Source organism: Misgurnus anguillicaudatus, chromosome 20, assembly GCF_027580225.2.
Source record: "Misgurnus anguillicaudatus chromosome 20, ASM2758022v2, whole genome shotgun sequence".
Lineage (NCBI taxonomy): Eukaryota > Metazoa > Chordata > Actinopteri > Cypriniformes > Cobitidae > Misgurnus > Misgurnus anguillicaudatus.
In genome coordinates this window covers 27,128,411-27,344,235 of record NC_073356.2, presented here as the reverse complement: position 1 = coordinate 27,344,235, position 215,825 = coordinate 27,128,411, and the positions used below count along the sequence as shown (strand labels likewise).

Genomic DNA, 215,825 nt, shown 5'->3' with positions numbered 1-215,825 from the left:
ATAATCTCATTGAGCTGGACTTGTATTTACAATTGATCAGTAATACTGATAAAAATTAGCTGTAAATATAGCTTAAAAGATGTAAGCGTCTTTCAAACGTATGTGTCGTCTTGACAAAATGACAGGTAAAGAAATGTCCTCTCTTATTTTAAACGGTGGAACCTGCCAGCATATCTGTCGGTGCTGATTGCCTTTGGAAATTTGGGCCCAGTTGCTGTCACCCTAACCCACCACTTTGCTCCAGGACGGTTAAATGAACAAGTGCTCATCCACATCATACAAGTTCTGGCTGTGATTGCATCTGTATGTCTTGCTCTCTTCTGGTCCCAGGAGGTCACAGTCGCAGGAGAGCAGAGATCCGTCCCATACCTGCTGCTAACATTCATACTCTCATTTGTTTGCTGCACATCCACCGTGACCTTCCTACCGTTCATGTACCGTTACCCCCCGGAATACATCCGGACTTTCTTCATCGGCCAGGGTCTAAGTGCGCTTTTTCCCTGTGTGGTGGCTTTGGGGCAAGGCATAGGAAAACTGGAGTGTGTTGAGACGCCGAACGGCACGAAGCCCGTGCATTTTGAGGAGAACTTCCCTGCCCAAAACTTTTTCTGGTTTTTGTCTGTGATGCTAGCTGTTTCTGCCTTGTGTTTCCTAGCTCTGAGATACCGAGTGGTCACCCAAGCTGAGACAAAAGAAGTTCGTAAAAAAGAGCTGGAAACATTTAAAACAGAGGAAGAGACACACCCGTTACGAAATGGAGATACACCAGTTTCAGAGGAACAGGTGGAGGTTGAAAAAAACACCTCTTCTGTTTCTTTCTGGACGTCACACAATATCTTTCTCCTCTTGCTGCTGGGAATATCCAACGCCTTGACCAATGGCGTGTTGCCATCAGTGCAAAGTTTTACTTGTTTGCCTTATGGCACCATGACCTTTCACCTGTCCGTTGTCTTGGGAAACATTGCAAACCCTGTGGCCTGCTTTGTAGCCATGTTTGTCCTGCTTAGGTAAGTACTGTACATTACACTAAAGTAAAATATTTACAAAGGTTAGAGCCGTAGAATTCATTCAATGTGTTGTTTTAGGTCCAGCGTTGGTCTTGGCATGATGTCACTAGGAGGAGGGGTTTTTGCTGCCTATCTAATGGCCTTGGCAGCACTTAGCCCCTGCCCACCACTCTTAGAAAGTCAGTCTGGAATCATTTTGGTGGTAAGTAACTTGTTCAGATATGAATTTTTTTCTATAACATGATACATATTTTCTTTATTGTGTTTTACTTTTAATCAAGTAATCTGATAGAAAGAGGTTTTGCAAATACAAGTCCTTAAAGGGACACTCCACTTTTTCATAATATGCTTATTTTCCAGCTCCCCTAGAGTTAAACATTTGATTCTTACCGTTTTGGAATCCATTCAACTGATCTCTTGGTCTGGCGCTACCACTTTTAGCATAGCTTAGCATAATCCATTGAATCTGATTAGACCATTAGCATTGCGCGTAAACTGCAAAAAATGCAAGAAAAGTGGGCAGACCCCAACGGCGATAGTGGGGAAGAACTGAGCTTGTACCAAGTGTGTGGTGAGATCGTAACAAGGGCGTGGTAAGCTTGAACCTACTTACGTAGGGTCGTACCGCTTACGTCACACATTACCGCAACATCCAATAGGAAAATTCAACTGCAGTAACCACCTTTCAACCTGAAGAGGGCAGCACTCAGACTTTTTTACACCATATATTATAGCATTGAAACACTTTATACCCAAATATCAAAACATTTACTCAAATCAATGAACAGCACTAATAAACCATCATTCTTACAGATCATTAACTAAAAAAGTTGGTTTAGTTTCTCTTTAAGTTTGTTTGTTTCATTTTGTCTTTTATTTCATCAAAATGTAGAAACTTTCCACCTTTCCATCTACTTCTTATTTTTCAGCCCCACCTATAAAATCCATAAACATATGTTAAACACACGTCTTTCATAAACACAAATAATCTGTTCAACTGCATGCACAATATCAGAACCCAAGCTAACTTCCACTGATGTATTTACCCATTTCTTCAATCAGGTCATATCCTGGATCATCTTTACTGGCTTGTTCTCCTATCTGAAGGTGGTAGTTGGGACTTTGTTGCATGAAGCAGGACATGTAGCCTTGCTCTGGTGTGGTGTCTTCATCCAGGCTGGTTCACTTATAGGAGCGCTTACTATGTTTCCTCTAGTCAGCGTATACCAGGTTTTTCAGCAAGCGCAGGAATGCAAAAAAAACAAATGCCCTTTATATTGAAGAACTTCATTTAACATCCACCTAAAATGCCTTTAGAAAGCAAAATGCAAACTGTTTACTGCCTTTACAGGAAATTATTGCCTGATCACACACTGTAGATTAACTTTTTTATTATTTACCTGGGGCCACATTGAGAATGGGTGAAGTGTGTGTGGTTGTGATTTCTTTTTCATTTAAATGAGAATTTACATTAACACCTCGGTTTAATTCTGGATTATGTGTAGATAAGACTTCATTGATTGGAGGTCTGTTCTCATAATGAAAGTTCTCCATGGCAGCACACCAGCAACTGCTTAGCCCAAAAATAGAGTTTGCACACAATGTATATTTTATTTTATATAATGTTGCTGCAATATATTCTATGCTAATGGTTATTCCCCAAAACCTTTAACATCTTTATTACATATATATTACAAACACAAATATATCATAATCCCAAAATGTCACTTGGAATTTTTCCAATCCAGCACAAACAATCAAAGTTTCTGTTGCAAATCATGTACGTTTTTATTGTTTCACATTGCAAAAATCACAGCAAAATTCAGCCAGTGTTTATATGATGCTTGGACAGGACATTATTTTTGTTATATAGACAATAAGCAAAAAAGTAACATTCCAAAACTGAATTATTTAACATGTTTCTTTCTGGTTTTGTATCTAAATGCACAAAAGTTTCCTCTGCTACCTGATTGTGGAATTGCACTGAAAATGTATGTGATAGATGACTGCTGTACACCAGTTTTCTAGTATTAATGTGCATATCGAGTTTATTGTTTAATGGTTATTATGCATTGGTTAATGGTTGTTAATTGTACTTTCAGAAATGTCTTATCAGTCATTTGTGCTATGTGTTGTGCTGCAATTTAGGTTTTCAGTTATTCAAATTCATATTTAATCTCTGTAAAATGTAAAACTTGAAAAACACGATGGACTGTTATTTGCACATCATTTTTGTGACAAATGTCTTTGAAATAAGAGTGGAATACTATGGATCATTTTTTTACGTTTTATTATTAACTTATCTCACCATTAATTACCTTAATAGACTTTATAAACCGAGCTGATATGCTAATCTACTGAAGCACTATTGGCATTCCTGCTTCATTAAAATAAAAACAATTTATTAGCAAAATGTTTCATATTCAGTGCAGTGATACTCTGTGGATATTTTGCTTTTAAATATGAAGGATTTTTATTTTTAGGTCTTCATTATTAAATGGCTGAAATATAAGTTGTTGTAAATGTTTTACATTTTAAGTCAACATTGTGATGCAATTCTTCATGTGATGATTCAATGTGACGATGTAAGTAAATGGTTATTTGACAACACAAATATTGCATAAAGCTATTTACTTCTGATTAATTATGTTTCCTGTGTCCATGAATGTGTTTAGTTCATTAATCTTGATTATGCATTACAACAGATGTATTTGTCATAACTCGGTGGCTCATAGGATGAACCATAAGATGTAAGGATAAAAGCAAGACATTTTTTTGTTATTCTAAAAAATGTTCAATAAAAAACAACTATAAGTTATATAACCCTACACTAGACTCAGCTGTTTTTTAACAATCATCAGCATTAGTTTTAAAGTCATTCTTACATAACGGTGTTAACTGCGGTAGTCATAGTTAAAGTTTGACTGAAGCTGAAACTTGCCTGCTATGCACAGAAAAAAAACATGCAAAAAGTTAATGCTAAACTAAAAAGTTTGTAATTTTTTGTTAGAACTTGTGTAAGAAAACACAATCTTCATTGCTTATCCATCATGTCGGCATGCAAATACCTGAAATCCAGTGTAAGGGTGGATTCAACTACAGAAATGACTGAAAGATGTTAACAGCAAAATGGTGTATAACTGTATATCTTGTCAGTACCACCCTTTTGCAATTTATACCAATGACGGAAATAAGCAAAATTCCGTAGAAATTATAATGTTATTGCAGCTGGGTTGCCGGTAATTTACCGTAGATTTAAATTTATGTTATTTACTGGCAAGAGTTTGTTCAAAGTTAAATAAATGTTAAATATAAACAAGTCTTTATCTTTACAGAATAAAACTAAACTCTGCCCATTGATCACAGGAATGGTGAAGGCATTTTCTTAGCCTTAGGCTCTTGACATACCCACAAATATACCATTTCTAAAATGTTAGGTAAATACTGACTCTTTAACCTATCTTTTTTGCAAAATTATATACAAAGTGATATTTTGGTGTTAGAGGAAGATGAAAAATAAGGGAGGTGGATTTCTTTAATCTTCTATAAAACATCAACAGAAACAGTTGGTGATCTTGGTTGGTCAATATAAGCACACCCATTCACCCATGCAGGGTGATAAAAGACACATTCTTTCTATGGGAGTTTATATATAACAGTCTCATAAGATCTCAAAGCATGTGAGTATTATTACTTTTTAAATATGCAATATTAATTTATTTATCTTATACATTATTACATACTGTGTTTTATTAGGTTACTTATTTCCTTTTATATTTCTGAAAGTTAACATGATTGCATTTGTCAAATGTTGCACGCTAGAAGTAAAAAAAATCGCAATGAATGGGCTCCAAAAATTATGAACCAATTGTTGCATTCTGGATATTTTGATTGTTGCTTATGATAAAAACATCTGTGTAAAAAGCATGTATAATAATGTTTGTAATAGAACTATTTTTGCGTTTGATTTGTATTTTTATAGGCTTGTAGCAAATAGCTCAGTCTTCCTGACTTTGTTCTTAAAATACATTTGGCACAGCATCAAAGTATTAGTTAGACAATGCTCTGCTCGCTATACTGTAGATGTTATTCAATTACTTATGCAGATTGCCCTGAAACTAGCCTACAGTATGGGAAAATTGTGTTACTAAGATTTACCGCTGGAATACAAGGACTGATTTATATGTTTTCTTATGAATGATACCGTTAAAGATATTTAAAAAATAAAAGTATACTTGAATAAAGGCTACTAAAAATATACTTAAATATTGCATGTAAAATTTTGGTTGTGCTAAATAAAAGTGTTAAAGTTATTACTTTATAAGAAAGAGATGCATTGAAGGGATAGACACCTTAAAATGAGAATTCTGTTATCATTTACTTATCCTCATGTTGTTCTAAAGCTGTATGAATTTCTTTTTTTCTGATGAACACAAAAGAAGATATTTTGAGAAATGATGGTAAACACACAGCAGATAGTTACAATTGACTTCCATAGTAGGAATAAAAAAAATGATGGAATTTAATGTGTGCTTACCATCATTTATCAAAAGATTTTCTCTATCATTTATCACAATACTTCCAAAATATTTTTTCCTACTATGGAAGTCAATGGTCACTATAATGGTCACCTTTAAGAGATTATAATTTTAATTATACTACTTAAAAGTATAATTCAACTTCAGGAGTACCTTGGTGCACTTGAAAAGTACACTAAATACGGCAATACTTTAACTGATTCTTATGTATTTAAATAAATGTTTAAAAATAGCACAATTGAGTACACTTAGGTGTTTTTAAGTTTGTTTTACAGTTTTTCTGAATTGCTAAAACACTAAACCCCATTTTCTAAACAAAAATATCAGCTTTTTTCTTTGAATCACACAGTCTGCAAAACTTGAAACACTGCTAATGTGGTTAGACCAGGGTGTCCCGCAGAAAATTTGTTAGTTAAGGTGGTAGAGTTGTGCGGATGGGCGGGGCCGGAGGGGCGTGCGATCAAAGGGGCGGGGCGTATGCGTCATGATGAAAATTAAAATATTTTTATTAAAAACACTCAAATAAAACTTAATTTTGAAGAAACTATGACAAAAATGAACACATACTAGATTCTTAATGAATTAAATGTTTTAACAGATACCTCTAACGGGAATAGCTGCGTGATGAAATGAAACTAAAGGGTTAATAAACACAAACTGAAGCAGATTTGTAGAACGTCTGCCGAACGATGATAGGTAGCGCAAAAATTTAAAAAACTGATTATTTCCCACTATTAATTACATTTTCTTAAAGGAGTGTAACTACTGTAGCATGTAAATAATGCACATAAATAACATGAGTAAGAGCGCTCAACAATTATATCGAATCAACAGGAACGTGAAACCTAGCTAGCAGGTTGCTCAAACAACAAAATCACCAGCTAATTTGCAAGAACTATAGACTAATACAATAACAGTCTTAAATAACCCAAAACATAAATCCACTTACAGTTCTCACAGACACGCGTTTTATCAACTGTCTATCCTCCAGACATGACAGACCACGTATTTCTCTCCCTTTTTCGGCCATCGCAGTGTGAAGCGCATCTGCGCTATTCTCCAAGATGCACTTGACGGCCTTTTGTGCAGCGAAATTAAGGCAGTAGGGTTTCCCAGCTTAGGCGGGCCGCCCGAACTGGAAAGTGCTGCAGGAAACCCTGACATAATTTGCAAATTTAAATCGCCCATTTTGCAAAACTGTAAACACATTCTCATTCACAAAAAAACATTCAACTGCACTTCAACCCAGAATGGCACAACACCGGCCACAAAAGTTAAACAACTAACACACTGTTGTCATCGTTAACACACAACCACACAAAATTTAGCACAAATGTGTCCAATCAGTAATGTAATCAGGATATAAAGCTAGTTTAAATGGCATGTGTGATTTCCACAATGGAGGGTGGAGGAGAATGAAAAGGAGGATGAGGAAGAAGAGGAGGAGGAGGAGGAGAAGGACACAGAGGAAGACAAAGAGCAATAGCCATAACTTTAACTGAAATTCGAGCAATCATCACAGACCATTCTCTGGCTCATGATATGAATATGAGGGAAGCAGGACTACGTGTTACCAGGATAAAGTTCTTCCTTGCATTACCATACTTTGTCTGTATTGCACAGTAGATATTTGCGGAAACATACAGTCTTGTTCAAAATAATAGCAGTACAATGTGACTAACCAGAATAATCAAGGTTTTAGTATATTTTTTATTGCTACATGGCAAACAAGTTACCAGTAGGTTCAGTAGATTCTCAGAAAACAAACAAGACCCAGCATTCATGATATGCACACTCTTAAGGCTGTGCAATTGGGGTATTAGTTGAAAGGGGTGTGTTCAAAAAAATAGCAGTGTCTACCTTTGACTGTACAAATTCAAAACTATTTTGTACAAACATTTTTTTTTTCTGTGATTTAGCAATCCTGTGAATCACTAAACTAATATTTAGTTGTATGACCACAGTTTTTTAAAACTGCTTGACATCTTTGTGGCATGGAGTCAACCAACTTGTGGCACCTCTCAGCTGTTATTCCACTCCATGATTCTTTAACAACATTCCACAATTCATTCACATTTCTTGGTTTTGCTTCAGAAACAGCATTTTTGATATCACCCCACAAGTTCTCAATTGGATTAAGGTTAGGAGATTGGGCTGGCCACTCCATAACATTAATTTTGTTGGTTTGGAACCAAGACTTTGCCCGTTTACTAGTGTGTTTTGGGTCATTGTCTTGTTGAAACAACCATTTCAAGGGGATGTCCTCTTCAGCATAGGGCAACATGACCTCTTCAAGTATTTTAACATATGCAAACTGATCCATGATCCCTGGTATGCGATAAATAGGCCCAACACCATAGTAGGAGAAACATGCCCATATCATGATGCTTGCACCTCCATGCTTCACTGTCTTCACTGTGTACTGTGGCTTGAATTCAGAGTTTGGGGGTCGTCTCACAAACTGCCTGTGGCCCTTGGACCCAAAAAGAACAATTTTACTCTCATCAGTCCACAAAATGTTCCTCCATTTCTCTTTAGGCCAGTTGATGTGTTCTTTGGCAAATTGTAACCTCTTCTGCACATGCCTTTTTTTAACAGTGGGACTTTGCGGGGGATTCTTGAAAATAGATTAGCTTCACACAGACGTCTTCTAACTGTCACAGTACTTACAGGTAACTCCAGACTGTCTTTGATCATCCTGGAGGTGATCATTGGCTGAGCCTTTGCCATTCTGGTTATTCTTCTATCCATTTTGATGGTTGTCTTCCGTTTTCTTCCACGTCTCTCTGGTTTTGCTCTCCATTTTAAGGCATTGGAGATCATTTTAGCTGAACAACCTATCATTTTTTTGCACCTCTTTATAGGTTTTCCCCTCTCCAATCAACTTTTTAATCAAAGTACGCTGTTCTTCTGAACAGTGTCTTGAACAAACCATTTTCCTCAGCTTTCAAATGCATGTTCAACAAGTCTTGGCTTCATCCTTAAATAGGGGCCACCTGATTCACACCTGTTTTTTCACAAAATTGATGACCTCAGTGATTGAATGCCACACTGCTATTTTTTTGAACACACCCCTTTCGACTAATTCAACTACTTGCCCGGTTGCGCAGCCTTGGGAGCGTGCGTGTCATGGGTGCTGGGTCTCGTTTGTTTTCTGAGAGTCTGCTGAGCCTACGGGTGGCTTGTTTGCCACGTAGCAATAAAAAAATATACTAAAAACCTTGATTATTCTGGTTAGTCACATTGTACTGCTATTATTTTGAACAAGACTGTATGTGCACTTCTAACAAAGTGATCTTCTTGTAGAATTATTCTTCCGGTGGAAGATGATGTTATGTTCTCACAAAAACAGAAGACTCTTATTGTCAAAATTGTCTTTCAAAATAACACAATTTGATTGTGTGAAATACAACAGCAAGTTTAAGACATTGTACATTTCTGAGAAATCAACAGTGTGAGTCTATCCACAATAACCGTGCCAATTAGCCTCAAGGGTGCATCTTCTTGGATGAAGCTGGGTTCAATCTCATGAATAAGAGAAGACGTGGTCGCAACGTGACCATATACTGTATGCTGCCATGTTTTAATCTGGGACAATGTGAACTTTCACCAGCATATTCCAAGAATTTGTGAATGGTTCACCAATAACCCAGGTTTTATAAATTTGTGCCTCCCACCATACTCACCCTTTCTTTACAATAATCCTATAACACTGGAACACTTAGCCGCTATATTCTACTTCTTATATTATCTATTGATTTTCTGTGTTCTCCTCTACATCTACTCGTGTAAAGCTGCTTTGCAACAATTAACAATTGTGAAAAGCGCTATATAAATAAAATTGAATTGTAAAAAAAAATGCAGCATAAGGTTGAAACAACTTGGGTTTGCAAGTCAATTCAATCTATTATTTTAGGTTTTGACTTGTGATCCGTTGACATAACTTATAAAATTTTATAAAATTTTGTATTTGAACCTTCAAAATTTGTTAGCTCAATTTTTCTCAAAATTGACTTTGCTGACTCGATCAGTAAGTTTTTTAATAGAGAATTTCAAAATATAAATACTTTTTTTTTAATTGCTCATTCCGACTTATTTTGCCATCATGGGTCACTTTCAGTTACGTTGCGACTATGCTGCCAACATAGACTCGCACTTTAATTCCTTTGAAATTCACAATGTCTTGTATTTCATGCAGTCGAATTTTGTTATTTTGAAGGAACATTTTGACAATAGGAGTCTCCTGTTTTTGTGAGAACATCATCTTCCACCGGCATGTGGCAGTTTTTTAATTCTACAAAAGATCACTTTGTTAAAAGTGCACTTATATTTTTTCCCAAATATGTACTGTGCAATACAGACAAAGTATGGTAAAGATACTTCATCTTTGAGTATTCACTTTCTAGAGTTTTGGTGCAGTGATTTACTGAAACATTCTGCTAGTGTAAATACTGTGCTAGTTACGTGTACCCTTTTTCTTTACATTAACATTACACTTAACAGGAAACACATTCATAATACAATATTTGCATTGTACGCTCAGTAATCTGATCATATAGCCTAGTGGTTTACGTAACTGCAGTTTAATAAACAGTTTAATAAACAAAAGACAAGGGATCACACACACACACACACACGCACACGCACACGCACACGCACACGCACACACACACCTACACACACACACACACACACACACACACACACACACAATCTGAGGGATGTGAGACAAAACAGATTAATCCCTGTCCTCTATTAACACAATGACTGCAAACTCAAAATATGGGTCTCAGTTGGCTAAATATACACAATATACGATTGAAATAAAGATTACACAATTTTAATTAATAAATTAAATAGGTTAATAAATACATTTCTACAGACTCAATCGACCAAAATTTTATATAAAACTCATATTTAAAGGAAAAACTTGCACTCTAAATTAGCGCGTGGGCGGCAAAATTTAACAAACAATTAATGCCGCTCGTTTCTAAAACTTGACAAATGCGTTTGAAAACCAAATATATGCAAACAATTCATATTTTTAACACTTCTCACATTAATACTGACTTGTGTTTTTAACAATTTTTTACAGTCTATGATTTTTATTCATCGTAATACAAGAAACCAACCTGACTATTTCCAGTCACATGTAGAACAGAACGTCGGACGCAAAATAAATAAATAAAATAAAATAAAAAACTGAGCGTCACTGATGATGAAGTGGTCATTCAAACGTAAACTACTTATTTTTAACAAAGTAATTTTTTTTGGTGCCATATAAAAAATAAAGAATTACAATGAGATGGATGAATAAGAAAAATACATGAAATACGAAAATTTCACTAAAGTTTGCTAAAACAAGAACATAACCACAGTAGTGTTTCAAATTTTGCAAACTGTGTGATTCAATCAATAAAGTTGTTTTTACAGTTGACATTTTTTATTAGAAAATTAGGTTTAAAACAAAATTAGAACATGAAACCGCTACATTGACTAGGTGTCCTTAAATAACGTGTATTTAGTGCACTGTTTTCACCTTGGTCTAGAATAATGTTGATTGCTAACCTTCTTTTTCTTTTGCTAAAAATGTATAGCTTTTGAGGTCCAAAGGAGGAGGTCCAACCATGTCAATCCTCACTCATGTTTTGGCCTGCCTGTTTGGCATGGGATCCTGGGTCACCATCTGTGGGCTTTGGGTGGAGTTGCCTCTAATGGTTTCACATACTCCTGAGGGTTGGTATCTTCCATCCTACCTCTCCGTTATCATCCAAATTGCCAACATCGGTCCTCTGTTTGTCACATTAATGCATCGTTTTCGCCCAGGAACTCTTAAAGAGACAATAGTTATCTATTTCATTGTTAGTTTCGGGATACTGGCCAGCTTCTTCCTGGCTTTCTTCTGGAGCGAGAGGGTTCTGGTGCAAGGTGTGGAGCGTAGCGTTCCCCTCTTGCTTCTTACGTTCTTCATCTCCATCGTGGACTGCACTTCATCTGTGACTTTCCTGCCCTTCATGATGCAGCTCAAGGCACAGTATCTGACCACGTATTATATAGGAGAAGGTCTGAGCGGTCTCATCCCAGCTCTGGTAGCAATGGTTCAGGGTGTAGGCATCATGGAGTGTGTTAATGCATCACAGATCATCAGATCCAATGAAACGCAGCTTCGGTATCTTAATGCATCTGAAAGAGATACTGAAATAAACTACCTTGTGCCTCACTACCATCCAGCTAACTTTTCAGTAGAAGCATACTTTTTCTTCCTGACGGCCATGATGGTGGTTTGCTTGGTGGCTTTCTTACTTTTAAACTACCATCCAGCTGTAACTCAAGAACGCTCTGATACTAAACCAACAAATACGAAGAAAGACTCCAACTTAAAAAACAGAAGAAATGAACAGAAGCCGATGATTGGTTCTCAAACAGGTCTTGAGGAGCCCAAGAGCAAGTTTGGAACAGGGAGATACACCTGGTTACAGGTGGTGTACATCTATGTTACCCTTATCTGGGTGAACGCTCTAACCAATACTCTTTTGCCATCCGTTCAGTCTTACTCATGTTTGCCATACGGAAACCAGGCTTTTCATTGGTCGGCTACTATGGCCAATGTTGCCAATCCTTTGGCTTGCTTTATCACCATGTTTTATCTCCGAAGGTGAGAAATTGCTTTTACTGAAATGCTAGAATAATAGAAATTTAGGGTTTAATTTAACCCATTTAAAGCAGGAAGATGAATGTGTTATTACTTAAACATTTTCACTCATAGAAACTTGCACCAAACACTAAACTGAGTTTTTAACAGGTCTTTGGTGGTAATGGGACTTCTCACTTTTGCTGGCTCTCTTATTGGGGTTTATATTATGTGTATGGCTGTGTTGAGTCCATGTCCACTTTTAGTCAGTGAGACTTCTGGAGCTGTGCTTATGGTGAGTATTAACTTTACTACTAACGTAGTAATGTTGTGATTTATTTTTATTGCTTCTACAATAAGATAATTTTGTATGTTTTATAGGTGTTGGCGTGGTTCTTTTTGATTTTCATCCTCTCATTTGTGAAGGTGATGATTGCTGTTATTCTTCGTGATGAAGGTCACATGGCTCTTGTATGGTGCGGAGCAATGGTGCAGATTGGGTCAATGCTGGGGGCAGTAACTATGTTCCCCCTAGTCAACATTTATGAGTTTTTCACTTCAGGGGATCCATGTAACAAAAACTGCATTTAATATTTTGATCCTGGAAAAAGAGAAACAATATTAATATTACTCTTAAGGCTAATAATGTAATTATACTTATGAAATAATGAAAAAGTCACTCTCTACTTACAAGTCACTCTTGATTGTGAAGAATTTGGGACATTTTGAGATGTTTTTATATAATTATTAATATTGAATTTTAATCAGCCATGTTGGCAATTATACACTGCTTTGGAATACTCCATTCTGATTGTTCAGTCGTGTCACTCAGTGGTCTGACATTCCTTAATAATTCACATATATTGGGGGATTCAAAAACTGAATCCCTGCTCATCCAGGGCCATTACTGGTTCTACTAAAATGTCAGGTATACAGGTATGTTACCCTGTCTGTGAAATTTTTTGCTGAAGTCTCATAATCTAAAAATGAGATTGGAGCATCAAAGTTTGATTTCAATCATTGATTTCACTTTAATTTCAATCTTTCATATGACCTCAGTATTTAAGATACCAGGGTTATATTTTCACAGAGAGGGTCACGCATTTAATTTCAAACATTGTCAAATTACTTTTGTGGCAAGTAACTATCTAAGCAGGATAATGTACAGGCAATAAAGTAAAATAAACTTTTTAAGGTAACACAAAGCTCTATGTGTTTTTTTATAACAAATTTTACATTTAGAACCCAACGTCGGACTGACGTCAAAACCCAACATCAAACTGACGTCAAAACCCAACGTCGGACTACGTCAAAACCCAACGTTGGACTGACGTCAAAACCCAACGTCGATCTGACGTCAAAACCCAACGTCAATCTGATGTCAAAATCCAACGTCGGACTGACGTAACAGGGCTCAAAATTAACTTTTTTATTTGGTAGCACTGGTGCTCCCAACTTTAAAGAGTTAGGAGCACCAGCAAAAATTTAGGCGCATCCATCCACAAATTAAAAAGCACCACAACTACAATGTAAATGTTATGGCTTTACACATCCTATGGCCAGCATTTAAAATTTGGTTTTCTATTTTTTTTATATTTTTTTTTGCTGCATAGACTCCTAAATTAACACCCAAATGCTGTTGAAATAGTATAGCAGCAATAATAATTTAACAATTACAGGTAACATGATTAAGATTACAATGGAAAATCTAGCAAACACGTAAAACACTGATTAATTGGGACATTACAAAAGTGACCTTAATATAGAAGGCTAATATATATTGGTATTGATAACTGCATTACCAAGATGCTATTACTACTAAATAGGCAATGTTTTAAAAAATACAACAAAAACATACCATCACCATTGTCGTGTTCCACATCAACATGGACCACAAGGATGTTTGTCGGATGTCCATTCACCAGCGCATGCGCACATACATTATCAAACACACTTTGACAGACGTACAGGTCGGTGTCTCCATTAATAATGAACACATTTGTCACGACACGTCTTGTGTTTTTGGCACTTTCGCCATGTTTAAGCAAGGTACGTCTGGTGCTTAAAATGTTTTGATTCCGCCACCAACGCCGTTTTACAGGATTTACAGTAAGTATTTACATCGAGCCATTTTCATAGCGGAGACACTCGACATCTTTAAGCCACTCTCTCCGAAAGGTTTAACGTCAAGTCTTTTCTTCCGGTGTTGGAGTCGCATTTGAATCCGGATCGTCGTCATTAATTACAGTAGTAACATTGGCTGTAATCGTCTCGTTCTCGTCATGCTCGCGGTTCGTCTTTTCATATTTCCGCGCTTCACGTATGTAGCACGGCAACAAGGAATGACTGACGCTCATATTAGCCAATCTGCGGTCTTCATTAAACGCAAGAACTGGTTATGTAACGTTGGAGAGAACACTGAACCTGGGACAGCGCCAGCACGCAGCATCACAATCTAAAAGTCGCACCACAACAAAATGGGCAGTCGCACAAATGCTCCCAAATATATTTTAAGGTCGCACAGATTAAATTTCGGTCGCATATGCGACCAAAATGGTCGCAATTTCGAGCCCTGACGTAAAAACCCAACGTCGATCTAACGCCAAAACCCAACGTCGATCTGACGTCAAAACCCAACGTCAGAACGACGTCAAAACCCAACGTCGATCTGACGTCAAAACCCAACGTCGATCTGACGTCAAAATCCAACGTCGATCTGACGTCAAAACCCAACGTCGGAACGATGTCAAAACCCAATGTCGATCTGACATCAAAATCCAACATCAATCTGAAATCCAAACCCAATGTCAATCTGACGTCAAAACCCAACGTCGATCTGACTTCAAAACCCAACGTCGATCTGATGTCAAAATCCAACATCAATCTGAAATCCAAACCCAACGTCGATCTGACATCAAAACCCAACATGTTTGTTCACACTATACTTGAAAGTGCTTAATAATTACACCTTAAGTAACTTTTACACTTTTATTTATTTACCTGGGACCTAATATAATCAGGGCAAAAAAGACTGGATGTTTTCACAAAATATTTTATACCAAAGAAAACAAAGCGCGAGAGCATTGCGTGCCTCCATCTAACAGAGGTAAAAACCAGAAAGACATGAGGTCTCTTCATTAACACAAGCTTTACACTGTCATGTGACAGAAGAAATAAAGCCACAGTCATTAAGAAACAAATTATTATCAAAAAAATATAGATAGTTTCTATTTTTGGTTATAAAGCAGATATGTGCTATCAAAATGTGATAATAATAGTTCATAAAAATTTTATGCATTTACATAAAATAGTTTTAATCATGATCAGTAAAAATGTAAATGTAAAAATCACATAATAAACAAATATATGTGTATGTCTGTATGGTGAGGAAAATGGGTTTTGCTTATTTGTATAATTTGTGTATTAGGTGAGAACTACCATAAACAAAGAACATCTTCAATGCCAGCTACAGCAGAATCATTAAATGACCACAAGATGGCGTACTCGCTTTGTTAATGAATATTTATGCCTAATTGTTAGAAAAAACAACAAATTACAAAAATTTCGCAATTATTTCATAGATTGTATATATTTATTCCACGGGGTTAAAATATTGAAAGAGAACCTTTCATTTTCTAATAAACTAAGACCGATAATAACAATCTGTGCATAACACCACCATTGCTTTGATCCAATGAGCTCTTATTGTGATTCACAGTATGAATGCAGAGGAGATAATGGCATTTATAGATATGTGGGACTCCCATCTGTAAGTTTTAAGACTTTGTGGTGAGTTATTCTTGACAGCTGGTTTCCTTGATGCAGTGATAAGAGTAAGAATACACCAGGCCTGCGACGGTTACCGAAGGCCTCTTCTTTTTGGATCTCAAACGATCCTCACCCAGGCAGCCTACTAATAGAGTGGTTATTTCTGGGCACTGGCTTTGATGATCCACCCCACCCTGACTGTGCGTTGTCAACATGGCAGTGTGACTCGCGATTCAAACTCATGGAAAATATTCCTGTCCGCCTGGCAGGTGTCACAGGGAGCTTGGCTCAAAGCCTGGACCGAACAGCTGCTTCTACTTTGATCCATTAGTTACTACTCTGGAAGTTCAGCTCTCCAGGGCACATGAGGATGAAATCTTCTACATATTTCACAGCTCCTTTTCAGACAATAGTACCACAGTTTTAATGAGCCGTTGTGTCTGAGAGATAAAATTGAAACTATCTGTGAAAAAGAACATTGGGGCAGAGTTTCATATTTTTTAATGGTTTGGACAAAAGATTTGTCTCACTTTTCAATTCTCTGTGATCATTAGTGACCCCGTCTATGAAATCCAAGTCTCATAATGAGATTAGGACCATTAACGTACGATATTAAAGATATCAAGGTTATATTTTCACGGAATGTTTTTACATTATGTAGGATGATCTTATGCTGAAAACCAGGGACGTCGTGCACCAATTTTTTTTAAGGGGGCACAGTGTGCACAGTTCACAGAAATTGTGCATACACATTATAGAACTTTCAGTCTTTTCCATAGCACTTACATTTCTAACAATCTAAGCGCCCCTGCCTTCATGCAATACCTCCAAAATAAGTGTGTTGACTAACTTTTATATCAAATACTATTAAATCGGAATAATGACATATATCATAATTACATCTAAAACGGCATGTTTTGTTTAATGACTTGTTTAATTTATTAATGCATTTTGCATAACAACTGCATTATCCTATGAAATTAATGTAATTTAAAATCCATAAAGTATTTAAACAACGAAAAGGACATAAGCTATAGCCACGTGATTGATTTTAATGTTCAATAATGATTTTGAAAAATATGTTTAGATAAAATTATTAGAGGAACGGATTTTTCCATTAAATTTTACCTCATATAAGCATGTGTGATTCCGCGACCCCGAGAACTCTGGTGAACTTTGGCGTTGTACCAAGAAGATTAATCTAGAAATCTCTACTAATATAACGACGAGACGGTCACATTTTAAACCAAACATTTTCTACACAGAGGAGGTTAACTGCACATTACCGTTCTGGGGTTTGAACATGTTGTGAGCGTTTCTTACACGTTTTAATTCCTCAGGTAGCCAAATGCAGCAGCAACAGCAAAGCTCGTGAACGCGCTCAGACGCTGATGACGTCTGCGCCTGCGCTGACTGCAGCCCTTGCCGCCAGAATAAAGTAATGTAACATGATCAAAACACTATCAAAACGGCAAAAATCTCTGAAAAGTGACAAGGATGCAGCACATAATTTATAATAATTGTGCATATTAAACGAAGGTGACCAGATTAAAAAAATGAAAACCGGGGACATTTCCTAGTTAAATGGTCAAAATATCATTATAAAATCTCATTTGTTGTTATCTATGAATTAAAAAAGGGGGACAAAAGTTTTTTTGAAAGTTTTCTTCTTTTTATTGTTGTGGGTTCACTGGAAAAAATGACTTACTTCTTACTTAATAGTATTTTGTCTTGTTTTCAATATAAGATGCATTATCAAGAAATCAAGATGAGCAAAATCCCCTAAGAATTTGTTGGCAGATCTTTTTTTTGCTTGTTTTAAGCACAAATTTGATATTTTGGTCTAAAAACTATTTTGGTCTAGACTTTTTGCTCATCAAGAAAATGCATTTAAGAATTTTTTGATATTTGTACTGAAAACAAAAGAAAAATACTAATAAGAAAGTCATTTTCTACAGTGTTTCTAATTCAATTAATTTAACAATTCTTGTAGCCTAAATCTATTTTTTCCTTGTTTACACAAGAGACATACCTCATAAAAAATTACTTCTAAGGTACTATTTCAGCTGATTTCATAGCATTGTAAACATGAAGAACAAAAGGAATAATGCAAAATGTAAACATATTTAGCCTACACAAAACAAATGCTCAATACCACACTGTGCTCAGTTCACTTCATTGGTGTATTACTTTAATTTAACATTAGTAGTTTGTACCTTAACCTCCGATAACTGTAACTGTTTTCATATCATCTGGTCACCTTATATTAAACAGATTAAAAGAGTAACAGATTAATGGACGCTTCTTTGATTTTGAGGTTGCATGCAAAATCCATTTGGCTCAAAAAACCGAGGGGGCACAAGGTTCACATTTGATTTTAGAAACCTGTGGCTTGTATGGGTTACTGCAGTCACACTGTCAAACACATCAACTGTATTTTTTCAGTATCTGCATGCATATGAATACACTATACAACTTCACACATATAAAAGAGCCAACAAAGCATGATTTTATTGTGCATATTTTGGTACTGAAATGATAATGCTTGCTCCGTAGAAACATGACTAGCATCGGTAAATACATATACATACACATGAAAGAAAAACGATCAACAATTTGATTGTTGATACCCTGTGGAAGAATATATTCCCTTTGTGAATTAGGCCTGATTGTCAGTAACAACAAAAGGAAACAATGTGGTATTCTCGAAATGCTGTTAAAGAAAAATACAAATTAAAGTGCATATATTGCCTAATGATCTACAGACAAAGGATACAATGTACAGGACTTAAACGCCTGCCCAAAATCTCATTATATGCTGAGAAACATGCATTACGTTTATAATTCGAGAGGACAAAAAATACATATAAAAAGTATTCCTGCTTAATAAACACTTTAAGGCACAGTGCAGTAAACCATCAGGTCAGAGAGGCAGTTATAGTGAAACGTATGCTGTTCAGAGGCAGTTCAACAAAGCGGAAACAATCGTGCCTTGCTAGAATAATAATATTGAATGGTTGACGATGTCATTCTCTGGTCACAACTATTATTGAAATGTGACCGATGAGGGAATCGATTTGCTATACCTCCCTTATGGCCTGCGTTTGATTATTCCAGCTCACTCCAAATAAATAAATTCTAGTCTAGTCTAGTCTATTCATACAAATTCCAGTTAACAAGTAATCATACCCCATAATAAAAAAGCTATAAACATTGGAATGGCTTTTCAGACATAAGTAGACACAGACATCTGCTGTCAAATGAAGAACAAAACTACAATCCGGCATAAGGTTTTAAGGCAAGTCAATAAGGCCTCTCGGGCTTACCAACGCGGTAAAGGCTTCAAAATGAACAAATTTGCCCACAAAGGCAATCTGTTGTCAATAGTTGAGAAATAGATACTTCACTTAAGTGTGCCATTACATGATAAAATATAACAAAAACATATAAACAAAAGAGAAATTCACACATGCATCCAACACAAAAGGCCTGGGTTTTAATTTAGATCTGTGCACGTGTCCACCGCGTGTCTGGTTCTTGGCCTGCAAAGTTACTGATTTGTGACCAGACTCAAGTTTGTCTTCGATGCAAATATTCTTTTTAGAAATATACACGATTGTGTACAGAGAAGGCGTTCAAACTGCACTTATGGTAATAATTTAAAAAGCTACACGAGTACAAGAGAGTATATATATATAGGGAAAAAAACAAGAAATAATTTGGTCCATAAGAGCGCACTCTGTATTGGCAGGACGCGCTGATAAATTTTGGAGTGAAGTGCACTTTTCTTTTGTGCTTTCAGTCCCTCGTGGAAATAGAAGAAGCAGAGTTCAGTCAGTTCTGATGGTCAGGTCTTGTAAATCTGGATCTTCTGTTCTTCAGGAGTCTGTGATCGCTGTGGTCTTCTCAGAGGGACCTTCAGCTGCTACGCGTGGCTGTGCACGGAGATGCTGGAGAGATCGTTCCTGATGATTTCATTAACTGTGAAAACAAGAGAGAAATTATGTTACTTTACTTAAACCTATTCATTTGCATTACAAATTTTATCATCTAAAGGCTTTTGAAATTTATAAAAAATATTTTCTGATGCTTTTTATTTGGATCTTTGTTTATATGCAATATAACACTTAAAGTCCCCCTGTAGTCAAAACTTTTATTATTTAAAACCCACCATAGTAGCATATGTAAAAGTTTTCCTGTGACTTTGTTATGCTTTCTAACAGCTTAAATGTAACTGTGCACCCTTGCCTCATTTATTATATGTGAATCTATACATATGCAAATTAGTCCCCGCCTCTACTCAATCGCCCAGCTCAGACCATAGATGTAAATATGCAAACTAGACCCTGCCTCTTTTCTTTCGCATCACCTTTGACCATAGGTATATATGTTAATAGATGCTACATTCTGCAGTTTCAGACACATAACTGCTAAATTCAGTTTCATACAATGTTTACGTAAACTGCGCGTTTGCATCACTAATCTTTTAACGCTGATGTCAACAGGTGTGAGCATCACAGAAGCAAAGCTGAAGCAGCTGTGCTGAATTGTTTCTATGCAGCATCCATACGTAATATCTATGGCTCGAACTACTGATTTATTACTGTGTTGATGTGATTGGTTACATTTCTGATGTAGGAAACCATAATAATTTCAAAACGCAGAAATGGGACTGTCTTTGGAATAATCAAATTTAATGGAGAAAATGCACAGCAATGGTGATGAATGGTAAATTTGCACATGGTTTGTCTTAAAGGTGCCAAAGAATGCATTGAAATAGTATGTTAAAATTATTCTTTGATATTTACATAGAAGGTATGTAACTTTATTACGTTAAAAAATGATCCAGAAATGTTTTTACATGTCCATATACAACCCTAGGATTTGTCCTTTGAATAAAATTTTCTATTTTTGCCCTATTTGGAAGCGTCATGAATAATAGTGTTGAGCTCTGCTCAGATAGAGACAGAGCGCAGTTATGCTAATTTTAAAACCATGCTCACCGTGGGAAAAACAATTCAACCGTCTCCATTGACTTTGTATTGCGAGAAGCCGCCTCCTTGCCATTTCTGGCTACAAAAAACAGAATAATGCCTAAAAGCTGCTGTGTGACAAGGTGTACAGCCGAAAAGAAATAAAAAACCCCGAAATAAGTTTACATGAGCTGTTGAGCCGTAAAACCCAGCCTTTAAGGAGAAAAAAAGTGGATCGCCAACTACGTTTCCCTCTAGTGGGCGCAGTTCTACTAATAGTAGTACTATGAAAAGTTGCCTGTTTCCACTTTTGTGTCTTTAAACGCAAATTTTTTAAGGTCGACAGCTTATAAAAACTTATTTCTGGGTTTTTTGGCTTGTTAGCTGTACACCCTGCTTTTAGGCATTATTCTGTTTTTGTTACAAGCCAGAAATGACAAGGAGACGGCCTCTCAAAACACGAAGCCAATGAGACAGATGGATTGTTTTCCGGCCGGTGGGCGTGGTTTTCAGGTTATGACGCGTTGCACTCTTTCTCTATTGCTTTGCTCTGAGGCTCATGCCAGTAGCTCACACAAGTAAACATTTTATCATCTTTGTAATTAATTTAATGTGTAATTTAATGTTGGGGGTGTACATCTCGACTGTGACATCACAGTCGGTTTTAATGTTGAGATTAACCTGTTTTCCAGCAGTCTTTTGCTTGCACAAGGTTTATACATAAAAATGAGGAAACAAATGCGTTTGAGGCTCATTAAATATTATTACGGAGGGGCAACCTTCCGATCTCTCTGATGAAGCCAATATGGAAGTGACTTAAACTGCAATTCATTGACTGTCCACTAGAGGCTAACTCCAAAAGGGAGGCAATTCATATAGACCTCCTTGTTAAAATGCCCAACTTTACAGTAGAAAATAATATGTTTGCAGATTGCAGTAGTCTATATAACAAATTTTTCCTTTCATGACAACTTTGAGGGGGGTGAATTTTTTTTAAAACTTATCCGTTTAAATTATATTAAGCCTTAAGCCACGCCCTTAATTATGGCGGTTGAACTGCCACTACTGTCACTAAAATCGAGCTAGGCGGGCGTGGTTTCAGGCACCAGCCACCTCAGCTTCACCCACATCCTGCGTCTTTAACCATTTTCGATTATCCGTGAGTGATGCACGGCAAAGATGGCGACGGCAGGCACCGCCTACTTTAAGCTTCAAAAAAGGTCTTCACAAACCTATGGGTGATGTCTATGGTCATTACAATGTACAGATCTCTTATTATTCATAATTGTTTATTCTATGGCATCATATTTAAAGGCGGAGTCCACGATGTTTGAAAAACGCGTTGGAAAAGGAGACGGGCCGACTACCAAAACACACTTATAGCCAATCAAATCAAATCAAATGCCGGTTTGCGTATGTGTGGGGCGGGTCTATCAACAGAAGGTCCAGATTCTATTGGGGTAGGGGCGTGTTTGTTTAGGTGATTTCAAATATCAACATTGGCTTTCAAACATCATGGACTCCGCCTTTAAACACCACATAGACATAAAAACAACGATAAAAACTTTATTTTCACAACAGGGGGACTTAAAAGCTGCAATTAGTAACTAGTGTCTCTTTGTTGCCATCTCTGTTTGAAGCATAAAACTGCAGGTTACTTTACGTTCTTATATTTACGCATATCAAAAAACAACTGACTTTCCATTGTAAATCGTGGATTATTGTTTATTTGAATAAAAACAAGTTACAGATTGCAGCTTAAAATGTACCCTGTCAAATATAGACAACCCAAAGGCAGAGAATTTGGTGGCCACAGCTGTTTGGGACAAAAACTCCAACATAAAAGAGACTCGTTTGACCGCCGCTTTATCGCTTCGCGTCGCATCTGGTAAGGACATGGTGTGAGATTGTGAGAAGGAAAGATTAGATGTCATGCTCTTCTACGGTGGACGTTGCCTGCTGTCTTCCTGCCGTCTATCTGTTATTCTCTTTTCCCACACATCGGGACACTGGCTCTTTCTGTCAGCTGTGTTCTTTGGCCTGAGCATGGGAAGTGAGCGAGCATTGCTTCAGGCTACACAAACAGCCTGGCACCCACTTGCTGCGTGATAGCAGGGGAAACCGGATGAGGCTGCCTCTCAGAGTTAGCATGCTAGCATGTTAGCGCCAGACGTATTACATCTTACCAGCGGCCCATAGGGAGCATCGTATGACCAACAGAAGCTCCATTATCATTTCGCAAACGGCATTATTTCAGTTGTCGAATCAGTTATTGAAAAACACCAGGGACCGAGTTTGATTTATTCGGAGACAAACTATTTGTTTTCGCATTTCACGATCGACTCTAAATGCTTTTAAACCTCTGAGGGCTGTAGATAGGCAATAGTATCAACTGCTCTATCTGTTTCAAAACAGCACATTCCTCTTCCCTTACGACCACTTCAGTTGGCCCTTGAATTCTTTAGCATGGACGTAAGCACCTGCAGGAAGCATTTGATAAGTATTAGACAAGCTGTGTGTGTTTTTCTCATTTGCTGTCTTCAAAGCAGTCGCATTCGAATCTGAAGTCTTACCTAAATCAAAACTTTGAAAAGATGTAGTTTCTGTGAATGCAAAACACATGGCGACACGTACCAAAAGTTTGAGTAGATCTTGTATGTTTAGTGTCTTGGATCTTTATTATTAATAATACTACTAATGAAAAATCATGTAGAATGAAAATTCTGTCTTCCATGGACCATAAAAAGTGAAATTTTAAACAATCCTGTTCCCATCTGTTTCCAAGATCCATCTGTTTAGCCTTGCTTATAGTTCAATCGCAAATGGTCTGACATTTAATCCTGGCGCGCTAGCTCCTTATTCAGTAGCTAACATCTTTTATCTTCCTCTCCACCCAAACATCAGGACAAGCATCCCAAAGTTTAATCAGTGCACACCCATCTGTCTTCTGTTCCACACCTGTGTCCCATCCACCATCCTGGGCTGAGTTCCACTTTAAATTTGTATGCCTTCCCCTGCTAACTTTCCTCAGGCTCACAGACTTGGATGTCTTTGGACGTCATCGCGAGTGCCTACTCTTGGCAGAACCGGCGCAATGGGTTTAAATAACGTCAAATATTTACACAAATCAAAATAGCAACCATACAGTATAAATAACACAAAGGCTGTCATTGTGTAAACCTTAAAGTAGCTTCAACAATTATGGGGTTGAATCTCAAACTGTGTAACTGAGCAAACTTCACTTAAAGTGGGACATAGCTCTGCCTGAAGTGTACGAATGTGTTGGTTTGCTTACTTAGTCTAAACTTACTCGGGGGTAGTAACGTCCCTTGCTTTCTTATTTTTGGATGAACTATGCCTTTAAATTCCCCAAAATTGAAAAGAGTAAGAGAGAGATTGAGAAGACACATGTGAGCTGGAGGCGGTGGATTTCCTCCCCTAAAATGTCGCTTCTGGCCAAGACCAGGAAGCCTGCTGAGGAATTCCCTTCAAATGAACCATGGCCTTCACTGCACAACTGCCTAAGGGACTCGGAGCAGTCCGGAATGCTGACGTTCCCTCTAAACAATGAAGCCGAGTCTGTCTTTCATCTTCTCATGAGGCGCGCTGGACCAACCCTACCTGACCCTGGCCTGACATCGTCTCTTCCCAGGCTCCTGGTTTCTCTTTACCACGGTCTCTGTAATTTTCTCCGAACTTGCGTCGGATCGTTTTCCAAAAAATAAAGAGCTATGCTTCGGAATCACCTTACAACAGTGACTTGTTTAAGCAAACAAGAGAACAGTCAAAACAGCTAAATCTGCACTTGCGTTTAATATTAAACATATTAGTCCTCATATTATGACATCATTCGCACAAAATAGTGAGCTAATGCAACACACGTCTTTCTTAAATTAAATTCTCTGCATGGAAATGACGCATCGGGACTCAATTTATCTTGGCATTAACTAGATTGATAATTCAGATCCAGTCAGACATAAACACATTGGGAAGTAATTTCGTCGAAATGCTTTAAATCTAACATCATCCATCCATGTAGTTTATTTAATTTTGTACTCAATAAAAGGTATTTATTTAAAAATGTTCTCAATTAAAATTCATTGAAGGTTTTTAACATGCTAGAAATTGAATTGCTGATATTGGAAGCATTTAAGATGAAGGAATGTCCTTTAAAATCCTTTAAAAAGATTTCATATTCGTTTGGGCATTCGCCCATATGATACGCTACCGCCAGTAGCTTCCTTATTGAGTAGCACTAATATGTGAACAGGAAATGAATCGATGAGATTGGTTGAATTATGGGAAGAGAATCGCACATGAACGTGCCACACAAACACCAGTGCATACTGAAACAATTAGGACCCTTGACAGTTGGGAGTAAATTACACCGATACGTCTTCTGGCGAAAAAAATTCTGGCGAGCCCTGACAACTGCCATGGGAGTTTAGACATTAAAACGCAGGTCTCTTGAATCACTAGGTTCCCAACTGTCAAAACAGAGAAGTTTGGGAAGAAATACCTGCACGGCTGCCTCCATGCAATAAAGTTTTATTTGCATAATTTATGGTGAGCTGAAGATCTTTTCAGAACTACTGAATGGGTCGAAAAGGGCAGATACGGTGTAGTGGAGAAAGATTCAAAAATCCTCAAGGGAAAATGATGTGCATATGTTTTTAGTATAGCGATCGGCTACACGACCCAAGTCTGACTGGACCAGAGAAACTGTTTAGCAGTCGGGCCAGGTACTGGTTTGCTTTTGTATATAACACATACTCTTTCAAATCTGTCAAGCTTTTGGCAATGAATTTCAGGTCTGTTGGATTTAAAGGCTCCTGTTTACATGCCAAATTTGGGAGTCAAGTGTGTAAAAGTAAAGAAAATAAGGTACAAAAGCTGTCTTTTTAAAAAATATATACATTTTTACCTAAAGAGTGCATGCTAGTACCTCAAAGGTACATATTTGGTACCAAATGTATACATATATGTACCTAAATTATATATATTGGACATTTTTAAAGGGAAAGTTCACTAAAAAATAATAATTCTGTCATCAACATCCCTCATGTTGTTACAAACTTGTATTTATTTCTTTGTTCTGCTGAAAACAAAGGAATATATTTTATATATTTATATTTTAAAGGGGAAAAATCATGAAAATCTGTTTAAAGGAACAGGAGTAGGGCTGGGTATCGATTCAGATGTTCCAGATCGATTCGATTTCGATTCACAAGCTATCAAATCGATTCGGTTTTTATTCTCGATTCAATTTTCGATTCCGGTTCTCAGGTAGGTTTTTATACTCGGTTCTCCATTCAACCCAATGTATATAGATTTAATACAAATACTATATTAATAAAAAAGAACAGTGAACAGCAGTTTACAAGTGGGTAATTAATGAAAAAAAATTAAAAGCCACAACACTAACATTAAAGAAGACTAGTAATTAGATTAAAGTTAATTGTACGTTCAATGTTTGCGGAAATAAATATGAAAGAAAAAAAAATCGATTCTGCTCTTTGAGAATCGATTTTTATTAGACAACGTAAAAAAAAACAATTAATCGGAAAAATCACTTTTTTTTGCCCAGCCCTAGTATGTAGGTAATTTATATAAATTAATCATCAAATGTCCCTGATATGTCACTAGACATTAAGTAATCATTTTCATTTCAAATACTTATATCACTGACAACAGTGGTCTGGCCAGGACATTGTCATTTAAAAAGTGGAGTTGCAGCCCTCAACTGATGTTTATGTTGTCATTTTGTGTATTGGCCACCAGTTGGGTGACTGCAGTACCAGTTTTAGCCACAAGTTTTGTGATTGCAATACTAGTTTTGGCCACAATCCTACATACTGTTCCTTTAAGTGCTATAATTGGGTCCCCAGTGCTTCTATCATCCTAGAAAATGTGAAAAAGATCAACCCAGTAACTTTACACATCTACGAGCATGAAATTGAAAATTTTCATTGAAGTTTGGCTCCCCTTGTGATGTCAGAAGGGGATAATACCGCCCCTCATCGGCATTATCCAACCACAGCACTGACATTTAGTGCAGAGATCAGCTCATTTGCATTTAAAAAGACACAACCCCTACAAGGGCAATTTAAACATGCTATAACAAAATTATCTATATGGTATTTTGAGCTAAAACTTTACATACGTACTCTGGGGACACCAACGATTTAATTGACATCTTAAAAAAGTCTTGTGAAATGTCCCCTTTAAGCAATGTTTTTAAGAAAACTGTTTTGAGCACCATTGACTTCCATAGTAGGATTTTTTGTCAATGGTGCTTCTGTTTTCGGCTTGATTACAAATATCTACCCTTTGTGTTCAGCAGAACCAAGAAATGAATACAGGTTTGTAACAACCTGATGATAAAAAATGACAGAATTAAGATTTTTGGGCATCATTTTTAGGTGAACTACATCATACAGTACCACAGAGTGGGTTGCACAAAGTAAAACATGAAATATCCAAAGCAATGAAGATATTTATGTTGAGCTGGGGAGTGACTTCTAGAGATACTGTCATTTTGAGCCAAGATGACAGTGTACACTTGAAAAGGTTTAATTTTGAACTTTTAAATAAAGACTTGAGTCTTAGTAGGTGTTGACACATGCACTAACATTTCTAAAAGACCAAGGAAACTTTGATTGTTTTTAAGTCTCTATTGGTCAACAATTTTGGTTTGAGGTTTTGGCTAAGGATAGCAGCTCATGAGTCACGCGTCGACTGTGACGCGTTGGACCAACAGTACACAGTACACACTTGACTTACTAAGAAAACTGTTGGCTGTTGCCATAGGACACATCTCATTTTGCTGCCACATTTCATACGAGGAGTCTAATGAAAGAACTTCAGCAGGTGATAAGTGACTGGATCCAAATGAATATAAAGCCTAAATATGAGAAGCCAGTTAGAGACTGCTTAGAGCTCCATACCAAACTCGCAAATGCTATTTGACTTCAGCATTTGGTGATGTTTGAGTTGGCAAACAGCGGCCAATTGCTGAGACCAAATCTCTTCATAGCCCGATAAGCTTAACTTGACTCTGGAGATACTGCGGCACGTGATAAATGATTCAGAATGGGTGCAGATGATGCATGACTTTAATTTATAGCGCGATCGTGAAACAAGAGTTAGTCAGCCAGGTTTTTATTAGCGCTCTGCGTGGAGAAAGAAACCTATGGGCATGAGATCTAATGTTTAGTTAAACAACACATTAAAAAGTTTTTAACTTTAAAACAACACCATTCAAAGACTTAAAAGCAATTCAGATCAGCCCTGCTCAGGAAGAAACGTGAATCATGCCATCCGGCATCCGTATTTTATTCCAGCCGACATTTCAATAATATCTCCACAATACTTCCAGATTATATCTGTTGACAATGACATATCCCTGTATGCATGTGTTACTATGGTACCAAATGGGCAAAACAATTTAGCTTGCTAAAGTTGTATATCTATAACAAAGGCCTTAATATTTGCCAAACAACACATACGCTCTGCTAAAAAAAATCTTTTTAAGATAACTGAGATTTGGAAGATAATATCATGCAGACCATCTGAGATCTGCTAGCTCAGGTGGTCAACCTATCTGACCAGATAATGCTACTGAAAAGCAACAACCAACTAGAAGCCATGTTTTGTTGTAATTTATTTTGACAACTACACCTTTTAAACTTTGATATTAAGGTCTTGTATTTGACTGTTGTGACTGGGAAATGAATATGTGGATGTGAGGTAACCCAAGAACCTGCTTCCTGTTGGAGCAGGATAAGCAACAGCTGAAGTCGAGCGATAGAGCCCAGAGACACGGCTCGCTCTCTACCTTCAGGAAACAATGGGGGAACAAGGAACCACCAAACAATTATCCCACCAGCACTGTTATGCTCATTAAGGGCCCACAAGTGGCAACACTCCCAGTAGTCCTAATTGTTCTAATCAACAGAAGACAAGAAAAACAGACCTCGGGTCAGATTTGCATTCACACTGGGAGTTTTCATCTCTACAATGACCAACACCACAATTGACTCACAAGGGTCTATCTTTTCTCCGAAAACCATGTTTGCATGACTAAAATACAAACCACAAGTTGTTCTTGGTTTTTGCTATCACGGTGAGTTATGATACTGTTATTCACTGACTGATGTGTCAACCAGTAGCCAAAAATCTTCTACACAAACGTGTACTTAACCTCCCCATATGTGGACATCAAATTTTTTGTGTTTTTGCACCATAATTCTCGTTTGTACACAAACATGGACAATTACACTGCTTTATGTTCAATTAAAATATTTGGTTATTATATTTATTGGTTCTTCTTAACCCCAAAAGAGCTGGTAGAAATCTGAAACAAAAAAGACAAACCAAAACTCTGGTCTTCCCTACTGAAAAATCCAGCTAAAACCAGCATAAGATGGTAGTTGGTTTTGGCTGGTTTTAGCTGGTTTAAGGTGGTTTACGCTGGTCCTCCCAGCCTGACAAAGCTGGTCATGCTGGTGGGCCAGCTGGTATTCCAGCATGACCAGCTAAGTCCAGCTAGACCAGCTTAAAATGTGACCAAAACACAGCTAGACCAGCTTGCTACACCAACAAAACCAGCTTCCTACACCAGCAAAACCAGCTAAAACCAAGCTGGGGACCAGCTAAAACCAGCTCACCAGCTGGTCTTAGCTGGATTTTTCAGTAGGGTTAGGAGGATAAAGACCAAATTATGATTGTCAGTAAAATGGTTGAGTATAAACCATTACATGTGACAGTAGTGTACGTTAAAATCTTTAACTGTTTTCAACATAAAATCATAAAATCATAAAATCATCGTCGGTGTATGAATGTGTGAGTGAATGGGTGAATGTGAGGCAAAATTGTAAAGCGCTTTGGATGGCCATTGGTCTATGAAAGCGCTATATAAATGCAGTCCATTTACCATTTACCATATATAATGTAAAGATCATTATGTGAAAATATAACCTTGATATATTTAATATTGACTGAGTAAAGGCATGATTGAAAATCATTGAAACCTGATGCTCCTAATCTCATATTTAGACTGATTTCACAAATGACTTAAAGATTGCACAGTACTAACACCATTTTCGAAAACATGTTGGTCCATTTACATTTACAAATTTGGCACTTATACACAGTGTTGGGGGTAATGCATTACAAATAACGCGCATTACGTAATATTACTTTTCTGAAGTAACGAGTAAAGTAACGCATTAATGTACAAATTAATATTTGAGTTACTTTTTTTAAAAAGTAATGCAAGTTACTTTTAAGTTTAATTAATTCAATTTAAAAATAAAATAATGTACTAAATTAAACTCAACATATTAACGTAGAATTACGCATTCTGTGCGCCGGAGTGGGAACAGTTTGAGTTAGAAACGGAGATGGCAGGCCAAAGCTTGACATTTTCGCGATCATAAAAAACACCTGCAAGGCCTAAAAGAGATCAAGCCTCAGCCAAGTAAGAAAACGTTGCGCAAAAGTAACTTAAAAGTAACGTAAGCATTACTTTCCATGAAAAGTAACTAAGTAACGCAATTAGTTACTTTTTTTGGAGAAGTAACTTAATATTGTAATGCATTACTTTTAAAAGTAACTTTCCCCAACACTGATTATCCAACGTGAATTACATTGCATATAATCTATATATTTTTTATCCCTGCGATCGAAAACATAGCCTTTGCATTGCTTACACAATATGGCCGCATTGACAGTGCATGTTTGAAGTGACTCAATTCTGAGTTTTTTCATTCATGTGGCACAGATCGTATATGACACTTGAACGTGTAAGCAGGAAAAGCGCATAGATTCCGAAATTCTTTGATCGGTGTGATATGTGATATGAATCGAATACATGCATTCTTGTCCGCAATGTAAAGCAGGCAGATCGGATATTCCCATGTCAAGATGTTTTGTGCGTCATTGAAAACGCGCTGCGGGCAAATGACGGCAAGGTGGACACCACCCACGATCGCATGACTCTTCTTTGCAGTGCAATGGAGGACAGCTCTACTTAGTGGAGTAATGTTAAAGTTTTATGTCTTGTTACAGAAATAAAGCTCTATAATCTTGTATAATCATTATGTCTGTGTTCATTGCATATCGCGACATTTTACTTTCTTTATGGTTTAAAGGGGACATTTCACAAGACTTTTTTAAGATGTCAAGTAAATCGTTGGTGTCCCCAGAGTACCTATGTGAGGTTTTAGCTCAAAATATCAGTTAAAATTGTCACTTTGCAGGTGTGTGCAAAAATCTGCAGCCCTGGGCGTGTCATTTAACATGCAAATGAGTTGATCTCTGTACTAAACGTTGGGTTTGATAGTGCAGATTAAGGGGCGGTATTATCCCCTTCTGACATCACCAGGGGAGGCACATTTCAATGACTTATTTTTTCACATGCTTGTGGAGAATTGTTAACCAAAACCAAGTTACTGGGCTGATCCCACCCACATGTTCTAGGCCGATAAAAGCATGGGGGACCCAATCATAGCACTTAAACATGGAAAAAGTCAGATTTTCATGGTATGTCCCCTTTAAGCTGTTGCGGGTCAGTAGTACGTCTACCTTGAATTGTTTTGCCAAGTGTTTAGTGTAAATGCAGATATCAGATACGAGTCACTTTTAAAGATGAAATAAGAGGGTAGTCGGATAAAAAAATCAGGAATTTGGCATCAAGATTTGCAGTGTAAATCCACCCTACGTTACCAATTGAGCTACAGGAACACCATTTACAGTCATAAACATTTAAGTCACCATCTTTAAGTTGCAATTACATACAGATCCTTACTGTACTCTCCTCAAAGCCCTGAATAGCTCTTGACTCATAACAGCCCCTTAGGCTACACTGGATAGTTTGTTGTGGTTTCTTACGGGGAACCCAGCTCTTGGGTCACGTGCTATGGAACAGTTCCCATAGTGACCCCCTCCTTTTACTGCAGGATCTACTGCTTTGGCTCGACCGAGCTGGATTTCTCTTCCTGGCAGAGATCAAGCCACAGGCTCGTGTCTGCAGCGGCCAAGTCAGTGTTCTTTATTGCAGTGAGGCCACTGAAAGCTTACGGCTGGTGAAGGCCAGGAGCCAGGCTCGAAGCCAGTTTTTGTAAGAGTTTCCATGAGTAAAAGGGTTTGTAACCCCTCCTCGCACAACCCAAGGAAAACAAGAGAAAGACCCTATCGGAGGAAACAGTGAGAGGTAAATGAAGTTAAAGTATTGGATAAGCAGTTAGCTGAAGAACTTTTAGACCTTTATTAAAGCAGACAGCTTATTCAAATACGATGAGTTTATTATCGTCTTTAATGATGTCTAAAAGCACTAAAGCCTGATTAAAAACCTCAATACTAGATGATGGACTAGATGGTGCATGATACCCTACAAGGATTTCTGTACACAAGTGCCTCTGTTTGAAATCGAATTATCCAGTGTACATGCTCACGAAACGCCACACCTAAAAGACTCCATTAGGGCTATGAAACCTAAACTTCTAATGACATGGGGAGCCACATTAGCGCTCGGTAAAACGTGTTATATTTTGCCAGGGGAGAAATGACAGGTAATAATTTGGACAAGCCGAGCCATAAAAAATCCTGCTCACTTTGTGCATTAGAGTGCATTAGAACTTAACCACGTTTCCGCTTAGTTTGGACGCTATGGACTATATATCAACTGAGCTCAAATTTAAGATGTAAGCCTGCTCTGGATCATAAAGAAAACCAACGATGGCGCCTGGAATCCATAATCCACGAGTCTAAGGTGGACTTAGATAGCTGGGATGATGTTTGGCATCGACGGAACGAGTGAAAGTGGACTATTTACTTCAGCATGCATGGATTTTTATTATTCAAAAGTTCTTCACTAACCCAATCACCTAACAAACTCTTATGGCCTATCTGATGATCTATAATAAGGCCTAAAGCAGTGGTTCTCAAACTGGGGGGCAGGAGATGGTGCATAAATTCTGTGTAATTAAACGTCATAAACAACACTACATTGTATCATTTAATATGTTTTGTTTAATTCAAATTCTAAGTTTGAGATTGTTTTATGTTATGAATTTGGGGAGCTGCGAAGGGATGCACCCTACACAAGGAGGTGAGTGGCACGCCGAAAAGTTTGAGAACCACTGGTCTACAGTGTTGAAAAGCTGCATGGTAGATGGTATCCAGACTACTTGTAATTCAAGCGATGAAAGGTGACCTGCCAGGCATGAAGTACTACATAGCATTTCAGTAGATCCAAGTAGATGAAGTCTTTATTTAGGCAAATACACAAGAGAACCATTACCTATCAGCTTTTGTTATTTTATAGACAGATCTAATATTAAAATTCCTCCATCTGTGGAACGTTTCTTCCACAGATGCTTAAAATTTAACGCTAGAGCTAAAGGGGGGAAACTGATGAAGTCATTCATTAACTTTCCAGTTAATTTGCCTTTCTCGATATATTAAACATTACGGAACGGGCCTGTCGTAGCTGTGGCGCTACATTTAGCGCTGCGCTAGATCTTAAAAAGTCTTAATTTTGCGAGGGAGCACTCAGGCAAAAACACAGAGCAATTAGAAACATCTGTTGGGCATTACATCACCAGACTACGATGCACATGGTCACAAAATTGGGCTGGAATATTGCGCTGTCACTTACCATCATCTAGGTACATCTGATCCAGTTCCTGCGGTTCCTGCTTGATGCTGACAGCCAGCATGGTGGGGGTTTCTTCCTCTTCTTGCAGGAGGGGCGACGATCCACCCCTCGCTGGTCCTTTGGTTATCTGAGCCGCCAGCACTGGGGCCTCGCTGGTGGCCTGTGATTGGGTCAAACCATGGTTGGGAGTGAAGGGGAGTTCTGGTGCTGAGTTTGGGGTTGAAGGATGGGAGCCCGGAGAGGACGAGGCGCTTCCCGTCGGGTAAAGGATGGGCTGTGGGTAGCGTCCAGGCGTCGGCTGAATGGCGGATACGTGTGGGACTGTAGGAGACTGGGGACCCAGGTTTGATCCTGCAGGTAGGCACTTAGTAGAAAGGTGAGGTGGAGAAAGATCCTGTAGTGTGGGGCTGGTGCTTGGGGAGGACGAACAGGACAAGGAGGTGGGTTTCGCCACCAGTCTCTGGGGGCTGGTTACAAACGAGCTTGTGACGCAGGGCCGTAGTTCTGTGGGCATCATGGGAGTCAGCGCTGGGGGGCTGTAGTAGGGCTTTGGATGCAAAGCCAACCCGGCGGGATGCAGCGGCGTACATACCTGGGGGAGGTCGTAGTCGTCGTGCGGCTCTGTTTTTATGGTTGGTACTACAAAGGTGAAAGAGAAAGGAGTGCGCATGAGAGACGCATAGAAAGGGGGCAAAGAGAAAAGTAAAGAGTAAGATTAGACAAAAAAAGAGGGGGAAAAGAGAAAAACGAATAAACACACGTTCTGGGTTCATGTGACTTTTTGTGCAAGAACGAGTGAGTGGGTTTGTGGCTAGGATACCCACGGCGAAACAAACATTCTCATCAATGAGACTATGTGTCTGAGGCTATGCGCTCCCGCCCAACTGAAAATATTTAAAGAAAGAGGAAAAAAAAGGGATGAATCATCGCCGTAAGAGCCTTCCAGCTGCTTTCGAAAATAAAAGACCTATTTTTTTTGGACCTCCCCCCAGCGCTAATACCATATAAGCGTGCATTATGAAATATTTTACTGCTACGGTAGCCTCACATCCACAGCATTGAATAAGCCTCATCAAGAAAATCATTTGCATTTTTCTCTCAGTAGAAGATTCAGTGTCGTTTTAAGATGAGATCTCAGGTTTAAAAGAGCCAAATTGCATGTGGGATAAGAATCGGACTGGGACTGGTTGAACAGAAACAGATCTTACAAACCGAGTGCATGGAGTTCAAACTAACAGTGAGGTCGGCCGTTTCTTAACCTAAACAATCAGGGTCTAAAATGAACGCTTGCCAAGGGCCAAATGCGAGTAAGAATTGGCTTTGGTGAATACATAAAATGAATTCACTTGCCAGTTGGCCGGTAGCTTTAATAAGAACTGCAACATAATACATGGTTAGGGTTGAATTGTAAGAATGACAATCTGACCCATGCTGATTTAAATGACTTTTGAATGAATTCGAATCAAAAGATATACACTATATACATCTGTCATGACTGGAAACCTTTTAAAATGAGCTTTTGCCCCACCCACTACTGGTAGGCGTGGCAAAGAGTTCATTTTGAACCCTGTACACACTGCGCATAACTTCTATAATAGCAACAATTTTGACTTTGTATGTCTGACAAAAGCAATAATATACTTAATAATAACATGGCTGAATGAAATATGCCAACAAAATAATCTAGTATATATCGTCAAAAAATAAATAAAAATAATGGTCTCAAGCTGTCACCAGGCCAGTACCCTTTTAAAGGGTCCTAATATGTACCATTTAGGTACAGACATGTATACATTTGTTACCAATATGTACTCTTTAGGTGCAAATGTGTACTTTTTGTAAGCGTACAGCCCTAGTCACAACTAGGGACCATTTTTTTGACAGTGTAGCTGGCTACCACAGACAGTGTTGGGGAAAGTTACTTTCAAAAGTAATGCATTACAATATTAAGTTACTCCCAAAAAAGTAACTAATTGTGTACTTTTCATGGAAAGTAATGCTTATGTTACTTTTTAGTAGGGATGCACCGAATCCAGATTTTTTGGGTTCGGCCGAAAACCGAATCCACTGTTTAAAATTTGTCCGAATCCGAATACCGAATCCTACTGGCATCCTTATTCCATTAACACAGTAAAACACATTAATGAAGTAAACAATGTCCACAGCAGTGTATTTTTCATTTCATTTGATTTTAACTGTGAAAAATAAGGATAGCCAACATTATGCCAGGATGACAACAAGTGGGAAAACTATTTTGACAATTACCATAAGCCTATGCATAATGAAAGCGATTCAGTGGGACGTGCTCATTTTTTCCAGGTGCGTCTGCGAAATGTGATCCGCCCCTAAGGCTCACCAAGAAAAAAAGCTCCACGTCAGCACCCGATGGGTGTAATCAACGGCCGCGTGACGTCGACCAGCGAAGCGCAAGCCTAAGGTTTGTTTCGGTGGAAAAAAATCAAAGATTCGGCCGAACCCCGTCAAAAATCCCAGTATTCGGCCGAATCCAAATCCTGGATTCTGTGCATCCCTACTTTTTAGTTACTTTTGCGTTACTTTTTCTTGGCTAAGGCTTGATCTCTTTCAGGCCTTGCAGGTGTTTTTTATGACTGAAAAATTCTGCATTCAGAAATTGCATATTTCATCAAAAAAATGTCGAGCTCTGGCCTGCCATCTCAGTTTCTGACTCAAACTATTTCCACACAGGCGTATACGCATAGAGTGCATAATGTGACTACGTTTAGTTTAATTCAGTACATAATATTTTTTTAATTGAATAAAAAAGTAACTTGCATTACTTTTTTAAAAAAGTAACTCAAATATTATTGTATACATTTATAAAGTAATGCGTTACTTTACTCGTTACTTCAGAAAAGTAATATTATTACGTAATACACGTTATTACGTAATGCGTTACCCCCAACACTGACCACAGATGAGGTCATAATTTCAAGATTGTAAAAAATTTAATAGAATTAGGATTATGAATTTATAGCTGTCATTCAGTTACCTTAATAATGTCCAACTATTGCCAAATAAAAAGCGAATAAATTATCATTATAAACTTCATTATATAAACAAAATGACTATATTTATTTTTCATATATTGCCAGTAAAATCTTGTCAGGGCAAGTATAAATCTGAACATCTGTCTTTACTGGGCCATCAGAAAAAAATCCCCACTGTTGAGCTCTGGTTGGTGTTTCTTGACGCGTTTGATTCTGGTGAACAGATGTTAAGCTACTATGTAAAATTCATCTGTTGTTGACAAACTCTTCATTCACACAATGTTGCCTTGTTCACCTTTAAACTTTTGGCTGCGCTTCTCAACAATCTGTCAGCCTACAATCGTTTATTTTTCCTCGATATTGAGACATCACTCACGCAAACATGCATCCACAGAAGCCCTAAAGTGGTGTGATTTTGCATTCTGTCAACAATGCAGAGAAAATAGGGAACCTATTTAGGCCGGTCAGTCAAACCGCAAGATTAAAATAGAGACTAGACATCTATTTTAGGCCTGGCAGGGGGAAATGAGGTTTCCAGCACATGACACACTGATGTAGTGCCATACAGACAAGCAGATGTCTGTCGCTCAGCCTCATGTATAACCTCAAAATAATATCAGATGGTTTAGGTTTTAAACACCTCAATACAAACTCAAATAGTCATCAGACACTGGGACTCATTCTGATTTGTCATTCTGTTAATCTGAACCAAAATATCCAAAATCTAGGACAAAAGTCCATGTGAACCACCATCAAGGCCATCAAAAAAAAGTAAGCTTTAACAATCTATGTCTACACCATAAACCATAGCCACTAATGAAGGCTGTTTAGTATATAATACATGGCATTATGTATTTAGATACTAATACTTTGTCACTTTCAGGGCCCAAAAACATATTTCAATAGGGGTCACAGTAGGGGTCTGCAAATCATTTTGGAGAAAAATGCTATTAACACAAGCTTTTATCCAAAAAAGTGAGGAAAACAATGAAGCGATTCATCCTGAGAGGCAATAATATGAGAATATGTGTGAAGTTTAATGGTTCACCTAAATGTTTTATGGTCCCTCCTGCATTAAGTACAATTAAAATGTGAAGTACAAGTATGACTTTGTACATCAATAATAATTATTTAAATGGCTTTGCACTGTAACCATCAATTATGTATACATATAAATATGGTATTAGACGTCATTACAGACTTGGCTAACAATGCAATACTTAATTTTACTCTCTATTCATACACAAGAAAAAACGTGAATTTATTTAAAAAATAAAATGTATTGGACAGCCCCCTGTGTGCTAATCTTCACAGCGCCCTGCCTAAAAAAAGACAGTAGTGCAGTGTAAGTGCCCGCACTTCGGGAGACAGGGCCGGGACAGGACGGGTCTGACTCAAGCCTTTGAACCACCCACTGGTTACGCACGCCGGGCCCCAGGGAATTAGCAGTGGTTTGGACGTTTCAGATTTTTTTTTATTTCACCTGGCAACCAGTTTGGATTTGAATAATAGCATTCACATACTGGACCCCACCCTGTCACTGCCCTTCCACTGCTCCCGGAGCAGGTATGGAAAAGAACAAATTTTATGGAAATGCTTTTAACAAGAAAACAAACCTTCCCACAATTCCTGCTGCTAAAAAAAGACTTCGGGATTAATTCAGTCAGCAGACTGGAAAGAGGAACTCATGTAAATTAAAGGGGAAAGGAGGCAGTTTTTTTTACCGTTTGTGGGCAGGTACGTGAAACGTTGGTACTGGCTCCTCTTTCGTTTGCCGTTGCACACGTAAAAATTCACTTGAACCGGGCTGGATATTCTTTGGTTCCGGTATGGTGGAATTTCCACAAGCAAACTCACCTAAAAAAGACAAAATCAAGGTCAGTGATTTCAAGCCTGACTGTCACTATTCTGCATTAAAGGTGAGGTTTTACACAAGTAATACAAAAGCATTTATACTTTTCGGGGAAATCATCTAACAAATGGCATTCTCTGAATATTAAGATAAGAAAAATTACATAATGTTCATTCAACGCCGATTTTACATTCCTTCGCTTTGTTAGTTTAACCGGGTGTTTTATTTCAAAAGAAAATAAACAGTTTGCTAAGCGCCAGAAACCTTGACAGCACCATCTGCATTATTCAACTTCACACCATGTGCGATGTCCAACAGCCGCACGAGCGTCCAATCATTGTGGCTTCGTGAGCTCGGGGCAGATGAGGTTCAGACAGACCAAACTGCACGCAGCAGACGGTGTTATTTTTGCGCTTCTCACCCTGAATGAGAAAGCGGCCGGGGACTTCATCCAGACAGTTTATTTCCCTACACTTCTACCCTTGCTGTCTCCACACACCAATGAACTTTTGACCGTTGAACCGTCTGCGATTACGACTGCAGTATGCAAGAGGTGCTAGGGGTTTAAACTGTCTATCTACTGCCCATCGGTTTTCTTCCACCCTGAGATGAACCCTGTGTGGCTGAGATGAGATTGATGGAGGTGCTGTACAGTAGCCAGAGGAAGTCATCAGTCTTCTTGTAGGTTTTAAAGCCAAGTGCAGGTGAGCTCCCCGACTATTTATATTAGCACATCGCCTTAGCCGCAGAGCAAAGCCAGACGGTGCACAATGTGTAAGGGAGAATTATATCCATTAGACCAATTCACAGCTGTGCTAAGGTGCTTTGGCCAAAAACAAAATTGTGTAATCGGTAAATGTGCCTTTAAGAAGATGCTAACAATGCATACATTTAATTTGTATAGTTCCTATATGCTTACAAACCTATTTCAGGAAAAAAATGTTTTTATTTTTGCAGTGATGCTAGCAGCACAGAAATGACACTATATTTTTAATTTACTTATGACAATGGGATTTCTCCTGTTATATTTAAATACAATTTACTTTTAAATATCACATGATTTAGATCAGGCTTCATTTTCTGGTTTCTTAATTTTCAGGCTTTAATGAAGGCAGGCAAGAACTTCCTCCAGAAACGCCTAGAAGCCAGCTCACCAAACCGACAGAGCCATGTGGTTTTAAATGTGTGAGAAAATGGTTCGCATTAAATAAATATACATTTACATTCGCAGCAGGGCAGGGAGGGGCAAAATCAAAGGCGCCCTTGTAAAAAAAAATTGTCGAACACATTAATACTCCATTCAAACAGATGGTCCCCATTCAACTCCCTGAGCATTGAAACCAGGCGTGGAGGCTCCAATAAAGTTATGAACCAAGAGACACCAGACAAAGAGTCGCTTTCAGCGAGCGTTTGGCTCGTGCGAGCAAGAAACAAACATTAATTCATCCTATGAAAATACATGACAGCCATAGAGTTCTCTTCATTTTATCATGAACATATGAGCTTAGCTAAAACCTTATAAAACGTTTGAATAACTTTTATAGAGAAGCAAACAAATATTCACAATTACTCGTTCTCTTTACAGTTTTAATTTATGTCAAAACAGAAGCTGCTTTTAAATTGACTAAGTGGCTTGATTTCTATTCAGTGTCTTGATTAAATCATCTTATAGATTATTTAATCACATTCCTAATTATTAAAAAAATGTATTTACACTACGCACGACACGCTGAAGTCTATAGACAGACAGTCTACTTAACAAGTGTGCGTGTGTGTGGTGTAGTATGGGGAGCAGGTGCAGTGTTTTGCACACAAACATTGTTTAATCCCAAAGTCTAAACTGTGGTCCCCGAGCTCTCATAGAAAGAATCTTCCATGGAGAAAACAGGGAACAGGTTTGCGTATGCCAGTGTAAGGGTGTTTTCTCAAGAGACCAGAGAATAGGATGCCACATGTACATTATATCCGCTTTAAATGCAAAAACAACAGCCAGCTTTCAACACAATAAATATTTACCATTTCCTTTAATATATAATGTTATATAATAATATACTGTATTATTCAAGATTTCCACTTTAAGAGTTGATACCTTTTTAAAGGGACACTCCACTCCCCTAGAGTTAAACACTTGATCTTCACAGTTTTGGAATCCATCCACCCGATCTCCGGGTCTGGCGGCAGCATTTTTAGCATAGCTTAGCATAATTAATTGAATCTGATTAGACCATTAGCATCGCGCTAAAAATAAGAGTTTCGATATTTTTCGTATTTAAAACTTGACTTTTCTTTATTTACACCGTGTACTAAGGCCGACGAAAAGTTTAAAGATGCGATTTTAAAGTCGAAAATAATCCCCTTGGTAACTTTCAATAGCAGGGGACTATTTTTGGGCACTGCGTAATATCATTGCGCCTCCTGCAGCCATGTTATGGCAGCAAAGTCCTTGATTATTACGGCAGAATGAGAGTATAGTTCCTAGCCCTGTCTGCCTAGAAAATCGCAACTTTTAATTATCCGTCAGTCTTAGTGCACTATGTAACTACAGAAGAGTCACGTTTTAAATAGGAAAAATATTGAAACTCTTTGGTCATTTTTTAGCGCAATGCTAATGGTCTAATCATATTCAATGGATTATGCTAAGTTATGCTAAAAGTGGTACCGCCAAACCCAGAGATCAGCTGAATGGATTCCAAAACGGTCAAATGTTTAACTTTAGAGGAACTAGAAAATGAACACATTTAAAAAAAACCTGGAGTGTCCTTTTAAAGTGTATAAAATGGTTAAAAAAGGAATTATTTATAAGACTTACAGATTTAAAGGAATCTCTGTTCACTTTGGCTTCCATTTCCCATATGTGATGGCCATCTGCAGGGGAATAAACAGATTTATATAACAGATTTATATAAAATTCACCATCTTAGGTTAATTTTAAAATATCAACATATTTTTTTATATTAAAATAAATACAAAATGGCACAGAATCTATTTGTACATTTGAGCCACACAAACAGTGTGAATATGCTTTGTGCAAATAAAAAATATTTATAGAGAAAAAAGCAAAATGTCTGTGAAATCCAGGTTAAAGTCTCAACTGAGCATCAAAGTTTGATTTCAATCACTGATATCACATTAATTTGAATCTTTGAAATGGCCTTTCTCAGTCAATGTGAAAGATATCATGGTTATATTTTTTACAGAATGGTCTTTACATTATTGAGGAAGATTTTTATGTAGAAAACAGCAAATCACAAAAAAAATTGTTTAGTTGGGTTTTCACGTGGTCACATACAGCACAAATTCCCTTTCCAAACAAATAAAAGATTAATGAAAACCAGTTTGTAAGGTTACAAATGAAACATTGTTATTTGCCGGAGAATTACAGTTGTTGAATGAACTAATGAACTTTCAACCATAGAAATAGGTCTAAATTTACACATGGACAATTTATTATCAGTCTAGACAATCTTCTGTATAACATTAAAGACGCATGAACCCGAGCGAGCTATCGCTAAACTGCAACCAGGCCTTGAATTACATCATGTCCTGTCTGTCTCTGACCCGCTTGGGCAAATGGGGGGCTGATGCAATCCTAATCATCTTACCAGAGCCAAGAAGTGCGTGTGACGTGCCTTTGCTATGGGGGACCAGTCGCTTACATCAGCCCCTTGTGGAATCTCGCAACTCATGACAAATAGTGTCTGAAGGGTCCAATAAAAGCCGCGGTAAACTCTGCTTCAGATAATGAGCAGCGGCTGTTTGGCTAAAGAGCGTGCGGTGCGCTTATGCGTCACAGACCCTGATCTGTCCATTCTGTCGGCCTCAAATCTCTGCCTTCTTTTCTCCTTGTTATAAAAAGTTTTATTTAACTATTTTCTGCCTTCGACGTTCGAAGCAAACAGGCTTTCCCACACAAACGATGGGGAACAAAAGAGGCATTAAGATCTCGTTTGCTATTTTTAGTTAAGACATCACTGAAAAGACGTTTTTAGTTAGCCCGTAAAAACAGGAGAAAACCGCAGAGCATTTCGGTCGCAGGAGCGACCCGCTAGGGTAAACCACAGGCGCACACATGAAATCATAATGCATCATTGTGTCTAAGCAAGAAAACCAGGAAAATAAAGAAAGAATTGACATAAATTCTTTTAATTCTGTTCAAAACAATAGACAAGCGTCTTTTTAAAGTTTCCATTGGCTTGTCTCCGGTAATATTTTTTACACAATTGCACATTGCTAGCATACATTTCACAGTAATGATGCTCCTGGGTTTTAACAGAATGTGGTGGAAAAAACACTATTGGTTTTCCATGATCATTTTCTATGACAAATACGCTCCAGTAGACCCTGAAGACTAGACTTACTCTATATTCCTAATCCTTTATTTATACCACTAAGAAAGATCAAATGTATTGTTCTCTCACCTCTGCGAAATAGGTCCCGAGATCAAAGTCAGACACATTGCTGGTCAAATTTCAAGATAAACGGCTTGTCGAGTTGTCATAACGTTTATTAACACATACAACGGAGAGATAATTCACCGTTTTATTTCGTTTCAGAGGCTTGCTATCAATACTGCATGTACGATTATGAATGTGAATTTGGCATCTGGGATCATTTTCCATTAGAGGTTTTCAAACTTTCAGACTTATTATTCAAATGTTAGAGATGGAATGTTGAGACTATTTTGATTGAATTTTAAGAGAAAGGTTAGACAGTGGGGTCTAGTTTCATGGGCAGACAGTGAGGACATCCCTGGCTGGCTAAGTTGTGGTCTGTGATGTGGTGAAATGGTCTGTCATTACAGCTAGAGGGTAATGCAATGCTAGAGGGAACCTCCATTCCCTCTCTCACTCAACTGATCCTCTATGTAACTCTCTCTTTTTCTCCTGGACCAGGGCCAGGAAGGTAGCATGATGTCAGACCACTGTTATTAACTTCTATACGTTGTTATATATACATTAACTTTCAACTAAGGCATGATGATTTTTCCTGGCGCTTTAAAATAGCGTTATATTTGCCCTTAAATTTATGGCAGGGAAATCAATAAGCATAGTGATGCTTTCTAGCATTAACACAAAGATTAACAGCGTCTGTGTTCTAACCGCAGTACAATAATTTCAGTTTGTACGATGAATTCATCGACGCAAATCAAACTTTTATAAGGAATTTGCATTTGTTTGCATCACCATATAATAATGTTTTTGGGGGTTTCTGGGGGTCATTTTTTTAAAACACTGATATATATTTTTATATATGTATATGTACATATATATATATATATGTATATATATGAAAAGTTTCGTTGCAAATCGAGATAAATCCCTTTTTTTAATTGTTCAGAAATCTCGTTTTTTGGTTCCAATTAATATACATTAATTAATAATAAAATAGAAAATATAAAAAATATTTACTTGTGTATTTCTGAATTCATATTACGGTTACACTTACAGTAAGGTTAGAAAATGCATTAAATAACATGAACTCACAATGAACAATACTTCTACAGCATTTATTCATCTTAGTTATGATAAATAACTGTTAAAAAAATGTTATTTTTATTATTCCATAACGAAAATTAACCATGGTTTACTACAGTTAAAACAAAAAAAAACATGGTTACTATAGTAAAACCATGGAAACCACAAAAAACATAGTTCAGGGTTCCCACACCTTAGTTAACTTCAAATTCAAGGACCTTTCAAGGACTTTCCAGGTCCAATACCCTCAAATTCAAAGACTAAATGCAGGGACACATTTTAAGTGAGAACAAGGTTACATTGTGTTACCTTTTAAGATACATTGTTACAGTTCCCTTTCGAGGGAACTCGCGCTGCGTCACTGCGGTGACACTTTGGGACGCCTCCATGGGTAAGTGTGTCTGAATGTGTATATCAAATTCAACCAATGGTGAGGCTTAATGACAAAGACATGGTGATGCGGGAGTCAGGAAGTATATCGCTATCTGAAATTTTGCCAAAAACGGCGTTACAGGGATGCAGGAAGTATGGCAAGGGAGACGCAGCGTCTCATTCCCTTCACAGGGAAAAACAGTTACATACGTAACCCGATACGTTTTCATCTGTCAAATACAACTATGCAAAAAAGCATTTGGTATGAATCAACATTCACATACAGTAGATATAAGCATTTAAAGTGAACATTTTAGCATGTGTGCTTAAAAAGTCTAGAATTTATGATATTATCTTACACTACACAGTGAATAATATGGATTTTTTTTTCCAGAAAACTTGCACAAAATAGATTCAAACACTTTCAATGACCTGTATCTATGTATGTTTATTTTTAAAAACTTCCCAGGGCCTTGAATTTTTCCCAGATTCACAAACTTTCAAGGATTTCAAGGACGCAGAACTGCATTCAAACAACCCAGCATAGGTTTATTTATTAACCCAACATGTGTTCTGTCCAATATTTACCCAGCATTGGGTTAAAAACATCCCAGCAGATTTAAGAGTGAACTACCATTACAAGGATTAATAAATGCTAATACTGCTGTATAATACTTAGCATAATAAGCTAATGCACTCACTAATGTTAACAAATACAACCTTAATGTAAACTGTTACTTATATTTCTATAGTGTTTTTTGCAATTTTGCATTGCAATGCTATTTACTGTTACATTGGTGCACATAAATGAAAATGATTGAAATTCTACCGTGCATTCATTTAGAGAAAACACAGTGTGGAAAACATGCCTTGATTGTTTCAAATTAGATTTTTACTGTATTTTCGTTAGCCCGACTGAGAAAAATAATCCTTATGAGCCATTTCGGAGCAATTATATACATATCGAGACATTGAATATCCCTACTCAGCCCTATACTCTCAACCCCAGTTCTTCTGTAAATGAACACTATCGATCTATTTTTCACATTCTAGCCCAGTCACTCACTCTCCTCCCTAACCGCCCTTATTTTGAGCTCTCTCCCGTCTCTGGAACTGCAGAGGTGAAACCTTTCTTGGAGCCGTACTTCCAGTGGGACGTCCTTAAGTGCTAGCACAGGAGTCTGTGGTCAGAGAGCCTTCATCTCCGCTCCATCAGAGCCATGTGAGTGAAATACCTGCCCGCTCTCACTGCGCTGGAGAATTGATGAGCACACTGTGTACTTCTGCAACATCATTATAAGGTGCTCAAAAAATCCTCTTACCTAAGACTCAATCACTGAGTATGTCACGTCATACAGAGAGAGGCGAATGAGTCCATTGCCTGTACAAATCTGGGGTTATTTTACTTGAGATGAAGGGTCAATATGACATATTCCAAACATTAGGACCTAACTACATCTTTACCCACTCTGATTAGGATATGATTGGTGCATGCCAGTTAAAAAATGCTTCCCTCTTAACAACAAAGTGGGGTAATGCTATTGATGAATATCAGTTATGTGACCTTTTACGTCATTCCAGTTGCCTGCCGCCATCTTGAGTTCTACGATTTACAGATTTCTTATCTTTTACGGTCTATGATTCTTACGGATACAGTAAATTGCTACGAAAGACAACATTTCGCACCTCAACTGTCCTAAAGAGAAACGCTACTTTAAAAAAATATCTTGGTTAGGGTGTGATGCCTACTCGATCCCTGATGCGTTCTTCCAGTCGGTGTCCGTTGCTACCGAACTACCACTATTTCACAACATAAGAAGGCACAACATGAAACTTTCAGTTTCATCTGGATCTCTACACATGAACGCGAGCATTGAGAACATTGTTTATGTACACAAAGTTTACTAAAAAGAAAGGTTTTGAACAACTGACGTTGGCGGTTATGGTGTCCGCTCGTCATCTTTGCCAAACGTAAAGAATCAATTTCCGAATGCAAATGAATGAATCTCATATGAGGCTCTTTTTTCAACTAGAAGGTCAATATTGTTTTTCACTTGCGACAAAACAATAAATTATCCGTGCATTTATATGTAACTATGCTTTAGGAGCTATCCATCTTTACTCTCCTTCCTCCTTACGTGTGCATTTGGAGATCGATACATCTTGACTGGGAGATGGCGGTGAGCTGACGCCAAAACAACCAAAGTTAGTTGTTCAAAAGCTTCTTTTTAGTTAACTCTGTGTTCACAAACAATGTTCTCAACGCTCAAGTTCACGTGTAGAGACCCAGGTGATACTTCAAGCAAAGTATCATGTTGTGTCGAGCCTTCTTAGTGTTGTAAAAATAGCAATTTTGATGCTCACAACATATTGAAGGCAAAGCATCTTGTTCTTTTCCGACCACTTCAGGTACTCAAAATGGCAGAAGACAAGTTTGAGATGTGAGTGACGTCAGCTGATATTCATGAATAGAAGAATCATTTGTGGTTCTCCAAAGAACATTTAATTTAGGAGTGCACAGTGTAGTGGATGGATGCCATCCATGGCATCACGATACGGTTGCTAAGCAGTTACTTGGGTGGTCTGGTTTAATCATCTTTATCCCTAGGTCTTTATGATATTATTGTTCCTTACTCAAGCTCAACTGTTTTACCATTTTACATCTGCCAGGCAAACACTGAAAGTCTGATTGCTTATAAAAGTGATATCACACACTTTCTTCGGCAAGCTCGAAAGATTTGAGCTATCATAAATGTTCATCGCACAAACGATCAGGGACAATCACAAGTTTAATACTTAAGTTAGAGATTTGGAAAAAACCCTAACCTCTAAGTATGTGCAATAGTTATAGTGATGCTTAGCAAGAACCACTAATAACAATGTCTCGATTCTTAGAACCTATCCCAGATCTTATCCAACACAGCCAAAGACTACAATTCCATTCTCCACGATTCTAAAGTGACTCAAAAGTTCAAAAGCCAGAAGCTAAGGACCGTTCCTAGATCAGCTTGGACCTGCCAAACTCCCCCCACCTTAGCTCACAATGAAAAGGCCTGTTGTGTTGTTGACTAGGGCGGTCCGCAGAGAAAAAAAGCTTAGTGCTCCAGGCGGTTTGGGAAGCAGGCAGGCAGGGAGCTGGGTGGCAGTGTGCGCCCAAAGCCTTCCTCAGACTGTTGTACTGTAAACACCCAGATGCTGCAACGCAGACCTGCTCGCCTTGACGGTCTGAATAGACTCCCTTGTCTTTCCCTTAACTGCACTAGAGAGCAACCCCCCCCTCGCCCACACACACTCCCCCCCCTCCGGGCAAAAGGGATCAGCGTATGGCACGAGAGCTCAGGCTGGGATGACCCTAATTGCAGATGCTCAAGCGAGCCAGTTTTCCAGAACGTGCTAATGAACAGCAGCTGTGGAGTCTTCAGGCGAGGAGCACCGCTTCTCCATGCCACGTTAAAACGCTGTAATGTGCTCGAAAATATCCATTTTCATTGCACTCGAACGAAGGACAATAAAAGAGCCCACATTCTGCCAGGCCATTGTTGTGGATGGGCTGTTTATAAATGCCTGGTATAATTTTTTGTTGCTCCTTAATGAGACAATAATACAGGAATTCCCTGAGGCTTGCGGCCGTGATTGGTTTGTTTGTGCGAGTGCGCCATTGCTGCCGAGGGTTGAGAAAGAGCCAAACCTCAGGGCTCCTTCACACGGAGGTTATTGTTCTGAAGTGTGAAAGGAGGACTCCCACGTGAGATTTTCATTCACGGAGCACCTTCGAACAAACTCACCTCTCACTGAAGACTTACAGAAACAACTTACAAACTTATTAGTGGTGCTAATAAGCGATTTCAGAACTAATTATTATCCTTAAGCAATGGATTTTGCCACACAACTCATCACGCACCATAAATGCGACCTCAAATCGTATGGCCTGAGAAGTGTGCTGTTACTTTCATAAGCAACTGGGATGAAAATGGGCAGAAAAGGTGTTAACCAAAAGGATGATGGTTCGTGCCCACCCAGGGATAACGGAAGCTTCTGTAGTTCCTGTAGCTTAGTTGGTAGAAAATATATCGCTCATGGGTTCGATCACAGGGATACTGATAAAAATAAATAGATGCAAATGCATGAAGGTAAATGTAAAAACCCATTTGAGACCAAGGACTAGAAAGAATATTATTGGCATTGGCGGCTCATGACTTCTTTCCGCAAATGCAAAACTTGTCAAAACATCATCATGTGTGTGGATCGTCATGTCAAAATATATATTTTGACCCTTTCCACGTGTATGGAGCAGGTATTTTGACATTACGTGCAAGGCACATAGGTCTCCATGACACACATATTTTGACATGAGGAGCCACACACTACACCCCAAACAAACATTTTGCTATTAATTTTAACTTGGGTTTAGTAGGCAAACAGTTACTTTGAACACCATATTAACACCCTACAGTAGTAACCACTCAGAACATGGCAAAATCTGTCACAATACCTTGGCAACTGCATAGCAACACTCCGACAACCATCCAAAAACTATAGTGCTGTTACAAAAAACATTGAAAGCAGAATTTAAAATTACAAAGCCTTTACATCGTGGCTTATAGATATTAAAGGGCACATATAATGCGAAATGTTGGGAGTGTGTAAACACAACAACCTTACAACGAAAAAATCCAAGCTCTCCTTCTTTTTTAATCCCCATTAAACCAAAGTAGTATCATTAGACATGATATTTTGATTCTTATGTAAATGCAACGTTACCCAAACAAAGCCCCACCCACGCCACTGACTGACTGGTTAATTTTACCCCAAAGTTTTTTATATTGTAGTGCTAATGCGGCTAAAGATACTATTGTCTTCACATGAATCAAATCTATTTTTAACCAAAAGCAATCACTGTCTGTTGGTAAGGCAGTGATGGCAGTAGCTCATTTGCATTTAAAGGGGTCATAGCATGAAAATCAGACTTTTTCCATGTATAAGTCCTATGATTTGGTCCCCAGCGCTTCTATCAACCTGGAAAACGTGATAAAGAACAACTCAGTAACTTTGTTTTCGTAAGCCATTTTTTACAAGCATGTGAAAGATGAGGTCGTTCAGATTTCGCCTGTTTTGTGAGGTAGGTAGCAAGGCCAATTACAATAATACCGCCCCTTAATCTGTACTATCCAACCACGGCACTGCTATGTAGTGCAGAGAGAAAGAGAGAAAAAAAAATTTGTTTCAATTTCAACAAACAACCATCATTGCGATCAGTGTTTGCATTTCATCAGCTCATTTGCATTTTAAAGGACACACCCAAAAACGGCAAAATTTTTCTCTGACCTACAAAATGGCAATTTTAACATGCTATAATACATTATCGGTTGGGTATTTTAAGCTAAAACTTCACATAAGCGCTCTGGGGACACCAAAGACTTATTTTACATCTTTCAAAAAATCTCATAATATGACCCCTTTAAAGGTACAAACATGAAAGCAGTGCTTTTGCTCCCACCCAAATAGGGGCATTTTGGACATGCTATAACAAATTATCTGTGGGGTATTTTGAGTTGAAACTTCACAGACACGTTCTAGGCACACCTGAGACTAACATTACATCTTGTAAAAATTGGCATAATATGTGCCCTTTAAAATAACACGCCTGATCACATGAGAATTCGTACATATTTTACGACTTGGCTAATACATTAATCAGGCAAAAACGTACGATTCTTATGAAAAAAAAACAATTACAAAACCAAACCCCTAACCCCGCACTTAACCCAAATGTCAAAGGGTTCAAGGCAAAGTGTACAAAAACTTACGAATGTTGTCATATGAATTAATCCGAATTAGCCAACTTGCGAGATAGCGTTGAAATAACACATATCAGTGTGTTGCAACTAAAAAGCCTTCATCAAAGTATCATAATACATCACTACAGTGATTTTGCAAGCACTGTTACACGAAACCAACAATCAAATTTTTCTAAAAATAAAATAAAAATAATAATAGTTAAATCTGCACTTCAGATCACCATTAACAACAACTACCAGTGTGAGTCTTAACCCCAACACACTCCAACAATATAATTTAATTCAAATAAAACACCTGAGGCTGATGTATTTAAAGGTTGTAACCATCTGGTTGTTCGCTTTCTGATTAAGTGCAAAGAATTCAGTTCGGAAGGTTTTTATGGACTGAAGTCAAATCCAATATTCACCTGCAGAGTCTGGAGATGCCTCTAACTGCAGACAGATCTTAACCTAACTGCTTTAATGAAGACTGACTCATTCATACGCACACACAGGTCTGTACAGTACCCGGATAACTTAATCTAATCTGTAAGAAAAAGATGCCCCAGGTCACAGCACCGTGCCTTCTCTGACAGCTTTATCATATGCACGCACACACATCCATAAACGCACAAAGAAAGAGGGGGAAAAGAATTTTAAATGGTTTTGCAGCTGAGCAGGCAGTATAGTCCAGTGGGTCCAGATGTAAAAACGTTTTACTCTCATAAGGGAGTTTCTTTGTGTCTGTCTGTCTGTCTTTCTTATTCGATTCGCTGTTTTTTGCCCTCGATTTTTCCTTCTGTTAGGAATCCCCACTGTTCCGTAACACACCCACATACACATATTAACTGTAACGCATCTGGGCCAAGCACACGCAGGACTTTTCCAGTCAATGGAAAAACTGACTGGGATCACCAGCGATAACCATAGATCACAGACCCTGCCAAGGTAAAATGAAGTGAATAAAAAAAACATCATTATGTTCTGTTGTTACAAATTTGCATACAAAGTCAACACTTTACTCCACCACGCGTACTGCTAGCTGTCCAAAAATATCAACTTGATGGTCAGCAAAGGATGCCAATTTAAAGCCTTTGAGTTAGGCAATCTTCTCTCCTTCCACGTCTACAGGGGAAGAAAAGAGAGATGCTTTATCTTTAGTCATCAGCGTGGGCCAAACGAATACGGTCGCTCCGAAATATCTGATTTCGCTTATGTCTAAGAGATTGAAGCTAGACGTGACCTTAACTAGTAACACACACTTTAATCACAGATGACTCTGATATGGATGATGCTTTGATGATTTAAACAGGCACATCTATACAAAGCCGAAGTGTATGGTTATTCAATGTTAAAATACTTTTCTATCTTAAAGAGGACATACCATGAAAATCTAACTTTTTCCATGACTAAGTGCTATAATTGGGTCCCCTGTGCTTTATCGACCTAGAAAAAGTGAATAAGATGAAAAACTCATGTAGGTCAGTGAAATTTGGCTCCTCTTGTGATGTCAGAAGGGGATAATATCGCCCCTTAATCTGCACTATCCAACCACGCCACTGCCATTTAGTACAGAGATCACAAAATGACACAAAACTTACTATTATAAATTATCTATATGATATTTTGAGCTAAAACCTCACATATGTACACTGGGGACACCAAAGATTTATTTGACATCTTAAAAAAGTCTGGTGAAATGTCCCCTTTAACTATCCGAAAATGCAGACTATATATGTGACTCTTCAATGTCAGTTTGTCTATCCTATCCTATTGTACCTTTCCCTACCCTTCCCTACCCTATCCTATCCGAACATTAGGCTTTTCTTTGGTAAGTTTAAGCCGTTTTAGTTTTAAAAGTCAGGTTTTCAATGAACCTCTTTTGAACTTTTCTTGCAAATGAGATTCTTTTTATGATTTTCCATTTAAGACACGCTCCAGTTACAGATGGGAAAAGAGCGCACGCAGTCACGTTGCAGCTCGAAGGAAACAATGGCCAGAAAGAGACACAGAGAGCGAACGAGAGAGGGATTCCCTGTGTGTGAGTCACGTCGTGGAAGCCCCCACTTTACTCATAACAAAAACAAGCTTTCCCGCTGAGCTTTAATCCGCAGAGATCAAATCCACAGCACTCCAACATATCAACTCCTGTTTCCAACACCTTGTCAATAAAATTCCACATGCTGATGGAGTGCATGACTAATGTGAATTTAAGATGCATTAATGCATTATTTTGCCACGTGGATGTGAAGACATCCTAAATAACAATCCATATAAAGGCTGAACTGCATCTTTGCCTTTCTGAAAACAGACTGTTTTTCAATTTTGGAGAAGCCGAAGTTTTATAGATGATGTTAAATGCAAATATAAAGGCATAAGTTATAAGGCAATAAGACACATGCATGTGACTAAGCTCATGAAAAAGGATAGTGGAAAAGATTTGTCTTGGGCAAACTGGACAGAGAGACAGAAAGAGAAAGAGAGAGAGAAAGAGAGAGAGAAAAAGAGAGAGAGAGAATTGTTGATGCCAATAGTGGGCTGGCTGAGGGGTGTTTCCATGTGAGGATTGCCCAAGAATCCACAGCGGATGCCAGACATAGGGAAACCCTTCTCAAAAACAAGAGTACACACCCTTGAGTCTGCAAGCACACACATGCCCTCTTTATCTCTCTAACAAACACACACACATGTATGTGCAAACAAACCAAAAATGTCTGACCGCAGGTCGATGATGCTCTCATAAACCAAATATGAAAAGTCAAACCCAGAACTTTCATTGATTTCATCTAGCTAATCCTAAACACCCGCTTTGCTGAGCTAAATGGCACGTCCTAACTTGAATTTTATTCAGCTACATACTAAAACTATATTTATCTACAAAGAACACAAAACAGAAATGTAATCTGCTGTAGGGCATGTATAAATCTGTCTCTAAGTCTATCTTTCTTTCCATCCATCCATGCCCATTTGGTAACAGCTGTAGTTAACAAGCACATATTAATAAATAACAGAAATACTGCATAAAATCAAATCTAATCTTGCCTTTCAACATCCTTTCCTGACAGGTACAGCAGTGAGGCCATTTCCTCTGGCTTTCGGTCAATGCCAAACATCAAACGAGTTTACACCATTCAATCTTGGCTTTCAGGTTTTAATTTTAGACAAACTCATCAAGGAAATGGCTGTTTGTAAATCTCAGGTATCAACGGTCGAGGACTCCTGCTACTATTTTCCATATGGAAACGATGGAGAAAGCCCTGAATAAAGACAGACAAAAAATCAAAACAAACGCCCAGACACGAGGGACAACCCAGACTGCACTTTCTCTATTTGGGCTCCATTCCTGGGCAGCACAGGCAATGGAAAGTTCTGGAAATGTAAATCTGTTGGGTTAAAAATACAGCGCATTAATGTGCTCCACATGTGGCACTCTGGCATGGGTAGTGATATTTTGACGGCAGAGAAGAGTAGGAGGAGGGATGGATGAGCGGTAGGTGGGTTTTTCTATCTAGAGATGAGACTGAGCATATATACAAATTATACTGAAGAATGCAATGTGAGTTCAGGACATATAATGTGCAGTTTCTAGGGGCCTTTTATAAACCGCACAAGTTCATGACTAAAACACTGACCCACATGTTGAAACAGATAAAATGTGACCCTGAAAATCCAGGCAAAAGTCTCGATCGAATTTTGAGATTAGGAGCATCAAAGTTTGATTTCATTTGATGATTTCACATTGATTTCAATCTTTGACATGACCTTACTCAGTCAATATAAAATATATTAATGTTATATATTTTCAGCACTGAATGTTCTTTTTATGACTTTAGCTGGGTTTTCACAAACGGGTACTGTGATCCATGTCAAGCACTGGAAAATAATGAGGAATGAGGGATTAATTCTGGATGCCTTTGTTTCCATTTACAAAAAAATCTGAAGTTCAAGTTGAACTGTGTAAAGACTATATATAACTATAAGTGAACTATCTGTAGGTAAATGTTCAAATAATGTACTACAAAAGTACTAAAATTGCACATTTTTCCTTTAAAGGTGCATTACCTAATTTCAACTACCAGCACCAAACAGGACTGTAATGTTAGAGCAGCCTGACACGGCAATAGTGTCTCAATCATTGGCGTGACACAGTACCCTTTACAGTCACAATCTCTTGCAGTATACAATAGGACCCGGTATGTGATGGTGAACTTACTTTATACTCAAAGTGTACTGTATGTATTTTACCATCTTGCATCTAATATGCTTTCCAAGTAAGAGATGAGATCTGGGATTCAGTCTTTGTCCCAATAGCTTTACCTTCAGAAAATTCCCAAAAGAGAACCAAATCCTGTTGCTCATTCAAACACAACACACAACTCTAAGCGTGTCCTGTACCTTGTGCTCTCTCCACAAACACCACCTTGGAGTCGGGCTGGAAGTTGTGCCCACTAAGAAGCATCTGCTCGCCTCCTGAGGCTCCACAGCTTTCCATGTTCTGTTTATCCACGAGGGGCAGCTCCTGTGCCGAGCGCTGGGCTACAGGAGGACAGAGGTTGAGAGAGATAAAATGAGCAAGACTAATTTCAAGATTTACTGTTGGTAATAAATTTAACTGAGGGTAAATATGGTTATGCCTGAGTAAACAATTGGGTCCAAACGTCCACCACTAAACTTGGGATTCGCTTTATTAAAAGGCTTTAGAAAAGGTTTAAAAGGTTTGAAATAAAATGTAGCAATATTTATGATTCTGAAATTTTTTATGTCACAAATCAAATAAAAAAATGTACATTTTCCAACTAATGCTTTTGTAAGAAAGATACGATTCCACAGCTTACATTGAAATATTTGAAGTAAACGTTTTATTAGAGATGCACTGATATATCAGCCAATAATCGGTCAATAAAAGCTATTTTTCACACTTTTTTGTGATAGTTTAAAAACAGCTGATAGTCGTGGCCAATATATACTGTCAATCAAAAAAGAACAGGAAAATGCAATGAATTTAAGCTCTGTGTGTAGAAAATGTTAAGAAACATCACTGGTTTAATGTTCAATATTAATGGATATTATATGAATGAAAAACATCCAGAAAATGTAATCTTCAGACTTGAGTTTGTTAATGCAAGTTAATATAACCACCAAACTATTGGTATCGGCTGATATTAGTCTGAATAATCGGCTGAATAATCACTATCAGTGAAAAAAATGTATATTGGTGTATCTCTCCTTGTTATACTGACAATATGTGCAATAATTCAAAGCTTTTTTACAAGTGAACCCCTCTGTATGTATATTATACAATAACAAACTGAATACGCCTTTTCTACCAATACTATCTGGTCATTAAACATCCATTTAATGACCAGGTAGTATTGGCAGTGCTACCTGATTAAAATCTTTCATTTTTTAGCTCTAAAAAATAAAAAAATGACACATCATACAGATCCACATTTCTACTGTGTTTGGCTTTTAACTTGCTATAAGCCAAAAATAACACAATTAGCTAATTTTCTAGTGATGTTTCATTACCTCCAGGGCTCCAGACTGCGACCAAAATTTGAGAGTGTGCCACTGAATTTTACATCCAGTCGCACATGTGCGACCAGTAAATTTGACCTTTTTTTTTGATGTGACACTGAATTTGAAACGGCACATTGTACTTTTTGCATCTATCATCAAAGTATTTATTAGTAATACAGTGGAAATAAGTAGAAATGTGAATATGTGGTTAGCATGTTGATTTACGGTGTGTGCCCCGAAATTTTCTGGTTGCGCCCCTAAAATTTTCAGTTGGGAGCCACTGTGCTCCTAGTGAAAAAAGTTAGTCTGGAGCCCTGACCTTATAGTATCCGATTGGCCACAATAATTATTGAAGCCAAACAAATGATTTATATAAGCAGAGAAAATAATTCAATACATCAGGACAATCTAGGCAAATTATCAAGAACATGTTGATCTGAGATTTTGTGGTGTTAGACTTACAGCACTCGATGGGGTTGGATGCCGCCTGTAGGGACACAGTCCTGCCGTTCGGCTGGTTGATGTGAACGCGAAACACCATCCTCACACGTGTGTTCTTCCGACCGATATCCGTCTCTCCCTTCCGGAGTTCAATGTCGGAGTTCCGCAGCTTGAGAATTCCAGCGCAGTCGATTCTGTGCCAAAGAAAAAATAAACATATTTGAATAACAGACTTAATATATCATCTTAGAACTACACAATGTATGTGGTTGTTTAAAAAATATATCTCAAAACAGAGTAAGCTTTTAATTTATTGTCTATTTCAGATTTTCTGACAAAATTTGACTTATTTCACTCTTCTAATTCTACCCATATAAAAAAATGCCCATTTTTTATCGCTGCTTAAATTTATGGTCTTGAATTGGCAGTATCAATCCATAAATCCATTGGTAAATCCATAAAAAGTTGATATTGTTTTCCAAAAAAGCCAACTTAAAATAAATACACATTTAAAGCTTGTCAAAGTTTTTCACTTTACTGAAGAAGCATTTCGGGCCACAGCCTTTATTATCGCGTGTAATCCACCTGAGCCAAATGAACCTTGAAGCTTTACTTTTTGGTAAAAACAGGAAGCATGAAAAGCTGGGGAAATAATTACGAGTGTGATTCACTCGCCAACCCAGCATAGATCCTGGAATATCACATATTAACATTCCCATGTGCATGTGGTAAGGACAAGCACGTTGTGTTCTATGTGTTTACGAACACACAGCCACCGTGATATACAGTTTTCTGAACTGAAGCGAAGAGAACTTGGTGTTTTGGTTGTAATTCATCACGTCTTTCACAGTGTATTCCCTTTATAATGTGTGAAACTAAGCAGCCTGGGGGTAGAGCTGCCTGCTTTCCATTTTTAGGACTGCCAGTCCAAACAAACCTGTATATGAGGGGGGGAAATCAAAATGTACAAAAAAAGTAAAATGAAATTGGCTATACTGCATTGACATATGGGCTGAGACATTTTTTGGCTATGCTGCAAAAACGTGACAAAGCGGGAATGTTCTTCAGACGGTTCTTTAACGGGATCCAAAGGGGTTTGAGGTTTTTTGTTAAATGTTACAGAGCGAGGAGAAAAAGTGCTGAGCTAGTAAGACCGCTACCGCCCGGCTCACATATGAGAGCCCAGCTCCCCATTACGGGCTCCACGCGACCAGGGGCCTCCTGTAACACGAGCCCTGGAGCTCAGACAAGGGAAACCCGGCGTGGTAGGACTTCACAGAGAGCGTGTGCACACAAAAACAGACTTCTGCTTATGAGTTGCTTTCAACACGAGGTGGGGGGACGTGGTAAAACAAAATGGTGTCTAAACAACGTGTGTGCATGAATACTCACATGGCCCTCATGTTGCTCTCGGGCAGTAAAGGAATCTCCAGAACTTTGGTGTTGGACTGCAGCACTTCGTGGCTTGGCGTGGACACGGTCTTCCCGGTTATTCGATGGACCTGATAAAAGGCGTGAGGTCGCAGGAGACGGTCATCTGCAGTCCCGATAAACAGTTGCAGGGTCAAAGGCTCACTCTCCATGTAGCCGTGAAGCTGAAAGACAAACATGGCCATTTAGACCAAAACGGTAATTCACAGCATATAGCATAGTTTATATATCTGACCCTGGACACAAAACCAGTCATAAGGGTCAATTTTTTGAAATGGAGATTTATGCATCATCTGAAAGGTGACTTTCAATTTATGTTTGGTTTCTGAAGATAGGACAATATTTGGCCGAGATACAAATATTTGAAAATCTGAGGGTGCAAAAAAATCTAAATATTTAAAGTCCAAGTGAATTCCTTAGCAACACATATTAATAATGATAAATATATTTTTTTATATATTTAAGGTAGGAAACTTACAAAATATTTATGTAGAAACATGATCTTTACCTAATATCCTAATGATTTTTGGCATTAAGCCTATACAATGTAGTTTTGGCTATTGCAAAAATATACCCGTGCGACTTATGACATATACATTATACCATTATACATTTGACAGATGCTAATTCATAGGTATACATTTTTTAATCAGTGGGAATCAATGCCAGAAACTTTGCGATGCTAATGCTACGTACACACCAAACGCATAGCATCGCGTTGCTCGCTCTACATTACTCGCGGGATTTAACTTTGTGTCATGCACATTTTTAGCTTGAGTTAAATATTTTCACCTTGCACGAAGGTGCGTTTGAGGTGAATAGCGCGTGATTTTGCGGCAATCGCACCGCCCAATTCGCCTCATTCGCATCGCCCCGCGTGGGGACGCGTCTGATCACATCTTTGCATTGACTTTGTATGTAATCTACTCGTGCAAATCGTTGAACTCACGTTTGGTGTGTACGCCCCATAACACAACGCTCTACTAACTGAGCTAAAGGAACATATATGGTTATCTTCTTTAACAAAGATTGTTATATGTATAGCATGAATGCACTGTTAGTAACTTTGGATATAAGCTTTGCCAAATATGTACATAATGTAAATGTGATATTTGGATTTACAGCACAAACACATTCGGTCTAAACATGGCCAATGTGTATACCGGTAGTTATCCTCAAGGAGGGTGGTCAGCATCTGCAGTGAAAAAGTTGGACGAGTGTGTATGTTTATTTAAGTGGATATGTTTGAGCCTGGCATTCGTGTTTATTCAGGCAGTAGGGAGTGCACAGGCCGGAGAGCACAGATCAGCACAGAGAGGTCCGCACAACCTCCCCCCTCATCATTACATTATCACCCACTAGAGGAATGCCATGACTCTTTCCACCCATGGCACGAAGTTCAGAGCCATACGTCTGAACCTCTCAATGTTGCGGGTCACTTCTCACCCACTCAAGCCCTCAACCTCCGTAGCACATCTGTGGCAGATGAGAGAAACAGCTTGAGGGAAAAAAACGCAGATTTACTGTAGACAGACGTCTTTGAAGGAGGCCAGATACGGTGAGCAAATCTTACTGGAAGAGGTTGTGTCTAATATGATATTGAGCAAGAAGATCTGTTCTTCAATTTGTGTTAAAACAAGAGACTTAAATCGCTACCGAATGAAAAAGTAACACAGATCATCATAGCAGGCCGCGTTGCAATGATCTGAATATCGCAAATGCGAAAGCACTGCTCCTACAAACCAACCTATATTTAGGGATTTCGTCACTTCTTCCAGTTACAGCGGTGATTTTTGTTGACAGAGCTGTTCTGAGCAGTTTACTTCCCCGAGAGACTTAAACGCAGACGTGGAAGCGCATAGCTGTGGTGCGGCAGGCTTACTTCAGAGGCTACGCACTCACGTATGCTGGCGCATGTGGTCAAACTGCATCCAGGATACGAAAAATGACAGAAACCACCAGGAACCCGAACAGGGAGGGGGGCGGGAGAGAAAAAAGAGAGACGGGGGTTCTAACTGTCTCGGTAGAAAAATCCTGACCACCAGAAACCACCAAAGCCAAGCGAAGAAACAGAGAGAGAGAGAAGTGGGCCTCAAGACTATAAACTAGGACTATATATGGTGACTCAAAGTTATAGGAGAATTCTTAGCACCGTGCACTAAAGGACATGTACTATCTCTAATATGATGTTTTAAAGGATGGGACAAGCTTGTTTGAGGCTAACTCGAACACTCCCCTTAACTCGCCTGCCAGAAATGTGCGGAGCGGAGATTGGACGCCTCCGCATGATGCTGTCGCACATGATGTCAGTGCACTACTAGGACCTTTCGCTAAACAAAAGGCAGTCTGTGCGCTAGGCCGGAAACTGTTACGAATTCAGGGTGAGAGAGCCTTGTTTTCACAGACGAGAGTCGCGCTGAGCCCCATGTTCAGAATCATTAGCACCTCATTAGGTTGAATTAAAGATGTAGAGAAAGTGTGAAGGTTGAGCTCACTTGCTCAGTTCCTGGACAACCTCAACACATGCTGGATGTCTATTTAAATACACCTGATTCAACACATCAGCTTGGGTGTGTCAGAGCATGGATACATCCAAAATGTGTACTGTTTGCGGTTCTTTGGGGAAAAAAATGGAAACCATTGGTCTATAACAATTTAGCTATAAAAGATTTGTTCAGCCCAGAATGGAAAGTCTTGGTGTCATATGGCAGCAAATATGACAGCAAATATGTTTAGTTTTTCAGAGAGAACGATCAGACCACTTTTTTACTGACAGTTTGGGGTCACACTGCCCAAGAATCACATCCAACTGCAGAAACTCTTCAAATAAAATACAAAGAACGAACAGCAACTACTGTATCTTGTGCAGCGAATACCCATGATTCATCGTCACAAGAAAATAAGATGTGTGAGTCACCAATGTCTGCTGAGTATAACGGCCTGACATTCCCGAGTTTGCACGTGTCAGTATAACCAACAACCTGAAGGACAGTATATCAGCATGACTGGTGAGAAAACAAATATGAGAAAGTTTCCTTTGGCCTAAGGTTGGCTTTGAAAATAAACAAACTATTAAAGAGTGAAAATAAACCACGACACAGGAAGATGACGTTGCGGGATGTGGTTTATAACTGTGTAGTTAAAAATAAAACCATTCTTTCAGGACCTATTCTTTCACATGCCAGCTATAGTATTAAGGGATACATTTATATTCTGTACATTTTACCCCGGTGTTTCCTTTGGAGATCTCCAGTTCCTGGTTATAAATGTAACACACTAAATAGTTTGCTATACCTGGACCACTGGATGTCCTCCTGCCAGTGCTTTCACAGCCCCCCTGCTGCCCTCAGTCTCGTAGTGAGCACGGTGATGGGATTTGGGTTGAACATCAATCTGTAGGCTGTAGGGTCCTGAACTAGAAGGCAACTGCCAGTCAAGAGCAGGCAAAGATGGACTTGAGGTTTTAAAGTGAGAGTTCAATAGTGAGACAAAAAGAAAAAAACACTCTGGTTAGCATGGACAGATGAACGGATGATGCAAAACTGATCTAAATCAATAATATAAATGAAATATCTAATGCATGTACCTCATGTAAGTCTTTGGCTTGGACCAATATGGGTGTTGTGGAACGTCCAAAAAGCCACTGCAATAGGTTTCTTTTTTGAAGGGCAGACGTGCTGAGGAGAAGTCTTCCTGGCAAAGCTCCAGAGATCCGGTCTCCTCTCCACCTGGTTCTACTTTTAGGTTCATTGAGGCGTTGTGCTCCAGACTGGTCTTGCGGGCCTTCAAAGGGATCCCTTCCCCAAGATCTGTTAATCCGTCGGTGGTGAGGGCGTTAATGGCGGCAACGATAGCAGAGTTGGTGTACTGGTTGGTGTTGGGCATCCAGGTGTCCTCACTCACACTAAGACGAGGTGAAGTTTGTGGAGACAGCCCCGGTGATTGGTTTGGCGAGTACGGATTGTACTTGTGCGACTGGCTGCCGTTGAAGCTGTACTTCCTCTTGCCGCCACAAGGGGAATTTGGTCGCGATCCTCGAGGGATCATCCAGTTATCGTCAGTGATACTGGTACGAGGAGAACCAGATGGAGAATGTCTTGGAGAAGCACCAAGGGTGCACGACTGCAGTGATGAGGAACCTTTAGGGGAGACGCAGGGACTCTGCCATGGGGAGTTCTGAGGTGAATTGTCGTAGTTATACGAGAAGCCAGACTCGTACGACGACGCATCCGAGTGGCAACTACGGGAGGACACGCTGCTTGCAGGGCTGAGGCAAGTGGGGTCACGATAACCGTCAACGTTGGGCAACGTTAACGTCACAATGGAATTGACTCGCTTGGCAACAGGCATGCTGTTCTCCTCCACTGCATCCTCCGGGAACTGGCCGTAGGCTGTAATCTCGATGCGAGGACTCTCCAGCGTTGGAGCTCCATTAGACCGAGGACCGGACGTTTGGAAGTAGCCCACTGAGCTCATATCGTCATGGGGGGAGAAAGAGGAAGGCTGACTGATGGATATTGACAAGGAAGCAGTCTGCAGGTTGTGATATTGGGAGGATGGGCAAGGATTGCTCAGAGGAAGAGAGATGGTGGTGTTTGGGCTGTAACTGTACGCGTCTGTAAGGTAAAAAGGAGACATCATTGCATTTCATTGGATTACATGTGTCAATACATAGCCTGTATGTGCATGAGACATTGATGAAAACAAGTGCATTGAATTACTTTCTAAAGAAACTTGTGACTGCTGGTGTTACAACTATTTGTACCTGATAACCACAGTGTGTTTATGATCTGACATTTGATTGGTTTAAATAAAAGAGGGGATTATAAATAGATGTTTGTCTATTTCAAGTAATAACTGTGAGTCAAAAAACGTTAGTGGTTAAAAGCCACAACCTCTGCAGAGGAAGCAAGGTGAATGATACACAAATACCAGGCCAAAAATAACAAAGCGTTAAAAATATCTTCCTGACGACAAAACCAGACGGAAAACCAATACACATAAGCAATCTTCATCTAAACACAAGGGCAAACATTTGCTCATATGCAATACATACGGTAAAATTAGAGTACAGTACAATATTTCAGACATGCAACGTCAACACACTATTTCATCTAACACCCCCATTAAAAAGAAAAAAGGAGATTTTTAAAAGATAATAAATATAGCTTCCTGAGCCGAAGAAGTGGAACAACTACTATTTTAACTCTTTAAAAGCACTTGTAGCTTAACCAAAAACTTTTTAAAGAACTTTATCATTGCAAAAAGCAGCATTCATATGTCCTCTAAATGCAATGGTCTATTAAAGGTATGCCTTCATGTCCACTATGACATCAATTCATTTTTATTTGACAGTAAACAGAAATGCATTATTGAGGGATGCATCCATCAATAGTTCTGGAAGTAGTAAAATGTGTAAGTATTAAAAACATGGGCGGGTCTTTTGTGAGACCCCGCCCATAAAATACTTGAAACCGTGACCAGACCACAGGCAGCATCCTTCATGTTAATAACATACTACTAATGTGTCTTTCTCTTTTAAATATAGTTAACGACGGCGTAGGAAGATTTTTCTGTGCAAGACTTTCTTATGCAAGCCACACATAAAGTTTGATAGACCATCACAAAAAAAATAACGTTTAAAAATACTGATAAAAAATAAAGTATTGAGTACTGATTTATTTTAGGTTCTCGTCATGAAGTATGAACTTTAACAAGTTTGACTCAGTTGTTGCTAAAAGGCGATCTAAATAGCCTCCTACTTTTTCGGCTTCGTCACGCCCACCACTCCTTTCTGCAATCTCTGAGTCAAAATAGTACTCATTGAGTGCTTTGATTAAAAATAAAATACAGTATAATACAATATATAAATAATACTAATAACAAAACAATTGTATTAGATAAATGCATTTAAAGGAAATGAAAAAAATTTGCTATCTAAGATCACGTGCATCACAGCAGTTTTAATTCTTCTACCATAGCGACAGGTTAACGCACAAGTAAACACGTGCATACATAAAGGAGTTAAATAATATCACTGCTGATTATAATGACACGCAAGGCGCGTGGAATATGACAGCGTGCCGTGCACACATGCATTTCTTCTTCATAAACGAGAGAGAGAAAGAGAGAGAGTGCGTTACCTTCCTCAGCGGACTTCATGCTGTCGGGTGAACTCTGCCGCCAAGTTCAACGCACTTTCCCAAGACGCACGACTGTGTCCGACCAGCGCTTTATTTCCCAATATAGTGATGACTTTGGATATCTGTGACACAACTGTGTTCACTTCAACCGCAACAGATGTGTATTCCAGTCACGGGCAAAACTGTCTAACGGATTTCAAATCTTAAAGCGCTTGAAATACGCAAAAAATAAATATGAATGTTATTTTAATACAGTTTCTTTAACTCGTTTAATTCTGGACTTGCATGTTAGTTTCCAGGGGTTCTGGTGACGCACTGCTTTGCGATGGAAAGCTCTGTGTGTCTATATAAAGCCGGGAAACACCTCCGTGTAGCCCCGCCCCTCCGCGCAGTGACGCAGGCACCACGTCTCCAGCTCACAGCAGAAGAGGAGAGGGATTCTCCAGATGTGCAGCAGCTGAAACCACAGGACGAAAGATCCGGAGTCTGCGCATGCGCGCATGCAGGATAGCGGGAAGTTAAATGTGGCGGTTTTGCAAAACGGGGTCGATTAAATAAGCCATTATCATGTTAATAATTTCCATTGTCCGGTTATAAGACACAAATGGCGCCTGTGTGATATGTCTGTCATCGCGTAGCAACTGCAGCCCGTTGATACTGACTGAATAAACAGACAGATGGTTTGAGATGTTTTTTTTAGGACGTCGCAACGCAACTGGATCTGAAAATCACAAGCTGTTGGCAGCGTGGCAAGCTATGATTTCGATTTTGACAGATTTCCAGAAGGGCGCGATTCGCTGTAGACGTCGAAATTAGCCGGGACTTTTAAAGCCAAGATGTGTTGGCAAATGTCTGCATTGGTGAATAAGCTATTCATACTGGGCTTGACATAGAGCAAAAAGAATGAGCAAAAATTACTTTTACGAGCACCTTATTCATCATTGTTTCTCGTCATACTTTTTTCTTGCGCAATTAGCCTACCTATAAATCATATCCAGTAAAATACATAAAAAGAATGTCAGTTATTAATATGATTATATATTTTTCCCTAATTATTAGATATTTTATTATACTTTATATCATATATTAAATGTCAGCTTACTTGGTAACTTAAAGCATTGGCAACGCAAATAGGTCACAGGTTCAAACACACATAGTGATAAAAAATGTATACCCTGAAGTCATTTAGGATAAAAACATCTGCTAAATGATTTAATGTAAACATTAGAAAATCTCACGACCACCAGGTAAAAAGATTATACACTGTGGAAGTTGGCCATATATGCTAATTGTATTATAATCTAAACATTAAAGCGATAGTTCACTCAAAAATGAAAACTCTGTCATCATTTACTCACTCATGTTGTTACAAACCTGCATACATTTATTTGTTATGATGAACACAACGGAAGATATTTTGAGAAATGTTTATAACAAAACCGTTCGTGGACCCCATTAACTTCCAAAGTAGAAAAAAAAGAATACTGTGGAAGTCAATGGGGTCCTGGAACGGTTTGGTTACAAACATTTCTCAAAATATCTTCCTTTGTGTTTATCAGAACAAAGAAATTTATACAGGTTTGTAACAACATGAGAGTAAATGATGACAGAATTTTCATTTTTTGGTGAAATATCCCTTTAATAATGTTGTAGGTTTATGTTTAAAGGATCAGAAAAAAAATCTAGATAATTTACTCACCACCATGACATCCAAAATGTTGATGTCTTTCTTTGTTCAGTCGAGAAGAGGTTGTGTTTTTTGGGGAAAGCATTCCAGGATTTTTCTCATTTTAATGAGAACACTTAACACTTAACTCAACACTTAAACAGTTTTTTAAGAGTTTCAAAGGACTCTAAACGATCCCAAACAAGGCATAGGGGTCTTATCTAGCGAAACAGTTGCCATTTTTGACAAAGAAAAATAAAAAATATGCACTTTTTAACCACAACTTCTCGTCTTCCTCCGGTCCAGCGCGACCTCATGCAATACGTCAAGAGGTCACGGATGATGTATGCAAAACTCCGCCCCAGTGTTTACAAGTTTGGAGAAAGAGGACCGTTCCAACGTTGTTGTATGTCGAATAATACTAATTAATGTCTTTGTGTCAGTTTATTGTTTAAAATGGTCCGCAAATGTGTGTTTTATATATGTAACACGTGACCTTTCCACGGCATTACGCAATTACATGAGGTCACGCTAACGCATCACAGGACTGGGAGATAGACGAGAAGTTGTAGTTTAAAAGTGCATATTTTTTATTTTTCTTGTCAAAGATGACAGTCGTTTAGCTAGATAAGACCCATATGCCTCGTTTGGGATCGTTTAGAGTCCTTTGAAACTCCGTTGAAAAAAACTGTTAAGTGTTGAGTTAAGTGTTACGTGTTGGGGTCCATTAAAGTCCATGAAATGAGAAAAATCCTGTAATGTTTTCCTCAAAAAACATAATTTCTTCTGGACTGAACAAAGAAAGACATCAACATTTTGGATGACATGGTGGTGAGTAAATTATCTGGATTTTTTTAAGAAAATTGACTAATCCTTTAATATATAGGGCTAACATGCAAATGTAGCTCACACATTGACCTCAGTGCATATTTCTTAATGTAGGTTTATTTTGGAATGTAAATGACTTCGACACATACCATAAAATCTTGGCTGCAAACCGCTATTTAAAATTTCCACCGTTATTGCCCAGGAAATGGGATGGGAATGCCTAGGTTTATAAAAATAATTATGAGCAAAACCAACATGAACACTTGTGTTACCGAAAATATTTATATTTTAAGTCTTTAAACAGAAATATAATAGCATGTGGTCTCTTCTCTTTTTTTGATGTAGCTACAGTCCAATTTTAATTCTATATACTGTAGACAATATTTACAGTTAGTATGGCTGCTGTACATATTATATAAAAAATAATACAGTGTATTCAATAATATCACATATTCTATATATTTATAATTTTCCCGTTTTCTATGACTTTACAGTATACTGTTTTCTTATGTCTCTACTGTTTGTTCCAAAGTGAAGCTGTTTTGCAACAATGCAAAACTGTAAGAAGCGTTAAATGTGAATTGAAACGGGACGTGCAGCCTCTCTCTAATGACCCGGGCATGTTTTGAAGTACTTAACGGCGTTTGCCCCACCAAGAATATTTATCTCATCGAATAACAAAAGGGAGCCAAATAACCTTCCACCCGCATACTCAGGATGATACATAATTTCATCAGGAATGAGTGCACTTATGAAACACAAGCTGTTTCTTTCATCATGGGAACATGGTAATTGTGCCTTTAGTCTTACTATTCGCTCTCTCCTGTTGTTCTATGGGTCATATGTATTTGTTTGACCTCATGGAAAGCTCTCACCCTGTGGTTGGGGGCCCTAAGTGGGCTCTAGGGGGTGGGGGTGCTGGGCGGGGCCTCCATGTCCTCACCGGCTATGTGGAAGAGCTGTAAACACAGCTTCACGTCTGAAGGTAATAAATAGAGCTAACTGTGCTGATTGACGTGCACCTATTTCTACGTCAGTTGGCCTGTGATTTTTCCACTCTGCCTGCCCGTTGCTGGGGCAGAAGTTTTAAAGCGCCGGCCGGCCGGTTTCGGAAGCGTTTTGCGTTACATGCCAAAAGCTGGCAAGTTTTATTGTCCCTAGAGAGAGCGTGTTGTCTACATGACTGGAATTAGATTGACAGTATGATGAATTACAGTACAAGTGCTTAAGTGGGTATTTTATGCAGTCAATGCTTGAAAGATATATCATTTGTATGGAAGTTAATTTAATGGCCACGCTTACACACCGCAGCATTCTGCAAAAGTTTAAACATATCTTTATTCGTTTCATTTTCTTTCATAACACATTAACAACTGCTGTAACGAGCAAAAGTATGTGTCTGCAGTGTAAGTGGTTTTTTGAACGAATAAAGATTATATCAATAATGATAAACAATTATGCCTTATGCAAGGTACAGACAAATGGAGATACAGTTAGCCTGACTCTTAGGTCAAATGAATGATGCATTGCTGTGTTTACTGTATAAGGAAAAAACAAATGTCAAATTACTTTTCCAAACAGGATACACGGGCAGCTATGCTTAATGACGCAATGATAGATATATGAAAGCAAAGCATAGTGTGTACAGCAAAGACTTGACACCATGTAACTTAAGGAAGGCTTGCGTAACTAATGCAACAGATGTTAAATGTCTGTCTCGAAGACGATCTAAAAAAGCATGCACACTCATAACAATGGCATGAATCATAACATGCATGTGCATAACTAATGATGTGTCAGAGTTTAAAAATTGTTTAAATAAACCAAAACCACATTTACCCCCGTCTGCACCAAACTCTTCCTCAATCTGCGACGCAATTGGTCCAGAGAGGGGAGTCAGTGATGTCATAGGTCCACTCACCTCTTCTTACAAGTCACTGCTCTGTCTGGCTGGCAGGTTTGTGGGTGAGTATACCGGGAATGATGCTGATGCTATGGTGGTCTTCTGGAAAAAAACCTCAAGTTTCCAGCTACTCTTTGCTTAATAGATAAAACAGATCAAGTTTTAGGTTTGGATGCAGGATTTCAGAAGACTATGCCCAGGAAAGCTTCAAAATCAGCCCAAAATAAGCATCATGGGATGATGTGACCATGCCAAGCAGGTTATAAAGCTACACTTTAAAAAATGCAGGGTTGTTTCAACTCATGGTTGGGGGAAAAAATGTACAAACCCAGCTGTTGGTTTAAATCAACCGAGAAAATATATCATTGACATGGCCTTACTCAGTCAATATTAAAGATATCAAGACCATATTTTCACAAAATGTTCTTTAAATTATATAGGATGATTTTATGTAGAAAACAGTAAATCACAAAAAACAAATAATACATAATGGGATTGTAATCAAATATGTTATTTTAGCTACTTTATGATGTGCCTGATGACTGCAGGTCATAAAATCCAGACCACATTTAAAAGTCAACCAATGGACATAAAAAAGTCCTTAAAGTAGAAGCAGCAAAAGCAATTTGAGGTGGTATTTACATGACGATGGCCTTGGTTATGGACCTGCCCCCTGCTGTACCTTGGGGCTTCCTGTCTCCACTGAATGCTCTCTTTGACTCGGAGCAGTGACGGAATCCCCAAGTCTGTTTCCTGTTGTGTAAGGCTGTTGCCGAGCAACCGTGGCCAGGTTCCAGCGGGGAGGGATTTCGGCTCCCACGGGCCGAGTGAGCAAACACAGACCCTCCGCTCAGAGCTCCGCTGTGGGGTCCAGACACAACAGTGACTAACATATCCACAACACAGTGAGTTGGGCAACAAGCAGTAAGAAAGTGAATTGATTTTAAACAGCGTTATTAAGCGCGATGTCCCTTTAAGTGAATTATCCTGGAATAATTTAATATAGCTTAATGACATGACTTAAATGTTCATGTGATCAATTGGTAGAGCATTGTGTTAGTTCATGGATTCGAACCCAGGAACACATACTGATAAAAGAAATGGATATAGATTTAATGCACTGTTAGTCGCTTGGTATAAAAGTGACTAACCTGCCAAATGCATAAATATAAAGTGTAAACTAAGCAAAAATAACGACTCTTAAACAACTTTAAAGAATATAGGCCTAGAGAATAAGGTAATATTAAAGACATTTTCTATTCTAAGTCTGTAGCAATTCATTTATAGATGCATTGTTTGCTTACAGTAACTCTGTTACATAAAATGTTGCTCGATTTGCTATAAAACACTGACTGCTATATGGACAGACATATCTGCCTATACATTAAGTTGCACCCATATACCATTTTTAAAAATAAAGAAACCCAAACACTGGGTTCCAATTCATCTATATGCTGTTTGTTTTAACCAGGGGCATGATGCGCCAATTTTTTCAGGGGGCACAGTGTGCACAGCTCACAGAGATTTGTGCATAAACAGACAGAAAATATTAGTATTTTCCTTGACACTCCCACTTACATTTCTAACAATCTGAGTGCCTCTGCCTTCATGTGAAAACCACCAAAATAAATGACTAATTTTTGGTGTCAAATACTTATATCAATTTATTCAATCAGAATAATGACATATTGGCATCATATTTACATCTGAAATGGCATTTTTTGTTTATATACTTTCTGTTTAATGACTTGTTTAATTGTGACATTAATGTATTTGCAAAAAAACTACGTTATGTTATAAAATGAATGTATTTTAAATCCATAAAGTATATAAATAATAAAAAATGACATAAGCAACAGTCACGTGATTGATTTGCGAACATTCAACGCTGCAAAAGAAATAATGCTGTAACACTTTTTAATAGCCTATTTGTTTGTTTTTTGTTTCAAATATTATGATTAATTGCAAATATTAAAAACTTAAAAAATATGTTTATATAAAATTATTAGAGGAACGCATTTTTGCACTAAATTTTACCTCATCTGTGACTGTGAGCATGTGATTCCGCGCTCCCGTGAACTCTGGCAAACTCTGGCGTAATGGCGTTGTACCAAAAACTAGAAATCTACTAATATAACGTCGAGACTGTAACACTTTGAACCAAACATTTTCTACACCGAGAAGGTTAACTGCACATTACCGTACTGGGGTTTTTACATGCTTTGAGCGTTTCAGACAACGTTTTAATTCTTCAGATTGCCCAAGACCGCGCTCAGATGCTGATGACGTCTGCGACCGCGCTGTTGCGTCTACAGCGCCTCCTCATGAATAAAGTAACACGATCAAAACCGCTCCAAAACGGCGAAAATCTCTGAAAAGTGACACGGTTACCACACATAACTGATAAAATTGTGCAAATTAAACATATAAAAAGACAATTAACAGATTAATGGACGTTTCTTTGATTTGGAGGTTGTATGCAAAACCCATTTGGTTAAAAACTTTGAATGATGCCTCTGGTTTCCCATATGGCAAAAAAAAATTATCTGGCCAATATTGTGTTTTAAATAAATGCTAAATACATTTTGTAGAAAGTAAAACTTTATTAAATATATTTTTGAATTTTAAAATATATTTAGTTTTAACCTTCATATAGGCCTATATTTCAAAATGTATTTCATAGGTAACAAATATATTTTTGCAGTTGAAAATATATTTTTACCTTTTCAAACCTGTTATGTTTACAGGTTATAACAAACAAATTTTTCTTCCAATGCATGTAAATATATGCTTTAAAATATATTTATTTTTAAAATATAAAAAAATGGCCAAAAAATATATTGGTTAAAAATACAGTTTTGTAAACATATTTCAAAATATATTTCAACAAACATATTTTTTGGCCATTTTTTGTATATTTTGAAATATATTTAAAATTATATTTGAAAATATATATTTTTTGCCATACGAGTTCAGCGCATTGTTGGATCAAATATGGACATTTTCTAGGTTAATTTAAATCCAGATGTTGGGCTTATTTATATTTAACTGAACAAAGGGTTAAAAATGACACAGCGTGTTGTAGAGTTAAATTATACTGTAGTTTCTCCGAGTTTATAGAAGTTCGTGGACAGTATAGAAATGCTTTGTATTCAGATTGCTCCTAATCGTTTTCATCGGATGCATGCGCTATCACGGTTACGCACCTGACCCGAAGTGAACTTCCGGTCTGTATTTATTCATCGGTCTGGCTAGTGAGTAAACTGATCTTTGAAACAAATACCTTATCAAAAATAAAATATTTTGGTTTGCTAAAGACGAGAGGAGACGACAAGCATGGATCACAACTGTGCGCAGTGGTGTGGCAGCCAGCCAGGCAAGAAGTCAAGGACCTGTAGTTAACATTGAATAGACGGTTTTATCGGACGCACTTGCGGGGACACGATTATGGGTCTGGTCAGAACTTTACTTCCGGTTTCAGGTTTTTTTTAATGGTCTGACTAGTTGCTAGACTGAACTCTTGAACAAATACCATGTACTTTGTTGTTATTTATTCTTAGCGGAGTTTACAGGAAGTTACGTGTTGACCACGAAAACCGCTTGTTTATGTTGTTACTGCTGAAACTGTCTATAGCCTTCATTCATTTTACACAGTAACATAGTAGATGCGCATATACGAACGAAGGTAATTTACATAATTTGTTTTCGCTTGTTATCAGGACTCTTTGGAAGTCTACTGGAAGTTGCGTTTAGTCCACAAAAGCCATTTGTTTATGTGCAAAAATCTGGTGTTTTGTGTGTGTCCTTTTAAATGCAAATGAGCTGATCATCAATGTCATGGTTGGATGCAGATTAAGGGGCGGTTTTATCCTGTTCTGACATCACAGGGGGAGACAAATTTTATTTTTTTCACATGCTTACAGAGAATGGTTTACCAAAACTAAGTTACTGAGTTGATCTTTTCACATTTTCTAGGTTGATAAAAGCACTTGAAACCCAATTATAGCACTTAAACATGGAAAAGTCAGATATGTCCCCTTTAAGTCCATATTTAACCTAACTATACTTTCAATTCATACAAACTCGTTGTTTGCCTCTAAGCACACATGTGATGTAAAAATATCTGCTAAAGTGCAGTTTTAATCTACAGTAAGAAAGTGCTTACCTAAAGGCGTATCCCGATCTGTGTCCACCTACAGGAAACACAATGCATTGGAAAAACAGATACACTTGAGACAGTAGCAAAACAGTATGACGTGTGTTGTGCACAACATGTGGCTGATAAAAAAACACGACTGCCCTACAATCTCTGCAACATGTCCAGCGGACAAACACATCAAAGGGTGGAGGCCCTATAGGGCACGTGCCAAACGTTCAGTCATTTAAAGCAACCGCTGACAAAGCAGGATTTCGTTTTTTCGCTGTTTATAAGGCCAGGGAGCATTTTTGTTGACGTAAAAAGGAGTAAAGGTAGATAGAGCGATAGAGAAAAAGAAAGAGAATGGAGGTAGAGAGATAAAAGACACTTCCTGGCACATTAAGGCCAATGGACCATCACATCAAGCACCGGGTCTCTGTAAAACACACATTTCCTGATCTGTGGATTATGTGTGGGTGAGTGAGGTGCATGGAGGAAGGGAGGAGGGTTGATAACAAATCTCTGCAAATGTTTTTTTAAAAGTGTTATTTTCAGAACAGTACCAGCCAAAAGTTTGGACACACAGACTCATTGTAAAATAATGTCATAAAATGATAATCAAGAAATCACCAAAAAGTGAATTGCCCCAAAACATATTTAATTCTAGATAAGTGCTTCATATCTGCCTGGTCCGAATTACCCACTTAATAAAACAATAAAATATATAATAATAATAATATTATATTATATAATAATAGAAATGAGTGAAAACAATACGTTTTAAGATCATTCAGTCAGACGTTTCAGCGCCAACAACATAAACAAACAGCTTTTGTGGCCCAAACTTAAAGAGCACCTATTACATTGCTAAAAACTATGTATTTTGTGTTTGGGTGGTTTATGCTTCAAAAAACATATTATTTTCCACACACCGTACATTATTGTTGCTCCTCTATTCCCTGCCTCTCTAAAACGCATTGATTTTGTACAAAGGTCATCGTTCTGAAAAGCGCAGTGTCCTCCGATTGGCCAACTAACCAGTGCGTTGTGATTGGCCTGAATACCTCTGTTGTCAGCCGGAAATGTGACGCTCATTAGCGTATTTGGAGAATCTCCTATAATGCAATACTCACAGTAGTTAATATTGTCTATACTACCTTATCAATATGAGTCGAATCTGATTCAGAAAGTGCAGATGACCAAGTTGATCGATCAACTCTACCAGCGCGGCTTGTGCAAATGTAACAGATAAGGTAATAAGGTAAGGATACAAAAACATAAAACCATGTCTGCATTTGGGATCGTACAAACGATCATGGTTTAACCCTTTACCTGGCACAGCCCTTTTTGAGGGGGTGAAAATGTAATTTACCCCTAAATTAACAAGAATAAACATTTTTGAAACTAGAAGCCTAATTTTGGTCTTGTTTAAAACAAGAAATTTTCTTTTTTTACGGAAGTGTCTGGAGGTGATTTTAATAAACAAAAATAATGCAATATAGTATTATTTATATATAAAATTATCAAAAAAATTAGATTTGTGTTTGCTGTGAGGTTTGCTGCATACTCTTGTCACAAATTAATAAATTACAGTCACTGCATTATTACTGCTACAAGGTTTTGAAATATGAAAACCTATACCTTTACAACAATTTATAGTTTGTCATGATAGATTAACATTAACATGAAAAATATTGAAGTAAACTCTGGTGTCTCGCTTCACAGGGACAGTGCCAGCTAACAGGTTTTAAATAGTCAGTAGTAAAGATCTACTTTCCCTGTTTGACCGTTTGAAGCAAAGGAAGTGAACTGTTCCCTACAATCTGTGTATTTGTTGTAGTCCAAGAAAAGAGATTTTAGTTCGAGATGATAACTCGTGTTGTTTACTTTTGGGTTTGTACCTTTGCATATCGTTAACATGTACTAACACCAAAGTATGTGTAAAATTGTGAATCGGAAAATAGGTGCTCTTTAACTTAACCGGTAGATTTCTACACAGAATCAATAACAACAGAGGGTAGATGATTTCTGATAATAACAAGCAAAATAAATAACCAATAAATGACCTTATTTCACATCATAGCTCAAATGTATTAACAATTACACGGAGCCAATGTTACCATGTAAAATATTGTTATACAAAGTTAGATACAGATCCTTAAATTCTTGCCTGGCTGCCAAATCCACACAGCGGTGATCCATGCTCACTATCTCCCCTCGTCTTTTGGAAACCGAAAAATATTTATTTTTCAGCTCTACAAGGTATTTGTTCCAGAGGTCAGTTTAGTCACTATAGCCAGACTGATAAACAAGCAAAAACCGGAAGTTAACTTCGGGCCAAACGCGTAGCTGCGGCAACGGCGCGTGCACTCAAATGAAATTGTCTAACTACAGGAGCATCAAAGTTTGATTTCAATGATTGATTTCAATTTAATTTCAATCTTTGACATGACCTTACTCAGTCAATATTGAAGATATCAAGGTTATATTTACACAGAATTATTTAGGATGATATCAGTATATCACAAAAAATGACGTAAACTGGGATTTCACGGGCAAGGTCACATGATATGAGTTCGTGTAATTCGATTTCAATTTATCACGATTTATAAATAATATAGATAAAATCAATTTCCCAACATCCATTCGCATCAGGTCACTCTTGAAATAAAGCATCATATGTATCATGTATCGTAAAAAAAAAACAGAGCAAAAACTAGCAGACAAATCAGATTTGAAAAACTTTCCAAGCAATGTATTTCCAAGCAATGCATTTGAACATGCAGTCATTAATATTAAACAGATGTCACACTGTGATTAAATATCAAACTGTATTTTTTTTAAAATAATATGATTACATATGAATCTGAAAGTCTATTTTGAGCAGCAATCGTCTTGCAGATACAATCTGGCCAGTTTTAGCTTTAGGAATCATAAATACTGTGAAAAGTCGCCCTCTAGTGGTTAAAAACGATACTAACATTAAACGGCGTACTGCTGGGTCTCATAGTAGTTACTCGCATCAATTCCAAAGGGGTTAACAAATTTTAGTCTAACACCTTAATAATAAAATGACAGAATAGGTAATAAACTTATACCAGGTTTCTGTAGCTCAAATGGTATTGCTATAGGAGTGCAAACGATTGTGGGTTCGATTCCCGGGGAACACACATTTGATAACATGTATATCTTTAATAAGTCACTTTGGATTAAAGTGTCTGCCAGAAGCATACATTTAAATCATGAAAAGTGCCATTAATTAACATAAATACAACTACACAAATTACTCACCAGACCTTCTGGAAACATATTGCTCTTTATTTTGACAAACATTATTAAACATTATTAAAAGGTAAAATGATACTGCTGAAACTGTAATGTTGATGACATTTACTGTAGATTAAATGCACCAAAAGCAGTGGTCAGCCTCAGTAACAATCCAGAAATATCACATTTTTAGATATATTACTTACAGTAGTAAAAAAACGCTACAGAAACAAAAACACAAATAATAACCAAACACAAATATTAAATAAGCTATTGTTGTTGTTAGGCTATCACATGGTTATTTTAAAGATTGTATACAGTAGATGAAAAATCTGATGATTTGCCTGAGTACAGTACAACTTAACTTTATACAGAAACACATCAAGATAATAATAATATAATAATAATGGCATGCATGCATGTGCTTGACATCATTTCAAATTCAGTATTGCAAGCACGCACCCAAGTATAGAAAATAAAGTGAATGATAAAACTCATCCACATATCAGCTTACAACTTTCTAAACGTAAGTTGATTTTACACATTATTAAGCCAACTTGAAACGTCAGTACAGTTATTAGAGCTGAATAGTGCAATGCTGTTTCTGTACTTTAATTGTAAAAGCCAAAATACTGTCTACAAAAAAAGGAAATTGTCTAATTCGTTCATACTGGAATTTCAAGATTGCAGTTCTAAGCCCCTTTATACATTTTATATATTTAACAAACACCTGTTTCGATCTTATAAAAGTCATTAATATACAACAACAATCCACAGAAAATACTACATGATTCGTTCTTGTGACAATCAAAACATATTAACCAGCAATTAGTTTCAAACTTCAATCAATTTACACATCTAAAATTTCAATGGTCAAACATATGTCCGTTAAAACTACATGTTAATTGTCATATACATTTAGATGTCAAGATCATTTCCACTGTACAAACACTGACTGTTATACAAAGACCTGTAGCAGCCACAGCCACAAAAGAGCTGAACTCAACTTCACTACCTGACATTCATGCAAGCTAAGTGCTCCAATCATAACATGGATATTTTTAGCCCCGCCCACAGATTAAAAAATAACCCAGAATGTGCCCAAAATTAAAAAGTACTGAATAACACTAAGGATGTAGGGTTTACTCGAAATGAATCCTTAAATTATAAACCCATTACATTATGTCATTTAATTACCCATCAATAAAAACATTTAAATGCATACATTTAAAATATAATGCTGATTTAATCTTAAAGGATTAGTCAATTTTCTTAAAAAAAAAAAAAATCCAGATAATCCATTCACCACCATGTCATCCAAAATGCCGATGTCTCTCCCCGTTCAGGCGACAAGAAACTATGCTTCCTGAGGAAAAAAACATCCAGGATTTTTCTCATTTTAATGGACTGCAATAGACCCCAACACGCAACAGCCCCAATGCAATTTAAAATTGCAGATCAAAAGGACTCTAAACAATCTCAAACGATGCATAAGGGTCCTATCTAGCGAAACGATTGTCATTTTTGGCAGGAAAAATATGCACTTTTAAACCACAACTTCTCATCATCCTCTGGCTGTATGACACGTCAGCGCGACCTCACGTAATTTCGTAATGACGTCAAAAGGTCACGTGTTACATAAATGAAATGCACATTTGCGGACCATTTTAAACAATAAAGTGAAAAAAGTGCATATTTTTTATTGTTCTTGCCAAAAATGACAATCGTTTCGCTAGATAGGACCCTTGTGCCTCGTTTGGGATCGTTCAGAGTCCTTTGAAACTGCAATTTTAAACTGCATTAAAACTGTTAAGTGTTGGGGTCCATTAAAATGAGAAAAATCAGGGAATGTTTTCCTCAAAAAACATAATTTCCTCTCAACTGAACAAAGAAAGACATCAACACCCCGGATGACATGGTGGTAAGTAAATTATCTGAATTTTTTTTTATTTAATAAAATGGACTAATCCTTTAAACATTTAAAGGAAGAGTTCACCACAAAGTGAAAATTCTGCATTTACTCACCCTCTTCCAAAGCTGTCATTATAGAGATAGACAGCCCAGTTCTCATTCACTTTCATTGAAATACAAGAATGAAAGACATTTCTGTCAACTGCCATTTCAGTGTGTGTCCCCACAACCTTTTGGTTATTTTCCTTTTGTTTATCTTGGTCTCATTTTTGTGCCTTAGTCTCTTCAAGTATTCAGTACAACTTGCTGTCTTCCCCTACAACCGTCTCACTTATGCCAGTCATACGTACATATATGCATCACATCATGCCATTGCATAAGCATATATAAACAGCCTCATACAGCGAGTACGCTGATGTTAACTTAAGTTAACATCACGCTCAGCGTTAACAAGCTGTGAATCAGATCTGTGTGTCAAGGTGGCTTATGTAGCCATCAAGTGTGCTTAAAAGATTTGCATGCCTGTTGACACCGTGTAAACACTGGAAAGCTCAAGAGGACAGTTTGGAGTAACTGGGAGGCGAGAACTTCCGCTTCAGATATTTGATGATGTAGAGAGGCAGACAGCTGACCAACGTGATGGCGCACACCTTCCACAAGAACACCCGTGTCGTGATGAACGAAAGATCTGGAGATATAAAAAATATAAAACATTTAGATCAAAAATGCTGGTTTGTGTCTATTTTTCAACAACAAAGTCGTAGGACCATTCAGGTTGTGGATGAAGTGGAAGCACTGCACAGATGAAATGTTTCGACATTATGAGCGATCGCAGGGTCACGGCACATTGGAGCGGTCTCCGTCTCATCCAGGGGCTCACGGCATTAGCGTTAAGCCCAAGGGAGGAGAACGGACTCGTGTGTGTGGAAATGATAACTGGTTAGATGACGAAGGGAACACAGGAAGACGACAAACCTACCCAGGAAAGCTCCTAAGGTCACACGACCTATGCCTGAGGCACAGTCACAACACAGAGGTGCAGAAAGAAGACAGAACAAAGAGTATTAATGTTGTGATTACACAGCACACAGCTGTACTGATGTGTGTTTGGGTTGAACATTATAACCAGAGGCTATAGGGTCATCTGTCATGCTGCATATTTGCATTGGTTTGGCCTTATATTGTCCTTTTGATTAAAGCTAAGGGCCAACTGACAAAAAACAACGATCAAAATACGTCAATAGAGGTGACTAGATCTTTCTGCGCCACTTTTATTTTAACTAATATATATATATATATATATATATTTTTTTTTTTTTTAAAGTGGCACAATGTTGTATTGATTTTCAGAAGAGTTAACCTATGTGTGTATTTTATAATGTATATCCATATTAAACTGGAATTAAAATTAAATTAAACAAAAAGACACGCAACCTTCATCTTCAATATAATTAATACACACAAAACGTACAGATAGACAAACAGACAGACAGATGAATAGATCAACAGACAGACAGACAAATATATCAACAGACAAGACAGAGATATAGATAAACCGATGATAGTTATAAAGACAGACAAATAGAGATAAATAAACAGGCAGAAAGAAAGATAGATATACAGACAGACAAACAGACAGATATGTAGACAGACTGATAAGACACATTTAGATAAATAGACTGATAGTTAGACAGACAGAAAAATGGATAAGATCTAGATAGACGGAAAGACAAACAGACAGATAGAGATAAATAGACAGACAGGCAGAAAGCTATACAGATATATAAACAGACAGATTGAGAGACATACATACATATAGGTTGAAAATAGACAGAGATACAGATAAACAGATTGATAGACTGATAGTTATACAGACAGAAAGATAAATAGAAAGAAGAAAGAAAGATATACAGATGAATAAAAAGACAGACAAACAGAAAGATAAACAGATATACAGACAGACAGACAGACAGACAGATACATAGACAGATAGACAGACATACATACAAGGTTGAAAACAGGCAGAGATATAGATAGATAGATAGATAAAGAGACAAGACAGAGATACAGATAAACAGATTGATAGACTGATAGTTATACAGACAGACAGATAAATAAATAAATAGACAGAAAGAAAGAAAGATATACAAATATATAAAAAGACAGACAGACAGATAGACAAATAGACAGATTGATAAGCAGTTAAGACAAGAGATATAGATAAACAAATAGACTGAGAGTTAGACAGAAAGACAGACAGAAATATATATAGATAAATATACAGACAGACAGACAGATACATAGACAGATTGATAAGCAGATAGACAGATATATAGATAAATAGACAGATAGACTGATAGTTAGAAAGACAGACAGTCAGACAGACGGAAAGACTGAAAATTAGATAGGATATAGATAGACAGGTAGACAAACAGACAGATACAGATAAATAGACAGCCAGGCAGAAAGATTAACGATATAGAGAGAGATTAATAGACATGAATACAGGTTAAAAATAGACAGAGAGACAGACAGACAAAGAGACAAGACAGAGATAGATAAACAGATTGATAGACTGATAGTTATACAAAGAGATAAATAAATAGACAGAAAGAAAGATATACAAATATATAAAAAGACAGACAGATAGACAAATAGGCTGATTGATAAGCAGTTAAGACAGAGATATAGATAAACAAATAGACTGAGAGTTAGACAGACAGACAGAAAGATATACAGATAACTATACAGACAGACAGACAGATAAGCAGACAGACAGGCAGACAGACAGACAGACAGATAAGCAGACAGACAGGCAGACAGACAAGCAGACAGACAGGCAGACAGATAAGCAGACAGACAGACAGACAGATATGATAGAGATATTGATAAACAGTTAGACAGACAGACAGACAGACAAGACAGAGATATAGATAAACAGATAGATAGACTGATAGTTAGACAGACAAAACACATAGACAGACTGGGAGAGACCGACTGATACGCAGACAGACAGACAAGACACATAGACAGACTGGGAGAGACCGAATGATATGCAGGCAGACAGACAGATATGACAGAGACATTAATAAACAGATAGATAGACTGATAGTTAGACAGACAGATATGCAGACAGACAGACACATAGACAGACTGGGAGAGACCGACTGATACGTAGACAGACAGACAGATATGATAGAGATATTGATAAACAGGTAGATAGACTGATAGTTAGACAGACAGACAGACAGACAGAGATATAGATAAACAGATAGATAGACTGATAGTTAGACAGACAGATATGCAGACAGACAGACAGACACATAGACAGACTGGGAGAGACCGACTGATTGATAGACAAGACAGACAGACAAGACACATAGACAGACTGGGAGAGACCGACTGATACGTAGACAGACAGACAGACAGACAGATATGATAGAGATATTGATAAACAGTTAGACAGACAGATAGTTAGACAGACAGACAGAGATATAGATAGACTGATAGTTAGACAGACAGATATGCAGACAGACAGACTGGGAGAGACCGACTGATACGTAGACAGACAGACAGATATGATAGAGATATTGATAAACAGTTCGACAGACAGAAAGTTAGACAGACAGACAGAGATATAGATAAACAGATAGATAGACTGATAGTTAGACAGACAGATATGCAGACAGACTGATAGATAGATAGACAGATAAACAGATAGACAGACAAACAGATAGACAGATAGATAATAAAATAGATATAGATATATAGACAGACAGTTTAATAAATAGACAAAAAACAAACTGAAATAATCCAATTTATCGGTGATTATAATATTTTAATTTTTGATTATAACATTAGTAGGCTACTTATATTATTTTCAGGTATTTAACATTACAGAAATGCAAAACATCATTTTCACTGTTAGTTCTTACCAAAGTATTCATTGAGGAAGGCGAGTGAAGCGAGGTAACAGCCGAGACTGATGAGCTCAGCCACAACCATAAGCCAATGCCAGGTGCGAATGGTCAATGCCACCATCAACAGTTCAGTCAGGATCAGAGCAGTGAAGGAGATGGCAACCACATGAACAAACTCCTGATCAAACAGCACCAGTGCCCCATACATCAGGATGCCACCTGGTGGACAAACAGAGGAAGTGTTTGCAAAAACCAACAGGAATAAAAGACAAAAGTGACTGTGTAGTGTCATATTATTGAGAATAAAACACAATGCATAAACACTACATTAAACAGGGGAACAACTAAGGAAAAAATTATCATCATCTATGATATTATAAATGTAAATTTTCACTGTTTTAGCAAATGACACTAAGATTTATTGATTTCTATCTAGAACTTTACCTAACAAAGAAAGTCATGATTGACTCATTCACATTTTAAGAACCCTACACGGTCAGATCCCAATTCACACGAGCGCGTCGAGGCCTGACCCCTGCTCGCTCGGCTCCACGCTCGCTCGGCTCCTCAGCCTACTGTAACTGTCTCTGCTTTCGTTTTAATCATAAACGCCGGTGCCATCCAGCCTAATGGCCTTTAACTGATCACATAATTGCCTCTCTTCATACGGCGAAAATTCCTTGAGCTTACTCACTGGACTAAATGAAATCTTTGCTCATATTTCCCTGTTGTTCTTGACTCTCTGTATGAAGGTTTAATTAAAAAGCAAGCGCTGTCAGACGGGGACACTGATCTCTCTCGTTCACCACAAGGATCGATTTACAGTGCGGATAAGCCAGCCGCATGTGCGTGCGTGAGAGCCGTCGACGTCCGGCTCCGAAAAGAACACTACTTCGGATTTGTGGGAAAAGTTGTATTGCATTACAAGGTTTATATCTTTAATGATATTTCTGAAGCATGTTTGCTTCTGTTTTATTTTTAATTTGAGTGTTGTCTCACGGACAACATTTATACACTATACTAAACTTTAGTCTTTACATAATGACATTTATAAATTACAATGTATCAGGAAATGTAAAAAATTTGTAACACTTTTGTTGGATTTTATTTGGTATTGTTCGTAAAAATGTAACTCTTTCCCAACCAGCCTTTTTTTTTTAAAGTTGTCTTTGCATAATGAAATTTAAAAATTGCAATGGATCAAGAAATGTAAAAATGTTGTAACAATTTTGTTGGATTTTATCATTTTGGTATTGTTCGTTAAAATTTAACTCTTTCCATGCCAGCCTTTAAGTTGTCTTTACATAATGACATTTATACAATAAAATGTATCAGGAAATGTGAAATTTTGTAACAATTTTGTTGGATTTTATAATTTTGGAATTGTTAGTTAAAAATGAACTCTTTACCTGCCAGCCTTTTTTTAAAGTTGTCTTTGCATAATGAAATTTAAAAATTGCAATGGATCAAGAAATGTAAAAATGTTGTAACAATTTTGTTGGATTTTATCATTTTAGTATTGTTCGTTAAAATTTAACTCTTTCCATGCCAGCCTTTAAGTTGTCTTAACAAAATGACATTCATACAATAAAATGTATCAGAAAATGTGACATTTTGTAAAAATTTTGTTGGATTTTATCAGTTTGATATTGTTCCTTAATATTTAACTCTTTCCCAGCCAGCCTTTTTTTAAAGTTGTCTTGCATAACGAAATTTAACAGTGCAATGAATCAGGAAATGTGAAATTTTGTAACAATTTTGTTAAAATTTAACTCTTTTCCCCACCAGCCTTTATTTTAAGTTGTCTTTGTGTAATAAAATGTAAACATCGCAATGAATCAGGAAATGTAGAAATTTTGTAATAATTTTGTTGGATTTTATAATTTTGGTATTGTTTGTTAATATTTAACTCTTTTCCCGGCAGTGTTTAAAAAAAAAAAGAGTTGCCAGCCAGTGACAGCATTTTTATGATTTTCACAAAAGCTAAATACCCTCCTAGAAAATGTTAATCTATAAATATATAAACATACAATATATCAAATGCAAGATATAGAAGTGAAATGAGAAGTGAATGTATTGTAGCATCAAAAGAAAATCGACCGAATATCTGAAAATAGGTCAATAATTTTAATTTGGATTATAATTTGAAAGGTGTATTATAGATATTAGAATTATTATAGCAACTATAATTTATTATTACATTTATGTATATTTTCATGGTGACGCATTAAGACACGATCCAGTTTATGGAGTTCATTTGCTACAACACTGTACAAACATCATGCAAACAAAACCCATACCGTCAGATTACTTTATACGACCAAACATAAACACAAGACACCGTTCATCCATTTACCTTGATACACACTTATCAAAACCCAAATCAGGAAGGTCTTAAAGGACAGGGAGCGGCCCTATTGGAGGGAAAACCAAAGTCAACATCACTGTCATGCAGCAAACGCCAACTCATGCCTTAAAAATGTCATTCCTTTACATAACATATATCATTCAAAGCATGCGGATATTTGAGCTGGAGGTTAGTTCTTATTATTACCATCACTGCTGTTATGTTGTTACCTTAGTGAGGTCTTTATAAAGCTCAGGATAGAGCAAAGCCATATCAGGTTTCACATCCTGATCCAACACCAGGGAAAAGACAGGGAACATGGTGTAAACGGTGGCGTAACTGGGAATATAAAATGCAATGTGAGAAACAGTAACGGACCGACAGCTGCTTGTTGCGTACGTTGATGGAGAAGCTTCACATATATGTATTCTATCATGTATGTTGTTTATTTGACATTTTTTGGGAGGTGTGCAACAGGGTGTGATGCACCGTACGCTTGACACAGAAGTATAAATTGGTCTTAAGTGTCTGACAAATGTTTAAATAATATAAACAAAATTTACACTTACCCCACCATGAGAAAGCCTTGATACAGGGGAATAGATGCAAAGTAGAAAATGGAGGAAAACACAGCCTGAAAGAAGAGAGGCAACAAATCAGCATTCAAATCAAGACAACGACACTACAAATCAAGCGCCCGTGTAGCAGATACAAGTGCCGCTCTTATATTTAAGAGCAAACCAATTTGCTATGATGATCCAAGTCACCTTAAAAATCTCAGAGATGTCATGGTGGGGCGGTTCACTCTGAATATGTATTCACATTTGCATGCATTACCTGCATGGTGGAAATGATCATGCCACGGTGCATGACAAACTGGCCGAGAGCCGCCGAGCGTTTGTAGCTGTTGCGGCCGTGTACCATCAGCAGCCTGCCGATGTGCTTGAACTGGGTTATGGAGAAATCTGCGGCCAGAGATGCCTGTTTTCCCTCCTGTGAGAAATTGAAATGCATTAATGTTGAAATGTCCTAGAAGCCTCTTTTACCAGGCCACATTAATTATACTTGGTGATGAAAAATACCTCACCTTTCCTTCAATACCGATACCACAGTCTGCTGCCTGGATCATGCTGACATCATTTCCTCCATCACCTGAATAGAAAGATGATAGCAGGAAAGAAAACATGAGAAGAGAGAGACGCTGTAGAGCCAGTCATTTTACCGCTCTCAAAGATTCATGGGAGCCACGTTTGGTTAGGTGTCTTTAACTACCGTACTATCTACTTACATAAGACATGAAAGCATTTGATACAATGTAGCTAGTGTGTAGTTACATTGTACCTGTGCTAAAAATACGCTCATCTGTTTTAAAGCTTAAAGGCGGGGTGTATGATTTTTGAAAAACTTTTTGAAAAGGGAGTCGAGCCGAGTACCAAAACATACTTGTAGCCAATCAGCAGTAAGGGGCGTGTCTACTAAACGACATCGTTGGTTGTTTATGCGATTTCAAATGTCAACATTGGCTTTCAAAGATCATGCACCCCGCCTTTAACAAACAAGTTCAGAGGAGAACAGATAGAGCTTACCTATGGCACACGTTCTGTTGGCCGTGTGTTGTTGTAGCAATCGAACGATCTGAGCTTTCTGCGTGGGAGAGCAGCGACAGCAAACCACAGCGGGACACTGACACGCCAGCTCCACAAACTCATGCTCGTAGTAACGCAGACACACCTGACACAAACAGAAATGGCGCTTGAAAAAAATCCACCCTGGATGTCAATGTGTCGCCAAAAATTTGCGTTTTACCTCCAGAGAGTCTCCAGAGATGACCAGGGCACAGTCATGTTTCCTCCTGAAGGCGTTCAGCTCCAAATGAGCCTCACCACGATTGGACACCTGGAAAACACCAATACGCTTCGTAAACAGCGTTCACACTCAATCTACTTCAATTTAAAGGATTAGTCCATTTTCTTAAAAGAAAAATCCAGATAATTTACTCACCACCATGTCATCCAAAATGTTGATGTCTTTCTTTGTTCATTCGAGAAGAAATTATGTTTTTTGAGGAAAACATTGCAGGATTTTTTTCCAATTTCAATAGACCCTAACAGAGCCCAACATTTAATACTTAACTCAACACTTAACAGTTTTTTTCAACGGAGCTTCAAAGGACCATAAACAATCCCAAACGAGGCATAAGGGTCTTATCTAGCAAAACGATTGTCATTTTTGACAATAAAAATAACAAATATACACTTTTAAAGCACAACTTCTCGTCTAGATCCGGTCGTGATGCGCCAGCTGACCCCACGCAATACGTCATGACGTCAAGAGGTCACAGAGGACGAACGCGAAACTCCGCCCCAGTGTTTACAAGTGTTGAGAAAGAGGACCGTTCCTACGTTGCTGTATGTCAACTGATACTTATTAATGTCCTTGTGTTAGTTTATTGTTTACAATGGTCCGCAAATGTGCGTTTTATATATGTAACATGTGACCTCCCTATGTCACTACGCATTTACGTTAGGTCGCTCTGGACCGGATCTAGACGAAAATTTGTGGTTTAAAAGTACATATTTTCTATTTTTCTTGTCAAAAATATCAATCGTTTCGCTAGATAAGACCCTTATGCCTCGTTTGGGATCGTTTATAATCCTTTTAAACTCTGTTGAAAAAAACTGTTAAGTGTTGAGTTAAGTATTAAATGTTGGGCTCCATTAAAGTCCATTAAAATTAGAAAAATCCTGCAGTGTTTTCCTCAAAAAACATAGAAAGACATCAACAAAGAAAGACATCAACATTTTGGATGACATGGTGGTGAGTAAATTATCTGGATTTTTCTTTTAAGAAAATGGACTAATCCTTTAATCCAGATCATAAGTGACCCTGTGCCTACCGGTCTGAAAACGTGGATATCTTGATTTCTGGACACTAAATGAGAGCTTTTGGCGATGCAAGTTGCAGTTTCAAGCTTGTCTCCTGTTAACATCCAAATCTGAAATAAAGAAGTTCAGAGTAGAATGTAAAAAAAAACTTTTCAGAGTTATTCTACTCATGTTGGATATCATGTTTATTGTAAACAACTGACAGCAGTTGTGTTCGTGCACCTTGATCCCAGCGTTGCGAAGGAGCTCCAGCGTCGGTCTGACATCAGCCTGCAGTTGATCCTCAACCCCAGTGAGACACAGAAGCTCCATCTCTCTCTCCAGACTCTCCACCACTGCTGCCACCTTCAGAGCACGATCATGAATGCTCAACTTGGCCTGGTTATATCGATTCTGAACACAAAGAGAGAAATCATAATGACCCTGAGTTACACATGACATTTCAAGACGATTTTTTCATTAAGCCCAAGACTAATTAAAGGAGTAGTTCACCAAAATAGGAATATTTTCTCATAATTTAATCACCCTCATGCCATCCCAAATGTATATGACTTTCTTATACAAATTTGTTTTATGACTTTACCGCATCATAAACATCTGGGATGCCATGATAGTAAGTAAATTATGAAAGAATTTTCATATTTTATTGAAATATTACTTTTTATACAGTGAAACTACTGGCTTCAAATTGATAGTTATTTCAATCTTTAAAATAAGAATAAACATTTTGGCACAATAAGCAAAATAAAATGAATTGCAAAGAGAAAGATTACTGCAGAGCAATCTTTTGGGATGGTTTTCTTAACTGCTTCCCCGCCAGCATATAAAAAAGTTGCCAGCCCGCAGCATCATTTTTAATGATTTTCACAAAGTTTATTGTCTTTCAGAAAATTTTATTTTTTTAAACATATAAACATACAATATATCAAATGAAAAATAAAATAAATTGCAAAGTGAAAGATAACTGCAGAGCAATCTTTTGAGATGGTATACTTAACTCTTTCCTTGCCAGCATTTAAACAAGTTGCCAGTCAGCGGCAGCATTTTTATGATTTTCACAAAGTTTATTGTCTTTCAGAAAATATCTTTTTTAAATATATAATTAAATATACAATATATCAAATGAACAAAATGGCAAAGAGAAAAATAACTGCAGAGCAATCTTTTGGGATGGTATCCTTAACTCTTTCCCTGCCAGCATTTTTTTCTTTAAAAAGTTGCCATCCAGCGGCAGCATTTTTATGATTTTCACAAAGTTTATTGTCTTTCAGAAAATGTTCTTTTTTTAAATATATAATTATACAATAAATTAAATAAATAAATTGCAAAAAGAAAGATAACTGCAGAGCAATCTTTTGGGATGGTATCCTTAACTCTTTCCCTGCCAGCATTTTTTTCTTTAAAAAGTTGCCATCCAGCGGCAGCATTTTTATGATTTTCACAAAGTTTATTGTCTTTCAGAATTTTTTTTTTTAAATATAAACATACAATATATCAAATGAAAAAAGTTGCAAAGAAAAAGATAACGGCAGATCAATCTTTTGGGATGGTATCCTTAAAGGAATAGTCTACTCATTTTCAATATTAAAATATGTTATTACCTTAACTAAGAACTGTTGATACATCCCTCTATCATCTGTGTGAGTGCATGTAGCGCTGGAGCGCGCTGCGACGCTTCGATAGCATTTAGCTTAGCCCCATTCATTCAATGGTACCATTTAGAGATAAAGTTAGAAGTGACCAAACACATCAACGTTTTTCCTATTTAAGATGAGTAGTTATACGAGCAAGTTTGGTGGTACAAAATAAAACGTAGCGCTTTTCTAAGCGGATTTAAAAGAGGAACTATATTTTATGGCGTAATAGCACTTTTGGGAGTACTTTGACTCGCCTGAAAAGTCCGCTCCCCTTCTCACTCTCATAATGGAAGAGGGAGGGTGTTACTGCGCCGAGTCGAAGTACTCCCAAAAGTGCTATTACGCCATAAAATATAGTTCCTCTTTTAAATCCGCTTAGAAAAGCGCTACGTTTTATTTTGTACCACCAAACTTGCTCGTTTAACTACTCGTCTTAAATAGGAAAAACGTTGATGTGTTTGGTCACTTCTAACTTTATCTCTAAATGGTACCATTGAATGAATGGGGCTAAGCTAAATGCTATCGAAGCATCGCAGCGCGCTCCAGCGCTTACGTGCACGCACACAGATGATAGAGGGATGTATCAACAGTTCTTAGTTAAGGTAATAACTAGGGCTGTCAAAATTAACGCGTTAATAACGCGTTAACGCAAATTCATTTTAACGCCACTAATTTTATTAACGGAGATTAACGCAACGCGCAATTTCTGTGTGACCCTTGGTCCAGCCCACAGTTGAATGAACAGAGACGCAGACAAATGTGACTCTCTCTAAATGAGTAAAAGGTTTTCATAGAAATAAGAACATTACGCAAATTGTCTACCAAATCCAATGCTCTAAATGCTCGTTGGACATCTGATATGATCTTTATTTATACGTCTGAGAGGTGTAACGTTACCGTCCTCCTGCTTAATCTGATTCGTCTCAATTCATTTTGGTTTCGCTTTTATGCATGACTTATAAAATAGACTGCAGGACTTGCTTGATGTTAAAAGAGTCATTAAGAGAGATAAAGTTCGGTACCTGATTAATGTTAAAGAGTTATTAAGAGCGACAAGACTCAAAAGCGATCCCCTCACGCTGACTGACTGATATCTGAAGCGCGTGCACACAGACGCGCGAGTGCGCGACCCGGATATATAGACATCTACACAAAATTACAGTTTTACAAATATCTGTTTTGATAAGAATTCACGCAGGTAGGCTCTATAATCTGTTATGTTTTAAGTAAATGTTTGGTTAACTGTTGGGTAAAACTATCTGATGTGTAACATTATATTAGATCACTTAGATTTTAAGCAGTCTGTCTCAATGTCAATCAAACAAAAGGAAAAAAAGTTGAACATACATTGATGATGTTTTTGCTTTGTGTGTGCTAAATCTATTAGTTTTACCAGTGATTTTAAGGTATTGATGTGGTAATATAATGTATGGATGTGGAAATGTTTGTGGTAATTTGACTCTTTCAACTTTAAACTAGGGGTGTCCTCGACTAAGGATTTACATATTCGAATCAGAATTGTCGAATCTTTCCATAGTCGACCGATAGTCAAATCATCTATGTGTGTCTGCATGGGTTGGGAGGGGGCCAGACCAGGTACAAATTGGTAACTTTTATTTTCTTTCACAAGCAGCACACATAAACAACTTTCGGTTAAAGTGACCAAAACTGTCTTTCAAGTGATGAACGAAGACAAAACTGACGATGCATTTATATATTTATTTTTTTAAGGTAAAATATATAAGGCAACATTTGTTTATTTATTCCTCATAACATTTTAAAGCCACGATCTACAGAACATCACACAAAAATACATTTTGATAACTAAACCTAAAAAAAATAACAAAGGTGATTCTGCCTTGGAAACCCCAGTGTTTTTATTTAATTTGGAGATATAGCGCGTCAAAGCAGTCATGACCAAAAAAAAACCAACAAATGAGAAATGACAAATAATTTGTGATTGTGATTGTAAATGATAAAAACTAATCTTTATTTACAATTCATTAAACGTTAATTTATAACATGAAAAACACTGAAATTAATGATTTTATAGACACTATGCGTTATTATTTAGCACAGAAATACCTGCTTGCTTTGACTTTGATCATCTCTGTATTCACTTTAGATACAGAAAGACCGGATGATATTATTTATTTCAGGAATCTCTTTGCTATCATTTAAAAGTGAACACCAACCATAATATTAAATCACAAGAAAGACATTCGTGTCAGGCAGAAATAGGTTCGGTGCAGATAGTTTCCGTTTCATAACCGAAATTTTAAAAAACGGCTTACCTGTTTTGTAGTTTAACTTGTGACAAGATAACAAAAATGTATGATAAATACATTTTAAAAACTTATACCCGTCGAAAAACATCCGTTTTTTAATGTTTAGTTTGATAAACTCCTAAATATGAGACGCAGAGCGCTGTAACGAGCACCTAGCCCGTTCGGCTAAATTGCATGCGCAAGCATGGCCAGCACACAATAGCGCAACATTGATACAACGAAAAGCTATCCAAAATTTACAGACTTAAATTAGATCAGAATTTACGTTTATAATAGATACATTTTTTAAATAAAATAAGGTCAGAAGTAATAAAGTGCAGAACAAATATGCAAAATGCCTCAAGTGCACAGAAACAAAACACAAGCCAAATAGTTAAATCAGATAACCCAGAGTGATTTATAAATCACATAAAATAAATTATTAAAAGAATAGAAAAGTATAGCCATAATATAATTGCCAGCTTTGTCTTTTAAATGTAGAAACAAAGAGGCAATGGTTTATTAACGAAGAAACCTCCGTGTAGCCCGGTCACAGGGGATGTTGGATTTATTAACATATATTTATTGAAAGCTGTTACTTCACATATTATTTGCAGCATTATCATTATATGCTGTATATTAATATATTGGTAGAAAGCTGTTATATGTGAAATCAGATAATGTGTGCACCCATATACGGCCAAAATTAAATGATCCTCATTTCATAACACATCTGCGACGATTCGACTGTGAGATTGGTAGTCGAATCAGGCTTCTCCGATGCATCGAATCTTCGACTATTCGGGGTCACCCCTACTTTAAACAGGTGTAGTTCTGTCATATTTTGTTATATTTCAACAAATCATGCATTGTTCTATGTTTTAATAGAGAATGTCAAAATATGAACCACTATTTTTTTTAAATTTGCTAATTCCGACTCAACTTGCCAGCACAGGTCACAAATGATGCAGCAGCAAACAAAAATGGAGAAAGAAAAATCTTCTGAAAGGAAAATTCATATACAAAACAATGGCTGGTGATTCTGTTAAAATGTAAACAGGCTATTGTTAACATACATTTGCATAAAGCATCTATATATGTATATATGATTAGAATATTAAAAACCTAAAAAGTGTTAAATTAGGGTAAATTTAGAATGGATAAAAATGTGCGATTAATTTGCGATTAATCGCAGTTAACTCATGAAATCATGCGATTAATCTAGATTAATTTTTTTAATCTATTGACAGCCCTAGTAATAACATATTTTAATATTGAAAATGAGTATACTATTCCTTTAACTCTTTCCCAGCCAGCCTTTTTAAAAAAAAAACTTGCCAGCCAGCGGCAGGATTTTTTATGATTTTCACAGTTTAATCCCTTTCAGAAAATTATCTTATTTTAATATATAAACATACAATATATCAAATAAAAAAGAAAAGACCCTCCGCTTTTAAATATAAAAAGTTTCATCCTATCTTCATTTGTTCTCTTTTTTATCACCTCTCAAATATGCGGGCGGGGTTCCCACACCTTAGTTAACTTCAAATTCAAGGACTAAATGTGGGGACAAATTTCGAATGAGAGCAAGGTTACCTTGTGTTACCTTTAAAGATACATTGTTACAGTTCCCTTTCGAGGGAACTCGCGCTGCGTCACTGCGGTGACATTTTGGGGGCGCCTCCAAGGGTAAGTGCATCTGAATGTATATATCAAATTCAACCAATGGTGAGGCTTAACGGCAAAGACAGGGTGACGCGGGAGCCAGGAAGTATATCTCTATCTGAAATATTGCCAAAAACGACGTTACAGGGACGCAGAAAGTATGGCATGGGAGACGCAGCGTCTCATTCCCTTCTCCGGGGACAACAGTTACATACGTAACCAGAGACGTTTTCATGTGTCAAACACCACTATGCCAAAAAGTATTTTTCCCCTCTAGATTCACAAACTTTCAAGGATTTCAAAGACCTGTGGGAACCCTAAATATATGGGTAGGTTTCTTCATAAATACAACAAATAGCTGAGATAATTGTATTTTTAAACATGACTTTTGTTAGAGATCAGATTCAGAACTATGATCAAAACATACACAGATATTTTTCTGTTTTTAAATCCCTGGATGCTTAGTGTTTTATAAGTTGGGTAAGAGCACCACCTAGTTTATAATAGTAAAAATATGAATTGCCTTAAAAACTCTTCATTGCAGAGATAACTCAATGGCGGGGAAAGAGTTAATTTGTTTAACACACATTTATAAAAAAAAATTGTATGACAAAACAAGAGTTCAAAAATCAGGGTTCAAAATTTAGACTTTGTGTGAATATGTCAATTTGGATCCAAATATGCAAAAAGTTATATATAGTACTGACTTAATTCAGAAACAAATACAGTATATGTGTACCTCAAAGTCTTGGTACTGCTCTTCACTGAGTGATTTTTTGGCCACCACCAGTGTCCGCAGTCCCTCTCTGGCCATGTTTCCACACTAAACAAAACAATACACATACAGTTGAAAGAAAAAGTATGTGAACCCTTTGGGCTTACTCGGATTTCTTCATAAATTGGTGTAAAAATGTGTTCTGATCTTCATCTAAGTCACAACAATAGAGAAATACAGTCTGCTTAAACTAATACCGCACAAACATTATACGTTTTCATGTTTTTATTGAACACAACATGTAAACATTCATAGTGCAGGGTGGAAAAAGTATGTGAACCTTTGGGTTTAATAACTGGTTGACCCTACTTTGGCAGCAATAACCTCAACCAAACGTTTCCTATAGTTGCAGATCAGACCTGCACAACGGTCAGGAGAAATTTTGGACCATTCCTTTTTACAAAATTGTTTCAGTTCAGCAATATTCTTGGGATGTCTGGTGTGAATCGCTCTCTTAAGGTCATGCCACAGCATCTCAATCGGGTTGATGTCAGGACTCTGACTGGGCCACTCCAGAAGGCGTATTTTCTTCTGTTGAAGCCATTCTGTTGTTGATTTCCTTCTATGCTTTGGGTCGTTGTCCTGTTGCATCGTCCATCCTCTGTTAAGCTTCAGTTGGCGGACAGATGGTCTTAAGTTTTCCGGCAAAATGTCTTGATAAACTTTGGAATTCATTTTTCCATTGATGACAGTAATCCGTCCAGGGCTTGAGGCAGCAAAGCAGCCCCAAACCATGATGCCCTCTACACCATATTTCACAGTTGGGATGAGGTTTTAATGTTGGTGTGCTGTGCCTTTTGTTCTCCACACATAGCATTGTGTGTTCTTTCCAAACAACTCAATTTTGGTTTCATCTGTCCACAGAATGTTTTGCCAGTAGTGCTGTGGAACATCCAGGTGCTCTTTTGCAAACTTCAAACGTGCGGCAATGTTTTTTTTTAGACAGCAGTGGCTTCCTCCGTGGTGTCCTCCCATGAAGTCCATTCTTGTTCAATGTTTTCCTTATTGTAGATTTGTCAACAAAAATGTTAACATGTGCCAGAGATTTCTGTAAATCTTTAGCTGACACTCTAGGATTCTTCTTCACCTCATTGAGCATTCTGCGCTGTGCTCTTGCAGTCATCTTTACAGGGCTACCATGCCTAGGGAGTGTAGCAACAGTGCTGAACTTTCTCCATTTGTAGACAATCTGTCTTACCGCGGACACATGGACATCAAGGCTTTTATATATACTTTTGTAGCCCTTTCCATCTTTATGTAAGTCAACAATTCTTGATCGTAGGTCTTCTGAGAGCTCTTTCGTGCGAGGCATGGTTCACATAAGACAATGCTTCTTCAGAACAGCAAACTCAAAACTGATGTGTGTTTTTTATTGGACAGGGCAGCTTTAATCAACACATTCAATCTCATCACATTGATTGGACCCCAGGTTGGCTGACTCCTGGCTCCAATTAGCTCTTGGAGAAGTCATTAGCCTAAGGTTTCACATACTTTTTCCACCCTGCACTATGAATGTTTACATGTTGTGTTCAATAAAAACATGAAAATGTATAATGTTTGTGCGGTATTAGTTTAAGCAGACTGTGTTTCTCTATTGTTTTGACTTAGATGAAGATCAGAACACATTTTATGACCAATTTATGAAGAAATCCAAGTAAGCTCAAAGGGTTCACATACTTTTTCTTTCAACTGTATCTAGTTCAAGCAGTAAAACAGATACACGGTGTTTTAGTGTGCGTGGTTGTATATTAGACAAAGAACTTAATTAGTATACAGAAAGCATGGAAACAAAGATGTAAATAACATAATTATGTTCACAGGAAACATCAAAACACTTCCACACAAATTATGAAACGCCCATGCAATTACACACAAACACAGAGAAAGGATCAATGGTGCCTGTGGGACTCTTTAACAACGCTATGAAAAGATGTGGGACAGCAGTTTAATTTTAATATGAAAGTCCAACAGCGAAAACTTGACTCTGTGATTACTTATTGACCTTTTCTCATCACGACCAGCCCAATGAGGATTATGACATGATCTTGCTCCCAGTCATACAGTACGCCTTTATTTGGGTCATTCATTAATTAATAAGCCTCATCTCCGGCAACCATTGACTGCATATTGCCAATACAATTATAATCATCAAAGTGAGAAATGCATGTGTGATGATGAGCTGCGTGATTTGTCCTTGATCAGTTAGTACGGATGAAAGCAAAATAGAGAGAATTTGTTTCTACAATGAAATGTGACACGATGTGACACAATAAAAAGTTAAGAAGTTTGATGTTAAATTGGTCTAGATAAAACTGTATTACAAGACGCAAGATCCAACCATCAAGTAGATTGTGATGTGTGACTGTGCGTTGGTGGATAAGACTAGGACTTACTAAAATAACTCCAAAGGTGTTTGTCTGAAAGATGATGGACATATCATGTATCTCGGATTGCTTGAGGGTGAGTAAATCATGGGGTCATTTTGATATTTGGCTGAAGTATTGCTTTAATTATAGCGTGTGTGATTATTGCGTACATGTGGTATAAGTTGTTTTGTATTTTTTCATACATTTAGAAGAAATATTAGTTTAGATTTGTTTGTAAAAATGTCTGTAAACAAATTTCATTCACAAATCTGTGCGTATGTACCGGTATGCTTAGTGAATGACACCCAATGTTTTTAAAATTAAAATCTTACCTCGAGTACTTAATCTGAGATAAAACGGCTCTGCTAATGCAAGTAGAAACTGCAATTGATCATGCTTGCTTGTAGTCGTTCCAACATAATCATATTCACTAATGCATATCCGAAATGGGTCGCACAAATGTTGCCAAAATACAGAGACCAAAATACAAAAAAATGAACTGAATGCGAATACAAATGTAAAACAAACAAAGAGAAATACAAAACAGGAAGGGTCAAAGAAACAGACAATTAGGCTATTCACAAGCTCACCAGCCCACACAAATGATGCCAAATGATGATTATCCATCAACAATGATCTATGCATTCTTACCTCCTCCTCCAGCCAATCATTGTACTGTACAATGCTCGCCATGGCAACATCGGCTCCTTTCATGTAAAACGTGATGTCACCAGTAGCCTCCTCCTGAAAAGACAATCAATTCAATTGAACAAAAAAAGAAAAACAAATATCCAAAACAACATCTAAAATATTAGGGGGTCCAACAGAGGAACAGAAAACAACATCAGCGGTCCACAGACCCCAGCCGGTACAAGCACAAAAGGAGCCAAACAGAGATGATTTGCACTAATGCGTGAGCTCACACACAAACACACGAACAAATATCTGCCACAAATACTAATATGCATGCATTGCATGCACTGTAACAACCAAACAATAAAAACAAACACAACACCCTCGCAAAAACATGTATAGTAGTATACACAGGTCTGAAGCCTAGAATAGCATACTTAAAATATTATATGAGACACATTCAAAACCCAAGCTACAAAAGATATATGCTTGCTTACCACTCACATTTGAGCATTTCTATTCTAGGCAAATGTTTTTTTACCAAATTATTAAGTACAGTAGCAACTACCAAGACAGGTAGCTGAGTGGTAGCTACAAAAACACCTACATGATTTTGCTCTACTCAAAAACTAGTAAAGCACGCTCCTGAGGGGTAGGCTGTTAAAGCCAGGAAATTTTATCATGCTGCCTCCTAAAACATCTAATTTTTGGCAAAATAGCAGTGCAGCAACTTGTTTCTTTAGCAAAGTGGCCAATCCCAGAATGCATTGCAACAAACCCTTTGTAATTTTATTATATCTCATTGATGCTGAAATGAATAGGTAACAGTAGGTTAAAATAACTATTTTACCAAATTCGGTGGCATACAAATCTATCGCTCTAGGTTTTCAGCAACACACTACACTCTTAAAGGCGCAAAAGAGGATGTTTCCGCCGACTGAGAATAATCACTGTTACCTGTCGAGGAGAATTTTTGCGAACTGCGCGTCTGTCTTGACACCTCTCTGTTCCTTCATTGCTCTCCAACGTTGAAATGTTTCTCCAATAATGACTCTGGTTAGATTACGTTATTCTGACGATTTTATCCTCTTCTCAGCGACTAAAAAACTCTTTCTTTTGCATCCTCCTTCGGGTTTCTTCTCTTCCATGGTGCAAATTCGAGGAGGAAAGCGGGAGCGGCGATGAAAACAAACCGAAACTAAAGACGGAGTTTTATGCGCTATGCTATGCGCTCGTGTAAAGTTACTGGAGCGTGCACGTCTCTCACAAGAAACGTAATGGCAGTGATTGACAAGCCAGAGGGCCAATCGTTGACACGATGATTGCGTCAACGATTGGATGATGTTTTTAAGGCCCTATCTTGTGCACAGATGACGTATATTAATATTATGACTTTCAGTGCACCTAATAAATAGTCTTTTATCATTATGTAAAGACAGTTTTAAGTAATATTGCAAAAATGTATAAAACAAACATCCTCTTTTCCACCTTTAAATATTAAGGTGCTTCATGATGACATTGAAGAACCATTTTTGACTGAATAGTTGCATTGAGAACATTTAAAGCTCCACTAGAGCTCTTTTCACAAAGGCATTACGGAAAATACATGGAAAATGCATCTGGGATTTGTCCAGGATCGTTTGATTTTTGGTTCATTCACACTGCCTATGATTTTCCAATTTTTCACACACATACCGTAAAGATAACGTAAAGAAACGTGACGTGTTTAACCTTTTAAGCATCAACCCACCCTATTGAGTTAAATCTACACTCTTGGAGCTTTCAAACAATATAAAGTTTGTCATGATTAGATAAAAATTCATAAACATTGAAGTAAATGTAGGCGTCCTGCTGGTGGGACAGTGACATTTAGCAGAAAATAAATTTTTTGAGGCACACTCTCTTCATAAATGAATCAATTACTCTCCCAACATAATTTATATTATAAAACACTGTTGAAATGTCTGTTCTGGAGGCTTAGACCTTTCCAACGATATATAGTTTGTAGTGATGGATTAAAATTTACATCAACAATATTAATGCAAACTTAGGTGTCCCGTATTTGGGGACGGCGACGCTTAGTCCTGCACTTGGTTGTTTTTTCTTAGTTTTCTTATTACCCGTTATTTATCTCTCCAGAAACCACTTGCGTGCATTTTTGTTTATGATAAGAGTATAAAGGAGCACGTGACGCACCGTTGTCATGTTGGTGAATGATCTTAGCTTCAGAGTGGATTGTGATGAGCTACCTGATATCTGCTGCAGTCCAGTTTGCAGACATTTTTCATCGTAAATGTTAGCATGCATTAAAAAATCTTGTTGCGTTGATACACGTGCATTTTTGTTTATTATAAGCACATATAAGCGTGTGACGCGCTATGCTTTTATGCTGCAGAATAATCTCTGCTTTAACGCGGATAGTGACAAGCTACCTAATCTCGGTCTTAGTCCAGTTTGCCGACATTTCCTGTCATGAATGAAAAATAAATAAATAAATCCTCGTTTTAAAGAGCTGAACCATAACTTCATGTTGCGCACGTCCTCACTACGACATGCCCCTTGTTTCAGCATCTCATTCACGCTGAGGGCTTTCCGGGTATCTTACGGCAATGTTACTCTTTCTGGGAGCGATCCCAGAACATTTACGAGACGTGTTTGCGTTCACACAGCAGCTTTTCTGACAATTTTACGGGTGTTTTCTGGGACCAAAGTGCTGTGGGATAGGGGTGCACCGAAATTTCGATCGCCGAAAATTTTGGCCGAAAATGGCATTATCGGTTTCGGGCGGAAATAAAAAATCCAGCCGAAAATGTCAACCGAAAATGAATGTCAACCGCGCCCCTCCCATCTGTGCGCTAACGCTTGGGTTTCACTCACGGTGATAAGTCGTCACACACCCCTCCCCTTCGTGCTCAAGCAGGTTTCACTCACGGTCCAGCTGTTTGCACGCATCTGCAAAGATTAAGCATGTCTTGATGTGTAAACTTTAGAGAGAGTCGCGCTAATGTGTCTTATACTGTAATCCATTAACATAAATTTGGTGAATAAAGCAACGAAACACAACGTAATGTTTTTTTATGTGGAGCGACTGTTGCACTGTTTGGATTCACCCTCCGTCTCTGTGTGTGTGCGCGTTTAAGTGCCCTCAGTAGTGCACATAAGAGAGAGACGCGTTTAAAAAACAACAACAAGCAAACATAAAATCTTTCTGTTATTGACAGGGCACATATAAACAAAATTATCTCCAAAGTATTCTTTTTCTAATAAAAACATTTGTTTATGTCTTAAGTGTATGTATAGATTACAGTCAGATTAACCTACTTAAGTCTTTGTCATTAATTTTAATCAAACAACCCATGACAAAGAGACAAATAGCTCTAAAAATAATAATATATTTAATTTATTGTGTTATGATTAATTTAATTTGATTTCTGTACCTAATGCTAAATTCAGACCTTATTAAATGTACAACTTTGTTCTTTTTTATAAATGTTTGCAATTTCTTTATTGTTTATTCGATTTTTCCCACCCGCTTTTTGCTGATCCGAAAAATAATTTGATATGTGCCTCAAAAACTGTAATGTGATCCAAACTGTGAGTTTTTTGATCTGTCACACACCCCTATTAAAGTTAGTACACAATGATAGCCATAAATGCAATTGTACTAATAATTGGCATAATAATTTCTTTCGGTGTTTCGGTTTCGTTTTTTCAGCTTTGGTTTCCTTTTTTCGGTTTCGGCCAAGAAATTTCATTTCGGTGCATCCCTACTGTGGGAATGAGGTTTATGTAGGACTGGCTCACGGCTCCTCCGCGTGGTTGAAAAGCGCAATTGTCTGTTATCAGTGTTGTAAATACTGTTGTAGTATAGCCTTGCCGTGGGCAGGAAATTTGGAAACCATGTCAACCAAGCAGGTAAGGTAGCCCGTGGGACTGTAAGTAGCGGGTCTGTGTGCCCCTCCAACCTGCAAACGCAACTTACAGAGTGTGGTTATAGCCGTATGGGGGCTAGTCAGGTTACAGAAGAAGTAAAACTCATCCATTGAAATAATTTTGGACATTATTTTAAGGTCGAAAAACGACAAAGTGTTGCTTTAACATCCAACAAACCTTTCTGTTTTCACAAAGGTTCTTCATAGTAAAAAAAAGGTTCTTTAGATCATAAAAAGATATAAAAGAAATGGTTCTTCTATGGGATCGCTGTGATGAACCTTTTAAGCTTCTTTATTTTTTAAACAGATTTGTAATATTGAAACGTACCCTGACGATGATACCCATGCGCTTGCTCTCAGAGGTAAACGGGAAGATCTGGAGGATGAAGTACGTCAGGATTTGTCCAGCTGGGGTCTTCAGCTGGAGGGATGTCAGGTCTCTGTTGACTAGAGTCAAGCCAATGCTTTCTGTCCAGCGCACCAGCGCCACCTACACAACATATAAAAGAAGTAATGAACTACAACAATCTTATAAAAACTAATAAAGTCCTAATAAAGTGCATACCCGCATCCATAACTTTTTTTACTGTCATTGTACACTTAATCTTTGCCCCAAATTGTTACGCTGATAATACAATTCGTGAACTGTACGTATTTATCTCAAGACTTAAAATTCGTAACCGTCCCTACAAATTGTCTTTGATTTTTCCTTCGAGTCTTCTAATTACATCGGCTTTCTCTCTTACCGGCACGCAAAATCATATCTTGAACTTTTGTGTCCATGACATTTCCATGTGATGTGACTAGTTAGTCCCTTTCTTTATCAACCTGACAGTGCTAACTGATGCCCTTAAGGGCACACATACACAAACGTGTAACTCAGGCAGTGGGAAAGTGCCTTTAGGAGTGCATTTAATATACTTCATCAATCATTTCAATAGTACACGAAGAAAAGCTGTAATCATAAACCAAGCTGCCTGAACCACACCATGTGACATACGACCACATGAGGACGTGGCTGTTATTTAATAAAGAGACCAGATGTGACAGGAAATATGAAAATATAATACAAAGTTACACAGTAATGATGGTTTATCGGAGAGAGGAGATTTGTTTTGTAATGCTACAAAAGTTCAAAACGTAAAATTTGATATTAAAAGTTACAATTTCAATTTTGCGACTTAAATTTTTAAAACACTGCACCCACTCCTTAAAACTGAACGTGTCTTGTACGAGTTACCAGCCTCTTCAAAGACAACTTGAGTTTAATGACCTAGAGGTTAGAGGTCAGCGCTATATTTTCCTTAGGAGAAACCAGAGGTCAACAACCCTCCGAAAACTGTCATCTCATCTGAATAACCCAAAACCACTAATAAAACCATCAGTGAACTTCTATTACCCCCCATAAATAAAACTTCATTATCGAACATAAAAAACGCTCTTGCTCGCAAGCCTATCCGATCATTACAGGTCATGATAAACCTCTGACCCTTGACACCATTGGGTCAAAGGTCACAAATGAGTTAAAGCGAATGCGCGGAAAGGCATCTGGTTATTTAATCCTTGAACTCGGGAATATCGGCGGTGTACGTCCGTCATATTAACGGGAGAAAAGGCTGGAGGTCTTTGAGCGAGCAGACGCAGACACGGGCCCTGATGAGAGTGACACGCACAGAAGGACTAGTGTTAACCGCTAGTCTCTCCGAGAAAATTAAATATTGATCAATCCCAGAGTGAAGACGTTGGAGAGATAAGACCTGGGCATTAAGGAAAATAAATAAGTAGACACATCAACGGAGAAGAGAGGACAGGCAATTCCACTAAAGAGGGAGATGGACAGATTTCGTTTTCCTTTTATCACTCTCAAAAGATATCTACGTTTACAGAAGGTTCAGAAAAAAAAATGCTTTGTCTGTTCAGCTGGAAAAATAGTACCGGGATGTATATAACAGCAGCACATCTTCTTAAAAACAATCAATGCTTTGAAAACGGTTAGCCCTCATTAATTATGCAATGGCTTGACACTGCAGGCAAACAAAAAATATTGTACATAATAACTACCTAAGAGAGAGACCCAAAAATTATAATTCTAGGGATTTTAGCTTCATGTCGATCTGAACCTACTGTATATGATTTCTTTACGTATGTAGAAAACAAAAGAGATGTTACACAAGATGCGAGTAAATGGCACCCAATTCAAAATTAAGCACTATAATAAATACTTAAAGGTGCAGTGTGTAATTTTTATAAGGATCTCTTGACAGAAATGCAAAATAATATACAAAACGATATTATCAGGGGTGTATAAAGACCTTTCATAATGAACCGTTATGTGTTTATTACCTTAGAACGAGACGTTTTTATCTACCTACACAGAGGGTCCCCTTACATGGAAGTCGCCATTTTGTGCCACAATTTTTTTTACTAAGTTGTCTCCGACGATGACATGTTTGTCCTGTGGCAGCTACCGTAGCTTCTTTACGTGTTTCAAAAGCGAGGGGTGAGCAGTGGACTAAACCGTTGGTTGCAATTCGCAACCATACCACTAGATGCTGCTAAAATTTACACACTGCACCTTTAAAGGAAAACACCACCGTATTTCAATATTTTACTATGTTCTTACCTCAACTGAGATTAATTAATACATACTTATCTTTTTTCAATGCGTGCACTTTTAATCTTTGTACAGCATGAATGTGTTAGCATTTAGCCTAGCCCCATTCATTCCTTAGGATCCAAACAAAAGTTTTATTTTGTGCCACCATACTTACTCGTGTAACTACGCATGTAACAGTCTTTAAAAAGGGAAAACATGGAAGTGTTTGGTGGCTTATTAATTTATCCCTGTTTGGATCCCAAGGAATGAATGGGGCTAGCCTAAATGTTAACACATTCACAAAGCGCTGTACAAAGATTAAGTGCACGCATTAAAAAAAGATAGGTATTTATTGATTAATCTAAGTTGAGGTGAGAACGTAGTAAAATATTGTAAAACTGTGGTGTTTTCCTTTAAATTTCGCTCTGTTTCTCAGACCAAGCTATTGTACGATTGCAGGACAACAGGAATATAGCTATTTACGACAAGTATGGCCTGCTTTTATAGTACATTTTGGAGTCCCTGGTCACCATATACTTACAGTACAGAAAAGAGTCAAGCCACAAACAACTCTTCAGTCCTCTCTATACGATAACATATCACTCCATCTATCTGAAGAGCACTGCCACCGTGAGATACGTTTACCCTCAATGCCGTTTCTGGTATTTATTTAGCGCTTTCCTTACCAACAACTCATTCAAAATATTGTTTCTCTACAACGGATCTATAAATATCTACGATCTCTCAACACAAATGATGACCGAGTCCGTCCTGGAGTGTGACCTACCCCTGCACCCTTTGCCTCTGATATTTATTGAGCCCTCTCAGATTTCTCTACTAACACAGAGTCTATATTACCATCCAATAAGGCAGTAAATTCAAGGCTAAAGTGGGGGAGTCATAAATACTAAAGCAGCGATATATAGGATTACACCTTCAGAGGAACGAGGAGGATAGAGTCAATGCAATCAGATTTCGAAATAATAAAATAAATAGAAGCAAAAGCTCGCCCTTGCTTTTACTGAATTGCTCAAGTGGAAAATTGCATACAATTGTAAAATTCGATAAAGAGAGGCGATGTTACAAAATGCAAAAAATATTGCAGTTAATGCACATGGTTCTCATTATGGGCACGCAGGATTGGTTTTTGGCACCGTGTCAATCTTTTTCTCCCTTATTAATCTTCCATCAGCTCAGTCCATTCAAAGGGGGAAAAACCTGAAAACAATAAAGTCAAGCCCTGATTAGATCTGGGACATCCCATCTCTTACCTCATCAGGACTAGAGGCTTGATAGGTGCGGTTGTCGTCGCTGAAGTCCTGGTCGGCCTCCGTGCCCTCCGGCTCGGTGCTGGCACCGTTGCTTGCGCGGGACTCGTACACCGGCGTAACATTATGGCAGAGGGCGATGGCTTTCACGGCTTCGTGTATCCGACTGCTAACGCTCTTTCGGACCTTCGGAGCGGGAGGCTGAGGTTTACGGGAGGGTGTTGAGCTTGCGCTACTGTCGTTAGATTGTGCCGTGCTCACCTGGAGAAATGCATTACAAGGCAGAAACAGCATTTTAGCTTCTCAGATGTTACTACTAAACCTTAGCTAATAAATACTTAAAGGGGGCATTACACAAGACTTTTTTAAGAATCTTTGGTGTCCCCAAAGTGCGTATGTGAAGATCTGCCTCAAAATATCATATAGATAATTTATATTATAAGATGTTAAAATTGCTACTGTAGGTGTGAGCAAAAATGTGCCGTTTTTGGGTGTGTCCTTTTAAATGCAAATGAGCTGATCTATGCAATAAATGGCAGTATTATCCCCTTCTGACATCACAAGGGGAGCCAAATTTCAATGACCTATTTTTTCACATGCTTGCAGAGAATGATTTACCAAAACTAAGTTACTGGGTTCATCTTTTAAACATTTTCTAGGCTGAAGCACAGGGGACCCAATTAAAGCACTTAAACATGAAAAAAGTCAGATTTTCATAATATGTCCCTTTTAAGAAACTGCATTAAAACTAAAAATGTGACCCCACACCTAAATGTGTTGGATTCAGCTGGCCAATGTGTGATATGCTTCACATACCAACTGTACTCAAATTACGAATTGTACACAAATAGCTTAAAATGAGTCTTTTTTCCTTTACTACAGACTATGTTTCACACAAAGTTACAGTCTAATATATACATAAATCTGTCAAATTATGTCAAAACCAGATGATGGAGTGTGTAGTAAAAAGAACAGAGGAACAGGGTCACGAAGTGTATGCGGATGTTCACTTCAGACCTCCAGCTGTCGTCCTGTGAGCTCTCTCACCCGGGACATACAAAACATGAAGACTCGCACACAATGTGAAAAAAAGTGTCCAAATCCTAAACACTTATTAAGTGTTGCTGTGAATCTGTGTTTGTGTGTTATTTTCAATATCAGGAGATTGCTCATAATGAACTTTTCTGTCCTTAGAGGAAAAATGATGACCTGCAGACAGCCTTCAAATCACACACACTTTTGCTTTATCAATTGTTTTAATTAGGATACAAATATGAAGTGTTGAAAAATCCCAGCGGTATAAAAAAGGTAAATAAAGGGACGCTGCGCTCACCCTGGCTATATGGTTTTACCACTGCAAAACAACAGCTGCTTTTAATACCAACGTTTCATACGCATAATCCTCCAGAGAGAATCGGAGCCATAACCGCCTGGTGTACATGAAAGCGTGTTAGGCTGTAAATTACATTATGTTTATTGATTCCTGTCAAACTCGATTTCACACATCTTGTTGGACACGTCCTGCGGGGGGAGATTATGAGGCTATGATCGCTCATATCACGGGTACATTTCAAACCTGCCCGTCACCCCGTAATGAAGGAGCATGAAGCATAAAAATCAATTGTTACTGTTGCTTTATAATTGGTTTTCCTAGAGAATGTACATATGTCATCACTTTTAGCGGTTTTCAAAGTAGCATAACTGCATACAGACCACACAAGAAAGGATTTGGGAAAGGTGAGACTTTAAATAAAAATATGTGAGAAATGTTACAGAGGTATGAAGTCCATAAATCAGCGCTCTTTGGATGCAGGATTTCTTAAAAAAAAATCTAAAAACACCAAAGCACTCGAAAATATAATGGAAAATAAAAAGCTTTTATTCATTGCGGTTGACAAGCCTTCATCAGGGTGTCAGGGGCTTTTATCTTCCATTTTATTTTCGAGTGCCCTGGCGTTTTTTGACAAGGTGAGACTTTACATTTGATAGATGCATAATCAAAATGACTTTCAACTGTGATGTGTTATAAGTGATAAGATGACAGATGTCAATCAAACCTGAGCGTAGGACTGTATGATGTGACTTTGGATCTCATCCATGGTGTCGGTTCCGTACGAGACGGTACCAAGATGGAGGCGTCTGAAGAACATTTCATTCTGCGTTAAAGTGCCTAGAGAAACATAGATGTCACAATCAGGACAGAAATTAAATGATTTAAATATTTAATTTCGATTTCAAGGAAATATTCTTAAAAAGATGGTATAATTGCTTAACTCTTCCCCCGCCATTGACGAGATAACTCGTCAATCAAGAGAAAACGCTTCCTTGACAATGACGAGAATTTCCGGCTTTCCGCAATACCGCTATTATCCGCAACTTATACAAGCCGGAAGTAGCGCCTCACGGGAAAGAAAAAGAACTCTGTGTATGCTTTAAAGATCGCTCTGCATTTGATCTCTATCAAACGTCCTTCACAAAAATGGAATTATCTCAGCTTTTTGCTCAAAATTTGGTGTTTTTGAAGATACCTACCCATATTTGAGAGGTGATAAAAAGAGAACTAATGAAGGTAGAATGAAACTTTTTTTTTTTAATCAGAGGGTCTGTTCTTTCATTGATATATTGTTTGTTTATATATTGAAAGGAGAACATTTTCTGGAAGGTATTAAACTTTTGTGAAAATCATGAAAAATGCTGGCGCTGGCTGGCAACTTTTTTTTTAAACGCTGGCGGGGGGAAAATTAAATCCGGTCTTTTTAATTTTTGAGATGTACACATTATCTGAAAACCAAATAAATAAGCTTTCAATTGAAGTACTGTATGGTTTGTTAGGATAGGACAATATTTGGCTGTGATCAGTGTTGGGGGTAACGCATTACAAGTAATGTGCATTACGTTATAATATTACTTTTCTGAAGTAACGAGTAAAGTAACACATTACTTTTTAAATGTATGCATCAATATTTGAGTTACTTTTTAAAAAAATGAATGCAAGTTACTTTTTTAGTTTAATTAATTTGATAAAAAAATGTACTGAATTAAACTAATCGTAGTCACATTATGCACTCTATGCGTATGAGATGTATGAGATGACATTTTTGTGATGAAATATGCAATTTCTGAATGCAGAACTTTTCAGTCATAAAACACCCGCAAGGCCTGAAAGAGATCAAGCCTCATCCAAGAAAAAGTAATGCAAAAGTAACTGAAAAGTAACGTAAGCATTACTTTCCATGAAAAGTAACTTAGTAACGCAATGAGTTACTTTTTTCGGAGTAACTTAATATTGTAATGCATTACTTTTAAAAGTAACTTTCCCCAACACTGGCTGTGTTACAACTATTTGAAAATCTGGAATCTGAGGGTGCAAAAAAATATTGAGAAAATCGCTGTTAAAGTTCTCCAAATGAAGTCCTTAGCAACAAATATTACTAATGATATTTTTTCTATATTTATGGTAGGAAATACCAAAATAACTTACAAAATATCTTTATAAAACATGATCTTAACTTAATATCCTAATAACGTTAATGTCAAAAATCCTTAAAGTCCTAAACTAACTCTTTTTTTCCCCTCAAACAGGTATTGCTTAGAAATAGTGAAAATTTGTATCTTGTTATAAGGACTTTTTGTACTATTGCCTCCCTATGACACATCGCTTTTATTGTTTTAAATCTTTGCAAGTCGCTTTGGACAAAAGCGTCAGCTAAATGCCTAAACGTAAATGCCATATTTGGCATAAAAAACTATCATTTTGACTCATACGATGTATTGCTGGCTATTACTACAAATATATACTACTGCTACTTATTGACTGATTTTGTGGTCAACAGGTCACGAATGCTGTAAGATTAATGGTATTAAAATTAAATCTAAAATTATATAAACAACAGTTCCAGATTTCAAATTCGATTCGATGTGTGGTGCTCCCAAAGTACTGATAAGACCAAAACAAAAACACGGAACGGTATGCTTTACTGTTTTGTATTGATCGATAACTGCCACAACAACCACTAAAGCTGTATTTTACCGATGCTTCACAGCCACAACACACTTGCTCGAGTGATACCACTGTAATAAAAACATCAAAAACTACCTGTTTTATCTGTGAGCAGATACACCAGCCGCCCAAGCTCCTCTGGTATGGTGCTTGTTCGGACCACGGTACCTGGAATATTCTCATCCTTCATTATCATCCATCCATATGCTGACTTCCCCATGTCCAGGTTCACTCTCAGACTACACACACATCAATGAAAAAAGTTAATATATAATACCGTCATTATGCCAACATTTCATATTGATGATATGGACCATAACGCAGAAAATGCACCTGATGGGGATGATGTACGAGAACAGAACCACGAAACGAAACAGGTTACGAAACCAAGGCCCAAGAAAGCCTTGCAGAGCGACCATAACAATAGCCAGAACCACCTGGGCCAGGAAGAGAGCTTTTGTCAGTCTGTTTAACTCCAGGTCCAGCAGCCCCACCTGCAGAGGAAAAGAGAGATAAACAGATGGATCAGTGAAGGATGTGTCTGAGAAAATTTGACACTCCTTTCTTCAGTCCCGAATTGATTTGTTATACATGTTGTGATGCTTTGTCCTAAACTTAAAAGTTATTTGTGGCTACACTTTAAGTCCTGGATTCATCCAAACCCAAGAGCAAAATTATTATCTCATTTTTGAGCGTTTAGCGTTTTTTGCATCTGAGGTCCTCAAATATTTCCATAAAAATTGGTAAAACATTTTTGGGGGTACTGGAATTTTTTTTATTTTATTTAAATAATAAATAATGCACTGGTTTGAAACCTTTCAACCAAGCCATGCGATATCCCCTCAGGTTGATGGTTCTCATGTGGAGGATCTGAAATGTTACTCTTATGAAAAATAAAATAACCTGCCTATGAGCCAGCATTGATCAATGCCCCCCACCCCACCCTCCCGAGCCTGATCCAGACTCGCAGGCTTTTCTCATGCTAATATTGTATGTGGATGAGAGAAGAGATGAGAGGCATTTAACCAAGAAGCCCACTGCTGTTGTCGTCTCTCCGTGAAAAGCACAGGAGGCAAAACCGGAAAAATAAAAGCAGAACGCCTCTTCATAGAAACGGGCCCCTGACAAAAGATCTCGAGTTTTCCCTTTTTCTCTCAAGTATGTCCCGCAGCCAATGGAATATGTGGGAAAATAATGTCAAAAAAGAAGTTTTTCTTGTTTCCCTCTGGCGAGGGCCGACAGCGCGGCCCGCGCGAAAACACTGAGGCCTTTCATCTCGCCAGCGCGCTAATAAAAACAGCAACACATAACACCGTCCCCCGAGAAGAGGAATCTGCGTGAATGGGACGCGGGAGGAGGGGGGACAAATTGAACAGAACAGACATAAAAACAAAAATTCTATCAGAATTAATCCCCCCGCTGCCCCCAGAGGACTGTGCATACTGGGAGACACTGGAAGGGTCTGATTTATCAGCTGTAGTTTAAAACCACTCCGATGATGGCCTGCTGCCCCACTCCGAACTTTATGCTTCAGCAAGTGAGGAAAAAGGGGGGAAAATGGAAGGATTAAAATGAAGAAAAATTAAGACAGAGGACACAGTCCCCCAACTCAAAGGGAGGAATCCCCCTTTATGGGGGCAAAACAATGCGGAGGCTGAATTTTGCAAAGCTGGCCGGGGATCGGGTGAAGTCGTTATTCATTCAAGCCGAGAGGAAAAGGCGACTCAATTACCTCAAGCTGAAGATGCTATCAATGAATCGAGAGCGCATATTTTACTCTATTCATCCGGGCCTCGTTTAAAGTGAAAGGAATGATTCAACCTGCCTGTATGTTTTGTGTGTGAAATTTGATGACGACTTTGTGCCTGCATAATGAATATTCATTGGTTGAAATCCATCAAGTATACTGAGGCCGTTACAACAATATGGCATTATGCTGGTGCTCTAGAAACTGGATATGCAATACAGCTAAATGAAGCTTGCCATGTACGACTCAAGACCAAAGATGAGACTCAGGAAGGCCTTAGGTGGTTTAATAAGGTTTTTTCTTACCTGATCTTGACATCAAAAACTACAGGCTCAACTCAATTGTTCAGTTTCAACAAAGTTTACAACTAAAGAGAGCACATCTTTGCTTATGGTAAAAAGGGGACATTTCACAAGACTTTTTTAAGATTTAAAAGTCGTCTTTGGTATCCCCAGATTGTGTATGTGAAGTACAGCTTAAAATACCATATAGATAATGTATCAAAGCATGTGATAATTGACACTTTTTAGGTGTGAGCAAATATGTGCCATTTTTGGTTGTGTCCTTTAAAATGCAAATGAGCTGATCTCTGCACTAAACAGCAGTGCCATGGTTGGATAGTGCAGATTAAAGGAACACGCCCACATTTTGGGAATTGAGCTTATTCACCGTATCTCCCCCAGAGTTAGATCCATACATACCTTTCTCATCTCCGTGCGTGCTGTAACTCTGTCTGACACAGCCCCACTAGCTTAGCTTAGCACAAAGCCTGGAAGCGAATGGCTCCAGCCAGCAAACTGCTCCCAACAAGCGACAAAACAACGCAAACACCCTCCCACCCATGCGCTGTGATCCGCACAGTCACACCGTGCACAAACAACAAGGTCATATGAGACACAGCGATCTTTTTTTTTTTTTTTTTTTTTTTTTTTTTAATGCAATGATCAAGTTATTGAACTGTTTTTATTTAATTGTAAGAAATTATTTAACTTGTTTGACTCTGTGGACCCTGTACCGGGTCCAGAATTATCTTATTTTGACTTAATATAAAATATTCCTTTCATTTTTTTTTTTTTTTTTTTTTTTTTTCTATTTTGCAAACAGAAAAATACAATATTTACAGATGAAAAAAAAAATACAAGTACAAAGACCAACAAAACACATAACAACAGCCAGTAGTGTGTGTGTGTGTGTGTGTGTGTGTGTGTGTGTGTGTGTGTGTGTGTGTGTGTAACTATAATAGATATGACAGTTGAAATTGTTGAATAAAGGAGCAGAAGTATAACAGACATAATTAGGAGTAAATAAATAAACAAAATGGATAAGGAAAGTGATAATAGCAATAATAATAATAATAATAATAGTATCAATATTAATAATAATGAAAAATCTATTAATATGAAATGGCAGATAGTAGTAATAGAAATAATAAACAAATTAATTAATAAATATACAAATTTCATCTGGACTTAGAGGAAGGATCAGGAAGAGGATTATAAATAATAGTAGAGATAATAACAATAATAATATTTAAAAAAAATAAATAAATAATCAAAATAATAGTAATATTGATACATCCAATAGTAGTAATGATAATAGTAGTTATAATATATGATAATAGTAATAATAATATTAATAATAGTAATCATGATAATATTTGATAAGGATATTAATAATGATATATTAATGATAATATTAATACAGATATTAATAATAAGGTGTTATAAAACTGCCTCTGACCCCCCTCATGGCTATGGCATAGGTTAGATCCCCACCACTGTCATGTTACAACAAGCTATCTTTTAACAGTATACATACTGGGAACCACACTCTCTGAAGACGAAGCACCGCTACTTGGGCGAAGTGATTTGGTCGTAGCACCCGAGAAGACCCCTGGTGAGGAGCAGAGAGTTCGGTCAGAGTTGTGCAAATCACTCCGCCCAAGAAGCAGTGCTTCATTTTCTGAGAATATAGTTCCCAGTATGTATACTGTTAAAAGATGTCTGTGTCTCATATGACCTTGTTATTTGTACACAGTAGCCTCTTTCACACAGTAATTCTGGTAAATTACCATTAATTTACCAGAATGAATTTACCAGTAAATAAAAAAATGTGCTGTTCACACATGCAGTGACATTCCGTCTTTTTACCAGTAAGACATCATTCACACATCAGTATCAAAATACCGGTAAATTCGTTGAGAAAGCGGAAGTACCTGTGGCGCGCGTTGAGCTCAGTGTTGTATTTGAAAACAATCCACGTCGTTCATATCCACGGTCTGTATTTTGTTGTTTTTACGCCTGTGGTAAACTCTGACAGTCGCGAAGTTGCTCATGACCAAACAACATTGCATGAGGCGACGTCAAACCGAAAATGCGTTTTAAACAACAGTACTGTTTGGACTTTAGGCTTCACAGAGAGCACGCTAAGGACGTCAGCAATTCGGCAAGTAGGTGGTAAGCTTTAAACAACTTTGGTGAAGAAATGTGGACGTAAACATCAGGTGTGCTCGACTTTCAACCAGCGTGTGTGTGGAAACGTCCTTAAAACAGTGCGGGGGTAAACGCCTCATCTGTATTAAAACATTATGATTGGTCTGAAGCTGTCAGCGCGATCTGACGTCGTCCGTTCTAAATGCCGGTAATCCTATATTTTTCGTTCACACATAGCGCTTACCGGTAAATTACTGGTAATCTTACAACCTGTCTTACTGGTACATTGGGAGCACTGATTTACCGGAAAGGTTCTGTTCACATTTGATCTGTTAACTGCAATTTACCAGTAAATTACCAGTAAAGACTGCATGTTTGAAAGGGACTAGTGTGACTACACAAAATCACAACACATAAATAGGAAAATGTTTGCGTTATTTTGTCACTTATTGAGAGCAGTATGCTAGCTGGAGCCATTCACTTTCAGTCTTTGTGCTAAGCTAAGCTAGCGGGGGCTGCGTCAGACAGAGTAACAGCACGCACAGAGATGAGAAAGGTATGTATGGACTTATCTAACTCTGGGGGATACGGTGAATAAGCTAAATTGTTATTTTTCACATTTTCTAGGTTGATACAAGCTCTGGGGACCAATTATAGCACTTGAACATGAAAAAAGTCAGATTTTCATGATATGTCTCCTTTAAAAATAAACTTGCTGAATTTAATAACTGTATATATTTATCATTTATTACGAAACTCGTTGGAATATTTAATTTTTGGCATTTAAATAGAACATTTAGCCTGGATAGTGAAAGAAAAGCAGTCAATATGCTTTTTTATTGCAACTCCTTTAGTACTGTATGAGAGCCATGGCCTAGCGCTCAGCACACATGGCTGATCTGTGGAAGTCATAGGGGTGTGAGTTTAAATCGTTCTTACATCTTTTCGCAATCCTGCTCCTTCCCTCTTTTCCTCTTTGCCAAACAATATGAACAGAAGAGGTCAAAATGTTTTAATTCCAGCTAAGAATATACACCGCTTTAAAATAACAGGAAACAACACCAAGATTTTTTCTTCTCTCTGTTCAGTCATAGAAGAGAGCAGAGTTCGCACACGCTGTCAAACCACCCAGGTTTCAATCCTCAAAGCGAATATCGCTCCATATTACGGCAATGACAGACACGCACACACATACACTGTGTAAAGTGATAGCTCACGTGCTGTCAGCAGCTTCTAGTGAGAGCTCAGAGCTCCGTGCATGGAATGTCACAACAGATTATAAGAGGCGAAAACGTTCTCAGTGACTTTCGCCGAGTTGTATTGACTTTCCCGCCCCGTCTCGTTCTCTGTATTGGCACCTCTGACATCATCACCTTGAGATATTGAATTCCACTCTCACACGCGAGCCGCACACGCAACGCGGTAGATCTATGAGCAGCGCTGATATCGCATGCACCTTATAGCAAGGTTTTGCAATGCTGATATTACTTCACTGAAGATTTGCTTTATGCAACTTTTACACAAAAAAAAACACATTATTTCAGTTATTCTGACACTAGGGGGAGCTAAAACATTCATTGTTTAGGTAAATGGACATGGTTATTAATGATGATCTCGTTTCAATATGTCAAATATTCCTTCAATATTCAGTTTAGCAATTTACTGTATTGATTTATATACCAAGGTGGAAACCGCTAAAGGCCACACAAGACAGACCGTGAGAAATCTCACATGAGTGGGTCTTTAACATCACATACTGTAGCTTATATGAAAAACCACCACAAGCAAATTTTAATTTAGGAGTTGGTTTATATATATGAAAATTATACTAAATATACAGTTAAAAGTCTAGCACTTAAGGGAAAAAAAGCTATACACATATTTGCACGAGCACCTGCACATACAACAATACCTATGCCTTCAAACAAGTGGACAAGCTAAAAAAAAGGAAAAACCTCAAAGGCAGCAGGGGTCAGATAGAGGAGGGGTAATGAGTGTAATGGGATTTGGCGTTTTTAGTTTACTTTTACAGCATTGACATCCACTGTATGTAATCATTAAAGGGAATTCTGTAGGATTAAAGCTCTGCCACAAATGTCACGCAAGTCCTTGATTGGTTAATTTCCCACTAGATTAATCTCTCTGGGGTTGACCTTTCACATCGACAGGTCCAAATTTGTCACTAAAATCAAACCACTACTATTGTTCCTACCTAGTTTTTATTGCATATTGATAACACAAATTTAGATATCACAGTCTGTCAAGTTCCCGCCAGGAAAATGTCCTGGTTACATTTAACTCTGAATTAAAAAGAAATAAGAAATTATCTTCCGCATAAAGACAATCAAGTCTAATTTAAAAACATTACGATTTTTTGCATTATTTTTATCGAACAGCACATTTTTTCCCAAATTCCCATCACATGCATTTCTAAACAACCGTATATTCTTATTACTATTACATACAAATAAGTATTACTTAAATCATTAAGGGGGTTGTTTCCAGGACAGGGATTAGCTTAAGACAGGACTAGGCCTTAGTTTAATTAGGACATATTACTAGTTTGAACAAACATGCCTTACTAAAAAATTACATCTGTGCATTTTCAGGCAAAACAAAGGGCACTGATGTATTTTAAAGAGTAACTAAACCCTAAACCAACTTTTTTAAGTTAATGATCTGTAAAAATGATGCTTTATTAGTGCTGTTCATTGATTTTAGTAAGTTTTTTGACATTTGGATATAGTGTTTCAATACTGCAATATATGGTGTAAAAACGTCTGAGTGCTGCCCTCTTCAGGTTGAACGGAGGCTACTGCAGTTGAATTTTCCTATTGGATGTTGGGTCCAAAAAATGACTCGTGACGTAAGCAGGTTCAAGCTCACCACGCCCTTGTTACGATCTCACCGCACACTTGGTACGAGCTTAGTTCGTCCTCTCTATCTCCGTTGGGATCTGCCCACTTTTCTTGCATTTTTCAAATATTGCCAGTGGGTGGAGTCAGGCTCTAACCAGGGGTTTAGTTACGCTTTAAGATATGTCAGTTTAAGATGTTTTCAGTTTGGACAGCTCTTACATTTATTATAGTCTAGGACTAGTCTAATCCCTGTCCGGGAAACCGCCCCCAAGTATTTATACATACTTTCAATGTAACTTAAAATTAAAACAATTTATAAAAGTGTTATGTTACGGTAATAAAGAAAAACATAAAATTTTACAGTTACAGGACTCATTTACATTGTTTTTAAAGAGTTGTTTCAAACGTGTATCGATTTTTTTGTTCTGCTGAATACAAAGGAAGATATTTGTACTGTAACCAAGCAGGAAGCAGAAGCACCATGGACCTCTATTGTAAGAAATATGGAGGTTACAGGTGGCCAAAAACAGTTTGGTTAGAAAAACTGCTCAAAATATTATCCTTTTTGTTTAGCAGAACAAAGAAATGTATACAGGTTTGTAACATCTTAAGTGTGAGTAAACGACGAACTATCCCTTGTACAAGCCAGAAATTAAGCTCTGTTTTTTGCACAGGCCTACTAAAGGGTTAATGGTGCCACATGGTGATCAACAGTAAAAATGAGAAATTTTACCTCTTTGCAAAAGAAAAAACAATAAAAAGGTGTAATGGCTTTGCAATAAAAAAAATGTTGTTATAATGGAAGTCAATAGGGCAAAGAAGCCACAAACAACTAATTAGGGAGGAAAAAAATTAAATTGATGCTGCACAAAAACTAAAAATGCATCAAAGTCAATGTTTTTACCACTCTTTGACAAGCCCAAGACTACTGAGCCCCTAAGGTGACATGGAGAAAAAAATCAAACATTTATTTTCATGTGCTCACGTGAAACTTTCATGTGCAAATTTTTTTTTAAACGTTAGCACTCTGTACTGCTCAAAACTACCAAATGCTTACAAAATTTCAATGATTTTAACTCTTTAATTGCCACGTTCAGTGGTGTCACTGCTTTGATGAAAAAAAAACACACAAAACTGTGTCCCGCGATTTCTTTCACGTGGGCACGCGACGGTTTCACGTGAGCACGCGACGGTTTCGCGTGGGCACGCGACGGTTTCGCGTGGGCACGCGACGGTTTCGCGTGGGCACGCGACGGTTTCGCGTGGGCACGCGACGGTTTCGCGTGGGCACGCGACGGTTTCGCGTGGGCACGCGACGGTTTCGCGTGGGTTTTTAGTGGCTTTTTTGTACACAAACAACCAGAAAGTGTAGTAAATTTGCCCATGGTATATTGTTCAGTTTTTGAAAAATTTCAATGCATTTTCTCAAAATATGTGTCAATATAAAATTTGTCATCAAAAATCATTCCAATTGCTAAAACACAGAGAAAGATGTGGCTAAATTAAGACAAAAAAATAAAAATGGCCTCAACAACCCATAAGGGTTAAGGTCGTCATCAACAAAATTTTCTATTTGCAAAAATACTTAACCTTATTCTGATTTTAAGGTGAAAATTATGTTTTCAGACAAATCTTTGCCAAACTTCAGTATAGCACTGCCTATAAATAGTTTTTAAACTGTTAACCATTGAGAGGCAAAGTACCCACCTTGTTTTTGGACTGTGAAGTGTTGAGCACACTTCTGGTCTCTTTTCCGGTATATATCACTACACCTATGACCGTACCTGAAAAATACAATAAACTGAGATAAACAACTAAAAATGGCTAGAAATAAACATGCTGTGTGCCTCCGGCTGCCCTAATGAACAATTAGCTTAAAAAGTGTGTTTCCAGTTAACGGATGCAGCACAGACTCAGACAAATGATTCAATATGCGGGACATCCAGAAATAAACCGTTACAATGAGGCCTATTATAGTCAGATCAATGGTGCTGCTTTGGTAATGGCCTGATTCGTTAAAGTAAACTAATTACTGATGGAGTGTGGAGACTCACTGCTAAATGAGGAAGCTCCAGGGTCCAAAGTTCAACTTTGTTAAAAGCGCAGTAACTGTGTGTATAAAACGCAGGTGCAACAAAGCTTAATTATTTTTAAGATTGACACATCGTTTCATGTTTGGAATGAACGAAACCTAGGCTGATCTCAGGGGGGCGTTTAATAGGCGAGGACTACAGGGCATATCCGTTACCGTCCCCATGGTGTTCGGTGTTGGGTCTGCTCTGTCTGGATGGGATGACGTCACTAGACTGGGTTTTGCAGAAGAACTTTCTTCTGGTGAAGGTCACACCAAGCGGTGCAATGAGAAGAACCTTTAAAACCCCCCAGAGAACCGAGACGGGGCGACCACAGATCAATGAAGGGCCGATCGCTGGCACAAACGCACGCCGCTTGAAGAAAAAGCCCTGCTATTATTGTTGGACCGGGATCAGGTTCTAAACAACAGACCCCTAGGAGATGTCGGTGTAAGCGTAGCGGCAAAACTGATCTCGGAGCTGTTCTTTGGGGAAAAGTTTCATCGACACCGCAGGGATGGGACTGCAAAAAGCCAGACACTTTGGCTTCCCATTAACGGCTCCTCATATTTCTCTGCTTGTGAGATTGTTTGAATAGTAGCAGATGAGTCTGGCGAGCTCAAGTGACAAACAAATGGGAGCGCGAAGGGGGTCTTGAGTGATGCTGGCAGAATGCCCCGCTATCAGCGGCACACTCTTCGACAACACAATAAACTCCAAAGATATTTGACCTGCGATGAATATTTCAGACCTTGTAGGGTAGCGTTTTTGCTTTCATTTCTATAATACTTTCACGGGGGGAGAATGTACTCACCGGATGCCACGACGGTGCTGGCCCACAGCGTGTTCTCGATGCTCAAGCTCTCGTGGATGGGAGGGTCGCAGTCCTCCTGAGGAAAGAAATAGTGGGAATCAGCAAGCAGGACATGCTTTATATACATCTTAATCTGTTTCGCCTCCATGGTTATCTGGCACAGGAGAAAGCGGTTATCAATTATGGCCTTTAAAAAGCAGGTCAATAAAAATGACAAAGACTCGAGCACAAATAAATGAATCGATGAACTTTCATCACAACAAACGGTAAGCGGGGAATTAGCCGAAAGATTGAATTACACTAATGCCCGGTTAAGCGACACAGTCCATTTAGAGGGAACGGCGAAATCGGTTTGACTTGATTTGTCCTGTTTACGAAACGAGCGGCTTGCCGAAAATCACAAGGCCTCGTTCAGTGTTTGCACGCTCTGCGCCGGGCAGGATTTCTGACACTATGCCATAAATCAGGGAGAAGTGCAGAAATTAAAATGCCTTTTCCACATAAGATGTTGCGGCTGAGAGAATACGGAAGATATCTAATTATCCACTGTCAGCAGGGCATAATATACACTGAGGAAGAGGGCCACACACCTTGCGAATGCAGAGACATGCGCATTTACTCACACACAGAGAGAGAAAGAGAGAGACGGTCCTTTATGCAAGATGTCCCGCTTGCTCCCGTAATGCGTCTCTATCTGGCCAGCAGATGTAGCAATGCCAACAGGGATTACGTAAAATTTGAAAGAGCTTTTATCAATGACCTCTGATTAATCATATACAGGAAAAAAAGTTTAAAGAGACTTTGGATAGCATTTTGCTTCCCAAAGACAAATCACTTTGTATTGTTTATTCTCAATTTTTAAGATGCTTTAGATAAAAGTGTCTCCTAAAATGCCTAAATGTCAATGTAGAAAGGGCCGTTTACACAGAAGAATGAGAATTTGTGATAAATGGGTTAAACAACGTTTCAAGTATTAATTACACAAATATATACAAAGATTTTAGTTATGAATGGGAAGGGGGTATATTAGCTCCAAGATGAAAGTGCAACATTTAAATACTTGTTTTTTTTTCACAATGCGATATGCACAAAGACAAATGAATCAAAGACTGGCTGTCTGGCTGCATCATGCATTCAATTAAATTTAATATAATGCAAAGCAGTTTGCTTTATGTCTGAATCTGTATCTACACAGAGACTTTCTTTCTAATGTATGCATGCAAGCAAATGCACACGCACACGCACACATGCATATAAAAGGGAAATATTTTAAAGCTGCAATCCATTTCGGGTTAAAAATAAACAAACATCAGTTATTTAGCTAGTACATAAATAATCAGCATTTAAAACTGTTGCATTAACTTACCATAATTTACAAGAGTAAGCTTATACAGTAATAATAAATTATAATAATAATGTGATTAATGATTAATACAGTAATAATGAATCAAGTTGGATTTCACGAGAAATGTCAGTTGTTTCTTAACGCACACTGATAACGTTAATAGGTTGACTCAACTCATATGGAGTAAACTTGTTCCCATTATTCTATTGAGTAATGGGTCTCCCGAAAACTTATATATTTAAGTTCACTGAACTTGGTGGTCATGTAGACTAAATAGTTAAGGTCACCAAACTTGAAGTTCGTACAGTGCACTTAAACAATTAAGTGGATTAACTTGAATTGTTATTTACATTGTATAACAATTCAATCAATGAATGAACTTAGTTCTCTAGAGAAACACACAACATTGTTCACACGGTTCCTCATTATAGTGGAGATGAGTTGAACAGGGTCCATGTACACCAAAGTAAACACTGATCTCCTGAACGGTGATCATTCACAACAAAACAAAACAGCATTAATAATATTAGAAAGAGAAGAAATTTTAAGAAGAAAGAAGAAATACATCATTTGTTGTTATTCTTTGAACAAGGTGTAAACAAATCAAAATATTTCAGGTGCAAAGCCGTGTGGGTATTCCTTGTGACTTCTTAACTGATAATGTTAAAGGAATATTCAATTTTCTTAAAAAAAAAAATCCAAATAATTTACCCACCTCCATGTCATCCAAAATGTTTATGTCGTTCTTTGTTCAGTCGAGAAGAAATTTATTTTTTAAGGAAAAAATTATAGGATTTCTCTCAATTTAATAGACTTTATTGGACCTCAACAGTTTACAGTTTCAATGCAGTTTAAAATTGCAGTTTCAACGGACTCTAAATGATCTCAAACGAGGCATAAGGGTCTTATCCAGCGAAATTATTGTCATTTTTGACAAGAAAAATAAAAAAAATATGTACTTTTAAACCATAACTTCTCATCTTGCACGGCCATGTAACGCGCCAGCGCCATGTCACGTAATGAGTCATAACATGGAAAGGTCACGGATGACGTATGCGAAACTACGCCCCAGTGTTTACAAGTGTGGAAAAAGAGGAACGTTCCGACGTTGTTTAATGTGGAATGATACTAATTAACTCTTTCGCCGCCATTGACGAGATATCTCGTCAATCAAGAGAAAACGCTTCCTTGCCAATGACGAGTATTTCTGGCTTTCCGCAATACTGCTACTATCCACCAGGTGGCGCCCTTCCGCAACATTTTAAACCCGGAAGTATTGCCCTATGGCAAGCGGCTGCATGTCCGTGTCTGTTTTAAAGATCCCTCTGATTGGGATCTCTATGAAAAGTCCGTCAGAAAAATGGAATTATCTCTGCTTTTTGCTCAAAATGTGGTGTTTTTGCAGAAATCATATTCAAAAGCTGATTACAAAAGAACTACTGAAGGTTTTTTTGTTTTGAAAGCAGAGGGTCTGTTCTTTCATTTGGTATATTGTATGTTTATATATTTAAAGAAGAACATTTTCTGAAAGGCATTAAACTTTAGTGAAAATCATGAAAAATGCTGCCGCTGGCTGGCAACTTTTTAAAAAAACGCTGGCGGCGAAAGAATTAATGTGTTTGTGTCAGTTTATCGTTTAAAATGGTCCGCAAATGTGCGTTTCATATATGTAACGCGTGACCTTTGGATGTCCTTATGCAATTACGTGAGGATGCGCTGACGCATCACACGACTGGTGCAAGACAATAAGTTCATATTCATAAAAGTTCATAAAAGTGCATATTTTTTATTTTTCTTGCCAAAAATCGTTTAGCTAGATAAGATAATCCCTCTTTTGGGATTGTTTAGAGCCCTGTGAAACTGCGTTGAAACTACACTGAAAAAGATTCATTCAAATTGCAATCAATTTATTTAAGCCACATTTAAACAAAATAAATAAATAAAATAATTTAAATGTAGCTAAAATAAATTGATTGCAACCACTTACTGTAATTTCTGGACTATAAGCCGCACCGGAGTTTATGCCGCATCATTCAAAAATGCGTCATTAAGACAAAATAACATATATAAGTCACAGTGGACTATACGTCGCGTTTATTTTTCACAAAATCCAAGCCGAAGAACAGACATTTAATCTGGAAAGGCAAGTTATTCAACTAAACAATAGCAGACAGAACGGCAGGCTGAATAGATGTCTGTAAGTTAAAAGTAATATTATCAGTTATTTAAATGATAAACCATAGCATACAGAATTTACCTGGAAGGTTGAATAGGCTAAATTAACCGAACAAGCCAGTTAGCGTGAAGTTCGCATACTCATCATTCCACATTACTGAATCTATTGAATTACAAAAATACAAAAGCAGCATATAGCGGACTCTCGCGGCTGTAGACGGTAATGTTGTCTCTTGCCTCATAAATGTCAAAATTTATTCATACTGACTTACAAGGTGCACCGGACTAGAAGACGCAGCACCAGCCAAGATATGAAAAAAAACGCGGCTTATAGACCGAAAAATATGGTACCTTAAAAAATTTAGTAAATTGAACAAATAATTTTTTTCGGTGTACAATTTTAAACTGCATTGAAACTGTAAACTGTTGAGGCCCAATAAAGTCTAATAAATTGAGAAAAACCCTGGAATGTTTTCCTCAAAAAACTTAATTTCTTCTTGACTGAACAAAGAAAGACATCAACATTTTGAATGACATGGGGGTGAGTAAATTATCTGTTTATTTTTTTTTTTTTTAGGAAAATGGAGTACTCCTTTAAGTTCAATTTTTTAGTTCTGGGTTTTTGGACGTTAATAATTTAAATAAAATTAAGCTTGTAAGTAATGTTTAGTCATGATTACTTCCCTTTAAAGTACAAAAAACATTTTAAACTTTTAGTGCTCGTAAATTAGGTATATAAAATAACTTGCAATCTTATGTTTAAAACAGAAAAGGCAATAGAGATGCAAAAGTTTGCAGCTTTAAATAAATGAAAACATACTAAAGACTTCCAATGTTTTGATATAAAGACATTTATAAATCCTACAATCTAACACGGCTCCTAAAATACAAATGCTACAAACTAACATTAAAAGTAAAAAACTTTTTTAGTTTGTTTTCCAAATGGGAAAGCTCCCAAAGGGAGGTTGCATAATACATCATCTTGGTATAAAACAATCCCCAAAGTAAATATTCAGCAGTTTTTGAAAACAGCGAAAATGGTTAAAAGGTCAATTATTAAAATATTTATTCAACAATAAACGAACGTTCTGCTAGACAAACTGAATAGTTGCATTGACAGTCGAGAAATAATACTTGTAATTATTCCGTCAAACAGGTGCTTCATAGTAGATAGTCGTTAAAAAGGCTTAATTAAACAAATAAAGCTTTGAAGATGCAGTGAGGTGCGACAGTAAAGGACTGTGGGAAGCAGCATGTGGAAGTGAGACCCTGTAGCCGCAGATTTGTGAAAGCGGGTTTAGGAGGGTGACTCAGCACAGGAAGTGATCTTCTGCCCCTGCGTGCTGTGTGGCCGAGAGCAAAGACTTCAAACAAAGACAGGCTTCATGTGGGGGGTCCCTCTATCCTTTTTCCTCTCTCTCTCTTTTCCTGGTACCGCACTAATCTGCTGTTAATAAGAAAGTCCGCTCAGCCAATGGGGTGACGGTGAGCCTAACAACCCGTGATGTCATCGACGTTGTGAGGAATGCGGACGGTTTTGCATTCCAGAGACGCTTCGGCTCGCAGTCATGTGAACGGGCACACTTTAAGGACCCGTGTTATTTTAATGTGCAATTAAAAAGGCGGTTCGATTCCGTTCACCCGGCAACAGCACAACATTAAATACCTCTACAAAAATCTAACAGCGGGTATAAATCGAGGTCGTGACGTCACGGCACATGCTAAACAAAACCTCGTAAAAATTCCTTCATTAACAGCACTTTCTCTTACCCTTGTGAAGTTCCCCTCGAAACTGTGAATGTCCAGTTGGGGCTTCTGGGCGTAAACGTAGGCACTGATGGAAAAGAGATCCTGTAAATAAGAAAACAAAAAAGTCATGAAAAACATTAGAGCAATTAATCAACAACAGAAACGTCAGACGGACAACGTTCTGGGCCGGACCCAAACCCGGCCTCTCTTTCGTGCGAGTTCCCGCAAGTATTATGGCAGGACTCAAACTGACTAACAATCACAGCGATTCTCATGAAAATAAGCCCCTTCTGACATCCTGCCACAAGTCTGCGTTTCAAACAGAACAAATACTGCAGACAAAACAAAATAATTAAAACGAAACAAAACTTCGACAGGCTGCTTACAAATTATAATGACTTTTGCATTTGATGACGTGTCTGCGAGTATGAAAAACAGGGAGGTTTTACGATCAAGCCCACCAAGGCACCCGATCCAGCCGCTCCCTCTTTACTGTGCCGATCATTCGGCGACTTGCTGAAATTTTAATTCTGTGATCACATTAAGTGGTTTCGGAAAGACAAATACAAACGTGAACCCGTACTCGGGGTGAGTGTCATCTCTACGCTGATGCCACCGGGAGACAGGCCGCTCGGCGGATTCCAGTTGTCTCTCGGGGTAAAATTACCGGCCCATGTGAAACAAACCCTCCCGCCAGTAAATCAGATACACAGTGATATCAAACATGAGCCTCACTGCCATCATCCTGAGAGAGTTTGAGTGTGGACACATCACTCATTGCCTACGGGGATAAAGTTACTGCCCCATCTGAGAACAGAAGCAGCTGAAATTTGATTTGGGATGCAGTTGATGTCTTTGACATGTAAAATCATACTACCTTGATTAAACCATTTACATTTTTTATACTGTATATTATATTATTTATTATTTTTAACAAAAACACTTGATAGAATTGATTGATAGAAAGTCTGTTTACGGCAAGTAAGGACTAACAGAAGTAAGACACCCAAGACTTTAAACAGAAATTATGTCTATAAATGCATCTTTAATGCTAATGCAAAAATCTGTAAACGCTAGCATACATGTTTTTTTTTAAGATTTTAAGGTCCGTACCCCTAAAGCAGAAAGTCTTTGAGTGCAAGCAACCGCAATTTTCAGCTTCCAGTCTGTCTCTCCATCCAGCTGATCTGTTCTAATAAAACACGAACCTGAAAAAGCAAGTGATTAAAAATAAACGTTACTATATGTTATTATTAGAAAATATTATCGCATTCATTCTGACTCAACATCCAGTGATGTAGCTTATATATCTCTATTTACAAAGAGAAAAGTTTGAGGGCTGAAGGACAATGCATTAAACATCTGTCCTGGGTCAAAGCATTGGCCCTATGCATTAAAGAACTCTGATTGGATAACATAGTGTTTATATTGATCTCAGACAAGACTGATATAACAGGCAGTAGACAGAAAAGGTCACTTTCTTTAAAGGAAGCGGTGTTCAATGATAATGCTTCATTTATTGTGTGTGTGTTTAACAAAACATCTGAGTAGAGACTGAACAATTACAATAATTCAAATTTTGGAGAATAAATTTAATTGTTAATAATATAATGATATGAAGACTTCACACTTTTGATATTAGAGCAAAAAATAACCTGGAAATGTGATGTTTTGTTTGTAATAAATTACCACATTTTAATGTATTTTTAAATTGAATTTCTGACAGTGACAACATCTACTGACTTCACTATACAGCATTTACTGAAGCAACTTTATATAAGCAATATATTATATTCAGTAAGTTTCTTTTTTAGGGCAATGTTGGCACGTACAAATATGATAAAATTTATTTTTGCATGAAGACCACTTTCGGTAATTTCATATTACTGTATGAAATGAATAGTTACAATTTCCATTCATATGATATTTTCTGATTTAATACATTTCACCAGCAGATCAGGGAAGTCTGAAAGCTTTGGTTTGAGATTAAAGGAATGTTCCATTTTCTTAAAAGAAAAATCAAGATAATTTACTCACCACCATGTCATCCAAAATGTTGATGTCTTTCTTTGTTCAGCCGAGAAGAAATTATGCTCCTTGAGGAAAACATTGCAGGATTTCTCTCATTTTAATGGACTTTAACAGACACCAACAATCAACACCCAACTCAACACGCAACAGCCTCCCTCAACTGAGTTTCAAAGGACCACAAACAATCCCAAACGAGGCATAAGGGTCTTATCTAGCAAAACGATTTTTATTTCTGACAAGAAAAATAACAAATATACACTTTTAAAGCACAACTTCTCGTCTAGATCCGGTCGTGATGCGCAAGCATGACCCCAAGCAAAAGGTCATGACGTCAAGAGGTCACAGAAGACGAACGCGAAACTCCGCCTCAGTGTTTACAAGTGTGTTGAAACAGGACCATTCCTACGTTGTTGTATGTCAACTGATACTAATTAATGTCTTTGTGTCAGTTTATTGTTTACAATGGTCCGCAAATGTGCGTTTTATATATGTAACACGTGACCTGGCTACGTCACTACGCATTTACGCTAGGTCGCGCTGGACCGGATCTAGACGAGAAGTTGTACTTTAAAAGTGGATATTTTTTTATTTTTCTTGTCAAAAATGACAATCGTTTCGCTAGATAAGACCCTTATGCCTCGTTTGGGATAGTTTATAGTCTTTTAAAACTCAGTTGAAAAAAACTGTTACGTGTTGAGTTAAGTGTTAATTGTTGGTGTCTATTAAATTCCATTAAAATTAGAAAAATCCTGCAATGTTTTCCCCAAAAAACATAATTAAGAAAGACATCAACATTTTGGATGACATGGTGGTGAGCAAACTATCTGGATTTTTCTTTTAAGGAAATTGAATATTCCTTTAAGAGCTGAAACTTACCGGTCTTCTCTGAGGTCCTCAGGAAAATCATATCAGCAGGAATCCTCTGATTCTATAACACAAATCAATACACATTGATCATAGGCCATCAAGTGTCAATGTCATCCATAATAAGTAAGGAATAATAACGACGGTCCATTGAATTATAAGAAAATAATGCTCACCAAGGTGGTAATGTGGCACGACGGAGTGCCGTTACACCGCAGGTGTGCATTATTTTCAAATAATTCAAAAGGACCGGAGTCAATTATTCCGCTTATACCACGGTTACCACAAACATTGCTCTGGTGCCTATTTTTTAGACATTTGACAAGTTAGGCGTGCGGTTTACAGAAAAATAATCAACACCCATAGAACATTTCTCAGCCAATCAGAATGCAGCATTCGACAGACCCGTGGTATAAATAAAAATAAATTACTGTTAAAAAACTAAATCCTGTTCTCCTGTAAAGCTCAGTGGTAGAGCATTGCATTAGTGAAGTAAAAGGTCATCGGTTCAAACCCAGGAACCCACATGCTGATAAAAATAAGTGTACATTGTATATGCAGTAAGTCGGATTGCATAAAAGAGTTTGTCAAAAGCATAAAGGTAAAGGTAAATGAATGTTTAGGTATCAGAGGTGCAGACCTGATATGTTTCAAACAGATAAAGTTGATTACAGAATGTTCATTACAAATTTAATCAATCAACAAACTGCTCCACTATTTAAGTTTCCTATGCTAATTTGTTACTGAATTGTTAACGTCAAATACTGCTGGAATCAATTATGAGCTTTAGTTTTGTTTTTGTTAAAACAGTTTCATTCAAGACAATTATTAATTCAATTTTCAAACCATACGGCGTGGTTTTCCTATTGAACACAAAAGGAATTTTTTAAGAATCTTCATGCAGCTCTTTGCCATACAATAAAACGTTATAGAAAGCATCTGTCAATGCTTCTGAAGCCATATGATAACTAGTAGATGTGCAATTTGTAATTTTTTTTTAACCAGATGTACAAAAGTTGAAGCTGCAAAGGTATGAAAAGGTGCTCCCTAAAACTTTCTAAGCATTTGACAGAAAATAACATACAAATTTGGATGATGGTGACTAAACTGTTTCTATACCAATAACTTGCTGTCCATTAAAAGTCTTTTCAATCAGTTACCTTAAGTTTTAATATCACTTAAAATCCTGCCATAGAAGGTTGCTGTACCTTGTATTTACATACAGTAGTGTGGCACCTAACAGAGCCAGTTTGTCAAGCTTTTTGTTTATAAGCTTTTGAGATATTAATTTATTAAGTATGCTGAACTTGCAACAATATATGGGTATATATGATGTTAGTGACTCTGTAACAATAGTCTTATTTTCGCGTTCTGTTGAATAATTGAACAAGGTCATTTCCCTAGCAAGCAATTAAAGTGAACCACAGACAGCGAGAAAGAGACAGACACAATGTCCCACTGAAAGAATGACAGGATTTCATGTGACATATCGCATAGCAGCACGTTTATGCTGATACCTTCAACAACAAAGGACGGGGAGAGAGATAAAAATAAGAGAACAAACCTTTTCCACAATGATTAAATCTCCGACCTGTATGTCTGAGCTCTTTACATTGATCTTCCCTGAAATGCAAAGATGGACAAAGATTTGCAATTAAAATGTATTTGGTCAATGATCAGGCATTATATGCTTTAATATAAAATCTTTTTTAAATTGATAAATGTATAATATTACAAAAAAACACCTTTAATAAAGTTTTTTCAAGTATCTTTATCAGAGTGTTTTTATTTTCTTTTATTACATTCAAAACATAATATTATACTTTTGAATCACCTACATTTCATACTAAATTTCATTTAATACCTAATTTCATTATAAAAAATCTTATATTTAGTTACTTTTCGTGAGTAAAAAGTAATAAAGTATTAATAAGAAAGTACTACATATTTATACATTATTTATAATGTACTTAAGTAGTAAGGGTAAAAACTACTTGTATTTATGAAATTAAGTGTAGTGACAAGTACAATGTTATGCATTTGAATCTAGTAAAGTAAAAGTTTGCCAAATTAAAACACTTTGATATAGTACAGTTACTTGAAAAGTAAGTAAAGTACTTCATTGCTTACACCTCTGTTCAAAACAAGCTCAATTACACTATATGACGGCTTGAAGACAACACATAAGAAAAATCAATACAATCTTGTGGCAATTAATATGTATTTTATGAGGTGACAAATTTATATTATTTGGTATATGACAACATTCGTACATTTTGGTATGATTTGCTTTCGCCCCTGTGACGTTGGGTTTATGGGTGGAGTTTTATTTTTGTTTTTTTCTAATAATTGTAGGTTTTTGTACGATTCACTCTGTTTATACAATAATGGAGAACATGGAGAAAAAATAAAATAAAGTTTAGTTTCGCGTGCACACGTGTTTAGTTTTGCGCGTGCACGCGTTTAGTTTCGCGCGTGCATGCGATAGTTTCATGGCGCACGCGAAACTAAACTTTCTTTTTTACTCCAATGTCACCTTAGGGGCTTGGTACAAATCAAACAAAAAAGCTAATCATACAAAAACGTACAAATGTGGCCCTATGAAATAACACGAATTAGCCAACTCATAAAATACAAATTTTGAAAAATATGTTCGCTGGTGAACAGGACTGCGTACTAGCTACAGATTGTTTAAAACCCGTTAACTGGCGCTGTCCCGTGAGCGGGACACCTAAGTTTACTTCAATATTTTTCATGTAAATGTTAATCTATCACGACACACTATATATTGTTGGAAAGTTCTAAGAATATAGTTTTCATATTTCAAAACCTTTCCCAGTAATAATAATGCAGTAACTGTAATTTATTTATTGGTGACAAGAGTATGCAGCAAACCAAAACAAATCTCAGTTTTGTATATTTTTATGTATTAAAAATTATACTATATTGCATTTTTATTTATTACAAATAAATGTAAACTGCTATAAAAAGTAATATTTTCACCTCCAGACATGTTCTTATGAAAAAACATTTAGACTATCAGTCCAATGTTTGGACATATCTACTCTACTGTACTCACATATTAATAATAGTAAAGTTTCAAACTTTGAAATACCACAAAGACTGGCAATAAAGTTGTCTATTTTATCTTCCTCAAAGTAGACTTGGGTTATAACATTCACTTGACCAACTTCATCCGAGAAGCTTCTTAAACAGAACTGAAGGTGTTCTCGCTAATTCAGATGATGATAAACAAAATGAGCATCTGCTATCAGAGCTGGCATCAGTGTGGTCACCTCTCATTGTGAGTTTACTGTACAGCTGAGAGTTCATCTCTTTATCTCGCCTGCATCGCCGAACTTCATCAACCGCTTCTCTCACCATAGTGACGGCCAACACAAAGCCCTGATCAACAACAACAAAAGAAACGACGAAAGAAACGTATGAATGAACAAACTCAAAGAACTGAGAAACACGGTTTACATGCAGTGGCCAAAATAAGATTTGGACACTTGAATGAATTTCATTGCATAGATAAGAAAACACTGAACCAAAGAGCTTCTGCATACAAATGCCTCTTCAGATTTTTTTCTCCAGAGAGCACGCTTCACTTTTCCCTGCAACGACTTCGAAATCGACTGTTGCTAAGATGATTTTTAGTCGATGTTTGTATTCAAAGGTGTAGTTCATCACATTAACTATGAACACGTTCCACAAAGTTTGACAAGCAGAAAGTGTATCTTCACTGTTTATCATTTGCAACATAAACTTTTGTGAAATGTTTTGCTTACTATCTTTAAAATAAATGCGACTTGGTTTGACGTTTTGTTATATTATGCAATTTTTAAGTACGGCTTAAGTGTTCAAATACTTTTCGGGGCCACTGTATGCTGGGAAATAAATGCTCAATGATCTCCATCCTCATACGGTACGCCATACGTACCAGCGGGGCCCAGTAGGTGTACAAATATCCGATCTTCAGCGATGGAACAAACTGAGAACAAGCAACCACCAGAAAATACAAGTTGAGGAAGAACTTAAATTGCTGGTAAAGTACCTACAAAACAAAGCAAATATAAATATTAATAAATATTCTCTTAAACTGACCATTTGCAATTTATTTCATGCTGCATTTGCATTCAATAAAAACATTTAAAGTGGTGATAATAAGATGTTAAAGGCTTTAACAGCACAGTCCGCTGATACATGTGGCATGCAAACCCAGCGCACCTGATTGGTTTATACATAATTCATCGTGCAAGCTGCAAATACTTTGCCAAGCGCGCATACACAAGGCGCGTTCCTCTGAATAAGACATTGCCAGCAGTCATAATACAGTAGATCGCTTACACACTCAGTGGAAAAAGATACGTTAGATTGCTGTTACTTCACAGCTAGTTACACATTAACCTGATTACTGAGCAAATCTGCTGCGAGCACTCAGGGTAGAGATTTCACTTTAAACAGCCCTACGAGATCTGTCAGAGTCTGAGATAAACGCAGGCACAAACCGCGGATTTGGTATTTGATGTAAAGTCAACAACGAAATTAGCTTTCTTCTTTATTAACAGACAACAGCTGCCTAACTGTATAACCTGTCAAATTCAACAAATAAATAAAATAAAATGAAAACAGAGAGCAAAAATATGTAAACGATATAAAGAATTAAGTAACATTTCAAATAATAACCAAACAAATATGAAAATAATAACAAAACATGTAGGTCTACGACTCTCTTATAAACGAAACATGCATCAGAGATTTTTCATATGGCCTTACCCCTGGCACAAAAGTGACAATGTTGTACTTCTGGTTCTTGATGGCATTTTTAGGGTACCTCTCTTCACATTTCTCGGGATGTCCCAACCAGACTGTCCGAGGCTTTAGCTCCTTCTTCCTGCGACATGTGTGAACCAGACATTCACAACAGCTGCGTGACAAGAGAGAGCGGGAGGAAAGAGATCATCTAGTGATTAGATAGATTCACTAGAAAAGAGCTACAGGCGCAGTTTAGGCCTGGGTCCCAGTAATGGTCTTAATTTAAATGCATCCCCGACCAAATAATTAACAAACACGCATAAACATTGCTTCTAAATTGGAGCTTTTCCTAATTTAATTTTGAAACCGGACGATTTTGTTTAATTATCACCCTATTAATCACTTAAATCATGCTTTAAAACGAACGCCGAGGCATTTTGCGGTTTCGCCACTAGTTGCATGCGTCTCAAGCTGATTCCACTTGAAAATCAATGCAACATTCATATAAGAGACGTTTTGTTACAGAAACGTCTCGTTTGTTAAAAATACCAGGCCTAGTTTCATTGAACTTTGTGCAGACAACACAAAGCACTTCCACTAAGAAGTAAAAGTAAAAGAATAAAGAGGATGCATGTTGAACCACCGTGAAAGGAGAGCGACGCCAGCTAAGCTGGCATTTACAGAGAACGCACGCATGCATTCGGGGTGGTCTAGCCTGGCGATTAACATTCTAGGTTAATAACCAAATGGTTGCAGGTTTGAAACCCACAAGGAACGATTTTTAATAATAGCTATCAGTATTGTACCCTTAAGCAAGCAAGCCACTCAACCCTAGGTTGTTCAAAAGGAACTTTCTTTGTAACATATCGTCACTCTGCAACAACGTAAAAGTACCGGAAAAATGCGTTTAAATGGTCTGGTGGCAATAAGTGACTGAATTTCGCCTGCAGAAGGTTTAGTGATAGCTAATTTTTGTCCACTTTGTTTGCACAGATTATATGAGCAACCATCAGTTTGCATCAGTAAAGTCTTCTAAAATTAACATGGCATTCGCAGCACATTTTTAGGGCTGGGTGATATTGGCAAAATTGATATGTCAGTAATTTTGGGATAAGTGGCGATGTACGATAAATATCTCAGTGATTTCTACATAGTAGAATCAATGTTTCCATGCAAGTCAAAGCCTTGTGTGATTAAAAGCGTATGATTAAAATAAAATTTCAAGAGGATTTTTTTCACTCCAGCTGAACAATATGAGAGGTGGTTAAATAGCTTGTGTCGGTGCACATTTCTGGCAAAGCATCAATTGCAAAAAAAGGAGGGACAAATCAGACCATACTCATATACAGCATTGTCTCATCTCATATCCCACTGGGAAAAAAATAAAGATATATTACCCCAAACTTTATATCGCCAGTCTCATTAATTTTTATTTAATAACGTTTATTTACAACTTTTTTTATGCATTTATTAAGTATTAAAAAAACTTTTTATTCACTCTTGCACTTCAAAAACGCAATTATAAAATTAAAAAAAAATATTCAAGATGTATATCCATCTTTTTCTCGAATGCAGAAGTAAGTAATGTGACGTATTTCCTTTCCGGTACGAGAGGTTCAATAGCCAGCCGGTAGAAAACAGTGTAGTGGGAGCACGCATAAAACATGATTTAAACAGTTAATATTTACTACACCTGTCATATATGAACCAGTGTAAGGATGAAATTAAGAAGTGGCTTGATATATGAGGATATATTCAATAAATTCGAGTTGTTAATCGGAGGTGACGGGCCTTCAATGCGCAAATATAAAAGCACAGAGACATACCAGTATCTTTACAATGGGAAAGTCAGTCAAGTGTTTTTTTTACATGGAATTTACCAAGACTTTGTGTTTTTAACTTTTCAGGGGCTGGTTTAAAATGTCACAACTGTCCCTCTGGTGTGAGGTTTTTTTAAACGACAATTTTTAATGGACCCGTTTATGGCGACACGTCGAGCTTCACATGGTCCGACACAGCAGTATCTTTCTCATTCAACATATTGTAAGTTATTTGAACAAACCATAATAAACATATTAAACTACTACATGTATTGAGTATTTGCTTTATCATTTAAAACATAACAAAAGTACCCGCATAACACATTACGGACCATTATAAACATTAAGTAAGCAGATTAAGTCGTATATATTCTGTACTGTAATTGCATTTTTCTAATAATATATATTAGCAGAATAAATAAATCAGCCTATTTTTATCAGCATAATATTAGTTGTTTTTAAACAATTATTGTATTTATTGTTTACTGGCAGTTTCTATGAAAGGTTTTACTGGATGGATTTGTAAATACAGATCATGAGTGCGTGTGCGCCACATACATATTTAGTTCTTGTGTATGGATTATGGTTAAAACAAATGTTTTATAGAGATTTACTGCGTTTGTATTATCTATTATGCACAAATTATGTCGGTCATCCTGGATTTCATAATAAACATTAAACAGACAGTCAAAACGGCACACTTGTGTCCTTCGCAATAGACTACTATTAGCTTTAGTGGCTCACCGGAAGTCATAAACAGGAAAGCTCAAAGATGGCGGCACCCACATTTACGTCAAGAAACAGGTGGATTCAGTAAGATATTGCAAATGACAACCATTTAAATACTGCAGGCTCAGATGTGGGCCTAGAGATACCTAAAGTGAATAACAAACCTGTGTAGATTATGTCCTCTACAACCACCCCAGCCAAATAAACCCCTCCCTATTAAAATCAAACCCGATTCGCTGTGAAGGTCAGAGACAGCGGCAAACACTGTTGACCTTCATATTCATTTTATATTCTAGCGGTTCCCTGCAGAACGATGTGAAGCTGCGCAGGTGCGGAGTCTACCCGCCGCTTAGTGTACACAGTCATGCCAACTGGTTTGGATGGCATTGAACTAAATTACATAAACTTTGAAAAAAAATATAATAATATTTGCGTTGGCCTCTTCTGCCTCCTGTCTGTAAGTGCCAGTGCCCAGATTCATAAGAGAGATTATTTGCTCAAATGAATGTAGTTTAAATAATAGCGCCGTTTGAATAAGCAGAGTTATTCTGCTTGAATTATTTGTTCATTTCATAATCCTCTGCCTAAGCACACAGAAAATTACTGGAAAGCATCAAACTGCTCAGCTGTGCGAAATCCCATTTGTTCATTAGAAAAAAACTCAATACCCAGCATACAATTGAGATGCACCGCTGATAATCCAGCATAAGAGGAAGAGTCAAACGGGCACTTTCATAAACATGCATCTATAATATCTCCTTTCAAAGCAGTTGTGTCATATGTCAGTGACGTGACACAAAAGGCATTCCGATAGTCTTTGAATGTTGGCCCAAAATAGACATCGAACGGTGATGTTGTTGGCTACATAAGCACGGTTTGACCTTCTGACTGATGATGCGCAGAGAGCACCTCAATCCAAAAACTCAACCTGTGCTTGTGTGTGCATTTCATGCACAGCTACCGGTGCGTTTGAAAGGAGCCGCGCCAACCTGGCACAAGCACTACAAACACAAACTATAAGCTGTGTGATGGCGGTCACATTTTATTAACAAAAAGTCAAGGCCGGGATCTTGTGTCAAAGGGGATTTTATCTGCAAATCGAAGAAAAAGCTACTTGAAGGCATACAGTAGTTCACTTAAAAAATAAAGAAATATCTGTCGCACAGTTAAAGGAACACAACACTTTTTAAAAAAATATGCTCATTTTCCAGCTCTCCTAGAGTTAAACATTTGATTTTTTACCTTTTTGGAATCCATTCAGCTGATCTCCGGGTCTGGCGCTACCACTTTTAGCATAGCTTAGCATAATCCATTGAATCTGATTATACCATTAGCATTGCGCAAAAAAATAACCAAAGAGTTTCGAGATTTTTCCTATTTAAAACTTGACTCTTCTGTAGTTACTATACTCTAATTCTGGCATAATAATCAAGGACTTTGCTGATGTAACATGGCTGCAGCAGGCGTAATGATATTACGCAGCAGCCGAAAATAGTCCTTTTAGTAACTTTCAATGGCAGGGGACTATTTTCGGGCAGTGCGTGATATCACTACGCCTGCTGCAGCCATGGTATGACAGCAAAGTCCTTGATTATTACGCCGGAATGAGAGTATAGTTCCTAGCCATATCTGCCTAGAAAACAGCAACTTTAATATTTTTGTCAGTCTTAGTAACTGATGTAACTACAGAAGAGTCAAGTTTTAAATAGGAAAAATAAAATTCTAAACTCTTTGGTTATTTTTTAGCGCGATGCTAATGGTCTAATCAGATTCAATGGATTGTGCTAAGCTATGCTAAAAGTGGTAGCGCCAGACCCGTAAATCAGCTGAATGGATTTCAAAACGGTAAAAATCAAATGTTTAACTCTAGGGGAGCTGGAAAATGAGCATATTTTCAAAAAAGTGGAGTGTCCCTTTAATGGCACCCACTGATTTCCATAGTAGGAAAAACCTATGAAAGTCAATGGGTGCCATCAACTGTGTGGTTATCATCATTTATCAAAATATTTTTTAACTGTGCTCAACACAATAAAAAAAAATGCATACAGGTTTAGAGCAACATGAGGGTAAGTAAATAATACATTTTCATTTTTGGGTAAACTATCCCTTTAATGCTTATTAAGGACTGGAGAAAGCTACGTAGCAATTCTTTAAAATTGCCTACTTTTGTGCTCCAACATATACTGGAAAAACATGAGGTGAGTAAATAATTGTCAAAATTGTCATTTTTGCCATGAGTTATTGTATGGGCTGTTACCTGCTGCACAGGACCTTCCATCCACCACAGAGGAACCAGGCCAGTCCTCTTCGTCTTTGACTGACTCTGGCTCTGGGTAGCGTCTGATAGTCGCTGTCGTCGTTTTCGAATGCTTCCTCTGACATCATCAAGGGCATCTCATCAAGGCTTGAGTATTCGTCTTCAAGCTGGTACCTGAAACAATAAAATGAAACAGTAAAGGTATAAGGATGTTGCAATGCATGCTCAGAAAAATCAGCATCATGATATTCTGACAAAATGATTTTAATGTATTCAATATATTTAATATAAAAAGCCATTTAACCTGCAAAGCAACAAGAACAACAGATTAAAATATTTCCAATAGTTAATTAACGCAGTCTAGCAGTTTAAGACAAACTAAATAAAATAAATTGGCAAACTGGGAGTGTTTCTTATCCCACAGAAACATTCTCACTTTTATTATCAATTTAAATAAAAAATACATTATCTTCTGTAACAATGCAGACAGTTTTGGCAAAACAAAATACATAAAAGTTAAATGAACTGATCCTCTCTCACATTCACTCCTGTGCATTGAGACCCGTGCAAGTCTCACACACACATCTCAAATCCAGAGCAGCAGAATGCTATTGTGACACTCTGAAACAGCCAAAATCCCACGAGGATATCAGCTTCCACACAAACAAAAGCCAAGCCGTTTCTGCAGCATCTCCACTTCAGTCTCAGCGTCAAAACCTGCATGTTCGCCTTTCTCTCTGGAGCCATCCGTGGATAGATTTAATTCATGCAATTAGGCTTTAGTGACCAACGCAAACACAGACGGCCTTTTGCAGTTAAACAATAAAAAAAACACATACCAGATCCAGACAATGCTGACTGATCAGGACTCATGAAATAACGTGTAAGCAAAATTATTATAAAAATGTGATCCAGGAACAATGGTGAACACTAAAAACCTACAAACTCTAGTCCTGGGCACTTCAGAGATCTATGTAAAAATAGATGGAGGAGAATGGAGAGCGTGAATCATAGTTTACTCTTTCTCAACATGTTGCACGCCTACGCTGTGTTTGAAAAAATGATAAAAGTATTGCACTTACTGAACTCAATCAGCTACTTTTAAAAACAGTAAACCAGTGGTTCGCAAACTTTTCAGCGTGCGGACCCCCTTGTGTAGGGTGCAACCCTTCGCGGCCCCCAATCTTAAATTTAGAATTGAATTAAACAAAACATAATTAAATTATACAAGTGCTGTTGGTTAGCGGCTTTATTTTCTGAGGTTTAATTAATATGTAAATGATTTAATGATAAATTAATGTATTTTATAAAATGACATAAAACTGGGACCCCCTGGCACCATCTCACCCCCCCAGTTTGATAACCACTGCAGTAAACCAGCCTGCTGGGTAAAGATGAAAATGTATTTCTGTGGCACCAAATGAAATCACTAAAATTTCTTTGTGTTGCAGCAATGTGAATGTGAGGAAGGGGTGGGGTGCTTATCTTTAATAAAGATATTGAAAAAACGCCAAAAATTTAAGTTGAAAACAGGCTTCTATTAAACAAAATATATAAATTCCTTTTTCTATTTAATCTGGAGTGAAATATGACCCAGGCATGTCCTTGACAGGTTTCGTGAGATTGACCCTTATACGAGATTTGCAACAAATGGGAAATTTCAAATATTAGCTCTACAAAGGCTAATTGGTTCCTGCCGCAACAGGCAAGTTATTATTGAGGTATGTCAACAAAAACACATCACTTTGACATGTGTCTATGTGGATTTCGGCCTTTGATGTTCATAGAAAATCTTTTTGATTAAATCGCTTCAATAATGGCTGCGTACAAATGGCACTAATAAAAAGAAAATGACACAAATTTGTTAGTTGACTGTTGCAGTGCAGAAGAGGTGATGGAAGACATTAGTGGCCCGTGGGCCTACCACTGATATTTGTATTCAATTGTATTATAAAAGAAATCAGATGACCATCAAATCTGCTTAACCACCCATATAAATCAAGAAGGACAATAGAATAAGCAAAGTAAGAGCCAAGCATAGCTGGTGGTCCAATTAATCTATCCTAACTGCGGTCAGTTTTTCTGCTTTTCTCTTTCCTCTTCCATAAAACACAAAATGATTCACAAAGTGATCATGTGCAATAGCATTACCCCAAACAATGAAATCAAATTAAGCAATCACTTTGGTTTAGATCCATATTCTCAAGAAGCAATACCACAAGCGGTCCTTAGAATGTCAGTATTTGACAAACAGCTGGATGCCATAAATACGGATCCTGTCTGCTGTTAGGCTGTTTACGCAGTTCAGGAAAACCAGATGGACATTAGGGTCTAAATGAATATCTTTGGTGCCTTTGCCTCACATAAACCGTGGGAAAACAGTTTTCAGAGATAAAGAATCCTTGCAAGCTCTGTATCTGCAAACCACAAGACATGGGTCTATTTAAAACTCAATAGATGTTCTGTATACTGTATATATTGAGATATTGTATAAAATGGTCTTTAAGGGTCGTATTACTGAAAAATCCAAACTTAAGTGCTTAGTTAAGATCTAACAAGTTTAATGTTTTAAATATGTTGCAGATTCAAATAATTTGGTACTAAACAGATAAGACAGAAGTAAGACTTTGAAGGACGTTTCTGTAGCCTATATATAATGGCCAATATATTCTGTGTCAGTAAATCTTATATAGAGGTGTTCTTAAAATGTACCACATTTTCATGAAATGTCCCAAGAAGATAAAGTTACACATGTACATCTATAATCACTTGCTTATATCTATACATCTATCTACGTCGGGGCATTATGCTTTGTTCTACGGATACAGCTAATATTGCATGTGCTTTGAAAAGACCCAACACGACAAAACAACCTAAATGATTATTTCACGTTATATTGACAACACACACTGCATGAAGACTCGTTTATCCTCTCGTATCCTATCACAGTCATGATCTGTAATTTGACACTGACAGCTCGCACAGCTGATTTTACACCGCGGCTAGCCCGTTAGCTGTTAGCATTCAACCCCGGAACCGCGCCAAAAACAAAGTCAATAACTACGTATACATTACAATAACAACTCACGCGAGTGCCTTGTGTTAAAAGATGAGTTTGAAAATCATAATCCAACCCTCTACGCACCTGGCAGGTCTGCCAGCGTTATAATACGCTGGTTTCCTTGAACTCTTCCGTACGGGATTTAAAGGTATGCTGTCGGCCATCTTGGCTCAACTACGTAGGGTTGTCGTCACTTCCTTTCTGTGCGACGACGCAAACTTGTTGATTTATTTAATAAGTTATATTTTACGTTGTTTCACCCTTTGGTAATGTTGCACTACATTTTATTCTACTGTGTTTTTTCAACGAGGGCAGGTTTTATTATTATATATAATTATAATTATTACATATTATATCATAAAATATTGTAATATAGAAATAGACAAAAAGAGACTGTGTCACATCATACACTACACAATGAGGGAGTGAGAGATTTTATTTTATAAATTTCTTCTATAACTATAACTTACTATTTTATGTTTAATTTTGCACTATATACTTTATTTTATTTATACTTTTATTTGCACTATTTGTACGCTGTCCAACTGCAAATGCGTTGGCAATACAAATTTACAGATTTTTACGCCAATAAGTTTTTAGTTTCAAGCGCACTTAAATTGAAATTGAGAGGGAGGGAGGGAGGGAGAGAGAAAGGGAGGGGGCGTTTTCCCAAATACTCATAATAAATCATAACAAACAAAATATTTAGTCTGAGATTTTTTTTTATTGAGGGAGGTGGCAATATTGCATCTTAGAAATAAATCCAGTTCAGTCAGTGTGTTTAAGAGCCCACCTCAGCTGCTCTATGTAAAAATACTGATGTGCAGACAGAAAAGCAAAATTGGAGTACACTTTAAATCCTGTTACGATGTATCTGGATATAAAAATAGTGTCTCCTATTCATGCAGAAGACACATCAAATGTCCCATCCCTTGTTTTAGCATTATCTATCTTATGAAAATTGATCCTTTGTTTTTTTTTCTGTTTCTCCCAACATTAAATGATACCTAAACAATATATTTTATAAAGAAAAAAGCACTACAAAAAAAAACTTAAATGATCTGTAACATAACAGATCTAAGACATGACACTCAGTAAATAAGACAAAGGCTACCATTAAAGACAAGCTCTTTTAATTTTTTCCTTTTCCTTGTCCCGTAACGTTTCTGGAAATATTTTGTAAAATACACTTAGAAAAATCTTGAGAAATAGAATTGTCCCGCATTACAAGGGCTGTATACAACTGAAGTTTAAAAGTGTTTTTAATGTAAGATCTTTATTAACACATTTTAATTCAGAGTTTGGCCCACTATTTAATTTTGCATGTAAAGGGAAACAAGTCAGAAAATAAAACAGATACAGCACATGATCAGCATTATTAATATAATAACATTGTGTAAAATGGAACACTTCATTGTTGATGGCAGCTAAATTGAAACTAGCTTTCATAGTGGTGTTCTTAATTTACATAAAAATAAACAGTCTGCATCCTATGCATAGCAGCAAAGCAGTGGGATGTCGAAGAATATTACATTTCTTTCCAAAAACACTGCAATGTCTCTCTTGTCTTTTTTGGGGTCTAAAGTTACATACTTTTAGCTGTAGCTATATTAAGACCACAGTGTGGGAATCAAAACGTTTGTTAATATACGCAAACATGTTCCCTTTTCCATAAATGGAACGATATTTAACATCAAAAAAGGAAAATAAAATAAAATACATATTTACAACATAAAATTATCACTTTATCTCAAAGCAATGCCCTTGTATCAAGTGTAAGGTTTCAGTCAGTGAGCATATTTGTAAAACTAAACCCAGCATCGGTGAAATGAAAACCAAGTGCCAGTACAGGATAAGATAAACTGAATATTTTTCCACACGAATAAAAGCATATTCTAAAGACATTAATCTGATGCTTTAATATCAACCCTATTAAGGAGAAATATGTCACCTTTACTTTTAATTGATTCCAATGTCTTTTTTGTCATCCATCATCATTGAGAAGTGATGTCCAGCGCCCCTATCTAAGCCTGTTTTTTCAAGGGCTGTGATTGGTGGGCTGTTTCCAGTACTAGCTTTATCCGTAGGTACGGTAATAGCGGGAAGCTGAGGAACTCCTCCATTCTGAATTACGGATATTTCATTGTTCCTCATTGCTAAGCCATTAGTTATAGCCGCTGCATATCGGCTCCAGAAGTTTTGGTCCACGTTCATGGCCCGTGCTGCTAAATCCTTCTGAAATGCTTCGCTGAATTTCAGGGCATCACCTCCCAGAAGGGCAATTGGGTTTTCCACAGACAAACGTCTACCTCTACGAGCAGGGGTGTTATTCCACATGTGGGTGCCCATGTGCACCTGTAAATAAGCAGAGAGAAAATATATTTTTATTATTATTAACTATTTGCAACAGTCGTGTGTTATGAAAAGATAAATGACCAATGTTAATTTTAACACAACCAAGGGTTTATTTTAACACAAAATGTGTTAAAATTACACATAATGTGTCAAAAGCACAACACAAAAAGGCGTGTAAAAATTGTACAGATCCTTTATTAAAGTGGTATTGTATTTGGTAATGGTCACGTACCTTAAGATTACCCTTTGTAGTGAAAGCTCGCCCACAGACAGAGCAGCCGAAGGGTTTCTCGCCTGTGTGTGTGCGCTCATGGATCTGCAAGGCACTGGCAGAGGAGAAGTTTTTCCCACATGCGCTGCAGTTGTGTTGCTTGGGGGTCCGTCGAGGAGGGGGTGGTCCGGTAAGCGAGGTGACGCCTGGTATCATCACCTCGGAGCGGGCGGTGGGAGACGGAATGCTAAATGCAGGAAAAGGCCCCTCTTTTAGCATGTACGGCTTACTGCAAACAGACATCTCCATTTTAACTAGAGTCGGGGTATTTTTTGTATCCTGTTCAGTGGTCCTTTGAAGATCGTCTGAAAATAGAAACAATAAAGCATTTGGGTTTTTTTTCAATACAAATATAATGAATCAAATAGATCAAAAGCTAAAACTAATAAGCAAATGCCACAAATCAAGGTGTTAAGTATTCACAATTACAGATTAATGTGTTAATATTTACAGTTGGGCAGACGATTTTATCCAGAACGACTTACAGTGCATTTAACCTATATGTTTTTAATCAGTGTGTCAGTATGGGTGTTCCCTGTTAATCAAAACCACAAACTTTTGGGCTGCAAACACTTGCTTTACCAACTTAGCAACAGGAACATTATGTTAACTAGTATAATATAGCATTTTTTCTTACCATGTTCCTTACTGAAACATTGCACGTTGAAAAGGTTTTCTTTCTTGACTGTAGAATTGATCGATTGGATTCCAGTTTGATTAAGAGTCACCCCATTGACTAAATTTGTTACAGGAGAATCTGACGTTTCGGATTTTCCTCTTGTACTTCCTTCTACAATTTTAGAGGAGAGGTTCAGTGAGGTGGAGAGCTCATGTTGTCCCTCCGGTTGAATATGTGTGGGATATGTTGGAATGTGAATCGAACTTGACTGTGGCATTAAACTCGTCCTCATGCTTTGGTTCTCCATCTCACCAGAGGCGGTACGCCCAACAGCATGATGATCATTATCCATAGGTCTGCATCTGACCATCTTTTTCTCATTTGATTGGCTGGGACAGACAGATGAGTCACCCTCCGCGCTTTTAGTTTCGGGTACACCGGTTGGGAGCAATGAGATGGGTGGTGGACTTTCTGAAAAAGAGCTCAGGGTGTTTTCACTGTTTTCTACAACATCCCCTTCGTCCTCAAATGAGATATCATCAAAGCAGTCGTCATCATAAGTACTCATGCTGTCAAAGCTCTCCATATCGGTATCTTTCTCATAGACAGTTTCAGTAAGCGGCGTGTTTGGAATCTGCCCACCCATGTGCATACGTATGTGCTGCTGTAGCACGACAGCATTGGTGAACTTTTTCTGACAGATCGGGCAGGAATGCTGAATCCGGAGGGGAGGCTTTGAACGATGGACACCAAAGTGAGTCTTCAAGTTACCCTTTGTTGTGAAAGCACGGCCGCAAACTTTACATTTGAATGGCCTTTCACCTGTATGAATGCGGTAATGCATCTTCAATGCACTCTGACAGCTTAGCACACGGTGGCAGATCACACACTGATTGGGATCCATCATCTTCTTGTCGATGTTTTCCACAAGCTGTTGGAGCTTTGATGTCTCAGATGTGTCTTGGAGACCACAGAATGGGAACTTGGCCTTAATCTGATCAGAGATTAGCGGGGGAGAAGAGGATTTATTAACTGCTAAAGTAACATTAGGGGACTCAGGGGTATTGCTCTTAACAGGTGTTGCTGTTGGCATGGAGTGTGTAAGCAGATTGTGGTTTGAAGAGCTGAGGTTGTTATCATTTCTAGTCATATTGTTGGCCGGCAAATGGACCTCCTCCGTATTGAAGGTCTGTATGATCTCTCCGTCTCTGTGTGACTTAGGGGATATTGTGGTGGACATATCTGTCTCAGTGCCAGTGGGATTGGGTGACGAAGGTGTCAGTTCACCTCTGGCTGGCGAGGGCCTGTGTGGAGATCTTTCAGATGGTGTACTTGTAAACGAATCACTTAAGCTTTCAATAATTGGTACCGTGGGTGGCAACTGTAGACCTACGTTGGACGGCCCTGTAGGTAAAACAGGCTTGCTGTCCAACCAAGTAGGTCCTGGTTTTTCTGGAGGAAAAGACATTCCATAGGGTATCCCAGAACTGGTTGGGATATTGTCCAGATATTCTGGGACAGGGTACGGATTCATCTGAACATGAGGGTATTTCTCCTTGTGCCTTTGGAAGTGAACTTTAAGGTTCCCCTTTGTTGAGAAACGATTGCCACAAATGTTGCATTTAAAGGGCCTCTCACCTGTGTGCGAGCGCAGGTGGATCTGCAATGCGCTATCACTGCCGAACACTTTGGCGCAGAACCTGCACTTGTGCTTAAAAAATGGGTCTTCAGAAGCAGGCTTGGTGTCAAAAATGGAGACCCCTGGAAGTTTGCCCTTGCGGTTCTTCATCATTGCAGCAAGTGGATCTAATGCACTGGCGGTAGCTGCTATGCTGGCCAGTGGATTGGGAAAGATTACTCCGTTGGGAGGACTTTGAGGTAGTAATGGTAGGTTGGCAGAGGGGCTGAGGAGGCTACTCTGGCAAGCTGATAGTGGGCTGGGAGTGCTTATGGACTGGGTGTTACTAACATTAGAGAGTGATCCGCTACAGATCGGCAAGAGTGGGGAAGACCCACTGTAGCTGAAGAGATGAGGGCTTGAACTTGGTAAGGAAGAAGCGACGCTGTCCATAGCTCTAGAGTTGGTCTGTCCACTGTTTGATTGGGAGGAGAGCATTGGTGGCCTCCCGAGCATAGAAGCCTGGGATACAGAGGCCTGCCCATTCACTGTAGAGGGCATGACCCCAGATAATGGAAGTACAGGAGGCGGAGCAATGCCCTGGAAATTGTAAGTGTTAGAGTCAGAGGGCAAGCTTTTCGAGGCAGGATTAAGTGCGGCTTGCGTAGGCTGCCTATTCATTACGGCGACCTGGCTGCGGATCTGTTCGATGAGCTGTAATTGCTGAACCTGCTGTTGCTGCAAAGCCATCAACTGCTCTAGAATCATGGGTATCGCAGCCGAGGTCAGTTTGCCTCCAGGTCCCGCACACTGAATGCTTTGGGAAAACTGTGCAACTGCCACTCTGGTGCTATGCAGAATCTCCAGGGTCACATTGGTGCTGGGCATATCATAGTGGTTGGTTACAGAAGGGCCAGGTGAAGAAGCAGGGTTTTCATTCTCAAGTGGTAGAGGGCTATGGTTGGAAGATTCATGCTCGGTCATACTAATATCCATGTCGTCGTCCACTTCGATGACCTGGGTTTCCTCGGGCATGCCAAAGCTCTCGTCGACTTTCTCAGCCAGATCAGAGTTCTGTTCGTTGGTCTCCATTTCTGCCGAGTCACTTTGAGCGCTTAAGAACGACTCTGTGGGCGATCCCCGGGACATCAGCTTTTCTTCATTGTCTTTTACTATCAGCACAGGAGGGTCCTCCGTACACTTCTGCTGGTGCTCCTGCAGTTCAGACCACGTGAAGAATTCAGCGCAGCACCTCTCGCACACGTGCGTCTCCTCGCCACCGCTGTGGCTTTCAGTGCTGCTGTCCTCCTCATCTCCTCCCCTCAAGAGAAGTGCTAGAGATAAAGACAGAGAAAAAAACGTGTGAATAGAAATTCCACAGATGATAGATTTTTCACAGCTATTCTCGGAGGAGTGAACAATATAGATAAACTAAATCAATTGTACCACTTTACCAATTACTAAGAGCCTGCCTCTTTGTGCTCATGCTCCAAAGACTCAGATGATAATTTTCTTTGAACAATCCATCAAATTATGCGACCTATCTATTGAATATACGGGAACTTAATGAAATTCTATAGGAGATATTGATTTCCAATGTTTTTATACAATTCACAGCTGCACTGTCAGTTGAGGGCAAATTGAGCCTTTGATTGACTAATCTGAACTCTCGATTGCTATCAAACACTCTTATTTCCTGAAGAATTTGAAGTACTAATATCTCTCCCCTTGACACTGTTGAGTGAAACACGCAACTTTAAATTCCAGACAAAAAATGCTAAGCCTTAACAAAAATGAAACTATGTCATTTTGGTCAAAAGAAAAATATATACAGTATATTCTGCGTATATTTTCATTATGATGTTACTGGTAATCTGTTATTATTTTTCAATTATATTTCCTTATGGAATCAGTAAATAAAACACACAACAACATTACGAATAATAAAGCATTTTTTTTAAATTAGCAAGAAAAAACTACTTTTTAAAAGCAACCTGTAAAAAAAATAGAAGTTAAAACATTATATATGTTTTAAAACAATTGAGCATTAGTTGATACGATTTTCATTCTGATACTTGGAAATACAGCCAATAAAACACCATGCCTACATCAAGTTCAAATAACTTTAAAGATACCTCTACAGGTTGTCAACTTTCCGAGCGATTGAGAGGTTAAGTTTGTGTAATTTAAGCATTTTCCAGAAAATTCCAAAGTAAATGTACAAATAAATAATTAAACATTGTTAATTTATAATGTTATCATAAAAGGGTTGGTATTATTGGCACATTTAATTATGAGAAATAAAAGGAAAAAATTATTACATATTTTCTCTAAATTATTTCATTTCTTTTCTATTTGCATTTTTACTTAGTAATGTTTTTTGCTTAGTTTTTTTGTTAATTGTTTTACAGTTTTTTTTATTTGATGCAAGGGTAGATTGGTTTTATACATTTTGATTTCCTACTTTTTCACCATAGTGTAACTACTGTATACAGAACATAAAACGATGAGGCAGGAGAGACACCATAAGAAAGAAATATGGAAAACGACGAAAAAAATATATCTGATATAACGTTGAGATCAAGTGTTGATTTGTTTATCCTTAATGTTTGTAAGGCTTCGTTTAGAATAGTTACAGTGTGAGTTATTTGCTCGCCTTATTCCTGTAACTATGTTGGTGGTCTGAAATAACTCAGCGTCAAAAGGTGAGACCTTACCGAAACTGATCTAGTGAGGCGGACCAATTATCTTAAGGCCCATGTTACAAATCAATTTTAAATGTTCAAGCGAGTCTTAAACTCATCAACATAAATTAGCAGTCCAAATGAATTCGCAGAAAAACCTAGGGAGACAATTTAGGGACAAACAGGGGGACAAAACTTTGACAGCAAGATAAATATGTCAAATTCTTAAATCAGAAAATAAAGACAAACTGTGGGGCCCTGCTGCATGAGCCACTGCTAAAATAAAAAACTTTGGAGATTCCTGGGGTGCTCAGCTGGTAACCGTGGTTTTGTTAGCATAGAGGATTTTAGACTCCTAGGTGGATTATTTCGAAGCCACAGACAATGTCTCATTCTTCTTTAAACAGTTTTTGTAAATCCCAGAAAAAGATGCCGAAAATGTTATTCCTAAACCAACCCTTACTGTATACAGGCCTGATGAATGGCGTTTAAAGGCGAACTACAAGGTCAATCACAAAAGTCTGAATGATTGTTTTGCCTTCGATAAAAGAAAATCAGCAAGATTCTGGAATAACCGTGAGAACCCCACTGCATACCAGGATAAAACCCCAAATATACTTCGCCCCATCATATTAATTAAAAAAAGTGTTAAATATTATTGAGTTCTGAATTATTATAAATATAAAAGTAATTTAATTATAAATGTAACAGAAAAGTTTATGTATGCCTGCTAACAGCCCTCTAACAGATAAAGAAATATAAATGGTGTAAGTAGGTCTCAAAATACAGAAGCTATATGAAGTTAATAATACTTTTTAGAAATTAGCATTTTCTTTCTATTTCTCTTTGCTAATTTTTGAAAATTTCAAAATGCTTCAGTAGATGTCTTATAATTAAAAAAATAAATACATTTTTCATAAAAAAACCTGAAACATATAATACGCAAAGAAACATCCATTCTGTTTATTTGCTTGCCTTATTAACTAAATAGTCATCCTGTAAAATAAACTGATTATGAAAATACAAAATATTAGTTGTAATTTATCACTGCTTTACAAAGTTGGTTACCGTTATCAGTCGACTCTTTTAATTGTTCTTCTAATAGCCCAGGCCTGCTAACAATGCATTCATCTGATTAAAACCGATTTGAAGGACAATAAACGTCTTTCACTCTCAAACTGTCTCAAACTAAAACTCTGAATCTATTCTTTTAGGTCGATCTTTGTGTTGCATTAAATACTTTAACACGATTTAAATGAACATACAACTTCGACTTAAACCAATCCAAGTGTGAGGATTTTCATGTAGCCACGTAAATAAGTGAATTTCCATGACAAAAGAAATTATTCTGACGCAAACAGACGAATGTTGAAGGTTTTGTCTTGTAGAGAGACACTTCTTTTTACACTTTAGACGTCCAACAAGTTTATTTAGGTACTTCATCAAAAGCACAAATTAGGTAGTAGTATTACATTACAGATGCATAACTCCGGTTTACCGTTACTGATTATAATTAATATTTAATGTTATGCTTTTAATTGTTTAAAATATAATGTTAAATTTGTTTAATTTAACAAATAATTTATAGATTACAAAACTTAATAAATGCAGGGCCTATATTTGAACTAGGTCTAATTAAGCAAATTATACGAACTAAAACACTGACTTCTATAAATTTACAATCATTTTAAATAAAATTAGCAGAAATTATTATTTAATAGCTCGATGACTGAAAATAACGTATAATTCGATAAGCATTCGTTATTTTTTGTCACATGGACATTTTTTTTCTTTCCAAAAGAACATATTTTTTAAGTTTCAAGTACTAATATCATCAACTAACTTCAATGCAGAATCACATTAAAACTCTCTGATCGAAATAATGTTTTATAAAACTCGCCTCCAAAACTTTAACCGGACTTTTCTCTCGCTTGCAAGCGAAACTAACTCAGTATGATATATATAGGCTATGCTTTCTAAATCAACTTCTTGTAAACAATTCAAAGTCTAAAGTGCTCTCAATGTTAAAACTAACCTTCATATGTCACACATCTCGAAGTGTGGCTTCAACACATCTCGAAACGAGCAATAAACCGTCGCTATATTCCTCCAAAAGAAACTTGCATCTAAAGACTCACATAAATGATCAGACTGGTAATAACGCATACCGTTATTCGGACCTTTATCCGACGGTGCTCCCTCTTCGTCCGATTTGAGATGCTGGGGTTTCGCTTGCTTTCTTCGGGACATGTTCGTGCGCTCGCGTCGGCGCTCCGATCCGCAGATGCATCGGACGCAAGCAGGCAGTCCCGTACAGTCCCGGGGTCACTGAATAAGAGATATTAGATGTTGTTACCGTTGTGCAGATTGCGCATGTCGGCGTTATAATGATAGAGGGTCATGTATTACGTTGCGCTGCATGAGGGATTGGCCGTGCGCCAGTAGACACTCTCTCTGGATATGGAAATGAGGGATGGACTGAGTAATTAGCCCGTTTCACTTCCTCAGTTTTTCCCCTTTCGCTCTCTGTTCACGTCCAGCAGAAGCGCAAACTGGACGCAAACAAGTGCGCGTGCAGCTCTGGTGACACCTCGCATGGTGTGAAGTCTTTCGACATCACTTATAAGTGTGCAAAAACACTTTCTTAACGAATAAAAGACATTAAACAACATTAAGATATTTTAAAATGCATTGCGTCTAGTTCAAGAAGAAGTATATATTTAAACTACACATCAAAGCTAGTTAAGTTTGCGCTAACAAACGATAGATCGACTTTTATCAAAACGATTAATGTTTGGCAGCTTATGCCTGTGTGTCGGCTGGTTCCGTTATGGGTCGGTTCCTCACGGGCGCATCCTCAATAGTCAACCAATCCAAGCCTACCGAAAACGCAATTCGTGCCCTTTCTTGCAAAGAACATGTGCTTCAGATTCCCATAATGTTAATTATCCCGCGTAAGAGCTTAACTTAAACCGGTGTCCGCTGGCATTTGGCTGCAAACAGACGCGTAAAACCAGCAGAAATCCTGGAGACTTAAGGGGCTGAACTGAAGCACTGTATTGCATAAGGCGACCACTAGGATATCAAAAAGACACACACCACCACATAACCTGCACTCTTTCCTGTTTACTTTTGCATAACTTCATATCACTCTCTGATTGAAAAATGATTTTTATGAAATTATATGGTAGGCTATACTTGGTTTGTAAGTGTCTATCATAATATTGAAGTGTTCTCATGGGATCAAGCGTTCACATTTGACCAGTATCGCTGGTGTATGGCGGCCAAAGGGCTCTAAATCAGCGATACATCATTTCCATTACAACACAAGTAGAACAATATATAAGCCTATTGATCCGCGTCTCTGTTACTCTTCTGGTGTAGAGAGATAAGCGCAATATAATTTCGTTTGACCTATCTGTATGGCCAAGTGATGGATTGCCAGGGTAACCAAGGGCTTTTATCACAAAACTCTTCCAATGATGTACTATTGATTGTCCTTAACTAGCTTTTCTGGCAAAAATCAAAAGTCCCCTCCTCGCCATCCTCTTCATTATCAATAAAATTACAAAGTGGTGGGAATTGTCAAAATCCAGCCCCAAGGGAAGTCTTTAAAACGTCGTCTGTTATCCCGGCTTTTCTGTTATCCATTCCGTGTAGGATTAGAAACAGGCTTTTCAAAATAAAACAAAACAATCAGATGTAGACAAAAGCCTTAAAGGATGAAATATTTAAAATTCTGCATATAAAACTCTGACATGGTGTCTGCGTGTTACTACAGGGAATTCATGTCCCTTTGGTTGTTAATTGCATGTGTTTTGTTTTATCGTCCACGCTGCTTTCTTCACTTTCTCTGTCTGGTTTCATTAGAACAGGTTTTGCGTAACAAACGACCAAAATTGAGCCGTAAACCAGATTTAAAACGAATCTAAATACGAATTTCATCTGATAAGGTTATAGTTTCCCAAAAATATGATGAAGCAAAACACGGTTTTAATTCAAGCGAGGGAAGTGGAATTAGTTCTGCCGAGGTCAATGTTTGTTAAGATTTGTCATTTCTTTCCATCAAAACAAAATGATCTTTAGCATCTTTTCATGGTCCGTGGAATTTCTTTGTTTCTTTTAGCCCAAATGCAGCTTTTAACCAAGAACATATCCCACAGCTAAAAACATCTTTCCTTACTCTAAACACGATGAAGAGGGTTTGACTCAGAGTATAAAGCACATCATCACAGATAGATCAACAAATGAAGTGTCAGGACTAAACTACATGAAGAACAAACAAAGCAGAGACAGGGCAGGGAGATGGACAGATGTGAGATAGCACTGTTCTGTGTGCCGAGGGCCTCTGGAAATTTCTGATTGGTTTAATTTACCACATCTAACGCGGCTGCTCCTCAAGCTCGCGACTTTTATCTAATGCTGTGAACCTCTATTGATTTCTCTTCTCTATCTTTAATGCAGGATTGGAGCAAAGAGAGCGAAAAAAAGCACTTGCTAAATGGAGGACTACTTTGAGATGGCTGCTATTCTCCGGCTTATTGCCTCCTGTCGGCCATGGTTTCACATGAGGTCCAGGGTGTCAGGTCTGCTTCCACCAATAAAGGCTGTGATTGACAGTAGCGCGAGAGACTCGAGCTGGGAAAGGAAACTGAATCTCAATGTATGAGGGGTGAGTCAGGGTCTATTGTGAGGCCAGCTGGACTCGATACCACTAAGCGAAATAAACGGTTTTTGGCCGTGAGATGCGGATCCCTTGGCGGTACCCAGATACAGTCGTGGTATCAGATTGTCTGAAACAGTGCTTTAAACACTTTACAAAAAGAAATGACATTTTATCCAGCATAAGGGTCACTTTGAGACAAATATATTCAACAATTTTATTTGTCAGATTTCCTTAAATGCCCCAGAGAAGTTGAAATAAAAAAAGTTAATTTGAGACTTCTTGTGAGGTTCATTTTTAATTTTACTTACTTTTAAGGGTCAATCTGAAACATTTTGAACATACTGAAGGCATCTTAACCTCCCAAGACCTGGTGTGTCCACAACATACGTGGAAATCAAATTTTTTGGTTGTTTGCACCAAAATACTTCATTCTGTGTAACTGGAACCTGTTGTACACAAACGTGGACAATTACAATGCTTCATGTTCAAAAAAATATTTATTGGTTTTTCCTAACCCCAAATAGCTTGATAAAAAAATCTAAAATGCAAGCCAAACCAAAGCTCGGGTCTTAGGAGGTTAATAGGGACAGTTCTCATTGTATCATGTTGCCTTAACGTTTCTTAACAATTGTTTTTTTCTATTGTAAATACTATTGTACATTTTTGTCAATGGTGACTTTAATGTTTACCTAACAGTGCGTTATAGAAATCTGCGCTTCCGCAGCTTTTCGCAATGAATCTTGATAGGCAATTATATGCAGAGATTTCACTAACATACTTACGATCATTTACAAACACTTCTGCAAAATCTGTTTGCCGAATACGTACACAAAGTTTTTTTTTGCTGTGTAAACAACCGTGCAAAGAAGATGTTTCAGTTCTGTTAACGCGGGTCGTCATGACAACAGACTATTTTTATGAAAGACAGCAAATTTTAGGCACAAACAGGATATTATGTATTCGATGTTCTCGGGGGAATAACGAGCAAAAACAAGAGTGACGCCAGTAAAAACAGTAGTTAATTACTGCCTGCGAGTGTGTGGAGTCTGAGATGGAAGAGCAAAGACTTCAGGCGCAAAGTAATTCACTTACATTTATGACCTGAAAAAGAACAGACCTTGCTATTTGCATTGGTTGGCGAGGTGTATAGGAAAAGCATATAATAAATGAGTTGAATCTCTTTCAGATTAAGTACAATCTGACATGTATGTATTGTTATCCGGTGGTATGTCAGGTGTGGTGGTCATGAGATTTTAAAATATATTACTTTATGGGTATACTGTATATATTAAATATTTACATAGTTTGATAATGCTACAGTAGACATGTGTTTTATTATTCATTCTTATCATTTTGCTGTAACACAACAGACAAAGTTTACAAAACCTAATACAATGTTGTACCTTTTGGGTACATTATTGTGTACCCTTAAAGGTACAGTTCAATAAAATTAAATGTTATTTATATAGCGCTTTTCACAAATGTTTTATTGTTTCAAAGCAGCTTTACATTACTAGATGCAGGAGAAAAACACAGAAAAATCGATGGACAACATAAGCAGCAGAATACAGCGGCTAAGATTAAACCGTACTAACAAGCTTAGTAAGAATGTAATTTATAGAAGAGGGTGCTAAGTTAAGCCAATGTCCGCTGACTCCCCAGGGGTAGGAAAAAAACCTCGGAGAAAAAACTCCTGGATTTTTTTGTCAGGTAGGGAAAAGTTTTAGAAGGGGACAAAAACCCTTGAGAGAGAGCCAGACATTTTCTGATTCTATAGATGTTATATTATATAATAGGTACGATTATATACAATTTTCTGTTATGGGAATTATAACAATTTTTTTATTAAAAAAAAAAATTATATATATATATATATATATATATATATATATATATATATATATATATATATATATATATATATATATATATATATATATATATATATATATATATATATATATATATATATATATATATACACACACACACACATACATACACAGTACTCTGCAAAAGTCTTAGGCCACCACCGCCACCAGCTTTATTGTTTTTGCAAAGTTTTAATGTCCATCCATATTTATTTTTCACTCTTTTTTAAGATACAGACGGAAAATACAGGAAATATGTATACAAAATTAAAAACAAAACAATTTTCAGAACTAAATGTCGTCTTCAGGCATTAGTCAGTATTTAATGTGACCTCTCTTGGCATGAAACGCATCTTGAGCTTTTTTTTTGAAGAGACTGAAGTCATTCGATTAGAATTAGAAATTAGTATTTAATTTCATTTAGGTTTAAGAGATCCTGCAGCTACCTGCTATTGCTCAAGTGAAAGGGAGTTTACCCTAAATACTTGACATTTCAGCTTATACTTTTATACTGTTTTTAATACTACATAAACATTTCCTGTATTTTCTGGTTGTATTTTAATAAAGAGACTGAGAAATAATTAAATATGATCAATATACAATTGCAAAAACAACAAATCTATGGTAGCATGGTGCAGATTTTTGCACAGTACTGTAAAGTTAACTATATATGAAGAGTTTGGTTCCAAAACGATGAGTTGCTGCCAAAATCAGTATCATATCAGGTCAGTATTTAAAAGTCAATTCTTAATTTTACGCAAAATCCAATAACCGCCGCGTTATTCTGTCATCTTTTCTCTCTTTTCCCCCCAAAACATGATAAACGCCACTCCTCCTTTTCTACAGAATGCAATAAATCCGCTCCACATATTACAGCACACCATTCCACGCAATGTAAACAAACAATGGCGGTGCGTTGAGTACACGGAATCCTAGTTTTCCTCATCTACTTTGTACTTTGTGATCAACAAACAAACAAAAACAAAATAATACTTTAATTGCATTGATAAACATGTCATGGTTTTCTGTGATGGGAAAGAAATGTAAGGCATCAACATCTAATAATTTACGCGAGAGGCACTCGTGAGACGGGTGCTTGTTCTCCCCATCAAGCTTCTCATGCTAACACATTGACCCTAGGGGATCTTATGAAAACTTTACATTATTTTACTCAAAGTCAACGAAAATTGAGCAGGACCAAAACGTTTTACAGCTGAACGCTGTGAAAAATGCTAAGCGACGACATCAAGTATAACCGCAGCAATGACAGTGTTCTTAATATGACAAAAAGTGTTTTGATTAATGCCATTAATGTTTATTTTTTTTAATCAGTGTGTACAACTGTTCAACTTAATGAATATAAAATGGCAAAGATGAATGCACATTTATACATTGATTCAATAGATTTATAGCATTTTGGAAAAAAAACTGTCATGGATTTATTGCATTTTATGGAAAAAATAATTTGTTTTTATATGAAATCTTTGAAAATCAAGTTATGGAATTGAATTTTTTATGTTTTATAACCTAAAGATGCTATATGAAAGTTTGTAACAGAAAATAGTGGTTTTCATCTCGTCATTTCTTGGTATAGAAAACACGTTTTACCGAAATTTCTCAAAATGGATTTATTGCGTTTTGGAACCAAACTCTTCATATATAGTTAAATGTTCTGTACCCCTAACATTTAACTGGTACAAAATTGGTCCTTAGGTGCACAATATGTCCTTAGGGTATTATACTGTACCCCGAAAGGTACAGTTGTAAACCTTTATTTCTGACAGTGAAATACTAGTAGCCTTATAGTCTTATTTGTTTTTTGCTCTCTAATAAATATTGTCCATCTAATTTTAACTTTTTATCACTTTATAGTACTTTACAGAGATCGTTCATTAAATGTAATATATAGCCTGCCTTCTACACTCTTAGAAAAATGTACAAAAGCTGTCATTGGTGCGGTACCTTTTCAAATTTGTACCTAAAGAGTGTATATACCTCAAAAGTATATCTTGGTACCTTAAAGGCACATATTGGTACGGTACCTCACAGATACACATATGTACTAAATTATATATATTACAACCTTTGAAAAGGGTACTGTCCCAGTGACAGCTTTTGTACCATTTTTTTCGGAGAGTGTAGATTAGCATTTTAACATTAATCATCCATTAATTAATAACATTTATCATCCATTGATTTTGAATTGTCATTCGTTAATGTTAAATTTGGACTTGGTATATCCTTGTAAAAAAAAGGACACCAAACAAAACTGCTATCTGCAAGTCAAACCTTACTGACAGCTCAATAAAGCAGCATATGGTTGGACATCTAACCTTCCATGTCCAGAATTACTCTCTCAGCTGGAGGCTGGGGACAAGATAATGATTAGGAAGCTGTTTCCCTGAACATGCTGAGAGAGACGCAATAGCAGGTTAGCATGATCATCCGTCATCTAGAGACAGAACCTAAACCTGTTGTTGAAGGAGAAACCAACAAGAGAATGCATGAGTGAAACTAAAGGGTCAAGTCACTGAAGCATTGCTGCTCTTTTGACAAAGTGGGAGAAATACTGACACCATTTTTTTTTTTGAGTGTGTGTGCTACCGACCTTAGATCACGGATGCTCGTGACATTTACAGTTGGAGCGATTGTAAAGCACTGTCAGATGTAAACAGGCGGTGACTAGCGGACATGTGTGTGTCTAGTTTATGAGTCACCTCTTATGCATTCTGCTGTAAAACCACAGACAAAGTTTAGTAAACCAGGAGGCAAAGAAGCAAAACGATAAAGTCTAACTTAATAATGTCGAAGAGAAAACCAACCGTCACACTGACCAGGACAACGGTTGTACAAATCTTTCTGATTGCTGTAATGGGATTTTAATGAAATCGCTAACATCTCGCCTGTTACAAATCTCATTTGGTGCACATGTGGTCTCACAGAAACATTGATTTGCTTCATAATTACAAACAATGTGACAGTCTGCTAATGCATTGAATTGTGCTCTACTGTATGTTTGTATACAATCGTTTGTGTCCAAAATAGGCACTCACCACTGACAAGAGTCAGTCGTGTATTCAAAATATTTAAAGTCAGCTAAAGTCATTCATTTCTTTGTGATGTTCTACATAAAAAAACAAATTAGCGTCGCACACCTGAAGTCAATAGGTGCGTAGGATAAGACGACAAAAAGTCTCAAAATTACAAAGAACAATTCCCGCACACTATCTGCTTGCTGAAAAAAATGTATTTAATGACAGTTGCGTTGCGATGTTTCGATCAACTGATCTTCATCAGGCAACTCAAAAAAACCTGCCTGATGAAGATCAGTTGATCGAAACGTTGCAACGCAACTGTCATTAAATACATTTTTTTCAGCAAGCAGATAGTGTGCGGGAATTGTTCTTTGTGATGTTCTACATAAAATCATCCGACATAACGTAAAGAACATTTTGTGAAAATTTAACCTTTATATTAGTAAGGCCATGTCAAAGATTAAAATCATAGTCCAATTAATGGTTAAACTTTATTATGAGACTTTATACTGTCAGAAAAAAAATGTCAAAAAATGTACCCCGGCTGTTACTGGCACTGTACCCTTTCAAAAAGTACAGAATGGCACCTAAAGAGTAACCTCAGAGGTACATTTTGACACCAAAGAGAGCTTATTAGTATCTCAAAGATACATATTAGTATCTCAAAGATACATATTAGTACCTCAAGATACATATTAGTATCTCAAAGATACATATTAGTACCTCAAAGATACATATTAGTATCTCAAAGATACATATCAGTATCTCAAAGATACATATGAGTATCTCAAAGATACATAGCAGTATCTCAAAGATACATATTAGTACCTCAAAGATACATATTAGTATCTCAAAGATACATATCAGTATCTCAAAGATACATATTAGTATCTCAAAGATACATAGCAGTATCTCAAAGATACATAGCAGTACCTCAAAGATACATATTAGTACCTCAAAGAGACATATTAGTATCTCAAACATACATATTAGTATCTCAAACATACATATTAGTATCTGAAAAACATATATATTAGTACCTCAAAGATACATATTAGTATCTATAAGATATATTAGTATCTCAAAGATACATATTAGTACCTCAAAGATACATATTAGTACCTCAAAGATACATATTAGTACCTCAAAGATACATATTAGTACCTCAAGGATTGTATCTCAAAGATACATATAAGTACATCAAAGATACATATTAGTACCTCAAAGATACATATGAGTATCTCAAAGATACATATTAGTACCTCAAAGTCAAAGAGACATATTAGTACCTCAAAGATACATATAAGTACCTCAAAGATACATATTAGTACCTCAAAGATACATATTAGTATCTATAAGATACATATTAGTATCTATAAGATACATATTAGTATCTCAAAGATACATAATAGTACCTCAAAGATACATATTAGTACCTCAAAGATACATATTAGTACCTCAAAGATACATATTAGTACCTCAAGGATTGTATCTCAAAGATACATATAAGTACATCAAAGATACATATTAGTACCTCAAAGATACATATGAGTATCTCAAAGATACATATTAGTACCTCAAAGAGACATATTAGTACCTCAAAGATACATATAAGTAACTCAAAGATACATATAAGTACCTCAAAGATACATATTAGTACCTCAAAGATACATATTAGTATCTATAAGATACATATTAGTATCTATAAGATACATATTAGTACCTCAAAGATACATATTAGTACCTCAAAGATACATATTAGTACCTCAAAGATACATATTGGTACCTCAAAGATACATATTAGTACCTCAAAGATACATATAAGTACCTCAAAGATACATATAAGTATATCAAAGAGACATATTAGTATCTCAAAGATACATATAAGTACCTCAAAGATTCATATTAGTATCTCAAAGATACGTATTAGTATCTCAAAGATACGTATTAGTACGTCAAAGATACGTATTAGTACCTCAAAGATACGTATTAGTACCTCAAAGATACATATTAGTACCTTAAAGAGACATATTAGTACCTCAAAGATACATATTAGTACCTCAAAGAGACATATTAGTACCTCAAAGAGACATATTAGTACCTCAAAGATACATATTAGTACCTCAAAGATACATATAAGTATATCAAAGAGACATATTAGTATCTCAAAGATACATATTAGTACCTCAAAGATTCATATTAGTATCTCAAAGATACATATTAGTATCTCAAAGATTCATATTAGTACCTCAAAGATACATATTAGTACCTCAAAGATACATATTAGTATCTAAAAGATTCATATTAGTATCTCAAAGATACATATTAGTATCTCAAAGATTCATATTAGTACCTCAAAGATACATATTAGTACCTCAAAGATACATATTAGTACCTCAAAGATACATATTAGTACCTCAAAGATACATATTAGTACCTCAAAGATACATATTAGTACCTCAAAGATACATATTAGTATCTCAAAGATACATATTAGTATCTCAAAGATTCATATTAGTACCTCAGAAATACATATTAGTTTCTCAAAGAGACATATTAGTACCTCAAAGAGACATATTAGTACACTCTCAGAAATAAAGGTACAAAAGTTGTCACTGGGACAGTACCCTTTCAAAAAGGTACACCTTTGTACCCAAAGAGTGCATATTAGTACTTTGAACTGCCAAAATGTACCTTTAAAAGGTACATATTTTTTCCTAAATGGTACATATTTGGACCTTTTTAAAGGGTACTGCCCCAGTGACAGCTTCGTACCTTTATTTTTGACAGTGTACCTCAAAGAGACATATTAGTACCTCAAAGAGACATATTAGTACCTCAAAGATTCATATTAGTACCTCAAAGATTCATATTAGTACCTCAAAGATACACATTAGTACCTCAAAGATACATATTAGTATCTCAAAGATACATATTAGTACCTCAAAGATACATATTAGTACCTCAAAGATACATATTAGTATATCAAAGATACATAGCAGTACCTCAAAGATACATATTAGTATCTCAAACATACATAGCAGTACCTCAAAGATACACATTAGTATCTCAAAGATACATATTAGTACCTCAAAGATTCATAGTATCTCAAAGATACATATTAGTACCTCAAAGATACATATTAGTACCTCAAAGATACATATTACTACCTCAAAGATACATATTAGTACCTCAAAGATACATATTAGTACCTCAAAGATACATATTAGTACCTCAAAGATACATATTAGTATCTCAAAGATACATATTAGTATCTCAAAGATTCATATTAGTACCTCAGAGATACATATTAGTATCTCAAAGAAACATATTAGTTTCTCAAAGATACATATAAGTATCTCAAAGATACATAATAGTATCTCAAAGATACATATTGGTACAAAATGTATTCATATTTGTCCCTACCATACGAATAAGGACCTTTTTAAAGGGTACTGCCCAAGTGACAGCTAACAGTTTTTTTAACAGTGTAGGTTTTTACAGGCATGGTCACATTTATTTTATTTTGAATTTATATTAAAATATGTGTTTGAGATATGAAAATTTATGTCGTTATTAATGTGAGCCACAGACTCCATATTGGTGTCGAAAATAAAAAGCAATATGTTTTAAAACCATTAAAAATACACAAAACGTCACCAATTAATTTATAAACTAAAACTGAATTACTTAAAATACGTCATTAAGACTAAATAAGTCAACATATTGCACAAACACAGACAATGTTTAAAATAAATGTTCAGGCACCATGGTGTTCGTGGAGGAATTTGCTCTGGGAGCATTTTTCTCTTTAACAATTTAAATATAAGCATCCTTTTGTGGCATCGAACCCTTGTTAATTTCTAACCCTGCTTCATATGTATTTGCTTATTCATAAAGTACTCGCAACCTCTGGCACCTCGATGTCTCCATTACATCTGTGTACACTGAAATAAAAGCAAAAACACGTCTTTGCTTCATTTTTATGTGAGCGTTAACCGAGGAGTGGGCTCCATCTGTGTAAACTCTCTGCAATAGTGACTTCCTCTCCATGTCCCAGACAGAAGCTGGAGGAAAACCACTGAGAAGTCACTATACATGTCCCTGATGAAACCTTAGTATAGTCTATAAGATGCTCTCCCCTTGGTATACTTTAGTTTAATGAACAGTTGAGTTTAATAAGTTACATATATCTCACTGTGATCTGACGGTTTAGGGTCTGAAGGTGTTGTTTTAAAGTGATAAGCGGCTTAAAATCAGCTGTTGGAATGGGTCACTCGGGGCAACCCACTTCCTGTTTGTCTGCATTAAAAACATCCCTGTCATCCCACAGCACCATTATATTTGTAAAAAGAGACATAGTGTTCTCTAAAGTGTGTCTTAAAATTGAATTACACTTTATTAAATGCAAATTTAATTTAAGTTGTGCTTCTCCCATTAAACAAACACTGTTTCAAGTCAAATGTTGTACATTTCATAAGCACTTTTATTTGAATCCATGTCACTCATCCTAACCTACTTGGGTATGAGGTGTCATCGGTATGAAAACATCCATAATGTCCAGTAGGAGTGGCTTTGGCTTGGAACCACTGAAATCAAATCTTTCCTTAAAAAATAATAAAAAATATATATTTTAAATATGTGAATAGATAATTATTTGTCATTAATTTATGATTAACATATTACATATAATATATGATATAATATAAACATATCAAAATGACCCATTATTGTTTCAAATTAGGAGTCAATAAGGCTGGGCAATATTTGGATAAATGCGATGATATGTATGATAAAATACTGTATATAAAGTTAAGTGGAATCAATGTTACATGCAAGTCAAAGCCTTATGTGAGATGTCACAAATGCCTTTATTTAAACAGCGTATGATGAAAATAAAATTCAGAAACAAGGTTTACCTCCCTGTTTGAAAATAAACAGCTGCAAAACATGCGAGCGGGTTGGAAAGCTTACGTCTGACCTCAGTGTACGTTTCTGGCAAAGCTTCTGTTGCAAAGGAGGGTCATATCAGACCATACAGATAAAGACATATTGTCTCATTCTGTGTCCCGCTAGGAAATATACTCATATACAGTATTACCGAAACTCGATATACCGTCATAGTCTATAGGACAGGGGTCTCCAACCTTTTTGTGAGCAACGGCTACCACAATGGATATAAACAGTCTGGAGGGCTATTTTTTGAAGTAGTCTACTAAAAAAAAAATATTTTACTTGTTGGTTATTTTACGGAGCCCCTAAGGGGACATGCAGCAAAAATTAAAAAAGCGAAAGTTTCACGTGCACACGCGATAGTTTCACGTGCACACGCAAAACTAAACTTTAAAAAAAAATTATGCACATGAAAGTTTTGCGTGAGCACATGAAATTAAACTTTAGATTTTATTTACTCCAAAGTCACCTTAGGGGCTTAGTACATTTTATTTTAGTTGTTGATATAAATATTATAATTATATATGTATATAATATTATATATGTGTATATTATACATATAAAATATTATACAATAATTAAATTATCAATTGTTATATATATATATATATATATATATATATATAAACAATTGATCATTTAATTATTTTATATATATATATATATATATATATATATATATATATATATATATATATATATATATATATATATATATATATATATATATATATATATATATATATGATTAACATATATATATACACACACATTATACAATAATTAATTGGTAACCTGAATATATATATATAGCATATATACTTTCTGGTTTTCGAACTTTGCAGAACGTAATGATAGGTCATGTGCTGAAATATACCCTTGGATACCCTGCTCAGACACCTTTTTGAACATGAGGGGAACTGACTTTATACATCCTCTAAAAATGAAATTGGTGCCAGTTATTTACATGCAATTGCAAAAATAGCTTAGAAAAGTGAAGTTAGATCTGAGAAATCGTCTGGTATCATTTCTTTATTATAGAATTGACTAAATTTTGTGCTTTTCTTCTTTTGTGCTACTGTCGTTCAATCATTTAAGCTCAAGTCTATTATAGCTTTGATTGAAATAAACATTTATTTTCCTTCTAATGTACAATATAGATCAACCAAAGTTTGCTGTAAGTTACTGGCAACCAGCTGCAGAATTACTGTAGAAGAAAAAGACTGAAAACATTTCATGTTCATTTAACTTTAAACAAACTGTTGCCAATAAATAACATAAATGTAAAATCTACAGTACGTTACTGGGAGCTAGTTCCCAGTAATACCCAGAAATACTGTAATTTCTACAGAATTTTTGTACAGTGTAGCAATGATGTGCTGTACAGACACAAAATGATTCAAATAGATGAATAAGCAGCCAAGCATTATAAAATACATACAGTAGATGCAGCCAGTCAACAGTGTAGTGTTTGGAAACTGTCTGGTTCTGCAATGAATTGGTGAAGAAGCCCAGTCATATCAACTAATTCTCAAGACTCAGAGAAGACACACGTCTCACGGCACTGATATGCCCAACGTGCTTCAGTGTTATTATCCCAAAGGGGCGAAAAACGTCCCATATGTGGGACATGGTCGGGGAACTTAAACAAAAAGCAGCAGACAGTAGCAAATAGATGACAGGCCGTAGTCCTTCCACGACACTTACAAACATCCTTAAAATAGCACTGCATATAACTGAAGGCTACAACTTTGGTAACCTGAAATTTCTGGTTAGGGATCGACTTCCTCTCTTCACATCCTTATGTGACTCATTAAGAAAGTGGAGAGAATGACTGATTCGAGATTAGATCTGAAACCAGCAGCACTTACAAGTTTCGGGAACAAATGTCAGCACTGAATAAGGACAATGAAGTTTAGCGATACGATTCACAGATGTTTTTACGAGGCAGTCCTTCTTCAAATGCTCTCGCTTCTTTCATTCTCTCTCTCCCTCTTTAAGAAAATCTGCGCTACATGTCTTTATTCCTGGGAGCAGCTCTTTAATCGTTGCCTTGGCTTTGACTTCCTAACGGTTGTAAACAAATGCAATTTTGCATTTCCTGTAGTCTAGACACAACAAAAGAAGCGTTGGCAAGCCGAGTTCCAACACATGGTGTTTGCATAGCAGCCAACGGATTGCGGCAAGGATGCGAATGTGGCATTTTCAAAACGAAACAATATCTGACAGGTCTTTTAAAAAAAAGTTTTAATTTCAGTTTCATATTTGTAGTGTTTAAATAATGTTTTACATAATTTAGCAGACGCTTTTATCCGGAGCGATAAACAACAAATAGATTTGTCTTATGAAGTGCAACACAAATGACTTTTTGTTTATAATGCACTTTGCTTTGATGCCCTCAGATGTTTTATAATTTAAATGAATGAACAAAGTATGTTTTCAATATTTTTTAGACTCAATAAGATTCCCTTGCACCCTTATGCTGTATGCAGTTTACAGCATTTTTAGCTTGTGCCGAATTTAAGTTCGAAAGCGCTACAAACCAAAAAAGATGTTCAACCTTTTTTACGGTCAAAACGCACAAACAAGTCTATTGAGTGAAAAATATAACCCTGGGAAAATCTTAAGCTTATATCGACCATTACACAAGTATTTTTTGTCTGCGTTCACCCCGAACAAAAAATCTACAAAAACATCTCAGGGTTGTAGGACAAAGGCATGCTCCCGCCATACATCTGTGAGTTTTGAAACAAAGCTTTGTTTGTAAGCTTCAGTCACTTGTGCTCATGAAAGCAGACACTTACTTGAAAAACTTCTCCTTTTTTTCCAGGGAAACACTCTAAACCAACATCCTGGTATAAATTTGCAAAACGCAATACAGGCCGGATTGTGCGTGCGGGACAGACGCGGGGCGCATACAAATGGCCCCCCGTCTAAAGTACCCCCTGTTTCTCTACGGCCTCAGAAGCTAATGTACAATAAATCAACAAAAGAGCATTAATGTGTCCGTCGAGTATAGGAGAGGCTACTGTTATTGTACCTTTTTTGTAAGTATTTAATTGGACGGGTCCCTTGAAACGTTACACGGCCCCTTCGGATGACTTTTTCCCGAATCTAAGAAAAGATTGATAAGAATTTCTTTCCTCCCTCCCTTAAATCTCTTCAGCTTTTTTCATCCCTCTCTGCCTTTCAGGAGAGCCTGAGTTTTTTACCAAAGGGAGAATAAAGTTTCAAGTGCATGGCATTTGAAGGTAAGGGAGTGAAATCGGAGGCTGGTCGTCGGGGATAAGGCAAGGCTGGGAAAGAGGGAAGTTGGCAGTGGTGCCCAGCCAGACTCAGTGCCTTGAGCTCCCCCCCTCCCTGCACCAGGTGTCTGCTACATTTAAATGATACTATTATTCATAGACAAGAGAGCAGGGTATTAAAAGTCCCCCCAAAAAATCATTTGCAATTGAATACAGATATAATCCTGGAAATATAAGTCTCCATTTAGGCCTTGCCATTAAGCTAACAAGGAGCCCTTTGTACAACATGTGTGTATTAATCACGGTCAGGGGAAAGGGGCAGGAAGAGCGAGAGTGGGAGAGAAAAAGGAGAGCGAGCGAGCGGGCGAGCGAGTGAGTGAGAAAGAAAGAGGGAGAGAACGCCATGCGTGTGTTCACATGCAAATTGAAATGTTGCTCATCAAAAACGAGCTTATCACTTTGCTTCTTGTTCTCGGCAGACTCGCGGGCTACCGCGAATTGCTTGAGTTGGGAATAAATGCTTGTCCTGGAAAATGTATTTGGAATTTCAGCATACTTGATTTTTTTCAGCTGCGCTACACAATCTGCCGTTTATGTGAGTTTGTCAACTAACAATATGTTAAGATCACACGCTGGGTGCAGATGTCGATCGCATGTACTGTAATAATACGAAGATCCTGGATTTTTCTAGCATACTACGTAGATCAGATTTTCGCACTTTTTCAACAGATTAAACTGAGAATTTTAAGGGCCCTCGATAGCCCTCCCTTTTACAAAACTCCTCTCTAGCAATTATTACATCACTACTTCTCTAAGCCGATTTGCAGCAGGTCTAGCTCCGTTTTTAAAATAGTAATTAATTTTTATCTATGTGAACAACTGTTTTCCCCACCTAGAGTCCCTTAAGAGGGTAGGGGTGATGGTAAGGTCCTCAACATCCTTCCCATCTCATCTATGATCTCTAGAAGTAATCCCCTCTAGTGTGGTACAGTACAAACGCTTTGATAATGACACAAAGTTGGATCGATCCGGATCCCAGAATGCATTTGATGGAGTTATGTTGCGAACAAGCGTGCCTTAACAATACGAGTGATTGAATTGTAAATAATGACATGAAATTAATCTGCACAGTAATGCTGTCATTTCGTACGATGACTTTATTTAAGCTCACAGTCTTTGGGATTACAGAACTTTCAATGATACATGGGAAAGTAATGTGGGAACTTGAATCAACAATATGGATACAGCTTATTGGGCTAATGCTCAATATTACCAAAGTTCTAAGGCAGCACAGCCGGATGTTTCCATAGCAGATTAAGCGGTCACAATGAGGAGGGCAAGGGCTTATGGGTAGAATTTGCCAGCGAGTGACTCTTTAAAAACTGAACTTTCCTTGGAAACACCAATCATGTTTAAAATCCAAGTTGGAGAAGATTGTGGGGGAAAAACCCAAAGGAATAAAAGTTGACTTTAAGAGCCTTTGAGTTCCCGGACTGCCCATCTGCCATAAAAACCCATTGTAAAGTTGGACACTGGATCCCGAGATTGATGACTTGTAGTCTTTCAAAACGCTGTTTGTGTAAGTGAAGTTATGCTAAAAATGTGGCACAAGCAAGCAGTGATAATATTGCCATCGTTCATCCGACACAGAGCATTACCGCAATGATAAACGTTCTGTTTGACTTCGTGGATTTAGTCAGCTGGTGCTTGAAAGGCACAGAAAAAATGTGCGTGGGAAAACATTTGCCTTTCTCCAAAATTAAGGCGTTATATCACGCAGTTCTGGCGCAGCCATAAATGCATGTCCTGAGTTACTCTGGCAGCCTTGACTTCCCGACAAATCACAATAGAGATGTCAGGAGATCATTTCTTAACCTAAGCACCCCCCCCCCCCCCTCTTCCCCCTCTTTCCCACCACAACACATGACAATTTATATCTTTCAATATTAGCTTAATATTGTTGTAGTGATGTCAAGAATTAATGCTTTTAACGCCCCAATATGTAAGATTTTTTTTGATAAAATATAAAAAACCACCCTTTCTGCATTTGTCCACACGTGTTGCCATAGTTTCTACAAGCGGAAACGAGGAATGGGTGGATATTAGTTTATTGATACGGACAGCTATATTTTAAAATATAATTTCTAAAACAATAATTTGAGATAATGTAAGTATAAAACTCGTGAAATATATGACACTGTGCACTGTAAAAAAATGGAAAGTTGGTTTAACTTAAAAATGACTTTTTATATAATTGTGTTTGTTCAACTTAAAAAATGACTTTGTAGCACCTAAAATATTTAAGTTGATCCAACTTTTCACTTTTAACAGTGCAGCATCTAGCATGCAGCTGTTGTGCCTTGCTGCTAATTCATAACTTTGGCATTAAATAATGTGATAAAACATACGGGTAATAAAAAAAATGATTCATTCTCTTAACTGTGAACATGATTAGTGTCCATAGCGTACATTCCATGTCTCTGGATAGTAAAAACGACTCCCGTCGTTCCACTTTCCTTTATAATGTTTTTCGGCTTTGCCTTTGTTATTGTTTCGAAAATGTGACATCTAGTGGTGAAATCTTACATATTGTGCCGTTAAAGGAAGAGAACAATCAAAAATAAAAATTATATAACATTTTATAAAATATACAAATTATAATTGACTACTGTAACCTTCATGGCATTCCTCATACACTTTTTCTCGTGAAATACAAATACAAATTCCAGTGGCGTCTCGTGACTGCTCATCCGGGGGGCAAATTCAAAATAAGTGTTCGGAGAGTCATGTGTGTTGCTCGTGTTTTCAAAATATGCGCTTGTTGCCTCATGTGAACCACGTGCATCACGTGTTTTGTCAAAATAAGTGCCTTCTGCACACGTGTCAAAACCATTTATGATGAAAGTGACATCACATTCACAAAATACACGCAAGACACTCACTTAACAGTAAACTCTGATTATGCATGAGATTATGCGAGTATCTGGCAAACGCGAACGTCTTTTTTATTATGATCCCTTTGGACGCGTCTGCAGCAGGCACTTATTTTGACAAGACACGTGATGCACATAAGTTCACTTGACGTGCAGAACACATATTTTGAAATTACGAACCACACACATGACGGGCTACATACATGTTGTGACGAAATTCGCATCGAACGCCCTCGAAAAAAAGAAGTCACCGGCCGCCACTGGAAAATTCAAAAGGCGTGCACTTGTTGCTTATTACAATGAACAGAGACTAAAGCTTTAGGCTTCAAAAAGGATGCAAAAGCACCAAAAATTTATAAAATGGTCCATATGACTACTGTGGGAAAAACATACCAAAAGTTATCACAATTGTGTGCCTGTAGCTTAAATGATTAAAAGTTGCGTTAGTATCGGAAAGCTTGTGGGTATGATTCCCAGAGAACACACATACTAATAAAAAAGTATAGATTAAATGCACTGTATATTGTTTTGGATAAAAGTGTTAATAGTGTATAATTGTATTTTAGAGTAAATATGTTATTCTTAATAAAATTACATTTATAAGTCCATTAATGATCTCCAAATCATGAATTATTTATTCCGGTTTAAGTTTTTTGATTGATAGTGTTCAAAAATCAGGTCTGAATGATTTCATGTTCATGAATCTGAATGATCTCTGATTCAATGGTCCATCCCTTTAAAATAGTTATTAGCATCGCTGTAAAATCCCTGAAACGTCCTCTCGCCGGTAAAGAAGCAACAGCCCATAAAATTCTTTGTCTTTACAGGCTCATTGTCTTTACCATGGAAATGACTTTGATTTCTTCCCCCTACATTCTGGACAGCTGGGGCAGGGGAGCTTTTTGGGGTTTCACTGCATCTCAGTGTGTCCAAGCAATAAGTGTGGGGCCAGTGCAGTAGTCACTGCAGGATTTAAAAAGACTTCCTCATGCAGAAATATTTAATCTCCTTTCAGAAAATAAAAGGGTGAGAGAGGGGAGAAGGATGAGGGGAAAGAAAACCCAACATGAGATTTTCCCTTCTTTATTACTTGTATGGTATCAAAGAGTTGCACATCATAGTTAGTCGTTTGTTCTTCTTGTATGAAATTTCAAGTGCAAAAGTCAAAACAAAATGCAAAAAAAGTTGATACAGGTTTGAGTACAGACTGATGTTAGCCTGTTGGAATCAGTGTCACAGTCAGAACATCAGTACTATCTGCAAACTTTTATTATTTTTGAAGTATTAATCATATTAATCATTCAAATTCACCACTTATCAAATTATGTTTTGTGGTGTGCTGGTAATAAAAACAAATTATGCCTAAATTTGGTGTTTTTTTTTTAAACGGACATACTGCTGTTTTCACAGCGGTGGTGCATTTGCCATCATAAATTGGTGATAATATCTCCTTGAGTTCTCAACTAATGTAAGGGTTTAAATTGAATACATATTTATATATTTCAGCTGAAAAACAGGTGTTAAAGGTCCCGTTCTTTCTGTGTTTTGAAGCTTTGATTGTGTTTACAGTGCGCAATATAACATGTGTTCATGTTTCACGTGTAAAAAAAAAAAAATTTAGTTATCTGTACAGCGCTGTTTTCACTATCCTAAAAACTGTCTGATGTCTTCTTTGTTCTATGAAGTCTTTCCTTCAGAAATACGTATTGAGTTCTGATTGTGTAGCTTGTTTAGTGTGTTGTGATTCGATAGTAGCTTAGCTTGCCGTTAGCTTAGCTGCCGTCTGAAGTATTCCTGTGGGCGGAGTTTAGTCAAAAAACTGTTCGACTGACGTCATTAAAGCAGGAAGTAGAGGGCTGTAGTCCAAACTGGCCATTCGCTGTTTTTCTGTTAAAAAAAAAATATATCGCCTGACAGTGAACTTTGAGCTTTATAATTTTGCAGGTATTATTTATGCTATTACAGCAACGTTACACTAGGGTTTAAAAAATGGGATCAGAAAGAACGTGACCTTTAAGATTTTGTGTACTGACCCATCATTTCCATTATCTTTAAATGTACACTTTTCTTCATAATGCTATGCACTGCAAAACATTAAATATATACACATATATCCATATTATAATGTACAATACCACATTACATGAACGAACTTACAATAATTAGGTCTAAATTATTAGCACACGCTGATGCGATAAGTGCAATTAATGCGCATGCACATCTACCGCATCAAGTTTTGGTTCTAGTCGCCGTTTCTGAGTTTTGTTAGATGCTGCCATTAAAGGGACACTGCACTTTTTTGAAAATATGCTTATTTTCCAGCTCCCATAGAGTTAAAGATTTGATTTTTACTTTTTTGGAATCCCTTCAGCTGATCTCTGGGTCTGGCGGTAGAGTTCTCAACGGGCCTGAAAATTACAACCCGACCCGACCCGGCCCGTGGCTTTTAAAGCCCGGACTCGATGTAACCCGACACATCAACGTGAATTATCTGTCCGAACCCGACCCGCGGCCCGACGCCGCCCACCCCCCCTCTGCCTTTTTTTCTCATACACGTAACTTTAGCCTATTATCATGACCAGCAGACGGAAATTCAAACCAAGCTTTAATGTTCACGCCTTATAACAATACAAACAACTGAAACAATAAACTTTAAATATAGGCTATATAAATATGCCTAAAAATGAATTCATCTGCGGCAAGTTTACTTTTCTCCATCTCTTCTTCTCCAGGCAACAGGCGTGCACGCAGTGATAGCAATAAGCTCTGGGGCGGATCCGCAACGCATCAGTTGCTTATATTTTTGACCCGAACCCGGCCGGCCCGACCCGTTGAGAACTCTATCTGGCGGTAGCACTTTTAGCATAGCTTAGCATAATCCATTGAATCTGATTAGACCATTAGCATCGCACTAAAAATAACCAAAGAGATTGGATATTTTTCCTATTTAAAACTTGACTCTTCTGTAGATATTACGCATCCGAAAATAGTCCCCTTAGTAACTTTCAATAGCAGGGGACTATTTTCGGGCAGTGCGTAATATCACTGCCAAGTCCTTGATTATTACGCCAGAATGAGAGTTTAGTTCCTAGCAGAATCGGCCTAGAAAACCTGAACTTTTAATTTTCTATCGGTCTTACATGATGTAACTACAGAAGAGTAAAGTTTTAAATAGGAAAAATATCCAAACTTTTTGGTTATTGTTAGCACGATGCGAATGGTCTAATCAAATTCAATGGATTGTGCTATATGCTAAAAGTGGTAGTGCCAGACCCGGAGATGGGCTGAATGGATTCCAAAACGGTAAAAATCAACTCCAGTGGAGCTGGAAAATGAGTATATTTTCAAAAAAAGTGGAGTGTCCCTTTAACACTCGGCTATGAAACAAGAAAAATCTATCCGTTAAATAAAGATTTGACGGACTTCACCATCATTAAATGACCACTCGGGGTAATGCGCGTTGCCACCTTTAGTATTTCCGGTAGTCACTGTTACTATGGTTACTGGTGTTCTTCACGCCTATCGCGAGAAATGAGATAGATAGATAGATAGATAGATAGATAGATAGATAGATAGATAGATAGATAGATAGATAGATAGATAGATAGATAGATAGATAGATAGATAGATAGATAGATAGATAGATAGATCTAATTTTTTTTACATTTTTACACCTTATGTAATAGTTTTACATAGAAATTTGCAACGAAATTAATTATTTTTTATCAAAAAATTAATTATTTAAAAACTGGTGCATGGGATCATGTGCATGGCATCACATTTTAAATAATAAATATTTTAGATACTTTTGGAGCTTTGGTGTTGCCGACTTTGCATTGTTACACAATTACGTTCTTTTTTTGTCGAGCACCCAATTTAGATTGATATGCGTGCTTTTGCCTGCGTTTTATCAATAAATTAAACCATCTTTTTATATTTTTTCCAAACCCCCGCCGATAGATCAGTCTGCATTTTCTAGTTTAGATGATAGATTTTAAGTTTTTACTGCAAATGTCATGCTCACACACGCACACACTAAAAAAACAACACTCATTTATGCTGCTCACTCCTAGCTTTAAAGCTATTCCCACTTGTAAATGTAGATTTGCGTATATATGTAGGCCTATAACAAGTTAAGTTTTGCCAAGTGGAAAACACTCCGTTCCAACCACATTTCTTTAAACGAGACAAACAACAACCTCAGCATCAGTAATAAATAAGTGCCATACGCCATTAACTTTGTGTATTTAAAAGTACACGAAAAATTACATGACCCTCCTGATTCAATCTAAACCCAGAGCCCAAACATTTAGCGGGTCATAGCAGGAAATCCTCTGGCAAGATCTTTACAACACTAATGACCATATCTGACATGACCACCATCGCCTGGCAGCGCCCCAACAACTCTGGCACCAAAATTACCTCAGGGTCACACTCCTGGCATAAAGACTGGCAGGAGACAGATAGAGTGAGCACCTGCATGCATGATCTCAACCTATGCCAAGCTGAGGACTGGCAGAGCAGTTGGCACAGACCCAGAGAAGGTTGGAGTATACACCAGCGCACATCATATACAGGGCTGACTCAGGATCCCAACCCTTGTCAGCCCCTCCGGAGTAAACATATGCTCACAAAGAACCTTGAACTAGTTTTGGCCTAAAAGTTAACACCTGCATAGAAAGCTGGTGATATTAAGCTGGTGTGACATTAAGCTCTGCGATCAGATTTCGGCAGCTGTTTGAGCGCTCTACAGTATCTGATGTTTGTATCTCTATTTGATGGTTTTCCATGCGTCTGTTGCGTAATTCTCTATTTGTAAAGACATGGAGATTAAACGCTGCATTAGTTCTCAGAAAAACACTTTCCGTCAATGTCGCTTTTCGTTTTGATTCCAAAATGTGAGAGTTACTTAATCGATAGCCGCCTTAGCTCTCAGCTCGGCTATCTAAAATCATTTCAGGGAAGTAATGAATACAACTGAGCCATACAACATCTGTGCAGACATGGCTAAACCCTGTGGACTTTCTATGCTCAATTTAACACTGACAGAATCATATCTCTCTCGCTCTCTCTCTCTCTGTCTTTCTTTCCCGCTCTATCACTTTCTCTCTATTTATAATTGGCTTTGTCACTAAGCACTCAAAATAACTAATCAGCGGACACGTATACACAAATTGGTCCCCGTCTCTGCTTTTGGAGTGTTTCAGCGACTTAGGTTAAACAGCTTTTAATGACGTAGGCAGTTGCTAATGGCCTGGTGGATTAGGTGCAGAATGAGAGAGAGGTTAACAGATTAGCCCCATCGTTTTGATTGATTATCAGCACACCGCTCTCATTAGAGTGATTATAAGGAGCCAGAGACTGGCTGTGAAGAGGGACGCGTTTCTCTTATTCTTAAACAAGAAATATGTGTGTTCTCACTAAAGACACTAGCGGTTAAAATAAACAGATGAGGTGTGTTATAAAAGGTATGATCAATATTCGTTTCGCTAGTGGAATACAAATTTGGGTTTTGACTCATTTTCCGCAAATGTACTGCTGACAGCAATGCACATGTTATTAGAAATCACAAAATTACCTCTAAAATTATTTTTTATTACTATAAAATCATTATAATTGATAAGGGATCCTTAAAAAATGAAAATTTTTCATTTTATAATAAGTGTTTTATTGTTTTCTAAAGCTTCACTCTAAAAGAAATGCTAGATTGTGCTAACCATGGTTGGCTTAAATACTGTATGGACAAACCCAACCACTGGGTTTAAAGGGACAGTTCACCCAAAAAAATTAAAATTATGTGATAATTTACTCATCCAAACGTAGTTCCAAACTTGAATCAATTTCTTTGTTCTGCTAAATACAAAGGAAAGTCACAACTGACTTCCATAGTAGAAAAAAATACAATGAAAGTGAATGGTGCCCCAGATCTGTTTGGTCATTAAAGGAAAACACCACCATTTTACTATGTTCTTACCTCAACTTAGACAAATTAATGCATACCTATCTTTTTTCAATGCGTGCACTTAATCTTTGTACAGCGCCTCGTGAATGTGCCAGCATTTAGCCTAGCCCCATTCATTCCTTAGGATCCAAACAGGGATTAATTTAGAAGCCACTAAACACTTCCATGTTTTCCCTTTTTAAAGACTGTTACATGAGTAGTTACACGAGTAAGTATGGTGGCACAAAACAAAACTTTTGTTTGGATCCTAAAGAATGAATTGGGGCTAGGCTAAATGCTAACACATTCACAACGCGCTGTACAAAGATTAAAAGTGCACGCATTGAAAAAGATAGGTATGTATTAATTCTTCTAAGATGAGGTAAGAACATAGTAAAATATTGAAAACTGTGGTGTTTTCCTTTAACATTTATCAAAATATAATTGTTTTTGGTCAGATGAACAAATACATTTATACAGGTTTGGAACAACTCAATGGTAAGTAAATGATGACAGAATGATAATTTCTCCACACTGTAAAAATGTGCAGTATTTTGTCAAATTTCAACAATTTCAACTTGAATTTATAAGTTATGTCAACTTTATTAAGCCAAAACTTAAAATAGTATGTTGAATTGACTTGCAAAACAAAGTTGTTTTAACTTCGTGCTGCAATAATTTTTTTACAGTGCATGAACCTTTAAGTTAGCATGGTTGTTTGAACCAAAATGTTTAAACTAGTGCTGGGCAAAGATTAATCGCGATTAATCGCATACAAAATAAAAGTGATTTTGTGCATAATATAGCTGTGTGCAATTATTATGTATATTTAACCACAAACAAATACAATTTGTAGAATAAAATAAAATATAAATAAATAAATACAGTATATAATTACAGCACACACTCATATATTATGCCAAAAATCACTTTTAATTTGTATGCGATTAAACTTTGCCCAGCACTAGTTAAACTCATGGTTGGGTCAGATATGGACATTTTAATGTGGATCTTACATTACATTCATGCATTTGGTAGACTTATCCGAAGCGACTTACAAGGTATACACTTTTATGTGTGTTGCCTGAGATTGAACCCACATCCTTCGCATTGCTAACACAATGCTCTACCACTGAGCCAAAGTAACACTGATGTAACCCAACTGTTGGGCTTGTCCATATTTTACCCAACCATAGATTGCAACATCCCAGCATTTCCTTAAACAAACAATAAAACAAAGTTTCATGCATTTTTACTATAAGTTGTTGTGAGCAGTACAAAAAAGTACTAACTACAGAAATTTCATTAAAGCCCAAAAATAAGTTGTCAAGCGTAAAGTGACTGCATCCAATTTATTTATAGTACTAGTTGTCATCAAAGTTCTTTTTCACTTTGTTAAGACCGAGTACACTGGTTCATCTGTGTCACATGTCCTGGCATAGCTGTCTCCCGGGTGGACAGAGGGGATGCTGGGAGCCTGGTGCGAACATGGAAATGAGCCCCATTCATCGCCGGCTCCGAGCATATGGCGTTGCTTTGTCCCCAGCTACTGAGGCAGAAGTGATGCAATTTGTTGGCATGTCCTGTCATTTCAGCAACTCCCCGGCCCTTCCTCGGCCCTCATAAACAACAACAGAGCAGAGAGCGGGGCGACCAGAGAGAGCAGGTCTCTCTTGCTCGCCCACACTGCTGCACTAATGACTGAGGCACAGAGAACATGTAGCGGACACATAGAGTCTTTCTCTCTCTCTCTCTCAGTGTGTGTAGTTAAATGTGTCATTAGTATAACAAATAATGGCTCAGTTATATACAGTAATATAATATAATATAATATAACATAATATAATATAATAAGATAGCAGAACGCTCTGTCATATTATGTCTGGTAAATGTCTGTGAAATCCAGGCTACAGTATAATCAAATTTTATGATTAGGAGCATCAAAGTTTGATTTCATTCATTGATTTCAGTCTCTGATATGGCCTTTCTCATTCAATATTTTAATTTGCATAATGTATAAGTGTCCTTTACATTACTTAGGATGATTTTATGTAGAAAACAGTAAATCACAAAAAATGACTAGAAGGGTTTTCACAGCCTGGGTGGTATACATATGATGTTAGGTCTTTTACGGTCGCGTAAGAAATTATGTAATACGTTTATTAAGTTTATTGTATTCTGTCTATCTCACTGATATCTTCTGCAACAGAATGTGACACGAGAGCATACTTCTTAGGAAAGTGAACATATCGCACTTGTTATCAAATGTAAACTGTTGAGAGAAAAGTAAATACTTGTCTTAACAGTGGGGGGTCTTACGTCCAGATTAAAAAACAACTGCTAAATGAAAAACTGGCTCGACATCTAATGCTTCTCAGGCCGGCGTTTTAACCGAAACTTTACTGCGACCATATGTTTAAACTCAGCGTGTAGAGAAATAAGTGTATGTTTCGGTAATGCGGCATTGTGTGAAAACAGAAAATTAAATTTGCTTTCATTGCCGTAGACTTCAAGCTGTCACTGATCTGATTAGCATCATAAAAACACGCTGAAAGACTGCGAGAGTCATCTTTGTGGATTACGGCCGATGCTTTGTGAGACATTAAATCCACTTTGTGCCATTATTGTGGGATGTTTGCTAGTTGACTTCACCTTCTGGTGAGATCTTTAACGCTGGAGAAAGTCTCCTGAGACGTGGTATAAAAGAGTGTCCCCCCCTCTATGATCTGCCGTCTGAATGGGGCATGCTGGGACACGTCACGTATAAATGAAATTACATCTGCTTCCGTGCACTGTGGCGCCTCTGAAACAGTCGCGACTCAAATCGAGAAGGAAATCGGATTGGGAATATGTTTGTCGGATTATCAGATCTCTTTTATACACTTTCTCTATCCATCGCTGTATTTATTGTTCTGGGTGTATACATTAATACAGACTGGAAGCAGTCTTGGCAAGCATCTGTCAATTTCAAAGATTGAAGGAAAAGACCTGTAGTGTTTGAAATCATCTCAGGGCAGAGAGGAACAAGACGTGTTCCAGGAGAGATTGATGGCTCCGCTTTGTGCTTTGAACATTCCACAGCTGCCACGACGGCCATCCGTATGACACATTGGTGACAAAGAGTCAATCAGGCTGTCATTTTTCAGGGTCACTGACTGAAAGGGTCAGAGTCTGACCACCAGCCTGTACACAGATCTGGAGAGAGGACATAAAAGGGAAAATAAAACCTTCACTCATGCTTATCCAGCTGTTAGAATCAAACTCTGAATAAGAACCAGATTTAAAATCTAATCTCAAATCTGATTATTAAATCTAATATTATAATTATTAATAATCTATCAAATGTAAACATGATTGCTATATTATTTTATTCAGATGTGTATTTGACCGGCACACGTGCACACGTAAATGAAACTTTGTTGCCCTGCAAACAGTCCAATATGAAAAGTGACATCATATACAGTAAACTCATTCTCTAAAAATACCTTTCATCATCCTGTCTTCTCATCCGTCATCCTTCCGTTCCCTCCCCGTGCCATATCTGCAACAGAGGCGCTGGACGAGAAGCAACATGTAAATCATACGGAACGTGACATTCTCATTTGATTAATGGAGTCGTGGCGTGACTCTTTGTATATTAATCAACAAATAGCCTGACCTCATCAGACGCTGTCTGAGTTCATTCTCAATAAAAGGGGGGTGTCCTGTGAGGTCCTGATGTGTCAGCCAACAAGGAGATGGGTGTAAACAGCCATAGCTTTAGTAATTCATACCAATTAGTCTTTTGAATTGAATAATCTGTTCTCATTTTGGCGTCTTTGTGCTTCGTCTTCATTGTTGAGATTTTCATGCGTCCATTGTTATCTGAACGTTTTAAATAACAGACCAAACCGTGAAGAATCATCCCATTATTTTAACAAATAAAAAAGACTTAGACCGAAGTCTAGGAGAATTTCTGAATGTTAGTGGAACTTAATAAATATTTTATATAAAGAGTTTCTCCTCATTCGTGTTATTAAAAGGCATAACTGAAAATCAATGGCGAGATTATTGTAACCTTTCAGAGTGCTCAGGATTAATTTGTCCTCTGAAACTTTGAGTCCCTGATCAGAATGACAAACTTTCAATCCTATTTACTTCAATCAACGCTGTATTATTTCAGTCATCTCTCGCTCTAGAGTTACTCAACATACTTTATTGTGTGTGTGTATATATAGTTTTTCAGAAAACGGTAAAACATTTACCAAAACCATCCATCTTTTATACATTTTATCCTCTGTATGTTAGGAGAAAGCACTGAAACCCCATTCAAAACCGAAAAATATAAAAGAAAACATTTTACAGAAAGATGTGTTTTGATCAACAAATTAATAAATATAGATTTATTAAAACATTAATATACATCATTTTCAACAACCTGAAATGTATAAAAAAATCTTGATGTATAAGGGTGATTCTCACGAAATCCAGATTTAGAACACTGTAAAAAATACTTTGCTGCCTTAACATTTTTTGTTAAATCAACTCAGATTTACAAGTCATGATGTCAACAGAGATGAGTTGTCACAACTTATAAAATATAGTTGAGAAAAGTCAACTTAATTTTATAAGTTATAACAACTCACCTGTAGTTATCTCTAGTCAAGATAAATAATAGTATGTTGAAATGACTTGTAAATCCGAGTTGATTCAACAAAAATTTTTAAGGCAGCAAAGTATTTTTTACAGTGAAGGTGTCCAGCATCAGAACTTTTACAAAGCCCTTGAAGCCAATTTTTTGCACATATAAGATTAAGGTCTGAACTTACTATAACCATTATTTTTAGAGGATTTAAAAAAATATTTCCTATAGAATTATTTACATATTTTAAGATTATTACAAAAATTATCATTACCGCAACATGATATTACATTAAATATATGCATTTACAAACTCATGTTTCGGTAATGAGAACTAAAAAGTTGTCTAGCTACTATGACAAACAAAATTTTAACTTTTATCTGGAGAGAAAAAATAAGAACTGCTTATTTGGTAGCCATCTTGAGTGTCACAGTCAATTATGCCCTTCCAACAATTTTTTTTTTGTTAAATTTTAGTTCCTTGAGGGCTTAAACAAAAAAAATTGGAAATTGTTGCGGAGGATGAGAAAATTGGTCTTGGACACATTTATATTCCTTATTATTGTCTCTACATTTACCAATGATCACCAAACACCACATGATTCTGTACTGTAAATGTTTATATTATAATATGCACTAAAACGTTTCATTTTTTAGATTTTTTAATTATAAATATTCCCATGTCAAAGAACCCAAATCCAGTCATGGACAAGTTGCGGTAATGAAAATGCTCCCCTTAAATGTGGTAAAAACAAAAGATTTTTTATGATGTCATTTGAAATCATGTGCAAAATAGTACAGAAGGAGATGTTTATAACTATATGCTTATTATTTTGATAGGATTTACTTTATTATCAAAATGTTTCATGATACGTCGCAAGTATAATTTCGCGATAATCACCCATAAATGTACTACCTACCAGTGTGCATTTATTTTTTTCATTTGTTTACCCTAGTCATAAGTAGAACGGGTATATTTGTAGCGATACATGGGTCAAAATGATAATTTTTATGCAAAAAAATCATTAGGATATTAAGTACAGATTATGTTCCATGAAGATATTTTACATTTCCTACTGTAAAAATATCAAAAATTTATTTATCATTAGTAATGTGTTGCTAAAGATTTCATTTGGACAATTTTAAAGGCGATTTTCCCAATATTTTGATTTTTTTTTTTGCACCCTCAGATTCCAGATTTTTAAGTGCTTATATCTCAGACAAATATTGTCCCACTAAACCACCCATCAATTAAAATCTTTCAGATGATGTATAAATGTCTATTTATGTCTATTTGACTGTTTGTGTGGTCCAGGGTTACATATTATAATATTGGAAATTTAATTTGTATTTAAATATAAGACTAATTAAACTAGATGTTAAAAACCAACATGTAAAACAACTATTAGAGAAAACACATTTGTTTATTTGGACTTTTGATCTAAACTTGCTAAAGTTATAATGTATTGCCATTGTGACTTTCCCATGTGACAACTAAGTATCACCGCACTCCTCTTTATAAAATATTACATAAAATGAAGAACAAACAAAACCATAATAAAGTTACACAATTATTATCTCCAACTGACAGAGCGAGGACCTGGACTGCAGCACCACCACATGGTATGAAATATGATTGCCATCATATTTTCTATGAAAGCCATTCAGATACATCACATTGACAGAAAACATCTGATCTTTAAATATGGCTATAAAAGTAATGCTGCTAATCCAAAACATCTCAGTTAACTGAGAATGACTTCTTGTATTAGAAACATCTGGTTTACTTAAACTTTACATCTTACATGAAAGTGGTTCGACTCGGTTACATTTGCAGACTACTTAAATTCCATTGTATGACATTATATCAAAATCTTGAATGGGAATAAACTGTCATGAAGCCACATGGGAGATTTGAAGGACCCAGGGCCTTTATCTTTTAAATTATTTTATTGATTTTCCATGTCCACATGGATGCCGTCTGATTCATCTTTCTCTAATTTGCTGGATTGATTTCTTGCGGTCAGTCATTTGACTCTGAATAACATCGCCTCGTAGAGGATAATCCTGTTTTAAAGATCTAATTTACATTTATGGAATCGCCGTAATGTATTGATTCAATTTTCGAGCTTAAGTAAATAATATCTAGTAAATGTCAAGAGCCGAGCTCCCGTTTTGATATTAGTATATAGCACGTTGGCCGATTGTATTTGACTTCCAACATTTTGGCATCAAAAGCACTTTCGGTACTATAATGCATCGTCATTGACATGATGTCAACTCACAATGAGCCAGAACACTTCCCATAATGCAAAGCTTGTTTTCCAATAGGTCTTGCTTAATGAATCTTTAACCAGGTGATTTTTTACATATGCAAAAAAATAATTAAATAAATAAAAAACTACCTTGCCAGATCTCATTTGGCTGCTAGTGTGATTTACTCTTTCCTACTGGGTCTTAAAGCAAAGTAATCCACTTCATTGAGAAATTACTATGTGAAGGACCACTTAAAAATGCATTAGAAGTGCAAAGCATTATCAAACAGAAAAGCACATAAACCCAGTCAGCCATTTAAAGCTCTGGCCACACTGTTTATGAGCTCAACCCTTCACGCTAACGCAGCTCTTAGATGAAGCCAATAGCTTACAGCGCTAACTGTTCCGCCGAGGTAATGGTGCCTCGCTCTGTGCCTGCTTGAAATGGCTGTAGGGGCTCCTTGTTCGCCTCGATCGGATCGGTGACCCTAATTAATAACTATCAGTCTGTCTGAAATGTGCAAATGGAACAATAAACGTAGATCTGAGTAATTAACCTCTAGCATTTCTGCTAATCATGGGCAAACATGCTCACTCTGTCATTGTTACTCACTGAAGTAGATTACAATCGGGCCAGAAGCCTCGTTTAGCAGGTCATAAATCTGACACTCATATCGTCCTTTCAGGCAAAGGGCAAAGTCGGCACTACGAGGATGGGGAAAGTAAACAAGATGCTAAAATGTGGGGAATCAACAATAAATAAATCGGAGGCGGGGCTTGGTGTACCTAGATCCCTGCTTCCTTTCTACCTAGTGAACGTTTGTTTCAGATCAGAAATGTGCTTTAATTTGGATGAATGGTCAGATACATGCAGATTCAATCTTGTTCATTTAAATAATGCCTTAAATAGAATTCAGCAATTCAGCAAATTTATTTGAGAGCCCTCATCCAAGTACTGTATACTGTAGGTGAAAAGGTGAATTATATATACATTACATAAGGGTCAGTCCAAAATCAGATGCCAGCCTTTCATTTAAAATATATTGTATTAAAATGTAAATGAAAAATTTAATTTGGGCCTGTGTTGGATTATGAGAGGAATCAAGGAGATATTATCAACCATTTATGATGTCCACTTGGAGAAAGCGCCACATTTTGGTGTCATTTGTGCCGTTACCAAAACACCACAAACATGACCCTTGACCATAAGTAGCATGGGTATATTTGTAGCAACAGTAATAAATACATTGTATTACCAAGCCCCTAAGGTGACATTGAAGTAAAAAAATTTAAAGTTTAGTTTCATGTGCTCACACAAAACCTTCATGTGGCGAATTATTTTTTTTTAAACGTGAAACTTTCTCTTAAAGCAACACTAAAGAGTTTTTGCTCTTTGCCCCCCCTACAGGTTAGAAGCGTAATTGTCCATTACCATTGTTGTAAATACTGCAGCATAGCTGGCTCTGATTGGATTGTAGGTCTGTCGTAAAGCAAGTTTTTGTAGTTTTGATGAACTACAGGACCGCGACCTGATGGTTGGAAACTTCTTTAGTGTGGTTTTGGCCGATAGAGGGCTGCAAAGCGAATGTGAAAGTGCCATTCACCCTGTTTCGAGTGGATGAACGCCGGAAACTTTTTTGGAAACGTTATTTTAAGGTAAAAAAAAACTCTTTGGTGTTGCTTTAACACGTGCGCGCGAAAGTTTCACGTGAGCACACGAAACTAAACTTTATTTAATTTTTGCTCCATGTCCCCTTAGGGGCTCCGTATTGTATGGGTCAAAATTGTCAATTTTTTAATGCCAAAAATCATTAGGATATTAAAGATCATGTTCCATGAAGACATCTTGCGAATTTCCTACCATAAATATATCATAAATGTATTTATTATTAGTAATATGTGTTGCTAAGGACTTCATTTGGAAAACTTAATTAAAAGGCGATTTCCCCAATATTTTGAATTTTTGGCCGAGATGCATTACAAATATTTTTATACATTAATGGAAAGTTCATTTATTCAGTGTTCAGATGATATAAATCTCAATTTAAATGTGTTTTATTAAAAAAAATAAAGGTTTTGAGGTCGAGGTTCCAAATCATTCTTTTCTAATGTGACAAATTAATATGACAATATTAATCTTTAAAAAAATTAACTTACAGATAGTACTGCAGATCTGTCTGTGGTTAATTTCAATGTTACCAACAGGACTAGATCAGTATTGTGTTTTTAATCAATCAATTAACCAAATTTATTTATATAGTGCTTTTTCCAATTTTTTACATTGTTTCAAAGCAGCTTTACACAAACCATAGAAATGTATTATTAAATATCAAATTGTATACTAAGTGATTGTATTCTAAACGAAGATGCCAATAAAAGCATTTGTTTGGATGCAAGATGTTTTTTGATCTATATACATTGTATACATTATAAACACACACACACACACACACACACACACACACACACACACACACAATTATCTGTATTATATTTACATAAAATATATATATGCTATGGTTTAAGTGTGAAAAATATGGATTCAAACACACTCACACACACACACACATGCATGTAAAATGAATGGTGACCCATTAAGTGCTATTAGAATTCAGATAAAGCATCCAAATGGAAAAGCACATCTCCTCCTCTTTAAATGCACAGTTTGTGATTGATCCCGTGACAATAACCATTTAGGCAAAACAAAGCCTCTATAATCCCAAATGTGGGCATCTGTGTAAGCGCGTCATTGACATGGACACAGAGGGTAAGTAATTGGGGAGTCGGAAAATGATTAACCCACTATGCAAATGGCAATTAAAGGACACCTAGTGCTGCAGGCACTGTCCTTGTGTCCTAATCGCTCGGACAAAAGTTCAAGTACAGCTGTTTACCAAAGACGAATTCATACCAGAAAATAATAATCCTAATAACATAACAAAAAAAAAGGATACTTTAACAATAGAGAATGAGTGATTGGGGAACGTGATGTATGATGCAGCATTTAGCTATTGTTTATCTATTTTATTTTTCTGACATATAGTCAAAATTGTATATAAAAGTGTCAGTGTATGGATAAATTTAACTTAATTAATAATTCATTTATTTATTATGTTGTCACTAATAAATGCAAAAGTCTTTGTAAAATTTCTTTACTATGTCAATGAGAATCCAAATTATATGAAGACATTTTGAGCTAAAAAAAAGGTATGCTTCACAAAAAGCCTTCGAAAAAACTGCACATATTCTCACTAAATCTCACTTTTCTCCGAGACGGATCATACACAGTCAACAACATCATCACTGGCAACCCACCACCTTACAAATATTGCTTTAGGGTATTGTTCATTTGTCAAGGTAACCCAAGATCCAAGCCAACACCGGCTCTAGATGGAGAGATAATTGGACACCTCTCTGGCTTCAAAGCCAAACGCCATCATCTCACCATCCCCTATGAAAGATCAAGCACGTTTCTCTGAGCTGTAATGCGGCGGCGAGCAGTCTGTTTATGCCTCGCCCTCCGCAGTCTCAGGCACTGCGGGAGTTTAACACAGCTGATCAGCTCTAGCCTTCTCAGCGCTGACCTCAATGATTTCCCCATCAAGGCCGGCCTGATGTACCGCTCCATCTGCACCCAATCCCTCTCCCGTATCGATTGCTCACAAATGAGCCTTCCCAGGCCTGGCCCAGGAGCAGTAATTCAAAAGAGCAGCGCATTGAGTGGACCTAATGTTATGAGACCAGGATGTGCACATGCTAACAAAACAAAGTGCCAACATCGGCTTTTTGCTCATAATTCACAGCTGTGCCGCGCTTTCCGATTGAATTGTGACCGTCTGTGTAAGATGTTTAGCAAAGATGTTTGCCCGTTTGCTTGTTTTTCCACCCCATTTACTTCTTTTTTGATGTTCAATAATGTAAAACACTGCAGAAATAATCATTTTAGTGGATGGTGGTACCCCAAAGAGGTCATCAGTACCTCAGAGGTGTATTGGTATCAAGTGTATACATACCTGTACTGCACATGTGAGACCTTTTAAAGGGTACTGCCCCAGTAACCTTGTAATCATTGGCTGTGTCTGAAATCGAGTACGTACTTACAGTATATTGAATAAATACTTAATGCTTAAAAAGCATGTTCTATATATCAGTGGCGGCCGGTGACTTCCTTATTTGAGGGCGCTCGATGCAAAGTTCGTCACAACATGTATGTAGCCCGCCATGTGTGTGGTTCGTTATTTCAAAATACGCGCCGAGTGAACCTATGTTCATCACGTGTTTTGTCAAAATAAGTGGCTGCTGCAGACGCGTCCAAAGGGTCCATGACAAAAGAGATGCTTGCATTTACCAGATACTCGCATAATCTCATGCGTAATCAAAGTTTATTGTTAAGGGAGCGTCTTGCGTGTATTTTGTGAACGTGAACGTCTCCTTTATCATAAACGGTTTTGACGCGTGTGCAGCAGGCACTTATTTTGCCAAAACACGTGATGCACATGGTTCACATGACGCAACAAACACATATTTTGAAAACACAAGCACACATGAGACTCCAAACACTTATTTTGAATTTGCGCCCCTTGGATGAGCAGTCATGAGCCGCCAGTGCTATGAATGTGTGAAGCATGAATGAAATCCTGACATACTATATTCATCCATGGTGTCATCCTCATGTGACCTACTACCGTCAGTTACGTTCATCTACATTCATAAATCCTCTCCCATGGCCTCATGGGATGGTAAATTGTCTATCGAATGCACACCTCAGAATCCAGCCGGAAGTAGTACGTAATCCGGGTACTTTTCGCTTATACTCTTTTATGAGTACTGTGAAATCGGACATACTGCTTAGGCACATGTTTCTTGCCTACTATATGGAAAGCATGCGGTTTCGGATGCAGTCATTGCGTTCTTGCTCAAGGCGGTTGTAAAGATTTACTTCAAAGCTCACAAATTAGGTGACATCAGCAGGTGAAACATCAAAAGCTAGCTGATTCTTTCCCTCGGGAAAACCATTATAATAGAGTCCACAGAAAGCCTGATGTTCCAGCACTGCTGTATTCAATATGAAAATTGAATACAAACAACACACAGTCCTTACGTCAACTCGCTGCTGGATTAATATTTCAAAAGCCGTCGCTGTAACTCAAGCCCCTGTTCTGCACGTGCCGCCATGAGAGTCGGTGTTAAAATCTTCTCACGGTTATGACAGAAACATAACTCATGTTAGGGTTAATCAGCCTTCTGCCTGCAGAAAAACATTATTGATCTGACAGCAGGAAGGCAACCTGTTTAAATCTGCACAAGCTTTTGAACAAATGCCAGTATATGCCAGTTGAATATTCATATTACACGGTTTTCTGATACATTACGACAAAAATTTTGGTCTGAAAAGGTAAAGTCATTTTTACAGAAGTATACTCACGGTCATAAAAAATGGTCAAAAAAGTCACTAGGGTAGTAACCTTCAAAAAGGTCCTTATATTAGTTATAAATATATATAAATTTGATACCAGTATGTACCTTTGAGACACTAATATGAATTCTTTAGTGCCAAGGCAGGGGGGTGGGAAGTAGGGGAGCTGAGGGTGCTGTAGCACCCCCTAATTTCACAGGATTGTAAATGCAACACATATTTTGGTTCATTTATATTTATTAGTGCAGTATTTCCTTTTGTTGGCAAATGTCATTTACATAAAGGTGCTATATAACTTAAAATAAAGTTTAAAAGAGACATGGAAGCTAAAAATTTTCAGTGCTATGTCGCTGTTTCGAATTCAGCTTTTGTAAAGTCTGCTTATCTCCTGTTTCCTATCACATATCACATTAAAAAGGCATTTATTTTAAATGAAAATGAAGAAAGAGAGTGTTGCCTAAAGAGTGTTTATTAACTCTTTCCCCACCAGCGTTTTTGTTGCCAGCGCCTAGCATGGGTTTCCCCATGCTGACTTGCACGCAAATTTATTCACGCTGCAAGTCTAGCATGGAAACCAACCATGGACCAATTTTTCCCCTGAAATAGGGAACCAATCACAGACCAGGGGCCTCATGTATAAAGCATGCGTACGCACAAAACGGCTGGAAACGTGCGTACGCCAGTTCCCAAGCAAAGGTTGTGATCTATAAAAAAAACAAACTTGATGGGAGAATGGGCTTGCAGGGTGAGATATTAGGATGATTCATGTACGCACACTTGCAGGTGATCTGTGATTTATACAGGGAACATTGCTTTGTTTTATAAGTCTTCATAATTTTTGGTGTATGCCATTTTTGGCTTTTGTGCGTACGTAGACTTTTAGTAAGAATCCTACGCACAGTTTTATACATGAGGCCCCAGATCTCTACTTTTGGCTTTTATAAATTGGGTAAGAGCTGGCGGATAATAGTGAAAATACAAATTGCTGGAAAAACTTGACATTGGCAGGGAAGCATTTTCTCTTATTTGAAAAGTTAACTTGTCAATGGCGGGGAATTTGTTAAGAATTTAAGTATTTATTGAGGCCTAGGGGTCGGTGTGGGGAGGGCTTTTATTCTCTCACAAAAACGTAACGTTTTAAAACAAGTTATTTTAAGCCATTGAAACACAAACAACAGATCTATATGCGTGCACTCTTTCTGTGTGTGAGGAGTGCGGAAGTCTCGCAACCGCTGATCATTAAGCTCGAGCATTTTTCCCGCTTTATTTACCTTAAATACATATATGCCTCAAAATTCCCGTCTTTGCAAGTATCCTCATAAACACAACCATTTAGGGTTTAAGAGAAAGTGAACAGCTAAAAGAGAAAACGCATGTGTAACATAGGGTCCGGACTTTGGTCTTAAAGGAGAAGTTACCTAATTTTGCTCCTGTCTGTCAATCATATGAATCAGCATTAAGAGAAAATCTCTCACTGCTTTTAATTAAATCACTTTTCTACCTTAAATTATATATATATATATATATATATATATATATATATATATATATATATATATAATTATTTATTATTCCTTTATTTAGTTTTGTTTGTTTTTATCTTATGAACATTTCTATGGTATTAAAGATTTTAATAACAGAAAAACTTTATTAAAAGATTTTAAAAAAACTCTACTGTGATACATATCGTTATCACGATATAAAATGAATTCTATCGTGATAGAAGATTTTGGTCTATCGACCACCCCAACTTTTAGGTACCAATATGTATCTTTGTACTACCAATATGTACCTTTGAAGTACTAATATGTACTCTTCGGGTACAAATGTGTACCTTTTTAAAAGGGTACTGTCCCAGTGACAGCTTTTGTACCTTTTTTTTTTGAGAGTGCATCATAGATCCGGACCTTGGTGACGTCATAGCTGATTACGGCAACCAAACCTACCCCAACCTAAACATCTTTATACGGCCCTGTGCAAAGGTGTACTTTTTCAAAGGACCATTTTATTGACAGTGTAACGTCACTAAATTATACGTAACTGATCTGATGCAGCAATCTGCTCAAATTCTACTTGGTCTATCAAAAACTGTGCTTGGAGTCTACAGCTGACATTAATTCAATAGTCTGACCCAGACCTGAAACGGGTCTGCTTCAGATCCTTCTGGAAGGATGAAGCCTGTCTGCAGAGGTCTCTCTGTGATGTCACGCTTGGTTTCATTTTTCCCCACAGATGAGATCTCCACTTCTATCTGATGAAACTGAACAACCATTACCAGCCATCAGAAAATAAAGCCCACTCCACTCACGGCTAAAAAGAATCCTATACAGCTGTCTTTGTCAGCATTTTCCGAATGTGTCGGGTCTCCGATGATCGGCATAATCTCAGCTGAGGGAGATTGACAGTTCATTGCAAAAATCAATAATTACAATTTACTTCTTTCAACGTTCTTTTAGGAAGGATCTGCTGCGTTCTTCGCTCCTGAAATAAGCTGATCATATCTTTGCAAGCCCTGAAATGAGTTTCCTCACCAAAAAAATGTGAATCTTTATTTATTTTACCTCTTTCTTTTTCTATTTTCTCTCCTTCCCTTCTTCTCTCTCTTCCTGCTGAATCAATGTGGGTGTCTGTGTGTTCTAATCTGCTCTTTGATGACAGTAAATCTTTACCTCTCAATAGCAAGTAACACTGAACCACTGACACCATTTCCTTTGAGAACAAAGGGACAGACCAACACCAATCTCTCTCTCCGTGTACCTGTGTCCATCTCTCTAAATCTCTCTTGCTACTTTCTCTTTCTGTCTTATACACTTCCTCACACACACATATGGATACATAAGCAGCTAAAGTCATTAATAAGTTAGATGACATCCATAAACACACATAGGCCTACCCTTCCCTTTATTTGGGCAGCATTGCATCTAGAGCTGTCACGGTTATGACATTTGGCAGACGGTTAATTGTTTAATAAATTGTGACGATTATGACAATTAATTGGCTGTTTTAGTGCTTCGACATTTAAATCTCATACATTTTTTGTTTGTTTATGAAATAATTTTCACACATTGTTGTGATTATTTAAATTAAATATTTTGCGAGGTTTAAATGGCAGTAAATATTAATACACATAACACATATTTAAAAGTAATCTGATAATGTCTAATGTATACAGGCGCTGCAGCTCCCCCTTGTGTTTTTAGAGAGATGTGCAATCATTGTGGTGATTTGAAATCATCACGATGAGGTAAAACAATCACAATGAGATGATTATTTAATCATTGTGACAGCCCTAATTGCATCATTATGATAATTTTGTGTTGCTAGACACAGTGGCGTAGCATATGGGCATGCAGGGTATGCACGTGCAAATGGGCCCGGGCCAATAGGGGGCCCGCCCCAGCTTTTAATTTAAAAAAAAATCAATTAAATTTTTATTTGTGGCAGCAATAAATATATTTTTGTATACATATCATGTGTAGTGATTTCTTATTTCTCCGGTATGTCTAATTTCTCTGTCATTTCTTGTTTGCGTTTATTATTATTATTTTCACTCCGCTCCAATTTTTTCGCATGACGCATTGCTGCGCCAAAAAAAAAGAAAACACGGTGTGAGAGGTTACTATAGCGGCTATTTACATGAACATTAAGGATGGACAAATATAAACATAAAAGTGGGGCCTCAAAGAGAAAAGAGAAGGCGGAGAAGTTAGTCACGAGTCAAAAACTACCCAAAACATTTCGTTTTCCTTTATTTAAATCTACCCTTTAAAGTTAAAAAGTAAAGTAAAAATATTTGACTACCTTATTAAAAGTATATGTTGTTTACAGACCTGCGCGCCACAGTTAACAGTGCCAACGGGCAAGGTTGGGGGGGGCTTTGGCTTAAGGGGGCCCGTAAATTTTGTTTGCATATGGGCCCGGACTCACTTGTTACGCCACTGGCTAGACCACAAAATTATATGGTTCCACTAGATTTAATCCAGAGAAAAGAAAATATTGGCATTTATTTGGGTCCTAATATAAGCCTTTGAGTTCAAATTGACTTTTTAGTCAGTTTTGTACCTTGAGAGCCTCTTTACATAAACGGCATTTTCAATTAAACCAGCATAATGGTGGTATTCTCACTAATATAATAAGAACTGACCCTGAAACAGTACTGAAATCAGCTGAATATTCAAATCACTGAATGTTTGACAGTTTCTGTGCAACATTTATAACGGCTCTGTCAACGAGCCTGTAGGCCTACATTTTCTCATTCTCATTCGATAATAAGGCGCTTATTTATCCGCTGGGGAGCATTCATATACTGTACTGAAGGATCGATTGGGCGGTAATCTATTGTTAAACAGAATTTAATATGAGAGATGGAAATGTCAGCCTGGCACACGCAATCAATTCATATCTTATTAGTGCATATTATTTATGACAGCGGTAATGACCGGGTTATGGCTCCCAGGAGAATAACACAGACCTCAGCAGTCAGGGTGAATAATGACAAACGCTGCGGTATACGCGACTACAGAGCCTAATACTGAACACTAGCTTATTGACTGCTGTACTACATGAGAGGGAACGCACGAGAGCAGCATGGCCTCTCTTGACTTTTATGTGCATAAAGATTATAATGTGATGATCACGCATAATGTGATGGTTTCTGTTCTTGGCAGAACGTTGCTTTGGCATTGATTTTAAAACCAGGGTTCACACATACTAATAAAATGTAACCTTGAATGCACTGTAAGTTGCTTTGGATAAAAGCATCTGCCAAAATGCATAAATGTTACGTATAAGAGGCTTTTTTGGTTGTATTGTGTTGTAGGTGTGCCGAAATCCATAATACAGTAACAGCACCTGGCATTTGGATTCATAGGGTGAAATTCAATCGGAAGTGATCATGCCTCTGCCCTATTCCCTTCGAAGATATGTCATTTTCACTTTATCTGAAATGACTTGTGCCATCCTCTTTCCAAAATCCCCTTCCAGGGTGTAAAAACAGTGTTTGGAATCGCCCAGTTTTCATGTGATGTCACCATTTAACAGCCATCCCCTAGCTTTAAGCCTGGTGTCCGAAATCGCCTACTTCCAAGAGATATAAATCAGTATGAGTAGTTAGGCTACAGGATTATGACCAAAAAATCATAACCGTTGATTATTCGGCTTGATATAGTGATTGTGATTATTATTGATGATGAATAGATTTACATTTAAGTTTTGAAATGTTTTATAACTTTCTGTGACGCAGCTGCATGGTACTATAAAAGCGAATGTGTTTTTCCGGAGCTGCCATAATGCCGCCAAAGTCATTGCCTCATGAGGCAACGAGGCAACAAGTGGACTTCCACAGAAACCACTTTCACAGAATCCACACTTTGATGACATCATGTAGTGCAGACCTTAGGGACCCTTGACGCGAGTCCAAGAGGGTGCACCGGAGTCATATTTTGGGACATACCTAAGCGTCACGGCAAAAATACAAGGATAAGTGGTAAACTCCTCCCACCTGTCGTCTGACTGCTTTTTCGCAAGGACTTCTGGGTTGATAAAGTGTGTGGAGCCTGCAGCAGTGCGGGCTTCGCGGAAAACGCATCAAGGGTGCAAAGGGAGCGCTGATGAGCACACTTAAGAGCGTAAAAATGACAGATGTGACACCCTATGGACTTGTTGACTAAGTGAGCACGCACAATTTAAGGCAACAAGACTGAAGTACGCCATTTGGGACAGGACCTATGTGGGAAATACCCAGATGGTCTACTTCTTCCACAAAGATTTCTGAGTATGCACTTTTCGAAGCAGATCAGCCACTAAATAAAAAAAACTTGTAAATAAATAAAAACATGTTAGTTAATGTTGCTTTTTTCAAAGTTAACGATTAGAGGTAGCAATACATTTATTTCAAGTGATTGAATTATAGTCGTTCAACAACTTGAGTGCATTTTTGTTTCACATAATAGTTTAACAAACCCCTGTCACATGACAATGCAAATATGGTGAATGTAGTATGCAGACTACACAGAAAGTATACTATTTTAATATTACAGAAATATGCACATCACCTATTTCAGTGCGCACTGTAACATTATGCATTTTCAGATCCAGGGCAAGTTTGTTTAGCCAAAATACCAATATTAGATTTGACGCACTGACAAAATGCTGTCTGACAAAGGAAATTAAAAGAGATTTTTGTTTTTAGATACAGCTTGGACAAAGCAAACCATCAAAGTAGAAAACATTCACGCTCAGATAAACACTGAATATTAAATTTTACTGAATACTGTATGGTTTATTTTTGTCATGATATTTTAAAATAATGGTTAAGACATTATTCGTTCTCATGGAGAACAAAACTCAGACCTGATTTTCAGGTGCTTAATCCGTGTGCCTTATTTTGATTGGTTGATCAGCATTTTTATTTGTTTGAACCACAAAACATGTAATGTCCATTCCAGTGAAGGGGTTAATTATTTTTTGTGGTAAAAGTGTAGTAACCATGTTTTTTTGGTGCATTGATACCTATAAGCAAAAACATGGTTTTACATTAACCAATGTGTAACTATTATTATTTTTTTTTAGAAAACTATATTTGTGGTAACCATGGTTTTACTACAGTAACCAATGTTTGTTGGTCTTAACTGTAGTAAATGGTTAATTTCGTAAGGGTTAAACCAAGGACAGAGAAACTGTCACGTCACACCTAAAATCGGCTAAATAAAATAACTGTCCGTGCTTTTGTAAGACAGGATTTCGATTCTCCACAAGATATATGTAAACATCACCAAAGTAGAGCTCTGCAAGACAATTTGACAGTTTAATGGTTGAAATACAATGTCGGGTTGGCTGGATGTACGTGCCCAAAACTTGTTTACTTATCTTGGCGGATTACAAACTTGAAGGGCACTTCGGAAAGAGACACATGGTCGTCCCATATAATCAGAAAATAGCGCGGAATTTACTCATTCCCCAAGTGTGTTCAAAACGGCAGTCACAATTGCACGTCTCCCTCCAGAGATTCCCCGTTACGCGCCTTTCGTAGTGAGTAGGGCATAGAGATGTTCACTTCTGACTGGAATTCATACTTAATATTTTTGTGAGGTAATTTAATATTCATAAAACAGATGGAAAATCTACAGGCCTGTGCAGCATTTCAATGGAACGTCTCCTTGTGATGTTGCTTGCCGCTGGAGATGATTTGAGCTGTAGGCCCAGTCACGTGACCAAAACTGCGCGCACATTCACGTCTGCGTGCACACCTGTATCCAGAGATGGCGGATTAATGAAGAGTTAAAGGTAGCAAAAAATATATAATAATAATAATATTAAAAATAAATTATTATTATTATTATTATTATTATTATTATTATTATTATTATTATTATTATTATTATTATTCATATAGTAGAGTGTTTACAGACTCTTGTTGCTTATTGCTGGAGGCGCCTTTTATTCTGTCTTTTTATAAAAATGTAATTCTGTTACAGTTTGAAGAGTACTTTGAGCATAATTACAATGTTTATTATTATTATTTAAGAGTCATCTGTTGTTTGTTCAATGGGTTATATTAACAGAGCTCTAGTGCCGCAAAAAAACACTTAAGTAAATCTCTAGGGTTTTTAACATAATGTGAAGTGGTATCTTTGAAACGCTATGTAAGCCTGACCTCTGCTGGTAGAACATAACAACTTTGAACTTTGAGCATTTTGTCCTTCTTGTTTTTTGAAAAAATAAAATTTGAAGTACGTTTTTATAATAAATAAATTCATGCTTTTATAGCTGCTTATCTACAGTAACTAACAATATTTTTTGTTTGTTACCCCAGAAAAATACATTATTGTGCAATTCGTGTTTCTCATACCATTTAATATCTAATAAAGTGTAAATTACTAAATATAAATGTATGTGATTTGTAAATGTAAATCTGTAACATTGAGTCAATGAAGCTTTTTAAAAATTAATTATATATATCTTTGGAAAATATCCACAAATCGAGTTTAAAATAGCACCTTCATATTGCAATTATAAACCTTACAAAAATGCTTTTTATGATTATTTGGAGGGGGGCTTACCTCCCCACCCAGGTGTAAAAGTAGTACACTCCCATAGTGTATTTAAAGTGCTTTATTTTCACACACTAATTTTGTACTTAATATACTAAAAATTAATCTTTAGTACTTCTTAAATAAGATGTTCTTAAGATCATCTAAGTGTACTTCACTGTGCTATTTTGAGACACCATAAATATGAACTAAAATGTGCTAAAAATTTATTTAAAAAATGTATTTGGGTACCACTTGTAGTAAACTTGAACCCATCTTTGTATGAAAGTTGAGTTCAAGATTAATACAAGTCTTAAATACATTTTTTAATACAGAGATAGTATGTTAAAAGTGCATTTTAGTTCATATGCATGGTGTCTCAAAATAGCACAGTGAAGTACACTTAGATAATCTTAAGAACATCTTAAGAAGTACTAAATATAAATTTTTAGTATATTAAGTACAAAATTAGTGTGCGAAAATAAAGCACTTTAAGTACACTATGGAAGTGTACTACTTTTTCACCTGGGCAAGCCTGCCTGGAAACTACACCCAGCATATAGACACACATGGCCTCTCGCCATCACACAAAGCAATCAAAGTTCACCTAGAACCCTCCTGAGAGGTCCTGGGGAGAAAATCTTAAAAGGAGCAGTCATGGTACTTCAAGTTTCAAAATTGCACATCATCTCAGAAGAGAGAAAAATGTCCCTTTTTTGGCAGATCATTTGTAGTCTTTTAGCATCATTTATACTCTGACTCAAATGTGTTTTTTCTTGTTGCTCTTGTATGTGTCACGAGGGCACTTGACTTTTAAATAAATTATATTGTAACTTCAAAACGCAACATATTTGCACAATTGCACTGTTTTGTACCATATAATGCAATAGCTTATTTGATCCTTATTACTATTTCTTATTTTTAAAATTATATTTTTATGCTTGTTTTTTTGTAATTAGTTTGTATATATAGATAAGCTAGATATGATCTGTGATAAATATACTATATATAAATAAAACAATATAGATTAATGCAATAAAAGATTACCCTAACTCTAACAGAATCAATGCATGTCTTTTGAACCGCAGGTGTATGAAAGGCCATCCACAATGCTAAACTTTCTGCATGTGTAAGATAACGCTCCAGGCTCAAAACAAATAATGGTGATCTTTTAAACCCTTATGAACTCTATTTCTCCCATATCGGATAGAAGCTTCAGATGTGTTGTGTGGATCACGCTGACCTATCACATACACATACGCGCACACACAAACACAAACACACAATGTCAATTACAACTCCTGTTGCTCACACCAAAGCCATAGACTGAAGAGCTCGCTCAGGTACTGCACGTTGTCTCCATGACGACCAAAGCAGGATAGTTTGACACAGAAACACTTTTTGGAACACATGAAAGAACTTTACTACACATCACAAAAACCATCAGCACATGACGATAAAATACAGTTGTAAATATATTGATATATGTCAGTGTCATCAACTAAAATATTAAAGTACATTTTTCAATAACACCCCCCTCCTCCACGTGAGTTGAGAGATCGTGACAATGCAGCCTGCACGACCTTCTTACAGTATAATCCATTATCAGTAATTCAGGTACATTTATCCCAGCAGCAATCTTGTCATGTCTCTTGTGTGAATAAATGAACAGATATACATAACCACTTATCGTGACCCTAGGGCAGTTCAGCATCTTATGATTGGATTTTTCAGTCCAGAGTGTGCACTTAGTGTAACGCATGTAGATTGAGTTTCTGAGTTCCCATCAAAGTTAAGGACACTTATCAATTTTAATCGTAATGATGTTCATTTCATATTCCTCAAGTGATGGGTCGGCTGGAGTTATCTTATACTGAGGTGCTTGGGGAAGATTGTGACATCACTTCTTAAATTCAACTTGAACAGAAATCTTGTTTGGATACATTTAATTCTGAAGGAGACCAATAAAAAATTTCAGATCAGACTATTTTTACTCTCACTATTTTAGATCTCTAACAAATGATACACCCATAATTACATCATCATGAGTAAGCACAGAGAAAATGCATATTTTCATCATCATCACACAAGGCTTAATTCATTAAATGTACCAATAATATAACCAACGCATTGACCAACATTAAACAGTGATGAATTATGCTCAGTTCGAATCAAGGTCCTTGTCTTCTCCATGAATATGACAAGCATTACAGCCGCAGGTGTTACACGGTTGTGCAATTGGTGGATGGCCCTGCCTCCATCTTGCTCTTCATCTCTCTGGCTTCATTCGTGGGACATTCAGAAGTAACCTGACAACGAAAAACCTGTTTATACGCCTGCCTAAAGTTCTCCGAGAGGAACGCGTATATAACAGGGTTAACTGAAGAGTTGCTGTAGGCTAGACAGTGGGCGGCCACCCGGAACACGAAGGACGCCTGGTTGAGGGGGAAGGAGCCGAACTCGACCCAGAGATGAACCACGTGATGGGGCAGCCAGGAGAGGCAGAAGACCACCACAACCACCAGCACTGTCTGAGCAGTCTGAACAGAAAGAAAGGGGTTTTTAATTTTGGGAGTTTAAAACGCTAAGGCCTGATTTCACAAACAAGGCTTAGCTAATGCCCTATAGGTAAATTAGGATATTTAGGTCACTTTTATAAAAATGCCTTAGAAAAAACAATGACACTGACATATTTTTAGATATGCCAGGGCATGTTATTTTTAGTTATACCACGGGTCTGTTGAATGCTGTATTCTGATTGGCTGAGAAGTGTTCCGTGGGTATGTATTAATTTCTGATAACCGCACACCTAACTTGTTCAAATGTCTTAACAATAGGCACCAGAGCAATATTTGTGGTTACCGTGGTATAAGAGGAATAATTGACTCCGGTGCCGCATTGCACCTTGGGTGTGCATTATTTTCTTATAATTCAATGGCCCGTCGTCAATTATTCCTTACTTAAGAGAGCTCAAACATTTATTTTAGTCTGGGACTAGCCTTAAGTCTTGTCTGTGAAACCAGGCATACATATATTTTTTCATATGTAAGTATTGAGTTTCTAGAAATTTGCACTTTTAGGGTGGAAATGGGAGGACTTGGGGGGACTGCGTGTGTGTGGTAAATTTTAACGGGGAGGGGGCAAGTTCCAGTACAAAATGTAGACGATTTCCATATTTTATTTGAGTATGCATTTTTATACAAATAGTGGATTTTTTTGGCATCTATGGTTTACAAAAATAAAATTTGTTCCCAACTGAAGTTCTCCAAATGAACCATTTTCACCACTGTGCACTGCAAATGTGATACTGCAGGAAATTTGAATAATTTAGATGTTTAAAGTAGGGATGCACCGAATCCAGATTTTTTAGGTTCGGCCGAATCCCGAATCCACCGTTTAAGATTCGGCCGAATACCGAATCCTACTCGCATCCTTATTCCAACACAGTAAAACACATTAATGAAGTAAACAACGTCCACAGCAGTGTATTTTTCATTTTATTTCATTTTAACTGTACATTATGCCAGGATGACAAGTTGGAAAAACTATTTTGACAATTACCATAAGCCTATGCATAATGAAAGCGATGCGTTGCGACACGCTCGTTTTTCCAATAAGCAAGCAGCTCCGCGCTGAAAACTATATTTAACTTTGAGTGAGAAGCTCCGCTCGTCAATGTCAGTCTTCACACGGCCGTCCAATTACAGTGGAGGAGGGGCGGGACATTACCACAGCAACCAACCGGCTCACAGCTGAAGCATCACAGCTACCAAGCGCTCGGCTGAAAAACAGCTGGCATTTGGGGTCCTCAAGGCGTTTTCAGCGGTGTTTAAAAGTTTTGGTGTGTCCAGCTGACCGAAAGAAAAAGCTCATCTCCACGTCAGCACCCGATGTGTGTAATCAACGGCTGCGTGACGTCGACCAGCGTAGCGCAAGCCTAGGGTTCGGTTCGGTGGAAAAAAAATCTAGGATTCGGCCGAACCCGAACCCCGCCAAAAAGCCCAGTATTCGGCCGAATCCGAAACCGAATCCTGGATTCGGTGCATCCCTAGTTTAAAGCAAGCGTTAATAAGATGCTTACCTTCTTTTTAGATGCTTCAGACTTTTTGGAAACATTTTTCAGTTTTTTATTCAAATGATTGAGGACCTAAAGACACATAAATAAAAAAATGAAAATACCTTTTGTTATTACTTCTTAAAGATCCCACATTTATTTATAAAAATACATACAAAATGTCAGATTTAAACCTGATCCACTGACCTTAGCATAACAGAAAGATATCAGAATCAACGGCAGCACATATCCAAACACAAATGTGCACACCACATAAATTTTCCTCCTGCTGTGGTCTGGCCACACTTCCCAGCAAAACGTACTGTTATCCTCGCTTTCCACGATGCCCTGGTAATAGGCAACAGGGGTGGCCATGGCAAAAGACAGCACCCATATAACCATCACCCCGATCAATGCATGGCGCGCAACTCTGATCGACGACGACTTCCTGCAGTGCACGATGGCGATGTACCTGTCCACCGACATGGCAGATAAAGTGAAGATGCTCACCAACATGGACACTGTGAAAAAGTAGTGGATGAACTTGCAAATAAAGGCACCCAGGATCCAGGTGGGCAACATGTAGACTGTTGACTGAAACGGGATGCAGAAGAGAAGATACGACAGATCTGCGATACTCAAGTTCAGGATGAAAATGTTGGTGGTGCTGCGGTGCTGTCCAGGTTTGCGTTGCGCCAGGACGGTGATGACCAGAGAGTTTCCCAGGACACCCAGAGAAAAAATGAGTCCGAAAATCAGAAGAGTGACGAAGTTGTCGGTGCCAATGCCGAATAATGATTTTTCAGGTGCATCAAAGTCTATGTTGATCTCAGGTCTCTCTAAATCACTGCTGTTTTGGATGTTCATCTTTGCTGTCAGCTTGGGTTTACGCGTCGCCAGAAACAACAACTCTGCAGTTTGTTTTCCTGGTTTATTGATTCCCCAGAAGAGAAACTCTATAGAGATTTTCCTGCGCTTTTAAAATCCCTTTAAAGTTTTTTTGGAGTCCACGAGCTTGCGCGCGTATCATAATATGTAAATTTCTGACAATTTCACAAAAATAAAAATGCATATAGGATAGCTTCTGATAATCCTTTTGCCTGCTCAGAGTGATGGCGTTCACTGGTAGATGTTTTGATCTTCAGGTGGTTTTCAGGTGATGTTCTTGATGCTCTGTTCTGCTGGCGCATTGAAATATTGCCTGTATGCACGTCACTGAGATAGCAATCTCCCAGCCTTTCTCACCATCCTCTTACATGGCAAAAGCGCGAGCTCCATGGTTCAGGTTTTATCTCCCCACCCTTTATTGCACTGTTGAAAAGGCAATTTACACTTATAACCCATTTACAATTATGTTCATACTTTGTTCATACAATTCTTTCAGTCAGTGTATAATTCATCATTTTCCATTTACGGTATATTGATGCTCTTGGCAGAGGCTTTAATTTCAGTGCATTTAGCCCTTACATTTTCAAGGCTGTATACTCATTTATATCAGCTTATGCATATTCTTCGTTAGACTGTTTATTTTGTCAATAAATAAAATGTATATATCTTTAATGACTATTGAGACTTGTTTGTGTGTCTTTTTAATTTAAGGTGGCAGGTAGGTTTTTTACATTACTGTTTATACTGTTGCTATTTACTTTCTTTCTGAATGTAAATCTAAACATGATGTTATCCACGGTTTGTGGGTAAAAAGTAAATTTACGTGACATTTATGAATTTGGCATGTGCTTTTATCCAAAGTGACTTACGATGCATTAACCCTAATAAGTCCCTTGGGGTCAATTTTACCCCCAAGCCACTTTTCTTGAGTTTGAAAAACGTGGTTCCCTTCATCTCAGTGGAATTAGATTTTGTGACTTTTCCAGATTACCGGTGAAGACTCATATAAAAAACTGGGCTTGATTTGGTCGTTCTAAAGAGGTGTAAAAAATTAACCAAAAGAGGCCCTTTGGGGGTAAAAATGACCCCAATTGAAATGAATGGAAAATGCAAAAGAATATTTTTTCTTCTTATTTGTAAAAAAAAAAAAAAATCAATACATCAGAATAAATCTGAAAATTTTTACACAGAAAGGTAGGCCTGGTACTAGAGCACAAATGCAATAGTGAAAAGACATGCTCAATCACACACACAAACACACACACACACACACACAAACAGCCACACAAAGGTATGACTGCCACAGAGAGCATTTTTTACCGAATTTGGCAAAAAAAAAAAAAAAAAAAAAGATGTAAAATACTCACACAGGTGTTTAACAACTAAATACCAAAAATCTACTATTTGAAATAATATTTATTTTTAACATCCTTTCGAATGTTTATATAAACATAAATTCACAAAACGTTTCACTAAAGTATTGATGTTGAGCAGTTGGCCACATCTAGTAAAATGTATGGGTCTCTATCGGCATCTGCTGGTCAAAATTATTTATTTCCTAAACTGTAATTCTTTTAAGTTTTTTTCTAAACACCAAATTGCAGAATTCAACACATAACATCTAGATCAATATCTAAAAACTATTTAAATAAAATTTAGATCAAAATTTATGTGAATTTTTCATAAAAAAATTGATATTTAAGCTAATGGTGTAGTTGAGGAATTGATTGGTAAACAGGTAAAAAAAAAAACTTAATATCTCCCAAAACACAGCATTAATGTATAGATGGGAAGTAAACAAAAAAATTATATATAGTTGTATCATTAAAAATTTATATATTTTTTGTAATCACTCTTTTAATTTTTGTGGTCATTTTTATCTCCAAGGAACTCTAACGTATACAGGAAAATAGGGGCTTATGAGGGTTAAAACAATAGGCCTATATTTCTTATCACTGTGTTTAATGTTTGCACTGTTAACATAATGCTACCACTTGAACTACAGAAACATAAACTTGGGTATAAATATGCAAAACATATGTGAAAACAATTACTAGTTCAGGGATCAAAGACACCACTGAAGAATTTCATTAATGTCAAATGAAAGTACCACTTCATGAAAAGCAAAAAGAATGAACTTCTGATTAGAACAAGCTTCACAATGAGGAAAATTCAATGTAGGGAAAAAATAAAACATGCTTATGAAACATTTTTACGTCAGCAGGTGCTCATGAATTGGATTGTACCTTAGCCAATCTCTTAAAAATAAAACTTGCATAACTGTATCATGATGTGGAGTGTTTAGATCTTCTATGTTTTTCTCACAGAAATCCGCATGCAAAGAAACGCTTACATCTATTCCTTCTCTGCTTTTATCTCGTTGGCGCTCCATGACCCACGGGATACAAACATAAAACGTTTATTATTTAAGAAGCTGATGAAGCATACAGATAGTTCCTCTCAGGTTGAATGCTTTGCTTTGACCCGCAATGTGAGGATACCAGTATTCAAAGAGGAAATGCAACAACATTGTCCTCATGGAACCAGATATGGTTAGGGATGTACGATCACTGATGAGATAACCACATATCCAGCTTCCTCTTCGAATGTTGATGGGATTTGGGAAACTATGACAACTGAATTCATAATGAAATTATTTAGGAAAAAATGCAACATGCAAGGTTTTGTATTTAAATGAGAAATCTTTCTTATTATAAACACGAGTGCTGCATATGAGCTAAAACAAAAAGACAATGTGAGACAACCCGAGTGTGCTTCAGGCATATGAGGTGAATGATTATGAGATACAAGAAATCCAAATCAATGCGAGTAAAAAGACTCATCTTTTGTAAAAATGTATACTTTTAGGGAACTGGATAAGAAAGCAAATTCCCTTCTTGGAAGGCCTGAGCATCTTACAGACACAAAATACTTGGTACTGCGTTGACTGTTTTGCATTAATAAAATAAAAAATATAATAATTTAAGGTAACATAATTCATCTGCTGATCAATTTTCTATACACACAGAGTGATTATTTGCAGATTTGGATTGTTTTAAAGTCCTTCAGCCTTTTGTGTGCTGCCCCTATGAGATCCTGGGGTACTGATGTTACCATGGTGACCGGTTGCCTCTTCTCTAAGACCAAAACATTTTTTCTCTCAGTGTGAGAAACCGTGCTGGATCATGTTTTTCTGGGTCAGATGAATTAAACACAATGCATTTAAGCTCATCACAAAAGATCCTTGCTCATTTACGAATCCATTCTAATCATATGCTTATTTCAAGTGAAGAAAATCGTTACTTGGAAAGTGTCATCGGAGTTCTCAAAAGAGTGATGGTCAGCATATACGTTGTGTTTGAAACTGTAGCCGGAGGCGCTTTCAGTACCATGGACAGAGTCGGTGAACGCAGAGGCCCGGAACAAATAGATTGGAGGTCTTTGAAGCTTCATCTTATGGCTTCTAATTTGTGCTTTCATGCAGCCGAAACAAAGGAATGAAATATTTAAAAGCTTTGTCTGCACCTGTCATATTTTGACAGCTCTTCCACAAAGGGCTCTGAAGCATGAAGTCAATCATTAAGCCCTGCTATATCGCCGTGATAGAAAAATATCATTTTGATCATTGCAAAATGTGTGTCTATAAATGACTCTGCACATTTATTCTTAACACCTGTTTAACCCTTAAATGCATGAGTGTTTCCGCAATTATCATTACGTGTTTGGTGTTTAGTGGCCCGGGATGTTTATCTAACAATTCCAGAATGGCAAAGCATGTTTGGTTTTCCTCTGACATTTAAGTTGTCATCAAATGGTTTTATAAAATGTACAGGGTTGAAATCAAATCATTCCATCTATCCATCCATTCAACCATTCATGCATTTTCCAAACCCACTTTTCCTACACAAGGTCAGGGGAGGGTTGGAGCCTATCCCAGCATCTTGGGCCACAGGCAGGGTACAATCTGTACAGATGTATAGTCTATCGCAGGGCACTTACAGGCACACACACAATTACAGACACACACACCTTAGGGTATGTTTTGACTGCAAAAAATATATAGAAAGGCATCCTAAGCCAGGTACAAAACAGAAATCCCCTTGCTGTGAGAAAACAGTGCCAACCTCTGACCAACTTTGTTGACCATCATAACAAAAGTAAATAGCATGAAAAAAAAACTTTGTTTAAACGGATAATCATCATTCTGTCATCATTTACTCATCCTCATGTTGTTCTAAACCGGTATGAATTTCTTTTTTCTAATGAACACAAAAGAAGATATTTTGAGAAATGATGGTAAACACACAGCAGTAAGTGACCATAGACTTCCATAGTAGGAAAATAATATTTTGGAAGCATTGTGATAAATGACTAAGAAAATATTTTGATAAATGTTGGTAGGCACACAGTTGACGGTACCCATTAAATTCCATCATATTTTTTTATTCCTACTATGGAAGTCTATGGTCACTTACTGCTGTGTGTTTACCATCATTTCTCAAAATATCTTCTTTTGTGACTACTTTTTGTAGTAGTCTGAGGTAGACATCTTCTTCTAGCAAGCAGGAAGTAAACTGATCTGGTCATGTGACCTTTCACGCTAGTCACATGACATTGATACATTTTAATCAAGACAATCTATTTTTTCATTTAAAAGTTTAATTTCTTGCCCAGAGCCAACATCAACACTTTTAGAGCTTTCAGAAATAAGAAAAAAGACACGGTCACAATTGTGACCGGTGGGATTAAACATTACTAATACTTTATTAAAATCGTATTAACGTTAGTTAATGTACTGCGAACTAACATGATAAAACAACGAACAGCTTTATTTCTATTAACTAATTTTAACAAAAATTAATAAACTGTAACAAAAGTATTGCTCATGGCTTGTTCATGTTAGGTAATACATTACTAATGTTTACTAATGAACCTTATTGTAAAGTGTTACCAGTATTTTTTAGACATTACCAATTAAAGTAATTTGAATTCAACTTTAAAGGCGGAGTCCACGATGTTTGAAAAACGCTTTGGAAAAGGAGACGGGCCGACTACCAAAACACACTTATAGCCAATCAGCAGTAAGGAGCGTGTCTACTAACTGACATCCTTTCCGGGTTGCGTATGTGTGGGGCGGGTCTATCAACAGAAGGTCCAGATTCTATTGGGGTAGGGGCGTGTTTGTTTAGGTAATTTCAAATATCAACATTGGCATTCAAACATTGTGGACTCCGCCTTTAAGTGAAGTAAATTTTTAGAAATGCTACCATTATTGGCGTCATAATTGAAACACCCAATAAAATTTAGTTTGAAGCATTAACATAATTTCAATTGAAACAGGAAGTTAGGCTGGGACATGTTTACTCTTTCCCGGCCATTGACATAGATAACTCGTCAATTACGAGAAAACGCTTCACTGCCAATGACGAGAAATTCCGGCTTTCCGCAATACCACTTCCGCAACTTATACAACCCGGAAGTAGCGTCTCACGTGAAAGAGAAAGAACTCCGTATATGTTTTAAAGATCGTACTGCATCTGATCTCTATCAAAAGTCCTTCACAAAAATGGAATTATCTCAGCTTTTTGCTCAAAATTTGTTGTTTTTGATGAAACCTACCCATATTTGAGAGGTGATAAAAAGAGAACCAATGAAGGTAGGATGAAACAGGGTTTTTTAAAGCAGAAGGTTTGTTCTTTCATTTGATATATATTTGTTAAGGGTTAAAATGGGCTTTGTGAGATCTGTTGTGTCTTGTGACAAAGTCTCCTTGTTCAATTTGGTCCCATTTCAGAGAAACGTGTGTGCCAAAATTGCAGTAACATGTTTGACTGGCTGGTGTTAAAAACTTTAAGGGCATTTTTCTCGGTTTCAGTGTTTGCGTAGTTACTGCATTTAGCCTTTGTAGGGCAGCATACCATACCCATCTCTTTCAAAACGCATGAGCTATTAGAGCCGCCACAGAACAAACACGTCATCGTCTGAGACAACATAGTGACAAAAGGGGCTCTATACAGTTTGTCCATTTAGGGCTACTGTAGAAACATGGCGGCATGAAATGGCGACCTCCATGTAAGGGGAATGCACAATGTATGTAGAAAAAAAAACGTCTCTTTCTAAGAATTTTTCAAGGTCTTTATACAACACTGATCATATAGTTATATATATTATATTGCATTTCTGTTAAGAGACCTTTAAAATGAGAATTTTGTAAGTGTTTTAGAGCATGGGTTTTCAAACCTGTCCTGGAGGACCACTAGTACTGACACACCTCATTCAGTTACCTTTCACACCCAGTTCAGGTCTTGCAGTCTCTACTAATGAGCTGAAGATTTAAATCAGGTGTGTCTAATGAGGGAGACATGCAAATTGTGCAGTACTGGTCCTTTTAGAGCATATAATATTCAAACCCAACCAACTTCAATTCTGATTTGATGTGAACGTTAACTATGAAATAAAATGTGACAATGTACATCAAGGCACCATGCTGTGAGACTAAAGTATTGTTTATTCGTAGTGTTATTATTCACAATCATTTTGATGTTTTTCATTGCTCACAGCAATATCATCAAGGTTATTCTCAAAAATCTCAGCAGCAGATTTCATGTGAAGTAAATCCTCAATAGAAAATGAATAAATGCAAAAGGTCTCACAATGTCATTGTCTGACCTGTCCTCTGTAGCTGAGGGCTCTGTCATATAGGCTCTTTCTGAAGTGTGTTGTGTGACCTGCTGAAGGTTTTACGTGAGGACCGAACAGATATCTTATCAGGCTACGGAGAGATGAGTGATTGCAGTGCTTCAGTGGAGGGGAGGAGGCAAGAAAGCACCATTATTTCCTCAAGACTTCGGTCAAGAAGTGAGGCTCTCGACTGAACCACACCTACTTAGAGAGACAGAGCGAGAGATCGAGAGAGTGTCCACAGCCGAGCTGCGAATGCTTTGGGAACACAAGTGTACAGTTTTGTCATGCCAATAAAGCATACTTGAATTGAAATTGTGAGAGGGTGAGTGAAGAAAAACCTATTTGGATATTTGTAAGTTATCAATTCAAATGTTCCGTTTGTAAAATCATTCATATTAATAAAACTATTATTTTTGTTTCTTCTGTAATAACAGTAGTGCTGCTGTTTAGTATAACATCACTGGGTTCACCATTTACATCATTCCGCTTGTTTATGTTCATGGCATTACAAAGTGGTTGCCAGTCTGTTGCTAGGCAACAAATAAACCCTACTTACATCTGGAACTGTTTGTCATTAGTGGAGCAAAACTATGCTGTTGTAGTGAATATCAGCACTGATGTGTTAAATTACACAGACTGCTCAACGCTTCAAGCCCCAGTACATATTAATTAATTGACTAAATTGGCCAACTGAATTTCAGTATTTCTGGGAAGGTCTCAACAGAAAGCAGCCATGCTATATGGATGACTCAGTCTATGTATCATTGTGTTAACCTGAAGAGACCTTTATCACCCTAAAAATAGTAACTGTTCATGAGGAAAACAAATGGTGTGTGTGTACACAGGTCTGACTGGCCCTCCACAAGGGATGAATTTCAATTGAATGTCTCCCTTACCTTTAGACATAATCACTGGAACGGCTATTTTATGGGAGACTATTTACATTACATATTGAATTATCAGCATAACATTGCAGGCGAAGATAAGACGCTCGCGTTTGCCAGATTCTCGCATAATCTCATGCGTAATCAGAGTTTACTGTTAAGGGAGTGTCTTGCGTGTATTTTGTGAAGGTACGCGTCTCTTTTTATCATAAACGGTTTTGACACGTTTGCAGCAGGCACTTATTTTGACAAACACGTGATGCACATGGTTCACATGACGCAACAAACACATATTTTAAAAACGCAAACAACAAACATGACACTCCAAACACTTATTTTAATTTGCGCCCCTCAGATGAGCAGTGCACGAGCCGCCACTGGATAGTTAATTGGAAAATTCTAAAAACAAATGATGAATATTTAGTCATCATATACTCATCAAGTTGTTTCAAACCTGTATAAATTATTGTGTTCTGCTGAACACAGAGAAAGATATTTTGAAGAATGTTTGTAACAAAGCAGATCTGGGGCACTATTGATTTCCATAGTAGGAAAAAATAATACTATGAAAGTAAATGGTGCCCCTGATCTGTTCAAACAACTTGAGGGTAAGTATGACAGAACTTTCATTTTCCGGTAAACTATCCCTTTTAATGCTTCGACTCAGTTCCTGTTTCTATGGTGCCTCATGATGCCATAGAAGAACCAACAACTAGTTCCATAAAGAACCTTTAACATCTAAAGAACATTTCTGTTTTAAATAAGGTTCTTCATATAGGGTACTTTACACATAATAAAAATAAATAAATGGTTCATAAAAGAACCGGACTAAATGGTTCTTTGAGGAACCAAAAATGGTTCTTCTAGGGCATCGTTGTGAAGAACATTTAAGCACTTTTATTTTTAGCTCATTCCCCACCAGTCATTTTTTGAAAAGTTGCCTGCCAGCAATTTTTGTGATTTTTACAAAAGTTCCACGAAAAACCTTCCTGGTAAATGTTCTTCTAAAAATATATAAACATACAAATATATCAAATGAAAGAACAGATCCTCTGCTTTCAAACAAACAATAAACAAACAAACAAACAAACAAACAAACAAAACGGGGAAAAAAACGTTTCATCGTATCTATATTTTTTCTTTGCTTATAAACTCTTAAATATTGGTATATTTCTTTAAAAATATTTTTATAGCAAAAAGTTTAAATAATTTCATTTTTGTGAAGGAATTTTGTTAGAGATCAGATTCAGAATGATTATCAAAACATACACAGAGTTTAAAATTAGTAAGTAACGTTTTGTCTTTTTTTCATAAATTGGGTAAGTGCGCCATCCAGTGGATAAATTATCACGGTATTGCAGATTAACATAAAAATTCATCAGAAACACGTTTTTTTATGCAAATGTTCTCTTAATTGACGAGATAACTTGTCAATGGCGGGGAAAGAGTTAAGAGTGTTGAAGAATTGTGAAACTTTTTTGATTACATTTAAAGGTCCAGTGTGGGTTTTAGCAGCATCTAGTGGTGAGATTGTGAATTGCAACTAACCTCAATTTCGAAACGCAAAGAGAAGCTACACTGTAAAAAATACTTTGCTGCTTTAAAATGTTTTGTTAAATCAACTCAGATTTACAAGGCATGTGAACAAAGATGAGTTGTCACAACTTATAAAATATAGTGGAGAAAAGTCAACTTAATTTTATAAGTTATAACAACTTACCTAGTTATAACAACTCATCTCTAGTCAAGATAAATAATAGTAGTTTGGCAACCATTTTAAATACTTGGTAAAATATCTGACATACACTGAAAGCTTCATTTTTAACACTTCACTTACTGTATAATATGTATAAGAATTTCTTTGAATTCCTATTGAATTGCAATTCTGCTTCCTTTAATTCAAATTCGAATTGTAATTCTAGATCCTGTTTTTGACATAAATTCAATTCAAATTCAAGAATTGAATTGGAATTTAGGAGTCATTCTCAATTCAATTCTGAATTCTGCACAAGCCTGATCTGAGACAGCGTATAGCGTCGAAATGTGCTCTGTAGAGCAGTTTGTCAGATTAGGGTTACTGTAGAAACATGGCGATGTTCCTTCCGTGTAAGGGGACCCGCGGTGTATAAAAACGGGTCATTCTAATAAAACAATACAGTTCATTATGTAAGGTCTTTACACCACCGATAATATTGTTATGTACAGTGTTGGGGAAAGTTACTTTTAAAAGTTATGCATTACAATATTAAGTTACTCCCCAAAAAGGTAACTAATTGCGTTACTTAGTTACTTTTCATAAAGTAATGCTTACATTACTTTTAAGTTACTTTTGCGTTACTTTTTCTTACTTTGCAGGTGTTTTTTATGACTAAGAAGTTCTGCATTCAGAAATTGCACATTTCCATTGCAAAAAGGTCAAGCTCTGGTCAGCCATCTCCATTTCTGACTGAAACTGTTCACGCATAGTGTGTAATTCTATGTTAATACGTTCAGTTTAATGCAGTACATTGTTTTTTACATCTAATTAGTTAAACTGAACAGTAACTCGCATTACTTAAAAAAAAAAGTAACTCAAATATTAATGTGTACATTTATAAAGTAATGCGTTACTTTCCTCGTTACTTCAGAAAAGTAATATTATTACGTAATGCACGTTACTTCGTTACCCCCAATACTGGTAATGTATATTATATTTCATTTCTGTCAAGAGATCCTTCTAAAAGTTACACATTGCACCTTTAAAGAAAATCTTGCTACTGTGCAGAAAATTGTATAAATGTATTTGTAGCAACTGTATAATGTGTATAAACTGCTGAAAAACTGAATTCTGTACCGTTTTATTTCTTATTCAATCAGCGGATGTTCCAGTCTTGCATGTATCTACAGCTCTTCTTATGCTTATATACTAACCTTCACTGTTCCAAACATAAAATATGCAATTGCTTCAATGTGCTGCAGCATGGCCGTGAATATCCTACCATACAGGTATAATAGACCATTAATGTAGACATGACACATGATAGGTTGTTCAGGGTCAAACGATGACGCTGATAGGGTGGATGGTCCTTTCAGTCTGAATACAGCATTCTTTTGTCATTCACAATCTGAAACAAATTCTGTCTGAAAGGAGCACAAAGACAACGCCAGATTCTTAATATCTAGTGTGTTCTTTAAACTCAGCATATTCCTTTAAATCTTACTGGATTCTGTTGCTGGTTTAATAATGTGGGATACATTTGCTCTTGCATAGTAATAGTTGGCACTATCAATACCAAGGTCATGAATTTGATTGCGAGTGAACACACATATCAATAAAATGCAATAAAAGCACCTGTCACATGCATACTGTAACTGTTATTCAGAAAAGCCTGACTATTTTGAATGAATCATATTCAATAAGTTCTTAAATAGACATTCATTTTTTTCTCTTTCCCAGGGTTGTATTATTATCTATTTGTGCAGTATGTCTATTGATATATAGTAATTTTTTAATCAGACACTGCAAATTCTCCACAATTGTCCAATGATGGCATTTTTTTTTTTTGATTTACCACAAGGTAATAATAATTGAGGACCAACACACTTAAATACATAAAAACATTTGTGCAACTTCCGACTGACAAAATAAATCAAAGAGATAAAATGTCGACATTCAACATGGTGAAAAAAACAAGGCACAAAATAACAACTGAGATGAACAAACCAGCTTGAATTATTCTACAAAGACTCCATTGTGTGTTCAGTCAGTGGCAGAGTGGATTTCTACTTCAGTAAAGCTGTCGTTCTGTAACACAACACTCTGTCCTGTATGCATCCCACAGACATAGATATAATGCTGTGCCATATGTGACACTGCCAGTCATGTGTGGTTTATCTCTACAAGACCATCAGCAATCCATCATCGGTGTGGCCACTGGAAGATGCTGATGTCACACATGTCCGATAGTAACCGCACCCGTCTCCCTCCTCCTGGGACTCTGTTCTGGGTTTGTTGGCATCAGGGTCTCTATTGTGGACATGTATTTACTGAAAAAGCAAGATTAAGAGTTTTTGAAATGATTTTATATTGATTTTACAGATTATAGTTTATAATAAAAATTAGCACATACGATACCTTACGCACCCTCAAGCCATCCTGGGTGTAAAACCAAACATCCATAAAAGTTTTCTGTGCATGGTGAAATAATGGGTTTTTGTAATGTTGGGCCTTTAACATGACCTCAACTCTCGCGTGAACACATGTATGGTCATAGTTTATAAAGTTTGAAATTTAAATTAGAGATGCACCGATATTACATTTTTGCATATGTTGATAGTTTGGTGGATATATTAATTCTTTCTCCACCAGCGTTTAAAAAAAAAGTTGCCAGCCAGCACCAGTATTGTTTATGATTTTCACAAAAGTTTAATGCATTTGAGAAAATGTTCTTTAAATATATAAACAGACAAAGGGTCCTATTTTAACGATCTGAAATGCAAGTGCGAAGCGCAAAGTGACTTTGTGGGCGGATCTTGGGTGTTGTTGCTATTTTCCCGGCGGGAGAAATAACTCTTGCGCCAGGCGCAAATCAATAAGGGAAGTAGGTTCATTATTCATAGGTGTGGTTTGGGCGTAACGTCAAATAAACCAATCAGAACGTCATCCAACATTCCCTTTAAACGCGCAAGTGCGCAAGTTCCATGGCGGGTTGCTATTGTTATGACGGATTTAGGAGCGGTTCACAGCCGAGGAGACCGACGTTCTTGTAAGAGCAGTCAAAGACAGAGAAGTTGTTTTGTATGGGGATGGGAGAAACCCGCCCAAATCAGCGTTGGTTAAACAGGAGTGAGAGCCTGGCATCCCCATCGTTGCGCCAAGCTCTACAATGATGTCAGGAGACGGGGGGATCCCAAGCTTGCCAGCATAAATCGGGCACACCGTGTAACGGGAGGTGGATCTGCCTCTACACATGACCTGACACCAGCAGAGGACATCGCTGTGTCCACCCTCACCGCTGAAAGCCAAGAAATGCAAGCAGTCCAACCCCAAAGTACACTTACAAATCAAGTTCACATACATGAAGGTTTCTTATTGTAATGGGGTGACCCTTTTTATTATTGGAGTTTTCTTTTTCGTTCTTGGTGGATGGAGTTGGGGTGGAAGTTAAGCTCACGGCCCCTTTAAAACCGCTGAGTTTTCCTTCCATTTCCGTTTATCCTCTGGCATGGTATGCGGGTTGCGTTCCTTTGTGTCGCAATAATTATTTATTATGCGTTAAGCATTGAGTGCTGATTCAGTGGCGTAGACCTGCATAAGGGGGAAATTCCCTTTACCTCTCGGCTTGGGCCTGTGGAAGTGCAACTGCATAAATTAAGGTACATTATTATACTGATCTGGTGCTGCATGGGTTTTTTTTTTAGTAGTGTCGTTTAATGATGATTTATTTATATAGCGTGATCAAGGCAGTATTGGTGGTTTGTTCACCGTGTGATCAAGGCAGTTTTGGTGGTTTGTTCACCGTGCTTACCGAGGGTCAGTCAATTGTGCTGCAGGTAAGTTTGTGACTCTTTTAAATTGTTTGCTAACTAAAGATGTAATTTTCCTCTGTGGTTAATGATCAAATTGGGTGAATATTTTATAGAATCTGCCCGCTGTTGCTTTGCTGCTGTGGGGCGGCGTGTTACTGTGATCTGTGGGCTGCGCGTTCCTGTGATCTGTGGGCTGCGCGCTGGAGATTGGAGAGTGCGCGCTCCAGTCCCATTGACTACTTTAAAACGCATGTTTATGTTCGCTGAGCTTCATGTGAATGAGTTTTATGCGAGCGTGAGCTAGGGCGAGAGTGTGTTTGAATGACTACGTTGTGTGTGCTGGAGTGACGATATTGTGCGTGGTTGGGTGATTACATTGTGTGTGCGTTTGAGTGACTATATACTATCTGTGTATGGTGAGAGTGGTTTTTGAGTAATCTATTATTGTTACTTTTTCAACATTAATGTTATTTTCTTTCGTTTTGTTTCTTTTTGTTTTGTCAATTGTGTGGAATATTGTGAGTATTTGTTATTGAATATGTTGTTTTTGGTATATTGCCAAACGGTATTTGTATTTGTCTTTTTATTTCATTTTTGTTTGATTGTGGGTTGCTTCTCAATCGTGTCGAGTACTGCGAGCGGTTATTAGCACTGCTCTTATCTATTATCAATCCGCTTATAAAGGGTATTTGGTTGCTGGGTTCAGGAGGATTTAATTTTATTTTTACTTTATATTTTGGTTTGGTTATTGTGTGGATTGTGATTTTGGTTAGACAATTGCATGAGGGTGTGAACTGAGGTTGGAGTTAATTTATTTGATTTTTTTATATTTTTCCTTTCATTTCTCCTCCCCAAATGCTAATTTATCCCATGGGATATTGATATTGATATTGGTCCGAGATCCGATTTTACAAGTTACTATTGTATGATATTAAGAGTCTGTTTGTTTGTGTGTGAATGTTGTTGTTGTTTTATAACTTGTGTATTTTTCCCCAAAAATTGTTTTTGGGTGAATTATTATATTTCTATATTTTCTGATACTAAATAAAGATTGTACACATCTCTGCTTGTCCTTTCCATTTGTTTGGAAACCTGTATTTAGGGCATTTATAGAGAAAAATTCTATTAGGAGGGTTTAGCCTCCGCCCACATTTGGCGTAGTCGGGCAGGGTATGGTGTTCAGGCAGGTATGTGTACTTTCAATTTGGTGATAAATTGTTTGTGTTAAAATTGAGGTGTATTTGTGTTTGTTTTTTTGTTTGTTTTTTTGGATGTTTTGGGGTGTGTGTTTGTTTTACAGTGGCAAAGCAGCAGCGGGCAGGACCAAGGGAGGCTTTCTTGAGACTTGCAGTTTGTCAAATTACCTGTGAGTAAGCTTTTAGGTTTTTATTACTAATGGAAAGTGAGTTGGAAGAGCTGCGAAGGCAGGTTCAGTCCCTGCAGTCAGAGAATGAGCAATTACAGCGTCAAGCTAGTTCTGCAGCAGGACCCTCGGTGGGTATTAGTTCTGCCTCTGATACACCGGTTCGTGTCTCTGGTGTGGTGGACGCCCCCAGGCCCATGGCCGAGCGGATTATTCTTGTCCCTAGAGAGAGGCGATGTTCCATCTTTAGTGGAAGGGATGACGAGGAGGTATTTGAATGGGTGGAGGAGATTAAGAGTAATTTAAGGGCTCGAAATTTAACAGCAAGGGAGGAAGCTTTGTTTATTCTTGACCATTTGGGGGGATCTGCCAGATGCGAAATTAAGTTTAGACCAAGGGAAGAGAGAGAGGATCCAGAAAGGGTGTTTTCTGTGTTAAAGGAGTTATATGGGTGTGCACACTCGTATATTTCCCTTCAGAAACAGTTTTTCTCTCGTAAACAGGAAGAGGGCGAATCTTTGCAAGACTTTTCGCATGCTCTTTTTGCTTTGATGGAGAAGGTGATACAATGCGCCCCAGATGGCGTGCCTAATTCCCCTACTTTACTCCGGGATCAGTTCGTAGAACATGTGCTTGATAATAGTTTATGCCGTGAGCTTAAGCGCTATGTCCGACTCCATCCACAGTCTACTATTTTGGATGTAAGAAAAGAGGCAATTAGGTGGGTGGATGAGGGTTTTCGCCCTGAAACACGGGAAAGGAGTTATTCCGTTCCATCTCTTGCTACTCAGTATAGAGTCCAAGGGCATAGTGTACCCTCCCGTGGTCAAGAGAATCAGTCTGAGCTGGCTGAATTGAAAGAGATGTTGAGGGCCCAACAAGAGCAACTTAACCAACTCACCCAAGGTTTACAGCAATTGCAATCACAACATGCTTTGAATCAGTCTAGGCGCGTTAATCCTATTATTTGCAGGCGTTGTAACCAAGCAGGCCATATTGCCCGAAATTGTGTTTTGGATTTTCGTAGATCCACAGAGCAGCAGGCATCTTTGTCACAGCCTGGTAGCTCTCTGAATCCTAATAGGCCGACGGAAAACTTCAACCCCCTGAATTGATGAGCCACACTTCAGGAGGGGTAACAGTTGGCTCTCGGCCCTCTGAAATAGTTGGGAACCAGGCCTTTTCTAAATTATTAGGTAATTGTCCTTCTGTCACTATTACTATGGGTGGGGTAGAGGTTCCTTGTTTATTGGACACCGGGTCGATGGTGACAACTATTTCGGAGAGGTTTTTTCGCCAGCATTTTGAGCCTTGGGGTAAAGAAAAGTTGCTTGGCTGTGGGTGGTTACAGTTGCGGGCTGCAAATGGCTTAGATATACCTTATCTGGGTTATTTGGAGTTAGACTTTGTTGTTCTTGGAAAGAAAATCCAGGGTAAAGGGGTACTCGTGGTAAAAGATCTGTCCCACTCTTTACCGGGTGGATTTCCTGGGTTGTTGGGTATGAATGTCATTCAGGAGTGCTATAGGGAGTTGTTTAGTCAACATGGTCATAAGCTTTTTGACCTTCCAACCGTAAAGGAGACTCCTGCATGGCTTTCTGCCCTACAGTACTGTAAGAAGACTGAAACTGATGTGTATGAGACCACAGAACGACTGGCTAGGGTTGGGGGCCGAGAAACTGTGCGAATCCCTGCCGATTCATTGCGGTTTGTGCCCGTTACGTTTTCCTTACCGGTAGGTTCTCTACCTGTGTTGCTGTTTGAGCCTTTGGGCAAAGAGAATTCACTCCCTGCTGGCCTTTTAGCCTCGGTTTCTCTGGTGCCAATTGTTCGAGGAGTGGCCTTTGTACCTATAGTTAATATAGGTGAGCAGGATGTTCTTCTGCACCCTCATGTTGCGGTGGGAACGTTGTGTAAGGTTGAGACTCTCTCACATTTAGAGGGGTGTGATGTTGTACCATCAGAGGAACAAGTCCATCAAGCCACAATTGCATTGCAGGCAGTTGAAATTGATAGAATGGAGGAGACAATCCAGAATATGGATTTGTCCCAGTTGCCTCAGGACAATCAGGCTCAAGTTAGGTCACTTTTATACACCTATAGGTCAGTTTTCTCCGCTCACGAGGGTGATTTGGGCTGTACTAAGCTCATTACTCATGAGATCCCCTTGCTAGATACTGAGCCAATACGACAGAGGTATAGACGGTTGCCCCCTTCAGATTATGAGGCAGTTAAGCAGCATATTTACCAACTGCTGCAGAATCAGGTGATCCGAGAGAGCTCTAGTCCGTATGCCTCCCCGATTGTTGTTGTGAAGAAAAAGGATGGCCAGATTCGTCTTTGTGTTGATTACAGGCAGTTGAATGGTAAGACACGGAAGGATGCTTTTCCTCTGCCTCGGATCGAGGATCCCTGGCTGCCCTGTGCGGAGCGCAGTGGTTTTCCACTTTGGATCTCGCCAGTGGCTATAACCAGGTTCCGGTGGCAGAGGGAGATAAGTGTAAGACCGCCTTTTGCACGCCCTTTGGGTTATTTGAGTTTAATCGAATGCCCTTTGGGTTGTGCAATGCACCTAGCACCTTCCAACGTCTTATGGAGCGCATGTTTGGGGACCAAAGGTTCCAGACATTGCTGCTTTATTTAGATGACATTATCATTTTTTCATCTACGATTGCACAGCACTTGGAGAGGCTAGAAATGGTCTTTGTCCGTCTTCAGCAAGAGGGACTTAAGGCCAAGTTGGAAAAGTGTTGCTTTTTCCGGCAAGAGGTAGGCTATCTGGGGCATCTGGTGTCTAGGGAGGGGGTATCGACCGATCCGGCTAAGATTAGCACAGTGGCGGAGTGGAAACAACCAACCGATGTAGCGGAGTTGCGGTCATTTTTAGGATTTGCAAGTTATTATAGGCGTTTTGTAGAGGGTTTTGCTCAGTTAGCTGCCCCGCTACATCGGCTTGTTGCAGACTTGGTAGGGACAAAGAAGAAGAGGGGTTCAGGGAAGTCAATTGGCAGCTGTTGGACTGAGGAGTGTGAGCAGGGGTTTCAAACTTTGAAGAAGCGACTGGTGTCTGCTCCTGTTTTGGCGTATGCAGATTTCTCCCTCCCATTTGTGTTGGAGATTGATGCTAGCCACGCTGGGTTAGGGGCAGTGCTTGCACAGGAGAGGGATGGTAAGAGGAGGCCGGTTGCATATGCTAGCCGTGGACTCAGACCCACTGAACGAAACATGCAAAATTATAGCTCCATGAAGTTGGAGTTATTAGCATTAAAATGGGCTCTGACCGAAAAATTTAGAGACTATCTCTTAGGACAGAAGTGTATAGTTTACACAGATAACAACCCCCTGAGCTATTTGAAGACTGCCAAACTGGGTGCTTTGGAGCAACGCTGGGCTTCCCAGCTGGCAGCATTTGACTTTGATATTCGGTATCGCCCTGGCCGTGCTAACGGTAATGCAGACGCTTTGTCTAGGCAGTACACAGTAATACCTTCTTCACCGCAGGAGTGCGGAACTGCTCTGCCGGCAACCCTGGTAGAATTGCTGGATAAGGAGAGGTCAGTAGAGGTAGTACAGAGTGCGATCTCTGCTTTTTCTACAACCTCAAAAGTAGATTTGCGACA

At 37.4% G+C, this 215,825-nt stretch overlaps 5 protein-coding genes across 18 annotated transcripts; 1 reads left to right on the top strand and 4 right to left on the bottom strand.

The window, feature by feature from the left end:
• Window positions 1-4,537: 4,537 nt before the first annotated feature.
• On the top strand, window positions 4,538-12,851 carry slc52a3-2a (solute carrier family 52 member 3-2a). The gene is made up of 4 exons (XM_055219070.2): window positions 4,538-4,687; window positions 11,143-12,200; window positions 12,348-12,471; window positions 12,558-12,851. The coding sequence occupies exons 2-4, from the start codon at window positions 11,173-11,175 to the stop codon at window positions 12,765-12,767; spliced, it is 1,362 nt and encodes a 453-aa protein (XP_055075045.1). The 5' UTR covers window positions 4,538-4,687; window positions 11,143-11,172; the 3' UTR covers window positions 12,768-12,851.
• A 5,579-nt stretch (window positions 12,852-18,430) lies between these two features.
• Window positions 18,431-70,331, bottom strand: nfatc1 (nuclear factor of activated T cells 1). Of its 5 annotated transcripts, none has more exons than XM_055220287.2 (12): window positions 70,194-70,331; window positions 68,636-68,854; window positions 68,012-68,095; window positions 61,040-62,069; window positions 60,748-60,907; window positions 57,415-57,617; window positions 56,044-56,216; window positions 54,457-54,597; window positions 41,248-41,303; window positions 38,311-38,443; window positions 33,579-34,217; window positions 18,431-19,925 (listed from the first exon to the last, which is right to left on the bottom strand). In XM_055220287.2, exons 4-12 carry the CDS (start codon window positions 61,927-61,929, stop codon window positions 19,870-19,872), a joined length of 2,451 nt encoding a protein of 816 aa, XP_055076262.1. In that variant the 5' UTR covers window positions 61,930-62,069; window positions 68,012-68,095; window positions 68,636-68,854; window positions 70,194-70,331; the 3' UTR covers window positions 18,431-19,869. The 5 variants fall into 5 exon arrangements, with proteins under 5 accessions (XP_055076262.1, XP_073714526.1, XP_055076261.1 ...); XM_073858425.1 differs by having other exon boundaries at window positions 68,012-68,130; window positions 70,031-70,262; XM_055220286.2 differs by having other exon boundaries at window positions 70,031-70,262.
• Window positions 70,332-75,428: 5,097 nt separating this feature from the next.
• atp9b (ATPase phospholipid transporting 9B) lies at window positions 75,429-138,516 on the bottom strand. Of its 3 annotated transcripts, none has more exons than XM_055219929.2 (30): window positions 138,397-138,516; window positions 135,252-135,425; window positions 130,467-130,617; window positions 129,631-129,744; window positions 128,984-129,092; window positions 127,252-127,310; window positions 125,700-125,751; window positions 123,906-124,000; window positions 122,814-122,894; window positions 117,524-117,599; window positions 116,345-116,421; window positions 107,934-108,094; window positions 107,697-107,839; window positions 105,658-105,770; window positions 103,604-103,861; window positions 100,065-100,226; window positions 95,823-95,915; window positions 92,770-92,853; window positions 86,684-86,854; window positions 86,473-86,571; window positions 85,383-85,472; window positions 85,163-85,307; window positions 84,664-84,728; window positions 84,414-84,569; window positions 84,146-84,210; window positions 83,807-83,915; window positions 83,586-83,643; window positions 81,245-81,448; window positions 78,289-78,321; window positions 75,429-77,997 (listed from the first exon to the last, which is right to left on the bottom strand). In XM_055219929.2, exons 1-30 carry the CDS (start codon window positions 138,474-138,476, stop codon window positions 77,861-77,863), a joined length of 3,414 nt encoding a protein of 1,137 aa, XP_055075904.1. In that variant the 5' UTR covers window positions 138,477-138,516; the 3' UTR covers window positions 75,429-77,860. The 3 variants fall into 3 exon arrangements, with proteins under 3 accessions (XP_055075904.1, XP_055075906.1, XP_055075905.1); XM_055219931.2 differs by having other exon boundaries at window positions 138,340-138,478; XM_055219930.2 differs by lacking the exon at window positions 78,289-78,321.
• A 1,040-nt stretch (window positions 138,517-139,556) lies between these two features.
• On the bottom strand, window positions 139,557-176,796 carry sall3b (spalt-like transcription factor 3b). Of its 8 annotated transcripts, none has more exons than XM_073858421.1 (8): window positions 176,162-176,794; window positions 175,989-176,058; window positions 175,492-175,698; window positions 159,951-160,037; window positions 148,028-148,187; window positions 141,576-144,509; window positions 140,900-141,243; window positions 139,557-140,667 (listed from the first exon to the last, which is right to left on the bottom strand). In XM_073858421.1, exons 5-8 carry the CDS (start codon window positions 148,107-148,109, stop codon window positions 140,272-140,274), a joined length of 3,756 nt encoding a protein of 1,251 aa, XP_073714522.1. In that variant the 5' UTR covers window positions 148,110-148,187; window positions 159,951-160,037; window positions 175,492-175,698; window positions 175,989-176,058; window positions 176,162-176,794; the 3' UTR covers window positions 139,557-140,271. The 8 variants fall into 8 exon arrangements, with proteins under 8 accessions (XP_073714522.1, XP_073714523.1, XP_073714524.1 ...); XM_073858422.1 differs by having other exon boundaries at window positions 175,989-176,044; XM_073858423.1 differs by having other exon boundaries at window positions 148,040-148,187; window positions 175,989-176,796.
• A 17,436-nt stretch (window positions 176,797-194,232) lies between these two features.
• galr1a (galanin receptor 1a) lies at window positions 194,233-198,185 on the bottom strand. Its single transcript, XM_055167064.2, has 3 exons — window positions 197,086-198,185; window positions 196,906-196,971; window positions 194,233-195,364 (listed from the first exon to the last, which is right to left on the bottom strand). The coding sequence occupies exons 1-3, from the start codon at window positions 197,743-197,745 to the stop codon at window positions 195,047-195,049; spliced, it is 1,044 nt and encodes a 347-aa protein (XP_055023039.1). The 5' UTR covers window positions 197,746-198,185; the 3' UTR covers window positions 194,233-195,046.
• Window positions 198,186-215,825: the final 17,640 nt, after the last annotated feature.

What these genes read in the sequence shown, in the direction of transcription:
- galr1a (XM_055167064.2), bottom strand. Translation starts at nt 197,745, where the DNA reads ATGAACATCCAAAACAGCAGTGATTTAGAGAGACCTGAGATCAACATA. An exon ending in TATCTTTCTGTTATGCTAAG is followed by an intron (nt 196,972 to 197,085) that starts GTCAGTGGATCA and finishes ATGTGTCTTTAG; the next exon opens with GTCCTCAATCATTTGAATAA. An exon ending in CTGAAGCATCTAAAAAGAAG is followed by an intron (nt 195,365 to 196,905) that starts GTAAGCATCTTA and finishes CTTTCTGTTCAG; the next exon opens with ACTGCTCAGACAGTGCTGGT.
- sall3b (XM_055220261.2), bottom strand. Translation starts at nt 148,109, where the DNA reads ATGTCCCGAAGAAAGCAAGCGAAACCCCAGCATCTCAAATCGGACGAA. An exon ending in GGATAAAGGTCCGAATAACG is followed by an intron (nt 144,510 to 148,027) that starts GTATGCGTTATT and finishes CTTTATCTCTAG; the next exon opens with CACTTCTCTTGAGGGGAGGA. An exon ending in ATGTTTCAGTAAGGAACATG is followed by an intron (nt 141,244 to 141,575) that starts GTAAGAAAAAAT and finishes TTCTATTTTCAG; the next exon opens with ACGATCTTCAAAGGACCACT.
- nfatc1 (XM_055220285.2), bottom strand. An exon ending in GAGGACATCCAGTGGTCCAG is followed by an intron (nt 57,618 to 60,747) that starts GTATAGCAAACT and finishes TTTGTCTTTCAG; the next exon opens with CTTCACGGCTACATGGAGAG. An exon ending in ATCCAACCCCATCGAGTGCT is followed by an intron (nt 54,598 to 56,043) that starts GTAAGTCTAACA and finishes GTCCTCCTGTAG; the next exon opens with CCCAGCGCTCGGCACAGGAG.
- atp9b (XM_055219929.2), bottom strand. Translation starts at nt 138,476, where the DNA reads ATGGCCGACAGCATACCTTTAAATCCCGTACGGAAGAGTTCAAGGAAA. An exon ending in TGGAAGGTCCTGTGCAGCAG is followed by an intron (nt 130,618 to 135,251) that starts GTAACAGCCCAT and finishes CTTGTCACGCAG; the next exon opens with CTGTTGTGAATGTCTGGTTC. An exon ending in TTCGCAACGCTGGGATCAAG is followed by an intron (nt 86,572 to 86,683) that starts GTGCACGAACAC and finishes TCTTTATTTCAG; the next exon opens with ATTTGGATGTTAACAGGAGA.
- slc52a3-2a (XM_055219070.2), top strand. Translation starts at nt 11,173, where the DNA reads ATGTCAATCCTCACTCATGTTTTGGCCTGCCTGTTTGGCATGGGATCC. An exon ending in ACCATGTTTTATCTCCGAAG is followed by an intron (nt 12,201 to 12,347) that starts GTGAGAAATTGC and finishes AGTTTTTAACAG; the next exon opens with GTCTTTGGTGGTAATGGGAC. An exon ending in CTTCTGGAGCTGTGCTTATG is followed by an intron (nt 12,472 to 12,557) that starts GTGAGTATTAAC and finishes TATGTTTTATAG; the next exon opens with GTGTTGGCGTGGTTCTTTTT.